General features: G+C 44.4%; 1 protein-coding gene across 1 annotated transcript; it reads left to right on the forward strand.

Moving 5' to 3' along the window:
• The first annotated feature begins 87,729 nt into the window (after positions 1 to 87,729).
• On the forward strand, positions 87,730 to 224,527 carry LOC147669093 (perforin-1-like). The gene is made up of 3 exons (XM_086948233.1): positions 87,730 to 87,751; positions 167,603 to 168,159; positions 222,411 to 224,527. Exons 2-3 carry the CDS (start codon positions 167,612 to 167,614, stop codon positions 223,495 to 223,497), a joined length of 1,635 nt encoding a protein of 544 aa, XP_086804359.1. The 5' UTR covers positions 87,730 to 87,751; positions 167,603 to 167,611; the 3' UTR covers positions 223,498 to 224,527.
• Positions 224,528 to 288,358: the final 63,831 nt, after the last annotated feature.

Below are 288,358 nucleotides of genomic sequence, written 5' to 3' on the forward strand. Positions count from 1 at the left end.
GCAATCTGAGCACATGCCATAATAAAATGTACCTGAGTAATCGAGTCCAATTCTCTCTCTGCGAGCAACAATGCAATAGCATCTAATGTCTCATCTTGGGGTATTGAAGTGTAGAGTGATTCTGGTAATCAAAAAGAAGAATGGACACTTGTTACCACTTTAACCATTGGTTAAAATTGGACACTCTCATAAACGCGGTGTTACTCGTGCGGTGTATGTTTTTCTTCCGCCCCTCACACGCGTTATGGCATTTATCATCGAGTGTGCCAATAACGTGCTGTATGCCAAGCCTCAACCCGAGGCAACCTCTGGCGTTAGTGGCAGTGTCCAGAGATAAGGGAAGGTAGGGCACCCAAAAAAAGGGAGGTTAAGAAGCTAATACTGCACCGGTGAAAGTTCTATTAAAAAGGGGGGGTGAAGTATTGCTAATAAAATAAATTGCGGTATAATAGGAGATCGGGTTAATGGATCTCTTTATACCTTTTTAATAGCGTCAACATGTTTCTGCTCCATATCGCCCAGCCGGGTCTACGGAGCATTCGTCAGGACAGGTACACAATACAAACAACAATTAAATGAAAAATACTAGCACCATTTGTGTAGTAGCGATATATGTCGAATTCTCGTCTTTTCAGGAATTTGTCTGAAAAAAGAAATAATTCTGCATTTAGGAATTTAGTCTTATGGGTGCAACTCTAGCATACAAGGAATCTCTCACCATTTTGTGGAGAATAGCTTTAATTAAGTGAAAGCCAAATTTATAAAGAGGAAGGAAGGAAGAACTGGTATAGTTCTATGAGGCAAAACGTGGTACTTATGGCTTCTGGAGGAGGATTTTTAGTTAAATGCTGCAAGCAGCCTCGCATGTATGAAAAGGACTGACAAGGTGGTTAGCTCAGTGTGGGGTTTAAGGCTATGTCGGTCAACACATGCAGGGCAGAAGGATTTAGTGCAGCGTTCAGTTTTAAAACGGAAGATGTGAGTCTTACAAAGCGAGGTGTGCACATGTTTGAAAACGCGGTAATCTTACCTAATGTATTTTCTGAGAGAAGCTTCAGTCAGGTGGCAACGGGACTCTCTGGTCCCAGACTGAAACGGAAAGATAGAGGGGGCCTTCAGGTAGAGTTCTTACCTCTTAATCATTAAGTGTTTGCCTGGAAGCGGCCGCCATTCTTACCAGCGTGTGGGAAGTTCCCGGCGCTTGTGCTGTCTCTGCCCCCGGATACTAGATGCCGGTTTCCTGTTGCAATTGTAGGTTGGGGCTGTAATAGAGCTAGAAGAAAAACTCTAACTCTGTTAATGCTATCGGCAGGTTCACATTAGAAAACCCCCGTCGGGTATTGGAACTACAAATCATTGTGGTTGAAAATCATATTCGTAAATATACGAAAATGCTGCAAGATATAATGATATTATTAACTGTTAATGATTTTCTGCCAAAAATTAGGAAAATAGAAAAATAGGGCTTATCTATTTTGTGGGGAGAGGTTATTACAGCAACACCAATTGGTGCATTATCAGGCACAGGTATTCTGAATTTTACGAGAACTGGCACCAGGGAATATTATCATTGAGCCCAAATAGATGGGTTTTCAATCGGTCTACCCATCGTTGCTCTTTCTCGAATAAAATTCGTGTGGCATTCCACGGTCTGTCTGTTAGCTTTTCAAGGACTGTCCATCTCATTTCTTCACAATCATGATTTTGGTCAACGAAGTGGGAACAAAGTTTCGTGTTGTTCTTTTTTAATCGACTTTGTTCCCACTTCGTTGACCAAAATCATGATTGTGAAGAAATGAGATGGACAGTCCTTGAAAAGCTAACAGACAGACCGTGGAATGCCACACGAATTTTATTCGAGAAAGAGCAACGATGGGTAGACCGATTGAAAACCCATCTATTTGGGCTCAATGATAATATTCCCTGGTGCCAGTTCTCGTAAAATTCAGAATACCTGTGCCTGATAATGCACCAATTGGTGTTGCTGTAATAACCTCTCCCCACAAAATAGATAAGCCCTATTTTTCTATTTTCCTAATTTTTGGCAGAAAATCATTAACAGTTAATAATATCATTATATCTTGCAGCATTTTCGTATATTTACGAATATGATTTTCAACCACAATGATTTGTAGTTCCAATACCCGACGGGGGTTTTCTAATGTGAACCTGCCGATAGCATTAACAGAGTTAGAGTTTTTCTTCTAGCTCTATTACAGCCCCAACCTACAATTGCAACAGGAAACCGGCATCTAGTATCCGGGGGCAGAGACAGCACAAGCGCCGGGAACTTCCCACACGCTGGTAAGAATGGCGGCCGCTTCCAGGCAAACACTTAATGATTAAGAGGTAAGAACTCTACCTGAAGGCCCCCTCTATCTTTCCGTTTCAGTCTGGGACCAGAGAGTCCCGTTGCCACCTGACTGAAGCTTCTCTCAGAAAATACATTAGGTAAGATTACCGCGTTTTCAAACATGTGCACACCTCGCTTTGTAAGACTCACATCTTCCGTTTTAAAACTGAACGCTGCACTAAATCCTTCTGCCCTGCATGTGTTGACCGACATAGCCTTAAACCCCACACTGAGCTAACCACCTTGTCAGTCCTTTTCATACATGCGAGGCTGCTTGCAGCATTTAACTAAAAATCCTCCTCCAGAAGCCATAAGTACCACGTTTTGCCTCATAGAACTATACCAGTTCTTCCTTCCTTCCTCTTTATAAATTTGGCTTTCACTTAATTAAAGCTATTCTCCACAAAATGGTGAGAGATTCCTTGTATGCTAGAGTTGCACCCATAAGACTAAATTCCTAAATGCAGAATTATTTCTTTTTTCAGACAAATTCCTGAAAAGACGAGAATTCGACATATATCGCTACTACACAAATGGTGCTAGTATTTTTCATTTAATTGTTGTTTGTATTGTGTACCTGTCCTGACGAATGCTCCGTAGACCCGGCTGGGCGATATGGAGCAGAAACATGTTGACGCTATTAAAAAGGTATAAAGAGATCCATTAACCCGATCTCCTATTATACCGCAATTTATTTTATTAGCAATACTTCACCCCCCCTTTTTAATAAAACTTTCACCGGTGCAGTATTAGCTTCTTAACCTCCCTTTTTTTGGGTGCCCTACCTTCCCTTATCTCTGGACACTGCCACTAACGCCAGAGGTTGCCTCGGGTTGAGGCTTGGCATACAGCACGTTATTGGCACACTCGATGATAAATGCCATAACGCGTGTGAGGGGCGGAAGAAAAACATACACCGCACGAGTAACACCGCGTTTATGAGAGTGTCCAATTTTAACCAATGGTTAAAGTGGTAACAAGTGTCCATTCTTCTTTTTGATTACCAAATAACTGTTACCGGGGTGATGAATGGACCGTCGACCCTACTCCCCAATTTTTGATTAATTGCCCGTGTAGAGTGATTCTACATCAAAATATACCAGTACATCTGTTTCTTTATTAAAGTCTGCCTCAGGTAGTAATTTCAACACATCTTTTGTGTCCTGCAAAAAGGTTGGCATGTCCTTGACCATGGGCCTTAAAAAATAATCTACGAAAGTAGAGAGAGGTTCCAATAGGGGTCTGGATGTTATAATGAACGTCAGGTCTTATTGCCAACACAAGGGCTGCTGGGCTATATAAATATACAGGAAACAGTCCACGATGCTTCTCTTGATGTAGAGCCTTTAATTAATATATAGACTCCGTTTTTTAAATATATCGCTTGCCACAGTACAGGATTTGTCGATATATAGTGCTTCCGTATACTGTAATCTAGCATTAGACTACAATTCCCATGAACCCCACGACGCGTTCTGTAATACGTCGTATGCCCTGGTGCAGTGACGTGAATGTGCTGTACACCATGCGATTTGCTCTTCATAAAAGATGGTGGCGCTCGCCGGCCGGTACCTCCCCAGACGGCTTGGATGACAGTCTGAGGTACCGACAGGAAGGTAACCGCAACAATTTGTAGTTAGTTGTGTTGGCGCATGCTGTGATTAATACACTTTTTTGGTCTTGTCGAAATTCAACATGCCCACGTTTCGTTAGAGGCACGTATATGTTTCCTTGAATGGCAGCGTCCCCCCCTTGGGTCTTGCAGGGGCGTGTAACTCTGCTTCTCCCAGTGTTAATTATCAACACAAAATCTGGCTTCAAAGTAGTTTTTACGACATTTGATTGTGTTGTAACGCATGCGATGTAAAAGAAACGCGTGGTAAAACCCGCATTGTAATGGCTGTTCCCCGCGTGTCCTGTTTATTACCGTCATAGTGTTGTTCCAGTCTCCACCTAGAATTGTTAGGCCATCTGGTAATTCCCCCCATAAGCGGGTTATCCTTTCAGCAAAGGTGGCGCCTAACGGCGGGGGGCACAAACGCTGGATTTATACATTGTCCAAACAGTGTCCCTGAGAGCAAGACATAACGTTCACTGGGGTCTAGCCAGTGCTTTGTGAGTACAAATGGGATGCAGCGGTGTATGAGAATGGCAGCCCCCAGGACACCCTAGTGAACTCTGCATGGTATACGGTATGATATCCGAATCTAGTGAGACAGGTGGTCTTAGTACCCAGCAGGTGTGTCTCTTGCAGAAAGAGAATGTCGGTCCCTAGCATTAGGCCTGGCTAAGAATGGTGCCCTGCTTCACTTTATTTTATTTTTTTATATCTCTTTTTATTAACAGTTCGACACACGCTTATCAAGCAATTACAAGCAAGTTACCACCTTTGAGACAATTACATCTTATAGTTATCAAATAACATTACAGACATTATTCCGAGCAGATCAAGGGGATCCAGTCTCCTCCGCTTCATATGGACTGCTAGGCGGGTGACAAATGTCTCCTCTATAACGGTTCAAGGCCCCCCACACCTTTGTCCACTTCCCGGGGCATCCTCGAGCTATGAAGACTGATTTCTCCCTAAACATGCACCAGTCCGGATCCTCCTGCCACTTGCTCACCTGGTGTGGTTGGACAGCCCCCACCTCTGCGCAATGTTGCGCTTCGCTATCATATACGACAGTGTGGCCCATGGTGTACTGTAGGTGTTTAGGTCCGTAGGCTTCCAGACATTTAAGATACATCTTTGAGCCTCTGGCTGCAGATCCACCCTCAACACTAATCGCAGTGTGTGGTGTATGTCCCTCCAATACTGTTGTATCCACTGACAGTGCCATAATATGTGAATGAATATTCCCAGTTCCCCACATCCTCTGCTACACTCCTCACTTTCGGCCCTTCCCATTCGGACCAAGCCAGGGCCTGTTACATAAATCCTGTGCAGTATTTTGAGCTGTACTAATCTCAGCCTGGCTTGGATCGCCACTACACGTGGGGATCACGCCAGTCCTCATCGTCCAGTTCCAGACAGTCCCTGGTCTATTGCCCCCTGAGGGCCTGAAGCGGGTCTTCCGTGTTGTTTATCAACTTCCTATAAATTAGGGATATAGTCTTTTCTGGGAGAAGCCCGTCTAGCACTCTGTCTTCTAGGGGAGAAGCCTCCGGGAGTACCACGCGACTGGGGACATTGGTGAGTAAGGCATATCGGATCTGTAGATAACGGAAATGCTCAGCATCCACTAGTTATACTGATCTTTAAGCACCGCAAATGATTGTATCGTTCCACTTCCCCGGGTGTCTTTAATATGGGTAATCCCTATGAGGTCCTACTTATCGAAGCCCTTAGATTTCCAGAGGTTGCCCAATTTCTCTGAGCTACACAGTGGTGAGGCTATTGTGAGTTTACCCTCCCATTTGAGGTGTTGGGTGACTTAGTGCCAAACATGGATGGAATGAGCAGTAGGACGCATCAGAGGGTAACGACGGGGCTTAGCGTACAGCGCTCTAGTGTGGTCCCCCCAGGAAGGTGCCATCTGTCCATTGCTTATCCGGGGTCACTTGGATGACCGTATATCCCCCGATTAATAGCCGCCAATTGAGGCGCCCAGTAGTACTTTTTTTAATCTGGCAGACTAATACCTCCATTGTACCAGTTAAGGGTCAATTTGGAGAACACTATGCGAAGTCTCCCTTCCCAAAGTAACTGTGTCTGGAGGCCCTCTATTTCCTTAAAATAGGCCACGGGACCGGATCCATCGTATTTTGGAGTGCGTATAGAAAATGCGGCAGGGCCATCATTTTAAAAAGGGCCACCCTGCCCAGCATGGAGAGCAGAAGAGCCCTCCAGTGCGCGACGTTGTTCTTAAGTTTCTGCATGGGTGAATCCAGGTTCCGAGCATATCGGAGCCTCGGGTCCAGTGTAACAAAAATCTCGAGAATCCGGAACCCATCCGATACTGGAAATATCATTATGTGTTTAGAGTCATATGGAGTTTGTCTTTTTGGGTCCTGGGAAATTGCAAAATAGAATCTCTGTCTGCATAGTTTAGAAATGTTGTGATCACAGGCCTGTTTTTTTTTCCAGGGGGTTGTTTCTTTGTTAACGCATGGTGTGCCCGTTCCACTACGAAGCAGGTAGACAATTTGTCAGGTGGCAGAAGGTCAGTTAGCCATTTTAAGGCTGTAAGGAAACTGGTTATGAATGTGCCCTCACACCCGATGATGCGCAAAATGTTTGCGTTGTGCGAATCCTTCCCCAACTTCAACCCGGGAAGCCCAGGTCCTGTGTTTTCACTTTCTTTTGTAGGGTGGTTACGGTATCTTCAACTGTGGACACACGCGTCACCGCCTCGATGATGCGGTCCACCGCCTCTATAAGGTCCTGGTGGAGGAAAGACACCTCTGATCCCCCACACCAATTTTTGCATCCAGCAGTTTCCTTGCCTCGTTGATGGCTGCCAGCAGTGTTGAATTATCTGGCATTGCGCTGCTCGCTGCACCCCCTGTGGCACCGCCAGGCGCATAGGCAACTGGTCCAAGGTACTCTGTTTGGGACCGGCTGCGCCTGGCTTGTCCTTGCCCATGGCGGCAGGCGATCAGGTGCCTGGATAGGGGTCCCAGATCGCATAGCAGGATGGGGGGAATGTGTCCCTTGTCCTCGTCTCACAGCCTCAAACCGCCGGCTAGCCGCTGCATCACTGGAGGGCACAGAAAACGATTTTTGTCGACCGCAAGCTGCACCAAGCCTGGCTCGGCTGCTTCCGCAGCCCTTGAGCGCCAGCCAAGTTGGCCCAACTAAATAGACCAGACTCGCCGGACCACTGATCCACCACATGACCCCAAATTGCCATAGTATTTCACCACCACTACTCAGCAGGCACTATTGCTCAACCCTGGTCATAGTCGCTGGGCAGCCAGGTCACCAGCACCAGTTGAATCCTGAGGGCTCTGGGGAGGATTCCTGGAGATAAGTCAGCGGCTCCTCTGGGCCGCAGCATGTCTGGTACCAGCTCCTCTGCCCCATCTGGGGATGCAGGTAGGCTTATATACAATAACTTGATTTCCTGGGTGTGCACCGGGAATCTGAAACCTGTAGTGTTATCGATTCTCGGAATTAGCTTTCCAGCAGTACCCTCCTGCGATGTCAGGAGATTAAATAAGGATGTATTAATCTTTGGGTTTGTGTTAGTCTTCATGTCATTTTTTTATTTTTTTTAAAATAGAATAGCATTCTTAGTAATAGTTTGTGTCCATGAAGAGATTGCATTGTATTTGTGCTTATTGTTTTTGAAAGCCAAGAAACATTTTTTTTTTTTGCTTCTTTAATTGCAGTGTGTCATACACTGGAATTGGTAGATAAGTTTCACATTTTTAAATTGCGTTTTTTTTGCAATTGTCATGTTGTGGACTTTATGACATTTTATGGTGTATTGTATTGTGAGAACCATACTTTAGTAGATTGTTTTATTTGTTTTAGTGTATGTGTTGTTTGTAAAATGTTTCACCTAAATCTTACTTGTGCAAGTCTTTCACGTTTTTGATTTCGTTTGCTGGTTTTCACTTTTGCAGTTTTTCTTTGATATCCGTAAAGATCATGACTTGAGGAACATTGCACTTGCATGATGACTGCTGGGCCAGAATTTAATTTAGATTACGATGATGATTCTGCTTCAAGCACAAATATGAAGTAGCTAGTGTGACAGAATTAAATACTTTATATGTTAAGTAGGACGTAGAAACTCCAAGGCAAAGTGACATCCAGATTTAGTGTGTACCACACCATTATCCACATGTATCAGTAATTAACGTTTTTTTGGTTTGATCAGCTAGAATGTATTGTGGTGATGCAGAATTTTTCTACCAAGTCATATTCTGGTCCGGGGAACACTGCGTTTAAAAAAAGGGAAACTGCGGTCGAGGTCCCCGTGACAAACAAAGTGGAGGGGGATGTACGACTTTACCTCCCCAAGCCTCATCGAAGCCCTGGGGCTCCATCCCCCGGGGAGGGGGTGTGTAGTCCCCCTCCCTAACCAAACAATGAGCCCAGGGGACCATAGTCCCCAGGGCCAGCATTTAAGTAAATGGGAGGAGGGGCGCGCTACCCTTTTCCTCTAGCCTAAAAGGCCTCGGGCGTATATCATCGGGGGCTAGGTCAAACACTGTGCCTCTAGGCCCATAGGAATGAATGGGAAGGCATTCCTTTAAGGAATGTGTAGGAATCGCAAATATTTTAGCAAAATGTACATGCATAAGTGTTAGAAATGGAGTTACCAATTCTTCAGGGGGTAGCATGGAGCAGAGCGGGCAGGCCAAACTTCAGAGGAAATGTGTAAAGCGTCCACGCAGTACTCACAGACGACACACCAGGCACACCACAAAAGAGACACAACACCGCTTCTGGTTGGAAAAAGAATAAGTGTTGTATTATCTCCAACCTGCAGGTAAAACACAACAATAGCAGTAATCACAAGGGGCATCAACTGGCGCCAGAGCAATGAATGCAAAGGGGATTATTTACAAGGAAAAATGGGAGAAATAAGAACAAGCATTTACAATGCAATGGTTTCGCCTTTGGAAAAGTTAGAGTTATTGGCATTGTAAATGACAAAATTTGTATTTATGTGTTGGTTTTGAAAACAGATAAATAAATGGCATTGTCATTTACATTGCCATTAGCTTAATCTCTGCAGTCACTCTGCACTCTCTAGCACTCCCTAGCACTCCCTACTCACTCTGCACTCTCTAGCACTCCCTAGAACTCCCTACTCACTCTGCACTCTCTAGCACTCCCTACTCACTCTGCACTCTCTAGCACTCCCTAGAACTCCCTACTCACTCTGCACTCTCTAGCACTCCCTATGCACTCTGCACTCCCCATGCACTCTCCACTCTGCACTCTACTCTCTGTCGTCAGCATGGCGTCGCCGCAATTTGCAAACACGCCCCTCAAGCATGCGTTCAAAATACTTCTGGTGTAAACAATCACCCGCTCACTGGTAAACTCGCTCACGAAATGTGAATTATTTAGCACCGAGCAAAGGCCGCAACTCTAAGAAGTTAGCAGCTCTCCCAGAAAACAAAGGTCTGCTATTATGAAGGGGGAAGAGTGTGCGTCAGAAGGCTGCCGGAGACAGGACCACAGGGTCCCCAGACCGACAGGGGTGCGCCCTCTCTCTGCCTGAGCCCGCGGAGACTCAAGTGTAAATTAAAAACAGCCGTCGCACTATCAAGAAAAGTAAAAATGTTCATGGGTGGCAAAAAGTAATGGGTAGCATAATAACCAGGACATTTGCCCTTTATTTCTATTCTGCCAAACCCCTCTCACAGTGCTACCTCCTCCTCCTACTGGCGGCAGTGGAGTTGTCCCCGCCCATTGTTTCTGTTCCCGTGAGTGCATTCTCCAGGGCTCCCGTGACTGACATAGGGGAACTAGGTATGAAGCATCCACTCAGTACACAGGGCAGGCTGCATCTGAAGCGGATGATTAAAGTCCATGAAAAAAAGATGTAAGTAAATGAGGAAGTGAATTTACACAGGGCACCAGTGCACTGCACACGAACGGTTGATGTACTCACCTCATTTTGAAGCTCTATCAATTCACTTTGCGGTCTGTGGTTACGGTTCAAAATAATGCACAAACAGGATGTCAGGGAAGCCCTTTGTCTGATGATCCTCTACGAACGGCGGTCTCGGAGCAGGGATAGTCACAGCTGGGCAGAGCAGAATTCAACCAGTAACTTGTGAGTCTTACTCAGCCCCCAGCTTAGCCTGCAACGTTCAGTATAATAATTGGAAATGTACTTCCTAGTACTTCACTTCACACACTCTCTCTCTGCAGGTACAAGTCTTATTGGACAGATCCGAGCCCGTATCTTCTCCACTGTTTAAGGACTCCCGCTCGTCAAAGAAACGGGGGGTGTTCTTTTGTTGAATGAGTTTAGTGCTGCATCGCATTACCATGGTCTCACGGCGCTACTGGGATTAGGCCCCATCACGCCCTGGTTTCGAGGATTCCGTCACAGGCCTGGCCTTGGCCTCCCTCGTGGGCGTGTCCCGTTTGCACCGCCCGTCCTTGGCCGCTTGTTGGACACTGTTGTTGTGCACATGCTAAGAGAATGATGTGAGTGCTCCACTTCACCCACCGTAAAGCTCCCAGTCATGCTGTGCAGAAAAGTGAAATATGTAAGCGTGACGCGGCGTTGCACAAGAGCATCCCAGACTCTTCTTTGTGAATCCTGTGCACATACATAAAATGTGCATTCGGGGAGAGGGGCAGCTGCCCTGAGAATTTGTGATACATATTCCCTTTGTGGGGCGGGCTCGTGGTGTTTTCATGCAGTTGCTCTGCATGTCTCTGTCCTACATACACCAACGCACACGTCTCTACAGACACCACTGCAGCCCATCTCGGGTCATCACTGATGACAGGGCAGGGCGGCGCTCCCAGATCTGTCCAAAAGAAGACGCAATGAACGCTGCAAAGAAACTGCTCGATATTTTCAGCTCAACACCCAAAGTCCGCCTTCTCATCTGTGACCACAGCAAACCTTTGAACGCTAGTCAGCTGCGGTGGGGCAGCGAGCTGAGCTGCCCAAGAGCACTGCCGAGTCGTCTCTGGCGTTAGAAGCCGTGACCGCGGCACGTCTTTGTGGGGATTCAGAAACTGTAGACAGAAAGTGACAGGAGGCCACAGCACTGCCTAGTTTTGATTATAGATGCTCTCCCACAGCACAGTGAGGCGGAGACCCACAGCAGTACCCACCGCTGGCTGCAGCAGCTCTCCCGCTTACCCCACAGCACTGCCCACCGCTGGCTGCTGCATCTCTATTGCGCACCCACTGCCCACCGCTGGCTGCAGCAGCTCTCCCGTAGGTCCTACAGCACTGCCCACCGCTGGAGGCAGCAACTCTCCCGTTGGTCCCACAGCACTGCCCACCGCTGGAGGCAGCAGCTCTCCCATGCACCCACAGCACTGCCCCCTGTTGGCTGCAGCAGCTCTCCCGCTTACCCCACAACACTGCCCACCGCTGGCTGCTGCATCTCTATTGCGCACCCACCGCTGGCTACAGCAGCTCTCCCGTGGGTCCTACAGCACTGCCCACCGCTGAAGGCACCAGCTCTCCCGTGGGTCCCACAGCACGGCCCACCGCTGGAGGCAGCAGCTCTCCCATGTACCCACAGCACTGCCCACCGCTGGAGGCAGCAGCTCTCCCGCTTACCCCACAGCACTGCCCACTGCTGGCTGCTGTATCTCTATTGCGCACCCACTGCCCACCGCTGCCTGCAGCAGCTCTCCTGTGGGTCCCACAGCACTGCCCCCCGCTGGAGGCAGCAGCTCTCCCATGTACCCACAGCACTGCCCACCGCTGGCTGCAGCAGCTCTCCCGTGGGTCCCACAGCACTGCCCCCCCGCTGGAGGCAGCAGCTCTCCCATGTACCCACAGCACTGCCCACCGCTGGCTGCAGCAGCTCTCCCATGGGTCCTACAGCACTGCCCCCGCTGGAGGCAGCAGCTCTCCAATGTACCCACAGCACTGCCCCCCGCTGGAGGCAGCAGCTCTCCCATGTACCCACAGCACTGCCCACCGCTGGAGGCAGCAGCTCTCCCGTGGGTCCCACAGCACGGCCCACCGCTGGAGGCAGCAGCTCTCCCATGTACCCACAGCACTGCCCACCGCTGGAGGCAGCAGCTCTCCCGCTTACCCCACAGCACTGCCCACCGCTGGCTGCTGTATCTCTATTGCGCACCCACTGCCCACCACTGGCTGCAGCAGCTCTCCCGTGGGTCCCACAGCACTGCCCCCCCGCTGGAGGCAGCAGCTCTCCCATGTACCCACAGCACTGCCCACCGCTGGCTGCAGCAGCTCTCCCGTGGGTCCCACAGCACGGCCCACCGCTGGAGGCAGCAGCTCTCCCATGTAGCCACAGCACTGCCCACCGCTGGCTGCAGCAGCTCTCCCGTGGGACCTACAGCACTGCCCCCCGCTGGAGGCAGCAGCTCTCCCATGTACCCACAGCACTGCCCCCCGCTGGAGGAAGCAGCTCTCCCATGTACCCACAGCACTGCCCACCGCTGGCTGCAGCAGCTCTCCCGTGGGTCCTACAGCACTGCCCCCCCGCTGGAGGCAGCAGCTCTCCCGTGGGTCCCACAGCACTGCCCCCCGCTGGCTGCTACAGCTCTCCCGCTCACCCCCAGCACTGCCCACCGTTGGCTGCTGCAACTTTCTTGCGCACCCACCGCTGGCTGCAGCAGCTCTCTCACAGCTGCAGGCACACTGACTAAGGCACCCACAGCACTGCCCGGCGCTGACGGCAGCAGCTGTAGCACAGCTCCAGGGCATAATGAGCAGGAGAGCCTTTGGAGCAGCCGTATCGCGTTCCCAAACCAGATGCTGAACTATCCCCAAGCCCTCCACCGAACTGACCCGTCCCCAGCCCCTCCACTGTTACACGTCATCTTTAAGGTTTGGAGTGTGACGATGAGGTGATTCTGCTGTGAAGCCAAACAACCTCAGGACGATCACACTTTGGAGACAGTGGGTCAGAACGAAGGGAAACACCTCAACTCTCATTTGAAATGCAACGAAAGGAGAACTTTCAAAGAACACAGAGTACACGCACACAGAAGTCGATATAAAGTCTATGATTGGGGTGCATTTCTAAAAGATGGGTACTCGATAGATAGCGCCTGCCCATTTAGAGCACTAGTATGGTCTGATGCCAGCCCAGTGCACCCCAGCTAGACCCAAGACCAACCATCTGGGCAGGCGGCTCAGTGCGGTGGGTGAATCCGTGGCTTGTTAATGAGGAGAATAGAACAAAAAAACAGGAGCAAAGTACAGGATGAGAACGCTGACGGATGAAAAAGAGATTCCCTCTTCCCAAACGTTCTCTTCCCGGCCGGGACCGGGCTTAAGTTATTCTCGGTGCGGTATAACTCGCCAGGGTACGCATGCCAGCTCGTATTAACATATAGGTGCCTTACCTGTCTCTGGCGCGCTCCTCACACTGCCTCGCGGCGCTGGCTGGTCCCGGGACTGGCTTCTGAGACCGGCAGGTACTTAATATATAGACATTAGTCAGAAAGCACCGACTTCATGACTCAGTGGTTCTCCACAAAAGCCCTTTCAGAGCGGCTCCTTCACAATAAGAGTCCCTCCTCCTCTCGGAGCTCCTCGGCCAGCCGGGATCACAGCGCAGATGGCGCGAAACTGAAGTTAAACTCCGAGCATCCCACCCTCATCCCTTCATAACATTACTGCTGTGATGATGCGTCGTGTGATGCCAGCCACTGCCCCCAGCTACCCTCCGGCTCGTCTACTGGACTGGTGTCCAGAGGCACCGAGTGTTCCCCGCCTGACCCCGCGGGTGCGTCACCGCTCAACTCTACACACTTACTTTACATTCTCCTCTCGGGTTGTTTCTCTTTCAGGATGGACAGGAATCCCCGCGTCAGCCGGACTATCCAGGCTCAGAATGTAAGCATTTCTGGCCCAGCAGGAGCCGGCGTGCCGTGCCCGAGCAGGAGGGCTGCTGTTTCCGTCGCCCGCCTGCCCAACGTGCACTTGGAAAATGTCCATGCCCAATGGAAGGGGAGCAGTTGTATATTACAGGTTATAACTCTAGCCAGCCGGGCACGAGGCCAGGCGGGAGAGGACACGGACGGCGGGAGGGAGGCGGGAAACGTGCACATGACAGCAGGGAGGGGGGACGGCGGGAGGAGGGACACGGAGGAAAGTGAAACTACAAGACAACAAGCACCTACGAGGACACGGGGGCGGGAGAGGACACGGACGGCAGGAGGGAGGCGGGAAACGTGCACAGGACAGCGAGGAGGGGGGAGGGGGGACAGCGGGAGGAGGGACACGGAGGAAGGCAAGACAGCAGCAAGCACGGCCCGGCCGGACCAGATTCGGGGGCGTTCCCGGCTTTTGGCTGACGTAGCATGACGTAGCCAAAAGCCAAAAATTCTCGGGAACGCCCCCGAATCTGGTCCGGCCATGACGGACGCCTCTCTGTTCCAATGGCTAGCCTCCATTTATGGAGCTAGCCAATGAAACAGAGGGGCGTATTCAAGGCACCCATACTGGAAACTACAGATTTCTCTGGGGGCGGAGCTAAAAGCTCCGTTCCCCAGTCGAAACCTAAAAAGGGTTAAGGAAGTCCATTAGTGTCCAGCTGAAATAAGAATGTTATCATTGGCATTAAACCTCAGCAGAATACGTGAGGGAAAGAAATACTAGGCATGACACCCAAGGTCAACATTGCGGGACAAACTCAGGCATTCATCCTTGGCATCACCTAGAAGTAAGCTGTAGGCGTAAACTAAAGCATTTGACATAAAATACCCATTAGGTATGAAGGCATCTCTGGGGCAAGTAAGTACACCATCAAATCAACCTTAGGTGCAAAACCTTAACTTCAGGCCTATACTTAACATCAGGCAGGAATCCACAAGCACCTCCTGCAAGAAAATGGAATAACAATTTTAATATCAGGCCTGGCCCTTAACATCAGGCTCCAACACCTAGAAAGAACACAGAAGCCTAACTTTGGCATTCACAGGGGGACTCAACCTGAGCACCTGGGGCATATATCTCCCTACACATTAGGCATACACAGGTAACAGAAAACCACTAGGTCTCAGAACATTATGCAGGACCTTAGCGGGGGAAACATTAGGCATCAACGACAGTTCGCACTTCAGGCTGCTGCCCAGTCCAGGGTATGACTACCACCTATGCAGGCATAAACTCTATGGGCCCGGCCGTTGCAGGTGCCCACTGCCAGATGGGGCACCTAGAAAGTTAGTCTAGTCCTTGGGGGCAGGCACCGACCACATGCCCCGACACGCCCCCCATCTCCCACACAGATGAGCCCCCCCTCACCAGGCTTTTGGCATTGTCTGTACGCTTCTGCTCCTCGCTCCGGGCTTCCTGGGCAGTAGGGTGGGAGGCAGGCACCGACAATGTGCCTCAAGGCCTCACCAGACAGACGCAGACACTGCTCCCGGAGCGGAGGTGGGGTAGGCTCTTGCCCTATTTACAAGGCTGAGAGGCGGCAGGATCTGGCACGGTAGCGCTTAGGAACACAAAAGCAGCCTCTTCCAGCTGCGCAGCGCTAGCCACCACACAGCGTTTCTCCTCAGCCCAGCTCCTCATACAACGCTTCTAGATCACAGCGCTTAGCAGGCGGCACTTATCCAGGGCCAGGCAGCCCTTCCAACAGTCCAGTGCTTGGTTGAAGCGGCGCTTTGCAGGCACACACAGCAGGCAGTACAGTTCAGGCACTTTAAGACCACCCAGGGCTTCTGCAGCACAGCGTTTCCACTATTTTAGTGCTTTGGCACGCAGCGCCTCCTCCAGGCCCAGCACGTCCAGGAGCACAGCCAAAGGGGGGCGGACAGTCCCAGCAACAGGCCCAGGGTAACACTCCTCACCTCCTGGGTGGCGGATCCAAGATGCTCCTTCCCTTTTGGGCGCTTCTTTGCGCAGCGCTTGCGTAGCACAGGGTCCGGGCAGCTCCAGGGACCTGGGGGGGACCCTCCTTCCACAGAACCCGGGTGACAGAGCAGTAGGCACTACTGGGCCAGGTCAGCAGGTAGTGGGGGCATCATCAAAGCAGGGTGGTAGGCTTTCACCATCCCCACTGCAGCGTGGCCCTCCTCCCACACGGCAGCCTGAACTCCTGAAGTGGGGCTTCACAAGCCCTGGGGACAGTAGGGGGGTCCTAGATGGGTGCAGGGCCCAGCACACAGGCCCAAGTGGCAGTATCCCCTTGCAGCAGGTCCCCTCACATTCCTGTCCCAGCTCTGTCTCTGCACATCACATCTCTACTGCTCTCCCTATACCAGAAAGGCTGGAAGCTTCTAGAAGGTACCTCCAAATGCTGGGATTGCTGGGTACCAAACTACTAGACCGCTAACCCACCTCAGACAGGTGAACTAGTTCTAACTGGTTCAGGGGGAGGAGTAGAGCACCCTGGGTGCCAGGCTTTCCCTCCAAATGTGGGGGTGGCTGGGTACCTAACAACTAGACTGCTAACCTCCTGCAGTCAGGTGGCACAACGCATAGCCTTGGCAGCCATTTTAAATGCAAAACACAAATGCAGCATTTCACCAGGGTACATGTTTACAATGGGGGAAAATAAATGTACACACCATTGCATTGCATTTAACATTAACATGGCATCTCATACCTCACATGCCCTATACAGTAACCTTTACCATGGGGGAGACATCCTACATTAGGGGGGCGGACAGCGAAATTTTTTGGGAAAAGGAGCCAAGTCCAACAATAAGGAATCACTCTTCCTTAGCTTAATGCATGTGGCCCTATATTCTCTCTCAAGACATCTGGGACTAATCCTCCAAGGGCACTCTACGGGCCTCGGAAGTGTGCCTTTCTGCAATGATTAGCTGTAAGCTCAGCCTTTGTTTGCACGCAGCCTCTCCACACGGCTGCTGTTCCTAACACACTGCATCCAGGCAGATTTAAAGCAAAAGGGCCCCATCTGCAAGAAAGGCATGGGACATGGGTGCGTCAGAGGAAAATCTAGTGATCATGTAAATTGCCCTAATGGCCTTGGGTGAATTTTGCGCTATATAAAACTGCAAAAATAGAACTTTTTTAGAATTGTAATCTGAGATCTATTATACATAATATTTTCTGCAGAATGTGCATTATTAACCCATAAAACTTTGTTACTGCTATTAGAAACTAAGGGGTATATTCACAAGGAGCTATCACTGAATTAACGGCACAATATTGCAGCCAAAGTCTTGATAAAATTACCCCACCATTCACAAGCTGGTGCTAACAGCCCACAGCACCAGTTTTCCCATGATAGCAGCCGCAAAAAAACATCGCCACAGAGGAGCTCCGCAACTATCGCTAATGAGATGCAGAGTAGGCGTTCCCATGGCAAAACCCACGACAACACCACACCTCAACATTCACAACGACCACACAAAACCTGCAATAAGGTGCGTTAGCAGCAGGAAATTAACACCTGCTCTAACCTGGTGTAAAGTCGGACGGCAGCCTGCACCACAAAAGGGAGCCCAGCCCAGGGCGTCATCAGAAGGGCAACAGATATCATGGAGCAACACATCATGCTGCCCGGACACCCAAGAGGGCCACAACACCTACCTGGCACATCCCCCCCAGACCACCACAGAAGCAGCGCAGATAAAGACAGTGGCCCCCCAGGAAACACACCTGCCTCACAGGCCAAACATCTGACAATATCACTGTCCACCACAGGCTGAAAGGGACAACCATCCTACGCATCCTGGCCATCATCGCCCAACAGGCCAACGGCATCAACACAGCGGCCAACCAACATCCCACTCCACACCAAGCTGCTGGCTGTGCTGCACCTGTTGGCCCCTGGCACACCCCAACCAACACCCGCCAGAGTCGGGGGAGTCTCACAGCCAGCCACCATCACCATCTGGACATCACCATCACCCTGGCACCCCAGGACCCATACGTCCAACACAATGCGCAGGAACCGCTGGAGACCAAGCAAGGACCATACACCATAGCCGGATACATGCATGTGTTGAGGCCAATCCAATGCACACATGTCCCACCTGTGCCCCCTGGTGACACTGTACACAATCAGCACAACAAGAAGCACACAACACACATCAATGTGCAGGCAACATCAGAACACCGTGGGACCTTCACCAATGTTGTCTCCAAATACACAGCCAGTTTGCATGATCCCTTCACCCTCCGAAAGTCCATCAGCAACCAGTCTTCCAAGGATGGCACCAAGGGAAATGCACAGCCCCTTGGCAAGTCCCTAATTAACACGCCACTCACCTTAACTCCACAACCATGTAATCCACAACTCTGGCAATGCTCACGTCACAAATTCACAAGCAACATGCACAACAACATGCCCGCCAACCAGACTTACGATGGTAACCTGGGCAAGCCGTGAACATAACAAATCAACGGCATGGCACCTCAGCCACACAATAGAGGAATGTGGGGAGAGGTGGCAACCAGGCATATATGAAGGATGCAGTAGAACCATGATTGGGAAAGTACACAATGCCAAGAGTGGTAGCGAAGTGCTGGACAGACCGCAGTATGCAGAACACACCCATATTGACGGCGACGTACACCTCTGGTGTATGGAGTGTAGGGGACAGTGGACGCAACCATGTCATCCCAGGAAGTGGGGGTCCTCACGGAAATGTTGCCTGTTACGACCCCCCATAAGCGTGAGCAGAGTGGGATGGCCCGGCGTATGGAAGGCCATCTTAGGAGTGTGAAAAGATAGCATGTAGCCCTGGGTGTGGTCCTCTTCCGGAAAGCCCAACATCTCTGCCAGGGCAGCACCTCCCACCCCGCCACGAAGCCGATGCCATATTTGTTAGTGGAGTATCCTATTCGCTTGCCATACCCCAGCCCGCTGGACCACAAAACTGTGAGATCCGACCCTACGCAGCCAGGCCACACTGCTCAGCATCCAACACCGGCATGTGTCCAGGAGGGCCCACCACCTGCCTGTGTAATCTCCAGGCCAGAGGCCCACAAACTGGCCTGCCTTTCAGACAACTGCTGTCCCCCCGATGCAGGCCCACATTACTCCTTCCTCGTTGACATATTCTACCGGCGTTCTCTGCGGCCCAGTGGGTCCCATATGTAAAACCCCAAATCCGAACCAGTGGCCACAGCACCAGATCCCCCGATCAGTGAGGCATAGTTCCATATGGGCATCTTGCGACACGTGGTTTCACTAACCCTGTCCATTGCCAGCCAGCAACACGTGCTGCCACAAACCCTGTCCAACCCCAGCTGGCGACACGTGGATGAGGGACCAGAACTACCTTGCAGACCAGTAAGTCTCACATCCAGCCCTTAGTCGCGATTCACAAACGGCAGAGTCCACACCAGTGGTCACACGCAGAGGAGAAAGAGGAAGGACGAAACCGTGTCACAGTCACAGAGGTGACCGAACACATGGTGCCACTGAACCTGAACTATGCCGGCGACATTCGGTGAATGGCCCATGCTGACCAGTGCCTCTGCCCTACACTGCTCTCGGCCTAGGCTACGCTCAAGTAGGTCACAGATTTGGAACTGAACATCGAGTATGCAAAGGTAGATTACATATAATTGCACGCAATGAGAGGCATAAGAGGATGATGCCTTGCATCTTGGTGGAGAGAAAAGGATCATCATTACAGAGGTGTTCGTACACTACCCACAACTGCCCTGGTGTCACCAGCGCTGTGCATCATGAGCCAATGACACTGCAGTCCAGTAGGTCACAGTGTCATGATTTTGAAATGGCGGAGTTCATATCAGTGTACCGGTATCATCGCACACTGCATCCCCACTCAGCCCCGGTGCCACTAAGTCTGTCCCCCGACATTCATGGACACTCTCTGGTCGAACTTTGGTGGCATCTGAGTTTATGGACTAGAGGCAGTTTTCATCCTCATGTAGCTGATAACAAATTGGTGGTGACAATGAGACTGTCGCATTAAACTCCTCCATTTGCTGCTTCCAGATGAATTCAAAACTTTCACCGTCTTGTCTTGGAGGACACCTTCCACTGTCACCGAAACCCTCTGCAATATACACCTCAGACATTGATGGTGACCCACTCAGGTCGCATGGCCCATCTGACTGCACAGCAAGTCACCGTCCCGTGGCTGGGTGTCTGTGCAGGCCGCAGTGCATCCGGGGCCCCTAACTCTGTGCTGGTCCGGGCTGGGACCCTCTCTCCAGAGACATTGGCTGGCCCCTGAAGCGTAGACCTTGGGGTCACCAATGCCATTACTCTGTGGACTTGTGCTGTACAAAGCCTACGGGCCCAAATGCGTCCCACCAGGACTCATACACCAAAGCGAGTCCAGACTGGCCTGGACAATGCATCACTGCAGGAGGCACACCCCACCACCGCTTGGACCATCTCCAAACGCCATCTGCCAGAGTTGAAACGGTGGTCCTGACAGACACAATGAGTTGTTCAGGCCTGTCCTGGATGCCATCATCGGCCTGATACCCTGCTCAGCACTCCAGGTGCCAGTGACTCAGTGCACTTCAGGCCATTGTCCATTGCTGATTCGTGCTGTGGAGCGGTGGTGCAGGTATGTCACCTCAAACAGTGTGGGGGCACTGAGACATTAGTGGGGAAGATGATGCAGGTCTAACACACCCCACTGCATCTGCATCAGGAATATATCAAAGGGACACAATCCGAGACTTTTTCTTGACATGAGCGCGCTCATCTCTAGTGTCCAAACCCCAGTGCACTGAACTCACAGATACTTCTGTTTGAATGTTGGCTGTTCTCTGGACTTTCTCACTCCATGTTGCTCAGCAGCTGACTCGGTATTGCATGTGTTTTCCGATTCCATTGCACTGGTGTCCAATGTCCAATGGGTTGTCAGTACCAGACATTCCGTGCGGAATGGCTTACACTCACCACACACACATCCAGCACAGGTGTCAATGTACATGTGGCCCTGCCAATAAAGGGGACGGGCGCATGCGCCCGTAGCCAGGTCAACATGATATCTGCGTATGTCCCTGTGGGTTTGTAGTATGCATGTGGGCCCTGGGCACTACGACATTACATTGTGCTGTGTACATCGGATGCAGACATGTCACCACAGGCAGCAGGTTGGAGCTTGGACATTTAGCTTTATCATCACCCACTTAATTCGTAAGGGAAGTGGCCAAGGCCGACGTACGCACAGCCAACATGCGTGTGTGACTGCTATTTGAGCGCCCCTGGGCGTGGTTCTGTGCTGTGAATGTGCAGCTGCATGTGTCTCTATGGCAGTGTGGGTCTCCTTAGTGGGATGTGGGTGGGCCCTGAAGGGTGATAGACCCCTACATATGTGTCCTGGTCCGCATTCCATGGGTTCGGTCCCCACCCACACCTGTTGGGCCTCCTCCTTTCGGCATGCTGACACATGACATTGGGGTGCCATGTGTAGGTGGGTGAAGTGTCATGAGCCAGCTATGCTAGCGGGTGCTTCCTGCTGTGTGGTCTGTAGCAGGCTCGGTGTCCCCCCCCCCCTGAGTAGCTTGGCTAGCCGGTGCCTGGTGGGGGTTGTGTGAGATATACATGGGCTGTTGTATGGCATCAGTGTCAACGGTGTGGTGGTCCTCTCCGGCATCACTGATGTCTTGTGTTCTGTGCTCTGCTGAAGGTGTTGTGTGCCCCTCTGCGATGTGAAGGGGAGGTGCGTGTTTACTGTGTGTTGACATATATGTTGGTGCATTGTGCTTGTTTGCATGCAGACTGTATGGCAATGTACATTGTGACTGTTTGGGGGTGCTGGATTCTTCTGCGGGACAGTGTACATTTGGACTACATGACGGATGTGAGGTCGTACACGTACATTTCCATTTCACTGTTTCCGGCTCTGTCAGATGTAGTGGGCATGTTTCTGTGCATGTATGGAGCCAGTTGTGTCCTCTGTTCTGCAGTGTCAGCTACGCACATTGTTCCACGTTGTTGTCAATGTGGGTGTGCTGTTCATGCTATGTGTGTGTGCTGCAGTGTGCCAAGGGGATCTGGGACATGATCCTGGGTGTTTGTGGTTGTGCAGTGTGCTACGACTCATTGTGCATGTATGCCATTTGCCCATCTCTCCCATCCCCCCAGTCCATGTTTGTTGCACTCCCTGTTAATGTTGTGTCAGGTCCTCTTGAGCTGTGTCCGTACTTCCTACTCCTTGCACTGTCTCCACACTAATGACTGTGACCTGGGTTTCCTCCGGTGGCGCTGAACTGCCACCTCCTGTCGCCATTGCTGCATTCCTGTTGGCAGCGGGTTTGGGAATGATTTAGAGAGTCATGTCATGCCAGCGCCTATTGGCCTCCTTGATTGGCCTCCTCTGCACTCCGACTGCAATCCAGGTGGTCTGCTAGTGGGTCCATTGTTTGTAGTGTTCTGTCACCTCCGTGACGCTGGTCTTGTTTTCCTGTGGTCTGCACCCATTCTTTCTCTCCCTCTTCTCCTTGGCCTTCCCGACCCCGTTGTTTCTTGCTGGTAGTCTGTGGGGGTTGTGGGGTTCAAGTTGGCTTCTGCGCTGGGTCACAGTACATCCATGTTGCTACATGCTTTGGCTTGTTTCTGGTGTATTTTTTCGGTGGTTTTTATGGTGCATTGTCCCGCCAGAGGCGTGGGATTTGCAGGCCTGTGGCTGGTTTTCACTACTTTTTGTACCGCGTTTGGCCTCTTCGCATGATTTTTTGCATTTGTGTATCGCATTTTTGCAGCATGGCGTTCATTTTCACGCGGACATTTGTTGTGTTATCTGGTGTCTATCGCATGCTACCGCCGCGTTCTGAATTCCACGTTGACACAGGGTTATTTTCCAGTGATGGGCTGCGATCTTGAAAGTTGCGTTATGCTACTCTTGCTGTAGTTATCACACGTTCTTGTGAATATACCCATACGTTGTTTAGGTTACATGTGCACATGCCTGAGGAAAGAGCATTTATCCCCTGAGCTTTCTTGCTGAGACCTCCACCTCGGACACAGATCCATGCAGTTAGGATGTTGACCCTGGGATCTTTCTCACTAACACTGGATTCAGTGACCTACAAATAAAACACTTCTCTCCAGGATTACAAGTGTTGATTTGCAGATTACACAAAGATCTCTGCAGTAGGTTAATCAACCTACAGAGCGATTTCATCCATATAAGCCGGTTTATTTTCAGCGGTTTTCCTTCTCTTTCCGTTCTTTTCTATTTTCTATCCTATTTCTCTCTTTTGGAGCCTAGCACATTCATGCCAGCAGATTCTCCTTGTTTGCACTGCTATTGTTCTACCGATTTTCCTTCTCTTTTCATACTTTTAGTCTACTTTTCTGTTCTGTTCTGTTCTGTTACTGAAGTAAGGGTTTTTGTTACCCCCCCAGCCCCCACTGTGTTGATTAAGTAGTTTCCAGTTGTCGATATGTATGTGAAATAGCTATTCATGTGTATACTTGTACCGCCTCTTTTTGAGTCTTCATGCTTACTCAGCTATAAACTGGCCATAAAAGGCCCATGGTTTCTGTACTCCTTGAACTACCTCATACAGTGGCCTGAGGGTACTGTATTGACGTAGTCTCCCTCATGAGAGGTTAATACATTTATTCTCTTTAACTCGTTCGCTGCGGCGGCTACTCCGCCGCATCGCTAACAGGGCGGGGCGGCTGCGCGGCGGCTGCATGCTGGTGACAGAACCGCTCCGTCACCAGCCGCGGTTGGGCTGTGCTTGTGATGGAGCGGTTCCGTCATGGTCCGCCCCGCTCAATAGAACGCGCCGAGCAGGCGCGAAATCAGCGCCGTGCAGGTGCGGTGGCCGGGCCATGACGGAACCGCTCCGTCATCAGCACAGCCCAACCGCAGCTGATGACGGAGCGGTTCCGTCATCAGCATCGAACGGGTTAATATCACAGCTTCCGTGCCAATTTCTTCTTTGTTGGTTTAAGGACCACTGCATCAGTGAGCCCCTAACAAAGCTTTTTATTAAAAAAATTGGCGCCCGAGCAATGACTCATCAGAGACGCGGCCATCTGAGAGTGTGGTCGTGATGGAAGGCAGGAATCCACTGAGGAGGTACCTTGCATGAGGAGACCCTTTGTCTTTGCAGACCGAAGTGTTCTCCGGTTTTCCCGATCTGACCCTCAAGGTGATGGCCGGTCTCGACCGAGATTATCTTTGGCGTGAGTATTTCAAAACGACTGTTAGGTCACTCAGAACTTGGCAGTTGGATGCTGCAGACTTTTGTTTGGTAAGGTTTCGATGCGACACTCTTGTTTTAGAATAACTTGGCCAAGATTTTGGTTTGTTTGTTTGCTGCAGCAAATAAAGGCAGGTAATGAGGAGATTTTTCTCTATTTTTGGATAATTTTTGGGATAATTATGTTTTTTATTGTAATATTATATTGCATTGTAACATTTTTGGCATGCCTGCTCCTAGCACACTTCATAGAATGTGTTGCAATTTGGTGGTACCAATATGGATTTAGAAAGTACTCAGCTGACTCCCCTGGAGGGGATACCTAAATAGGTTTATGTACATTAAATATGGTATTTCTTCCATAATGTATAGTACACTGTGGAACAAATACACTAAAAAGGATCCTGATCGACACACTTAGTAAAATTCATAAATTATGATACGGAGCGCATATGAGTGTTCCGCCAGCTCCATTGGTAATTTGGTGTATTTTGGAAAAGGTCTAGGGCTAGAGCCTGTCTTTTGAACATGGCACAGTCTTTCAGCTGTCTACTTGTCTTTGTGTAGTCTCTGTACTATTTTTTTGAGAGTCATTTCGTTTGTAAATATGACTTGAAATTGGTATTTACAAACGGTTTGGTTTGAGTGCAGTCTGTGGGCTGTCTCTTGTTTTTGTCCAAAGTGTTGATTTGTGGGTTGATTGTTTTTTTCCAGTGTCTATGTGTTTTGTGGACTGATACCAGTGGTGATGCTTGTGAAGTACTTGTTTGAGTGAGTAGCAACTGTGTTTTTGGTGTAAGAATGGCTTGCCTTAACAAGCAGTGTTGTGCATTCTGAGTGTGTGGCCCCCTTCTTGAAAATGTCTGGACTAAGCTCAATTTGGTTTGTGGTCGTCATTGTGTTCTGTAGAAGTCATTGGAAGAATTACACTTTAAAATTCAAGGGATGAATTATATAACATATGCTAAGTAGCTGCACGCTTCCATTAAAAGTAAAGCAGTAACAAAATATAGAGGTGTGAATATTGCCATAATGGTAAAGAAACATTAGAATTAACACGCAATAGGGAAAAAAATAGGCCTCATAGAAAGAAAAAAAAAATGTGTGTGCTTTACACAACTCGGACTCAATACAAAATGTTACAGCATTATCCTAAGATACATTATATTAAATATTAAAAGGCATTCACATTAGCTGAGTAATTAGTTGCTGTTAAAATGAAAGCGCCTCTATTTCACATCGCAAAACGATAGACTGGCTTGGAATGCCTAGGTTTTAAATAGACTGAACTGTGCTCATTCCCGGCGCTACAAAAAGAGCTGTTCAAAGCTGTCTGTCCGAAAGAAGCCATCTGTCAGAACAGACGGAGTTAATCAATGGTTTACAAACTTTTTGAGGACGTTCAAATACAGCAAATGGTTTTTCTCCTGAAAAATCGTAGAAGTTGACACCTGCTGGATGTGAAACACAGCTGAGTAAATAACACATGGCCCCCAAGCTACACTCCAACTAGTTAAAATATTGGTGTTGCACCAAATTAAAAAGGTGAATATTAGTTTCTCTAGCAAAGACAATATTACTGAATATTAGGGACAATCCTAAAATTTGAGTCCTAGTACGGCCTACTGGCTGCTGTCTGAAATGCACTTACACGTTACGCAAAGAGTAGCTGTACAAACATGTAAATTACATTGCAAACCTTTATGCAATCTTTTATGCACAAGAATTCTGGGTGCACTATGGCATTTAGAAAACTGGAATTTTTAGCAAGTTCTTTAGGTGCTAGAACACACATTTCACAGGAATAAAAACAAAAATAAGACATCAAAAGTGCATCCTACCTTTAAAATTATCAGCACACAGGCATGGAACAGGACTGATTTTCAGCTGTGCTTCTCGAGAGTTACTTTGAATTATAAAGACTGCATGCAGTAACCTTGCTCAGACAGGAGGCAACAGGTTTAAGGGTCAGAAGCCATGTTTTGTATTTAGAACTGACCAGCACTACTGAATGTAAAATGTCCACGCACGGAGCCACTGTAACAGTGTGTGATTTCTACATTACACTATGAAAGCTTGTAATGTTGAAGAGTAGTTTAATAAACCGATTTCTTTGTAGTAATTACATTTCCTGATTCTGACATTGTAGGGTAAAACACTACAGTTAATGTAAATGTTGCTCTAATGATGTCTGAGGCTATAATGTGCCTAGGAAAATTAGGGTCAAATTAATTCTCAATTCATGTTAATAATATTTAGGCTATCACCATTAGTAATTTAACTACATTTAAGAAATGGAAGAATTTACTTAGTTGTTTCAATGAACTTATGGCCTTGATTAAGCCTTCCTGGAACAAGATTGGATACCACAGATCTGTTTTAGGTAACATTAGTTAAAGGAAATATTGCATATTCTGTTAAGTGCACATTGGGATATCACTGTTTCTTGAGAAATATTACAAGTGTAGGAGATATGCAGGTGGCCAATTGCCGAAAATAGCTCTTGCATGCAGACAGAAATACTGGGTTTCACTCAAAATGGTTGTGCTAGGGCCAGATCAAAAGGCTATGAAATAAAGTTTGCATTAATGTGCTATTATGTTACACAGCTCAATAAGCTAAATGAATTGGTAATTGGTTATTAATGTTTTCTAGTTAGCTCAACATGCTGGCTATTTACCTTCTACAAGTCTGTTTCTGCCCAGTTGCCAAAAAAGGGGATAAATATTGTCGACAGGAGGTCTCTCTCTCTTTTTCTCACTCTCTCTTGAGCCATTCTAAGCTGTCTAGGAGTCGCTATGAGACAATTGGTTGGACTCACTTTAGTCATTTATTACAAAAGATGCTGTGAATTTGTTCTTAAATAAATAGACAAAAGCACCTCACCAGTGCACGTCTAATTGGCTATTCAGTAATACTGTTTCAAAATTGTTAAGACTAATAAAATGAACAAATAAATACACCATGTTACTGCCCATCCTGTCTGATGAAATTATGAAAGGATGAGTAGTCTAGATTGATGTTCCCTTATTTTACCTTTAAGGGGAACTATATGTGGGTAGTTTTTGTTCTAAAATTCTCAGGTGATAACACCATTATTGTTTATGTTATTCTCATGCTATATACAGTTTTGCAAGGGCATTACTAGTCTCTTATTAGTTAGTCTGTGTAATTGAGCTGACAGCCCTTATTAGAGCAGATGAATAGGGGTGTTTTTTCTCTAAAAAAGATGTTACACAGTCCAGATCATGAAAAGTTAAATGCACAGAGGTTCACAATGTTAGGAAAGACGTCCGTGTGATCCTCAGTAAACATTTTGAAGGAAAATATTGCTTTATAGGAGTTTGTTTGCCACAACAGGTTTTGCTGGAGAAATTCACGTACCCACTATGTTGAGGTTATTTATGTAATAAGGATCCCTGTTAAATTAGCATTTTTTAGATTTTCCCACCACACATATAACACGAGAGCATGGTCTTAAGCATCAAATGTACGTGTTTTTACGTAAGAAAAATAATTTTAGTTGTGTCTGCAGTCCTGTACACGTAGTGGGAGTTTCATAAGTAGACTTCCTTGGCTGCCTGGGATTGGGAGAAACAAATCAAATTGTGTAACGTTTTACTCTTGTCAGTTCACCATAAGTTCCTTTTATACGCCTTAATAGGTCCAGGGTGTTTTTTTTACTCTCAGATAGATAAAGTGGTTCTTGGGTGCCTTGCTAATATATGGGGCCCCCCAAGACTAAAATAGTTTTCTGAAATAGAGTATCCTCACTGTTGAAAGATTATTTGTATGCCCCTTGTGTAAAGATCTTTTGTTCTGACCACCAATAGATATCTGCTGCCCTACAACCATTGCCAGAGGGGCCCGAACATCAGATCCAGCCTGGGGAGTCAACACCAATCCAGCTTGGAGTCGAGGTAAAGGGAACAAGCATAGGCGTTGTTGGCACCTAAGACCGCGGCGAAGGTAGAAGACCGGAAGCACTGGGCCCATTAAAACAACGTGAACTGTGTACCCCTGCCACTGTCTTGGAAGAAAGACGGGGGTCACAAATCAGGATGGAGAATTCTTTGCATGGATCCAGTTTTTGATGCCCAGCTGAGAGAGTCACAGACCAACAAGGACGGCAAGAAGGCTTTTGCTTGAGGTGACCCCCTTTTAAACAAGGGTTGCTTCAGATACTAAAGCATCAGGCCTCTGAGTCCTGGTCTCAAAGTGAATGCAAGTCTGCACCTCTGTTTGTTGTTCAAGATGTGCCTGGGCACACTGGGTACAATCATTCGCCCCGACAAAAGAGCAGTGCACCAGCAGAGCTACACAGGAGTTAGGGAAGGACTTGAGTTCATGGTGCAGGTGATGTGCCGTTGGTTACTGTTAGGTTAAAGTGAAGAATATTGGTGCACTGCCTGAGACACTGGACAGGATTGTGGTTTTCTTCTTCAAACTGGGCCGTTATTGTTTTCCTGAGTTGCAACTTGTGCAGCTCCACCGTGGGAGAAAACAATAAGAGCCTGCCTGTGAGGTTCAGATGGACACAGGGAGAAGACACCCCTCTGGCTGGTTGTACAGCGGCTTCTATTCTTCCAGTACTTTTTAGCAATGTACCCCTTTGGGCATCCTATTTTTAAGGAGAAGCTGCCCTTTGCGGCTCCTCGTCCTAATTCCCATGGCCCCGTTTGGTCCTCCTTGTCCCCCAACACAAAGATAACATTGTTTTTGTGACAATATATGTAGTTGCCTTAATCTTGGATTTGGAATATTATTGCTTCTGCAAGAAAAATATTTTGTGCACACTATGATAAATACTACTCAGCTCTCCTCCTGAACATTTCACTGGTACCCAAGCCCTCATACAGAAGAACACCGGAAGGCCTATCAATAAAATGTTTTTATTTAGACATAGCATCAGGGATATGCTGTTGGCTATTTCCAAACTGAATAAAATAGCCACTGAAATCCAGTAGAACTCAGGGATGTGGACTTGGACTGGCTTATTTCAAACACGGTTTTCGGTTTGGGGCTGAAAGCTATTATCAGCCCTATATATAATTGTTACAATCCTTTTTTCCTGCTGCCTTTGTAATTAATGTGACCCAATGCTCTGTTCCCCATGTATTTCTACTTGTATCTCACCAGTTAAACGAAATGTTCAAAATGTAAATGGCCACCTAGCAATGGATCAGGATATTAATGGATTTATGAGGATAGATGTGCAGGATAACTTCCATGCTTCTATTAATTCATAGCGGATGTTTTCAGCTAATGCTAAAACGGCCATCTGTGGAAATCGCAGAAATTACTGTTAGCATAAGCTGAAGCCATTTTGTTTGTGGCAGCCATTTTAGTTAGAATAGGAGGGTTGTAGGAGCACTCCGAATTTATCTGAGTTTTTCTGTTTTTTACACTGGTGCTGCGATTGTTAAGGGTTGTCAGTCCTGGTTCTGAAAGTTCGTTATGGTGGTGTTGAGTTACCACCCAATCGCGCACTGTTCACGTGGCGCTATGGCGCTTTATCAAATCTTATTAAATCAAACTGTGTTTTAAACCACTCTTGTGTTGTGTTCCACACATTTATTTTTTCTCTAACTCGTATTGTTTTTCATATGAATCGTAGTTACATTTTTTTAAAACATACACAATACTATTTCATTACTGACATGTATTCACAGGACTTATACATTCCATGTTCATCAGTATATACTCGGCACATGTAATATAATACATTTAATCAACATTTTACAAATGAGCCCAATGCATTTCGGCACTCGTGTGTGCCTTCATCAGGGGCAGTATCTATAAAAGAAAATTGAAAAAACATGGTGTAAGTGTCAATTTGTGGCGGGGGGTTCTGTAAATCTGTAACCGTGATGTTTGCGTACCTGGTCCTTGTGGTAATGTATGACCTTAGTCCTGTCCCTCAGTATGGCCCTTGTATCTGTGTTGAAAACATAAGTACAAGCCACTATATGATGATTCCATATACACTTGTGTGAGAACTATCAACTTGCCTTAGGTTGTCCTACATACCTTTAAAGACGATATCTCAAGTGTCTGAAAAAATAATGGGCAACAAGGTCTTCAGTATTTATATCTGTTTAGTTAGACCATCTTACTACGTGATTAGTTTTCCACATACCTGATTCCAATGTGCCTCAGGGTTCTGAAATATACGAATCATTTCTATGTTTTAGTTTCAAATGACGGTAAAAACATTTCTGAAAGAACCGGCTTGCGGTAGCTTGCCGTGTTTACCTGTTCTTTGTTCTTTGTTGTCCCGATCTATAAAAACCGAAATGTGACAGCATAAGCACCCTCGTCGGTTATTCCCAAGTCTGTTACTTAGTTTTGATATAAATGTTCCTGTCATACCTGTGGTTAACGTAGCTTCTGCTCTGAACGATTCCCGCACTCCGCACTAGCGTCTATGAACTCCGGTTCCTGTTTATCTACTGATTCCGTTTAGCTCCGCGTCAGTTTCGCGGAGTTCACATTAGACGACGGACTGTTCGCCCGTGTGTCTGGGACAGTTAAAATTTGTGGGGGCCATCTTTGAAAGGGTTTTCGAGTCCGTGGGTGGATCGAATTCCTAATAACTATATTTAGATGAGCGATAAACTCCTATTTCATTCGTTAGGCTAATGGGTACTCTCATTATTATGATAGTATCATAGTTGTATGGTTATCCTACCATATTTAGCCCGTGTGTTAAACCGAACTGCTGTTACGGAATTTATTAGGTTAAAATATATAGTAACTCTTTTAAGTGATACTGTGACTTATTTAGGTAATACTGTGACTGTTGTCCACTAGCTCATAATATATGTGCTTTAAACCTCTAGGGGCTGTTTGTAACTCTAGTGTATTCTCGCTTATAGGACATATTGATTGTGTTGAATTGGTTCATCATTTGGAATCTGTAGTGGGACTTGGTGTGTGAATCAATATACATCAGGTTATACAGTACATAAGAACATCATGCTAACCTTACATCTGGTTACTTATGAAGTTCTCTGCAGTGATATCACAGGTTTCGTTTAACAGTTACATTTCCCTGATCACAAAACATAATTGTTCTTTATGAATATGTGAGCTTCACTGGTGTATTATGATAAAGTGTCTCTCTATTGGTTATTCTGTTGCGATTATGCCTACAGAAAACACGCTAAATCGTACTTGTCATTGAGACCAATTGGTATCATGGTGTTTAGATATCTTATCCAAAAGAGTTCACGTTGTAATAATTTCTGATGGTTGTTCACGCCTTGTTTCAATGGTACTTGTTCTAAGATTTGAAATCTTAATTGGGATATGCTGTGCTTCTCTGAAATCCAATGTTGTACCAATGGCGAAGTCAAGGTGTTATTACGGATTCGGCTTTTATGTTCCGTTATTCGCACTTTTATTTTTCTCTCAGTCTTACCTATGTACATCCTTCCACATGGGCACTTGATTCCGTAAACCACGTTTTGCGTGTTGCAATCACTTGTATGTCTCAAACGTATCTGTTTACCTGTTGTTGGGTGAACACATGTGTCTCCTATTATTGCATTGTTGCAATTAATGCAGTTATGACATCGAATTGTTCCTCTGTGGGTGAAGGTTTCCTCAGATTGATGTTTAAGTTTCAATTTCTCCTTTAAATTCATTCCTCGAGTGTATGCATGCAGTGGCAATTCCTTGAACAATCCTTTGAAATCCGGTTCCAAGCATAGTAACTCCCATCTTTTGTTGATAATGTTTTTAATTTTGTGTGATTGGGTAGTGTATTTTGTTACAAATACCATCCTGTCCTGTTGTTTTCTTGGTCGTGGTTGTAACAGTGTCATTCTGTCCATTGTGGATACTTGTGCTATCTGCTCTTGTAGTATGTCTTTTGGATATCCTCTTTCCTCATATATCTGAACTTGTCTTTGCAGAGTATTCTCATATGTCTGCATGTTTGAACATATTCGCTTGATGCGGATAAATTGGGATAGTGGTACATTTTTGATCAAGCTCCTCGGGTGGAAGCTCGTGTAATTGAGGGCTCTATTTCGATCCGTGGGTTTTGTGTACAATTCAGTGTTGAATCCATTGTCCCTTTTGGTGATTCTGACGTCAAGAAAATCTATTGTTTCATTGCTTATTTTGTGAGTGAATTGTATTCTGGTCTCCACCTGGTTAAGCGTTCTTATTACTTGTTCTAGTTTTGCCTGTGTGTCGTCCCAAATTGGAAAAATGTCGTCTATGAAACGACAATAGAACTTTACATGTGACCATTCACTCCAACTCATCATGGTTTGTGACTCAAATTGAGCCATGAAGGTGTTAGCGTATGCTGGGGCCCCAGCAAAGCCCATGGATGTTCCAGTCAATTGGGCAAAAAATGTATCTTTCCAAACAAAGTGACTATTGTGAAGGCAAAATTTCACTAATTGCATCAATAGCATCTTTTTGTCGGTCGATATGTCATCCAGTTTTAACAATGCCCACTCAACTGCTTCAAGTCCTGCTGCATGTGGTATTGATGTGTAGAGTGCGACCACATCTATTGTGCAGAGTATCCAATGTTCTTGGTAACCTTCCTCAATCCAAGCTAATTTGTTCAAGAAGTCTGTTGTATCTCTGATATATGAGCCCCATTGTTGAACAAATTTTTGTAAATGGTGATCAATGTATTGGCCATTGGGATCGAATATAGATCCGCATCCTGACACTATTGGTCTGAACGGTGGGTTAGTCGGGTGTTTGTGAATCTTTGGGATCATATATATCCGTGGTCTTCTCGGGTTATTAGTTGTTAGAAACGCTACTGTGTCTTCCTCCAATATTTCATTAGTTCTGGCTGTTTGCAATATGCCTTGTAGCATCCTTTGGAGAGCTGGTGTTGGATCTGCAGTCAACTGTAGGTATGTGTCTTGGTCTAAGACATGTTCATTAACTTTGTGTTCATAATACTGGGTGTCCATTAATACTAATGCACCCCCCTTGTCAGCAGGTTGTATGGTTAATTTTGCGCCGTTAGCCAAGTTGTTGATGATATGTTGTTCTTCTTTTGTCAAGTTATTATGTCTTCTCCTCTTGTAGTCCAATGTCTTTAAATCATTTTTCACCATGATTTCGAAGGTGTCAAGCATTTTGTGCGAAATTGGTGCTTGAAATGTGCTTTTCGGCTTGAATTGTTTACCTGTGTGTTCCTTCCGGACATCACTTGATTCTACTATATTCCCAAAATAATGTTTTAGTTTCAGTGATCTCATGAACCTAAAAAAAGCCCCTTCTGTTTCCAATTCATTCGCTGGAGTGGTAGGCACAAATGTTAGACCTTTATTTAGTGTTGTTATTTGTTGTTTAGACAACGTTGTGGATGAAATGTTTATTATTAGACTACTGTCCGTCCACTTCGTAGAGCTTTGCCTGCCACTTCCTCTCTTTGTTTTGCGCTTGTTGTTAATAATGTGGTTTGCATCGTAGGCGGTTGACCTTGATCCTGGTCCTGTGACAAAAAAGCTGTTTGTCTGCTTGTTGTGGCATGTTGGCTACTTTCAGTTGGTAATATGACTCCTTCTTGTGTCGCTCGGACTGGTCCTCTTTGTATAGACGTCTCTTTGTCAGTAACCAGACTTTCTTCACAGGAATGTTGGGCCGGTGATGTTCTTTTTGTAGGTACAAACTTACGGCAGGCATAGATGTCAGCCCATGTATAAACCTCATTCAGTTTATAGTCTATGGTGTCGCGTTTGTACTTGCGTAGCTTCCCCTCTTGTAGTTCCTTTTCGTATGAGTCTAATTTAAGATTGATACCCTCAAGACTTATTTTCCATGTGTCTGCCTCCATTCTGTTTTCTAATTCTGATTTTAAGGTGTATATTTCATCTTCCAATTCCCGTATGGTTTTGGCCAGTTCTTCTATGATGAGTAGTATTAAGTCCAGTGAACATTTATTTAGGATACTGTACCACTTATCCATGAACTTCGTATTGAGGTTGAATCTAAACAACATGGGTTTTATTGACAGTCGTAATCCCCTGGGTAGGCGTTTTGCTTTATGATATTGGATGAGGGTTGATGCGTGCATCCTCTGGTTTACTTGTCTACGTGTGATGTATTCCAGTTGTTTAAGTTGTTGGCTGATGGACCCCCCGTGAGCATCCATGTTTCTAGCTTCCTTTATGAGCGTGTAAATTTGATCTGCTTCATCATTCGTATATGCCAATGTGTTGGCCCTATTGTCCGTGATTGCTGTGATATTTTCAAATTGCATTTTTATTCCTTGGGTGCCTCCTTACTGTGACTGTATTGTAAAGAATAGGAGGGTTGTAGGAGCACTCCGAATTTATCTGAGTTTTTCTGTTTTTTACACTGGTGCTGCGATTGTTAAGGGTTGTCAGTCCTGGTTCTGAAAGTTCGTTATGGTGGTGTTGAGTTACCACCCAATCGCGCACTGTTCACGTGGCGCTATGGCGCTTTATCAAATCTTATTAAATCAAACTGTGTTTTAAACCACTCTTGTGTTGTGTTCCACACATTTATTTTTTCTCTAACTCGTATTGTTTTTCATATGAATCGTAGTTACATTTTTTTAAAACATACACAATACTATTTCATTACTGACATGTATTCACAGGACTTATACATTCCATGTTTATCAGTATATACTCGGCACATGTAATATAATACATTTAATCAACATTTTACGAATGAGCCCAATGCATTTCGGCACTCGTGTGTGCCTTCATCAGGGGCAGTATCTATAAAAGAAAATTGAAAAAACATGGTGTAAGTGTCAATTTGTGGTGGGGGGTTCTGTAAATCTGTAACCGTGATGTTTGCGTACCTGGTCCTTGTGGTAATGTATGACCTTAGTCCTGTCCCTCAGTATGGCCCTTGTATCTGTGTTGAAAACATAAGTACAAGCCACTATATGATGATTCCATATACACTTGTGTGAGAACTATCAACTTGCCTTAGGTTGTCCTACGTACCTTTAAAGACGATATCTCAAGTGTCTGAAAAAATAATGGGCAACAAGGTCTTCAGTATTTATATCTGTTTAGTTAGACCATCTTACTACGTGATTAGTTTTCCACATACCTGATTCAAATGTGCCTCAGGGTTCTGAAATATACGAATCATTTCTATGTTTTAGTTTCAAATGACGGTAAAAACATTTCTGAAAGAACCGGCTTGCGGTAGCTTGCCGTGTTTACCTGTTCTTTGTTCTTTGTTGTCCCGATCTATAAAAACCGAAATGTGACAGCATAAGCACCCTCGTCGGTTATTCCCAAGTCTGTTACTTAGTTTTGATATAAATGTTCCTGTCATACCTGTGGTTAACGTAGCTTCTGCTCTGAACGATTCCCGCACTCCGCACTAGCGTCTATGAACTCCGGTTCCTGTTTATCTACTGATTCCGTTTAGCTCCGCGTCAGTTTCGCGGAGTTCACATTAGACGACGGACTGTTCGCCCGTGTGTCTGGTATAGTTAAAATTTGTGGGGGCCATCTTTGAAAGGGTTTTTTAGTCCGTGGGTGGATCGAATTCCTAATAACTATATTTAGATGAGCGATAAACTCCTATTTCATTCGTTAGGCTAATGGGTACTCTCATTATTATGATAGTATCATAGTTGTATGGTTATCCTACCATATTTAGCCCGTGTGTTAAACCGAACTGCTGTTACGGAATTTATTAGGTTAAAATATATAGTAACTCTTTTAAGTGATACTGTGACTTATTTAGGTAATACTGTGACTGTTGTCCACTAGCTCATAATATATGTGCTTTAAACCTCTAGGGGCTGTTTGTAACTCTAGTGTATTCTCGCTTATAGGACATATTGATTGTGTTGAATTGGTTCATCATTTGGAATCTGTAGTGGGACTTGGTGTGTGAATCAATATACATCAGGTTATACAGTACATAAGAACATCATGCTAACCTTACATCTGGTTACTTATGAAGTTCTCTGCAGTGATATCACAGGTTTCGTTTAACAGTTACATTTCCCTGATCACAAAACATAATTGTTCTTTATGAATATGTGAGCTTCACTGGTGTATTATGATAAAGTGTCTCTCTATTGGTTATTCTGTTGCGATTATGCCTACAGAAAACACGCTAAATCGTACTTGTCATTGAGACCAATTGGTATCATGGTGTTTAGATATCTTATCCAAAAGAGTTCACGTTGTAATAATTTCTGATGGTTGTTCACGCCTTGTTTCAATGGTACTTGTTCTAAGATTTGAAATCTTAATTGGGATATGCTGTGCTTCTCTGAAATCCAATGTTGTACCAATGGCGAAGTCAAGGTGTTATTACGGATTCGGCTTTTATGTTCCGTTATTCGCACTTTTATTTTTCTCTCAGTCTTACCTATGTACATCCTTCCACATGGGCACTTGATTCCGTAAACCACGTTTTGCGTGTTGCAATCACTTGTATGTCTCAAACGTATCTGTTTACCTGTTGTTGGGTGAACACATGTGTCTCCTATTATTGCATTGTTGTAATTAATGCAGTTATGACATCGAATTGTTCCTCTGTGGGTGAAGGTTTCCTCAGATTGATGTTTAAGTTTCAATTTCTCCTTTAAATTCATTCCTCGAGTGTATGCATGCAGTGGCAATTCCTTGAACAATCCTTTGAAATCCGGTTCCAAGGATAGTAACTCCCATCTTTTGTTGATAATGTTTTTAATTTTGTGTGATTGGGTAGTGTATTTTGTTACAAATACCATCCTGTCCTGTTGTTTTCTTGGTCGTGGTTGTAACAGTGTCATTCTGTCCATTGTGGATACTTTTGCTATCTGCTCTTGTAGTATGTCTTTTGGATATCCTCTTTCCTCATATCTCTGAACTTGTCTTTGCAGAGTATTCTCATATGTCTGCATGTTTGAACATATTCGCTTGATGCGGATAAATTGGGATAGTGGTAAATTTTTGATCAAGCTCCTCGGGTGGAAGCTCGTGTAATTGAGGGCACTATTTCGATCCGTGGGTTTTGTGTACAATTCAGTGTTGAATCCATTGTCCCTTTTGGTGATTCTGACGTCAAGAAAATCTATTGTTTCATTGCTTATTTTGTGAGTGAATTGTATTCTGGTCTCCACCTGGTTAAGCGTTCTTATTACTTGTTCTAGTTTTGCCTGTGTGTCGTCCCAAATTAGAAAAATGTCGTCTATGAAACGACAATAGAACTTTACATGTGACCATTCACTCCAACTCATCATGGTTTGTGACTCAAATTGAGCCATGAAGGTGTTAGCGTATGCTGGGGCCCCAGCAAAGCCCATGGATGTTCCAGTCAATTGGGCAAAAAATGTATCTTTCCAAACAAAGTGACTATTGTGAAGGCAAAATTTCACTAATTGCATCAATAGCATCTTTTTGTCGGTATTGATGTGTAGAGTGCGACCACATCTATTGTGCACAGTATCCAATGTTCTTGGTAACCTTCCTCAATCCAAGCTAATTTGTTCAAGAAGTCTGTTGTATCTCTGATATATGAGCCCCATTGTTGAACAAATTTTTGTAAATGGTGATCAATGTATTGGCCAATGGGATCGAATATAGATCCGCATCCTGACACTATTGGTCTGAACGGTGGGTTAGTCGGGTGTTTGTGAATCTTTGGGATCATATATATCCGTGGTCTTCTCGGGTTATTAGTTGTTAGAAACGCTACTGTGTCTTCCTCCAATATTTCATTAGTTCTGGCTGTTTGCAATATGCCTTGTAGCATCCTTTGGAGAGCTGGTGTTGGATCTGCAGTCAACTGTAGGTATGTGTCTTGGTCTAAGACATGTTCATTAACTTTGTGTTCATAATACTGGGTGTCCATTAATACTAATGCACCCCCCTTGTCAGCAGGTTGTATGGTTAATTTTGCGTCGTTAGCCAAGTTGTTGATGATATGTTGTTCTTCTTTTGTCAAGTTATTATGTCTTCTCCTCTTGTAGTCCAATGTCTTTAAATCATTTTTCACCATGATTTCGAAGGTGTCAAGCATTTTGTGCGAAATTGGTGCTTGAAATGTGCTTTTCGGCTTGAATTGTTTACCTGTGTGTTCCATCCGGACATCACTTGATTCTACTATATTCCCAAAATAATGTTTTAGTTTCAGTGATCTCATGAACCTAAAAAAAGCCCCTTCTGTTTCCAATTCATTCGCTGGAGTGGTAGGCACAAATGTTAGACCTTTATTTAGTGTTGTTATTTGTTGTTTAGACAACGTTTTGGATGAAATGTTTATTATTAGACTACTGTCCGTCCACTTCGTAGAGCTTTGCCTGCCACTTCCTCTCCTTGTTTTGCGCTTGTTGTTAATAATGTGGTTTGCATCGTAGGCGGTTGACCTTGATCCTGGTCCTGTGACAAAAAAGCTGTTTGTCTGCTTGTTGTGGCATGTTGGCTACTTTCAGTTGGTAATATGACTCCTTCTTGTGTCGCTCGGACTGGTCCTCTTTGTATAGACGTCTCTTTGTCAGTAACCAGACTTTCTTCAGAGGAATGTTGGGCCGGTGATGTTCTTTTTGTAGGTACAAACTTACGGCGGGCATAGATGTCAGCCCATGTATAAACCTCATTCAGTTTATAGTCTATGGTGTCGCGTTTGTACTTGCGTAGCTTCCCCTCTTGTAGTTCCTTTTCGTATGAGTCTAATTTAAGATTGATACCCTCAAGACTTATTTTCCATGTGTCCGCCTCCATTCTGTTTTCTAATTCTGATTTTAAGGTGTATATTTCATCTTCCAATTCCCGTATGGTTTTGGCCAGTTCTTCTATGATGAGTAGTATTAAGTCCAGTGAACATTTATTTAGGATACTGTACCACTTATCCATGAACTTCGTATTGAGGTTGAATCTAAACAACATGGGTTTTATTGACAGTCGTAATCCCCTGGGTATGCGTTTTGCTTTATGAGATTGGATGAGGGTTGATGCGTGCATCCTCTGGTTTACTTGCCATTTTAGTTAGCCATGTGCTCGCAATGTGCTTCTCCTTCTTCACTGGTGCATGCCCTTGTATTCTGCTTGAGTCATCAGTTACAGTTAACTCCTTCAGCAAAGAGCCAGAGCAATGTATGATCAGAAAGGCCAGTAGCTGCTAGAATGCACAAGTTACAGACATAACTGTCAGGCTATTCCAACTGATGTAAGGGTCTTTGTCACTCCTTCCACTTTGCTGACTAAGTATTTTCCAGTTGTCTATATATGTGAAATAGCTATTCATGTGTATACGTGTACCGCCTCTTTTTGAGTTTTCATGCTTACTCAGCTATAAACTGGCCATAAAAGGCCCATGGTTTCTGTACTCCTTGAACTACCTCATACAGTGGTCGGAGGGTACCATATTGACATAGTCTCCCTCATGAGAGGTTAATACATTTATTCTCTTTAATATTACAGCTTCCCTGCCAATTTCTTCTAAGTTGGTTTAAGGACCGGTGGATCAGTGAGCCCCTAAAAAGGCTTTTTATTCCACACCCTTTATCCAGTATTTTCTATCTACCATCTTTGCTTAACCATTTTGTTTTTGATTTCCTATCATGTTGTCTAGCTCTTCTCCGTCATTTCTGAATTTATAGCTCATTTCATCGTTGTTTAACAATTTCGCTTGTTGTTTTCTCGTTCAGCTTTTCTCTACATTTCTGTCCACTTTTTCTTGCTAGTTTTGTGTCGAGCTGTTTTTTAAATCGCTTTACCTAGACATTACTGTGTATTATTCTCATGTTTCTGTTTTAATTCTTTCATGTCTCTGCATCTTGGGCTCTGTTATCATAGGACATATGTAAGAAAGTGGCTCTGTATATACTGCACCAAAAGTAAGATACAGTGTGCCCAGAGTCGACAGTCCCCAGAGGTTTGGTAGTGGTTAAAGTTAGATATAACCTTACTCTCTAAAGTGGAAGCTTGGTTGAGCAGTAAGACAGTATCAGAGGACAGTGTAAAACATTTGTTGTAGACACTCAGTTAGCAAATGGTCTCACACACTCAAGAACTAAACTCTAGGCCAATTGTTTTGTATATAAAAAGAAATTGTTGTTTTATTTTAGAACCACAAGTAGGTATACAAATACTTTCTCAGAATGAGATGTTCCAATTGAATACTTTCAATGAGCAATAGACTTTTAAATGCAATAGATATAGTTGTTGCAATATGCAACATAAACTTAACACAATAATAACATTGAGCTCAATGGGAATTTTAAGTAAAAGGCAATATCAAATATTGTGCGTGGCTTTTTCTTACTCAGGGCTGGAACCTATAGCCCTGGTGCATCTCATGTAAACAGTTGAAAGAAATCATTTTTGTTACACAGGCAATTTTTAAGAAATATTTGTATGTTTCAAAAATCTACACTTACAAGCATTTCTGGCAAAAATCAGCCAATGTTATTCTATGGAAGAAAATCAGGCTATCGGAAAATCACAGATGTAATTACATTGTAAGGTCATAGCTGGGCATGAAGATCCAGCACTGGGATCTCTCCTGGTAACAGGTGAGTAATTTTGTTTTCGTTGATCAGATGATTTGTAGTGAATATTTCAAAGTTTCAAAACTCAGCACAGAAGAATTTCCAAGTGAAAACCAGCCAATGTTACCCTATACAGAAAATGCAAGTTATCTGTTTTCGTGTAAGTACTCGACTGGCTGAGTTATGGTTCTGGGGTAAGACTCAGGGGTCTCTCAGGGTCAGGTTGGTACAGTTGTTACAGCCTTAGCGGCACAGGGGCTGCCGGGTGCAGAGTGAGTAGGCCCAATGTTAGCCTATGTCGGGTAGGGGGCCTTTGGTTGGTGGCTGCCAGCAGGTAGACCATGCAGCTGTGGGAGCTGAGGTCCTGGTCACTTACACAAGGCAAGTGGGATAGTAGAATAGAACAGATGCTGCACTTCCAGTGGCACTCGGGCAGCTGGGTGCAGGGTGCTTTTGGGCCTTTGGGCGCCCAATGTATTTCAATCGGAAAGCTGCAAGTCGAACAAAGGCTGCAAGCTCGGGGATGGAGATTCTTCAGGTGCGATCACCACTTCGAGAGGGAAGTTGGGAAGCTGCAGGTTAGGTAGCCACACAGGTGTTGGGCACAGGGGGCCGTGGGGCGCCGGGTGCAGGGATGTTTTCTGGTGTCGGGAAATCATACCCTCTGCTGGTCGCGGTTGGAGGGTTCCCTCGTTGTGAGGCTGCAGGCCTCATCAGGAGCATGGAGGAGGGTCCTTGGGTGCTGGATTTGTGGTCAAAGTCACCAGGGGGACATCCTAGTGGGCTTTGTTCACTCAGGCACAGGCCGGGCTCGGCGGGTGCAGAGTGTGCTGGATTCGCGGTTCCAGCCTGGCACCAAGGGGTGGTTGACCTTTGAGCAGAACCACTGCTCGTGGGAGTCCCAGTCTTTGGATGAGCAAGGCAGTCAGGTCCTCTGGCGTTTTTGGGGTGCTGACCACAGGAGATGCTGGGATTTAGCAGGAGCAGGTTCGAGGGTCGACAAGCCTGTAGGGGTCCGGCCAAGTCAGTTGGTGTTGTCCTCTTGTTAGCAGATGCACGGCAGGTCTTCTTTCTTCTTGTTCTTCTTGATAGTTTCGGAATCAGGATCTGAGGAAGGAAGGTTCAGGCTGCCCCTAAATACTAAATTTAGCGGTGTTACAGGTAGGGGAAGGTCAGGGACCAATGGGTCTTTTCCCTGGGGTGAGTACACCCCATATCCTGCCACTCTCCAGTGGGAGTGGGGCAGGAGCCTGTCTCTGATTGGGTAGGGCTCCTCATCCTCAAGATGGTGAGAGCCCATAGTTGTGCTTCACCTTGCCTCCCCCACCTGAGGGGTGGGGTTGCCAGAGGCTGGCACATCCCCTTTCCTCACTTAGGTTTTCCCGCCTCTCTTGCCGCCAGAGTGGGGATCAGAACCAGTGGGGGCCAGTTGCTGAGTGCAGCAAGTGGCTTGGAGAAGCTCACAAAGGTGTCATGCCTTTGAAGCTCCCCCTGCCCATCCTGGGGGCGGGGGCCTAGCACCTTGCCCCAGGATGTGCATTGTTGCAGGCCCGCAAGAGCGGATGGCTCTCTACCCAGGGGTCCAGCAACATGTCTGCTGGGTGGCAGCCTAGACAGCCTCTCAGTCAGGACACTGGTTGTGTGTTAATTTCAGGGGGCAACTCTAAGTTGCCCTCTGTCGTGCATTTTACATTAAATCCCACACTGGCAGCAGTGTGGATTTAATGTTCTGAAAAGTTTCATACCAAACTTCTCAGTCTTCAGTGTAGCCATCATGGTGCTGTGGAGTTCGTGATGACGACCTCCCAGCACCATATACTCTTAATGGCAGCACTGCACTTACAGAGCCCAGGAATGGACCTGGGTATTGTAGGGGTACAGTGTTTATACTCTTGTACCCACACCACTGGCATAGGGCACCCAGCTAGAGGGGTGACTGAGGTATGCCAGGGCAGTGTGTTGTGGGCATGGTACACGGGGATGTGTGCCATGTTGACTCTTTGTATTGTTCTGCACCAGGACACTTGCAAAGACAGTGTGTCTGTGTCAGGGTACAGGGCCTCTAAGGGTGGCACAATAAGGGCTGTAGCCCTTAGGGGCCTTCTCTGGTCATAGTGCCCTGGGTACCTAGGGTACCATTTACCAGGGGCTGACATGTGGCCAGAGATGCCAATTGGGTTTAGGTTTCAATATTTTTTTAGGGAAGGAACACAGGTCTTGGGTACCTGATTGGCAGGAGCCCAGGGCACACTCAGTCAAAGTACATCTGCAATTCAGCAAAAAGTGGGGGATATACCATGCAAGAAAGATGGCACTGATGGAGCGAGATTTAAACTCGCAAAGTTAAACTTCCATAACATGATAATAGTACTAATAGCATGGGTTGATTAACTAATCAACTTAGTTTTAAAGCTGCACACACTACACGTGGGATTAATATGCTTTTATGTTGCACTTGCAAGTACGTGGAAAATAATAAACTAACCCTGTCTTTTGTTTTGTCAGTATTAAATGCGGCTGTTTAATTAATGGCATGTGCTTTATTATTTATGTGCAAAGTGTCTTGTCGTGTTTTTTCTGTGGCAAAGGCTCGTGGTGTTTCCTGATGGCTTCAAAGAAGAAGGTTTTTATATTGCTGCTTTTTGTGCTTCAGCTAGTTAACATAATTACCTGGTTAATATTTAGAAGAGGGGTGGGTAACAGAATGGGTCTCAATTCTCTAATTAATTAATGTCTTGTGTTTGTTTAAATACTAGTTCCCTGAGAGGCCTTTTGGGCCTTCGCAAAAGATGACGTTTTTGAAACCTGTCCAGAGAGGAGCCTTGCACGCATGAAAAAGTGAAAAGTTTTACCACATTGTAAGAAATAACTATGAAATGAAGTCGTCCATATTGAGCTCATGGTGTTCTAGTCAAGGACAGGAAACGGCAGGATTGCCAATGTGAGGAAGCCATAAGGCTGTTACTCGGATGAACATTTATATTGCAACATTCCCAAAGAAGTTAAGTTTCATGAACAATAGGGCTAAAGAAGAGCCCGTTCCTGCTTCGAAAGCAATGATTACATGAATGGTCCGACATTTGTCAGCCAGTGGGAACGCAGTTATCAACGAAAAGTGACATTTTTTCTTAGTAGATTAGTTAGTTAGAAAGGTATAAAATCTGACCCTTCTGGCAGGAGGACTGCATTTGCACGTAAGGACAGGTGACTTATTGATTATTTTCTTTAGGTGAAGTGAGTTAGTTAGGGAAATGGAACTTAGGCAATGGAAACTTTATTTGCTTTAATTCATGCTGAATTATGTACTCTTTAAAATGTCAGACTAATGTGCCTTCCTTGAATAATGCTTTGATATTTCTAATAAAATAATGATTTCTGAATAAAGATTGCTCTATCCTTGAATATAATAAAGTTAATAAAAATTAGATTTTTGAAAATGACAAGCTGGTCTTGTTTATTCATGGTCTAGTTATCATTATTAGATCCATTCGCCTTAGTGACTTAATTAAATGACGTCGGAATAAAAATCATGGTGATATTTAATAATCTTTAGATGTATATATCTTTGTAAATAGTTTATGATTAGTGTGTTTAATTAGGTCACATGATTCAGTCGCTCTAAATTGTCTCTTCAGTTTACGGGCCTTAGTAGAGATTCATAATTAATGGTGAGTATTGTGAAGATGACCAGTGATATTGAGACAGTTTTTCATTAGGGGCGCTGGATCAATAACTTGGTAGCAGAGTTACAGTTACTATGGTAACGAACATGCTACATGGTAGATACATAGGATACATGTCTAAAACATGTTAAGTTTTGTTCACTTGTTACATGTAGTCGAAAGGTTTTTTCCAGTAGTGTGAAAATTCCTGGTTTGCCGGCAAAGAGTTAAGTGTGACAAGTAAGGTTACACTGTGCATTTGTTCTGTTTCAAAAGTGGTATTGTTACATATATCACAAGTGTTGTGGAAGTACAGCACAAGTCTAGGGATCTTAGGCATGATAGGTTGAATGTATAGTGAGGATTATCTATGAAATTCTAGCTTTCGAGTATAGGGACAAATGTCCTGCTTTAAAACTCACAGCGAAAAGAGTAGTAGAATTTATCTAAGCTCGAGTGAAGGGTAAGGTAGCGTTGTCTATTCTTATTGACAAGTGAGGATTATTCTTGGAGGGTTAAAGTCCTACCAAAAATTTCACGTATGAATTGTTAGGGATTCTTTCCGTTTGATCGCGTGTGCAAGAAGGGTAGAACAAGGCTACTTGTTACTATCAATGAATTTGAATATTCTGTGAAAATAGCGTTGTCTATTTCATGCAAAAGGATACTTGTTTGTTTGAAAAGCTATCTCTTTATTTTAGTGAAACAGGCAAATGGTTTGTTTTATGTGAAGTTACTAACTGTATTTCATTGAAAGATTTGTAAAAAATATGGCGCTGTGAAAATATTTTGTGAAGGAGGGGTCAGTTCAAGGAGTGGAACGGAGACAGTGAAGCTGCAGCAGCAGCATACGTCACAGGGTTCGCGCTGTGATTGGCTAGCACACGTCACAGTATTCGCGCACCGATTGGCTCATGTGACTAGGTAGGCTCGTACCTGATTGGCTCATTCTGAAATTCAGTAATTACATTGGTCGAACAGAGTAGTGACGTGGATTAACCTGATTGGCTTGTTGGTGAGTTTAGCGCACGGATTGGCTGAAATAGGGGAACAACAAGAAAATATTTACTATCTTCTTGAATTAAGGTGATTTATTTAAAATAAGTTATTATTATTATGTGTATGATGAAAAGAAGCCTACATGGTTTCAGAAATTTAAAAATATTTTTAAAAGTGACAAGAAAAGTGAAACGCGAGGTGGAAAATTACTTCATAGGTATAAAACACCTGCAGCTTATATGGAAGGTGAATTTGGTTATCATACTTGTCTTTGGATAGAAAATTGGATGGAATACACTAAAGATGATTGTGTTTTGGCATGGCCGGAAGATGGGTCATTTAATATAAAAGTAATGAAAAACTTGAGAGAAAAAATGATGTTACTCGTACCAAAACCTAGACCTACACAATTGAGGCCTTAGCTGAATGGGAAGATGAAATGTTTGAGGTAGGACAAGAAAACAGATGTGTAACAAGAGGCACTAGAATGAATATTAATCGAGAAACTCATGAAGATAGAATGCGTCATTGAAGAAAAGCAGATATGTGTAATGGTTTGTACCCAGCAAGATTTAGTGAGGAAACAAGTCAAAAGAATGCTGCTAAGAAAAATAATATTGCTGAAGATAGTTAAGCAGAAGATCCAGTTTTAGAAGAGATTTATATCACAAAAAAAAAAACACCCACCGCCCTATCAACCAGTTTGTTCATGGTCTACCCCAAAAATTCCTCAGGGAACTTCTCCAAGTGCTCCTCCTCCTGGAGAAATTGACGATGAGTCCCCATATAGAGTAAATCCGAATAATGTAAAATTTTCTGAAAGAATAGGAACAAGAACTAATTCTAGTACATCTGGAGAAAGTAGAAATTATGCTGAAACTCCAGTTCAGGGAACTGAAATCCCAAGAGAGATTAAAAAAACAGGAAGACTAGAGGATATTCAAGATATTTCAGAATACCTCCGATCTAAAGAAGAGTTAATACAACCGTTAACTAAAGGCATGGAAGCAGTAACGGTACCAGTTACTATTGGACCTGTTGTTCCAGTTTTTGATCAAAAAGAAATTAGACATTCAGGTATAACCGTCCCTTTAAACGCAGAAATTCTGAAAGTAGCTGAAACATTTTATTCAGATTTATCAGAAATTAATTGAGAGAAAAGAATGCCAGATTTAACTTTTAATCAAAATTTTCAAATGATCAAACCCCATCTGTTGCAGGTTCTGATTCTGGATCACCAGAAAAGAGTATAAGTAAAATAGATTCATCTCGAACCCCACAGCCACCAGAATTTAAATTACTTGATGTTGCAAAACTGAAAGCAGATTTAGAGGAATTAATTATTGGCACAATTGGACCTGACAGTTAAAAATTATATCAGGATGATGAATTGTTATTCATTTGCAAAAGCATACAATGGAAAACGAAAAACAAATACGATCTTTTAGAAGAAATGGCTGCTGAATTAGAAGTAGATCTAAGTAGACAGAAAAATTTGCAGAAACATTACAGGGTGGATTTCTCTGAAATAGATATTGAGAACATGAATACCGCTGGAAGGATAACTCATGTAAAAGAATTAATAGTGTTTCTAAAAAGACTAGGTGAATTAAGCAAATGGAGAGTGAAATGGACAAAGAAAAGAGAGAAAGATTAAAGAGAAAGAGGGGAAGTCGCAAATGAGTTTCCCATGAGAGAAATAGCTGGTGGAGGGTATGTTCATGTTCCATGGACAAGGCAGGATATTTTGCTGTTTACAAATGATTTTCCTAGATTGAGAGAAAAACCTGTGGAATGGTATCGACAGGTAGAGAGATTTGTTAAGGTCTCAAAAGGTCTATGGATTGATCTTGATGGGTTCTTTGACATTTTCGTGCATTCAGATCTTTGGACAGAATGTAAAATTTCTATAGATTGGCCTAAAGAAGAACCTGCTCGAGATAAAGTAACAGGTGCACCTTCACCTGATGTTACAATCCTGTATGATAAAGTGATTGTGTTGTTGAAAAACAAGATTCCCCCAAAAGAAGTAGATTGGGTTAAAATTGACAGAACAAATCAGGAGCCAAAAGCATAAGTACATTCCTTCTATGAAAGAATACTGCTGGTATTTAAACAATACAGTGGTTATGAGAAGCTGAGTGAAAAAGATATGAGTCATTTTATATACAGATTTGTATATGGCCTGAAACCTGAAATTGGAGAAATGATCAGATCAGGAATAGTTGGTTGGCAATCACTTTCAGTTGATGACATTCTGAGAAAAGCAAAATACTGCAGTGATGAGATAGATGCTAAGCAGAAAAAGCTGAAGGAAAAAGCAATGTGGGCACAGGTGAAAGTGGCTGAACAACAAATACCAACTTTTGAAAATAAAAATGTTAATCAGAATCAAGGGAAATTTAAAGGTAATTTTAACAAACCAAAGTGAACAGGTAATATTGAGGAACTTAAGCAGAAACTCCCATGTTTTAATTGCGGCGAAATTAGACACTGGAAGCGTGAGTGTAAAAATCCGCCCAGAAATTTCAAAAATACATCATTAAATCCACAGATGCACAATGAAATAAATCAGCAGCAACAGCTACAGCGACAGTTAAATGAAATAAATCAGCAGCAACAGCTACAGCGACAGTTAGAGAATCAGCAGAGTCAGATTCCACAACCGCCTCTCCCAAATTGTGTTAATACTCAGAGATACAATTCTGAAACAGGATTCTGCGGAGGTGAACAGGTAAACAGATCACCAAGAGTGAAGGTGTCGAATGTTTCCCAACAATATTGGTTGAAAGAAAATGATGGGAATGAGTCTGATGATTACTTATGACGGTGCCTGAGAGAGGAGGAAGAGTGTGTGCTTGGAGCCACTCTTGAGGTAGATCAGTCCGGTCCATTTGTTAATGGTAAAGTGAATGATGTAGAAATCACTTGTGGACACTGGTGCTACCCATTCTACTGTTAGATCAGTGGAAATAGAAAACCTGCCTCTCTCTGGTGACACTATCCAAGTAGTTGGTGTAGCTAATCAACAGATTAAAACAGATTTAACAGAACCAATTAAAGTTGAAATTGGAAAGTTTAAAGATAAACACAGATTTGTAGTTTGTGACAGCAGTTCTGTAAACTTGTTAGGGAGGGAAATCCTTTGTAAGATGCATTGCAAAATATATTGCTCACCTGATGGCATTGAGCTTCAAACTCCGGAAGAGGAGGATGGCCTTTATAAATTAACAATGTTAATGGTTGAAGCAGAAGAAAGTACATTATTTCCTGCTTTTGATAAAAAAGATTTACCTGAAGAATTAAAATAAACAGTCAACCCTAAAATTTGGGATTTATCTGGAGACGAAATGGGTTTGATGTAACATGTAGACCCAGTACAAATTACAGTAAAACAAGGAGCAGATTATCCAAACATTCCTCAGTATAAAATGAAGGCAGAGACAATTGAGGGTGTCATACCAGTAATTGAAAAATTTATAAAGCAAGGTGTTTTGAAAGAAATTGAGAGCAGTCCATGTAATTCACCGATTATGGGAATCAAAAAGCCAAACGGAACTTACAGAATAGTTCAGGACCTGAGAAAAGTTAATCAAATAGTTTTTCCATGTTGCCCGGTTGTACCACACCCAGCGGTAATTCTTTAGCAGATTCCGCATGATGCAGAATGGTATACAGTTATAGATCTCTGTAATGCATTCTTTACTGTTCCATTGCATCCAGAGAGCCAACAAATGTTTGCGTTCAGATTCCAGGAGCGTATATTAGCATGGTGTCGTATCCCTCAAGGGTATACAGAGAGTCCATCAATTTTTAATCAGTTGTTAAAGAAATCCCTGGAAAATGTAGATTTGCCTGGTAAATCGACATTACTGCAATACATTGATGACCTCCTTGTTGCTGCAAAAACACGAGACAATTGTGTGACAGATACCATTACTCTTTTGAATCATTTTGCAGATGAGGGACATAAAGTGTCACCTGCAAAATTACAGTTTTGTAAACAGGAAGTAAAATATCTTGGTCACAGGATTGCAAAAGGAATCGAGCAAGTAACGATTGAAAGAATAAAAATGATTCAAGCAATGCAACCTCCAAAAACACAGAGACAAGTCAAAATGTTTCTAGGAATGGTAGGTTATTGTCGTCAATGGATTAGTGGTTTTTCGGTAATTGCGAAGCCATTACAGAGACTGACAAAAGCAGACATAAAAGACCCGATTACCTTAACAGAAACAGAGTTAGAGGCTTTTGAGCTTTTAAAAAGAAGTTTGTGTGAAGCTCCAGCATTGGGAATGCCGGACTATGAAAAGGAATTTGAGCTGTATTGCAGTGAAAGGGAAGGTTGTGCATTATCAGTTTTGATTCAGAGGCATGGAAAAATGAGAAAGCCAATTGCTTACTTCTCAGCAGTTCTTGACCCTGTTGCAAAAGCATTGCCAGGTTGCTTAAAAGCAGTGGCTGCAACCAGTGTGAGTCTGGAGCAAAGTGAAGAATAATAATGGGGTTTCCTGTAAAAGTGTATGTTCCCCATTCAGTTGAAATTCTTCTTACCAGAAGCAAAACTCAACATTTGACGAGCAACAGATTGACTAAATATGAAAAAATTATTCTGGGATCAGATAATGTGTCAATCGCAAGATGTGTGAATTTCAATCCTTCCACATTGTTGCCTGACGGTACTGTGTCAGAAATCAGAAATAAGAATGATGTCGATCATGAGTGTCTGGATGTTTTAGAATACTGCACCAAACCTAGACAGGACATAAAAGACATTCCTTTGCCTGAGTCTGATTTTGTTTACTTTGTTGATGGCTCATGCTTGAGGACAGAGCAGGGTGTTCTGAGTGCAGCATATTCTGTCTGTACAGTTACAGATGTGGTGGAAGCCTCTTGTCTTAAAGGAATTTGATCAGCTCAAATAGCGGAATTGATTGCTTTAATTCATACATGTGAAAAAGCAACCGGATTGAAAATTACCATAGTGACTGATAGTCAGTATGGGTATGGCATAGTCCATGACTATGGCCAGCTCTGGTCTCAAAGGGGTTATTTTACCTCTGCAGGAACACCGATCAGGAATGCAAAATTGATCAAAAGACTAATGGATGGCATTCAGCTGCCAGAGAAAATTGCTGTAGTAAAATGTTCAGCGCACCAAAAAGGTAACGATTATATGACCAAGGGTAATGCATACGCAGACGAAATTTAGATTTTTCACAGCCTGCTGGGCAGAAAATCTGGATTTTATTAAGGACACGGAGGCTAATATTATGCAAATCTCCTTTATTACCACAGCTCAGTAGCAACAATTGAAGAATATAGAACTTCAATGAACATTCTGAGTAAGAATAAAGTCTCTTAGAAACCATCTCTCAGCCTTCTTTGTTCAAGAACTGCGAAGAAAGATCAACATGAGATAAACTTGAGGATCCAAAACTTGAAGATCCAAAACTCCATAGATAAAATCCAGGATCAGGTTATTCTGAAAGAAAAAAGGTACACATCGTAATTTCATACAAATGGGAGGGTATGAAGAAAGAAGTGGGATAATATTAGCCTCCGTGTCCTTAATAAAATCCAGATTTTCTGCCCAGCAGGCTGTGAAAAATCTAAATTTTATGGCACGACACGGAGGCCATATTATGCAAGTTTAAAGTGCATTAAGAACATTATCAATCACATTAGATATTGGTTTGAAATAACATGCTCTAAACATAGTATCATTAGACCAATCTGCAGCCCTAAGGATGTCTTGTAATCCTCCTCCTAAACAGAAGGCTTTAGAGGCTGAAGCGCCTCTTAAAGAATGAGCACCAAAAACAGAAATATCAACACCACTTTCATGCATGACATTCTTAACCCACCTGGCTAAAGTAGGGGAAGAGACTCCTTTATGAGGAGATCTATAAGAAATTATTAGTTGTGATTCATTCATTCTAAGATATTTAGTTCTTTTTTCATATTCCTTTAAACATTTAACCACACAAAGTCTATCATTTTCAGGGAAAAAGGGATAGAAAATTGAAGAGGATAAGGTCTTCGTTCTTTTCTTAAGGAAGAAACAAACTCCTTCGGGTTGAAAGGCCCTACTAGAAATGTCTAAAGCCTTAACGTCAGAAGTTCTACGAAAAGACACCAGACACAATGAAACAGTAATTTTAAAAGAGATGCGTTTGAGCGATAAAAAAGAGTTATCTCCCCATGACGCTAAAGTCCTAAGAACAAGAGTGACGTCCCACAGGGTGGTATATTTAGGGCCAGGAGGGTTTAAAACCCTCATGCTTCTCATTATCTTTTTAGTAAGAAGATTTTGTCCAACTGATGTTTCGTTAATTAAAGAATGACCGGCTGAAATTGCGGATCTATAAACGTTAACAGTTCTGTAAGAAAGACCTGAAGTAAAAAGATCCGAAAGGTAGTTGATAACATTGACTAGATCAGTTGAAGCGGGATCGTAACGTCGTTGAAGGCACCAGCGAACCCATTTGTTCCATGCCAGTCTATAAGCTTTCCTTGTTCCGGGTGCCCAAGACTCTGAAATGAGTCTGAAAGCATTTGACGAAAGTCCAGGGACATTCCACTGTCTCCTGAAATCTTCCATGCCGTCAGAATTAGAAGGCCCTGCTCTATCAGGGGATGTGTATGACCTTCTGGATCTAGAAGGATTTCCGTGAAGGAAAGAATTAAGATTGGGAAATCTATGCTCATTTCCAGGATGATGGGAAACCATAGAAATATATTGCTGAGGAACCCTGGGGAAAAAGATTCGACTATTGCGCCTTTTTTTTAGGAGTTCTTGGACTTCCTGAGAGACTAACATTTTGTCTTTGCCCGAGAATGTTATTTCTCTTGGGGCTTTTCTCTGAAAAGGAGTAGCTATAAAATCTATTTTGTAGCCCTTTACTGTATTGAGTACCCACGGGTCTTTTGTCACCAATTTCCAGTTTCCAGCAAATTGGAGTAGTCTCCCTCCCACCTTTGGAGGGGTATCTGAAGGGTCTGGTAAGGTTCTTACCTGTGGAAAAGGAGCGTTGTCTCCTCTCGCCTCTGAAGTTTCTTCCACGGGGTCTTTGTCTTAGGGGATAAAATTGTCCAAAGTTGTTGGAGTTGTTAAAGTTGAATCTGCCACCACCACGAGACATGAAGGGTCTTGAGTTTGAGTTTCCTCGGCCGGGAAAACGACCCCGCATTCTCCCGGCCCGAGTAAGAACACGATCTTGGAATACTCTCTTTATATCTTTTTGAGATTTTTGAATGGAGTTAAAGGCTCCTGCGTATCTAGCCATATCTTTGATGAATTCCTCCCCAAAGAGGAAACCTTGGGTAGTTTGACCGCCATCGTTCTTAGCTAGTTCGATTAATTTAGGGTCGATTTTGAAGAGGACTCCCTTTTTTCTCTCGATAGATAAGGCGGTATTGGCATTTCCAATTAAACATATAGCCCTTTGGACCCATTCCCTCAGTTCCTTAGGGTCGACCTGTCGGTCCTCGAGATAAGCTGTTTCTGCCATCTCAAAATTTTTTGTTATAGGACCAATAGAATCTAGTAGGCGATCCTGGCAAGATCTAAGGCCCTTATCTAGTCCTTTTCTAGGGTCTCGAGAGGTTTTAGAGATAAAAGCCACCACTTTGGGGTCAAGTTCGGGGGTTGTGGTTATTTTATTAGGTAGGGAGGGTCTAGGGCATTCAGATCGAAGTCTTGCCCTGACTTCTTGTGGAATCTCCCTCCGAAGCCAGAAAGTTAAGTAATCAGCGACGTGTTGGGAGGGGGTCCACTCGGGGGACAAAGGGTGTTTAATTAGGAGTGGGTCGAACATAGGGTCTCCAAAGGGGTCTAGTAGGGCTATGTTTTTCTCTGGGACCTTAGGTGTCCCTTCTGAGCTCCCTGTTCCTCTTTTTTGGTATTCATCTTCATCGGTGTCGAATTCGGATGAATAGGACAGGTCTATTTCAGGTTCTGAGATATCCTCGATATCCATATTAGTAGGGGGCTCTGGGCCTTCATTTTGCCCATATGGGGTGCCCGAGGCACCATTCTTGTCACCACCCCGAGGGCGTGAAGGGGCGGAGGTTGCTTTATGTTTCTTTGGATCTTTGTGATCTATACCTCCTAATGCCCTTTTTTTGGGAGCCTTACCTTTTGCTCCGGATTGAGTACCACTGGTAGATGGGAGGGGGGAATGTAAGGCCTCAAGCCTTTTATTAATGTTATCGTCAATTGAGTCAAGGACCTTTTCAAAGGCCTTGTTGACCAGTTTTTCTAAGTGACCCTCGATATTAGGGATGGGTTCTGACATGTTTACCCGAGGTAGGTAATAGTAAAATTGGGAGTTTAAATATCAGGCAGATCGGTAATCGGATTAGTAGCAGGCAGATCGATAAAAGGGTCTCTTTGAGTAAAAACGCTGTTGATTCTTTGAAAGGCACGTTATGTGGGGAGATAAACTGTCATTCGATTGACATAGAAAGTTATCCAACGTTTTAAAATGGTTCTGTAATATTAAAGACTAGGGATTGCCCAAAGTCTTAAAATGGCCGAGGCAGATTGCGAGCGGAGAGGTGCCGAAGCGGAGAGGTGTCTCCCCAAAGGGGAGTTGGGGGAATTACGGAGGTGAGCTCGTCTAACTCCGAATTATGTGTGGCGAGCAGCGCGCGCGTATGTTTAAACGACAACAGGGGTTGAAAAGCAGCAGTAGAGGATGAAACCGGTCCGAAATAGAACCGGAGGGGGGCATAGTGCAGGGTGAAGAGAAAAAGAGATTACCAAGGGAGGTAAAGCGTAGTAGGCATATATATACACATAAATTGAACGTTATATCAAAAGAAACATAAGCTTAAGTATATAAGAATTAGTAAAACATGCAGTAAAGCTTATAGGGGGACATCCCCAATATAATAGTACCCTTATAAGGTAAATATATAATGAAAGGTATTAAGTAATTCTGAGGATAAGGAAGAGCTACTTATCTTTCTGAGCAGCAGCAACAAAGAAGGCTGAGAGATGGTTTCTAAGAGACTTTATTCTTACTCAGAATGTTCATTGAAGTTCTTTATTCGTCAATTGTTGCTACTGAGCTGTGGTAATAAAGGAGATTTGCATAATATGGCCTCCGTGTCGTGCCATAAAATTGCGAAGTTCTGTGCGAAAAATAATATGTCCATTAATGTGGAGAAAAATGATGAACATGCTTTGAACTCACTTATGCTAATATCTGTAGTTGATACATGGCAAGGAGTAAAGGATTTACAAGACGAGGCAGACGATGAGGAAAAAGACACATGGTTAAAAGCAGGTTGCAGACAGCGAGAGGAAGATGGCATTTGGGTTTACAAAGATGACAGACCAGTAATGCCAAACTGCATGATTGTATCATGGTCCAGGACATTTAGGCAGAGACTCAATGATTAGGCTGTTTAGGCAGACATGGTTTAATCCAAAATTCAGAATTATTGCAGAATCTTTTTGCCAGAGGTGTTTGATCTGCCAACAGATCAATCAAAACAGGAAGACCGTTGTAAGCTTGGGAACCATAGGACGGGAGGGTGGTCCTTTCACCAGGTTGCAAATGGATTTCATTGGTATGCCTCCACACAATAGACTAAGATATGTCCTTGTGATTATCTGTCTGTTTTCAAGATGGGTGGAAGCATTTCCGACTCGCCATAATGATTCAGTTACTGTGGCAAAATTGCTTTTGAGGGAGATCATACCTAGGTATGGATTTCCAGTGACGGTCGAGACAGATCGCGGCACACATTTTGAAAACAGATTGTTGCAGATGATTTGTGAAGCACTTGGTATAAAACAAAAGTTGCACTGTGCTTACAGACCAGAAGTGTCAGGTGTTGTTGAGCAAGTCAATGGTACAATCAAGAATAGGCTTGCTAAAATGTGTTTGGCTACAGGAATGAAGTGGACTGATGCACTTCTACTTGTCTTAATGTCTCTGAGAAGTACCCCAGATAGAAAAACTGGTTTAAACCCTTATGAAATATTGATGGGCAGAGTAATGAGACAAACATTTATTCCAGTAGGTAAAGTGCTTAGCATTAATGACAGTGCAATTATGGATTACTGTAAAAACCTCTCTGACGTAGTGACTTCTGTGTTTCATCATGTAGGAACTGAAGCACTTACAAGAGAAAAGGAACAGGCTCATGATCTTTTGCCAGGAGACTGGGTGAGGGCAAAGGTTCTTCTGAGGAGAAATTGTCTAATACTCAGGTGGCAGAAAGCAAGACAGGTAATTCTTGTCACAACAAATGCAGTAAAGTGTAAAGGTCTGAAAAGGTGGATCCATGCAAGTGTAAATGTATGTATGTATGTATGTATAGGCATTTATATAGCGCACTACTTACCCGTAGGGTCCCAAGGCGCTTCGACCACTGCGAAACCCTTCCTGGCTTCCCTGAGAGATGGTCCCTTAATGGGTATCTCCAGGGTGAGACCAGGCATCCCCGGCGGTCTGGTGGGGCCGTTAGTGAAGATGAGGCAAGCTAATGCCCAGAGTTGCCGAGTGTGATCGCTGATCAGAGTGGGCACCGAGGCGAGAGAATTATCTAGTCCGCTGACCCTGGTCCAGAAACCTGCCGCGCCGGGAATCGAACCCTGGTCCCGGGCCGTCCTCTGCTCTCGGGTCTGCCGCCTCTAACCAGTGAGTCACACCATTCGAGTGCCACCACCTGAGAATCCTGACAAAGAAAGTGACACAACAACTGATTCAGAATCTGAAGAAGATTCTGAAAGAAATCCAGATCCTGAAGCTCGACAAGAAAGTCGACATCTGGAAGATTCAAATGCGAATGAGGCATTGAATGGAAGTGATCTAGAAATTGTAGTGGTAGATTCTGACAAAGAAGAAGATCTACTAGAAAAAGAAGCAGAAAAAGAATCTGAAGTGAATCAAGATCAGGAGAGTATTGAAAAGCAGATTGAAAGCTCTGGAAGAAGGGACGAAAATTCTGAAACTGGTGGTTTGGAAGTAATTCAAGAAGAAGAAGAAGACAAATTACCAAGTACCAGCTATAAGGATGATGTTCCTAACAGAGTGAAGCTGCCGAGTAAAGAAGTACCTAGATCTAGAATTCAGATCTCTGACAGTGAAACTGATGAAAGTGACGAAGAATCACAAATAAAAGAATTCAGAAAAAGAGCGTGAAAAGCTGAATGCAATCAATGTGAGCCTAAGAGGAAACTCTTTAGAAAAGGAGATAATTGGCCAAATGAGGGTGAAGGCCTGAAATTCAAATTTGTGAATAAATCAAAAGGACAGGTTGACGAAATTTCGAGTCAGAAAAGTGATTCAGGAAAGAAAAGTCAAGCAGGAAAGAAAATACAAGTGATTAGCAGTAGGGCAAAAAGAGTGTTGAAACCTAATCAGAAGTACAAGTCCCCTGAATGGACCTATATCATAATCCCACCAGTGGTGGAGATTAGCAGTAGTAGCCAAGAAGAAGTAGATGACACAAGTGACAAAGATTTACATTGTTTTCTTATTAGTTTAGGCTGTTAAGTGACATAAGGTCGAAGAAAATGTGTTAGGTGACACAAGGTTGAAGAAATTGTGTTAGATGGTAAAACACGTTGTTGTAAGACGAAAGGTCTAAGAAAAGCTGTTAGTGGATTCTAAAAAAAAAAAAGAAGAAAATAGGGGGCTATATTGATTTTTAAATTTTAAATTTTTGTTTTTGTTTTTTCTGAAATGCTCCTGTCTCAAGTAAAAGATGCCTAGGCCTAATAATAATTCAAGATGTTCTATTCTAAGGAGATGTTGTAAAATGTCTTCAATTTGTGTGATTCTAATAATTTTGGTTTGTTTAATTTTAGCTGTCATTTTCCAATTTGGGATTGACAAAGAAATGTACAAAATTAACATGACTAGCAAAGTTGAATCTAAACAAGTTATTCATGATGTAGTGGGTAAGACTAATAGAGTCATTGAGCACAAACCAGAGATCCACCAAGATAGATCTGTTGGTGATTTTTCTAGTAATACCTTTTCTAGGCTTTTAACAGAGTATGTTAAGGTGATGAATGTTAAGGATTGTTACATCTGTTTAAAACTTCCTGCTTCTGTTTCAGAAGGGGTCACTTATAATATGCTGCCCCTCACTTATGGTGTTACTTGTAGTGTAATAGCTAGTTTGTTTTATAAGACTGGTCGACTGGAGTATTATTACTCAGACTATGACGACATTTTTACAAATTTAAAAATTGATAATAGCTTGAATAAACTAAAACATGCTAAGCAGATGAGGGAATTTTTCATAGTGACTAATGAACTGACATATGAATACGCATTTAGAAACAATTAAACATGTAAATTGAGAGCAGAGGAGAAGTCTCTCTTGAATATGGTTGAAGAGAGAAGAGCGATTTACAAAAGGAATGAAATGCTGAAACAAACTAAGTCTAAGTTTTGGCAGAGTGAGGATGAAAAGCTGAATGGCAGAAATGAAGATGTGGCTATACATATAGATAACCCTGTTAGTGGAAAATTGTGCATAAGGAGAGACAACACTCAGTTTGCAATTATCCTTGGAGGGTGGGGATTTAAAGGTGGGAAGGATCCAATTTTTCCTGGAATTTATTTTGTTTGTGGGAATAAAGTTTACTTCAGTCTTCCTGACCACTGGTACGGGACGTCTTATATTGGTTTAGTTTTTCCAAAGATTTTTCATATAGACAGAAATTCAGAAGGCTCATTTGAGATTGGCAAACACCTGGATAGATACAAGAGGGAATGTTTTACAGAAATTTTGGGAGATATATTTGGTGCAATCATACCTATGGTGGGAATAACCCTGAATGCAAATAACATTTGAAAAGTGTCTACATTTGTGGACAGACTATCAACAGATACTGCAAGTGGTTTCCAGTTAGTTGATACTGAAATTATTGCCATGTGCTCAATGGTTATGCAAAACCGTCTTGCCCATGACATTCTTCTTGCAAAAGAGGGAGGAGTTTGTGGGATTTTGCATGTTCAGCATTGCTGCACATATATCCCAGATAAGAGTCAAAACATAGAGATGATGATTAGAAATATTACAGAATTACACTCAGAAATAGAACCCCAAGAAGAAGATGACTTTTCAGAACGTTTGAGTAAAAGATTTGCAGCAATCAGAAACTGGTTTCATGAGATTGGTAGCTCAATCATTGGCAAAATACTTTATCCTGTGATAGTTATAGTTGTAGTGACACTTTTACTAAAAAGTAGTTGCATGATACATAAAGGAAGGAAATATGTGAAGGAAAAGAGGAGAATTTATACGCTCAGAGAAGAGCAAGAGAAAGAGATAGAACTGGAAGAAATGCTTAGAGCACAATATGAGAGTTTCAGACAGACTGCTGAATCAAAGGTTTAGAAATACTAACACAGTGATGTTCAAAGCATGGTTGATATAGATACAATTTTCATTACAATTTTGGGTGTGGTTTGGTGATTGAAAAATTACCAGATGAGGGAGTTGATGGAGCGAGATTTAAACTCGCAAAGTTAAACTTCCATAACATGATAATAGTACTAATGGCATGGGTTGATTAACTAATCGACTTAGTTTTAAAGCTGCACACACTACACGTGGGATTAATATGCTTTTATGTTGCAGTTGCAAGTATGTGGAAAATAATAAACTAACCCTGTCTTTTGTTTTGTCAGTATTAAATGCGGCTGTTTAATTAATGGCATGTGCTTTATTATTTATGTGCAAAGTGTCTTGCCGTGTTTTTTCTGTGGCAAAGGCTTGTGGTGTTTCCTGATGGCTTCAAAGAAGAAGGTTTTTATATTGCTGATTTTTGTGCTTCAGCTAGTTAACATAAATAACCTGGTTAATATTTAGAAGAGGGGTAGGTAACAGAATGGGTCTCAATTCTCTAATTAATTACTGTCTTGTGTTTGTTTAAATACTAGTTCCCTGAGAGGCCTTTGGGCCTTCGCAAAAGATGGCGTTTTTGAAACCTGTCCAGAGAGGAGCCTTGCACGCATGAAAAAGTGGAAAGTTTTACCACATTGTAAGAAATAACTATGAAATGAAGTCGAGCTCATGGTGTTCTAGTCAAGGACAGGAAACGGCAGGATTGCCAATGTGAGGAAGAAAAAAGGCTGTTACTCGGATGAACATTGATATTGCAACATTCCCGGGGAAGTTAAGTTTTATGAACAATAGGGCTAAAGAAGAGCCCGTTCCTGCTTCAAAAGCAATGATGACATGAATGGTCTGACATTTGTCAGCCAATGGGAACGCAGTTGTCAACGAAAAGTGCATTTTTTCTTAGTAGATTAGTTAGTTAGAAAAGTATAAAATCTGACCCTTCTGGCAGGAGGGGGCTCTTGCTTCCCGATTCCAGAGTGACGTGCTGTTGGACTGCATTTGCACGTAAGGACAGGTGACTTATTGATTATTTTCTTTAGGTGAAGTGAGTTAGTTAGGGAAATGGAACTTAGGCAATGGAAACTTTATTTGCTTTAATTCATGCTGAATGATTTACTCTTTAAAATGTCAGACTAATGTGCCTTCCTTGAATAATGCTTTCATATTGCTAATAACATATTGATTTCTGAATAAAGATTGCTCTATCCTTGAATATAATAAAGTTAATAAAAATTAGATTTTTTAAAATGACAAGCTGGTCTTGTTTATTCATGGTCTAGTTATCATTATTAGATCCATTCGCCTTAGTGACTTAATTAAATGACGTCGGAATAAAAATCATGGTGATATTTAATAATCTTTAGATGTATATATTTTTGTAAATAGTTTATGATTAGTGTGTTTAATTAGGTCACATGATTCAGCCGCTCTAAATTGTCTCTTTAGTTTATGGGCCTTAGTAGTGATTCATGATTAATGGTGAGTATTGTGAAGATGACCGGTGATATTGAGACAGTTTTTCATTAAGGGCGCATAATCAGCACTTTCTCACAACATATTTTGCTGCTCTTCTCTTTCCGATTTGACTACCAGGTGCACTAGTGCCAGTCAAATGAAAAATACATTTCCTCTTAAGAAGGGTTATCCTTTGCATACTGTGCTCACACTTGTAGCATTCATTAAAAAACATGATTTTGCTTTTCATCCTTGCCTTTTTTTTTATACATACAATAAGTCTTAAATAAATTTGAAGGGCATTTGCAAGTTAACCGGACCACTGTTGCCAAGGAAAAGGTCTCATTAACCAATAATTTCTTTATACTTAGAAAATGACACACTCTTCTACACCTTTAGAAAAGAAACCTGTTTTATTCTCAAATCAGTGGAGAGGCTGCTGCTGCCTCCTCCTCTGCTAAGACCGACCAAGTCAGTTGGCATCCTTCACCCAACCCTTCTATTGTCTGTTGAGATTCCTCCAATGGCTGTGTTAATGCTGCTTAGGACCTCACCTCTCCCTTAACTCTTTCATTTTGTAGTGATTCAGAGGGGCAACAGTTACACATCAGATTTTCCCATGCTTCACTCGAGGCGGCACCACTGTAGGTGTAAGTAGATGTGTGAACGATGGCTGTAGCTAGGACACCACTCAGTGGTTAAATCACATCCTGTTTTCATATAAATAATTGTGGTTGCATGTAGGCTCCTTACCCGTATATATGTGTCAGAAACACATCCTCAAGTGCAGGACACCCACTTTTTTTTACCAGCATTTCCAACACCTAGGTATTGATGTCTCAGTGGGTGCAGCAGTGCCAGCGGGCTTCAGTGCCTGCACTTGACTCCTGTGGATCCTTTGATGCGGGCACACAATATGTTGCTTAAGGACCTCCATGACTGCCTAGATGGAGGATCATGGGAAGGAGTGTGAATTGTAAGTTCTCCTCTATTGTGTGGTGGTAGGGTTGTGGTAAGACGTCATCAACCATGTCATCAAGAGACATCTATGTTTAAACAGGGTAATGTCAGATAGATTAGTGTGTTCAGGTGCGTGGACTTGTGCACCGTGGTATGTCTCTGCATGCACGTAACATAGCAGCCAGCAAGATGCAGCCTGTATCTCTTTGTATTTGCATGACCTTACAAGTGGCATTCTGGGGCTAGCATCATGCCATGATCCAGACAACTGTTGTGTGTAGGCAGTGGAGAGTAGGGAGGAAGTACGTATCTAACGAATGTTGAGGCTCGTGTATGGCATTGTATTTGTGGTTTTAAAGGGAGGGTTCTTTGGTTGCTATTGGTGTGTCTGGCACTATGGAATGTTTGTCTCGGATGAGGGAAAGAGACAGAGTGTGCCACTTGGGGTATGAGTGCCTTTGGCACGCCACATTCTCTCACCAAAATCAAAGATCTTCACTTAGTGTGATTCCAGTGGTTACAGCGGTATTCATTTATTATTAACATAGAGTATTTATTTAGTATGCATGAAGACTATGTAGTATGCCCACAAGCCAAAATATGCAAATGAGGGAATACTAGTTCTACTCAACTACCCTTCAAATACATGATGAACACTTCAATTGATTGCTAAAAGAAGACCAGTAGTATTCTAGAAGAATAGTATTTGAAGCTTAGTAGTATTCTGTTAGGGTTTATTTGAAGCTCTTGTGCTAGTCTCATTGATTGTGACCACTGTTTGAAGACGAGTGGTATTCTTTGTGAGCAATATCTGAATACTAATGGCAATGATTGTGAAGGAGGGTGGGAGGGTTAGCGTGGGGGTCGCTTGGCGGGTTCACGGGGGGGGTTCTGGCAGGGAGTTTGCGCTGGGCGGTTTGCGCCGGGGTTTTTTGCATGGGGGTGGTTTGTGATGGGGGTTTGCGTGGAGCGGGGGTTCGTAGGGGGTTTTTTCTTGGGGGGTTCGCGCAGGGGGTTGGTTCGCAGGAGGGGATTGCACGAGGTTTGCACAGGGGTTTGCACGGGGGAGTTTGCACATGAGGGGGGTTTGCACGTGAGAGTGGTTCGCATGGGGGGTCACGTGGGGGGGTCGTGTGAGGGGGTTTCACGCCAGGGGCTTGCACAGGAGGGTTTGCGTTGGGGGGTTCGCGCCGGGGGGTTCACACGGGGGAGTTTGCACAGGGGTGTTCGCACGGGGTTTCAATCAAATCAAAATAAAATCCAGTAAACATCATGTCATAACCAAATCAATTCTTTTTAGAGGTGTTCAGCATTACAGAGTTTTCCTCTGAAATATTGTTTTTCAAAATTTCCCAAACTTCGTGCACTTCACAAAAGTTCAGAAGATTTCAAAGATCGGGAGTGACTTTATAGATTTACATTGGCATGAGTGCTCCACATGAAATGTGTTAAATTTGGGCTTTTAATGTTGGACAACAGTGGCAAAAATTACGCTGGAAAAAATAAAATACCAATACACAAAAAATGTATTGTGTTGAACTTCCCATTTGAGAAGGAAGGCTCCCCTTGGGAGATTAGAAACCTTGGTTCTTTTAAGCAACAACCGTGATCTCTTAGGAAAACCCACTCTTGTGGCTAATGATCAATATACGTAGAAACTTGAAATACATTGGAGAATGTCTGTTTTGGTAGATTTGTTTTTCTCAGTTATGTATTTCACTTTTTTGCCCCAGGCTTCCTATTCCGCAATGCTTAATTTGTACTGGTGGTGGGCACTGGCACATTTTCCATCATTAGCCTTTCCTTCAGTGCAAATGAGAGAAAAGCAGAAGAAGAAGGAAAGACAGGAACGATAAGAAAGATACAAAACCAGTGACAAAGAGTAAGTTGCAATGTAAAAGAACCTGCCAAAAGTGGGATTTAGAGGCAGGAGGTGTAGGATATTGGGAGGAAAAGCTTGGGGGTGAAAACAGTACTAAAAAGCCTTAGTTTTTGGCATTTGACAGAGAAATTTTGGGTCCTTGCATTTATTATTTTGTATTCCTACAAATGAAGCACGATCATTATGTGTCAAATAAGAACCATTAATCGTGTAATTACCAAGCAGTATACACAGCTTGACTGAGGAAGATTGTTCTCCGATGACCACACCACCAACCACCCTTCTCCACACCACATGCACACACTCTGCTCATGGATGTGGGCCTGTGGGCAGTTGGGGAGTTTATTTATTTATTTATTTATTTATAAGTTTTGTATAGCGCTAGCTTGACCCGAGGGTATCAGCGCGCTTCACAGCAAGTACAATTATGCGCCTTACCGGCGGAGGCAGAATCCACAGCGTATAAACGTAAGAGCATTATATACAAAATTACCATACAGTTCTTGTGGTCAAACGGGAGTACAGAGTAATTCAGTTGCTGATAGCGAGAGGGGTGTCTATACAGTAGGACGAGGTGTGGTGGGAGATCCCGGCGGTTGTAGTTCTGAGACAACTGTTTTTTTACCACATTGCGGTTGTGGTGCAGTGTCGAACTCTTTCCAGAGTATCTTGTGTTCTTCTTGTTAAGTTCAAGAGCGCTCTAGGAAGAGGGCTTTGAGTAGGGTCTTGAATTTCAGGGAAGAGGTGCTTGTTCTAATGTGGGGGGGATGGAGTTCCAGATCTTGGGTGCATTTTCCGCAAAGGATTTAGTTGTGGTTTTGTGTTTCCGAGCTTTCAATGGAATGAGAAGGAGCTTGTTGGAGCTTCTGAGATTCTTGGACTGGCCGGCCCTTTTGAGTTTGGCAGCCAGGTATTCTGGTTTGCCTGTGTGAAGGGCTTTGTGCGTAAGGCATGCTGTTCGGAAGCTGGCTCATTGTTCAATTGGGAGCCATTTCAGCTCCTTGAGTGCGGGAGAAATGTGATCGAATTTCTTGGTTCCTGTGACCATTCTTGCTGCAGCATTGAGGGTGGTTTTCAGGGGGCCTAGGTGAGATTCAGCTGTCTCAGTCAGGGCTGCGATTCCATAGTCAATTCTGGAGAGCACCAGTGCCTGGGTGGCCTGTTGAAGGTCTTTCGGGGGAAGGAAGGGTTTTATTTTGTATAAAAGTTTCAGATTAAGAAATGCGCTTTAGGCAGATCTAGAGATGTGTTTTTTCATGTCTAGTTTGGGGTCTAGGGTAATACCTAGAGATTTCACCTAATCCGTTGGCGTGAGGGTGCCATTGAGGCCGTCGACAGCTTTAAGCCATTCTTCGATTTGGGGGTTTTCGTCTTTGTTGGAGATGAGTAGAATTTCAGTTTTATCTTGATTAAGTATAAGGTTGTTCAATGAGAGCCATTGTTGGACCTCTTTGAGGTGCCAGTTTGATTAGCACTGCCCTGGCAGGGGTTTATTCACCTTTCATACCTCATGCTGAGAAACCGTGGTTCCAGAACGAAGGCCTGTTGTGGGAGGCGGCGCGGCTGTGCATGATGGCTTCGAGCACCAGAGAACCCCTTTCGGCTACAAGTGATGCAACCCAAAGGGGTTTCAGCGCACAGTCTCTTGCAGGAGTAAACATTCGTTTTTCAACAGAATGGAAATTGAAATAGAGGAGAATCCGAATCTACATATATGTTTTCACCTTAAGCATGTAAGCCCAACCCACCCCTCTTTATTTTTGGCCGTACCACTTATCAGCTCCCTCAACTAATTTGGAAGATGAGTGAAAAAATACTACCTCAGGCCTAAAATTTTTCAACACAGATGTGTGGTAAATGGGATTGTGGGTTTTTATTAGATTTAAAGTTGTCTGAGCCTTCCTAATAAAATCACAACTCGCCTTCATTTGGCTAAATTACAAATTATCCTAAAGGGAAATCCTGTAGATGCTAGGAACTCGGGGCTCAGCGAGACCCCTACTGTGACTCTATTTTGAGCCCATCCCCTCCTAAAAGCAGCCCCCTGCGCCCCTTCTCTTCCAGCCCGACCCTCTTTGTGTCTCTGCCAGGCAGGTGTCAGAGCCCTGAATGCGGGGGGAGGTCCCGCTGACGATACCACAGACACAGACCAATTCTCAGAGCCCAACAAGGCCGCCAAATAAGTCAACAAAAATCCCAAAGATCAAAAAAGGAAAGTGTCATTTGTCATTTACTTCGGGCCTACGAGGGAGTATATTAACATTGCTAAACTCACCAGCTTAGCTCCCGATGGTGAAGCAGGTGCAGTGACACCGGGGCCTAGAAACCTAAGGGGCCACCGAACCCTGATTATTGCTGTTGTTTGTTATGCAAACAGCAGCCAGGGCCCTGTTTCCTTCCTTGCATTAGGGCCTAGGGCCCACTGGATGGCCTACTGCTCCCCTCCTGTCCTTCTTTCCTGCCTGTGTTACTTTGGCTGTCAGTCCTCCTCTCACCCCTCCCTTTCCGCACCCCTCTCGTACATGTCTTCACACTATACCTTGCATCATCAGCCTCAAATCTAGCCTCGCCCTCCCCTCAGCATGCGCGGTCATCGTTCATATCCGCTCACTTCTATTCAATTCCTAACACTTTTGGCTGTGAATAGGGAAAAATCTGTTCCTTCTGAACTTCCATTGTTTCTCTCCCGCCCGCCTTCCTTTCCCTAGTTATGGGCACAAGAAAAAAATAGATTCTTGTGATTACATTTTTTGTTCCTCTGATGTGTGCTCTCCATACAGCCATGAAACAGTGATGAAATGTGGAGCGAACGCAGATAAATGGCCTCTATCAATGCGATAAAGCTGTGCCCCTCACCCCACCCCCAGTAGGATAACGAGACCCGCAGAATTTTATGCTGCCATTGTGGTGCGCCGGCACCCTCATGTGAAATGCGCTGTTTCACATTAAATTAAGGTAAATAAAGAATAAACCGTGGCATGAGCAAAATGATGTGTACTCGGGATAAGCATGGAATAAGGGTCTTGTCTCTATCACTCACTTACGCGCAATGCTGTTGGCTCTACACATGTGGAGTGCAAGGGACTAAAACCCAGTAGGCTCGAAATACTCGTAGGGGGTGGCGGCTTCCAGGGGAATTTAAAATTAAAAGAAAACTTACCTGACCAGTGACCGGGTCTGCGCCGCCTCTGCTCCTGGGCCGGGGTTCCACATTGGCTCTCTTAATTTGAATTGAAAAGACTGCGCAGGCGCAGAAGGAAACTTTGCAGCCTAAGTCGGACAAAATGGAGCCCAAAAAGAGCCCAACTCAACTCTGCTCAACAGAACAAGCCCAACGTGCATCAACAGAAGACCAAAAGAAAAAAGACGAAAGCCTGAAAGAACTGGAGTACCACATAATGATGAAAATAGGGTACAAAAGTGAATGAGCACATCGAGGAGAAACATTTATTATCCGTTGTAAAGCAAACAGCTTTATATGTAGTTCAATTAATAATGTTTTGCAGCATGAAAATAAAAATATAAATGTAAACTATTTAAATTAAATTGTCTGAAAAACGCAGAAACAACTTTTAAAGTTCAAACCATTTGCAGTATAATGTCAAAGGGTGACTATAAGTTTCACAATTTAGTTTGCATTTTTTTAGCTCCTAATTAAAATTGAAGTGCATTTTGGGGGTTGTAGTTCTAATTCACTTAACCAATTATTAAGCTAGCACAGTCTTATCTATATCACTGTCAAAGCTGGCAAGGCTTTAGATTGCTATGTGTGTCATTTTCATAATTTTAGTGTATTATGAGTGACATTCAACGATTATGAGTGACAATTTCACACGAGCAAAATCAAGCAATGAAGAAAAGGGAAACATAAATTTCACAAACTACCCCTATTTGTGCAACGAGAAACTCTAAGAAGACCTTAAAACTGCTGAAAAGTACCAGAAATAGAAGGGCGGTCACGTCGCAGAAGGGCTTCATAGTGATAATATTGAAGAAAAAGAGCTTGTGAGGAAGTTTACCACAGCTGCATAAGCCCAACTGCTGCACACTGACACTGCAGGTATGGCCTTGCAGCTGAGCAGTAACTCTCACACTACAGCTCTTGGCCCCTCTCAGGCCAGCTGGGCTCTATGAGGTTCTTTCAGGGCAGGTGGTGCCATGACAGGCAGCCTCTTTGCTGTGTTGTCTCTCTCCCAACTCAGGTTAGGGATGCAGTCACAGCCCGCCTCTTCTCCAGGGAGGGACAAACGACGTGGCTGGAGGGCTTCACTGGTAAGGGTGAAATTCAAATCCCTCCGCCCCTGCCTGTCAATTAAGTCCAGATGGGCTGAAGGGGGCAGGTGCAGGTAGGGAAAGCATCCTGCGCCGAGCCAGCGCCACCAGCACAAATTTGCAGTACAGACCAGCGTAAGTATTGTGCACGGCGGGTCTATGGGCAGGCGACAAGGGGAAATGCAAAGTAATGGTTTTGTAGAATACATTGCCACCACCTATAGTGAAAAGTGATGATAACCTGGCAAAACCCTCTCTGCATGACGATTCCACAGACCCACTATCATGAGGATGAGGCAGTCTTTAATCATCAATCAGCACTCCCTAAGGTAATGGCCCAGATTGGAAACGTGGCTAAACTGAATTTTGTGCATACTGCAGTCTGGCTGCTGCGGATCGCTGAAGTGTAACTTTTACTCTAAGGGGCTGAATTAAATTTGGAAGCCTATGAGAAGATTAATACAGTGACACTTACTTTGTGTTAGCTAGCGCTTTGACGGTACGGGAGAGGACAGCTGCGATGACTCCCACTGGCACTGTCCCTCCCAGTCTGGGGCAGGCAGCGCTGCGGTCCAGGAAACTGACCACCTCATACAGCATTGCTCTTCATCACAGCTGCACTGGTACAGTGCAGGACGACCAGGCTGCTGAATGCCGCACCACCACTCTCCTGCGGCCGCTTCAGTCCAGATCAGTGTGCAGCATGATTGTGCCTAAGTGCATGGGCATGCTGCAGCGGGCGGTTACCCTCTCAAACTGCACAGCCAAAGAATTTAAACTGGGTCGTTGTAATGGCTGGATTTTCCGCTTAGATGAGATCAGCCCCCAGGGGCCCCTATGACCCAGCCAAAACGTACTCACCTTCCCTCCTTAGAACGTATTCACAATGGATAGATCTACAGATATATATATATACAGGTCGCACCTAAGGATGGGGAATGACAATACACATGTATAGATTTTCTACAATATCTTATTCACATCAGTTGGTCTCGCGGCCACCCCGACCCAGACCGGTCTACCCTAGGGCAGATATGACACACAATCCGGTGCGTCTACACATGGGCCTGCAGAACCCAATGCTCCCTTTTCCAAACGGTTCGCAATCCGGCAAACCTACACGCTAGTCTCCCCCTAGCGCTCTCACTTATTCAAGCCACAATCTTGTGGGTATCTACGCTGGCCTCCCACCCAACGCTCTCACTAACGCCGCATATCAACGACGACCACATTCCTATGAACAGTCATCAGGATAATGTCTCAGTTACCTACTCGGGATAAAACTATAATAATGACTTTGGATATGGTTCCCAAATTATATAATGTACCTCCTATTCTTGGCATCAAAGGTCCACTCACTCCCTCTTTGTTCGATCACCATTTACCTGATCGGGATTTCACATCCGTTCACATAAACAATTCTCAACTAGAAGTTGCATTTACTGAGATTAAACAGGAACACGAGGCACACGATAATTCTATAAGAATTAGGATATTTATTAACAATAGACACGAATCACATTACTATGCAACATAATTTCTGCAAAGAAAAGGTAAAGATTAGAGTGCACGCTCTATGGGAAAAGGACGGAGGTCACCTGGTTAATATGAAGTCTGGACTCGGCAGTCATCTAGGTTCCCTTCTCGTCTCTGTGTCCTGGCTCGCCTTGCAGTCACACCCCAGCCGTCACAAGTACACGTCTGCACCGCTAGGCTCAACCTCGTCTGCTTCCCTCCAGGGCACCGGAACCTTGCTGGTTATTAGCTACCGTCTCTCTCTCTCTCTGTATCAGTGCGCTCCGCGCTAGTTCTCCTTCAGTCTTTCTCAGAGAGTTTCGGTCTTAAATCTTCCTCGGACGTCAAAGATGGCGACTGTCCGCCATGAGATAATTAATGGCAGAGATGCTAACGGCTAGATGCCGCCTACGGACTAACTGACAAACTGACTAACACCTTCGCTAATATCAAAGCCCGTTCCTTCATGGAAATCTACGGCCAGTAACCTGCCGCCCACCAAATTCTTGTACCTCCCGTACCAAGGACACGTTCCCAGCCGGTCGGCCTGAAGTTGTGTCTTCGGAGTGGAGAAAAATACATTCCTTCGATAAGGGCCAGCCTGAGCCGGTTCTCTCCAAGCGAACAACAGCTTAAAACTAAACATTACACTTCACCTAGAAAGCCTTCTCGAGCTACCAGTCAGAAAGCAAAATGGAGTCTGTCTCGTTTAAGGCCTACGGGGCCCACAATATGTGTAACTCCATGGAAAATATCCTAGCATGTTAGCAAATGGGCAAATCATGACTAATACTTATATATCTATCCCCTAACTTAAATTCATAAGCCCTACATTAAGGAAAGTGACACGAAAATGCCCTAATATATGTAAAACAGGGGCCCTGTCTATAGTCCTAATCCCTATGCTATGGGGGTGATAGGCTGGAGTCACTCTCCATCATTCTCCCTCTCAAAAGAGCCAGAAAAGGGCAGCCATTACATTACACCCCTTGACTCCAGTCTATTAACCACAAACTAAATGGAACTAACATCAGTGGAAGAATAATAGGAAACAAAATTAACTGATCTATGTCTCTTACCAAATCTAAAAAATTGGAGCAGGGAAGGGATGCACTGAATAAAGCAGCAAATAGCTATCAAGACACAAATAGCAACAATAACTCCCCCTAAAATCTGTCGTAAGGAATGTAAGTCAGGCAGCCAATTAAAGAGCCAGTCAAAGAAACCCTGATCTATGTGTTGTCTAATTTCTGCAGTCAAGTCGTGTAGTTTGTCAATATGGGATTGGATGGATTTAGAATGGTCAGACAAATTAAAACAGCATAGACCTTCAAAATCAGAACATTCGTGTCCATGTTTTAACAAAAGATAGTCAATAGCAGCTCTATTCTGTAAAATAGCTCTACGTTCACCTTGGGCATCTAATAAAAGATCAGACAATACAGTAGATGTCTGATTGATGGACTTAACCATCCAACAGGCCATTTTGCCGATTGTTTTGGCATTATAAACGGCCAATGCAGGCACTCCAATAATAGAAAAAGCTAAACCAAGGTATTCAGATTTAGAATAGAGGTGAACAGAGGAATCGCAATCTTCATGCAATGACATTGAATCACGTACAATACGGGAATGTAAAGTAGGATGTGAGGAAAACATTAATAGGCTCAATCTAGTGATGGCACATGGGCCACCAGAAATATTCGCAGGAATATAGGGCCAAGATGAATTCCCGCAGGAGAACAGCCATCCAGCTGGCAATAACATGGAACGATAATGACTAGGGGCAACTAATAAACGTTTACATGTCATGTTATTCTTCACAGAAAGACATGAAGTCGGAAGTCTCTTTAAACACAGCAATCGTTGATGAGCTGAAAAAGAAGTAGCAGCCTGTATCTTCAATTTTAAGCATTCGGTAATAGCCTTAGGGTCGCATGTCATTATAAAACATAGGTCTCCAGGGGTAATATTAAAAGTAGTAATTCGGGAATGAATAGGGATATCGAGGTCTGGAAGAGTAGTACATGAGGGACAAAATTCATGGGCCGCAAAGTCGCCCAGAATAACATTTGGTCGGGCATTCGAAATATTAAAAATATGTCGCAAAGTCTCGGTAGATGCAGGGACAGCAACCAAACAGGTCGCTAAAATGTCAGTGACAGATTTCATTGGGGTAAGACAGAAATGCGGAGAGTTCGTCACCCGCTTTGCGAGTGTAATCCAGAAGTTGGACGATGCAGCCCACGCAGGCCGCGGGGCTCGGATTATCCCATCAACCGGCGTCGGTGGATCCTCTCCTCTCCCGGCGTAGCAGGCCAAAAGGAGTCCAGCGCCGACACATCCTGCAGCAGCAGTCCAGAGAATGATCTGAAAGAATACAAACACAGGCCTTAATCATTCTCGTAAGTAACATTTATCAGCTGGGACAGCTTCCCAGCCATCTTTCCCTGGCTTCATCACCAAAACGGTGTTGTCATGACCGGTCGCAATAATATCAGCCTGTTCAGGAGGATTTTTAGGCGATTGCACCCATATCTTAGCTCCAGGAAGATCAGATGATCCGAAGCCTTTTTGTCCTCGCACAGTTAGCAACGTTGGGGCAGAGCCTTTTTTGATCTCACCACTGAAGACAGGCATAATCAGTAACTGAGCAACACGGTCAGACTTTTTAATGAACAAATCAGTCTCACTGCTATTAAGCAGGAGAACCTTAATCTCTCCCTGATAGTCACTGTCAATTACTCCTCCGAGCACTTGTACACCTTTCAGGGCCAGGCCAGATCTAGGGGCAATTAATCCAAAACTACCGGCAGGTATACAGACACCAATGCCAGTTTCAACAATGATTCGATCTTTTCCTGGAAATTTTGCATCATTTAAAGCATGCAGGTCGAGGCCTGCGGAACCTGGGGTCGCTCTACATGGAGCCAAAGCACCGGGGGTAATTTCCCAATACATGACAGTGTTCGATAAAGAATTAGGTTTCACATCAACATTTGGAGGAAACAAACGCATTAAAGGAGATTCAGCATGTAACAAAGGGCGATTATTCAAAATCAATAAAGCTTGAAACAGGACATCCCTCCACTGGCTGTAACGGTCATCAGTCAATTTGCGCAACTGTTCTTTCAACAAACCATTCATTCTCTCAATCAGTCCTGAAGCTTGTGGATAATATGGAATGTGAAACACCCAATCAATATTATTTTCCGCACAGAATTCCTGCACCAATCTTCCACGAAAGTGGGATGCGTTATCTGATTGAATTTGGAATGGGACACCATAATACAAAATAAGTAGCTCCAGGGTTTTAATGGTATTCACTTGGGTAGCGTTCTTGCAAGGGAAAGCGACCAAAAGGCCACTATAAGTGTCAACAATTGTACAGATATATTGACCATTTCTGCTCATAGGGAGCGGACCAATATAGTCAATCTGCCAAATTTGAGCGGGCAATTTACCTCGATGCAAGTGGCCTCGAACAATTTGAGGCACCTCCTTTTTCCTAGAATGCTGACAAATGGGACAATGTAAAATGACATCTTTTATTAAAGAAAAAGGAATATGAATTCCTCTATCGGCAGCCCACCTGCTAGTGGCTTTCTCTCCAAAATGTCCTGCTTTCTGATGGGCCCACTTCGCCAATCCCGCCAAATCAGAATCCTGCATGTCCACCACTGCCTCAGCAATTTTAGATTTTTCATCTGCAATGTTATGGAAAAATTTGTCAAGGGAGTCAATTGGAGTGTGAGCATCCACGTGAAAGATTGTTACAGTACTCTGCGGGAGCAACTCCCAAATTTCTTGCCACAATTCCTTTCCCCACAATTCTTTTGAATGCAATTCCCAATTATGAGAATGCCATGTTGGTAACCATACCGCCAGTCCATTCGCAGTGGACCAGGAATCAGTGAAAATATGACATGTGCCAGGTAGTTCCTGTTTCAAAACTTGGTAAACTGCATAGAGTTCAGCATATTGACTACTCTTACCATCTCCAGTTGTACTCAACAATTTCTGCGTGATCGGGTTAAACGAAACAGCTTTCCAATGTCTTTTGTCACCAATGAACTTCGCTGAACCATCCGTAAACCACACATATTTTCTATCCTCCACGGACAGATCATCAAATGATTTACCCCACTTAACGGGAGACTCTTGCACCACGGGAACCGAACACTCACTTTCAGTCTCATTTGAGGGCGCCTGCGCCACTCGCTCATGTAAAACCGCCACACCTTTCGGACCCACACGTGCCCTGTCCTGAATGTACCATTTCCATTTAATCACACTAGCCTCCTGAGCATGTCCAATTCTATGGGACTTCGGTGAACTCAAAACCCACTGCATAATGGGAATTTCGGGCCTCAAAATCACAGCATGGCCTAAGGTCAGTTGCTCGGTATCCACCAGAGCCCAATAACAAGCAAGTAACTGTTTTTCAAAGGGTGAGTAACGCTCACCAGCCTCGGGTAACTTTTTGGTCCAAAAACCTAATGGCACTTTTTGTCTGCCCTGCTTTTGCCACAGGCTCCAATTGGCATACAGGCCTTCCACGGACACAATCAAATCCACATCACCTTCACTCACGGGCCACAAATCCAAGGCATACTGAATAGCTTCTTTAGCCAAATTAAAAGCAGTCTGTTGAGGCTCACCCCATTCAAATGCATTCTTTATACGAGTGACTCGATACAGTAGAGCCAAAATCTGACTCAAATGGGGAATATGCTGACGCCAAAATCCAAACAAACCAATGAAGCATTGAGCCTCTTTCCTGTTTCTGGGAACTGCAAAATCAAGTATTTTTCGCTTTACCTGTGGGATCACCTCTCTGTGACCTTCATGCCAATTAATACCTAAAAATTTTACATTCTGGGATGGAGTTTGTAATTTGTCAGGATTAATTTCCCAGCCTTTCGCTCGCAAACAGTCAATGATCTGATCCAAATAGGACTGTACCTGGTCTTGCGTTTCACCTTGAATCAAAATGTCGTCAATATAATGACAGACCTGAACTCGTGGATTCGTGGGCACTTCAGACAAATGCTCTGCCACCAGCCGGTGACAGATCGTAGGACTGTGTACATAGCCTTGAGGAAGACTCCGGAACGTCATTTGACGTCCATTCCATGTAAAACTGAATTGTTCCTGACATTCGGGGGCAATCGGGATTGAAAAGAAGGCATTAGCAATGTCAATAGAAGCATACCATGTACCTGGATGCTTTTGAATTCTCTGAATTAGCGTGACAATGTCAGGCACTGCAACAGTCAATTTAGGTGTGTTTTTATTCAATTCTCGATAATCAACAGTCATGCGCCAAGAATTGTCACTTTTGCGCACGGGCCAAACGGGATTATTCCAAGCAGATGTGACCGGAGTTATGACTCCCGCGTCAACCAAATCCTGAATTGTAGCAGTAATCTCTTCATGACCACCTGGGATACGATATTGCTTTTGAGAAATCACTTTCGTGGCCAAAGGGATTTTAATAGGTGGCATTCGTAAGCGGCCAACCCGTACGGGTCTGGTCGAAATGTACTGTCTAGTTCCAAATTGATAACAACCATCATCCAAATGCAAAGTCATTCCTTTCAAAATGTCAATACCAATTATGAATTCCAAAAGTGGTACAACCAACACAGAGTATTCTCTACGAGGAATCCTACCAATTTTAATTTCGAGTGCAGTTTGAACTGCGGGTGTCTCTTTACCACCCAAACCAGTAATCGTAAAAGACTGTCCATGAACATTTTTCGACTTACCATGAATTAAAGTGGCCTCCGCCCCAGTATCAACTAATGCTCGGGCCCTTTGGATATTACGATGTTTCCCAAAAATCTCAATATCTACATAGGGTCTGTTATCTCTGTGAGTCCACTTGTGTACCGGAGCTTGACCTATTTCCTAGTCATTTTTCCTGCGTTCCGTCAACCAAGACAAATCAGGGTAAAGGCTCTCAGTTTTCTTTGGTATCAAAATATCTTGTTCATATCCGTCTCCAGTACGAAACGGATTAGTGTCATGTTCAAAAAGTTGTGAATGACGGTCAGAAAGTCTGTTACGATCCTCTCTCTTTTTCATGTCAGGGGAATAACTCCTTTCATCTTTTCGTCTGTTGGAAACACGATCATCTCTTCCCCTCTCACGGTCATCCTCTCTCCCCCTCCCGTCATTACGATGAGGGGATCCATCACGTTCATAACGCCGATCATCACGGCGATCAGAATTCACACGTCGCCTCTCATCACCACTGTCATCCGAACCACGGTCATACTCATTCTTTCGCACACGGCGGGCACCCTCCTTTCGATCCAAACCACGCTTACAAAACATGTCCCATAAGCGATTATTAGGCTCACCGTCAATGTCTTCCCTTTTGACACCATCAGCAATGAGAGCAAGAAACATGTCACGTCTAGAGAACTTATAGTCCCCACCAGTACGACCCTCAGGTCGAGATTGTCTTTCAGGTTTAAACCATTCACCCAGCTCACCAAGCTGACGAACAGACTCAAGCACAGCAGACAAAGGATTGCCAGTTTGGTTAATCAATAATGTCATCATGACCTGCTTGTAAGCAACAGGAGAAGAACGGATAATGCGATTGCGCACAGAAGATGTTAAAAGACCATCCAATAACCTATCAGCAGTACTAAGAAAGATAGCCGTTTTCATGACTTCCTCCTTTAAACGTTGCGACGCATCGCGCAAAGTGTACCACGGTTTCTCATCAGTGGGCCAATCAGATTCAGTTGGATATTTATGATTACAGCCATCAGACGCAAGCTGGAGCAAAGTAATTTGACCAGCACCATTATAGTTTCGAAAGTGATCCTGGATCGTAGAATCAGAACTTAAAGAGCAAAATCGTAAGCAATCAACAGCATCGAGCATAATACCGGCAGCGCCAAGTTCATAAAGACGCACCATCCAGGTAAGCAAGGCCTCACCAGGCCGTTGTCGAAATCGTTGCAAAATGTAACTAACCTCCTGCTGAGTAAAATCTTCAATACAATCTAGAGCTATACCAGCCGGGTTACCAGGGGCTTGTTGTAATTTACGTCGAAAAACGGGGTGCGCAGAAACTTCAGGAAGAGCTTCTGAGGAAGCCCGCATCTTAGATTTAGTAGCACAATCAGGGCAAGCTACGTCATCCGAACGGGAAGAACGAGCACGGTCGTTGTCAAGACCTATATCAGTACATGAAGCAGATTTACAATCACGTCCGGAGCGAGAAGACTCGCGCTTGTCACCCTCCTCTGCCGAGGAGTCAGAAGTATGAGAATCCCAGATATTACCGTCCCACTCATCGGGGTTCCAATCCATTCCAGCTTTCGCTACAACCATACGCACTTTGCGTGATGATACACGACCACGACGATGTTTATACTTATATCGTGCAATACGGACCGCAGCTCTTTCGGCAATGGTCTCATATGTTTCAAGTTTGTCGGCAAGCAATTTATTTTGACAACGCAACAGAGTATGTGCATTTTGCAACTCAACACACTGTCCTTCCATATCTTTAAACTGCTTTTGTAGCTGAACAAACCTCTCATGCAATATTCTGTATGCATTAAGAACAATCCAACCTCTGCGTCCTAAAATAGGAAGCTCATCATCCTTCACTACTGGCGCTTTCTGCAAGCACGATACCACATCGGCAGGCTCTGCCTGCTCCAAGCATGAAGACCAATTTTCACTCAAACCAGTAGAATCAGCCCACTCACGGGCCAAAGCCTCGTAAGGGGTACATTCCCAGCCGGGAATCTGAATCGGTAATTTGAAAACCGACGATGATTTTTTCGCAAACATATTAGCACAAAAAAAAAAATTATATACACAACTATAAACAAAATTTAATACGTATAAGCCGAGCGCAAACCAACAAGATAAAATCAACACAATGCACACAGGCTTCGTAAACAGTTCGTGACGCCAGATGTAATGGCTGGATTTTCCGCTTAGATGAGATCAGCCCCCAGGGGCCCCTATGACCCAGCCAAAACGTACTCACCTTCCCTCCTTAGAACGTATTCACAATGGATAGATCTACAGATATATATATATACAGGTCGCACCTAAGGATGGGGAATGACAATACACATGTATAGATTTTCTACAATATCTTATTCACATCAGTTGGTCTCGCGGCCACCCCGACCCAGACCGGTCTACCCTAGGGCAGATATGACACACAATCCGGTGCGTCTACACATGGGCCTGCAGAACCCAATGCTCCCTTTTCCAAACGGTTCGCAATCCGGCAAACCTACACGCTAGTCTCCCCCCTAGCGCTCTCACTTATTCAAGCCACAATCTTGTGGGTATCTACGCTGGTCTCCCACCCAACGCTCTCACTAACGCCGCATATCAACGACGACCACATTCCTATGAACAGTCATCAGGATAATGTCTCAGTTACCTACTCGGGATAAAACTATAATAATGACTTTGGATACGGTTCCCAAATTATATAATGTACCTCCTATTCTTGGCATCAAAGGTCCACTCACTCCCTCTTTGTTCGATCACCATTTACCTGATCGGGATTTCACATCCGTTCACATAAACAATTCTCAACTAGAAGTTGCATTTACCGAGATTGAACAGGAACACGAGGCACACGATAATTCTATAAGAATTAGGATATTTATTAACAATAGACACGAATCACATTACTATGCAACATAATTTCTGCAAAGAAAAGGTAAAGATTAGAGTGCACGCTCTATGGGAAAAGGACGGAGGTCACCTGGTTAATATGAAGTCTGGACTCGGCAGTCATCTAGGTTCCCTTCTCGTCTCTGTGTCCTGGCTCGCCTTGCAGTCACACCCCAGCCGTCACAAGTACACGTCTGCACCGCTAGGCTCAACCTCGTCTGCTTCCCTCCAGGGCACCGGAACCTTGCTGGTTATTAGCTACCGTCTCTCTCTCTCTCTGTATCAGTGCGCTCCGCGCTAGTTCTCCTTCAGTCTTTCTCAGAGAGTTTCGGTCTTAAATCTTTCTCGGACTTCAAAGATGGCGACTGTCCGCCATGAGATAATTAATGGCAGAGATGCTAACGGCTAGATGCCGCCTACGGACTAACTGACAAACTGACTAACACCTTCGCTAATATCAAAGCCCGTTCCTTCATGGAAATCTACGGCCAGTAACCTGCCGCCCACCAAATTCTTGTACCTCCCCGTACCAAGGACACGTTCCCAGCCGGCCGGCCTGAAGTTGTGTCTTCGGAGTGGAGAAAAATACATTCCTTCGATAAGGGCCAGCCTGAGCCGGTTCTCTCCAAGCGAACAACAGCTTAAAACTAAACATTACACTTCACCTAGAAAGCCTTCTCGAGCTACCAGTCAGAAAGCAAAATGGAGTCTGTCTCGTTTAAGGCCTACGGGGCCCACAATATGTGTAACTCCATGGAAAATATCCTAGCATGTTAGCACATGGGCAAATCATGACTAATACTTATATATCTATCCCCTAACTTAAATTCATAAGCCCTACATTAAGGAAAGTGACACGAAAATGCCCTAATATATGTAAGACAGGGGCCCTGTCTATAGTCCTAATCCCTATGCTATGGGGGTGATAGGCTGGAGTCACTCTCCATCATTCTCCCTCTCAAAAGAGCCAGAAAAGGGCAGCCATTACAGTCGTCTTGCACCACGGGTGGCCAGTCCTGCCTACTGTCAACTAGGAAAGTAAAATCCACACTGAAGACTCATGCGGTGATGTCATTACTGAAATTTAAATTGCTGTGGCATTGGGTGAAAAATTGTAGCCACTGCTGCAAGCCAAGAGCTGAGCCAGCCCCCAATCCTGCCTCAAGCGGCGTGCGGAGTGCATTCTGTCAGCTAAAGCTTTGCCTACTGTTGGAAGTGCAACATAGCAGCAGCATTCAGGCCGGCAGCTGAGGTGCTATAAATGTTTGACAATGCATTTCAGTGCGGAGATGCGTAGCACCACACTGAAATGTGTTAGTCTAACACCTAATGCGTGGTACTTGGCAGTACTGCACTGTACCTAACTACACATCCCAATACTGAGTTTAAGCCACTGCTGATTTTTTGGCAAGTGTTCTGCGCTCAGTGGTGCCTATGTGTCTGATATGAGCGCACTGTAATTTTTCCCAGTTAGCTTCAATATATTTAACTACTACTGAACCAAGATGGAGCTATCTGTCAGTGGTTCATGCCCTGTTTTAGCATGCCACAATCACTTTGCCACCATTGTGTTTCTGCCGTCTGCTCGCGTATTTTGCTGTTTTTCCTCGTTTTGCCCGTAATTTGTGCTTGTCTGTTTCTGCCGTCTGCTCGCGTATTTTGCTGTTTTTATTTGTTTTGCCCTAAATTTGTGCTTGTCTGTTTCTGCCGTCTGCTCGCGTATTTTGCCGTTTTTATTTGTTTTGCCCTAAATTTGTGCCTGTTAATTTCTTTGTATCCCCTGTGCCGTGTCCAGTTTCCTTCCTGATTGGCCGCCTACCTCGCCGCCCTCCGCTCTCGCTTCCCGCCACCGACATTGGCCCCGCCCCTTTTTCTCTTCTGTTCCCTCCCCGCTCCCGCCTCCCAGCTGCTCCGCCCACCCGCGCACTTGGCCTTAAATGGCGACCGTGCAGCGCAGGTGAGTGTGACCCACTTGTGGGACACCCCCGCGCCGCACGGCCACCAGCTGCTGCGTGTGTTCCCCTCTGCCTGCCTTCTGCCTCGCCGCCGGCCTCGCTGACGCCGTGGTCGCTCCCCTCTGGTTTCCCAGTTGTTTTGCCCTAAATTTGTGCTTGTCTGTTTCTGCCGTCTGCTCGCGTATTTTGCTGTTTTTCCTTGTTTTGCCCTAAATTTGTGCTTGTCTGTTTCTGCCGTCTGCTCGCGTATTTTGCTGTTTTTCCTCGTTTTGCCCGTAATTTGTGCTTGTCTGTTTCTGCCGTCTGCTCGCGTATTTTGCTGTTTTTATTTGTTTTGCCCTAAATTTGTGCTTGTCTGTTTCTGCCGTCTGCTCGCGTATTTTGCCGTTTTTATTTGTTTTGCCCTAAATTTGTGCCTGTTAATTTCTTTGTATCCCCTGTGCCGTGTCCAGTTTCCTTCCTGATTGGCCGCCTACCTCGCCGCCCTCCGCTCTCGCTTCCCGCCACCGACATTGGCCCCGCCCCTTTTTCTCTTCTGTTCCCTCCCCGCTCCCGCCTCCCAGCTGCTCCGCCCACCCGCGCACTTCGCCTTAAATGGCGACCGTGCGGACGCGCAGCGGTCACGCGCAGCGGGCGCGCCGATTGTGCGCCGAAGGCGCGCCAAAGGTAAGCCCGTCTACGCCCGTCCGCGACCGGATCGCGACCAGCGCCAGGACCCCTGGCCCACGAAGACCCCGACCGACCCGCCTGACGTACTCCGCCGCCACCCTCACCGCTCTCAACACCGGCCGACTCCCAGAATGCCATCAAGCCTCTCCACGACGTACCCACGGACCCTTCAGCTGCCACGCCTGCAAGTTCACCTGCATCCGGACCTGCCTCGCACCAGCACCCACCAAGCCGAACACCAGCAGTACCCACCTCAAGTGCATCCTGCTCAACACCCGCTCCATCCACAGACATGCCATCGAACTCTGGAACCTCCTCGACACCACAGCTCCAGACGTTGCCTTCCTCACGGAGACCTGGATGAACGCCTCTTCAGCTCCCGACATCGCCATCGCCATCCCAGAGGGCTACAAGATCGTCCGGAGGGACCGAAACGCCAACCAGATGGGAGGAGGCATCGCCATCATCCACAGGAGCACCATCCGTCTCACGACCAGCACCGACAACTCCCTGACCACCGCCGAACACCTGCATTTCCAGATCCACACCAACCCGAACACCACCCTCAGAGGCACCCTGATCTACCGACCCCCTGGACCACGCACACAATTCAGCGAGGACATCGCCGACTTCGTCAGCCCACATGCCCTCCCCTCCGCTGACTACATCCTCCTGGGAGACCTCAACTTCCATCTGGAGAACAACAACGACCGCAACACCAGCACCCTGCTCGACAACCTCACCAACCTGGGACTCAAGCAACTGGTGTCCACCCCCACCCACCTCGCCGGACACACACTCGACGCTGTCTTCTCATCCAGCAAGGACATCAACTTCAGCCACACCACAGAGCTTCAATGGACGGACCACAGCTGCGTCCACTTCACCTTCAAGAAAACAACGACCCACCACCACCAGCAACAGACCGCCCGCAGAAGCTGGAACAAGATCACAGCAGACCAGCTCGCCACCTCCCTGAGCCAGCACCCTCCTGCCAGCTCAGCGAACCCCAGCCAGGCCGCCGACAACCTCACGAAGTGGATCAGCAACTGCGCGGACGAACTCGCCCCACTGAGGACCCCGCCCAGCAGACCCGGCAGCAAGAAAGCCCCATGGTTCACCGACGAACTCAAGAGCTCCAAGAAGAACTGCCGAGCCCTCGAGAAAGTCTGGAGAAGGGAACCGACACCGGACAACAGGACCTCCTTCAAACTTGCCACCCGGAAACACCACCAGCTGATCCGCGCCGCCAAGAAAACAGCATTCAAGGACCGGTTGGACAACAACGCACACAACTGCAAGGAACTCTTCAACATCGTCAAAGAGCTTTCCAACCCCAGCGCAGGAAACAACGACATCACCCCATCGCAAGACCTCTGCAACTCCCTGGCTTCATACTTCCACAACAAGATCGCGGACATACACAACAGCTTCAACAACCAACCAACGCACACCATGACCGAACAACCACCCCCCACCACCACCCTCCACGCCTGGACCCCGATCAGCACCGAAGACACCATCCGCACGATGAACTCCATCCACTCCGGATCACCGACCGACCCCTGCCCTCACCACGTCTTCAACAAAGCCGACGCTGTCATCGCACCCCACCTGCGAGACATCATCAACACATCCCTCGACACCACCATCTTCCCCGAGAGCTGGAAACACGCCGAACTCAGCGCCCTACTCAAGAAACCAACAGCGGACCCCACCGACCTCAAGAATTACCGCCCCATCTCGCTCCTCCCGTTTCCAGCCAAAGTCATCGAGAAGACCGTCAACAAGCAGATGGCCGCTTTCCTCGAGACTAACGGATCCCTCGACCCCTCACAGTCCGGCTTCCGAGCCAACCACAGCACCGAGACCGCCCTCATCGCCGCCACCGACGACATCCGAGCCCTGATGGACAATGGAGAAACAGCGGCCCTCATCCTCCTAGACCTCTCCGCGGCATTCGACACGGTCTGCCACCGCACCCTAGTACGGCGCCTCAGCAACGTCGGAATCCAGGACAAGGCGCTGGAGTGGATCACCTCCTTCCTCGACGGGAGAACACAGAGAGTCCGCCTACCACCGTACAAGTCAGAGGCCACCGAAGTCATCTGCGGCGTCCCCCAAGGATCATCTCTGAGCCCCACCCTCTTCAACGTCTACATGAGCCCCCTCGCGGCCATCGTACGCAAACACAACCTCAGCATAATCTCCTACGCCGACGACACCCAGCTGATCCTCTCCCTGACCAACGACCCCGCCGCCGCCAGAGCCAACCTGCACGAAGGGATGAAAGAGGTAGCCGAGTGGATGACGACCAGCCGCCTGAAACTGAACTCGGACAAGACGGAGGTCCTCATCCTGGGCTCCTCTCCCTCCGCCTGGGACGACTCCTGGTGGCCTCCCGCCCTGGGCACCGCACCCAAACCGACAGACCATGCACGCAACCTGGGCTTCATCCTGGACTCCTCCCTCTCCATGACCAGGCAAGTCAACAACGTCTCCTCGGCATGCTTCAACATCCTACGCATGCTACGGAAGATCTTCTGGTGGATCCCCACCGAGACCAGGAAGACCGTCACCCAGGCCCTCGTCACCAGCCGACTGGACTACGGCAACGCCCTCTACGCCGGGACCACTGCCAAGCTCCAGAAGAGACTCCAGCGGATCCAGAACGCCTCAGCCAGACTCATCCTCGACATCCCACGAACCAGCCACATCTCCGGACATCTGCGAGACCTTCACTGGCTCCCCGTCAACAAAAGAATCACCTTCCGCCTCCTCACCCACGCACACAAAGCCCTACACGACCAAGGCCCGAGCTACCTCAACAGCCGAGTCAACTTCTACGCTCCCAAACGCCACCTCCGATCAGCCAACCACGCCCTCGCCGCCGTCCCCCGCATCCGAAGAGCGACTACAGGAGGAAGGTCCTTCTCCCACCTGGCCGCCAAGACCTGGAACTCCCTCCCGACCGACCTGCGCCTGACCCAAGACCACCTCTCCTTCAGGAAGAAGCTGAAGACCTGGCTGTTCGAGCAGTAGCGGCTCCCCCCCCCCCAGCGCCTTGAGACCCCACGGGTATGTAGCGCGCTTTATAAGTGTCACTGATTGATTGATTTCTCCCCCGTTTAGCTGTATTAATGTACTAGTCCTTTCCCTTATCATGTTGTTTTTCCTTATAAACCATGTTTGTCACCTGCTGTGCACAAAAGGATGACCAGCCAAAAATGTTCGAATGAACTAAGCTAAAATATAAACCCTGTGAGCACTGTACAACGGTTATAAGAAGCTTAGAGCACCCAGACTAATAGGCCAACTGTACTGTTTGGATAGTCTACCTATAGTGCAACTAAACACACACACTGTACATATTACACCTTTCAGATCATGTACTTAATGCATAGAGATACACAGAAATACAGGAAATATTGTTTGGGTTACTATTCTTAATGCCTACATAAATACATTATGCATACATAAATACATTATACACACATACCTAATCTATATATAAATGAATACAAATCATTTGAATATCATCAGAAACAATACTATTGTATTGATGCTAGTGAAGTCATCAGATACTCATTTTCAAATCATCCTCAAGTCATCAGAAATAGCCATACCTTGTGAAGTAATCAGATACTTTCAAATCTTCCTTGAGTCATCAGGAATATTCACATCTTGTGAAGTCATCAGATGCTAATTTTCAAGTCATCCTCCAATCATCATCTCCCAAGTTTCTAAACAATGCTGTTGACTTCAAGAGGTTGATGATGTCTGATGACATGAACATTACTGCTACAGTAGTTCGATGGTCATTCAATGATTCTAGGATGGCTTCTAAAGTAATCATGTATGACGTGGGAAATAAAACAATCAATGCGCCGCTCTAATTTCCTGCCTCTCCCTCCTTTCCAGCACCCCCCAAAAAGAAAAACAGAACTGAATGGAAGAATGCTTTCTCCGTCCCTTCTCTAGTGAGCAGGGCACCGGATCCACAACCTGCTCGGCACAACAGCCCTTGATTTCGGTCACACTGGCACTGTGCTTCCACTTCCTCTCCGATACAATGCAAGTAGATAAAAGAAACAGAAAAGGGACTGCACCAGGTGCACAGTACAAGAATTAACTTGGCGGCCATCAAACATTTGCAAAAACAACCTGTCCCCAACTTATACTTACAACCTCTCTGCAGATGTGAACACCATCTTTAGAAGCCTTTATTTTTTTTGTTTGAGCCAACTATTGTAGAAGCAGATGAGACACAGAACGCATTTTAATTTGTGTTGTAAGTAAAACATTTAAGTGGAGTTTTATATAGCGCAAACTTGGAAGAAAGACATCAGAGCGCGCTTTATGTGAGAACAAGATATTTTTACACTTGAGAGCCAGATGATGCAAATTTTTTTGGGGGGGAGCAGGAAGGGTAGGTGAACTAATCAGGGGTTGTTTGAACAGAGTTTGGGATTCGAAACACAAAGTTGTTTCAACACTTCACTTATTCTTTTACTATAACTGTCACAATATTATTGTGGAAATGTGTATTCCTTTTCTATAACAGCCACATATATTAGGGTTTTTTAAAGAGTACCTAAAATGATTAGAGGAAAAAAAACACAAACAGTTTGTAAACTTTATTACTAGTTAGATGGTACATCTTTTTCAGAATAGCACTACATTTTAGGCTGTGATAATTTAAATTGATCCTAATATTAATGAAAATATATACACACACATGAATGTTTGTTTTTTAGTATTGTGATAGACCTAGCCATACCATTAACTTAGCCATACCATTGAGTTAAGCTTTCAAAGTTTGGACAAAAATGCTTTGCACATACTTCTTTTTAATATGTTAGAAGTAAGCACATAATAGCTCATATTCATACAAATCTTTCATACAAAATCATTCAGTTCAGCGACACTTGAATAGAAGAATGTGATCAGTAGTCTGGTAATATTCATTACAGTCCTGTAGCATTCATATTCACTGATTTTTCTGCATTGTAAATGAAGACTATTTGATTAGCAAATAAGTATTTAAGAAGTATGTTAGTGTTCAAGAAGTATAACTCACATTCCAGTAGTCTTCATACACTAGCCTTCCCAAAAAGAACACTATTGAATACTACCCCAGTAGTATATTAAATAAGGCATAATAATAGTATAATAAATAAGGCCATCTAAACTTCAGCATGCAGTTTGAATGGAATGTTAATAGTAGTCTAGGTAAAGTCCAGTAGTATTCAAACTGTTTGTATTCACTAAATGTTCTGCCTTGTAAATGAAGACCATGCAATTACAAATAAGTATTTTCTTAGTATTCTGTTAGTGTTCAAGAAGTACCACTCACATATCAGTAGTCTTCATGCACTAGCCTTCCCAAAAACAACACTATTGAATACTAAAATTGGCATAAAATAGTCTTCGAATGCTATAAAAAAACAGGTTAACCACTGAATGCAGTTAACCATGAAATGTAGTATACAACTTCGGTAGCCTTGCCAGAAGTGTTTATAACATGTTGAGCATGTCTCCAGGAAATCTCGGGCACAACATCTGACTGCACTCAACAATTACTTCACAGAAGCCATGGCCTCGTGCATCATCTTTTTGATGTTTGAAGTGTTGTTTTATCAAGTATAGAATGCACTTGATGAGATGTTTTTTCAGGTGATACCTCTGGATTCATCTACGATCAATGAAAGCCTGTGGATTTTTTTGGGCTGTCTGGATCTTTTTCTTCTGTGTGTGTCCCCTTTGTCTGGCTTGGATGACGAGGACATGAGCCAGTTGAGCTTCCCCTTCCATCCAGTGCGGCTCCTTTTGCAAGAAGTCATTATTTACATGACATGATTTTTTGCTATTGATATTACTATAAACCCTGGGGAGTGTGTGCAGCAGAGTCTTTGTAAATGGGTTACAGGAAGCTGCTGTGCAGATTTAGCAGGCAGGGAGGTTGCTTCTTCTGGTGTGATACTGATGTTGCTCGTGTTTTGATTCTGGAGCATGAGGTGTGACCTGTTGGCCATGATGTTTTTCCTATTTTGCTGATGTCACCCATGGTTTATACATTCAACATTTTTATTTGAATCATCTATGTTCTTTGTTGCATTAGATGTCAATTCCAGACAGGATGTTTGCTTCCAGGTGACTGGAGCAATAAAATGCTTTGGACATAATTCATAGTTTGCCAATATTTAAGTGACTGATTAGGGCTCGAGTATTTGTGCCTGTGGGTGCAATGTTCCTTTTGTCTGTTTTTGGCTACAGTAACTGTGTTGTATTAACTTCACTTTGCCGTTCTTACTGATTGTCAGTTACTGCATAAGCAATCCCTCCTTTAGAGTTTACTTGATCTAAAATCCTCCAAAACACTGCGATCGTGTTAATCTCATTTTTGCCGTAAATTACAACTTGCTATTTTTAGACCCTTTTTCCTGATTTCGGGCTTGATATAGATGAGCTCTAGAATTAGGCTCATTTTCATGTTCTGCCAGTTGGAGAACCAACAAGTAGGAGTATAGAAAATGGTGAATATTCCACCGGTGGGAGCCTCTCTGCTCCCCCCAGTCTGAGAGGCAACTCTGCCAGAAATGGTGGCAGATCCACTGCCCGATTCAAAATGGCTGATTTGCCTAGTACTAGCACCACTGTGAAGGACAGGCACTGAAAGCTAGCAGTTTTTCACAATAAGTTATGTACGGTGCTTTGGACATGCTTACAGCCCCCCCCCTTACAGCCCCCTCCCCCCACACCCCCAGCATGCTCATGAGACTAAACATGTGGATACTGACCATGTATCTTCCCTTTGGGGGGTACAGTTCGCAGTCCTGGCAGAGATCTCTAAAACTGCTGATTTTCTTCTGCCGTGGATAAGAAGGTAAGTCTGCTGCAACAGCAGATTACAATCACACAGCCAAACTCTAAATCAGGCTCCACCATGACATTCCTCAATCTAAACAAATACATTGATGGGAGTTGTAGACCACTGGGCCCATCCAATCTTCCTATCTCACTACCCACTTTTGACATATAGGCCCAGATTATGACTGCCTTCATCATTTTGGCGTGGTGGCTAACAGGAGTGACAGTGCCGATCGGAATTAGGAGGGCCATGAAAAACCTCAGGCCTTGCATTAGTCACCCACAGACTTCAGCAAATGAAATATGACTCAGTCTTCTTGTGAAATTCTAAGTATTTAATAAGGAATAACAAGAACAATTGAGGTTCCCTCATTTTTCTTTATTTCAAAGAGACTCCGAGGGTCCCACCCTTAACTCTGTCCACCAAAATAACCGGAACAGGAGTAATATGCACTACCCCGGGTTACTCAGAAAGAAAAGAAAGAGACCATCAGGTGGAAAATTCTCTAAATTCTGCTGTTGTTTTTTTCAGTGTTGTTGTTTCTCAACTTCTGTGTTGCACTTGTATGAATTTCCAATCAAAGGAGTGCAGTGCGAAGAGTATCAAAATGAGGATTACAATATAAGGCTTTAGTAGACTGATCTGTTACTTGAACCTTTAGGTTGAACACATTCTTGCTGGTTGGTTCCGGGAGCAAGTGTGGTAAGAACGGGAAGATATGGATCTTGGACCTTGAAAAGTTGCCACAAGTTATTGATCTGAAGGCTCAGAGTTTCCCTCTACGTCTTTGGACTACAGAAGATTGCATTAATCATTAAAAGGATTTATTTATCTGGAAGCTGTGGTTTTTTGATAAGGAAGGTATAAAGGTGGTGGTCTGTCACCTCGCTTTCAGAGCACCCAGCCAAGATCAGTTCTGAGGTAAGTGTGGTGTGTCGTTGATTGTTGATCATGTACAGCCAGTATGGTGATGGACTTCTAAAGAACAGATTTCTGTTTTCATAGGAGACGATCAATGGTGCCCATGAAACATGAAAGAGATGAGTAGCCTGTAACAGGGAGAGTAAAGGAAGCAATGAAAAGGAAGAATAAGAAAGGAAGAGAAAAATAGCCAGCAGAAAAAGAGAGCAATAGAGAGAGGTACAGGGGGAAATAGAATTGGATGAAGAGAGAGACAGGTCAGAGAACAGCTGAGGGCAGTAAAAGATAACACAGAAAAAGGAGGCTTGGGTGAGAAATGTTCCTGGACCTTAAAGCTACTGTTGTGGCTGTGAAGTTGTAGGCTTCCCTTTGAGAAAGCCAACGAGAAAAGGTTAGTGCAGGAGCATGACAGAAAGAGGCACTTCTACTTGGGCCACCAGACTTCATAGCAAAAGACAGAAACGCCTCAATTAGAGGCCTATTTTGGGAATTTGTCTTAAAGGTTGGTAGGGCGAATGAAGTCAGTTTCTTGTCAGTAATGCCCAACATGTGACTGTCTCTACCTCCACCTTCGTGTGTGCGTGCATATGTGTGTTCATGTCTGTGGGAGTGGCACGTTTGGTGGCATAGAGACCCCTGTCTTGTTCACATGGATTACAATTCACAACACTGAAGAAAACGTCCTGTCCTATTCAGTTGTATGACTGAAGGTGTGGGTGGTTGGCTGTCATTTTGCTCTATTGAATCTGGAGGCCTTGGGTTGGAGGCTGTGAAGCCCTTTGTTGTGGCGGGTTGGCTGGTTGTCAGTCTGGGCCTTTTGGGGAAACTATATCATAATCTTGGTGATATGAGTAGTAGAAGTGTGTGTATGTGTTATTCTCAGTCGATGAAGCTGTCTGTGGCACAGTACTACAGTTAACGTCAGGTGCATATGCGTGAAGGTGGTCTGTGCACCACACCTCTCTTTGACTGTGTCCATGGATGCTAGCTGCAGTGAGTTCTTCCCAGGAAGTGGCCCACTGCTTAATTTGTAAAGAGATGATTGTAGAGAACCAAGGCTTTTCTCGCGAGCCTTCAACTGCTGGGGCTGCTGATTGCCAAGGCTGCTAGTGCTAATTCCATGTCATGTCTCTTACTACCACCACTCTCCACTTCCTGTCTCTTTATCTCACTTGTGCTGTTATTTTATAATGATTTCTGCTTTCTCTTTTTGTCTCTGTTTCCTATATTTCTCTTCCTCTTTTTTGTTACTCTTTTGCCTATCTTACTCTTAATCTGAGCCAACGTTTGATGATGAAAAATAGCAGTGACAGCTCCTCCGCTAAGGCAGAGGAGTGTTGCCCCACAAGAAAAAATAAAATTATAATAATGCCAGGTTATTATAATTTTATTTTTCCTTAGCGGATCTGCAAGTGCGGGTTGGGGCAGCATTACCCTAAGAGCAGGGGAGGAGTGGTAGGCACTCCTCAACTGCACGTAACTGCTTGACCGGCTGTCTCGGGCTGGGCAAACTCTCTTGGGAACTGTGCATGTTCTTCACCAGGCTACGATGCACATCCTGGTGAGGAACATTCCCAGACCCTCAGTCCAAATCTGAGGGCCGATCCACAGCGTTCAGACCAAACACAACGCTGCTATCAGCAGCGTTGTGATTAGCTAGAAGACTCTGGAAGCGTGGGTGCTCTCAGCACCGCCCGCCGCAATGCCAAGAAGGCATGTTGTGCACTTCCATGCACAACGTGGCAGGCACCCTGCGGTGCCTGCCACGTTGTGCACGGAACTGCAGGGGGGTACCATAGGTACCACCCATATGCACCCCCCACCCCTGAATCCCTGAGGGCCTGCCACGGGCCCCCAGTTGTGTGAACCACCTGTCGTTCAGACATGCTAATATAGATGGCGGTGTCTCCCAGACACCGCCACCATGTTAGCAGCTTTTCCGCCCGGTCGGCTCTTCGACCAGGCGGAAAACCGACGGACAGTCTTTCCGTCCGCAGGGGTCCACCCCGCCATGGTAATGTGGCGGGGGAATTTGAGAGGAGGGGTGGTTTATTGGTGGGCAGATCGCCACCGCCATACGGGTGGTGGCGATCCACCCACCGACCTAATGACCCCTTAAGTGTCAGCCTTGGTTCCCAGAATGTCATAGAACTATTGATTAGTTCTGGACTTAGACTGTGAATGTTGCCAATGACCAAGTACAAGTCATAGTTGATGAATGGTGAAGAGATTCCAATGAAATTCACGGCACTATTTTACATACAGGATCTGTATAACATCATGATGTGCAACAGGAGTTTGTGCCCACTTTTTGCACACTGGGGGGCATATTTATGAGAAAATGTTGGATCGCGGAGCTGTGCCGAATTTGGGAAAGCCACTCTCAGGGATGCGCCATATTCACAAGAATACTGCGCACCCCTGTGCTTTCCCTAGTGTTGGCGCTAAATTTAGCTGCCTTGCATCTGCATTGCAGGGAATGATTATGTGCAGGAAGGTAAAAATCATTAATGGTGATTTGTTACTTCTAAGTGAGCTGCCAAATGCAGCACATATAGAAGTAGAGAATTGCCATTATTTAATGATTGTTTATGTGCAGGAGAGGACACCTTCCTGCACAAATAGAATCAATAATGGCATTTTGCTTTTTCTACGTGTGCTGCAGAATTCTAACACCTGCTCTTGCATGGAGTTAATTTTTGGTGGTGCCTCACATTTATAATCTCCTTGTAAATCTGGGGCAGCTTCGAAATGCAGTAGGTGTTGCAGAGGAAAGTCTACAGCAATACGCGTTGCACTCCCCTTTCACACTAAGTGATACGTGTAAAGGGGTCTTATTTACAAGGCGGTGTTTAGCCACAAAAAATCGCTTAACACCGCTATGTAAATATGGAGAAGGGCATATCGCCATCCGAACGTTGCTAAAAGTGATGTTCTGGTGGCAATGTCCCCTTGTAAATATGCCACCTGGTCTCTAAGATATCAGAGAAAGAGCCACAGACAGTTGTGCGCCCCATCTGTAACAGGGCTTTCCTCATTTGCACTGAGATGTGGCCTCATGCAAATGAAGAAATGCCTTTGCACTCACACTGCATTACAGATGCAGGCACAGGGCAAATAAGGCACAGGGGCAAACAACTGATTGTGCACCCCTTCACATGTGGGGCACACAATTATTACACCACATGTGAAGCAGTGGACAAACAGTGGACCCCACAGGTGCACTTCAGAGGTGCACAGGTATCCCAGTAACAATCTGGACATTCCTCTACAGGCAGGGGCAGTCACTCATTACACCCGGCTAAAGAGGCATTCCTGCTGCTGTTTAACAATAAGGTCATGTTCTGATTCCAGTGAAAGAAGGAGCTACAGTTTTAAACTACAGTTACGTCCATCACTAATGTGTTCGGCCAATCACAGGTACGACGTGTCAGAGTTTGCACCTGCCTGGGGACCGCTAATTATTTTCTGTAAAAAATAACTGCCCCAACCATTGCCAAGTTTCCTGATCTGTGGCACAAACTGGGACACTGGGTCAGATATGTAAAATGGCAACAGGTGAACCAAACAAAAATGTTTGGGAACTCTGAGGGGGACACCCAAGCGTAGAAGCCGGGAGGGTGATGACCATGGGGCAGATTCAGTAGGGACAGTGTGAATAGAAATCTAAAGTTATCCATAGTTGTAGGGGAGATGGCAGAGAAGTCCTTTCATGTGCAAATTGCAAACATAAAAAGGCTAATGGTCAAACATCTAAGCTTATTTTGAACACAAGGGCTTGCTAACAAACGGAATTGCCCAGCACAAAGTGAGCTCATAAAGGCTGAGGCCCTATGATAAGAACTCCTTGCGGTTCCATCCCTTCTGTGATGTCTGCAGCAGATGCAAAGTGCCAGAGAAGGAATGATCATCTGTGCTGGTGCCCTGGCTTTGGAGGAAATCCATGAGTTGCATTTTTATGCTCTATAAGAATGGATATGTATGAACGAAAAAGGAACAGGGAAACTGATGCCAGTAGTTCTTATCCACTTTCAACTGTGCAGTAAAGAAGATCCAGAGTTCATGTTATCAGTCTACCATTAGGCAGGGGTAACCAGACCCCACCATAGGCACTGGATGTATGGAAGTCCAGGCTATACAATGCTGAATAACAAAAAACAATGTGTTTATAATAGAGGCGGCCCATCAAACCATGCCCTATCAGTCATGGAGGAGGCAAGGGAGATTAACATTCTGCCCACTGCCCTCCCACTGAAGGTTCAGGAAGGAGAAGTGTAGATGTGTAGCAGAGCATTGCACAGGCACACACTGGTCATCCAAGGTTGGGTGGGCAACTTCACAATCACATGCTTCCTATGTGAATGGGAAGCAGTCTTGAGGGCAGACAGAGACAGACAATGCCAAAGCTGCAAGACTGTAGAGACTCACCATCTAACTAGTTGTTTGACCTTGACTAGTTGTTCCTGGGGGGTCAGTCTCTGAAGTTTCCTTTGGAGGCTGTGAGAAATTTGTTTGTTGGCTGATGAAGGTGTGAGCCTTTCTAAGAAAAAAAATCTCAATCCCAGTGAATGTGAAGCACTAAAGTCACTAAGTTAACAGGTGCTCAACCCTCTGGTAGATTGCCTCTAAGGTAAACATGACTGCTTCTAAGCCAATGTGTAAAGTATTTATGCAGCACAAAAAAAACAATACTGTGAAAATACAACACAAGAAAAACACCTCACCAATTTAGAAATATAGTGTACATTTTAATAAATTATTTGACACCAAAACGGATTAGTAGAACTGGAGATATGCAATTTTAAATGTTTATTTAAAAATAGTGCTCAAAAGCACAAAGCACTAACTGTGGTTATCTGGTTGCACTGGGCCGGGACAAAGTCATAAGTTCATGCCGACTGCAATGGAGTGTGTCCAGATACATGTGTAGGTTAGACCCGTTGAGAATTGCCTCTTCCGTCCTTGATATGGGGCATTTTGCAATGCAGTGGAGGTTCCTAGGTGTGAGGCACAGTCCTGCATCAGATAGCGTTGATCTGCATGGGTTCTGATGGGAAGATGAGAGAGCTATGAGGCAAGCTCCGCATCAAGTTGTGACATGCTACATCGGTTCCGATGAGGAGATGCGAGGTAGCAATGCGAGGTCCGGTGTTGGCTTGCGTTGTGTTGTGTCGGTTCTGATGGGGACGACAGGTGGGTTGAAAGAGCACCTCTAGTCCCACTTTCAAGCATCCAGGACTGGAAAGGCACCATATGCGGAGTCAGGACTCACAGTAGGCAGAATCCAGGTGCAATTTTCAAGATTGCTTGAATCGTTTCTGTCCCTTGGGCTCTGATCAGGAAGCCAGCCAACTTGCCTATGGAGTCACTCTAATGGCCAGGTTTCAAGGTGCAGGTCTGGTCCTTCTTACTCAGGCAGTAGGGCAGCAAAGCCACAGGGCAGCAGAGGACTCCTTCTTGCAGCAGAGCAGCAAAGCAGCAGAACATGTATTAAAGAGAGTTTTAAGCTTGGCAAATGGGTTATTCATTTGCTAAGTCAAATTGGCAAATTAAAACTGCAGACAGGCTGCAATGGCAGGCCTGAGACATGTTTTACTGGGTTCTTAAGTGGATGGCACAATATGTGTTGCAGGTCCCCTAGTAGCATTTTATTTACAGGGCCTGGGTATATAGCATGTCACTTTACTAGGGACGTATGTGTATTTAAATATGCTAAGCAGGTGTAAGCCAATTTTACCATGTTTAGGGAGTGAGCACATGCACTTTAGCACTGGTTAGCCATGGTAACAGCATGCACAGAGTCCTACAGCCAACAAAAACAATTTCAGCAGAAAAATATGAGGGTTGAAGACAAAGAATTTGAGGGTACCCCCACCGAGATGGCCAAGCCGACCAAAACCTTCCTCCAGCCAAAAGCAAGGGGATACTAGTCAGTAGACATGGTCAATGGTCCTATACTGCAGAGGCCCTTGCAAGTTGCATGTCCCTCTAAATTCAGTTGGATACTGCTGTGTACACTCTCCTGAGCCACTGAGATGATCCATGAGGAACCCTTCTCCTCAACTGTGGACCCCATACATGAAGCACCTAACCTTAACTTGCTCACAAATTCATCCCAGTAGGCAGACATGCCACCATGGCCAGCAAAGTTATCTGGTCCTTTCCATCCCTTCACGCCCTTATCAAGACAGAGATGGCCCTCCTGCCAACACCCTCTATTGTGATGCTGTTGGAGGAATGCAGAAAGACCAACTGCCCACTACACCTAGTCATATGACCAAGGAGCAAGCAGCAGGTACCAAATGGTTAGGAAAAGTAAATGCCAAGTTTCTGAAACTTGTAAAACTGTTTTAACTACAATGCATCCTGCCCTATGAGCAGTTTTGGGCCTACCTTAGGGGTGACATATATGTAATAAAAAGGAAGATTTAAGATTTTCAAAGGGTTACTTTGCCAAGTCAAAGTAGCAGAATAACACTGCAGTCATGCTACAATTGCAAGCGTGAAACATGTTTTACTACTTAAGTAGATGACACAATAAGAACTGCAGACCCACTAGTAGTATTACATTACATGCCCTGGGTATGTGGTTTACCACTTTACTGGGGTCTTAAAAGTAAATCAGATGTAAGCCAATGTTACCATGTTTTTGGGGAGGGTGCAAAAGAACAATAGCATGGGTTAACAAAGGTAAACTGCATAGAGTCCTATGGCCAACAAAAATGAATTTAGCAAAACAATAGGAGGGGTGAAGGCAAAAGGTTTTGGGGATGGCCCTCCAAAGAGGGCCACGTCCAACAGAGACCATACCAATTTCCACAAATCTATTCCAGTAGTCTCAACTTCAAGACATATGACTATGAATGGCCTGTTTGGATATAACAAAATATGAAAACCAAGTACATAATTACCCAAAAATTACAAATGTGACCTTTCAGTTTGCAGGCACGTAGAACATCTTCTAGATCTCCCAACAAACATCAAGAGAAAAGGGAGGTTCAAGTGCCTTCAAAAACTTCTTACAGCAAAATCTACCCAAACATCCAGTGACAACTGCCAAAAATGCTGTGTGTTTTTTCCAGTTTGGGTATTGAATTGAACTTCTTCCAGCACTAAGTGGTAGAAGCATAAGCAAACATGGCTGTCTTCACCCTAAGACAAATTGACACTGTTGTGCCAGACCTGACTGCCATGTCCTGTGACAATCTAGATTTCCATTGAGTGGTTGACCGACAATCGCACTCTTCCCAGATTTTGGCTGTATGGCAACCTAAAACAGTCTGAGAAATGCTAAAGCTTTGTGATACTTGAGAGCATCTCCCTGTAGGAAATCTTTTTACTTCATGAATGAATAGATTCCTCTCGCTACAATCTTCTAAGTCTAGACATTTTTAAGGGAAGTAAATCAACCTGCCGACGTTTTACATAATTTTGGTATTTCTGTTGTGCTTATTTTTAACTCTTCAGCCCTTTATAAAGAATTAGAATTACCATGAAAAGGACATTGACCGGTGTGTGATTAACTGTGCCATACTTTACTCCAATGCATAATCCTAACCAACTCCAAGTGTTGGCATTGAATGCTACTCTTCAACAACAATTGGCAAGCCACTTGCAAGCTAAGGACGCTTTGTGAGTGCTTGATAAAACAATTGCAAGAAAGAGTATCTCTATCTGAGGTCCAAGGGACACCACGAAAAACTACAACCCATGACCTGGAAAAAATGATTGAGATTGCAAACACAGAGATAACACAACTCAATGCAATATCTATATTGATAAGATTTACTGATTCCTGCAACACTTAAGAACTCCATGATCTCTTTTGGAACGGAAGATAAGGTGTTGCGATAAACATATGTTAGGTGGTAATGAAAATTGTCTGGTGCACCTCAATCACAGAATCCACCTGCAAACTTCTTCTCTCATATTGTACAGTGGAGGAAATTCTTGTGGTAGAGTCTAGACTCGAATTATGCACATATTCCGCAAACCAGGGAATTCTTTTCTTTCCTCAGTTTGTTTACTCCAATGCAAATCACTCACTATTCTATGTCTGTCGATACCTCAATCCGGGGTCGGCTGGCCAAGTGAGAAGTTGCACTTGTTCACCCTAGATCTGCCTACAGCCGAAAGATTGGAGGGCTTTATTTAGATTTCGGCTGACAGGGTACACAAATGTTGTTGCATCATAGGCCGGAGTCTGGTGAATCTCCATGATTCCAAATGTGGAGCACCCGATAGCTCTGCCAATGGAACCCTTTAACTGAAGGTCCGACTGACATTGGGTTTTTGGACAAAGTTCCTCAGACCATACCTCCAATTTAGGGCAGGTGTCGGGATGTACTATTTTCCCGTTTGGAAGTGCCATGGAAATCGTGGTGGTCCCGAAAAGGAAAGGAGAAACATGACTCTCCTTCGCTGGAAGAAAACTCCCTTAATGTCAGGGCCATATTCTTTTGTTTTTCACAACAAACTCCCACATTAAACATTGCAACCGCTCAGCAAACTTTCAGTGCCTTCAACAGAAAGTTGCACGCAGCTCAATTTCTAAAGTCAAAGAGACCTCGACCTGTCTTATGGAGATCCCTAAATATAGAAGTTGGTCTTCCGTAAGGGCAGCACAATTAACTCCTCTGCTACCCTATGAGCAGTTTAGGGCCTACCTTAGGGGTGCCATATATGTATTAAAAAGGAAGTTTCCAGCTTGGCAAAGGGCTACTTTGCCAAGTCAAAGTAGCAGAATAAAACTGCAGTCATGCTGCAATTGCAAGCCTGAAGCATGTTTTACTACTTAAGTAGATGACACAAAAAGGACTGCAGACCCACTAGTAGTATTACATTTACATGCCCTGGGTAAGTGTTTTACCACTTTACAGGGGACTTATAAGTAAATCAGCTGTAAGCCAATGTTACCATGTTTTAGAGAGGGAGCAAAAGCACAATAGCACGGGTTAACAGAGGTAAACTGCACAGATTCCTATGGCCAACAAAAATGAATTTAGCAAACAAATAGGAGGGGTGAAGGCAAAAGGTTTGGGGGTGGCCCTCCAGAGAGGGCCACGTCCAACAGATACCATACCAATTTCCACAAATCTTTTCCAGTAGTCTCAACTACAAGACATATGGCTATGAATGGCCTGTTTGGATATAACGAAATATGAAAACCAACTACATAATTACCTAAAAATTACAAATGTGACCTTTCAGTTTGAAGGCACAAGAGCATCTTCTAGATCTCCCAACAAACATCAAGAGAAAAGGGAGGTTCAAGTGCCTTCAAAAACTTCTTACAGCACAATCTACCCAAACATCCAGTGAACACTGCCACAAATGATGTGTGTTTTTTCCAGTTTGGGTATCGAATTGAACTTCTTCCCAGCACTCAGTGGCAGAAGCATGAGCAAACATGGCTGTCTTCACCCTAAGACAAACTGACACTGTTGTGCCATACCTGACTGCCATGTCCTGTGACAATCTAGATTTCTATTGAGTGGTTGACGGACAATCACACTCTTCCCAGATTTTGGCAGTATGGCAACATAAAACAATCTGAGAAATGCTAAAGCTCTTTGATACTTGAGAGCATCTCCCTGTAGGAAATCTTTTTACTTCATGAATGAATAGATTCCTCTCACTACAATCTTCTAAGTCTAGAAATTTTTGAGGACAGTAAATCAACCCACCGACGTTATACATATTTTTGGTATTTCTGTGGTGTTTATTTTTAACTCTTCAGCCCTTTATAAAGAGTTAGAATTACCATGAAATGGACATTGACCGGTGTGTGATTAACTGGGCCATACTTTACTCGAATGCATAATCGTAACCAACTCCAAGAGTTGGCATTGAATGCTACTCTTCAACTACAATTGGCAAGCCACTTGCAAGCCACGGACGCTTTGTGAGTGCTTGATAAAACAATTGCAAGAAAGAGTATCTCTATCTGAGGTCCAAGGGACACCACGAAAAACTGCAACCCATGACATGGAAAAAATGATTGAGATTGCAAACACAGGGATAACACAACTCAATGCAATATCTATATTGATAAAATTTACAGCTTACTGCAACACTTAAGAACTCCATGATCTCCTTTGGAACGGAAGATAAGGGGTTGCGATAAACATATGTTAGGTGGTAATGAAAATAGTCTGATGCACCTCAATCGCAGAATCCACCTGCCGAACTTCTCTCATATTGTACAGTGGAGGAAATTCTGGTGGTAGAGTCTAGACTCGAATTATGCACATATTCCGCAAACCAGGGATTTCTTTTCTTTCCTCAGTTTGTTTACTCCAATGCAAATCACTCACTATTCTCTGTCTGTAGATACCTCAATCCGGGGTCGGCTGGCCAAGTGAGAAGTTGAACTTGTTCCCCTAAATCTGCCTACAGCCGAAAGATTGGAGGGCTTTATTTAGATTTTGGCTGACAGGGTACACAAATGTTGTTGCATCATGGGCCAGAGTCAGGTGAATCTCCATGATTCCAAATGTGGAGCACCTGATAGCTCTGCCAATTGAACCCTTTAACTGAAGGCCCGACTGACATTGGGTTGGTGGGCAAAGTACCTCAGACCATACCTCCAATTTAGGGCAGGTATTCAGATGTACTATTTTCTAGTTTGGAAGTGCCATGGAAATCCTGGTGGTCCCGAAAAGGAAAGGAGAAACATGACTCTCCTACGCTGGAAGAAAACTCCCTTAATGTCAGGGCCATATTCTTTTGTTTTTCACAACAAACTCCCACATTAAACATTGCAACCGCTCAGTAAACTTTCAGTGCCTTCAACAGAAAGTTGCACGCAGCACAATTTCTAAAGTCAAAGAGATCTCGACCTGTTTTATGGAGATCTCTAAATATGGAAATCGATCTTCCGTAAGGGCAGCACAATTAACTCCTCTGCTGCCCTGGCAGACTAACGGACTGGCCAAACTGTAAATAAGACCTAAATAGGAATTTACCAACATGAGGTTCTAAGACTCAAGTACACAGCAACATCTGCCAAAAATAACAAGCATTGGTAAATGCATTAGGTTTGGCCTATGTGATTAATAATAAGCTGTTTTTTTTATAAACTTTATTTTAAAGAGTTTGTGCTGTTGAACATACAATAGCAATATACCAGATTCAATCGACTCAGTATATCATTAACATATCATTCGGATACAACGTACAAAGGCATGATACATGAAACATCGAGGCAATGGAGCAGGGGCAAGTCCATCCACTCAGCAAAGTTGACATGATAGTCCATCATGTGAGGGGACATTGCAGTTTTCTAGAGTAATTGCTACCAAAGGAGCATCACCCAGTGGAGCGATACTTCACACAGCAACATGCAATTGTATCACTCTTAATAGCAGTACACAATTATGAGGCAGTACAAAAAGGATAACTATCAATCCCACCATTTTACAGTTCATCTGGAACACCATTACTAGTATAAACATGGATCACAGCATAGGAATTACACAATCAGGTCCCCCGTACCAGGATCCCCACTCTCTGCATTCTCCCCAGAACCTCCCCCCTCACCTCCCATCAAGTACGTCTGCAGTGGTCCCCACACATCCTTCGGCCTAGAGGACATCGGCAACAGTTCCGCATATATAGAAGATTGCTCCTGACAATATACATGATCATGCATCCATTCTTTGAATTTCGGGGCTCTCCCCCGCCCCCATCTACAAGCAATTCTACGCTTTGCCAACAGAAGAGCAATATCGAAAAACTTTTTTATCTGTTTAGGAATATGCATTGTATATCCCAACAACATCACCAAGGGATCCATATCAAAAGTAATACCCACCATGTGTTCAAGTGCCCCATGAACCTGCGACCAATACTCAGTTATAGCTGGACATTCCCACGCCAGATGTAGGAATCCCGCCCCAGGTCTCTGACATCTCATACACATGTCATTGTCGGATAAGTGAAAGTGATACTTCTTGGCAGGAGTGTAATATATACGTTGAAAAAATTTATAGTGGATGACCTTAAATCTGCAGCTAGCAGATATACTTTCTGTGATATTACAGCAATAACTCCACTGCTCGTCTAATATTTCCTGCCCCAAGTCTTCCGACCAGTGAGTATGAGCGGAGCCAGCAATACCTGTCCTACCTGCCCTTATCGTTCTGTACAATTTCGACACTATGTGCTTCCTGTCAGGTGAGCTAAGGATAAGGTGCAATGGGGTAAATGTCTCCGGCTCCGAAGGGAACTCTGGGAGTAACAGCCGCATTCCCTTTCGAAGACGGATATATAAAAACATCTGCAATGGCGTGGGATGAACTCCCTGGAATTAATGCTCTCTTGTCCGAAACTGTCCGCCAGATAACAGGTCATCCCACATGGTAACCCGCAGCCATTTGCACATGGCCCGAAACCCTGCTTCGTGCAATATGACCATGTTCGGGTGATAAGGGAGTTGCAGGCAAGGCGAAAACAATAACTGTACTCCCATGATGCGCGCTATACGCCTCCATGCATCTATCGTACACGTGACCGTTGTAAGAGGAGTCTCCACGGCGCTAAGTGGACCATGTATGATGGCACTAAGTTCTGCGACAGCCAGCTGAGGCATGAACAGCGTAGGTGTCATCCAGTGATATGCGTGGTGAGCTTGCGCGCTCAGATAATAAATCTCGAAGTCTGGGACATCGAATCCTCCTTTATCATATGGTTGTGTGACAATCGCCCATCTGAGACGAGGCTGCCTACCACCCCACACCAGCCGCAGCAATTCAGCCTGTAGCGTCTTAAAGAAATAAGCACCACAGTAATATGGGACATTGAGGAAAATATATAAAAATTGGGGAAGCACAACCATTTTCACAAGGGATGCTCTACCTGCCAGCGAAAGAGGCAGTGAATTCCATCGAGTAACTTTAGCCTCCAATTTGGTTATCGCTGTGCCATTATTCAGTCTGAGCGTCTCCTCACGATCTCTGGAGACCTGTATCCCCAAGTATCTAAGGTCACTATCACACCATTGCAAAGGAAATCTAGGGGGAATTTAGTCATGGCAGGCATAAGGGGGAAGAACTGTGATTTTCCCCAATTTATGTTAACCCCTGAAAGTCGACCAAAAATTAAGAACTCTCTCAGGAGAGGGTTTAGATTGCGGTCCCTCACATAGAGTGTGATGTCATCAGCATAAAGCGACACCAGCAGCTGTCGCTGATTGCACTGGACTGCCTTATCATTATGGATTTGCCGCAGCCTGGCCGCTAATGGCTCAATCGCTATTGCAAAAAGCAATGGTGAGAGTAGGCAGCCCTGGCGAGTGCCCCTGGTAAGCTCCACAGCCGAAGACATATGACCATTGATCACTATTCTGGCTGTCGGTTTATAATACAGCAATTTAAGCCATTCCACAAAAATGGACGGGAATCTCAGTGTCTGCAGCACTTTAAACAAGTAGCTCCACTCCACAGAATCGAATGCTTTTGAGGCATACAAGAAAACTGCTGCAACCGGAAAGTCAGGAGCTACCGTCTGTATCAGTGAGAATAGAGTGCGTAAGTTATGTGTCGTGGCTCGCCCTGGGACAAATCCTAATTGAACGGGGAGAACGATCTTATCGATTAGTAATGATAACCGGGTAGCCAAAACTTTAGCTAGAATTTTGGTGTCGCAGTTGATGAGAGAAAGAGGTCTACAGGAGTCTGTCGTCTTGGGAGGTTTATCAGGTTTCAGTAGTGAGGTGATGACCACTTCTCTCATCGAGGAAGGCAAGATCCCCGCCTCCATCGATTCTTCAAATATTTTGCGCAGCACCAGTGCCATAATATCCACGTAGCATTTGTAGAATTTAGCTGGTATGCCATCCAGTCCAGACGCTTTACCGTTTTGTAAGGACATTATTGCATCCCGTATCTCATCAGTCTCTAAAGGAGCGCCTAAAAACTGCCTATGAACATCACTCAGCCAACAGAGTGCCACATCCCCCAGGAAGTCCTCCAAGTCTACTTCACCAGCCCTTTGTGTAGTGTACAGAGCCTCATAGTGCACCTTAAAAGTATCCAGTATGCCCTCTGTATCGTGTCGTAGACTGCCCTCTTGTGTTTCTGTCTCCAGAACAGAATTATTGAATCTGGGACACCTAGTGACCTCTGTCAAGGCCCTCCCCGGGCGCTTTCCTTCTCCATATCTTCGTGCCACCCAATGCCGTCCTCTAAAATTTGCTTCCCTGGTGGCTTCCTCCTCGTATGCAGACAACACATCCCTAAATTCATCTTGTAGTGTCCCCTCCTCCCCCTTCACCATACAATCCTCAATATCCTTCAAATCGCACTCCAGATTACTCAATGTACTGCGGATGTCCCGCAGGACTCCAAAACTCTGGAGATACAGTAGCCCAGTATAGTGACTTTAAAGGCCTCCCATATAATTTCAATGCTCTTCACAGAGTCCTTATTCCTTGCAAAAAAATCCTTAATCTCTTCCCCCAATTCTGTTTGGAACACTAAATACAACAATGCCTTAGGCTGTAGCCTCCACGCGGGCCTCGGTCTCTCAAGTCCAGGTAAATTAAGTGTGATCAACATTGGACAATGGTCAGAATACGTGCGCTGTAGGTGTACAGCACGCTCCAGGCCCACGACCAATCCCCGAGACAGTAAGCAATAATCCAACCTCGCCCAAGATCCAGTGTGTGACGTGAAGTGCGTTCCCTCTCTCACATGTGGGTGTAATCGCCTCCAATCATCTATCAAGTCTTCCTCCGTCATTAAGTCGACCAGCAGCTCTCAGGATATATTATGGTATTGTGCAGTACCCTCCATCTCTACCCTCCCTCCGTCCCCGCTCCCCAACAACATCACCACTGTCACCCAGGTGATATAATCCAGCATAGGGGAATACCCGTTGGGGGACACCTCTAGTCAGCTACACAGCGACTCCCCCCCCACACGCCCCACAACCGATACGACCTCTGGGCTCTGTCTGGGGAGGGGAAGTGGGGCCTGGAATACATTACCACCGGAACAACCGTTAGTGTCTTTTGGTGTCTCACCAATCAAGTGTCCTCAGTTCCATCACTGCACAATAAAATCGATGCAATCAGCACTGAAGATCAGGGCCTTTTCTGCGGGACCTACACCTCATAATTCCTCATCAGCCTCCTGTGCGTTGGCTTGTTGTGCAGTCCCCCGCCCCCCACTCCTCAATGTGCTTGCTTCACTGTTCGGAGGAAATCCTCCGCTTGCTGTGGATTTGTAAAGAAACGCTGCTTTCCCTGGTGCGTTACCCGAAGTTTTGCGGGATACAACAATGCATAGTCAATCTGTGTCGCACGGCGCTTCTTCTTCACATCAAGAAACTTGCCTCTCTCCTCCTGCACCATTGGAGTGACGTCCGAATAAATCGAAAAGGAAAGTCCGTCATACATCAAGTTCTGCTTGGTTCTTGCTGCGCGCAGAGCCACATCTCGGTCACGCTAATTTAACAATCGCGCAATAATGGGCCTTGGCGGATTCCCGGGCGCCGGCCTTGGGCCAAGAGACCTGTGGGCCCACTCCACAATAAACTGCGGGGAGAAGGCTTCAGATCCAATGGCGGTCAAGAGTAGTTTATCCACATATTCCTCCATCTGCCCAGTGTTTGTGGACTCCGGTACACTAGTCACGCAAATATTATTACGCCTACTACAGGCTTCCAAGTCCTCATTCTTTGCTGCAATTACCCGTAGAAGCTTGTCATACTCGCTAACTGCACAGTGTGACTAGCAGTGGTATCATCATTTTCCGATATGCTCCTCTCAGTCTCTTTAATACGTTCTTCATGCAGGTCCATTTTGTGCGCTATTGCGTCCATTCTGGACGACATCTGATCCACTCTGTCCACCACTATAGCGAACCCTTGCCTCATCTCCTGCAATATCTGTTGCATATCCATTTCTTTAGAGGCCGCGCCATCCCCCGCCATATCCGGCTTACTCGATTCACAGTCCTCCGTGATAGGCCTGTTCACTTTTTTCACTGCGTCAAAATTGAGTTTTGGTTGTCGGGTGTCCGGTTTTGCCATGACGACACCAATACAGGGCTCCTGGAATCCACCACTGCCCCACGTCGCAGGCCTTCCATTGCGGTCCCAGAATCTTCCCACCTCACCGCACTACTCTGGTACCACCAGCACAGCCAGCTCTTAAGTGCCCTTCGTGCACCCGGCACTCGATTCTGAGCTCACCTCTCTACCGTATTCTGTCAAGTGTCTGTACGTATGTATTTGCCCAAAATTAGCAGGGTCTCCCCCATGTGCCCCAGTTCGGACAGCAAGTCCCGAATCACTAAGCAGTCAAGACCCTAATAGAGCCTCTCGCTCTTCGCAGCTTCTGTAATGGCCCTCACTCTTCAGCCTACCAGATCTTAGCGCACTCATCCACCGCTGCACTCCTTTTAGTAAATCCGTGCTCAGCGAGAAATCCCGCACAAGGTATATGCCAATTTACGTTGCGCTGCTAATGTCATCATTCACCAGGCCTCATCAATTCCAGCCTGCCCTGCAGCAGTTGTTCGTCCCGGTGCCTCAGCAGGGTGCGTGGCGCCACTTATGTCAGCCCCAGCGCACTATCGGGGGTGTATCGGCCGCTCCTCGCGCTCATACAGCGCTGCAGTATTCCACCTGCTATACCACCAAGCAGGCTGCTCCAGGCATTGCTCACCGTTCGGTCCGGCCGCTCAGACCCCCTGGCAGTTTCGACCCTCCGTTTCGCCGTCCTCCGCCGATGCAAAGCTCAACCGAACTGTGTCGGCCACAACATCATTCACGCCACCTCTCAGCGCCCCGCACCTCGCCCTCAAGGTGGTGCCGGCCGCCGCTAATCCCACGTCCGTCACCAGCAACCGCGGCCTAGGCAACTTGTGGCAAGCCGCGGTCTTTCCCAAGTCCAGTTTCCGCACTCGCTACACCTCTCGGTTCCAGCAGCGAAATCGGGCAGCTCTTCCTCGCACCAGCTCTCAGGCACGCAGTGTCAGATCACCTCAAGAATTACACCGAGGTGGGAGCTCAGGTCAGTCTGCGCTTTGGTTCTCTCTCATCCGAATTACGAACCGGTTATTTAGGATAAATGAAGGATTTTCCTTCCAGGCAGCAGGAGCCTCACCCATTCTGCTTGTGCGCCCTCTAGCGCCCCCTAATAAGCTGTGTTTTGTTGTAAGTTGTAGCTTACTGAGTAGTTGTATAATATAAGTAACAGAAAGTCTATTAAAGTGTTATGACTTGTTTATGTACAAAAGGGCAATATATTGTGTTGCTACTAGTGGAATAGTAAGAGTAAGTAATAGCTAAAGTTTGAAAAATTAAATGAAAGAGAGAAAAAATAGAATTAATGGAGGTAATAACAATATTTTGTGTTTAGAGGAGTTCTGACAACGTTTGGGCTCGGTGCCACTGCACCTGCTGCACCATTCAAATTATGCCACTAGTGCCTGCAAGATAACTGCAATTGAGTCTGCCGGTTTAGTAGTACAATGTAGAAATAATCTGGGTTTAGTGGGGTCCCTAGAGCTTTTGGTCCCAGTGCCACTGCATCTGCTGCACCATTCAAATCATGCCTCTTTTAACTGCAAGGTAACCGCAATTGTGACTATAGCAAATATAGCAATATTACGTGTTTAGAGGAATTCTTACACATTTTGGGCACGGTTCTACTGCACCTGATGCACCATTTAAATCATGCCCCTGTTGTCTGCAAGGTAACTACACTTGTGGCTGCCTGTTTAGTAGTGAAATATTGCGTAGCTCTTACAAGTTAATTTTATTTTTATGTGCAATGTTTATTAACATTTAGAATTTGAACATAAGGACCAAATAGATTAAGTTGAAAACATCAATCCGATAATACCTACAAAGTGCAAAGAAAGGTACTGAGGCATGAATACGGAATGCCGCAAGCATTCTAAGGCTAAAGCATCTGCTTTACACAACTAAGTAATGAAAAGTAGGCATTCCGGCATATTATTAGATGAGGTCCTCATTTTCCGTGGGAAAAGTTGTTATCTTGACAGTGAATGTGGCTTAACCAGTAAATGTGTGCAGCCAGAGGAAGTTAACAAAAAAAAAGTTCCACTCAAAATCGAATGGACACAGTTATTCGGTGCAGGAACTATTAAGAGCCCCCTTTTAAGATATATTAAATGCAAGAGATTTCACAAGCACAGTTAAGCGCTGTGCAGGGAAAACCTAAAAAGCCACTGCTGCACAACACTGTAGTAATACAACAAAACCCATTCAGTGAAAACATCACCCTACTAGAAAGCAGAACTGAAACACCTTTGAACTATGCTGTAAACTTGAAAGAACTAAAAGGACAATGCCACCTTTGCAAAATAAGCAGGCCGAAAATAAACGTACTGATAGGAATTGTTGTAATCGGGGGAAAAAGATTATTTAGTCATGAAACAACAAAGGCAACCGTTTGCTAAGAGTGCCTCATAAAACTATCATTCACCCAGAACAGCAAACCATAAACATTGTTACATCTGAAGCAGAAATAATAAACAACCACAAATGCACAGCAGGAAACCCCAATGCAGAAACACTGACAAACTCAATAAATGCAACAAATATGGAACAGTACCGGCCAAGCAGAAAATGCTGTTGCGGCTCAGCAGTTTTAACCTTTAAAGCCTGCGAATGTGTGCAGCTGTAAGGTCTGTGCTAAATTTGGTGGCAGTAGTTGGAGGCTGTGGGCGGAGCCATTTATTTTATGGGGGCCAAACTTTGACCCACGTATGAGAGAAAAAGGCAGTAAAGGGAGATAGAAGGAGGGTGAGAACTATAAGAACAAGCATTTGCGATGCAATAGGTCTCGCATTTGCGAGAGTTTAAGCTTTTAGCATTGTAAATGACAATGCCTTTTATTTATGTTTTAAAAACCAAAACATAAATAAAAGGCATTGTCATTTATAATGCCATTAGCTCAAACTTGCATAGATGCAAGACCTATCACATTGCAAATGATTGGGTTTTTTTCACCACGATTCTGCAGGGCGCTCTGCAGGACTATACAGCGTGGTTAGTATGCAGGGCTATGCAGGTTATGCATTGCAGCTATGCAGGGATATGCAGTGCAGCCATGAACTGCATTCACAGACTGATCCTCGGGGGTGGCATTAGGACCGGAGCGCTAAGCACAGCCAGGGGTCATGAACAGCTGGTGTGGCCCATGTGATTGTGTTTATATACATCGCAAAGATGCTTTTGTTCCCCTAGCTTGCATACATTTTTAATTTCATATTGTAGATTTTCTTGTCCGTTAAAAAGCATAAATGCGCATGGTTTTTAGGACTTTAGTTTCATGATTGTCACACTCCCGTCTCACTTTTTTTATGGTGAGTCAATCAATAAATTTATAAAGCCACGAGGGTCTCGGGGCGCTGGTGACAGTGTATGAATGCATCGCTGTGCAGTGAAAGCATCCCCTGGCATCATGCCCTGGGTAAGGAGTGCACTGCATTCCCACCAGTACACACGTACAAGCACTACTACCTAACGTGGGGGCAGCAAGCACGAGCCACAGGATGTAATGGCCGCGGGTGTTGTTGCACAAGCCTGGAAGCAAAAATGTCTGGGTAGGCCCCACCAAATACAATCCCTGTCTCTTACCTGCTGGTTGCATGCACTCTAGTGCAGCTGATAGGAACCCGAGAGATATGCCTAACTGAGCTCTGCAAATACAGAATGGGTTTATGAATGGGTTATACCCAAAGCGCTAAGGCACCACACCAGTAGTCAGTGTGCACCAGTAGTCAGTGTGCGCTATGCAAGAACCCTTTCATGGATATTTTAACAGTTTGATAAACTCTCCGTTTTATAAAGCACCACAGATCAGGGTCGCAAAACACAAGTGAATATCTGGACATTTGAAAATGGAAGACACGTGTCATGTCTCATATGGATGACACATAAAGCGTTATAGACAGCCAGCTCGTGACAGGTTTATCTCCAGGACAGAGCATTTGGCGGGATGACACGTGGCCATTAGCTACAAAGAAACAACCCCCACGTATTGAAGCCGAAGGCTGCAGCCCCAGTCCCCGTGGAGAGATTCACCACATATAATAACAGAGGGAGGAGGTGAGAGATTTCACAGGTGGGCTTGTGATAAGACAAAAACTCGTTAGACAAACGATGCGCCCGTTTACCCGCCCCCACCCCGGCTGCCCATCTGCGGGACAAAAGAGGGTGTTTGCCCAGAGCCAGGGCTGTTCACACCTCTGAACAGGGCTACTGGGAGGCCCCATTCATTCATGGGCCTCTCCCTGCAGGGAGGCCAGATGCAGGATCCAGACATCTGTGGGCATGGGTGGGGACAGAGTTCAGGTAACATGCCAGCCACTCCAGGCTGGCCAGGATGTTGGCCAGACGGTATTAGTTACTGAAATAAATGAATCATAGACTTTTACTGGAAACTTACATTTCACTTAAAAAAAAAAGTAAATATAGTCTTGTGAAGAGTGTAGGGGTGGGTATTTGTTGAATGGCGATAACATAAATGTACATGTGGGGTTTTTATATGATATTTAATACGCCCCTCCTTGTCAGAGTGTTATTATCTGTCTGGATTTGTTTAAGTTATATATGAAACATAGTGTCCCAACTGGTATAGTTCGAAGAAAATTAGTAAGGATATGAATACAACATTATCCAGAGAGAAACAAGGAGACTCTATTTGATTGTAGCATGTAAACAATTTAGTTAAGGGAAAAAACAATTAGCAGTTGTTGCAGCACTGCGATATACAAATAAATACAGCAATTGAAAACAACCCAAATTGTACTTGGTGCTCAAGTGTGTGAGTGGAAAACACAGAAGCGACGCAGGTGACAATATGATCAGCGTGGACGGCGCATAGTGACTAGTGCATAGATATATATAGTGAGTAAAAACAATGTGGTTCCAGGTAGATTTGAAAATCCGTTTTTGAACTGATTTCTTATGCGTGAACCACTTTGTATGGGGCGCCTATGATCGTGCTGAATAGTCGACGGCGTTTCAATCCACATTAATCAGGTTCATCATCAGGACTGGGTAGGGTCGAACGCAGGGCTGTACAAGAGGCAAGAAAATGACTAACAAGGGCTAAGGAAATCGGGGCAGACCGGGCCATGGTAAGTAAAGGGTCCCAGGGGGCCGCAAGAGGGGCACTCTAAAAACAAACACTTGTAAGAGGCACGTGAAGGTGGAGCAAGGTGGAATAACTGCCATGGGTATTATGCTTTAGGGCATGCAGGAAGCCTATAAGTAGTAAGGGAATGATACCTTTCATCACCATTCATTTTTTGACAGGTGGGAACGCCCCGCGGAAGTGACGTAGGAGCCGGATATCCCGCCCCGGATGTCCCTCCCCCGGATATCCCTCCCCCGGAAGCCCCTGGCAGGAAGTCTGGGGCCACAAGGCCCTGGCCGGAAGGCCCCGGACGGATTTCCGGGGGGTGGAAGGCCAGGGCCGGAAGTCCAGGGCCTGAGGACGCCCCCCCAGAGGGACCGTGGTGAAAGCGGGGGCAGGTGTAGGCAGTGAGTGCCCTTCACACGTGAATTAATGGCTGTGTGTAAGGGCTGTAGTAGAGGGCTGATGTGAGGTGGCTAGGGTTAGCGCCAAGGCCGCCAGTAGGGCCTACAGGGGTGTTTAGGGCTGTGGGGTGGCTGAGCAGAGACTTACCTGTGTGCGCCGTGTTTGTTGGGGCAGCAGGGACATGCCTGGGCAAGCATGGACATGTCTGGGCATGTCCACTGGCTAGTAGAGGCTGCAGGCGGATGTTGCTTGAGCGGCGTTGTGGTCCATCTGTGGAATGGGAGCCCTAGAGTGTTGCAGGGTGTTTTTGGGGTAACAGGCCAGCCCCCAGGAGGCGTGCCTGTGGCCTTTGGAGTTGCTGAGTGGTGGTCTGAGGCGTGGTGGCGTGCCATAGGCATCAGGGGACCGGAAAGCCCTGGGTCCTAAAAGAGGAGGGGAGGTAGCCCACTGGATTGCGAGGGTGGTAATTTTGCCGCCTAATTTTAAAAAGTCTCTGGTCGAAAATTGACAGCATTTATGAAAATAAAAACAAATGTTATGCATTTGTGATTTCTTTTACATATATGGTAATGTATTTGGGGTGATATACAGGGTCAGTTTGTAAAGCAGCAGCAGGGGATTGACAACATGTCCAGGCAGTGTTCTGTAACATGCAGTCCTGTGTAACATAATGCACAGCCAAAAGTTGAAATGCACAATGTGAGTGACAATTACTAAAAGAAAATAATAAAAGAAACGTTTTTAAAATCACTGATGTAGAATGATACATGTATGAAAAGGCAAAATAAAATACATAGGGATGACATTTTTGTGAATTGTGTTTTATTTCTAAGGGTGTGTAATGTGTTGGAGTTTTATTAATATGGGTCAGTATGTAAGGGCTGGCTGGGGGCTGATTTGGGGTGATAAACATGGTCAGCTTGTAAAGCAGCAGCAGGGGCTTGACAACATGTCCAGGCAGTGTTCTGTAACACGCAGTCCTGTGTAACATAATGCACAGCCAAAAGTTGAAATGCACAATGTGTGTGACAATTACTAAAAGAAAATAATAAAAGAAACGTTTTTAAAATCACTGATGTAGAATGATACATGTATGAAAAGGCAAAATAAAATACATAGGGATGACATTTTTGTGAATTGTTTTTTCTTTCTAAGGGTGAGTAATGTGTCGGAGTTTATTAATATGGGTCAGTATGTAAGGGATGGCTGGGGGCTGTGAAACAGGGTAATGCCTGTTTCTTTTAACAGTGTAATGTGCGGTCACAAACCTAGACTGTCAGGTCCCTGGTGCAACATAATGCACAGCCTATTTGAAGGGCTCTGAAACACAGGACACCAATGACTAAAAATAAAACTAAAATCTTGTGTTATGCAACGGAGGCCTTGCTCTACCTATGAGTGTGTGTGTGGCAGGCCTGATAAATATGGTACTCTTGTACAACAGGCACATTCTTCAACAATATGGCTAGGTATATTTTTTATAACAGTAACACAGCCTGAGCCCCAAACCTGAAAGGCGGCAAAACGTCCTGGATATTCAACATGATGGAAAATGTAAGTTTTTTTTTTTCGCGCTTAAAGACACGAAGAGACTTCTGCGTTGGGCGGCAGCTGGCATGGCCTGATAAGCACAGCTCGACAGTGAATGTGTGGCGCGAAATATACACATGGGCCTCATAGAAGACCGGCTAGTGAAAGCATGACATTTTAAAAACGCTTACTATTACATTTGAGTGGGTGTAGAGAAAAATTGAAGGGTAATACGTAAACTATCTCTCACCAGTTTTTAGACACTTAGAGGGACCGTACATACCACACCACTCTCAACACACACACAATACCACACCATGCCACACTTTCTCTGACTTTGGCACACCATATCAATACGTCTCACCTTAAAGGTCTGTGTACCACATCACCAAATGCCACATAACACCATACCTCACCGTACCACACTAAATTGCCATGTAATTACTATACAATTCAATGTAGTACAATAGCCAAGAACACACTTGACTCCCCACACCGCCCTAGACCACCCACTGCAACACCACATCAGTCTAAACCATACCTACCTGCTTCTTTACATAAGTTACATCAAGACACAAGTCTGACACAGAAAAGGAGGGTGTTCAACATCTAGTATAAACCATCTATCTATTATGGCAAAACTCTTCCTGTCACTTTGCCGCCCCTCACAGCACCCTTGTTGACTTCATAACTCCACACAGGACCATACAGTCTATGGTGTACAACACAACACACCATACTGTACCACAACAGCCCTCCCTGTTCACCATACCACATATGCCACATAGCAACACTAAATCTAACACCACACTAATGCACACCACACCAATCTACACCACACCAAAACGCAACATCCTACACATTGCACCACCAGATACAAGTATAGTTATACCAAATGACAACATCCCACACTTTATACTAAGCCACATCACATGCTATCATATTGCACCACACCCATCCATCAACCCTTCTCACAGTTCCCTATGCTTCCACATCAGACTACAACACACCATGCAGTATACATGCCATTCAATACCACAACTATCCATATAAGAGCAATTACATTGCTCAGCACAGCAGAACTATACAACAACAAAGTTCAGTTAGTACATATCCCCACACCGCACCACCTAACACACCAAAATACCACACAAGACAATCTCATATTGCACCACTACACTTGAGTCTACCTCACTACAGCCCATTATATCATGTACCAACATATTCCATCATGTCACATCATCAATTTTCAACACCACCTCTATCAGTACCACACCACTCTCAACACACACACTACCACACTATGCCACCCTTTCTCAGACTTTGGCACACCATATCATTAAGTCTCACCTTACAGGTCTGTGTACCACATCACCAAATGCCACATAACACCGTACCTCACCTTACCACACCAAATTGCCATGTAATTACTATACAATTCAGTGTAGTACAATAGCCAAGAACACACTTGACTCCCCACACCGCCCTATACCACCCACTGCAACACCACATCAGTCTAAACCATACCTACCTGCTTCTTTACATAAGTTACATCAAGACACAAGGCTGACACAGAAAATGAGGGTGTTGAACATCTAGTATAAACCATCTATCTATTATGGCAAAACTCTTCCTGTCACTTTGCCGCCCCTCACAGCACCCTTGCTGTCTTCATACCTCCACACAGGCCCATACATTCTATGGTGTACAACACACCCTACTGTACCACAACACACCTCCTTGTTCACCATACCCCATATGTCACATAGCACCACAAAATCTAACACCACACTAATGTACACCACGCCAATCTACACCACACCAAATCGCAACATCCTACACATTGCACCACCGGATACAAGTATACTTATACCAGATTATAACATCCCACACTTTATACCAAGCCATATCACATGCTATCATATTGTACCCCACGCACCCATCAACCCCTCCCTTAGTTCCCTATGGTTCCACCAAAGACTACATCACACCATGCAGTATACATGCCATTCAATACCACAACTATCCATATATAGGAGCAATTACACGCAACATCACAGCACAGCAGGACTATACAACAACAAAGTTCACTTAGTACATATCACCACACCGTACCACCAAACACACCAACATACCACACAAGACAATCTCATATTGCACCACTCCACTTGAGTCTACCTCACTACAGCCCATTATATCATGTACCAACATATTCCATCATGTCACATCATCAATTTTCAACACCGCCTCTCTCAGTACCACACCACTGTCAACACACACACACAATACCACACCATGCCACACTTTCTCTGACTTTGGCACACCATATCAATACGTCTCACCTTAAAAGGCTGTGTACCACATCACCAAATGCCACATAACACCATACCTCACCGTACCACACTAAATTGCCATGTAATTACTATACAATTCAATGTAGTACAATAGCCAAGAACACACATGACTCCCCACACCGCCCTATACCACCTACTGCAACACCACATCATTCTAAACCATACCTACCTCCTTCTTTACATAAGTTACATCAAGACACAAGTCTGACACAGAAAAGGGGGGTGTTCAACATCTAGTATAAACCATCTATCTATTATGGCAAAACTTTTCCTGTCACTTTGCCGCCCCTCACAGCACCCTTGTTGGCTTCATAACTCCACACAGGACCATACAGGCTATGGTGTACAACACAACACACCCTACTTTACCACAACACCCCTCCCTGTTCACCATACCACATATGCCACATAGCAACACTAAATCTAACACCACACTAATGCGCACCACACCAATCTACACCACACCAAAACGCAACATCCTACACATTGCACCACCAGATACAAGTATAGTTATACCAAATTACAACATCCCACACTTTATACTAAGCCGCATCACATGCTATCATATTGCACCACACCCATCCATCAACCCCTCCCATAGTTCCCTATGGTTCCACATCAGACTACACCACACCATGCAGTAAACGTGCCCTTCAATACCACAACTATCCATATAAGAGCAATTACATTACACATCAAAACACAGCAGAACCATACATAAACAAAGTTCACTTAGTACATATCACCACACCGCACCAGCGAACACACCAACATACCAAACAAGACAATCTCATATTGCACCACTCCACTTCAGTCTACCTCACTACAGCTCATACACCAACATATGCCATCATGTCACATCATCAATTTTCAAGACCACATCTCTCAGTACCATACCACTCTCAACACACACACTACCACACAATACCACACTTTCTCAGACTTTGGCACGCCATATCATTACCTATCACCTTAAAGGTATGTGTACCACATCCCCAAATGCCACATAACACCATATCTCACCTTACCACACTAAATTGCAATCTATTACTATACAACTCATTGCCGTACAATAGCCAAGACCGCACATGACTCCCCATCCCCCCCCCCATATCACTCACTGCAATACCACATCAGTCTAATCAGTCTAAACCATGCCAACCTGCTTCTTTACACAAGTTACAGCAAGACACAAGTCTTACACAGAAAATTAGGGTGTTCAACATCGAGTATAAACCATCTATCTATTATGGCAAACCTCTTCCAGAAAAACATCACACTGCTGGCCAAACATAGCTGTAGTAGAATATAAAAATATAATGCAAGCCACAAAGCCCTCACCCAGAGGCATCTGCTTGTTTACATCCATAAATGGACAAACAATAAACTCGAGGCGCAGGGATAGAGACACACCACCACAGTGCAAATTGAGCAAAACCACCACAAACACACTGACAACAAATCAGGAATACACAAGTCTGATTTCCCCAATAAATGAACCTTCTGTTGGAGAGCAAACTACCATAAAAATTAAGGGTATTAACAGACCATGTAAATAGTGTAGGGTGGCTAAATAAAAATACCTACCATAACATAACAAAGAGTTCTTTCCTATTTGCACAGTTGCTACTAACACAGTATCATGTTTACTTACCCCTTTCTGGACATCCAAGTCCATTTTCTTCTTTGGCTCAATACACCACAGAAAGTCCTATTTTGATACAGTAAGTATGTATATTTTAAAGGTCGTTATGGTGATGGAGGGATGTCTATCTTGGTCTGAGACACTTTTAATTGCATCAGGAGTTGGAGAACAAAAATCTTCTGTCATCTAGAATATGAAAGGTTTAGACTCGGCCGCAGAAGTGCTCTATGGCATGAACTGCTTCCGAGGGAGCTTGAAAGGGGTCATCTGGTGAACAATGTCACATGAGCTCTGAAAAGCCATCAGTGATGCTAGAACACATTTCTGATTCAGGATGCTGGGCCAGGGGCTACAGCAAGCTAAAACTGTAGGTGTTCTAAGAGCATCATGCTGCTACTAAACATACAAGTGTATCAAATGAGCATGACAAAAAGTTTTAAGTGGGGAGCTGAAGGGATGGAAGTGGGTGAATGATAGTCAGACATTTTTTAGTGAAAATGTGGTTCAGTTTGCATTATGGTGCGATATTATGAATCATGTGAATACATTGTGTCATTTTATTTTACAATAAAAAAAATTAAAGAAATGAGTTACTTAGAAGAGACCATTAATAAATCAGAGAGGTTTTAGCCATGCATGCACACAAGGGTAAAATAATTTGTGGATTGGTTGTTTTCGCGCCCTACTTTAACACATGTATGTCTCCACATTTCCCAATTAAAAGACGCAAATGATTCTTGTCTGCTATGTTGGCAAACTTTAAAAAGGAACTATTGGTTACATTAGTGCCTTTCATGTGCCTCATTCTTGTAATCTGATATCTCCCACTCACAAGAGTGGCATGCCTTTGTTCTCTGGGCTCTCCTTAATTTCTGTTGATCTTTCACTGCTTTTGAGCACACAGCGCAAATTGAAAATTTCACAGATTGAAAGGCTTCACTGTTTTCCATCACCTTTCTTAACTCCTTCCAGGTCTGGGGGTGCTGTACCACCTGCTGCACCCCTAGTTCCAACACCCGGGGCGCCAGTTGGTTGTAATTGTGAGTGACATAGGGGTGGACAAAAAGGAGTTTGTGTTTTCTATCTACACTGGATGGCACCTTTGGGAATGTACAACACAAGGAGTATACTCTGTGTATGGGGAGTATGGATCTGTCCTCCTGCCTCAGCACATGTACTTCAAGGCACTTTTATTTAGGAATAGCTTCCACAGATTGACAGGTTCATGTATGTTTTAGCTCTAGCACAAAGAAGCAGAAGAATCAGTGCTTAACTTGAGCCGGTGTTTTCCAGTGCTCAGCTGGCACTTAATCATCAACACCAGTGCTTTTCATTAGCACCGGTTAAGGACACGTTCATTTATGCATAGGGAGATTAAGTGATTTGTCCGGAATCACAGGATGTTAAGCCGATGCCGTGGCTCAAAACTGGTTCCCCTGCACCAATGTCAGCAACTCTGGCCATTATGCCACACCCTCTCCCCACTTTCGTGGTTGGTAGTTGGCTCTGTTTTAGGCGGTGCTAGCAGGAGAAATGGTCTGGTGGAAGCTGCCTCCTGACAAGAGCCCCAGCACTTATTTTTTTTACAAATTAGCCACTGCAATGAATGGTCTACAGAGGACAATTTTTGCAACTGAGATCAAGAGAGCAAAACCTGTGTATCCATAAGCCATGGAATCAAAGCAGTAAAACTACAATAAAATAGTGTTGTCAATACAGCAGTCGACTGAACAGAAGACAATCACGAGTAGGCTATCAGCGGTGCCAAATAAGGGGATACAATGGCAGTGTGCTAAGGAATGTAACGCCACGTCTGTAATTGCTAAATGCACTGGTGTTGTCTGAGCCCTCTGATGTGCACTTTGTATCCTGGCTGCTCTAAATACAAATGTACTAGACTAACAGCATCATGGCACACTCACCCTGAAAACATCAATAGTCTTCTCAAATGAATGCTAACATGCATAGAATGTTGATAGGAAGTATTGTCATTTTCCCAATAACATTACTGTACCGCCCCTAAACAGTATGAGACTGAGAATTGCCAGCACTACAAGTACTGGAATGCTATCTGTGTTAAGTAAAGATCTTGTATCAGTATGCTGAGGATTGTGCTCCCAGAAGGTGCAGCAGGGGAAGGCAAGCATTCAATAAAATGTAGTATCTGGGGTACAACAAGTGTGCAGAGCAGCAGTAGCCAGTGCACCTACCACAACTGGCCCCTTGTAATACAGCAGACGCCGGAGACCACCAACACTTAAGGTATGTGTATAAAAGGCATTGTTTTATTTTGTAATTTTTACCCTCTTAAAGCTGTTAGGTCTCTATGACATAGTACTACAATATTACCTATATGCAGGCTTATTTTACAGTTATTCCTTGTATAAAGTGTTTAACAAATACCAGAACTGTCTTATAGAATAAAAACAAAATCCATAGCTACTTACATTATGTATAGAGTGTTTCATCAGCATGGCTGTTTCCCCTCTGCACCATGTTAACTCTGTAGTCTTCTGCCAAAGCCCGTTTACCCGCAAAGATACAATTAGGTGCTCCAATAAATTTCAGAGTGCAAGTGTAGTTACATCCCTATTTCATTTTTTTCTCTGCGCACTCCCAAGGTGTAAAAAGCGCTCCTTAAAAATGTCATACTTTCACCGACCTCTCCCTGTCTAAGAACATCATGACTGTGCATATTACTAGACCCTCTACGCCACTTTTTGCAAGACTCTCATGCTTATCAGTCCCTGACAGCTGACTCCTATGTAGAAGCCTCTTCGTGTCTTAGCAGTCTTTTAGGTGGTTTGAAATTTGGCGCTGAAAATGTTACATCAGCAAACTTACGTTTTAGTTTTGCCGCTCTTATGAAACTCTTGTTCGTCCCGCTCTTTCTGTGATGCAACGGCATTTTTTTTTTATACCCTGTTACAACTCCATGTCTGGTTTGCCACCTTTTGTGGAATTTGCGCCATCCAGCCCTTTCTGGGCTGTAGCAGCCTATTTTACCGTTACAAAAATATGTTTGTCCATGTTACTGAACCCTTCTGCACCCCAGACTATGCTTTATGTGTGAGTGAGGGGCCAAGGCTGATAAACATGGCAGTCTTGTAAAGCACGCAGAAGGGTTCAGTAACATGGACAGACATATTTTTGTAACGGTTAAATAGGCTGCTACAGCCCAGAAAGGGCTGGATGGCGCAAATTCCACAAAAGGTGGCAAACCAGACATGGAGTTGTAACAGGGTATAAAAAAAAATGCTGTTGCATCACAGAAAGAGCGGGACGAACAAGAGTTTCATAAGAGCGGCAAAACTAAAATGTAAGTTTGCTGATGTAACATTTTCAGCGCCAAATTTCAAACCACCTAAAAGACTGCTAAGACACAAAGAGGCTTCTACATAGGAGTCAGCTGCCAGGGTCTGATAAGCATGAGAGTCTTGCAAAAAGTGGCGTAGAGGGTCTAGTAATATGCACAGTCATGATGTTCTTAGACAGGGAGAGGTCGGTGAAAGTATGACATTTTTAAGGAGCGCTTTTTACACCTTGGGAGTGCGCAGAGAAAAAAATGAAATAGGGATGTAACTACACTTGCACTCTGAAATTTATTGGAGCACCTAATTGTATCTTTGCGGGTAAACGGGCTTTGGCAGAAGACTACAGAGTTAACATGGTGCAGAGGGGAAACAGCCATGCTGATGAAACACTCTATACATAATGTAAGTAGCTATGGATTTTGTTTTTATTCTATAAGACAGTTCTGGTATTTGTTAAACACTTTATACAAGGAATAACTGTAAAATAAGCCTGCATATAGGTAATATTGTAGTACTATGTCATAGAGACCTAACAGCTTTAAGAGGGTAAAAATTACAAAATAAAACAATGCCTTTTATACACATACCTTAAGTGTTGGTGGTCTCCGGCGTCTGCTGTATTACAAGGGGCCAGTTGTGGTAGGTGCACTGGCTACTGCTGCTCTGCACACTTGTTGTACCCCAGATACTACATTTTATTGAATGCTTGCCTTCCCCTGCTGCACCTTCTGGGAGCACAATCCTCAGCATACTGATACAAGATCTTTACTTAACACAGATAGCATTCCAGTACTTGTAGTGCTGGCAATTCTCAGTCTCATACTGTTTAGGGGCGGTACAGTAATGTTATTGGGAAAATGACAATACTTCCTATCAACATTCTATTCATGTTAGCATTCATTTGAGAAGACTATTGATGTTTTCAGGGTGAGTGTGCCATGATGCTGTTAGTCTAGTACATTTGTATTTAGAGCAGCCAGGATACAAAGTGCACATCAGAGGGCTCAGACAACACCAGTGCATTTAGCAATTACAGACGTGGCGTTACATTCCTTAGCACACTGCCATTGTATCCCCTTATTTGGCACCGCTGATAGCCTACTCGTGATTGTCTTCTGTTCAGTCGACTGCTGTATTGACAACACTATTTTATTGTAGTTTTACTGCTTTGATTCCATGGCTTATGGATACACAGGTTTTGCTCTCTTGATCTCAGTTGCAAAAATTGTCCTCTGTAGACCATTCATTGCAGTGGCTAATTTGTAAAAAAAATAAGTGCTGGGGCTCTTGTCAGGAGGCAGCTTCCACCAGACCATTTCTCCTGCTAGCACCGCCTAAAACAGAGCCAACTACCAACCACGAAAGTGGGGAGAGGGTGTGGCATAATGGCCAGAGTTGCTGACATTGGTGCAGGGGAACCAGTTTTGAGCCACGGCATCGGCTTAACATCCTGTGATTCCGGACAAATCACTTAATCTCCCTATGCATAAATGAACGTGTCCTTAACCGGTGCTAATGAAAAGCACTGGTGTTGATGATTAAGTGCCAGCTGAGCACTGGAAAACACCGGCTCAAGTTAAGCACTGATTCTTCTGCTTCTTTGTGCTAGAGCTAAAACATACATGAACCTGTCAATCTGTGGAAGCTATTCCTAAATAAAAGTGCCTTGAAGTACATGTGCTGAGGCAGGAGGACAGATCCATACTCCCCATACACAGAGTATACTCCTTGTGTTGTACATTCCCAAAGGTGCCATCCAGTGTAGATAGAAAACACAAACTCCTTTTTGTCCACCCCTATGTCACTCACAATTACAACCAACTGGCGCCCCGGGTGTTGGAACTAGGGGTGCAGCAGGTGGTACAGCACCCCCAGACCTGGAAGGAGTTAAGAAAGGTGATGGAAAACAGTGAAGCCTTTCAATCTGTGAAATTTTCAATTTGCGCTGTGTGCTCAAAAGCAGTGAAAGATCAACAGAAATTAAGGAGAGCCCAGAGAACAAAGGCATGCCACTCTTGTGAGTGGGAGATATCAGATTACAAGAATGAGGCACATGAAAGGCACTAATGTAACCAATAGTTCCTTTTTAAAGTTTGCCAACATAGCAGACAAGAATCATTTGCGTCTTTTAATTGGGAAATGTGGAGACATACATGTGTTAAAGTAGGGCGCGAAAACAACCAATCCACAAATTATTTTACCCTTGTGTGCATGCATGGCTAAAACCTCTCTGATTTATTAATGGTCTCTTCTAAGTAACTCATTTCTTTAATTTTTTTTATTGTAAAATAAAATGACACAATGTATTCACATGATTCATAATATCGCACCATAATGCAAACTGAACCACATTTTCACTAAAAAATGTCTGACTATCATTCACCCACTTCCATCCCTTCAGCTCCCCACTTAAAACTTTTTGTCATGCTCATTTGATACACTTGTATGTTTAGTAGCAGCATGATGCTCTTAGAACACCTACAGTTTTAGCTTGCTGTAGCCCCTGGCCCAGCATCCTGAATCAGAAATGTGTTCTAGCATCACTGATGGCTTTTCAGAGCTCATGTGACATTGTTCACCAGATGACCCCTTTCAAGCTCCCTCGGAAGCAGTTCATGCCATAGAGCACTTCTGCGGCCGAGTCTAAACCTTTCATATTCTAGATGACAGAAGATTTTTGTTCTCCAACTCCTGATGCAATTAAAAGTGTCTCAGACCAAGATAGACATCCCTCCATCACCATAACGACCTTTAAAATATACATACTTACTGTGTCAAAATAGGACTTTCTGTGGTGTATTGAGCCAAAGAAGAAAATGGACTTGGATGTCCAGAAAGGGGTAAGTAAACATGATACTGTGTTAGTAGCAACTGTGCAAATAGGAAAGAACTCTTTGTTATGTTATGGTAGGTATTTTTATTTAGCCACCCTACACTATTTACATGGTCTGTTAATACCCTTAATTTTTATGGTAGTTTGCTCTCCAACAGAAGGTTCATTTATTGGGGAAATCAGACTTGTGTATTCCTGATTTGTTGTCAGTGTGTTTGTGGTGGTTTTGCTCAATTTGCACTGTGGTGGTGTGTCTCTATCCCTGCGCCTCGAGTTTATTGTTTGTCCATTTATGGATGTAAACAAGCAGATGCCTCTGGGTGAGGGCTTTGTGGCTTGCATTATATTTTTATATTCTACTACAGCTATGTTTGGCCAGCAGTGTGATGTTTTTCTGGAAGAGGTTTGCCATAATAGATAGATGGTTTATACTAGATGTTGAACACCCTAATTTTCTGTGTAAGACTTGTGTCTTGCTGTAACTTGTGTAAAGAAGCAGGTTGGCATGGTTTAGACTGATTAGACTGATGTGGTATTGCAGTGAGTGATATGGGGGGGGGGGGATGGGGAGTCATGTGCGGTCTTGGCTATTGTACGGCAATGAGTTGTATAGTAATAGATTGCAATTTAGTGTGGTAAGGTGAGATATGGTGTTATGTGGCATTTGGGGATGTGGTACACATACCTTTAAGGTGATAGGTAATGATATGGCGTGCCAAAGTCTGAGAAAGTGTGGTATTGTGTGGTAGTGTGTGTGTTGAGAGTGGTATGGTACTGAGAGATGTGGTCTTGAAAATTGATGATGTGACATGATGGCATATGTTGGTGTATGAGCTGTAGTGAGGTAGACTGAAGTGGAGTGGTGCAATATGAGATTGTCTTGTTTGGTATGTTGGTGTGTTCGCTGGTGCGGTGTGGTGATATGTACTAAGTGAACTTTGTTTATGTATGGTTCTGCTGTGTTTTGATGTGTAATGTAATTGCTCTTATATGGATAGTTGTGGTATTGAAGGGCACGTTTACTGCATGGTGTGGTGTAGTCTGATGTGGAACCATAGGGAACTATGGGAGGGGTTGATGGATGGGTGTGGTGCAATATGATAGCATGTGATGTGGCTTAGTATGAAGTGTGGAATGTTGTCATTTGATATAACTATACTTGTATCTGGTGGTGCAATGTGTAGGATGTTGCGTTTTGGTGTGGTGTAGATTGGTGTGGTGTGCATTAGTGTGGTGTTAGATTTAGTGTTGCTATGTGGCATATGTGGTATGGTGAACAGGGAGGTGTGTTGTGGTACAGTAGGGTGTGTTGTGTTGTACACCATAGACTGTATGGTCCTGTGTGGAGTTATGAAGTCAACAAGGGTGCTGTGAGGGGCGGCAAAGTGACAGAAAGAGTTTTGCCATAATAGATAGATGGTTTATACTAGATGTTGAACACCCTCCTTTTCTGTGTCAGACTTGTGTCTTGATGTAACTTATGTAAAGAAGCAGGTCGGTATGGTTTAGAATGATGTGGTGTTGCAGTGGGTGGTATAGGTCGGTGTGGGGAGTCAAGTGTGTTCTTGGCTATTGTACTACATTGAATTGTATAGTAATTACATGGCAATTTAGTGTGGTACGGTGAGGTATGGTGTTATGTGGCATTTGGTGATGTGGTACACAGCCTTTTAAGGTGAGACGTATTGATATGGTGTGCCAAAGTCTGAGAAAGGGTGGCATGGTGTGGTATTGTGTGTGTGTGTTGACAGTGGTGTGGTACTGAGAGAGGCGGTGTTGAAAATTGATGATGTGACATGATGGAATATGTTGGTACATGATATAATGGGCTGTAGTGAGGTAGACTCAAGTGGAGTGGTGCAATATGAGATTGTCTTGTGTGGTATGTTGGTGTGTTTGGTGGTACGGTGTGGTGACATGTACTAAGTGAACTTTGTTGTTGTATAGTCCTGCTGTGCTGTGATGTTGCGTGTAATTGCTCCTATATATGGATAGTTGTGGTATTGAATGGCATGTATACTGCATGGTGTGATGTAGTCTTTGGTGGAAGCATAGGGAACTGTGAGAAGGGTTGATGGATGGGTGTGGTACAATATGATAGCATGTGATATGGCTTGGTATAAAGTGTGGGATGTTATAATCTGGTATAAGTATACTTGTATCCGGTGGTGCAATGTGTAGGATGTTGCGATTTGGTGTGGTGTAGATTGGCGTGGTGTACATTAGTGTGGTGTTAGATTTTGTGGTGCTATGTGACATATGGGGTATGGTGAACAAGGAGGTGTGTTGTGGTACAGTAGGGTGTGTTGTACACCATAGAATGTATGGGCCTGTGTGGAGGTATGAAGACAGCAAGGGTGCTGTGAGGGGCGGCAAAGTGACAGGAAGAGTTTTGCCATAATAGATAGATGGTTTATACTAGATGTTCAACACCCTCATTTTCTGTGTCAGCCTTGTGTCTTGATGTAACTTATGTAAAGAAGCAGGTAGGTATGGTTTAGACTGATGTGGTGTTGCAGTGGGTGGTATAGGGCGGTGTGGGGAGTCAAGTGTGTTCTTGGCTATTGTACTACACTGAATTGTATAGTAATTACATGGCAATTTGGTGTGGTAAGGTGAGGTATGGTGTTATGTGGCATTTGGTGATGTGGTACACAGACCTGTAAGGTGAGACTTAATGATATGGTGTGCCAAAGTCTGAGAAAGGGTGGCATAGTGTGGTAGTGTGTGTGTTGAGAGTGGTGTGGTACTGATAGAGGTGGTGTTGAAAATTGATGATGTGACATGATGGAATATGTTGGTACATGATATAATGGGCTGTAGTGAGGTAGACTCAAGTGTAGTGGTGCAATATGAGATTGTCTTGTGTGGTATTTTGGTGTGTTAGGTGGTGCGGTGTGGTGATATGTACTAACTGAACTTTGTTGTTGTATAGTTCTGCTGTGCTGAGCAATGTAATTGCTCTTATATGGATAGTTGTGGTATTGAATGGCATGTATACTGCATGGTGTGTTGTAGTCTGATGTGGAAGCATAGGGAACTGTGAGAAGGGTTGATGGATGGGTGTGGTGCAATATGATAGCATGTGATGTGGCTTAGTATAAAGTGTGGGATGTTGTCATTTGGTATAACTATACTTGTATCTGGTGGTGCAATGTGTAGGATGTTGCGTTTTGGTGTGGTGTAGATTGGTGTGGTGTGCATTAGTGTGGTGTTAGATTTAGTGTTGCTATGTGGCATATGTGGTATGGTGAACAGGGAGGGCTGTTGTGGTACAGTATGGTGTGTTGTGTTGTACACCATAGACTGTATGGTCCTGTGTGGAGTTATGAAGTCAACAAGGGTGCTGTGAGGGGCGGCAAAGTGACAGGAAGAGTTTTGCCATAATAGATAGATGGTTTATACTAGATGTTGAACACCCTCCTTTTCTGTGTCAGACTTGTGTCTTGATGTAACTTATGTAAAGAAGCAGGTAGGTATGGTTTAGACTGATGTGGTGTTGCAGTGGGTGGTCTAGGGCGGTGTGGGGAGTCAAGTGTGTTCTTGGCTATTGTACTACATTGAATTGTATAGTAATTACATGGCAATTTAGTGTGGTATGGTGAGGTATGGTGTTATGTGGCATTTGGTGATGTGGTACACAGACCTTTAAGGTGAGACGTATTGATATGGTGTGCCAAAGTCAGAGAAAGTGTGGCATGGTGTGGTATTGTGTGTGTGTTGAGAGTGGTGTGGTATGTACAGTCCCTCTAAGTGTCTAAAAACTGGTGAGAGATAGTTTACGTATTACCCTTCAATTTTTCTCTACACCCACTCAAATGTAATAGTAAGCGTTTTTAAAATGTCATGCTTTCACTAGCCGGTCTTCTATGAGGCCCATGTGTATATTTCGCGCCACACATTCACTGTCGAGCTGTGCTTATCAGGCCATGCCAGCTGCCGCCCAACGCAGAAGTCTCTTCGTGTCTTTAAGCGCGAAAAAAAAACTTACATTTTCCATCATGTTGAATATCCAGGACGTTTTGCCGCCTTTCAGGTTTGGGGCTCAGGCTGTGTTACTGTTATAAAAAATATACCTAGCCATATTGTTGAAGAATGTGCCTGTTGTACAAGAATACCATATTTATCAGGCCTGCCACACACACACTCATAGGTAGAGCAAGGCCTCCGTTGCATAACACAAGATTTTAGTTTTATTTTTAGTCATTGGTGTCCTGTGTTTCAGAGCCCTTCAAATAGGCTGTGCATTATGTTGCACCAGGGACCTGACAGTCTAGGTTTGTGACCGCACATTACACTGTTAAAAGAAACAGGCATTACCCTGTTTCACAGCCCCCAGCCATCCCTTACATACTGACCCATATTAATAAACTCCGACACATTACTCACCCTTAGAAAGAAAAAACTATTCACAAAAATGTCATCCCTATGTATTTTATTTTGCCTTTTCATACATGTATCATTCTACATCAGTGATTTTAAAAACGTTTCTTTTATTATTTTCTTTTAGTAATTGTCACTCACATTGTGCATTTCAACTTTTGGCTGTGCATTATGTTACACAGGACTGCATGTTACAGAACACTGCCTGGACATGTTGTCAATCCCCTGCTGCTGCTTTACAAACTGACCCTGTATATCACCCCAAATACATTACCATATATGTAAAAGAAATCACAAATGCATAACATTTGTTTTTATTTTCATAAATGCTGTCAATTTTCGACCAGAGACTTTTTAAAATTAGGCGGCAAAATTACCACCCTCGCAATCCAGTGGGCTACCTCCCCTCCTCTTTTAGGACCCAGGGCTTTCCGGTCCCCTGATGCCTATGGCACGCCACCACGCCTCAGACCACCACTCAGCAACTCCAAAGGCCACAGGCACGCCTCCTGGGGGCTGGCCTGTTACCCCAAAAACACCCTGCAACACTCTAGGGCTCCCATTCCACAGATGGACCACAACGCCGCTCAAGCAACATCCGCCTGCAGCCTCTACTAGCCAGTGGACATGCCCAGACATGTCCATGCTTGCCCAGGCATGTCCCTGCTGCCCCAACAAACACGGCGCACACAGGTAAGTCTCTGCTCAGCCACCCCACAGCCCTAAACACCCCTGTAGGCCCTACTGGCGGCCTTGGCGCTAACCCTAGCCACCTCACATCAGCCCTCTACTACAGCCCTTACACACAGCCATTAATTCACGTGTGAAGGGCACTCACTGCCTACACCTGCCCCCCCTTTCACCACGGTCCCTCTGGGGGGGCGTCCTCAGGCCCTGGACTTCCGGCCCTGGCCTTCCACCCCCCGGAAATCCGGCCGGGGCCTTCCGGCCAGGGCCTTGCGGCCCCAGACTTCCTGCCAGGGGCTTCCGGGGGAGGGATATCCGGGGGAGGGACATCCGGGGCGGGATATCCGGCTCCTACGTCACTTCCGCGGGGCGTTCCCACCTGTCAAAAAATGAATGGTGATGAAAGGTATCATTCCCTTACTACTCCTATATAGTCAGTGGCCAAGAGGCAGGGTCGAGCTGGCGCCAGGCAGGAGGTCCGGGAGGAGGACCGGGAGTAAGGAACAGTAGGGGAGAAACTACCTGGTTCATGTGAGGCAGACGATGCAACCTGGGTCCGGATCGTCAGGGTAATTCAAACAGGTGGTCAGCAATGATCTGGGGATGAAAAGTGAGGCATGAGTAGGGGAAGCGGTGGCGCTAAACATCCAGAGGGGTGTGTAGGGGCACTCACCGTCAGCAGTGTATGAATCAAAATCGGTATAAAGGAGAAATCCAACCGATCGGCTTGGTGGGTCATCTGTAGGAAAAGAAAGCGAGGGGGGGGGTTAAGAGGAGTTCTAGGGGCGGCAGGGGAAAGATGGCAGTACTAAGTTGAGAGAAAACTCAAAACTTACAGAGGGCTGGAGAAATCAGAGCGCCTCGTGTTTGGCCCGGCAGGGCAACTGACAATAGCCGATCCAGATGTGATCAGCGGTTCGGGAGAGTGAATCTAAGAAGAGAAGAGGGGGGGCAAGGTTAGTGTGGTGTCGACCGCTGCAAGACAACGGCTGGTCAAAGGTGATGCGCTTGAGTCAGAGAGGACGAAGGGAGGAAGAACATACCTCTGTGTGCTTGGAGCCGTGTGAGGCTCGCGCTGGTCTGGCGTTGCTAGGGAACCGAGTGCGGAAGGCAGAAGCCTAATGGGTATTGGACGGGGGAGGGGACTGAGTGACGTCACTCCTCGTAAAGATGGGGGTCCATCCGCGATAGGGTGGCATGGATATGGGGGTGGAGACGCAAAACCCAATGCGAGGCTGGGCTGTAAGCTAAAACAGACGGGCTGAAAACGCGTCATGGTATGACAGGGAAGAAGGAATTTAAATCAATTAAGTCAGTGATTTATGTCTGCTAAAACAATGCAGATAATTACATATGCATCGTGGGTGCCGGAAGAGACACTTGTTGCATGCAGGACATCATGTGGCAGTAACACATAAGTGCAGGACAATTAAGGACAATTCCAATTAAATCACAATACACGTGCATGATTGAGAAGCAAGGTGAATGGGCATAAGAAACAGTTGAAGGGCAACCGGACCCGTACACAATGTTAAATAACGGGACAGCTTTACAGAGTGAGACATGCAATTTCTCCTTTAAGAGGCATTTAAAGACATAGGCACAGGATGAGCCAGTGTGGGTGGAAGCAAAGTTATACATATAGAAAAGGGACAGACATGAGAGGTGTGGATTCAAATGGCAATGGTGCTGTTCCACTCATCAATAGTGCTGAGTCCATTGTTAACGGAATCGCAAAATGTCATCCATTTACCCTCACTTCTGTTCAAGAGGGATCTGATGTCTCCACCTCTCTTGGGTAGTGTCATCTGCTCAATCACCTGCCAATTAATGTCTGTGTCTTTGTGGTTTTTCTCCAAGTAGTGTGATATCAAGGGAGCCGTTGTGACTTTGCAATTGATCCGGCTTTTATGCTGGATAATCCTGTTCTTGATGGTCTGGGTGGTCTGGCCGATATAGAGTAATTCACAAGGGCATTCAATGGGGTAAATCACATTATTGGATCTGCAGTTAGTGTAGTTTTTCAGGGTGTGAGTTCTGTCTTTGTACTTGAAGACTTTGGTGTTATTGGTAAGATCACAAACCGAACAGTTCTGGCATTTGAAATGCCCCACTACTGGCGGGAGACCCCATGCGACAGTAATGGTGTGACAGTCCGTTGTCTTTTCAGGCCTAGTAATTGCATGCACCAAATGAAATGCTAGATTATCCCCACGTTGGTAGGAAAAAAGGGGTTCCTCTTTGAAAGGTTCAAAAGGGCGTTGAATGGACCAATGTTTCCTAATGATTTTCGCCACTTTGTTACAGCTGGGGCTGAATCTGGACACAAACGCAATTCTTCCTATGGATTTTTTAGCTTGAGTGGTGAGCAGATGTTCCCTGTGGCAGTCCCACGCTCGTTTTCGGGCTCTAGATATGAGCCTTTTGCAGAAAGTTTTTTAGCTAGGATTTCTGCTTCACGGAAGTAGTCCTTGCGCCACTTGCAATTTCTTCTAGTTCGAAGAAATTGGCCAAATGGCAGGCCATCCCTAAGTCCTCGTGGGTGGTAGCTGGTATATTGGAGTAGTGTGTTTCTTTCCGTCGGTTTCGGGAAGAGGCAAGTACCCAATTTGCCTTCCACGGCGTGTATAGTCACATCTAAGAAGGGCAAATCATTGCTTCTACAGTCACATGTAAAACTTAGATGTTCCTGAGAGTGGTTGAGCAATGTCTATAAAGGCGATGAGAGCCTCTTTGGTTCCATTCCAAAGCAGCAGGATGTTGTCTATATACCGACGCCACAAATTGATGTTGTTGGAGAAAGGATTGCTCGTGTGCAGGATCAGTGTTTTTTCCATATGGTGTACATAAAGAATAGCAAAATTTGGGGCAAAGTAAGCGCCCATGGAGACTCTTTTAATCTGTAAATAAAAAGTGTCCCTGTAAAGAAAGTAATTGTTCTGTAGTGCAATGCGTAGAAGACCCATAATGAAGTTGGTGGGTATCCTGGTGGGCATGGGTCTGCTCTGAAGGAAGGGATTCGATCACCTGTAATCCTTCAAAATGAGGAATGTTCGTGTACAGGGATTCGATGTCTAGTCCTGCCATGAGATAAGTCTCCATATCGTAGGGTTTGTCTTCAATGGTATTGATTACATCTGTGGTGTCCCTGATGAAAGAATCGGTAGTGGGAATGAACTCTTTAAGAATGGCATTGATGTACTTGCCAATAGGTTCCAAAATCGATCCACAACCAGACACGTTTGGACGTCCGGGCGGATTGATGTTGTCCTTGTGGATTTTTGGAAGGATGTAGAGGATCGGTGTGCGAGGGTGAGGGTTGTTGAGGAAGAGAAATTCCTTGTGTGATATGATTTCCCTGGATTTAGTCTGTTCTGTCACAATTAAGATTTTTTGTCTGATGTCTTGAAGTGGGTCTTTGTTAAGGGGGCGGTAGTGGTCGGCGTTGTTAAGTTGGTGTTTGATTTCAAGGTCGTATTTATCTGCTTGCATCACGACAATGCCGCCACCCTTGTCCGCGGGTTTGATGATGATGTCTGTGTTATTCTTGAGGGTCAGCAGTGCCTGTTTCTCCAAGAGGGAGATATTGTAGGGAATGAATTGGGGTTGGGATTGTAGTTCGGCAATGTCCCGAAGTACCAATCGCTCAAAGGCCAGAATCTCTGGTGGCATAGTGGAGGAAAGCGGGTTAAAGGTGGAGGCCGGATGGAAACATTGGGTAACTGGTTCGTTGGGTTCGGCTTCATTTATAAAGAATTGTCTCAAATGTATTCTGCGGAAGAACCTCAGTAAACTGGACTGTAATTCCAGATAATTGGTCCGTTCAGTTGAAACGAAGCTGAGGCCTCGAGAGAGGATACGTGTTTCATCGTTAGTGAGGACTTGATCCGATAAGTTGAAGATGGGTATGGTATCTTCGTTGGAAGTAGTAGACATGGCGTTGGTCGGAGATATGGACCCAACCTCTAACGTTATCACTGTTGAGGGCCCCACTTGTAGAAGCGGTTGCGTGTCTGTCTCTCTCCTGCCAGTTGGGGTTGATATTGGCGGACTCTGGGCGGGCGTGCTGATGGTTGGCCGCGTCCGTGGCCCCGTCCTAAAAAACATTGGGGGAGTAGGGGTGGTGGTCTGTTGGTCAATCTTGTGGAACTGGATCCTTCTCCGGGGTCTGAATCTTCAACAGAGGTATTAGACGAATCTGAGAATGTAATCCGTTGATTGTTTCTGAATCTACCCCAATTTTTGGATCTTGGTGGAATGTATGGGTTATTGTAAAACTCCTCGTTGAGATATGGGTAGGTTTGTTCCACTTTGTAGAATTTGATATCCTTTTGTATTTTGGTAGCTTTTTTGTTAAGTTCAAGGGTGCTGAAGGTGGAAATGGTGACATCAACTTTTTCTAGAAGACTTTTTGCATCAGGTATGGTAGAGTCAGCCTAGATAAGTTGCTCGAGTTCTTCAATTTCTTTAAGTTCCTGTCGTCTGTGTTCAATGGCTGTGTCAAAGCCCAACACCATCCAGTGGCGAGAGCAGGTGGTGGCAAGGTGACTGAAGCTGGTGCGAAATTTCGGATCCTGGATAAAGATGGCAGGGGTGTTACGGATTTGAAGGCCAGCAGGAATTAAGCCAGATCGAAGGTAGTCTGTTAACATACGAGCGTGTAGGTTGGTGCGGATTTGTTTCTTCTTAAGTTTCTCTAGTTTTTCAAGAAGTACACTGGTACACTGGAATTGTTAGGAGTGGTAGCTTTGGCAGTGGAGATGGATGGTCCGGAAAGGAGAGATGGACCACCCATAAGGTTTTGAATGTATTCCTCTGAGTAAGATTGAGACTGCTTAGACATTCTGAGTGAAAATAGATTATCAGACAGAGCACAGGATCACACAGTTGATCCGAAAGTAGAGTCCAAGAGGACTAACTCTCTCAGCTATGCAGCTGCTCACAATCTTGTATTACAAAACAGGAGTAGGAACCCGTCAACCGTGTTGGGATTGGGGTAGAGAATTACATATGAAACATAGTGTCCCAACTTTTATAATTCAAATACAATTAGTAAGGATATGAATACAACATTAACCAGAGAGAAACAAGGAGACTCTATTTGATTGTAGCATGTGCTCATGGCATCATTTATATCCTTACTAATTGTCTTCGAATTATACCAGTTGGGACACTATGTTTCATATATAATTCTATACTCCAATCCCAACACGGTTGACGGGTTCCTACTCATGGATTTGTTTAAGGTCCGTCTCCAACTAGAGGCCCCCTGGCTGGACCTGTGTGCGTCCTAGGCAGATTCTCTGCTTCTTCAGTTTTGCGCAATATCCGTGTGCCCATTGCCATGAGGGGTATGCCCTTTCCTTCAGGTGCGTGTCAAGCAAAACAAGCATTTGCAATGCAATAGGTCTTCAATTTATGCGAGACCTATTGCATTGCAAATGGTTGGTAACTTGTCATCACAGACAACTGGAGGGCGGGGGTGGTTGAAGGCACCGACATCGGGAGGGAGGAATGGTGGGGGAGAAGGCGTGGACAACAGGAGGACGGGCGGGGGAGAAGGAGCGGACATCAGGAGGGAGGTATGGCACGGACAACGGGGAGGGGGGAGGAGAGGAGAAAGCTTGAACAAATCTGCATTAAGCAAAGGAATTAGTACATGCCCGAGTAACAACCAAGTAAAGGGGCCAGTAGCCATGGGAGGATACAAATGACGACATGGCTGTTAAAGGAGGGACTAACAAGCCTCATAATGAATCAGAAGCAAGCATTTACAAAAGAGAAACACAAAAGCCAATGAAAAATAAGGGTGGGGAGTTGGCGAAGCTTCTCTCCATACTCAACTACCCCAGCTCTTCGCAGAGCAGCGTTCAACCTAAAAAATCAGGGACAACGGGAGAAAGCAGGCATAAAAACAAACTTCAACTAAAGAAAGGGTTGGTGGAAGAAAGAGGCATGAGGTGCAATGCAGACCAGACAGCCTTGACATTATTGATTAGTTCCTTCTATATTTCTGTTGTGTGTGTCACAGGTTGAATGGATAGGGTGCACATGTTTTAAACACATGTGAACATCAGTGCAGACATACCAGTAAGACTGATATTAATTCAGTTTCAGATCCTTGATCCCTTATTCGGCCATGTCACTGACAGCGCACAGGCATACTCATCCATGTTCTAAGTGTATTTAGGGATAGTGATGTGAATTTTCAATATTGTTAAAAAAACATCAGCTTACTAATATTACTCTAAATAATCTCACTGACACCTTCCCATTTCTCAAATGTGAGGTCCTGTTTTAAGCTAAAGGAAAAGTTTTTTAGGAATGTTGCATGAAAATGGTATTTCTATCAATCTATTTAAGAATTATTCAAGGTCTTTAGGGTAAGACTCTGCAGAACAGAGCTCGCTCTATCAGGAGGCCCCCTGCCAGGCTGGAGCCCTAGGCCAGAGGCCACTTTGCCCATGCCTTAAAACGTCTGTGCTTATTTTGTAGACAATTCCCACTTTCCCAGTTAGGATGACCATTATTGCTTAAGTCTTTAGGACACCTAGTATCCAGGCCTGAGCTTTCATTTAACAATTACTGGTTATCAGATGTTCTCGCTTTCCTTTTATAATGGAAAGAACTAAAAACTACAACTACCAGAATGCTTTAGTTTTCTTAAAAAAAAACGAGTATTAGGTGCAGTACAATATGTGCCCCAAACTTTGATGCTTTTCAGCAAATTAATTCCATTCGTCAGGAGGATTCCTCCCATTCCTAACAAGCAAACCCAAACAATTGCTTTAAATCGTTTTTACATCCATCAACTTAAATATCTTTAACAATCATCTACATTAATTCCTTATCAACTGTCCTAAAATAGCAAATGGCAAACGTACCATGCTACATATATCATGTAGTAAGGTTGCAGTCGTGCTGCTGTTATTAGTGAACCACACAGTGACCTGAAATCAAGATATCGTGAAAACATATACAAATGTTTAAAAAAAATATGAAAAACATAAAAATAAAATAAAGGAAGGCTCATTACAGCACCTTACTCAAAAATACCACTATTCCTATTCAGAACACTAGAACAGGCTCCCCTGGGCATGGCTGTAGTAGGACGCAGCCATTTTGGTCACATGAGGACAGCTCCTGGCCTAGCTATGAGCACTGTGAACAAGAAATATGGTGCAAGGCCTGGCCTGCCAGTGGCCCTGCACCCAGAGCTAGCTTCACACTCCAAAGCTGTGGCAGTGGGCGGGGGTGCATGGGAGCAGAAATAGGTTTAGTCCCAGGCTAAGGTCCTGAGCTTTGTAAAGGCCCCCATGCAACCAGGGTATCATGGGTCCTAATTCATGCACTGGAATAGGGTCAGCCCTTCTAAGTATCCCACTTCGCTGAATAGACTAAGCATTTCAGCACCGTTCCCTGCATCATACCGAGGACCAATGATGGCCACTCAATTCAGCAGATTCATGAGTTTCTCTGTGAAATTACCAAAAAGTGTTAGAGAGGCAGAGAGAGTCACAGAGACGGGGGGGGGGGAGAGATTGTTAGAGAATGGGTGAGGGTGGGCTGTGTGAACATGGGCACACATGTGGGTTGGTGGGTATGTGCGCATGCATATGTGTGTGTATGTGTATGCACATGTGAGTGCCAGGCTGATGCTGCAGGTGCTTGCCCAGCTGGGACAGTTGCCCATGAAACTGTGCTAAGTACTTATCTGTTGCCAGTAGCATATGTCTCATGAGGACATGATGAAGTGAGAATATATATATATATATATATCTATATATATATATATTCACTGAAAAAACCATAGGTTTCACACCAGTTATAGTTAGGAATTAGCATTTAAAAAACCTATTAAATTCACTGACAAAACCAGTTATAGTTAGCTGGAAATTTTACTGACATAAAACCATTGAAATTCCCACGTTATAGTTAGTTGGACTCACTATAACTTGCGCGCCTGCAATGCACTGCTGATGACGTCACATATTACATCACTCATGACATGGTCAGTGACATCACTCATGACATCACTGATGACACCATCCTTGTGACAGAGTGACAGACCTAATTTCAGTGTAATGTAACGCTTGAAACAAATATTCAAAAATAGAAACAAACATTTTCAAAAAAATGGAGATACCCAAACCAGTAACAACAACCAATTCAGTAATTCCACCATCTATATACTCATCCACTCATTCACCAACAGTTCTATATAGTCACTCATATATATACTCACTCATCATATGTAGTGATACACCTATACATCCTGTTACACATCAGCAGTCATCCAAAAGTTACTCACACACATACTCACACATGCACATAAACTATTGAACATCCATTTATTTGCATATACATTTATACACACACTACCACCTTACTTCTAAGGAAACTTACACATACTTACTCTCTTAAACAATCACTTATAGAAACACATACTTATTTAAACAGGAACTCCTACAATCTCTCACTATATATACTATACTCACTTATATACATCAATACTCACATATACTAGATTAAAACATATGTCGTTAGTAATGAAGACACTAGTGAGACAGTCATTCACTCACTAACACACACATATACACACTCGTCCACCCATACAGTCCTGCACATATGCTGTCTTCAAAACACATACAAACAGTGAGTCAGTCACCAACCCCTGCAGCCACTTATACACAAAGAGAAACACTGATACAAACATTTAAATATTTAAACAATACTCGCTAATATATGTATTCACTAAGATACACTTAATAAGCCAGTTAACCAACCAATTTTTTTTAAAAAAAACATCCATTTACACACTTATTTAAACATTTATTCTTCCATCGACCTTTACAAATACATATATAAAACAAATTTATTTTTCAGAAAGACACACATTCACTGGATGGTGTCATCAGTGATGTCATGAGTGATGTCACTGACCATGTCATGAGTGATGTAATATGTGACGTCATCAGCAGTGCATTGCAGGCGCGCAAGTTATAGTGAGTCCAACTAACTATAACGTGGGAATTTCAATGGTTTTATGTCAGTAAAATTTCCAGCTAACTATAACTGGTTTTGTCAGTGAATTTAATAGGTTTTTTAAATGCTAATTCCTAACTATAACTGGTGTGAAACCTATGGTTTTTTCAGTGAATTTCAAAGGTTTTTTAAATGCTAATTCCTAACTATAACTGGTGTGAAACCTTTGGTTTTTTCAGTGAATTTCAAAGGTTTTTTTAATGCTAATTCCTAACTATATAAGACCTGAAAGCCCACCAGGAATCTCCAGTATGCGCCAGGGGACTGCATTGCAGAGAGGTGTAATGAAGCCACAACCCTTTTTACACCTCTCTGCAACGCAGCCCCCGTGCATGTTTGTAGAGGGGGGACTAATTCCCCTTGCATACTGGGGGTCCCTGGATCATATCTGCCCAAACACCGATATTCCGAACGATTGTAAATGACTTTTCTTGAGAAACATTTGGATTTGGATTATCATGTCCTATACTTTGGAATTTTTGAAAGACTGACTTTGAGGATGCTATAAATTACTCAAGTCTGCCCGAATTGTGTGGGTAAAATTGATACCTAGTCACTTTTAATAAGAATATACTTATGTCTCGTCTAACATTTGGAAGAAATATCTAGTTATATGACAACGGGATACCGACATAACTTGAAGGAAATAAGAACGCCCTGAAGAAGTTCTGTTGTACAGAACGAAACGTTTCGGCTGGCTGTGGTACATAAACTTAAGGAAAATAAAAGCATTTGAATATACACCAAGATTCAGCGCTTCAATAAGTACTCTAAGTGATATGATTTGATTGGACTCATTGTGAAAGTGGTGCTGTGCCAAACTTTGGAATATTCTCCACTACTCTCTACTACTTACTCTCTCCTACTCTCTACTACTCACTCTCTACTGCTCTCTACTACTCACTCTACTACTTACTCTCTACTACTCTCTACTACTCACTCTCTACTACTCTCTACTACTCACTCTACTATTCACTCTACTACTCTCTACTACTCACTCTGCTACTCTCTCTACTGCTCTCTACTACTCTCTACTACTCACTCTCTACTCTCTATTACTCACTCTCTACTCTCTACCTCTCTACCTCTCTCTTCTTCTCTCTCTACTAATCTCTACCTCTCTACCGCTACCTCTCTACCTCTCTACCTCTACACCTCTACCTCTCTACCTCTCTCTACACGCACACATATAGACATATATGCATATATATATGTGCATATGCATTTATATATATGTATGTGTATGTATAAAAAAAACAACTAAACATTTTTTTTTCTAAACAGCTACTTTTAAAACTGTCATTCTTTTTTCCCATGGTACGCTCCCCGGTACGCGCACCCGTGCGCGTACCGGGCGCTCCCCCCGCGAAAATCAAAAAAAAAAAAAATTTTTTTTTTTGCCTTGCGGGGCCCTTTTATGGCCCCCACATCAAACCTAGGGGGTCAGGGGGGGTCTACTCTGCCCCCTTATGTTCATTTCCCTCTTTGTTTTGGCCACCTCTTGTGTCTCGATTTTACCGAGACACAAGATGGCGGCCGCTCCGGACTGTTTAGAATGTTTACAGACACCCGAGAGCCAATCAGCTTTCCTCGCGCAAGTCGCGTGGCGCGCACGGTACGCGCACCCGTGCGCGTACCGGTGCGCTGCTATAGATATATATATTTTTTTGAACCTTAATTACTCAAAATCCACTGGAGCACATATCTTGAGACATAGCAAAGAGGCACATCGGGCCACCAGTCCCTACAATTTTGCCAAGTTTGGTGGAAATCCATTCAGCCGTTCGGGCTAAAAGTGAAATCGACCGCCCTATGGAAATTAACATGGGGAAAACGCGTTTTGGGACCCCCCTTTTATCTCGGCCCCCGCTTGACGAATCCCCCCCAAACTTTCAGGGAAGGACCGGACCGCCATGAGACCATTTTCCTGAAAATTTCAGGCAGATTCGTCAACCGGCGCCAAAGTTATTCAAAATAGAATGTTGAGATTTAACATTGAAAATTATCCTAACTATAACTACCTACTGGCGACCGCCAGTAGGTAATATATATATATCTATATATATATATATATATATATATATATATATATATATGTATATATATATATATATATATATATATATATATAGCAACAACTTCCTTCGTGAACTTCTTTGAACAAAGAACGAAAGAACCGAGCCCAAACTCCGTTTTGCGTGTGAAAAGGGTTTATTTAATCGTAAATCGGCAATCCTGCCCGACGCGTTTCGGAGCCCAGCTCCTTGGTCACGGGTCATTATTTTCTTGTTTCAATAAAGTATATATAAAAAAAACATAAGTGTGGACATCACAAAGAATCAACATTAACATAGGACTACTGCACCACATCAATAGGTAAGGGAACATGGGCGCCATTTTGTAGTTTTTCATTCATCATGCAAAAGCAATGTTTGTTCCTTTCTCCTATTCGATTATACATAATTGCAACTCATTATTTGAATTTAATTCAGGTAAATAATGTGACAAATGTAAAAATTATACTATTTACATCTGAGATTAAGTTTTTAAGGAAAATTACAATCTTTTCCAATTAATCAACTGATGGTCCAGTGTATTTGCACTTTATATTTATCAATTCTGCCCCAGTGGGGCACATTATATATATATATATATATATATATATATATATATATATATATATATATATATATATATATATATATATATATATATATATATATATATATATATATACATATATATATATATATATATATATATATATATATATATATATATATATATATATATATTTCGTTGAGTCCGATGCAACGCAGCAAAGCGCAGCCACGCCACACAGCCAATTCGGAAAGATTGAGTAAAGCCACAGACTCCGTGCTCTTGTTGTTAGTGCATTTATTTGTGGAGAATAAACAGCCCACCAGTCGCCATGACGCGTTTCGCCTCAGCCGAGGCTTGATCACATGTCATGAGAAGGAGGAAGGAGGTAATTTAAATAGCACAATTGGTCACATGACCGATAGTATATCCTGTTGTTCGTTAAAGGGGTATACATCAAAAAGTAATGCCGGGCGCAGTGCCCTAATTGATATATATATATATATATATATATATATATATATATATATATATATATATTTTTTTTTTTAGCAAAACTGTCTCCATGAAGGAACACGCCGCACACTGCTCCGTTTATCAAGTATTTTGGTTTATTTTCTGTGGGTTTCCCACCACCTACGCGTTTCGGACATAAATCTGTCCCTGGTCACGGTACAAACATTAGTCCTTCATTACTTTCTAGGATTTATACCTGTGGTCACCACTTGGCAATTAGGGTGCATTGTGGGCCCAGTAGTTCTGAGGAATAAAGTGACTCCAAACTGTGCGCTGCACCATGCCGGTTCCAAACATTTCAACGACATGATTTGTTACTCGCTTCTAGATGAATATGGTGTTTGCCAATGCGTGCACATTGGTCCAGTGGACATTATAAATGTGGTGCAAATAACTCACATTGTTGGCGCATTTATGTACAACCAATTGAACAAATATAGGACTGAGTGTCCAAAGCAAAGTGTCATGGCTAAGTGCCTGCGAGTTACATCATGTCGGTTCCTGCTTGGATCAACAGCATTCACAGAGCACAGAAATTTAAAATATACATTATACTTATCAAATGTCACAAACATTAAATTCATGTGGTTCATTCATCATTGTGTCAAACAATTAACTGCTGATGTCTGTTTTCATGCTCAACAGTAAACAAGGATTCTGGAATTTGCATTGTTATTCTAGTTCTGGAATTATAAGTGTACATAAAGTTCCTCATCAGCGTTAAGGCCCCAAGGGTTCCTGGTTTTGAATCTTATTATCAATTTAGATTCCAACCTCCTCAAAGCAATAATTCGACCACCCCCTCTTTCATTTTCACCAATTACTGCTATTCCTGAATACTTCATGTCCTTCCAAGTTTTTCCGGATGTGAGTTCAGATGTTTGGCTGTTGCATAGGTTGGATCATTGTTCTGAATTGCCCTTGTATGTTCAAGGATTCGTTTCTTGAGTGGACAGATTGTTGAGCCGATGTACTTTTTCCTGCAGAAGCACTGTATTTGATATACAACAAATTGTGACTCACACGTTATTTTGTCTTTGATAACAAATGTTCTTCCCCTGGGATCAGTTATTGATTTTAGATTTTTCCCAATCTTACATGCTTTGCACGTCATGCACTTGCTGAATCCCAGTTGTCCTTTTTCCGCCAGTTTTTACTTTTTGTTCTAGTGAAGTGGCTGTTTACCAGTGTGTCGCGGATTGATGGAGCTTTGCGATATGTTACCAGAGGTCTGTCGCCAATTAAACTGCCTATTTCACTGTCCTTTTTGAGAACATTCCAGTATTTGGACAGGATTTGGCGGATTTTGTAGCTTTCCTTGGAGTATGTTATTATTAATCTTGGTTGTTCTTCCTCCATGCTGTTTGTATTCAATTTTGGTCTGGTTATCAATGTTTCCTCTCTTGTTTTGGCTCTCGCTTTTTGTTCTCCCTTCATTATGTCAGCATGTTTGTATCCACGTTTGGAGAAGCGATCTTTGGTCTCTTTGAATTTGTTCTCCATCTCACTTTCATCAGAACAATTCCTTTTTATTCTTAAAAATTCCCCGTACGGGATGCTTTTCTTGAGGGAGATAGGATGAAAACTAGTTCCATGCAATACGCTGTTCGTTGACGTTGCTTTTCTATATACAGTTGTTTCAAGCTTGTTGTTCTTTACATACACTTTAGTGTCCAGAAAATCTATTTCTTCCTTTTGAATGTTTGACGTGAATTGTAATCCTACTGAGTTGTCATTGAGGATTACAATGTATTCTCGCAGTTTCTTTTTTGAACCTTTCCAAAGGAGGAACAAGTCATCTATAAACCTGAGCCATATAACCACATCCGTGGTGTATGGTTCGTTTTCTTCTCTCCAAGCTATGTTTTTCTCCCACCACCCCATGGTGAGATTCGCATAGCTTGGAGAGAATGAAACACCCATGGCACATCCGCAAGTTTGCCTGAAATTTTTTTTATCAAAAGTGAAAACTTTATTATCTAAGCAAAAAGTCATCATATCAATTACCATGTTGGTATGTCGTAGTTCTGATATGGGTCTTTGGTTCAAGAAGTATTTGGTTGCAGTCAGCCCCACGTCCCGCTGGATTGATGTGTATAGCGAAACCACATCTATGGTCGCTAGCCAGTACTCTGGTTGCCATTGAACTCCCATTATGATTCTGAGGAAGTCCCCAGTGTCCTTGATATAGGAGCTGAGTGTGGGAACGATTGGGGCTAGAAAGAAGTCGACATAGGAAGATAGGTTCTCACACAATGAGCCGCAGCTAGATATTATTGGGCGGGCTGGTGGTTTCACAAGAGTCTTATGAATCTTTGGAAGAAAGTATATTGTTGGCATTATTGGGTGAGTGGTTGTCAAGAATCTCTTTTCTTCCAAGCTTAGCAGGCCATTTTCTTGCCAAATTTCTATGCATTTGTGTAATTTGATCATCATACTGGTTGTTGGATTGTTTTTTAGCACTTCATAGTTGGTTACATTGTTGAGTTGGCGGTATGCTTCTTCCAAGTAGTCTTCTTTGTTTTGAATTACAATATTCCCCCCCTTGTCCGCAGGTTTTATTTCTATAGCGGCGTTGGATTGTAGATTTTTTAGGGCTGCACGTTCTTCTATTGATACGTTTTCATTTTTGTTGTTGATGGTGTTGTTCATTGTTTCTAATTCTGCTACCACCAAATCATGAAAGACATCTATGCGGTTGCCTGGATGTAAAACAGGGCAGAATCTAGATTTACTTCTTAAAGTTGTCTTCGGACGTACTCCTACTTCATGACCCATTTGGGAGAGTGTTTGAGTGTTTGTTAGTACAGTATGGTCAATTTGATGCGACAGTTCGTAAGCCGTTTGTAGGCTGTTGGCATCCGCTACTGTGAAAATTTCTGATCCATTGTTTATGACTGGCTGAATCACTGTGTTTGATTGTTCAGCACGTTTGTTTTTGGAAAAGAATTTCTTCAATTTCAATTTTCGCACATACTTGTACACGTCGATCCTGGTTTCCACTTGGTCCTGATGTTTGTCAGGACAGAATGAAAGGCCCTTGTTCAATAGCGTCTCCTCTGATTTGGTCAAAGTATAGTTTGAAAGGTTGATTATCAAATTAGGGTCTATTTTGAAGATTTCCTTTACTTTCTTACTGTCCTGTTGCGGAGTGGATATCTTTGATTTTTTTCCTCTCCGGGTTTTCCTCCTTGGATTGGATTTGCCATTTGTCCCCTTCCACCTCCTCTCATTGGTGCATTTCCGCGTCCCCTTCCCCTTTGCTTTGGGGTTAGTTGATCTCTGTGGAGCATCTCTAGCTCCTCTGCGAAAGTGAGTCTTTTTGGCGGCACTCTGTTTGATTCCCCCTCGCTTGCTTCAGATTCAGTCTCACTGACCGTGGTGTCATATTGTACATTCCCTGGTCCAGATTTTGATTGTTTCAGTGCATCGAAGCGTTTAGCGAATGTGAATATAGTGCCATTAGCAAAGTCAGCCTGATCACGTTTGAATTTGCGTTGTTTTCGCTCCTGGATCTCGTTGTCATGTCTGTCCAGGTTTTTATCCATGATTTTTCGTAGGTTGGTCATCGTTTCCTCATCTTCTCCTTGTGCCTGTATTTGATCCTCTAACTCTTTTATTTTGATGTGTAGATTGTCCACATCTATTTTGGCATGTTTGAGTATTATCAGGATCATTTTGCGCGAGCAATCCATGTTGTTTAAACCCCACTCCTCTAACCTTTCTCGGCTGGTGTCTGGATGGTTGGGTAGAGTGAATATACGTAATCCTCTCGGAACTAGACCCAATTCTGTGTATTTATCCAGTGTCAGGATTTCCCAGCTCTTTGATATTTCCTTCCTCTGCAATTTCTCTAGTTGCTGGAATAGTTGTTTTGTGGTCGGTTTAGCATTGGTGCCAGTTGCATTTTTACTGGTTGATGGATTGGGCACAGTTGCATTTGTGGAGAAAATGTTCTCTGCTTTTTCTCTTCGTTTGACTGTTCTCTGCTCCATTTGCAAGGCTAGGTGTTCTTTCGGGATTATGTAGTTATTTTTCAATTTAATTTGTGACGTTTGCTATGTTTACGTGACAAATGTCTGTTCTGGGGGGAATTCCTGCTAGATTTGTGCTTAGCGGAACACAGCTGTTCCTTTCCCTCTTCAGAAAATGTACTTGAACGGAGTATGTGATTTACAGTTTCCGACCTGGAAACCGGCACAAAGAAACGCTTTCAAAGTTCCAAGACGTTCAATAATGCTCACACGCTGCAGCTTTTAAACACGCACAAGCATTCCGTGCAGGGTTTACACTTACCCGGGAGTCTCCCGTCGCTGGCGGTGCCCTCCGACACGTAAACATAGCAAACGTCACAAATTAAATTGAAAAATAACTACATAATCCCGAAAGAACACCTAGCCTTGCAAATGGAGCAGAGAACAGTCAAACGAAGAGAAAAAGCAGAGAACATTTTCTCCACAAATGCAACTGTGCCCAATCCATCAACCAGTAAAAATGCAACTGGCACCAATGCTAAACCGACCACAAAACAACTATTCCAGCAACTAGAGAAATTGCAGAGGAAGGAAATATCAAAGAGCTGGGAAATCGTGACACTGGATAAATACACAGAATTGGGTCTAGTTCCGAGAGGATTACGTATATTCACTCTACCAAACCATCCAGACACCAGCCGAGAAATGTTAGAGGAGTGGGGTTTAAACAACATGGATTGCTCGCGCAAAATGATCCTGATAATACTCAAACATGCCAAAATAGATGTGGACAATCTACACATCAAAATAAAAGAGTTAGAGGATCAAATACAGGCACAAGGAGAAGATGAGGAAACGATGACCAACCTACGAAAAATCATGGATAAAAACCTGGACAGACATGACAACGAGATCCAGGAGCGAAAACAACGCAAATTCAAACGTGATCAGGCTGACATTGCTAATGGCACTATATTCACATTCGCTAAACGCTTCGATGCACTGAAACAATCAAAATCTGGACCAGGGAATGTACAATATGACACCACGGTCAGTGAGACTGAATCTGAAGCAAGCGAGGGGGAATCAAACAGAGTGCCGCCAAAAAGACTCACTTTCGCAGAGGAGCTAGAGATGCTCCACAGAGATCAACTAACCCCAAAGCAAAGGGGAAGGGGACGCGGAAATGCACCAATGAGAGGAGGTGGAAGGGGACAAATGGCAAATCCAATCCAAGGAGGAAAACCCGGAGAGGAAAAAAATCAAAGATATCCACTCCGCAACAGGACAGTAAGAAAGTAAAGGAAATCTTCAAAATAGACCCTAATTTGATAATCAACCTTTCAAACTATACTTTGACCAAATCAGAGGAGACGCTATTGAACAAGGGCCTTTCATTCTGTCCTGACAAACATCAGGACCAAGTGGAAACCAGGATCGACGTGTACAAGTATGTGCGAAAATTGAAATTGAAGAAATTCTTTTCCAAAAACAAACGTGCTGAACAATCAAACACAGTGATTCAGCCAGTCATAAACAATGGATCAGAAAATTTCACAGTAGCGGATGCCAACAGCCTACAAACGGCTTACGAACTGTCGCATCAAATTGACCATACTGTACTAACAAACACTCAAACACTCTCCCAAATGGGTCATGAAGTAGGAGTACGTCCGAAGACAACTTTAAGAAGTAAATCTAGATTCTGCCCTGTTTTACATCCAGGCAACCGCATAGATGTCTTTCATGATTTGGTGGTAGCAGAATTAGAAACAATGAACAACACCATCAACAACAAAAATGAAAACGTATCAATAGAAGAACGTGCAGCCCTAAAAAATCTACAATCCAACGCCGCTATAGAAATAAAACCTGCGGACAAGGGGGGGAATATTGCAATTCATAACAAAGAAGACTACTTGGAAGAAGCATACCGCCAACTCAACAATGTAACCAACTATGAAGTGCTAAAAAACAATCCAACAACCAGTATGATGATCAAATTACACAAATGCATAGAAATTTGGCAAGAAAATGGCCTGCTAAGCTTGGAAGAAAAGAGATTCTTGACAACCACTCACCCAATAATGCCAACAATATACTTTCTTCCAAAGATTCATAAGACTCTTGTGAAACCACCAGCCCGCCCAATAATATCTAGCTGCGGCTCATTGTGTGAGAACCTATCTTCCTATGTCGACTTCCTTCGAGCCCCAATCGTTCCCACACTCAGCTCCTATATCAAGGACACTGGGGACTTCCTCAGAATCATAATGGGAGTTCAATGGCAACCAGAGTACTGGCTAGCGACCATAGATGTGGTTTCGCTATACACATCAATCCAGCGGGACGTGGGGCTGACTGCAACCAAATACTTCTTGAACCAAAGACCCATATCAGAACTACGACATACCAACATGGTAATTGATATGATGACTTTTTGCTTAGATAATAACGTTTTCACTTTTGATAAAAAAAATTTCAGGCAAACTTGCGGATGTGCCATGGGTGTTTCATTCTCTCCAAGCTATGCGAATCTCACCATGGGGTGGTGGGAGAAAAACATAGCTTGGAGAGAAGAAAACGAACCATACACCACGGATGTGGTTATATGGCTCAGGTTTATAGATGACTTGTTCCTCCTTTGGAAAGGTTCAAAAAAGAAACTGCGAGAATACATTGTAATCCTCAATGACAACTCAGTAGGATTACAATTCACGTCAAACATTCAAAAGGAAGAAATAGATTTTCTGGACACTAAAGTGTATGTAAAGAACAACAAGCTTGAAACAACTGTATATAGAAAAGCAACGTCAACGAACAGCGTATTGCATGGAACTAGTTTTCATCCTATCTCCCTCAAGAAAAGCATCCCGTACGGGGAATTTTTAAGAATGAAAAGGAATTGTTCTGATGAAAGTGAGATGGAGAACAAATTCAAAGAGACCAAAGATCGCTTCTCCAAACGTGGATACAAACATGCTGACATAATGAAGGGAGAACAAAAAGCGAGAGCCAAAACAAGAGAGGAAACATTGATAACCAGACCAAAATTGAATACAAACAGCATGGAGGAAGAACAACCAAGATTAATAATAACATACTCCAAGGAAAGCTACAAAATCTGCCAAATCCTGTCCAAATACTGGAATGTTCTCAAAAAGGACAGTGAAATAGGCAGTTTAATTGGCGACAGACCTCTGGTAACATATCGCAAAGCTCCATCAATCCGCGACACACTGGTAAACAGCCACTTCACAAGAACAAAAAGTAAAAACTGGCTGGAAAAAGGACAACTGGGATTCAGCAAGTGCATGACGTGCAAAGCATGTAAGATTGGGAAAAATCTAAAATCAATAACTGATCCCAGGGGAAGAACATTTGTTATCAAAGACAAAATAACGTGTGAGTCACAATTTGTTGTATATCAAATACAGTGCTTCTGCGGGAAAAAGTACATCGGCTCAACAATCTGTCCACTCAAGAAACGAATCCTTGAACATACAACGGCAATTCAAAACAATGATCCAACCTATGCAACAGCCAAACATCTGAACTCACATCCTGGAAAAACTTGGAAGGACATGAAGTATTCAGGAATAGCAGTAATTGGTGAAAATGAAAGAGGGGGTGATCGAAATATTGCTTTGAGGAGGTTGGAATCTAAATTGATAATAAGATTCAAAACCAGGAACCCTTGGGGCCTTAACGCCGATGAGGAACTTTATGTACACTTATAATTCCAGAACTAGAATAACAATGCAAATTCCAGAATCCTTGTTTACTGTTGAGCATGAAAACAGACATCAGCAGTTAATTGTTTGACACAATGATGAATGAACCACATGAATTTAATGTTTGTGACATTTGATAAGTATAATGTATATTTTAAATTTCTGTGCTCTGTGAATGCTGTTGATCCAAGCAGGAACCGACATGATGTAACTCGCAGGCACTTAGCCCTTGACACTTTGCTTTGGACACTCAGTCCTATATTTGTTCAATTGGTTGTACATAAATGCGCCAACAATGTGAGTTATTTGCACCACATTTATAATGTCCACTGGACCAATGTGCGCGCATTGGCAAACACCATATTCATCTAGAAGCGAGTAACAAATCATGTTGTTGAAATGTTTGGAACCGGCATGGTGCAGCGCACAGTTTGGAGTCACTTTATTCCTCAGAACTACTGGGCCCACAATGCACCCTAATTGCCAAGTGGTGACCACAGGTATAAATCCTAGAAAGTAATGAAGGACTAATGTTTGTACCGTGACCAGGGACAGATTTATGTCCGAAACGCGTAGGTGGTGGGAAACCCCCAGAAAATAAACCAAAATACTTGATAAACGGAGCAGTGTGCGGCGTGTTTCTTCATGGAGACAGTTTTGCTGAAAAAAGTATCTTGCAAGGGTGTCCCGAACCTTGCTGCCGGCACCAGCTTTGAAGTGCTCCTCTCATCTTGGGACATTTGCTTTTGAATATATATATATACATATATATATATATATATATATATATATATATATATATATATATATATATATATATATATATATATATATATATATATATATATATATATATATATATATATATATATCCAAAAAACAAGTTGCCCTGCTGTGAGAACTCGCCATACAGCGGGACATAAATTCATGACTCCATGCCTTCTTCGTCCAAAGTTCTTTATTAAAACATATCCTTACGCGTTTCAAGGCCTCCTGGCCTCTTCATCAGAGGATTTAAGTGCAGAAAACAGTGAATGTTTCTACGGTACTTTAACCGCATGCGCCGAATGTCTCACAGGTGTGTAACTTATCTGGCATGCTGGTACCTGTAGTTTGATCTCCTGATAATCACCATAGTATTACCCCAGTGGGCCCCGTTTTTCTGACACCACTTCACTTCACAGTCAATTATTAAAACCCCCGTGGGCCTCCGGGCTGAGAAAGCAGGCAATTTGCATACCAATCTCGCTGTGCCTTCAGCAAAGTGAAAAGACATCTTCCTACGTTGCTGGCCCCGTTAAAGCTTTCACAGTGGCAAGTTCTCTGCGGCCAGGCTGCCACATTTCAAATCCAAAAAACAAGTTGCCCTGCTGTGAGAACTCGCCATTCAGCGGGACATAAATTCATGACTCCATGCCTTCTTCATCCAAAGTTTTTTATTAAAACATATCCTTACGTGTTTCAAGGCCTCCTAGCCTCTTCATCAGAGGATTTAAGTGCAGAAAACAGTGAATGTTTCTACGGTACTTTAACCGCATGCACCGAATGTCTCACAGGTGTGTAACTTATCTGGCATGCTGGTATCTGTAGTTTGGTCTTCTGATAATCACCATAGTATTACCCCAGTGGGCTCCGTTTTTCTGACACCACTTCACAGTCAATTATTAAAACCCCAGTGGGCCTCCGGGCTGAGAAAGCAGGCAATTTGCATACCAATCTCGCTGTGCCTTCAGCATAGTGAAAAGACATCTTCCTACGTTGCTGGCCCCGTGAAAGCTTTCACAGTGGCAAGTTCTCTGCGGCCATGCTGCCGCATTTCAAATCCAAAAAACAAGTTGCCCTGCTGTGAGAACTCGCCATTCAGCGGGACATAAATTCATGACTCCATGCCTTCTTCGTCCAAAGTTCTTTATTAAAACATATCCTTACGTGTTTCAAGGCCTCCTGGCCTCTTCATCAGAGGATTTAAGTGCAGAAAACAGTGAATGTTTCTACGGTACTTTGTTGTTATGTTATGTTAAAAAAATTTGGTACCGCGCACATACACCAATTGGTTTCTTGGCGCTCAAAGACCAGTGGATAAGGACACAAGGGGGTGGGTGCAGCTAGCCATGGGCAAGGCGGAACAGATGTGTTTTCAGGGATTTGCGAAAGGAAGAATAATCAGAGCTAAGCCGGATGGAGAGAGGGAGGGAATTCCAAGTGGACGGGGCAAGAAAGGAGAAACAGGCACCACCGTGCTTCTTACGTTTAAACCTAGGAGTGATCAAAAGATTGTAAGCAGAGGATCTGAGGTGTCGAGAAGGATCATAGGGGTGCAGACAGAGGGAAATGAAGACAGGAGCAGAGGCAAAAAGAGATTTGAAAATAGTGCATCCCAGTTTAAAGATGCAGCGTTGCGCAACAGGGAGCCAGTGTAGGGTTTTTAGCAACGGGGTGACATGTTGGTGTCTGGGCTGCTGAAAAATTAATCTGGCTGCCTGGTTTTGCACCAGTTGGAGGCGTTGGAGATGGTATGCCGGGATCCCCACGTATAGACAGTTGGCATAGTCTAAACGTGAGGTGACCAGGGCCATGATAACAAGGGTGAGAGCCTCTGGTGATAGGAACCTTCGGATCTTCCCGATTCTGCGGAGATGGTAAAAGCAGGCCGAGGTAACAGCATTGATGTGCGGCCGCATCGAAAGGTCGCTAGAGATGGTAACACCAAGGCTCTTCACAGAGTTAACTGGGCAGGGAGGGGGACCAAGGGCAAGGGGCCAGAAATTGGAAGTCCAAGGATGTGGGGGCCCGCCAATCAGGACCAACTCTGTCTTGCTCGGATTGAGCTTCAGCTGGCTGAAGTTCATCCACTCATAGATGGTAAGCATTGTGGTTTGGAAATTAGAGCAGGAAAGAGGAGAGGGGTCGATAGGAAAGATAAGTTGCAGATCATCTGCATAGTTAAAAGTGGTAACAGAAGAATGACGAAGAGAGACAAGGAGGGGCTGCATATAGAGATTAAACAAGAGAGGGGACAAGGCAGAACCCTGGGGAACACCACAGGAAAGTGAAGTACGAGGAGCAGAGAAGGAAGACAGATGTACCGATTGGGAGCGTAGTTGGAGAAAGGATACAATCCAAGACAGGGTCAGGCCAGAGATGCCAGCATTTCTGACACGGTCGACCAAGATGTCATGGTCGACCGTGTCAAAAGCGGCCGAGAGATCAAGTAACACTAGGGCCTGGGCCATGTTCTTGTCAGCCCCCTGTCTCAGCGTGTCCATAACCACCACCACCACTGCCTCCGTAGAATGGAACGGTCTAAAACCTGCCTGTTGGTCATCAAGGAAATGAGTTTCCTCGATGAAAGTACTCAGGCATCGGGTGACGTAGGTTTCCAAGACCTTCCCCAAATAAGGGAGGAGGGAAATAGGTCGGTAGTTGCCCAGGACCGCAGGGTCAGAACCGGGTTTTTTAAAAATAGGTACCACCACAGCGCTTTTAAAAGCGGAGGGGACAGAGCCTGTGGAGAGTGAGCGATTTAGAAGGTCAAAGGGAGGGCCGGGACAGGCCATAAAGGCATCTCTTAGGATTTGAGGAGGGCAGCAATCATTAGGGGAACCGGAGCCAACAGCCTGGAGTAGTGAACGAAAAGTATCCAGGGAGATAGGGGGGAATTCATGCAGGGAGTGAGGATTCAGAGAAGGGAGGGCGCTGGCCTGAGACATGGTAGTAGGGGGGATATTGTTTTTGATCATGGAGATTTTATCAGAAAAAAAAGCATTAAGGGAGTCTCACAGAGCTTGCGAGGGTTGAGGCTGAGGTGTAACACGGTCAGGTAGGGAGAGTTCAGCTACAATAGAGAAAATTTCTTTTGTTCTGGATGCAGAATTGATAACTTTCTGAGAATAGTGAGAAGATTTGGCCAAAATAATAGACTTTTTATAGGATTTTAGTAAATCAATATAAATAGATTTTAATGGAGGATCATAGTTACGCCTCCAGCGGCGCTCAGCCTGTCTAAGAAGGAGTTTGTCAGCCTTCAGTTGATCGGTAAACCAGCGCTGAGCGTCGTGAGGACGTTTAGATTTAATAATTTTAACGGGAGCGACCACATCACTGGCTAGAGACAGCCATTGGTCCAAGGTGGCTGCTTGAGAGTTCAAGTCAGGGAGGTCAAGAGGGAGTGTGGAAGTAAGGGTCGAATGAAAAAGGGAAATATCGGCATGCTTCCAATTGCGTGCCGAAAAGTTGGAGGCTAGTGTGGGGCGGGTAGGAACTAATAGTTTTAGGGAGAAAGAAATAAAAAAGTGATCGGACCAGGTGCAGGGGTAGACCTCAGGAGAAGAGATATCCAAATTGGTGGTCCAAACCTGGTCCAAGGTATGGCCCTTGTTGTGGGTAGCAACAGAGATATGTTGAGAAAAATTTAAGCCAAGTAGCAGATCGGTAAATTCAAGTGAAAGAGAGGATTCAAGGGGGTCTAGTGGCCAATAATTGAAATCGCCAATGATCAAGACCCTGGCAGAGTTGATGGTGAGCTGCGAGATTAGATCGCTGAACAAGGATGGGAAGGAGGGCATATTGACAGGGGGACGATACACTAAAACACAGATAAAAGAGTGTGTGGGAGAAGTGAATTTCAACGTAAGAATGTCAGAATTTAATATGGGGGTAGTTGTTAAGGTAGTGAATTATAGATTAGAGCGGATGATGGCGGCAACTCCACCGCCAGGTCTACCAGATGTCCTATTAGAATGAAGAATATAGTAGCCCGAGGGTATGGCGGCCAAGATGTCAGGGTAGGAGCCAGCATGGAGCCAAGTTTCAACGAGGAGCAAGATGTCAATATTGCCAACGTCCAAGAGTTGGAATACATCAAGGTGATGTTTCGGGAGGGAGCGGGTATTGAGATACACTAGAGAGATAGGATGACTACCAGGGTAGCTGGGCTTGATATATCACAACAAGGAAGGGGATTGAGGCTTTAAATGCCGCACCACAAGTCAGGTTCCCAACAGTAACTCAAAGCAAGGGTGCGAATGGTCTGGGATACAACCCCCTAGAACCCAATTTAGAACAAATAAATTTGTTCCATATATCTATTTTCACAAGTTGACCTCACACACCAAAATAGCTATTTTTTATCTGCGAGTGTTTCAACTAATAAAGAGAACAAAACGAAGAAAAATTGACTTGTACCAATTCCTTGGGAGAACAGTTTTGACTTTACCTTAGTCATAAAATGAATGTCGATTGAATACTAACATTGTGTTTGCTATACAGCCTTTTTGGTGTGCGAGGTCAACTTGTGAAAATAGCTGGGCTTGATAGATATAGGGGCGGCAGAGTTGAAAGGAAGGGTGGCAAGGGAAGGAACCTGGGGGATAGTGGGAGGGGAGGAGGAAAAAATGCCATATTTCTGAGTGATAGCAATTATGTGAGGAGCAAGGGGAACGCAGGGAAGAAAGGAGCGTAGTTCTTGTGAGGAGTAGGTGATGAAACGGGCAGCATGCATGGCCCCGGGCCTCGGTCGGCCGCGGACGGGCGCAGACGGGCTTGACTTGTGCGCGACTTCGGCGCGAAGTCGGCGCTCCCGCTGCGCTCGCATGCGCTCGCACTTTAACCGCATGCACCGAATGTCTCACAGGTGTGTAACTTATCTGGCATGCTGGTACCTGTAGTTTGGTCTTCTGATAATCACCATAGTATTACCCCAGTGGGCTCCGTTTTTCTGACACCACTTCACAGTCAATTATTAAAACCCCAGTGGGCCTCCGGGCTGAGAAAGCAGGCAATTTGCATACCAATCTCGCTGTGCCTTCAGCCACGCCCCCGCACAGGGGTGAGCGTTGCATTGAAAACACAGCGAGATCACATGCTTTCACTTAGTGCCATTGAAGAAGGGATATGGTGATCCCGAAACGCGTTTGGCCACGGACATTCACAGAGGCTGCAACCAGGTTTTATGTTACGAGCAAGCTGCCAACAATAAACCTCGTGTTTTCCAAAAGAGGTTTCCATGTGGTCCACTTCACTGTTGGGAATCTGGAAATGTGTTGATGTTAGCGGCCGTCCCGGTCGCGAAGAGGACCCCCCGCATTCACAGGCGGACCTGCAGCTCCACTCGGGGCTTTGCACATGGAGGGAAGCTGGGTGTGCGACATCCCAGTAAGCGCCCACGCAAACACAGTTTGCAACTACAAAGCTGCGTGCCAGAGGAGCTGGTGGCACCCTCAACCCACTGGGGCATCATTGTGTTTACTGGCTGCCAACAATAAACCTTGTGTTTTCCAAAAGAGGCTTCCATGTGGTCCACTTCACTGTTGGGAATCTGGAAATGTGTTGATATATATATATATATATTTTTTTTGTCCTCATATATAACATAGGCGGGAGGTGTAGTATGGAAACGACCTGAGAATGCAGAATACACTCTCTGGGTTCAACCTCCTTTATCTAGCCTTTTTCAAAAAATTGTTAGAGGTATGTTGCGGAAGCTACCGCTATACTGCTCTACTGATGATGTATGTTTTTGATCCTTCGAATATCATAGTTAAAATGTACCCCCTTCCCTTCAAATGGCCTTTAACCTGTCCCCACTGTGAGTACCTTCAACCAGGGGGTGAGAGGAGGGGTTCCCATATTTTCTTTCTCTTTGCGGAACCAATTACACAGTCCAGCCTGCCGATATGTGTAGCAGAGTCCATCCAGTCCAGGCAAGAAGGTGATATATTGAAACCAATGTTATATATATTTCTCTTTTGTTATGATTATCAAGATGAAAAGCACATGGGTTTGTATCTTCTCCATTTTTTGAGCACACCCTTTGCCTGCGAAAAATCCCCCCCAAAAAATCAAAGGAAGGCTTTCCTTTACATCTCTCCCCAGGATGATGTGGGAAAAATTAGGTGAGGTGCCAACTCTAATTGTACTCACAGTCTGCAAATGGTCACCTTACAGTAAGCTGGGCTGGACTCCTCAGAGCATCCTCCTGGTACTGATTGGGTAACCAACTTGGATTACCCCCATGTAGAGCGCAGCCCTCATGGATTGCCAACCTACCCACCACAGTAAAGGTAGTGAGGCCACTAGAGTTAAGCGCATATTGCACCGCCTGCATTACAGAGGGTGCCTACCACCCATTAACTATGGAACACAACCATATCGCCCCTTCTCCATCCACACACAGAAGGAGAAAACAGATGCCTAAGCCAGGCCCTGGCAGCAGGCCATGGGACTGGCAGGCACAGTAGATACTTTGCACTCGATGTGAGCAGCTCCATATGGTGATCCACGGTCATGACGCGGCGCTGCACAGCAGTCTGTCACAATGCTACGAGGCTGCTCGGCCAGGTCCATGTTGAGAGCCCAACCCCAGGCACACCTGTGTTTAGTGAGAAACAGCAATTGTGCCAAGATCCTGGCTGGTACACTACCAGGCTCTCCTTCTTATTGATGCCCATAAGGACAGCACATATCAGGAGTTTAGGCTTTTGCTGCAAAAACCTGCCCCAAAATTGGAGGCAGTTGGTTCAGATCTTGGCACAGATTACTCTACAGATCAACTGTCTTGGGTCAACAAAATTATCTCGATTGGCAATTGTTTGCCATGTAATTCCCAATAGCAGCATACGATGGATAGCTGTGTGTTGCACATTTAACCTCTAATAGCAAAGGGCACCACTGGAGATGTAGCTTCTTTCACTTTATACAAGGCCCCTCCTGCCCATAGGCATTTGCACTTGGGATCATGAGGATCTTTGATACCCCTGGGCCTCATCACTGCTGCACCTACTGCTTTCCTTGTTATTAGAGTGGGAAACAGCCAGATTCTTCTTCTGGCGGCTGTTTTTGAGCCGGAACCAGGTTCGGGTTTGGCCCCAGCAAATCATCCCAGTGCAGAGTGCCTGCATCAGGACACATGCTGCAGCGCCAGAATATGTTAAGCGGGTGAGCCAGACTCACACATTATAGGGTGGGTAGACTTGTTATCCTCTATACCTTGCCAATTAGCTTCATATTGCTCACCTTACAAACTATCAGCAATTCCTTCTGTTTCAGCTGCGCCTGCGCTGGGTGTATCCGCACAACTCGCCTTATCTGGCAGACAAGCTTACCCTCTCTGGTGGTTCTCAGCACAGAAAGAACTTGATTCACCTGCTATAGGGTGACCAAACATCCTGGTTATTCCCGGACGGTCCCGGTTTTTGGAACAGTGGCTCTGTGTCCCGACACTCTGCGGCAAATTAAAGGAATGTCCTGGTTTTTGCCTAGTGCCCGCGGTGAACAGATAAATGTTGAGGTTTTTAACCCCTTTGCCGCGGGGGTTATTCCCCCGCTGTGCTGGGGGAGAGGGGGCGCGCACAGCGCCCACATGCTCACGACAAGCTCAGCTCGTCATGAGCTACGGCGCTCCGGTGCTCATGGCGAGCTGAGCTCGTCACTGGTGCATTGGCTCCCGTGGAATGCTCAGCACAGCGGGGGAATTCCCCCCGCACCTGACCGTTCCACGGCAGCACCGGAGCGCCGTGGCTCATGACAAGCTCAGTTCGTTATGAGCACCGAAGGTTTAAATAGTGTCTTGCTCGGTGCGCCTGCTTTACTTCTCACAGGTGTTGAGACAGGTTTCTACTGGGCTCTCCATTTTTGCCCTCACGAAGAAAAAAAACAGCTAACTGCTGCAGCAGTACCACCCTTCACTGCTTTTAAAGAGACCTGATATAGTTCGTTCACAGTCTGTCTCTTCATTCCAGAACTGACGGATTTCCAATGTGATGTACAGCAAAGCCAAAGTTGTTGCCTATTTCTCTTATGCAGCTAACAACCATTAACAAAGCCAATTGTCCAGGCTTGTTCTAGGTGTGATATTACTCGTTATATTATTTATCTGGATACAATGACAGAAGCAGCACATTTTTCGGGCAGGACGCTATAGTAAGTTTAGATTTTTGTTAGCTTATGTGTTTTAAACCATATCCTTAAATACATCGGCCACAGCCCTGTTTTTTCATATCACTTAAAGCCATGGGTACTTCTGTCAGTCCTACTTCTATGTCTATGACACATGTCCCAATTTTTTGTTTTGAGAATCTGGTCACCCTAACCTGCAGCCAGGATTGAAAACTGAGAAGTGCAAAAAAAACAAAAAAACAAGCATCAGGCCTTTCCCATTTATGCATCCAGGATCTTTTAAAAAAAAATATATATTTTTATTAGCAGCACGAACATTGGCACAAAGTATATCAGAAGAAAAAACTGTTTAAACAGATAGATAAAGAACAGAAGACAATGAAAAGAAAACATACCATAATCATATTTTACATTTAAAATTTAGACAATACAAACAAAACTAAAAAATAAAAGTAAAAAAATATTTTAATTTTAATTTTTTCTTTTCCTTTTCCTTCCTTTCCCTTTCCTCTTTCCTTTTCCTTTCCCTCCTTCTTCCTTTTTTCAGATAAAGTTACCCCAGATTCTGTCAAATTTAAGTAACGACCTAGTACCTCTAAGTCGAGCCAAGGCTGCCTCCATGCCTCCAAGCCCCAAATTTCATTAACCAGGGACCACCATTCCATAATATGCGGTGGTTGTGGAGAGATCCAAGCACGAGCGATAGTTAGTTTGGCACAAAAAAATAAAATAGTAATTAACGGCTGCTGGGGAAGGGTAACCTCATGTATATCTCGGAGTACGGATAAAGCCGAAAGATGCGGGTGCCTAACTAGTTTCAATTTAAAAACTTTATCCAGGGCCAACCAGAACTTCGTTAACGACGGACAAGAAAATAGCATCTGTTCTATACTAGCACCTACGAAATGACATTTGGGACACTTGGTACAATCACTATATGAAGCATTTACGGACCATTTAAGAATTACTTCGGGGGTAAAGTATAACATACAATAGGTTTTGAACTGTTGTAGTCTTAAGCTCGATGAATGGACCAGATTATTGATGTTTGACAGTGAGTGGGCAATCTGGTCCGAGCTAATCATCTGTTTCAGCTTAGAGCTCCATTTCTCAGCTAGTTTAGAACAATCTGTTTTCCTATAGGATATCAGGCAACTATATCCTATACTGATTAGTGATTTTGTCTTAGACGAGTAAAGACTTTCCCAAATATCAGAATCTGAGATATAAAAAAATTTCATCCTATGGACCAAAAAAGCATGAATTTGAATATACTTAAACCTTATTTCCTCGGTCAAATTAAACAAAATTTTATGTGCGTCAAAGTCGAAAAGGCCATTGGGACCATAAAGGTCCCCCAGTGTAGAAATTCCACACGCCGACCGTCTATTTACCCATCCGTCATTAAAATTCCCAGGCAAGCCCGAATTTCCCCACAGCCGTAGTTTAGAATGAAAAAAAGAAGTTTTACAAAAAAATAAAATATTAAACCAAAATTTGGCTGTATCACTGGCGGTCTTAAATATGACCCTCTTATGGTAATTTGGATCATTCAGTCTTAGCAAAAACAATCTCGCATCTGATTTCAGCCTAATAGTATGAAAAAAAAGTTGCGAGACGGCCAATAAAAGTGGCCCAAAAATATAATTTAAAATCTGGAAAATTGAGTCCTCCCGTCGCTAAAGATCCTTTAAGTGCTGACAATGATCTTCGAACTTTTTTCTATCCCCAAATAAAGCAACAAAAAATTCCATCCAGTTTTAAAAAAAAAGAATTATTAAGCGCCAATGATATAGATCGAAATAAATAAAGGAATTTCAGGAGAATTGTAATTTTTATCAAGTTGATTCTGATAATAATGTTTAAAGGGAGTTTATGTCATTTTTTCAGAAGCAGTGCGGTTGTTTTAAGTAACACATCGTAATTTAGAGGAATTATATCTTTAATTTTAGATGACATTTTAACCCCTAAATAATTAGCAACCCTACATATTCCACAAACGGGTACTGAGGGAGTATAATTAACAACTATTTGAGTTTTATTCGCGTTTAATTTATAGCCTGATACGGCGCCAAATCTTGTCGCCTCAACCATTATATCCTCTAAAGCCTCGGAGACATTGGTAGAATATATCGCAATATCATCCGCATATGCGGTTATTTTTAAGCAGTGTATCCCCAAGCAAAAAGGTACTATTCTGAGCTGAGCCTGAAGAGCAGAAAGAAATGGCTTCATTGAGAGGGCAAACAACAGGGGCGACAGCGGGCACCCTTGCCGAGTGCCGCGGGAAATAGGAAAAGGAGATGAAGTCAGACCGGCATAACTAATACTCGCTGTAGGTCTATCGTATAGTGCCCTTATCCAGCTTAAAATTTGACCCCTAAAACCTATGAAAGACATCACTGACTTGAGATAATCCCAACCCACATGGTCGAAAGCTTTCTCGGCATCTCGTAGGATCGTACCCAGTGGGGTGGAATCCGTCTCTGCCATGTCAAAAACCGTAATAGCTGTGTTAATATGGGTCGTTGTATCCCTACCCAATACACATCCGTGTTGTTGCATGTTTACAATTTTTGGAATAAGGGGAGACAGACGGTTTGCTAACATTTTAGCGAAAACCTTGGCATCGGTATTGATCAGAGAAATGGGTCTGTAAGACCCACACTCGTCTGCCGGTTTGCCTTTCTTAAAAAAAATGATCATTTTTGCTACGTTCCAAGAATTTGGGGCCTTCCCAGTTTCCCCTATAGATTGAATTACCATATAGAAGAGTGGAATAATTTCCTCCATACAAATTTTGTAGAGTTCAGCCGGGATGGTATCCTCTCCTGCCGCTTTTCCCGCTGGTAGTGAAAGGATTGCTTGCTTAATCTCAAATAAAGTGATCTCCTCTGATAAATGCTCTAGCCCAGGCAAATTATGTTTTCCCTTAATGTTGCTCTCCAAATAAGCTAAAATGTCAGATGCGCAAGGATGGGTTTTCAGTGTATATAAGCCAGTATCTGTGCGGGTTGATTGTAAATAACATTATTAGTGCCCTTAATACTTTTGATCAGAGTCTGTGCTCTATCATCCGCCACTTTATAGGCCAATATTTTACCGATTTTATCCCCCGCCTCATAATGGGAGATTTTAGCTTTGTGTAGTTTAGCACTGCTCTTTTCGATAAAAATTGTCCTTGAATTAGACTTGAGGGATCCAAGTTTTAGCCCCCTGTTCTACCGCACTTGAGGAGCCGACTCGTAAAGCCTCAGCTAGTGATACCTTTAGAGCCAAGATATAAGAAATCAGTTTTTTATTACTGCTTCGACGTTCCATGTTCTGTTTGAAAACGTATTGTTGGGTAAGCCCCCTAATGCTGGCCTTGCAAGTGTCCCATACAGTTAGGCACGATGCCGAATATAAGGTAATTTTAATAAATTCACAAATATGTAATTTAAGCTGAGAAATATACTCTGCATCGGAAAGTAAGTAACGAGGAAAGGAGAACATTCTTGTAGCCGCTTGAGCTTGAGCTAGTGGGTTGTTAAATACCAATAAGATAGGATTGTGATCAGAGGATACCCAGGGGCATATTTCCATGGAGCCAGTTTGTATTATTTTATCGGTTGCCCAAGCCATGTCAATGCGAGAGCAAGATTTGTGGGGCGCATAGTAAAAAGTATAATCCGGTATATTAGGGTGGAGGGAGCGCCATATGTCTTTTATGTTATGTATCCGACTGATTTCTAGGATGGCAGCACAAACATTACGCATGCGCTGGAAGGCACCCTGTCTAGTGGTGTCCCGTTGATAGTCCATGATACAGTTAAAATCCTCCATCATAATAAGTTCCCCTTCCCACCCCAACAGCGCCACATTCAACTGATCAAAAACAAAGTCTTCATCTGTATTGGATCCATAAATCCCACAAAGAACATATTTACAGTTGCCTATAAGTATTTGCGCAATCACCCACCGTCCAATTTTATCTGATGCAGTTTTAATCGTTTCTATTTTACAGCGTTATTCTTTCAAAATAGCAACTCCTCTGAGTGAGACCTGCTGTGAAGAACAAATTATGACCTCATAACCCAACTGGTTGAGTAACTTCTTATCCCTAAAGGCAATGTGTGTCTCGGAAAGAAAAATTAACTGTGGCTCATAAAGTCTAAGTTCTTCCGAGACAAGTCTCCTTTTGTTCCTGCTATTGAGGCCTGAAACGTTCCAGGCTAAACATTTTAGTTTATACATTTCAAAACATGATTTATTTCCATTCTGCCATTCTGCTCAATACCAATCTGCTCAATACCGGTCAAATAGAACAATTTACCATGTCGTGCTGAATTTTTTAACAGTTCCCCCCCACCTACAACAACCCACCCTCTGAAAACCTGGGCCCGCCCCCCCACCCCACCCTCCCTCACCCCAGAACCAGAGGGAGACCCCTCAATGACCGCTGCCGCTGGAGTGGCAGCACGAGAGGAGCAACCCGAGGGCTACCAAACCAACCCCATCTGTGTAAAAAAAAAAAAGAAAAAAGAAAAAACCGAAAGAGAATAACAAAATATTCGAAGCAGCTGGAAATAGGGAGAGACCCCATATACAGCCAGACCACATTTATTAAAGAGGATTCTTCATTAGAGTCCCTTCCCGCCTTTAACTGAGTTTAGACAGCACACTCTCAGCTTCCTTCTCATCAGTGAAGAAATAAATGTGGCCCCCCTTGATAACTTTAAGACGGGCAGGTTCCCGCAAAAACACTTGCCCCCCAACAGCTTTAAAAGGATCGATTAATTTCCTTAGCCTCCACCTTCTATCCATGGTTGTCTTACTCAAATCAGATCGTACAAATATAGACATGTTCTCAAATACTATAGGAGAGTTAGAGCGTGCCTTTACAGATTTGGCCTGCCTTAAAAGGAAGTTGCCAAAGTAGATAATAAAAGGCCTGGGAAATTTACTCTCCCTATGCTTCTGAAAAGGAGGAAGAAGGTGAGCTCTTTGAACCTGAGAGTCCCAATCCCAACAGCTAGATCTGGGAAAATCTTGTGTAACAAGTTTACCAGATAGGCCCCAGCATCTGACCCCTCGGCACCCTCAGGGATGCCAAATATCCTAAGATTTAATCGCCTGTGGTGATTCTCTAGGTCCTCCACTTTCAGCTCTAAAGCTGTAATCTGAGCGTCATGATAGTTCCGAGCAGTCTCCGCGCGGACCGAACCTTCTTCAATATTAGCGACTCTTTGTAGGAGCTCCTCAACCTCTTGGGAAATCCCACCCAAATTAGAGGACATCTCCAATATAGAATTCTGCAATTTGGTGTTGTCTTCCCGAAGTTGCAAGAAATGTTCCTGTGCCTCCGCCTGATGGTTTGTAAAGGTTTGCAATATGACGTCAAAAGGAGAAGTTAAAGCTTCTCGTTCCCCCGCAGTGCCCAACACGGAGATATGAACCTACCCCGTAGAGTCGCTAGTCACCAGTTGTGGTAATCCAGATACATGACAGTGAGAGTCGAAGAAGAAAAAGAGGCTACTGTAAGTTCTACTGGTGGACTAGGGGAGTCGAGGTAAGGCCAGCGGGTGGAAGTGTAAGTTGGGGCCCCGCGTCTGATGTAGGAATAGAACAGTCTTTCGTAGGCCCGGTAACTTGTGGGCTTGTGCCTGACAATCTCAATGTCATGTTTTTAACCAGCCCTTTGGCCTGAATCGACTTCCTGAAACGGGCTTTTGGCTGGGGGGAGAAATATTTTAGCACCTGGAGCAGTATTGATCAGTGGAAGGTTTTCACTAGAAGCTTTTCTCCCTCTCTTACTTTTGGCCTTCAGTTTTAATTTAGCTTTACCCCTTCGGCTAGCCAGAAACTTGGTGTTGGCCGTAGCTGAGGTTATGTCAGAGGCATGACCGGCAGACTCCTCTTCTTCATCAACCTCGTCGACCTCTTCATATTCTTCATTAGAGCCGTTACAGCCGTCACCTTGTAATTCCTTGACACCAGGGGGGAAAGAAGCATTTAAGACTTCACCAGGCGGGGCATTTAAACATAGCAGTTTGGAAGACCCTGCCTCTTCAGGTGTCAGCCCGCTATTAACACTGTTAGTACCCCCCACATTCGCAGGCTTGGACACCAAGCCAGTATCGCAACCTCCAAGAGTGGTATCACAATTCCTCTCCGACTCAGACTCAGTTAGTTCTATTTGGTCTATTTCGTCTATTGTTGATGCAATGTTGTCATCATTTGAAGTAAAAATAATTTTGTTTCCTTCAAGATCAGTATCTTGCAACTTTGTCGGGTGTCCAACTGTCCCCCAACCAGCTTTCTTATTTACATCATTACAACCATTAAGCTGAGCATTAGTAAGTGTCTTTGGCAGAATAGACCTATTTTCCTCGGGTAAAGTTAATGTCGGGGGCGCAGTACCTGTTTGTTTGGTCCGGAGACTGCCACGGATGATTTCGATGAGACCCCTAAAGGAGCAGTACCTGAATCTCCTCCAACAGAAACCGAAGAAGCCGATGAAGCAGATGAGGTCGATAATGCCGGTAATGTCAAAGAAGCAGCCGCGGCGGGCGTAACTGGTGCATGCATAGTCGGAGAAGCCGTTGTCGCATTTGTCGCTACAGTTTTAGTAGCGCGAGTAGCCCTGGGTACGTTTTTTGGAGCCATTGTCTCTGGTTCTAACCTCGCGCCACCTGGAGATACAGTCAGGGTCCAAATTGGCTGTCCACGCCACAGACCCGACCAGTCTTGCGCCGATCAACGGACCAGTCGCGGGATTGTTTGCCGCACCAGCTGCAAGGAACGCCGGACCAACCACAGCCACAGCATCCGGTCTCACTATCCCGCGGTCAAACAGGTTGCGATCAGACAGATTGCCAAAAGCGGGACGGCAAAGTCGCCAGATCGTCAGGCTCCCCCTGCCGTAGCCGTAGCCGGTGAGTGTTGATGGTTAGCCAATTACACTGTATTTTTTTTCGGTAGTCGGTCGGGTCTCTGGGGCAAGCTCAGTGATGTGTCCGAATCATCCCCTGATGTCTTCCTCGTTAATCCCCTTGGTTTTGTTCACATGGGGTGGAGAGGTAGGAGCCTCAAAGGATTGCTTCTCTCTACGGCGCCCTCACTCCGCCATCTTGGTCGACCTGCACCCAGGATCCTGAACAACATCTGCATGTGCATCGGTACCCCTGAGCACAGCTCCACTTTGGAAAGAGTTAAAACCTAATTTCTTTAAAGAACGCTACTTCACAATGCATTAACTGCTCACACCCCAGCTACCGCTCCTATCACTTGGCTTTATGCTGGTCTTTGACCCTCTTCAGCACTCTGCTTCCTTTTAGTTAGGTTTGCGCTATGGGAATACCACAAACACACATGCATTCAGTTGTCAAACAAACCCCCTGCCACGCACACATTGTCTCCAGCCCTACCACGCTATAAGAGCTAAGAGACAATCAGTGTGCCACTTTGCACCATGACAAGAGATAAAATGTAAGATTTTATTTCATTTGCTACCTCTGTCTCAATATTAAATACATAGAGCTGTACGTATTCTACGAATAAGCTGAGTATGAACGTGATTACAGGAATCATAAACTTTTAAATAGCTCACAATGAAAATGGAATTTTGCGGCACCTAATGGTAAGCTTTAATAGTACGAGTTTGTTAATCTATTGTACTTTGTTACCTAGACTATAACGCAGTATATCAATTATCTTTCAAAGCAATTTAATCATGGTTCAAGCCTGTGACCAGAGATTACATACCCTTCTCCAGCAAGTGTTTTAACAAACCAGACTATATTTTTTCTACTATGCCGTGACACTTGCTGGATACACATACAACTCTACCGCATGCGTTTGTAACCAACAAAATAAGCAAGAACAGCTTAAGCAAATTTTTTTCGCCAGTGAAATTTATTTGGGGTCAGAATTTGTGAAAATAATAGGGTTTAATTGACTCTGTTGCAGCTCATGAAACCGCCCTTAGTAATCCTGGCCCCCGGTTACTCCACCCCTAGGAACTCCACCCGTCTTCTGCTCTCTCGCTGTTCCAATTTGTAAGTTCCTGAAGATCAGTGATCACTTCTCACCACAATCATTTGGTACCTTCAGCAATGGGACAAGTATTGCTGGAAAGCTGAGGTATTCTTGTTTCCAACTGCAACTCTCTCGTGGTAGTTTCCCTTGAGAACAGATCACTTCTGTACCTGAATTGTACCTGCATGAAAAGGCAGAAATGTTTCGGACACTAAACTTTCTTCCATGTTCATGCAGAGTGTCCGATGAATAGACTGTTTACACACTTAGCGCGCTCTGTACAACCCCTGAGAGATGGGGAAGCAGCTCTAGACCAAACTGGCATGCTCTCATAGGGATAGATCAATGGCTTGTTAATTGCAGCTAGGTAATGCAACCTCCTGAATTTTATCATTGAATTTAATAATGTAAACATGCATATATGGTTCTTTTGATGCACATGTATTCTCGAAGTAATCTCAGTTCATTTTAGCAAAAATATGTGAAGATGCAAATGTATCAATGCATACAAACAAGACTTGCTATTTTTTTTCCAAAAAGGAGTTCTTTAAAAAAAATGTATGTAGGGTCATTAGGCTCCTGCTAGTATGTACAAACTTGTTATCCCTTTTGTCTCCCCGTCCTTCCAGGTCCATTTTCTTGGTGCTATGATGGCAGGTTCACTATCACGGCCTCAGATGGCCGCCATCTTGCTTCCCATCTCAGAACCTTACGCTAAAAGTGGAGTTCTTGAGATAATCAGTAAAAGTAGCCACTCACATTTATTTATTAATAACACCAGAGAAGGAATCTTTTATTGTTTCACTCTTTTCATATAGTGGATTGGCCTTGTGGGGGTGTTGAGGGGTTTCGGCATGGTGTGGGCTTTGAAAGCCTGTTTAGAAAAATCCCAAAGACCTACAATTAAAACTACTTACATGAACACTCCTTTGATATACTGAGTGCATAAAGTGATAATCGATACACATTGTGTACACACACCATATATGTGCAATCAGGTATTTCACTTGAACCTACATGAGGTAACCAACTAAGCAAGTGTAACTTGGATGTCTGAAATGACATCATGGTTCAAAGCCACAATGCACTTATAAATAGTCAATTGCAGTGGCCAGCTCAGAGGGCAGGTTAAGGGAAAGAGAAAGAGAACCTTGTCTATGTAGGTGAAGAGGGCATAACATAAATGGTATGCATGAGTGAGACAGTGGCAGGTGCCTCAGGCGCTGCAGGCTGCATGGTGTTATTTCCCAGTTTAAGAAAGGATCATTTATCCTTCTTTCTACTCGAAACCTCATGTTGTAAAGAAATAGAGCAGTCTCACCCACCAAGATGCAGAAATTACAAATTATAGATTGAAGGAAGCTGCATAGAAAGAAGAGCTGAAGCTGCATTTCAGTGCATTGTGCTGAAATGGGAGCCAATCTTCATCAACATCATCAGTGCCACTTTGAGTTACCCGTACCTGCCCCCCCCTCCACCGGCAGCTTTTGGGGTTCACCGCTGTCTCCCCTGGGTCAGCTTTAAGTAACTGAGTAAGTTAGGAGTACTGGTGGGCAGTGGGAGCTTGTGCTCTCTCTCTGAGTATCTGAGGTGCACGGTTGAGGAGCTCCGAAGGCCAGAGGTGCAGGAAAGGGTCACTGACAGAATATCAATGGTAAAAATATCGTGAAAAAAATATAGATAGTAAACATATTGACTCCCTATACTTAAGCAGGTAAGTACTAAAATATTGAATCCAAAATATCAAAGTTAAAAATATAGATGTAAAAAATATAAATAAAATACAATAACATATAATAAATATATAAAATAATTATACTGTCTTTAACAAAATTAATTACATTTAATATACATCTTAAGTAAATATTAAGATTAAACTTAGTTAAAAAATATAAACAATCAAACAATAATTTATGCATATTTGTATATTTACTTCGAAATCATTTATTAACTATTATCTTTATTTAATTTTTTTACTTTTGTTATATAAAGATAATATGTATACATAAATCAATAATTTAAAATTAAAAAACATTCTGTAATTAATTAAAAACTTAAACTATTGAAACAAAATTAAAATATACATTTCACAATACAATAAATACAACAGTAGGGAAAATGTTGGATAGCAAAATGATTAAATTTAATATTCCAACTGCAATGAGTGCAACAGTAGGGAAAGTGCTGGATAGCGGAGGGGTAAAAATTACTATTCCCACTCCAAAGAGTGCAACAGTAGGGAAAGTGTTGGATAGAGGGGTAAAATTTACTATTCCCACTCAAGTGAGTGCAACAGTAGGGAAAGTGCTGGATAGCAGAAGGGTAAAAATGACCATTCCCACTCCAGTGAGTGCAACAGTAGGGAAAGTATTGGAAAGCGGAGGGGTAAAATGTACTATTCCCACTCCAATGAGTGCAATAGTAGGGACAACTTTGGATAGCGGAGGGATAAAAATGACTATTCCCACTCCAGTGAGGACTCAAGTTATAGTTAATTAAGATAGCTCGAACTATAACTGCTGAATTTCAATGGTTTTGTATGAGTGAAATCTGAGACAAACTAGAACTTCTCTGTCATCTTAGTTTTTTTAAGTGAATTTCTAAGGTTTTTTTTTAAAACAATTCCTAACTATAACATCCCTGTAACCTTTATTTTATTAGTAAATTTCTATGGTTATTAAATGCTATTAGCTAACTATAATTTTCCTGAACGTGGGTGTGTGAGTGGTTGTGTGGGTATATAAGTGGGTATGTGAGTATGTGGTGGGTATGTGAGTACATTTGTGGGTATGTGAGTGCATGCGTGGGTCTGTGAGTGGGCGTGGGAGTGGCTGTGTAGGTGTGTGAGTAGGTGTATCAGTGGTGTTATGGGTGTGTGAGTGGTTGTATGGGTGTGTGAGTGGCTGTCTAAGTGGTTGTGTGAGTGGGTGTGTGAAAGTTGTTTGTGTGTGTGAGTGGTTTTGAGGGTCTGTGAGTAGGCGTGTGAGTTGCTTAATGGGTGTGTGAGTGGTTGTGTTGGTGTATAAGTGTGTGTGTGAAAGCTGTGTGGGTCTGTGAGTTGGTGTGTGGGTTGGTGGTTTTTAGGGTCAGAAGGTGGGTGGGTGAGTTGCTGTGTGGATGCATGAGTGGCTGTATGTGTGTGTAAGTGAATGTGTGAAAGCTATGTGAGTCATTTTTAGGGTCTGTGAGTGGGTGTGTGAGTGGCTACATGGGTGAGTGGGTGCATGGGTGTGTACATGTGTATGTGCATGTCTGAGTAGGTGTTTGAGTGGCTGTGTGAGACTGTGAGTGGCTGTGTGAGTGGTTCTGTGGTTATGTGAGTGGCTGTATGGGTGTGTGAGTGGGTGTGTGGATGGGTGGGTAAGTGGGTATGTGAATGAGTATGTGAGTAGGTATATGGATCTGTGAGTAAGAGTTTTTTAAAAATTGGGGTCTGGACTAAGAACACAAACATTAAACATTCTTAACTTAGATATAACCTTAAATTTATAACTCAAGCACCATCTTTCATTCCTCATCCACATAGACGTTTTCACCTGGACCTTATGAATACTATGATTGATATGGAAGACCTTCCTGAATTCTGAGGAACTCGATAAGAGACTGTGCTTTATCCAGGTAGTTGGCAGAAAGAGTACGAGAGTATAATTTGTCCATGTACTTGGCTTTGTGTCACTGTAATAATGGTGTATTCCATTGGAGAGTAGTGGGACTGATTTCCGAGAATAGGAGACTGTGCTTTATAATGTACTTGACACTGGGTCACCACAAGGGATATTCTATTGGGGAGTACTGTCACTGATGTCTAAGAAAAATAGACTGTGCTTTACCACAAATGTGGTCCTGTATCACTGTAATGGCATATTTCATTGGCAAGTAGTGGCCTTGATTTCCAATTTTAGATTGCCCTTTGCCCATGTACTTAGCCCTTTGTAAATGCAATGTGTTATTCCATTGGAAAGCAGTGGCACTGATTCCTGAGACACACTTTCTAGACATAAGGAGGCAAAGACCTCACATGTGATACTCAGATCTCATGGAGTTGAGCCTTTCTTGAACACCAAAATGATCCCTGAGATAACAGAAATCTGATAAATCCTCTTTTAGACAACAGAGCTACACTTCATCTGGAACATAACACATACACTGGAGTAAGCAGCAAGCGGAAGAGTTATTTTGTGAGTATGTGGGTCTTAAGGCTCAGATCTCAGACAGCGGGACTGTCAGCCATTTTACATAGATCTCATTGGTTTAGGTAGCAGAGCTAGCTGTCCTTCAAGTGACATGCAGGATGCATGGATCTCACAGGCTCGGGCCTTAAAACTATGTTGCAGGTGAAAACAGATTGGACAGATTCAGGCGTCAGAATATAGAGCTATCTCTCGGATTACACAATTTTACAGATATGCACATATGAATAATTTATTAGCTCCTACATATCTTACAGAATTAGGCTTTAGGGAGCAATACTATGTCTTGAGTGATGCAGATCATATAGACCCATTCATTGGAAAGCTGAATCATCCCTCAGGTTACACAGATCTTTCGTGCTCAGTGCTCAATCATCCGATCACCCCCTGTGCACATATGTAAATCAATTGTATTACAGAGAGTAAGATTATCCCTTAGTTACAAAGGAGCTGGCTGTACCTGTGCCTTACAAACAAAACCTTTCCCTCACCTCCACAGGTCTGTGTTTCATGCAGTTTTGATGGGAGATCTAGCCTGTGGGTTCTTTTGAAACTGATGATTCACTAAATATGCACTTCTCACTGTCTCTGTTTTTATATTACAGGTGGAAGCCATGATGTTTTTCAGAGGGATCTTCCTTCCCTGGGCTTGCATCCTCATTCCTGTTCTTCTCGTCCCACCGGTCCATGCTCAGTGCACCTCAGGCACCGCAGCACAGTGCAGTGCGGCAAAGTTCATTCCGGGCCACAATTTGGGCGGAGAAGGCTTTGATATCATAACGTTGCAGAGGAAAGGTGCCTATGTCATCGATATGGAGAGTTACCTGACAAAAAATGAAACTTGCACCCTCTGCGAGAACTCACAACTCGCAAACCAACTGCAGAAGGTGCCACTGAATGTCCAGGACTGGCGCGTGGACATCAGGTGCTCCCGCTCAGTCACCAGTACAGTCCATGAGTCCAGCCTATCATTTGCCAACTCCACCAGCCGCAAAATTGAGAATGACTGGCGCATCGGACTGGACGTCATGCCCGTACCAGGAGTTTCTGTTGGTTTGGTGACAGCAGGGTCTCACTCAAAGCTTTCAGAGTTTGCAATGCAACGTGGCGAAAAAGACAAGTACAGTTACTCCACCCAAGAAACGTCTTGCAATGTGTACAGGTGAATTTCTGATGAAGAACCATGATTTTCAACCAAACTTGCAGCCAGACATAGTGCTGAGTGAGAGTTAAACTATTTGTTACATTTCGTGGGGCTTATTTATAAGTTGCTAGTGTCACCAGTACATCATTTTCCCCATTTTAAGAGTGACACACCAATGGCGCAAGGGGCTTGTAAATAAGACCTGTGTATCTTCAAGGGCCATGTGTGGGTTGGAAATTCCCCCTGCTCCCTACTAAGGGCATTGCCAAATTGTAGTGCCTTCGGGGACTCTGAGCTTTGTGTGGTGTTGTGTGTTGTTTTAATCCGATAAATAATTGTTTTATTGATGGATGCTACAAAGTTAGTACAAACTAAATAATTATTACACATAGATATACATCAAGACCAATACAAAGGTGAGGTCAAAAGCAGTAGATTTTTTGAAACACTGATTGCTCTGTCACCCCACCTTAATTTTGTGCTGTGATGAATACACAACACTGTTACAGTGAAAAATGCCCATTCAGTAGGATTCACAAAATCTAGCCTCATTTGAATTAACGGGCCAAAGTTCCATTTTGCGAATTCTATTGAATGTGCGTGAATGCAGGGATTGGGGCTGGTTTCAGAAAAAAAGAAAAGGCATGCCCTGCGGAAACAATGGAGGTAGCATGTAGTGACTAATCTTTGGGACCTATTTACAAGATAATGATGCAGCCCCTCACTGCAAGCCGTCTTGCTTTGCCGAGTTTCGTCTCTAGGAAAGTGCAAGGATGCGTCTTATTTACAACAATGAAATGCAACCCTGTGCTTTCCTCTGTGCTGGTGCACAATACGCTGCCTAGTGCCAATGCAGGCACCCTTGCACCATGATGCAAAGGAGACTGCATTGCAGGGAAGATTGTTTTTGTGCAGGAATGGACACCTTCTGGCACAAAAACAATTATTGATGCTGTTTTTCTCCTTCTATGTGTGCTGCAGAATGCAGCGCATATAGAAAGAGGAAAAATTATTGGTTTGTGACTAAAAACTGTAGAAGCAAATCACTGGTACAATGAAATGTGATTCAGTGGGATACAGGATACACCTCTTCCATATCCCTTCCACCTTCCGAGTGATAATGAATCACAACGTGTACTTAGTGAGCCTGATACATCTTTAACTTTTAGTATGAAAAGGCTGTTTTAACCACTCAGGTGCACATCACAACCATAAAAACCTGGACACATAGCCTTACAAGTAGCTGAGAGATTCACTTTACAATAAAATAACCTGTAACCTTCCCCCTGCCCTCCACTAACAGACTATTGAAGTGCTCTTCCCCAGCACTGACAGAAAATAACTGTATTCAACTACCAAATGTCAAAAACCTTCCAGTTCCTGGCTGCTTAAACATCAACTGTCAGGCTCCTCCTTCTTCTCCCCCTCAATATTTTTGGTAACCCCCCTAAATCAATGAACGTCTTTCTTGTTGTCAAACATCCTGTCAAATTGACATTCAGAAAAACATTTTATGAGGTGTTTTCAGCTAATGCTCATACTAAAGCTTACAACATCTTTCCATCTTTACTTACACCCACCACTTTCCCCATCGCTTCTCCCATCTGCAATAAATACAATTCTATACCCATTGTGGATAAATGGACACCAGCATACCTGAAAAATTCATGCTCCTTGTATCTCAATGCTGGACTTGCAACCCTGCCTATCCCCTCATTCCTGCAAAACATCTTAATTTCTCTGTTAACCTTCTTTCTAGCTTTATCTATAGCTGTAGACTTTACTGTTTCCCTACGTTTTCATCGTTGTATCAACTCAGTCCATAGTATGAAGGTGACTGCCCATTGCCACTTAACCTCAGTCAAATTTCCCTTCATTGCCTCAATCAAAACTAGGCCTTACAATTTCACCAGGTAGGTTTTGTCTAAGTGTACAACTAGTACATCCAGCCTGCCTTCTCTCCCCAATATCCTAATTAAGGTGGGAAGCAAGTTCATCCATTTCATGCCCCCTTCCCGCTCTACCTTACACTTATTATCCTATCTTCGAAGCCCAACTGCTTCCCATGTCTCCTCATTGCTACCTTTTTCTCGGCCTAGCTGATGAAGGAGTGCCTGCAAATCCATATTATCAGCACACCCTAGTGCTGCCAGGGACTGAACTTAAAACAATTAAAAACTGTTTTATTCTTCCATTCAGCGATCCCCTACCCCTTCCCGCATGTATTGCCTGCAACAGTCAGACGACCACCTGCCAAGCTCTTAATGCTGTCCCATGACCACGCTTCCCTGCCTCAGTTGTCACCCTTTTTCTGAACAAGTGCATACCATATTTCTCTTCTAACATATCCAACTCTGTTAATGTTCTCAGTACTGTCAGCCCTTGAAAACGTGTCACCCTCGACCTGTCTTGGTATCTGAATACCTCCCCACTATGCCCTTTAGCCTCCCCCAACATGTGCTTCCTTCAATACACTGGACACAACTGGGAAACTGAGTAAGCCTGCAGTTAAACCGATATTCTCTGTGCTCTCTGATCTGTCTTTGATTTTCACAACAGTATCAATACTCCTTCAGACATACACTCAATGTCCTCAGATCTGGCTACTCTCTCTTTCTCAACAACTCAGAAACCTTAAAAGCCCTAATGAACATACAAAACATAACAGCTGAAAAAAAAACCTTTTGCCATCCCTTCTGCATACCTTTGGCAGTGTAGCCATTAACCTACAAATCATTGTCTAATTCAAAGTTCTCCACGCTCTGCCCCCATTTCTCAACTCCCAACTCCACAGTGGCGGCTGGTGAAGTTTGAGAGTGGTGGGGCTGGGGTTGCGAAGGTATGAGTTAACATAACATTAGGGTAGCACAGGATTTTTTTGCGAGGTCGGTCGCGATTTCCTGCGCAAATCTTGTTTTAAAACTTAAATAATTTATTTTCAAGAACAATTCTTTTAAATAAAAAGCAAAACACCATAGATGTTTTTAACTTCAATGGTTCCCCGTTTAATGGAAGTCCTTATTTTGGCATATTTTTGTATTGCAGCAATATTCAAATTCAAAATTAACTTTATTCGGATTTCAATATGAAAACCACAAAAGTACAAATTTATACTGTAAAAAACACTGATAAAAATAGATACATTTAAAAGGTACATGATATGAATTAAAAATTTGTTCACTGTATTCTGTGCAATGCATTTACTAGAGGCCGTATTTAGATGGGTTCACGGAGTGCTCATAAGTTCATACGGTGTTTAAGGCACACTCTAAGATAATGCGCCACGGATCTTGAGACTAGTAGATTGTCCAAGTGCTGCAGTGCCAGAAATGCTGGGCGACATCTTCTGATCTTCATTACTTTTAGGATTGGTAGAATCCATCTCTTCCGGAAAGGTGTGTAGAAGGTACAGAAGAAGAGGACATGGATTGTGGACTGTGGAGAGGTGGAGTCACAGGGGCATGGTGTTATAGTATATGTCCAGTTGTTTTGGGTGGGAAATGAAACCATGATGTGGAAAAGATTGAACCTGAAACGGGTTAACAGTAGCTTTTCAAAATGTGTCAGGTCTTCCTGTAGATATGGTTGTATGGATGGAACAGATTGTATCATGAGGCTATGTTGAACCGCTGGTTTACCTATTTCTGACATCAGTCTTAGTTGGTTTAAGTGGGACAGACATATCTTTTTTAGTTCCTTTTTTGCTATGTCTGTGACTGACTGTGGGTCATTGAAAAACCTCGATAGGCCAATATCCGTGAGGAAGGTTTTTACATAATGAAGCCACCTGATCTTTTCCATGTGTTCTAAGTTCATGCAGTCCTCAATGATTGCTCTTGTGAGTGTACATTCTTCCGTTGCCCATATCCTTCGCCATAGCATTATGGGTTGGATCTTGATCAGGTCTGAGATATATTCTAGTCCAAGTTCTAAATGGCATCCAAGGGTGGTCGTGCTCTTAGGGACTGCTAGTAAGAATTTGAGGAAGGTGTTTTCAACCTTTTGGATTTGTTCAGCGTTTGCCGTTCCCCAAACTCCTGCTCCAAAGATAGCCGTGGTGATGCATTTTGCGTTATATATCTTTAACATCTCCGCCAGGGGTTTTTTCCCTAGACGGAGAGAAAAGGCTTTTAGAGCGCCGACTGTTCGTATGAGCGATAGCTTGCGGGAGTTAATTGCATCTTTCCATTTGAACTCCTCGTCGATGGTGATTCCGAGATATGGGTAGGTTTTTGTTGTTTCGAGTGGTGTGTTATCTACTAAAATTGTTTTCATCCTTTTCCCTTTACTGCCGACATGCATCACGAAAGTTTTCTTTATATTTACTTTCAGATTGAGGTTGGTCATGAAGGTACAGTAGTTATTTACGGCTTTTTGCAACTGTATTGGAGTTCGGGCAAGGATCACCGCATCGTCGGCGTATAGCAATGCTGGAATTGGTCGCCGTCCTGCTGTTGGAAAATCTTTTGTGCCCTGCAGCATTGCTGCCTCTAGACCATTGGTATACAGCGTAAATAAGAAAGGGGCCAGTACACACCCCTGCCTGACCCCCTTCCGTATTGGGAAGCTGTCTGTGAGTTGTCCTTCCAGCCCGTATCTTACCTTGCCTGTGGCGTCAGAGTATAACTCACGTCAAAAATATATAATTGGGGGGTCAATCCCCATGTCCTGCATTATTAGCCATAGTTTTGTGTGTACCACACAGTCAAACGCTGCCGTAAGGTCAACGTAGACTAGGTGGAGACTGGTTTTTTTGACACTTGTGTACTTTGCGGCCAGTAGGGTTAAGTTCAGAACTTGGTCCACGGTGCTCAGGCCGGCCCTGAACCCGTACTGAAGATCTGAGAGGGCCCCGTGTTCCTGAGACCATTCCTGTAGACGATTGAGGAGAATCCTTCCTGCCATCTTACCCACAGAATCCAGAAGTGAGATGGGTCGGTAGCAGGACGGACTGTCTCTATTACCTTTCTTGAAGATGGGAATTAGGATTGATGTTGACCAAGATTTAGGGAGGGTGCTTTCTTTAGCTGCGTTCAGTACTTTTGTTAAGAGTGGGGACCAAAGATCAGGAAGAGATTTATAGAGGTCCATTGGAACGGAGTCTGGGCCTGGCGCTTTACCATTTTTTGCCGAGTTAATGGCTTTTTGTGTCTCGTTGATGGTAAAGTGTATATCTAATGGGTACTTCACCGGTGAGAGCGCTGGTCCAGTGGGTAGAATTTCAGTTCTTGCCTCTCCAAAGACTTCTGAAAAGTACACCACCCAGTCTTTCGCGTTAATTGCTACGTCTAAGGATGGACCCTCCTTATTCCCTACTAGGAAGGGAGTCTTGACTGTTCTCCAGAATGCTATGTTGTCTTTTTGCAAGCTACTATTTAAAAGCTGAATCCAGAGATTGTGTTGAATCTCTTTTTTTCGTTCTTTGAGTGCTTGCGCGTATCTTTTCCGTAGTTTGGCTATCTCTTCCCTGTTTCGTTCTTTCTTTGCTAAGGCTTTTTTTAGGGTAGAGTAGGCTTTTGTGCACTTGGTGTTAAACCATCCTTTTCTTTGTGTGTTGTTTTGTTTTCTAGGCTTGGTTAATTCATTTCCTATGGTTTTCACTATTCTGTCATAGTCATTCAGGATTTCGTCTGCGCCTGCTAAAGGATTTAAACAGTTTTCGATGTATGGCCTGCATTTATCCACTATTCTTTTGATGATAAGTTCCTGGTCTAGGGTGCCCCATTTTAAGGTAAAGCCATTTAACCTGTTTAACGTGAGATTGTCTTGTAATAATAGAGTATGGTTGTCCTTTACTCGATTCTTGTGGCGATCAGGTTCGAGGTATGTTAATTTGAGGGGATAGTGGTCACTAAGTACGTTGTTAACCACTTCAAACTGCTTTATAGAGTCTGCGTTGATGGTAGAAACCAGGATGTAGTCAATTAATGTTTGCGCCCCTCTTCCATGAAAGGTTGGCTTGAATGGGGTTGTTGGTGACATTATCATATTTGCGAACCCTAGGTCTAACTCGAAGATAGTGGCTTGTGTATTGTTTCCTTCTTCCGTGTGTTCCAAGTGGGTTAAGGGATTATCATGCTCGTCGATGATCCCACAGGTAGGTGCATTATTTTGGCTGCAGATGTGTAAGTTAAAGTCTCCTCCCCAGATTATTGTGTGTGTAGTTTTTGCAAATTTGGTTTTTTGCATATTTATTTTTTCAGTTATTTCACTTAGTGTTTTGGATAGGTCTTCTGAGCTCATATTGTTGTAGAAATTTACTATTGTATAAGAAATATTGATGGTAACTTTGATATTGATTATTTGATAGTTCTGATGAAGAGCTACAGGTGTTATATCTTGACAGGGCCAAAGATTCGAGATGTATGTTATTAGGCCTCCTTTGCTTCTCCCTGATTGCGATTTGGTAGCTTTTGAGAAAAATGTTCTGTAACCCTCTAGATGGACTGGATCAGTCAGCCATGTCTCCTGTAGACATATTAAATCTTGTGTGTGCACCAGTTCCAAGAAGGCTTTTTCTTGGTGCTTTGTTGCAAGACCCGCCACATTCCAGAACAATAGGTTCCGCTCAACTTTGTCTGTCGTATGATTGTTAAGGGGGACGAATTTTTCTTGTGTACTTGAGTTTGGATAATCAATTATTTGATTTGTTTTGAACAGACGTTTATTTAAAGGTGATGATGACAGTTTCTGCACAACCGGGACCAAATTACCATGTTGTCGTGTGGTTTCGGTCTGACAGGCTCCGTTTGATTTTCCCTGTTTTGGTGTATCGTCATTTATTCTTAGCTTTGTTACAGACTGAGTTTTTCGTATGATATTTATTTTGGAAGCAGTAGGTGGCAGGAGTGGAGGCGTGATGGTTTTATGCGGGAGATTTGAGAAATGGGGCTGAGATGGTGGTCAGTCTACCATATCTAGACAACTGAAATGGTTAAATGTCGGAATTCCCGACCATGGTTCGTTATACATTTGTTGATGTGGTCTTCTACCGGAATTCCAGTCACCTCGGTCGCTGGGTTCGTATCCCCAGTCGTTCTGCGGATGGAACCTCTGGCTATATCCTTGTCCCCTATTTCCCTGATGCCAATTTCTTGGTCCTTGCTCGGGTTGGCTCCAGGACCAATTTGATGGCCAGGTGGGGTCCTCGGAGCGATGGGATTGTCGGGGGTAGAAAAAGGATAGACGTTTGACACTTATTCCTTCGTTGTATTCTGGAGTATCCCAAGAGCAAGTGTAATCGACTGCCCGTGGATTTTCAAAATTTACGATTATGCAGTTTCCTGGGATTGTTTTAGGCTGGTGGCCAATCCACGAGACTCTTCTTACCGTGGTTATTCTGGAAATGTTATTAGGGTGGTTGGGCCTGTTGGTATTTAACCAATAACGTACTTTATTTAGTAGGGACCATGTAGGTTCGTCTGAGTCTTTGCCTAATTCGGGGACGCCCGTTAGAATGGCTACGAACGGAGTTGCTTCAGGGGGGAGATTTACTACCTTTCTCCATCTCTTGTTAGGTTGTCCTGTTTTGGTATTGTGGGTCTGTGTTTGTTCGAGTCTTGAAGGAGTCTCAGTTGGTGGTTTAGAAGTTTTATTTGTCTGTGCGGCGATTGCTGAGTTGGAATCTGTATTTGGTTGGTTTGAGTACCTGAGTTGAGTATTGGTTTATTTTGATCGGACTTTGTTTTTACGGTGTTAATTTGATTGGTAGATTTGTTTTCTGGTTCTGTAACTGTTTTCGTTATAGTTTTAGTGGTGGTAGTATGGACTGGTTTATTGACTGTTTGTTTTGGTGGGTTGGTTACATTTCTTTTTCCTGGGTCAATGGCAGCGCCTAGAGGAACAGGAAGATCATTTTTCTTTGGGATGGTGGTTGTTTTTGCAGAGGCTATTAATATGGCCACTTGTTTTTCTATTATCTCAAGGCTTTTTTGTAAAGGTTGTAGTTGGTGTCTTATTATTTCTGCGATTTTGTTTAACAGTGATATATCTACTTTAGAATGATTTGTGCCTTTTTCTGCTCGGGCAAGTGGTTTGCCCTGACGAATCTTATTGGAACTGGATCTATTTGCATGATCTTCGACTATGAGGACATCGGATATGATATTCTTAGAGGAATCTGTGATGACGATGTTCTCCTGAATTTGTTGACTAGCAGTATCTGGATTAGTGACACTTATGTGAGCTGGGCTGTTAGATCGTAATTGTAAGGGGTTTTGTTTTGGAATTGCTCCTTCTCTTACGCCTCTTAGTTCTTGTTGCGTTGGATCATTGATTGTTGGTTGGAGGCTTGCGAAGATATCAGGGGTCAGTTCAAGATCCTGTGAGGATTGCGAGTTTGACAGTTGTGACAATTGTGTGGTTACCGATAAGTCAACAGTGTTAGGTAAGGCATGTATTTCAACATTTGTATCTATAGTAGATTTATTTAGGGGTATCACTTTTGGTGTTTGAGCCTGTGCCAAGGTGCCCATTGATGAGCGCCGTGCTTGGTCTAGCTCATATGATACTCGACGATCAAGCAACATAACTGTTTGGTCTATGGTTTCGTTTACTTTGTGTAGGAATTGTTCAATTGGACCGACAGTAGTTGTTACGTTTTTTTTCATAGTTTTGCTTCTGGAGCCTCTCGTGGTCATTGTATGTTTATTGAGCAGGTATGGAGCAGAGGTAATGACCCTGGTTGAATTTGGTTCAAAAAGGAGGAGTGCTTATACTTTTTATTGGGGAGCCTGTCCTCAGTGATTTACCTTTCCTTAGTTGTTAGGGGGGTGCGCCCGGCCCGGTCTCCTCCGGTCTGTGACGGGCTTGGACGGGCCCACCCTTGGCCCAGGCTTCGCCCAGCGTCCCGCTCGCGTCCCGCGAGGGGGGCGATGACGCCCTTTATGCGCCTCCTAGCGCGTCGTCAAGGGGGTGTGGCTGGAGACCTCGAGGGCTGCCGGGAGTTGTAGGCAGCCCCTCGCCTCGCTCCACTCGGCGGCCCCGCTGTCAGTTGGCAGAAAACAGCAGGACGGCGGTAGAGAGGCGGTGGGGGGTCTCGACAGCGCGGGAGTCTGTGACGGTGGCAGAGCCTTCCTCGCTCGCTCTGCAGGATACAGGTCAGGCCGGTAATGCAGCTGGGCTGCTTAGTTGTGAAACAGCGTGTGTCAATTTCCCTGTGGCAAAGACGCCCTTTATGCGCCTCCTAGCGCGTCGTCAAGGGGGTGTGGCTGGAGACCTCGAGGGCTGCCGGGAGTTGTAGGCAGCCCCTCGCCTCGCTCCACTCGGCGGCCCCGCTGTCAGTTGGCAGAAAACAGCAGGACGGCGGTAGAGAGGCGGTGGGGGGTCTCGACAGCGCGGGAGTCTTTGACGGTGGTAGAGCCTTCCTCGCTCGCTCTGCAGGATACAGGTCAGGCCGGTAATGCAGCTGGGCTGCTTAGTTGTGAAACAGCGTGTGTCAATTTCCCTGTGGCAAAGACGCCCTTTATGCGCCTCCTAGCGCGTCGTCAAGGGGGTGTGGCTGGAGACCTCGAGGGCTGCCGGGAGTTGTAGGCAGCCCCTCGCCTCGCTCCACTCGGCGGCCCCGCTGTCAGTTGGCAGAAAACAGCAGGACGGCGGTAGAGAGGCGGTGGGGGGTCTCGACAGCGCGGGAGTCTGTGACGGTGGCAGAGCCTTCCTCGCTCGCTCTGCAGGATACAGGTCAGGCCGGTAATGCAGCTGGGCTGCTTAGTTGTGAAACAGCGTGTGTCCCGTATTGCAGCAATATATAAAGGAAATTAGCAACGAATTGAGCACAACAATGTTGTGATGAGCAGAAGCAGAAAAAGTTCAGTTGAAATGAAATTCTTTTAAGAGACAATTTTCAATTAGGTGGCTGTTCAAACAGCCAGGCACCAGCATCCTGCTGACTAGTCATTGAAAGTGCAAAAAAAAACAATCATGCATGCTCTGCACTTCAGGCGGCATAGGTAAAAACTTCAACAGAGATAGGCAAATGATTGATACTATTAATCAAAGGTACTTTGTGATGAAAACAAATGCAACGTTATTTGCTCCTAAAAGAGAAGAGAACTCTACAAAGCTTACTCATTCAGTGTTTTGTTGAGTTCAGATCTAGTTGTATGACTCCCCAAATCAGTTGTGAAGGAATATCTGGATGTGGTAAAAATGAACAGTAAATGCGTTTTAATGTCAGTTCTGACATTCTAGCTCTGTATTTTTTTTGCAGCTTTTTATAAAGGCCAAACTCCCCCAAAGATACTGGTGCACTTTATATGAGCACCAGTTGCATGAGACAAGGACATATTCATGTTCTATAAGGACAGGGACAGTATTTACTCAGAACCACAGGATGTTGAGCTGACACCAGGACTCGAACCTAGCTCACCACTGAAAAATCGGCCGCTCTGACATTCACATCATCTACCATAAAAAAATATGCCAGTCATAACATGTCACAAGCACACCTCACGGGATCATTTTGTTTACAAGCTAGGACCGCCATATACTTGAAATAGCACCCCATATTAAACTCTAAAGAATTATAAATACGTTCCTACCTGTATTTACAAATTACATTTATAAAATAAAAATTCCTCCCTCCTGATCCTAACAATAAACCTTAAGAAAGTTAGAAAACGATGTGTCCATTCCAGCATGCAAAAAACAATTCATTTATACCTTTTTTTGGGATTATAATACAGCAGTGATGATTGATAAAATTGCTTACTTTACTTTCTTCAAAAAGGTCGGGTCCGAGCAAGTCACTTTCTCATTTCCTCAGCAGCAAAGTTTTTCTTTTTCATGCCGGTCTGAAACATTGTCAGGACTGGCTCGGGTGACTCGTTAATTGAAGCACGGCAAGTTCTTTCACTGCACTGGACATCTGCAGTGTCTAAAATTCACGAGTCTGCATGTGGTGGAAAAGGCGTCCAAAAATGTCTGCAGCGCGGGAAGCAGACAACTCGAGTCTGCGAAGTGTGTATTCAAAATTAATGAAGACACACTGCGCAGACTCGATTACTTGGCTTCCCGGCTGCCTGTAGCCTTAACTCCACCCTTTCCTAGTACAACACAGGGTGGGTGCCACCCCACCTTGTGACGTGCTGGGAAAGGGTGTGGTGACCATGCTCTCACCTCCCTGAGTGACGGAAAGCCCCAGAGATACAGGGCTTCAGTTAAAGACGCCCGGGGCTGATTTCATTCCCAGGAGATCAGGGGGAGGAGACTGGTCGACAAGGCTTTGTATTTGCCGAGCTGATGACCTCACAGGCCTCAGGGCTGTGAGAGCTTCAGCCCGGCAAATGCTCTACACTTTCGGCAAGCCTAGGGGGCAGCATTTAAGGAATGCTTGCTTCCGTCACGGATGGAAGCAAGCACAGTGACTGACACGGCGTCGGTGCATCAGAGAAAGCACAAAATGTGTGCTCATTTTATTAAAAAAAAAAACATTTGTGTGCCAACAAATTGCTTTTAGTTTTATTTACTCTGACTCTGTCCTTGGCAATGAAAGTAAGGGGGGCGGAGCCCCGACGCCCAACAGCAGAAACCGCACTGCAACTCCATCATTCCAGTATCCTAGACAACAATGCGCCCACCAGTAGCACGAATCCCAACAGCAACACACCGAAAAATGCAGCACTGGCCAACCTATACTCTATCATTATGTGAGTCAAACCTTTCTCAATCATTGACATAATGAACTTTGCCACATTCGCTGTTCTCTTTTGCCTGTCCAGCCAAGCATCACCTCTTCTCTGTGCCCCTGATTGCAAAAACTCCTTAGAAGACTGCGCATAGGCTTTCCTGGTAGACCCAGCAAAAACCACAACACCAGTTCCAATATCCTCAGTCACCTATTAGCCAGAGACTCTGCAGCATCTGTGTCATCTCCTTGTCTGCTCCACAGGGAAGCCTACGGAATCTCCTCCACTGTGAATGAGACAAAGTATCCTCAATCTCATTGTCAATTCCTGGGATGTGCCTCGATCAATAGATAATAAAATATTTCGATCACCCCTGCACAAACACATGCAGCAACTGTAAGACTGTCAATGCCCTGTGCCGATTGTCTGTTTATTGCTTTGACCACTGACGTACTCTTGACATTAAAAAGCACTTTTTAGTTTGCAAAGCTGCCACCCCAGAAAGCCAACGCTGTCACTAACAGAAAGACCTCAAAAAATGCAATGCTTCCACTGCCCTTTTCCATGCTTCCTGCCACTGTTTGGCGCCCCACCACTCCTGCTATAAAAGTCAAAATTCTGCTCCTATGACTGTATCCGAAAAAATGTATATGTTCTACTCTGTTTCATTGCGCATCCCTTGCAGTACTATCCCGTTAAATTTTTTTTGAACGCGCTCCACCTCCTCAAATGTACCCTGACGCCTGCTGAAAGATACACCTTGTAATGAGGAAGGGAAAACCCGGATTGCGCCCGCCCCAAGGACCTGCAAATAGGTCTACCTGCGCTCTCTGCTCTGCATACAGTGTTCAAATATCTTAGCACAACCTTCACTTCCAATACCATACCTTCATTTTAGTTAATGTGTTGGTCAAGATCACCAGCATCACCTTCTTTTTATCCTCCAGAAACCTCTACTCCTTTCTCACTGAATCAATCTAATTCCCCAAGAATTATATTAATGTGGTCGGTGCCACCATCTTCTCCTCCACCAAAGGCACTTATCCGCCATTAGCTCTTTAAAACAACCAGCATCCGCTAGCAGTCTACTGAGCCCCCTACTCCCACAAAAAAGAAAATGTCAAGATGGTGTGTCACTGCTGTCCTGCCTGTTGTCCATGGAAATATCACTGCAAGAAAGACCTACATTCTTTAAATAATGCATAAGAAACAGAGGAGCCCATTGGCAATGCTTTATTCACATACCACTGGCCCTCATACAGCATCACCAACAGGTCAAACTCATCAAGGTGCATCTGTAACAGCTCTTCGCAATGCCCATCCCGATCCTTACTACCTTGATCAACTCAATTGTCTCATCCACCAAAGAATAATATTTCATCTTAATTCATTGTTTGAAAATGAAGCCATAAACAGAGCAGCCTTCTGGCCAAGATAAGTATTGTATTAATCTAGATTAGCCCACTTCTTTCTTGTATACAACACCAATTGGCAAAAAAATCAAATTGTTAATAGGACAATCATTGAAAGGAACCACCATCCTCTATTAACCTATCTATTTTCAGAATTTTTCTTTAACTAACCCCAGTTACACCTCTTCAGATTTTAAGTTCTCTGTCCACCTCCTAATCCATGGACCTGTATAGCACCATCTAAAGCCCTTGTCTAAACTCTCTTGCAATATTTCCATGTCTGCCTTGTTTCCATACTGCTGCAAGCGGAACTTCATCTTGTCCTCTTTAACTTGCATATTGGCTCCTTCCCAGATGTCTGTGAATAAACCTTTAATCCCATGGGGCACTCCTCTCCTTATGACTAGCATCCAACCTGAAAGCCTACACTGAGGACCCTTCTCCTTCCTCCTCACTGCTTCTCTCCATCTGCGTTGTTAAGAGGGTCGGAGCTTTTCCCCTTGGGGCTCCAGCTGACAAGGAACGGAATCTGACTTCCTTTTCTTTCTTGCTGGTGACCCACCCCATGAACTGCCACTACTCTCCTCTATGTCACACGTACAACTGTTGAAGATGTTCCTTGCCTAGTACCCCTCATGCGGTACAAAAGGGGGTGGTGATGGACGGAGCATCTGAACCAATCAAACACTCACACCCAGTCAACAGATCATCTACCCCCTTTTGTACTGCTTTGTTCGCCATAAGTTGGCAGGGTATGCTCAGACGTGAGTCCCTTGCTCACTTTGCCACTGGATTCAAGCAAGCCTGGCTGAAGACGGCTGAAATGCCAGAAATCGGTCCTAGGAAGCTTTATTCCGGTCCAGAGAAGGCATGGCTTGGCAGTTCGGGCTGGACTGTTCCCATGAGGCACAGGATCAGACTGATTTGCATATGGCCGTGTCTGAACTGGGGTGGCAGAGTGGGCTAAAGAACGGTGATGAATTAAACCCAGATCTGTTGACTGGGTGTGAGTGTTTGATTGGTTCAGATGCTCCGTCCATCACCACCCCCTTTTGTACCGCTTTGTTCGCCATAAGTTGGGAGGGTATATTCAGACGTGAGTCCCTTGCTCACTTTGCCACTGACTGGATTCAAGCAAGCTTGGCTGAAGACGGCTGAAATGCCAGAAACCGGTCCTAGGAAGCTTGTTTCTAGTCCAGGGAAGGCATGGCTTGGCAGTTCGGGCTGGACTGTTCCATGAGCCACAAAGTCAGACTAATTTGCATATGGCCGTGTCTGAACTGGGATGGCAGAGTGGGCTAAAGAACAGTGATGGATTAAACCCAGATCTGTTGTCTGGGTGTGAGTTTTTGATTGGTTCAGATGCTCCGTCCATCACCACCCCCTTTTGTACCGCTTTGTTCGCCATAAGTTGGCAGGGTATGCTCAGACGTGAGTCCCTTGCTCACTTTGCCACTGGATTCAAGCAAGCCTGGCTGAAGACGACTGAAATGCCAGAAACCGGTCCTAGGAAGCTTGTTTCCGGTCCAGGGAAGGCATGGCTTGGCAGTTCGGGCTGGACTGTTCCCATGAGGGACAGGGTCAGACTGATTTGCATATGGCCATGTCTGAACTGGGGTTGCACAGTGGGCTAAAGAACGGTGATGGATTAAACCCAGATCTGTTGACTGGGTTTGAGTTTTTGATTGGTTCAGATGCTCCGTCCATCACCACCCCCTTTTGTACCGCTTTGTTCGCCATAAGTTGGCAGGGTATGGTCAGAAGTGAGTCCCTTGCTCACTTTGCCACTGGATTCAAGAAAGCCTGGCTGAAGACGGCTGAAATGCCAGAAGCCGGTCCTAGGAAGCTTGTTTCCGGTCCCGGGAAGGCATGGCTTGGCAGTTCGGGCTGGACTGTTCCCATGAGGCACAGGGTCAGACTGATTTGCATATGGCCGTGTCTGAACTGGGGTGGCAGAGTGGGCTAAAGAACGGTGATGGATTAAACCCAGATCTGTTGACTGGGTGTGAGTGTTTGATTGGTTCAGATGCTCTGTCCATCACCGCCCCCTTTTGTACCGCTTTGTTCGCCATAAGTTGGCAGGGTATGCTCAGACGTGAGTCCCTTGCTCACTTTGCCACTGGATTCAAGCAAGCCTGGCTGAAGACGGCTGAAATGCCAGAAACCGGTCCTAGGAAGCTTGTTTCCGGTCCAGGGAAGGCATGGCTTGGCAGTTCGGGCTGGACTGTTTCCATGAGGCACAGGGTCAGTCTGATTTGCATATGGCCATGTCTGAACTGGGGTGGCAGAGTGAGCCAAAGAACGGTGATGGATTAAACCCAGATCTGTTGACTGGGTGTAAGTGTTTGATTGGTTTAGATGCTCCGTCCATCACCACCCCCTTTTGTACCGCGTAGTACCCCTCATGGGCTGTAGACTCCACTTTCGGTTTCAAGCCACCCCTCTGCTGCCTCTCACAAACATTTTGGCGTCTGTCCCACTCTCTCCCTTGGGGCCGTGATATGTCCAACTTTAAGTGATTTTACATCCAACCACAATTCACTGTTTCTGTTGTGTTTTATATAATGTGGAGAAACGAATCAATTTTACTTTTTACAATGTAAACTTAAATTAGAATCTTGAGGAGTATGTTTTCATATTTCAGAACAACCAGCAGTTAATTTTTTTCTGCATGTCAATTATTTAACGGTGAGAACAACATTTAAAGTTGTCATTCATTAATTATTATCTTTGTATTGTTTTTATAAAACCATATGAATAAAATCAATACACATCCAATCAATGAAACACATTTTTAAAAGCATAAAATACTAATTAAATGGCAAGGATTTCCTGATATTAAAAGCTCTCTCAAGGAAACTAGCAATTGATTTGGTGTAAAATTCCTATCCTTTAAGACAGGTAATATATAACATTTGTAAAGATGCTCAAAAAACTACAAAACATCATAGAATGCAAGGTTTACTGTACAGAAATCAAACCACAAAAACAAGTGGATAAATTCATCGTTCATCCCTCACCCTTTAGCGGAATATAACAAAAAATGCACAATATTCAAATTAAAACACAATAATAAAAATCTTTACCTTTTATTTGCATAGAAGTAACATAAGGTTCATTCGAGGGGACTGTTTTGAACGCCTCAGCCACAAAAATGTAATCTTCTGGCTCTGTGATCACAGCATTTTACAGCAAGACATTACATATTTCATGGCACACACACAAAAAAAGAAAAAAACAGGACTATCCTGACATATTTAAAATAAAAACACAAATGAGGATTTGAAATTCCGTATTACCTCATCAGCACACTTCTCAGTATGAAAGTAACAAAGAACAAAGCAATTAGAGAAGGCATAATAGTACCTTAGAGTTTGGTGGATGGGATACTGCCTCGAAATGTCACAGATATCCTCTCTGGCCTATTACAAGTGCCATTTGCTGCAATAGACTTTTAATACAACAGATGTAATATCCACTACAACCTGACAACCAAACTCTAAATAACGCCCTAAGTCACTTTGCCAGAAGCCACTAACAACTATAGGGAAGAAATAGCAAGTCTGACCATCTTTGAGAAGTTGCTTGCAGTTTATGCCTTGCCTCTCCCAGTAGGCCTTGGCAATCCTGAGCTGTTTACCCCTGTCATGTCCCCTTGGAAGTGATTCTCCTGCTCACTCCCCTCCCTGTCAGTTTATAGTTCTGCCCCATGGCATTTTGCTCCCTATGTCACTTGTTATTCCTACCCTGCACTCCTTCTCTGCCACTTTCCAGTAATACCGTGTATGTGCTGTTTCTGTTAATCTGCTGTTCCCTATTGTATTGTATTGCAGCATTTATATAGCGCTTATTACCCCTATGTGGGATGCTGAAGCATATACCCACTTGGATAGCAAGCTACACTTTGTAGGGTGTATGTATGGGTGAGTGTTTTCATGTCATGAGTGATGACCACTGGGGTGCAGTTATCTGTTATGGGACACAACACCTGACCTTGTGATGATTGAGCGTATGTGAGAAACAGACATGCAAAATATATTGATAATAGGGGCTAACCAGCTTAACTATGGAGGCAGCGTGGTGCTGTGTACTGCACCCTAGAAAGGAGGGTAATCAGAAAAGACCCAGTAATCCATACAATAAGCACCAGGAAGAGATGCTGTCAAATGGGTAAAGGAATACCAAAAGAGCACGAATGGGAAATGATGATACAAGCAGAAACCATGCATCATTTAATTTTGTTGATTTATTTATTTATTTTAAACGTAGAAAAATGGTTTACTATTGAAAAAAAACACTCAATGAAGGGGAAATGATGTGGACGAGCAATCATGGCTGGCAAATCTGAGCAGAAACTATATAAACTTTAAATATCTCGGCACCCACCCACTCTTGCTATGCTGAAGGAAGTTAAAATATTGAGCAGGGGTTGAAGCGCCAAGCATCTCTTAGGCTCCTGAAAGTGGATGAGCCTCAGTGGAGTGAACCATAGTTAGGTCGTAGCTCAGACCCTAGCTAGGTGGGCACCCAGCACAAGTGAGGGTGAGAGACGAAGCGTGTGATAGGTTGCTGCCCTGACGTTGCAAAGCAAATTGGCTTCCCTCAAGTTACCATGAAGTACATGCCCAATACATACCTTGGATCCCAGAAACCCTTGTTCTTTCTACTTTACATAATGAGGCATCCCCTTGAGCTTCTAGATTTTCCTCCCAGAACTGCCACTTCCATTTTTAAAGAGGAACAACATTTCAGGGTAAAAAAACGAGAGTTGATGATGAGTGAACACTTAACCTACTTCGATTATCTGGATGGAACAGCAGCATGGCACCAATTTAGGTGTTTTCAGTTTCTTCAAAATTGGTCGGGCTCTTCTCTGACCTGTGAGTCCGGGAAAAAACACATTTTATATATGCCTCCACAAGTTAGGTTCCATTTTGAGCTACTTTGTCTGGTCCATTCCCATACACCACCTCCTCATTACCACCCACCTATTAAGTCTGCTCTCCCTTCTAGCCAAAGGTCTTTGAACTAAAATAACAGTAGTCAATATGTGTTAATTCCTGTTCTGGACCATTCACAATTCAACTCCTGTGAGTGCCAGCTAGAACCAGCAGAGTTTGTTGATTCAAATATTTACAACAAGGGGTGGTGAGGGACAGAGTCTCTGAATTAAGCAGAAAGCTCTCACCCAGTCAAGAGATCAGGGCTAGATCCAACACCGTTTTTTAGCTCACTGCACCATCCCAGTTTCAGAACCTGGCTGTATGCAAATTAGTCTGTTCCTGTCCCAGTGCATGATGGGACCAGGGCAAACCAAACTACAAAAGCCAATTCTTACACTGGGAAGGAAACAAGCTCCCGGGGACCGGTTTCTGGCATTACAGCCGTCTTCGGCCCGGTTTGCTTGAATCCTGATGGTGCAATGAGCAAGGGTCTCACATCTGAGAATACCCTTCCACACTTAGGGTGGACAAAAATATTTATTTGCATATAGCCAGGTTCTGTGCTGGGATGGGGCAGTGAGATAAATAACGGTGATGGATCAAGCCCTGATCTTTGGACTGGGTAAGAGTGGTCTGTTTAACTCGGACACTCTGTTCATCACCACCCCCTTTTTGTAAATCGTTTTTGGCCACTATAGGTGTGGCAGGGTATACTCAGACATGAGTCCCTTTCTCACTGCTCCATCAGGACTCAAGCAAGCCGGGCCGAAGAAGGCTGAAATGCCAGAAACCGGTCCCCGGTAGCTTGTCTCCTTTCTGGTGAAGAATTGGCTTGGTGGTTTAGTCTGCCCTGTTCCCATGATGCACTGGGCCAGGGACAGACTGATTTGCATATAGCCAGGTTCTGAGCTGGGATGGGGCAGTGAGATAAATAACGGTGATGGATCAAGCCCTGATCTTTGGACTGGGTAAGAGTGGTCTGTTTAACTCGGACACTCTGTTCATCACCACCCCCTTTTTGTAAATCGTTTTTGGCCACTATAGGTGTGGCAGGGTATACTCAGACATGAGTCCCTTTCTCACTGCTCCATCAGGACTCAAGCAAGCCGGGCCGAAGAAGGCTGAAATGCCAGAAACCGGTCCCCGGTAGCTTGTCTCCTTTCTGGTGAAGAATTGGCTTGGTAGTTTAGTCTGCCCTGTTCCCATGATGCACTGGGCCAGGGACAGACTGATTTGCATATAGCCAGGTTCTGAGTTGGGATGGGGCAGTGAGATAAATAACGGTGATGGATCAAGCCCTGATCTTTGGACTGGGTAAGAGTGGTCTGTTTAACTCGGACACTCTGTTCATCACCACCCCCTTTTTGTAAATCGTTTTTGGCCACTATAGGTGTGGCAGGGTATACTCAGACATGAGTCCCTTTCTCACTGCTCCATCAGGACTCAAGCAAGCCGGGCCGAAGAAGGCTGAAATGCCAGAAACCGGTCCCCGGTAGCTTGTCTCCTTTCTGGTGAAGAATTGGCTTGGTAGTTTAGTCTGCCCTGTTCCCATGATGCACTGGGCCAGGGACAGACTGATTTGCATATAGCCAGGTTCTGAGCTGGGATGGGGCAGTGAGATAAATAACGGTGATGGATCAAGCCCTGATCTTTGGACTGGGTAAGAGTGGTCTGTTTAACTCGGACACTCTGTTCATCACCACCACCTTTTTGTAAATCGTTTTTGGCCACTATAGGTGTGGCAGGGTATACTCAGACATGAGTCCCTTTCTCACTGCTCCATCAGGACTCAAGCAAGCCGGGCCGAAGAAGGCTGAAATGCCAGAAACCGGTCCCCGGTAGCTTGTCTCCTTTCTGGTGAAGAATTGGCTTGGTAGTTTAGTCTGCCCTGTTCCCATGATGCACTGGGCCAGGGACAGACTGATTTGCATATAGCCAGGTTCTGAGCTGGGATGGGGCAGTGAGATAAATAACGGTGATGGATCAAGCCCTGATCTTTGGACTGGGTAAGAGTGGTCTGTTTAACTCGGACACTCTGTTCATCACCTCCCCCTTTTTGTAAATCGTTTTTGGCCACTATAGGTGTGGCAGGGTATACTCAGACATGAGTCCCTTTCTCACTGCTCCATCAGGACTCAAGCAAGCCGGGCCGAAGAAGGCTGAAATGCCAGAAACCGGTCCCCGGTAGCTTGTCTCCTTTCTGGTGAAGAATTGGCTTGGTAGTTTAGTCTGCCCTGTTCCCATGATGCACTGGGCCAGGGACAGACTGATTTGCATATAGCCAGGTTCTGAGCTGGGATGGGGCAGTGAGATAAATAACGGTGATGGATCAAGCCCTGATCTTTGGACTGGGTAAGAGTGGTCTGTTTAACTCGGACACTCTGTTCATCACCACCCCCTTTTTGTAAATCGTTTTTGGCCACTATAGGTGTGGCAGGGTATACTCAGACATGAGTCCCTTTCTCACTGCTCCATCAGGACTCAAGCAAGCCGGGCCGAAGAAGGCTGAAATGCCAGAAACCGGTCCCCGGTAGCTTGTCTCCTTTCTGGTGAAGAATTGGCTTGGTAGTTTAGTCTGCCCTGTTCCCATGATGCACTGGGCCAGGGACAGACTGATTTGCATATAGCCAGGTTCTGAGCTGGGATGGGGCAGTGAGATAAATAACGGTGATGGATCAAGCCCTGATCTTTGGACTGGGTAAGAGTGGTCTGTTTAACTCGGACACTCTGTTCATCACCACCCCCTTTTTGTAAATCGTTTTTGGCCACTATAGGTGTGGCAGGGTATACTCAGACATGAGTCCCTTTCTCACTGCTCCATCAGGACTCAAGCAAGCCGGGCCGAAGAAGGCTGAAATGCCAGAAACCGGTCCCCGGTAGCTTGTCTCCTTTCTGGTGAAGAATTGGCTTCGTAGTTTAGTCTGCCCTGTTCCCATGATGCACTGGGCCAGGGACAGACTGATTTGCATATAGCCAGGTTCTGAGCTGGGATGGGGCAGTGAGATAAATAACGGTGATGGATCAAGCCCTGATCTTTGGACTGGGTAAGAGTGGTCTGTTTAACTCAGACACTCTGTTCATCACCACCCCCTTTTTGTAAATCGTTTTTGGCCACTATAGGTGTGGCAGGGTATACTCAGACATGAGTCCCTTTCTTACTGCTCCATCAGGACTCAAGTAAGCCGGGCCGAAGAAGGCTGAAATGCCAGAAACCGGTCCCCGGTAGCTTGTCTCCTTTCTGGTGACGAATTGGCTTGGTAGTTTAGTCTGCCCTGTTCCCATGATGCACTGGGCCAGGGACAGACTGATTTGCATATAGCCAGGTTCTGAGCTGGGATGGGGCAGTGAGATAAATAACGGTGATGGATCAAGCCCTGATCTTTGGACTGGGTAAGAGTGGTCTGTTTAACTCGGACACTCTGTTCATCACCACCCCCTTTTTGTAAATCGTTTTTGGCCACTATAGGTGTGGCAGGGTATACTCAGACATGAGTCCCTTTCTCACTGCTCCATCAGGACTCAAGCAAGCCGGGCCGAAGAAGGCTGAAATGCCAGAAACCGGTCCCCGGTAGCTTGTCTCCTTTCTGGTGAAGAATTGGCTTGGTAGTTTAGTCTGCCCTGTTCCCATGATGCACTGGGCCAGGGACAGACTGATTTGCATATAGCCAGGTTCTGAGCTGGGATGGGGCAGTGAGATAAATAACGGTGATGGATCAAGCCCTGATCTTTGGACTTGGTAAGAGTGGTCTGTTTAACTCGGACACTCTGTTCATCACCACCCCCTTTTTGTAAATCGTTTTTGGCCACTATAGGTGTGGTAGGGTATACTCAGACATGAGTCCCTTTCTCACTGCTCCATCAGGACTCAAGCAAGCCGGGCCGAAGAAGGCTGAAATGCCAGAAACCGGTCCCCGGTAGCTTGTCTCCTTTCTGGTGAAGAATTGGCTTGGTAGTTTAGTCTGCCCTGTTCCCATGATGCACTGGGCCAGGGACAGACTGATTTGCATATAGCCAGGTTCTGAGCTGGGATGGGGCAGTGAGATAAATAACGGTGATGGATCAAGCCCTGATCTTTGGACTGGGTAAGAGTGGTCTGTTTAACTCGGACACTCTGTTCATCACCACCCCCTTTTTGTAAATCGTTTTTGGCCACTATAGGTGTGGCAGGGTATACTCAGACATGAGTCCCTTTCTCACTGCTCCATCAGGACTCAAGCAAGCCGGGCCGAAGAAGGCTGAAATGCCAGAAACCGGTCCCCGGTAGCTTGTCTCCTTTCTGGTGAAGAATTGGCTTGGTAGTTTAGTCTGCCCTGTTCCCATGATGCACTGGGCCAGGGACAGACTGATTTGCATATAGCCAGGTTCTGAGCTGGGATGGGGCAGTGAGATAAATAACGGTGATGGATCAAGCCCTGATCTTTGGACTGGGTAAGAGTGGTCTGTTTAACTCGGACACTCTGTTCATCACCACCCCCTTTTTGTAAATCGTTTTTGGCCACTATAGGTGTGGCAGGGTATACTCAGACATGAGTCCCTTTCTCACTGCTCCATCAGGACTCAAGCAAGCCGGGCCGAAGAAGGCTGAAATGCCAGAAACCGGTCCCCGGTAGCTTGTCTCCTTTCTGGTGAAGAATTGGCTTGGTAGTTTAGTCTGCCCTGTTCCCATGATGCACTGGGCCAGGGACAGACTGATTTGCATATAGCCAGGTTCTGAGCTGGGATGGGGCAGTGAGATAAATAACGGTGATGGATCAAGCCCTGATCTTTGGACTGGGTAAGAGTGGTCTGTTTAACTCGGACACTCTGTTCATCACCACCCCCTTTTTGTAAATCGTTTTTGGCCACTATAGGTGTGGCAGGGTATACTCAGACATGAGTCCCTTTCTCACTGCTCCATCAGGACTCAAGCAAGCCGGGCCGAAGAAGGCTGAAATGCCAGAAACCGGTCCCCGGTAGCTTGTCTCCTTTCTGGTGAAGAATTGGCTTGGTAGTTTAGTCTGCCCTGTTCCCATGATGCACTGGGCCAGGGACAGACTGATTTGCATATAGCCAGGTTCTGAGCTGGGATGGGGCAGTGAGATAAATAACGGTGATGGATCAAGCCCTGATCTTTGGACTGGGTAAGAGTGGTCTGTTTAACTCGGACACTCTGTTCATCACCACCCCCTTTTTGTAAATCGTTTTTGGCCACTATAGGTGTGGCAGGGTATACTCAGACATGAGTCCCTTTCTCACTGCTCCATCAGGACTCAAGCAAGCCGGGCCGAAGAAGGCTGAAATGCCAGAAACCGGTCCCCGGTAGCTTGTCTCCTTTCTGGTGAAGAATTGGCTTGGTAGTTCAGTCTGCCCTGTTCCCATGATGCACTGGGCCAGGGACAGACTGATTTGCATATAGCCAGGTTCTGAGCTGGGATGGGGCAGTGAGATAAATAACGGTGATGGATCAAGCCCTGATCTTTGGACTGGGTAAGAGTGGTCTGTTTAACTCGGACACTCTGTTCATCACCACCCCCTTTTTGTAAATCGTTTTTGGCCACTATAGGTGTGGCAGGGTATACTCAGACATGAGTCCCTTTCTCACTGCTCCATCAGGACTCAAGCAAGCCGGGCCGAAGAAGGCTGAAATGCCAGAAACCGGTCCCCGGTAGCTTGTCTCCTTTCTGGTGAAGAATTGGCTTGGTAGTTTAGTCTGCCCTGTTCCCATGATGCACTGGGCCAGGGACAGACTGATTTGCATATAGCCAGGTTCTGAGCTGGGATGGGGCAGTGAGATAAATAACGGTGATGGATCAAGCCCTGATCTTTGGACTGGGTAAGAGTGGTCTGTTTAACTCGGACACTCTGTTCATCACCACCCCTTTTTGTAAATCGTTTTTGGCCACTATAGGTGTGGCAGGGTATACTCAGACATGAGTCCCTTTCTCACTGCTCCATCAGGACTCAAGCAAGCCGGGCCGAAGAAGGCTGAAATGCCAGAAACCGGTCCCCGGTAGCTTGTCTCCTTTCTGGTGAAGAATTGGCTTGGTAGTTTAGTCTGCCCTGTTCCCATGATGCACTGGGCCAGGGACAGACTGATTTGCATATAGCCAGGTTCTGAGCTGGGATGGGGCAGTGAGATAAATAACGGTGATGGATCAAGCCCTGATCTTTGGACTGGGTAAGAGTGGTCTGTTTAACTCGGACACTCTGTTCATCACCACCCCCTTTTTGTAAATCGTTTTTGGCCACTATAGGTGTGGCAGGGTATACTCAGACATGAGTCCCTTTCTCACTGCTCCATCAGGACTCAAGCAAGCCGGGCCGAAGAAGGCTGAAATGCCAGAAACCGGTCCCCGGTAGCTTGTCTCCTTTCTGGTGAAGAATTGGCTTGGTAGTTTAGTCTGCCCTGTTCCCATGATGCACTGGGCCAGGGACAGACTGATTTGCATATAGCCAGGTTCTGAGCTGGGATGGGGCAGTGAGATAAATAACGGTGATGGATCAAGCCCTGATCTTTGGACTTGGTAAGAGTGGTCTGTTTAACTCGGACACTCTGTTCATCACCACCCCCTTTTTGTAAATCGTTTTTGGCCACTATAGGTGTGGCAGGGTATACTCAGACATGAGTCCCTTTCTCACTGCTCCATCAGGACTCAAGCAAGCCGGGCCGAAGAAGGCTGAAATGCCAGAAACCAGTCCCCGGTAGCTTGTCTCCTTTCTGGTGAAGAATTGGCTTGGTAGTTTAGTCTGCCCTGTTCCCATGATGCACTGGGCCAGGGACAGACTGATTTGCATATAGCCAGGTTCTGAGCTGGGATGGGGCAGTGAGATAAATAACGGTGATGGATCAAGCCCTGATCTTTGGACTGGGTAAGAGTGGTCTGTTTAACTCGGACACTCTGTTCATCACCACCCCCTTTTTGTAAATCGTTTTTGGCCACTATAGGTGTGGCAGGGTATACTCAGACATGAGTCCCTTTCTCACTGCTCCATCAGGACTCAAGCAAGCCGGGCCGAAGAAGGCTGAAATGCCAGAAACCGGTCCCCGGTAGCTTGTCTCCTTTCTGGTGAAGAATTGGCTTGGTAGTTCAGTCTGCCCTGTTCCCATGATGCACTGGGCCAGGGACAGACTGATTTGCATATAGCCAGGTTCTGAGCTGGGATGGGGCAGTGAGATAAATAACGGTGATGGATCAAGCCCTGATCTTTGGACTGGGTAAGAGTGGTCTGTTTAACTCGGACACTCTGTTCATCACCACCCCCTTTTTGTAAATCGTTTTTGGCCACTATAGGTGTGGCAGGGTATACTCAGACATGAGTCCCTTTCTCACTGCTCCATCAGGACTCAAGCAAGCCGGGCCGAAGAAGGCTGAAATGCCAGAAACCGGTCCCCGGTAGCTTGTCTCCTTTCTGGTGAAGAATTGGCTTGGTAGTTTAGTCTGCCCTGTTCCCATGATGCACTGGGCCAGGGACAGACTGATTTGCATATAGCCAGGTTCTGAGCTGGGATGGGGCAGTGAGATAAATAACGGTGATGGATCAAGCCCTGATCTTTGGACTGGGTAAGAGTGGTCTGTTTAACTCGGACACTCTGTTCATCACCACCCCTTTTTGTAAATCGTTTTTGGCCACTATAGGTGTGGCAGGGTATACTCAGACATGAGTCCCTTTCTCACTGCTCCATCAGGACTCAAGCAAGCCGGGCCGAAGAAGGCTGAAATGCCAGAAACCGGTCCCCGGTAGCTTGTCTCCTTTCTGGTGAAGAATTGGCTTGGTAGTTTAGTCTGCCCTGTTCCCATGATGCACTGGGCCAGGGACAGACTGATTTGCATATAGCCAGGTTCTGAGCTGGGATGGGGCAGTGAGATAAATAACGGTGATGGATCAAGCCCTGATCTTTGGACTGGGTAAGAGTGGTCTGTTTAACTCGGACACTCTGTTCATCACCACCCCCTTTTTGTAAATCGTTTTTGGCCACTATAGGTGTGGCAGGGTATACTCAGACATGAGTCCCTTTCTCACTGCTCCATCAGGACTCAAGCAAGCCGGGCCGAAGAAGGCTGAAATGCCAGAAACCGGTCCCCGGTAGCTTGTCTCCTTTCTGGTGAAGAATTGGCTTGGTAGTTTAGTCTGCCCTGTTCCCATGATGCACTGGGCCAGGGACAGACTGATTTGCATATAGCCAGGTTCTGAGCTGGGATGGGGCAGTGAGATAAATAACGGTGATGGATCAAGCCCTGATCTTTGGACTGGGTAAGAGTGGTCTGTTTAACTCGGACACTCTGTTCATCACCACCCCCTTTTTGTAAATCGTTTTTGGCCACTATAGGTGTGGCAGGGTATACTCAGACATGAGTCCCTTTCTCACTGCTCCATCAGGACTCAAGCAAGCCGGGCCAAAGAAGGCTGAAATGCCAGAAACCGGTCCCCGGTAGCTTGTCTCCTTTCTGGTGAAGAATTGGCTTGGTAGTTTAGTCTGCCCTGTTCCCATGATGCACTGGGCCAGGGACAGACTGATTTGCATATAGTGAGGTTCTGAGCTGGGATGGGGCAGTGAGATAAATAACGGTGATGGATCAAGCCCTGATCTTTGGACTGGGTAAGAGTGGTCTGTTTAACTCGGACACTCTGTTCATCACCACCCCCTTTTTGTAAATCGTTTTTGGCCACTATAGGTGTGGCAGGGTATACTCAGACATGAGTCCCTTTCTCACTGCTCCATCAGGACTCAAGCAAGCCGGGCCGAAGAAGGCTTAAATGCCAGAAACCGGTCCCCGGTAGCTTGTCTCCTTTCTGGTGAAGAATTGGCTTGGTAGTTTAGTCTGCCCTGTTCCCATGATGCACTGGGCCAGGGACAGACTGATTTGCATATAGCCAGGTTCTGAGCTGGGATGGGGCAGTGAGATAAATAACGGTGATGGATCAAGCCCTGATCTTTGGACTGGGTAAGAGTGGTCTGTTTAACTCGGACACTCTGTTCATCACCACCCCCTTTTTGTAAATCGTTTTTGGCCACTATAGGTGTGGCAGGGTATACTCAGACATGAGTCCCTTTCTCACTGCTCCATCAGGACTCAAGCAAGCCGGGCCGAAGAAGGCTTAAATGCCAGAAACCGGTCCCCGGTAGCTTGTCTCCTTTCTGGTGAAGAATTGGCTTGGTAGTTTAGTCTGCCCTGTTCCCATGATGCACTGGGCCAGGGACAGACTGATTTGCATATAGCCAGGTTCTGAGCTGGGATGGGGCAGTGAGATAAATAACGGTGATGGATCAAGCCCTGATCTTTGGACTGGGTAAGAGTGGTCTGTTTAACTCGGACACTCTGTTCATCACCACCCCCTTTTTGTAAATCGTTTTTGGCCACTATAGGTGTGGCAGGGTATACTCAGACATGAGTCCCTTTCTCACTGCTCCATCAGGACTCAAGCAAGCCGGGCCGAAGAAGGCTGAAATGCCAGAAACCGGTCCCCGGTAGCTTGTCTCCTTTCTGGTGAAGAATTGGCTTGGTAGTTCAGTCTGCCCTGTTCCCATGATGCACTGGGCCAGGGACAGACTGATTTGCATATAGCCAGGTTCTGAGCTGGGATGGGGCAGTGAGATAAATAACGGTGATGGATCAAGCCCTGATCTTTGGACTGGGTAAGAGTGGTCTGTTTAACTCGGACACTCTGTTCATCACCACCCCCTTTTTGTAAATCGTTTTTGGCCACTATAGGTGTGGCAGGGTATACTCAGACATGAGTCCCTTTCTCACTGCTCCATCAGGACTCAAGCAAGCCGGGCCGAAGAAGGCTTAAATGCCAGAAACCGGTCCCCGGTAGCTTGTCTCCTTTCTGGTGAAGAATTGGCTTGGTAGTTTAGTCTGCCCTGTTCCCATGATGCACTGGGCCAGGGACAGACTGATTTGCATATAGCCAGGTTCTGAGCTGGGATGGGGCAGTGAGATAAATAACGGTGATGGATCAAGCCCTGATCTTTGGACTGGGTAAGAGTGGTCTGTTTAACTCGGACACTCTGTTCATCACCACCCCCTTTTTGTAAATCGTTTTTGGCCACTATAGGTGTGGCAGGGTATACTCAGACATGAGTCCCTTTCTCACTGCTCCATCAGGACTCAAGCAAGCCGGGCCGAAGAAGGCTGAAATGCCAGAAACCGGTCCCCGGTAGCTTGTCTCCTTTCTGGTGAAGAATTGGCTTGGTAGTTTAGTCTGCCCTGTTCCCATGATGCACTGGGCCAGGGACAGACTGATTTGCATATAGCCAGGTTCTGAGCTGGGATGGGGCAGTGAGATAAATAACGGTGATGGATCAAGCCCTGATCTTTGGACTTGGTAAGAGTGGTCTGTTTAACTCGGACACTCTGTTCATCACCACCCCCTTTTTGTAAATCGTTTTTGGCCACTATAGGTGTGGCAGGGTATACTCAGACATGAGTCCCTTTCTCACTGCTCCATCAGGACTCAAGCAAGCCGGGCCGAAGAAGGCTGAAATGCCAGAAACCGGTCCCCGGTAGCTTGTCTCCTTTCTGGTGAAGAATTGGCTTGGTAGTTTAGTCTGCCCTGTTCCCATGATGCACTGGGCCAGGGACAGACTGATTTGCATATAGCCAGGTTCTGAGCTGGGATGGGGCAGTGAGATAAATAACGGTGATGGATCAAGCCCTGATCTTTGGACTGGGTAAGAGTGGTCTGTTTAACTCGGACACTCTGTTCATCACCACCCCCTTTTTGTAAATCGTTTTTGGCCACTATAGGTGTGGCAGGGTATACTCAGACATGAGTCCCTTTCTCACTGCTCCATCAGGACTCAAGCAAGCCGGGCCGAAGAAGGCTGAAATGCCAGAAACCGGTCCCCGGTAGCTTGTCTCCTTTCTGGTGAAGAATTGGCTTGGTAGTTCAGTCTGCCCTGTTCCCATGATGCACTGGGCCAGGGACAGACTGATTTGCATATAGCCAGGTTCTGAGCTGGGATGGGGCAGTGAGATAAATAACGGTGATGGATCAAGCCCTGATCTTTGGACTGGGTAAGAGTGGTCTGTTTAACTCGGACACTCTGTTCATCACCACCCCCTTTTTGTAAATCGTTTTTGGCCACTATAGGTGTGGCAGGGTATACTCAGACATGAGTCCCTTTCTCACTGCTCCATCAGGACTCAAGCAAGCCGGGCCGAAGAAGGCTGAAATGCCAGAAACCGGTCCCCGGTAGCTTGTCTCCTTTCTGGTGAAGAATTGGCTTGGTAGTTTAGTCTGCCCTGTTCCCATGATGCACTGGGCCAGGGACAGACTGATTTGCATATAGCCAGGTTCTGAGCTGGGATGGGGCAGTGAGATAAATAACGGTGATGGATCAAGCCCTGATCTTTGGACTGGGTAAGAGTGGTCTGTTTAACTCGGACACTCTGTTCATCACCACCCCTTTTTGTAAATCGTTTTTGGCCACTATAGGTGTGGCAGGGTATACTCAGACATGAGTCCCTTTCTCACTGCTCCATCAGGACTCAAGCAAGCCGGGCCGAAGAAGGCTGAAATGCCAGAAACCGGTCCCCGGTAGCTTGTCTCCTTTCTGGTGAAGAATTGGCTTGGTAGTTTAGTCTGCCCTGTTCCCATGATGCACTGGGCCAGGGACAGACTGATTTGCATATAGCCAGGTTCTGAGCTGGGATGGGGCAGTGAGATAAATAACGGTGATGGATCAAGCCCTGATCTTTGGACTGGGTAAGAGTGGTCTGTTTAACTCGGACACTCTGTTCATCACCACCCCCTTTTTGTAAATCGTTTTTGGCCACTATAGGTGTGGCAGGGTATACTCAGACATGAGTCCCTTTCTCACTGCTCCATCAGGACTCAAGCAAGCCGGGCCGAAGAAGGCTGAAATGCCAGAAACCGGTCCCCGGTAGCTTGTCTCCTTTCTGGTGAAGAATTGGCTTGGTAGTTTAGTCTGCCCTGTTCCCATGATGCACTGGGCCAGGGACAGACTGATTTGCATATAGCCAGGTTCTGAGCTGGGATGGGGCAGTGAGATAAATAACGGTGATGGATCAAGCCCTGATCTTTGGACTGGGTAAGAGTGGTCTGTTTAACTCGGACACTCTGTTCATCACCACCCCCTTTTTGTAAATCGTTTTTGGCCACTATAGGTGTGGCAGGGTATACTCAGACATGAGTCCCTTTCTCACTGCTCCATCAGGACTCAAGCAAGCCGGGCCGAAGAAGGCTGAAATGCCAGAAACCGGTCCCCGGTAGCTTGTCTCCTTTCTGGTGAAGAATTGGCTTGGTAGTTTAGTCTGCCCTGTTCCCATGATGCACTGGGCCAGGGACAGACTGATTTGCATATAGCCAGGTTCTGAGCTGGGATGGGGCAGTGAGATAAATAACGGTGATGGATCAAGCCCTGATCTTTGGACTGGGTAAGAGTGGTCTGTTTAACTCGGACACTCTGTTCATCACCACCCCTTTTTGTAAATCGTTTTTGGCCACTATAGGTGTGGCAGGGTATACTCAGACATGAGTCCCTTTCTCACTGCTCCATCAGGACTCAAGCAAGCCGGGCCGAAGAAGGCTGAAATGCCAGAAACCGGTCCCCGGTAGCTTGTCTCCTTTCTGGTGAAGAATTGGCTTGGTAGTTTAGTCTGCCCTGTTCCCATGATGCACTGGGCCAGGGACAGACTGATTTGCATATAGCCAGGTTCTGAGCTGGGATGGGGCAGTGAGATAAATAACGGTGATGGATCAAGCCCTGATCTTTGGACTGGGTAAGAGTGGTCTGTTTAACTCGGACACTCTGTTCATCACCACCCCCTTTTTGTAAATCGTTTTTGGCCACTATAGGTGTGGCAGGGTATACTCAGACATGAGTCCCTTTCTCACTGCTCCATCAGGACTCAAGCAAGCCGGGCCGAAGAAGGCTGAAATGCCAGAAACCGGTCCCCGGTAGCTTGTCTCCTTTCTGGTGAAGAATTGGCTTGGTAGTTTAGTCTGCCCTGTTCCCATGATGCACTGGGCCAGGGACAGACTGATTTGCATATAGCCAGGTTCTGAGCTGGGATGGGGCAGTGAGATAAATAACGGTGATGGATCAAGCCCTGATCTTTGGACTGGGTAAGAGTGGTCTGTTTAACTCGGACACTCTGTTCATCACCACCCCCTTTTTGTAAATCGTTTTTGGCCACTATAGGTGTGGCAGGGTATACTCAGACATGAGTCCCTTTCTCACTGCTCCATCAGGACTCAAGCAAGCCGGGCCGAAGAAGGCTGAAATGCCAGAAACCGGTCCCCGGTAGCTTGTCTCCTTTCTGGTGAAGAATTGGCTTGGTAGTTTAGTCTGCCCTGTTCCCATGATGCACTGGGCCAGGGACAGACTGATTTGCATATAGCCAGGTTCTGAGCTGGGATGGGGCAGTGAGATAAATAACGGTGATGGATCAAGCCCTGATCTTTGGACTGGGTAAGAGTGGTCTGTTTAACTCGGACACTCTGTTCATCACCACCCCCTTTTTGTAAATCGTTTTTGGCCACTATAGGTGTGGCAGGGTATACTCAGACATGAGTCCCTTTCTCACTGCTCCATCAGGACTCAAGCAAGCCGGGCCGAAGAAGGCTTAAATGCCAGAAACCGGTCCCCGGTAGCTTGTCTCCTTTCTGGTGAAGAATTGGCTTGGTAGTTTAGTCTGCCCTGTTCCCATGATGCACTGGGCCAGGGACAGACTGATTTGCATATAGCCAGGTTCTGAGCTGGGATGGGGCAGTGAGATAAATAACGGTGATGGATCAAGCCCTGATCTTTGGACTGGGTAAGAGTGGTCTGTTTAACTCGGACACTCTGTTCATCACCACCCCCTTTTTGTAAATCGTTTTTGGCCACTATAGGTGTGGCAGGGTATACTCAGACATGAGTCCCTTTCTCACTGCTCCATCAGGACTCAAGCAAGCCGGGCCGAAGAAGGCTGAAATGCCAGAAACCGGTCCCCGGTAGCTTGTCTCCTTTCTGGTGAAGAATTGGCTTGGTAGTTTAGTCTGCCCTGTTCCCATGATGCACTGGGCCAGGGACAGACTGATTTGCATATAGCCAGGTTCTGAGCTGGGATGGGGCAGTGAGATAAATAACGGTGATGGATCAAGCCCTGATCTTTGGACTGGGTAAGAGTGGTCTGTTTAACTCGGACACTCTGTTCATCACCACCCCCTTTTTGTAAATCGTTTTTGGCCACTATAGGTGTGGCAGGGTATACTCAGACATGAGTCCCTTTCTCACTGCTCCATCAGGACTCAAGCAAGCCGGGCCGAAGAAGGCTGAAATGCCAGAAACCGGTCCCCGGTAGCTTGTCTCCTTTCTGGTGAAGAATTGGCTTGGTAGTTTAGTCTGCCCTGTTCCCATGATGCACTGGGCCAGGGACAGACTGATTTGCATATAGCCAGGTTCTGAGCTGGGATGGGGCAGTGAGATAAATAACGGTGATGGATCAAGCCCTGATCTTTGGACTGGGTAAGAGTGGTCTGTTTAACTCGGACACTCTGTTCATCACCACCCCCTTTTTGTAAATCGTTTTTGGCCACTATAGGTGTGGCAGGGTATACTCAGACATGAGTCCCTTTCTCACTGCTCCATCAGGACTCAAGCAAGCCGGGCCGAAGAAGGCTGAAATGCCAGAAACCGGTCCCCGGTAGCTTGTCTCCTTTCTGGTGAAGAATTGGCTTGGTAGTTTAGTCTGCCCTGTTCCCATGATGCACTGGGCCAGGGACAGACTGATTTGCATATAGCCAGGTTCTGAGCTGGGATGGGGCAGTGAGATAAATAACGGTGATGGATCAAGCCCTGATCTTTGGACTGGGTAAGAGTGGTCTGTTTAACTCGGACACTCTGTTCATCACCACCCCCTTTTTGTAAATCGTTTTTGGCCACTATAGGTGTGGCAGGGTATACTCAGACATGAGTCCCTTTCTCACTGCTCCATCAGGACTCAAGCAAGCCGGGCCGAAGAAGGCTTAAATGCCAGAAACCGGTCCCCGGTAGCTTGTCTCCTTTCTGGTGAAGAATTGGCTTGGTAGTTTAGTCTGCCCTGTTCCCATGATGCACTGGGCCAGGGACAGACTGATTTGCATATAGCCAGGTTCTGAGCTGGGATGGGGCAGTGAGATAAATAACGGTGATGGATCAAGCCCTGATCTTTGGACTGGGTAAGAGTGGTCTGTTTAACTCGGACACTCTGTTCATCACCACCCCCTTTTTGTAAATCGTTTTTGGCCACTATAGGTGTGGCAGGGTATACTCAGACATGAGTCCCTTTCTCACTGCTCCATCAGGACTCAAGCAAGCCGGGCCGAAGAAGGCTGAAATGCCAGAAACCGGTCCCCGGTAGCTTGTCTCCTTTCTGGTGAAGAATTGGCTTGGTAGTTTAGTCTGCCCTGTTCCCATGATGCACTGGGCCAGGGACAGACTGATTTGCATATAGCCAGGTTCTGAGCTGGGATGGGGCAGTGAGATAAATAACGGTGATGGATCAAGCCCTGATCTTTGGACTGGGTAAGAGTGGTCTGTTTAACTCGGACACTCTGTTCATCACCACCCCCTTTTTGTAAATCGTTTTTGGCCACTATAGGTGTGGCAGGGTATACTCAGACATGAGTCCCTTTCTCACTGCTCCATCAGGACTCAAGCAAGCCGGGCCGAAGAAGGCTGAAATGCCAGAAACCGGTCCCCGGTAGCTTGTCTCCTTTCTGGTGAAGAATTGGCTTGGTAGTTTAGTCTGCCCTGTTCCCATGATGCACTGGGCCAGGGACAGACTGATTTGCATATAGCCAGGTTCTGAGCTGGGATGGGGCAGTGAGATAAATAACGGTGATGGATCAAGCCCTGATCTTTGGACTGGGTAAGAGTGGTCTGTTTAACTCGGACACTCTGTTCATCACAAATCGAGTTTGTTGATTCAGTCTACATGATACTGCAACCTCAGTCTGTCCTGGAAAAGCAGAGCCTTTGCCTGCCTTGTTCATTGAAGAACTTTGGGTTTGGCCATCTCATGATCCCACCCACAATGACCCTTAGCTCTTCTTACCTTTCTTCTCTCAGCATACATTGCCCCTGTTGTGGGCAACTTTAAGCTCCAGAGGAAAACCACATTCAAGTTCAACCAGGTTCACCTCGCCTTTCATGTCAGTCATGGGCAGAAAAATGAGTAATGGTTTTGATCCCCTCAAATGTCAGCTGGGAGCACCTTAGTGTGTATATCCCAATGCCAGAAATGTACATTGGCAGTGACAGCACAGTCTCTGCAGGTGTAACTACAGTACTCTCCCCGATTTTAAATGGAGCATGAAAACCACAAGCTTGTCAGTGCAAAAACACTAGCAATTCATGAGACTGGCCTTGCTCTATCACCACATTGCCCAATAAATGTATGAATTAACTGATGAGCAGAGACATACTTGACGCCATATTTAGTGTGCCACACCAGTGTTGATTAAACGTTCTGCACACCTCTCAGGCTGCAAAAGATTTTACTTTCTTAAACATGAAAAAACACATAACAGTATGACAGGTTTGGTCATAGACTCTGCATGACCATACCTAAATTTACAATCTGCTCACATAATTTCATGAGATAATAAATAACTGTGTTGCCTATAAATTCGGTTCCTCCATTCAAACAACACTAATTCTCAGTTTGGGCAAACAGCAACTTTTGTGACTGTTAAGCGAATACTATGACCTTTCTAACGTGAACACCATCTATTTTCTTGTGAGCATCCATCTATGGCAATAATATTTTCTATGTCCTTAGGACTTAAGTGAAACTTAAATGTGGCCAAAATAAAACACATTATTGGGTGTCAGCCCTTTCTTTGAGGAACCACACTGCTCTAAATAATGAAGGGTACTAAACACATTCCTAATCCTCAGCAAACATCTCATGTGCTCCAGCCATTCTTCTGACTGCGTCACTTCCTTTCGCTCTGTCTCTCTCAGTCCTACCCTCAAATTTTCTTTAAAGTCAGGGCCACTGAAATGTGGACACCTGATGGCTCACAGGCACTATTTACCACAGGGTCTAACTCTCAACCTATACTTTGCTACTCATGTAGAGTATTAGCTCCTTAACACGTCCATAGTCGTCAGGAGCCTTGGAGATCTTTCAGGATAAGCTTGAGAACTAGAGGTGGGCTAAACAAGAAATAAATGCAAAGATGGGGGTCACTGTTCCTAGAGAGGAAGGAAAGAAGGAATATCTTAGAGTTGGGCAGGCTGTGAGGGACAGTCAAAGAGACTGTTTCATTTTGCCCTCTCACATCCCAAAGGATGTCATACTTCATCTTAGGGCAGTTGCTCTTCGTCGGTCCGGCACTGCAATGCCATACGGGCCCCCCGAAGGGTCACTTTAGCAGAGATCTTTTGTTTTTTGCTGTTTGATGAGTACAAGGGATGTCTTGGTGGAGTGGGGTGAAGTGTTGGTGGGGAGTGAGCTAAACTGATTAGGGATATCACTTAAACCTTTAATATATGCATTCCCATGTCAGGTTAAAAAACCTTATAGGTTAGTGATACTTGAGGGGTTATAATGTGCACTAGTAGTCTGGTATTGTTACCCTTGTTAGGGTCAAACTTTGGTCAACATGTTTTGGCGCTTCTTCTGGACCTTAAATATGGGTACGTTTCCTACCCCACTCTTGTGTCAAAAAGTAGTACCCTTATTGTTGTATCTACTTTTCTTGTTGTTGCATATCCAACCTAAATTGAGGTGCAACCCCTGGCACTGACTTTGCGACCCCTGGCCTCAGCGGTGGCAAAATCAGTCCCAGAAACTCAGGTGTAACTCACTCTTATTGGTGTCAGTTGAGTGTGTGTATGTTTAAGCATGTGTGTGTGAGGTAAAGTGAGAGTCAGTGATAGGTAGTGATAGATGTGCGAGTGTCAGTAACTGAGTATGAGTGAGTCAGATTGAGCCTGATTGAGAATAAGAGCACCTCAATGTGTGTGAGTGAGGATGAATGAGTGTGAGTATGAGAATCCCTGTGAGTGAGAATAATTAAGAGTGACAGTAAGTGAGTGAGAAAAGAGTTAAAATAAGAGAATTGCGAGTGTGGGTGCCAAAGTATGATTGTGTCAGAATAAGAGGTAATTTGATTGAGCAGGAGTATGTCCAAGTCACTTTGAGTGATAAGTGTTAGTGAGTGAGAATTATGGATTGAGAGTAAGAGTGAATTACAGTGATTGAGCGAGTGTACGTTAGTGAAAATGCAAAGGTGAGAGTGAGTGAGAAAGAGCGCTGAGTTAGTGAATGTAAATGTACGTAAATGGGAATACAAGCAGTAAATACTATGCTTGTGACTCCGCCACTTGCACTGGCATAGTGGAAACAATTCCACTCTAATGGAGGCACTGATGACAAGATACTGGTGCTGGCAATCCTTAACAATCCTTAACATGACATGCACTTGTGACAAAAAGCTGGCAGTTTGGAGATTATTCTTGGCCTAATGGTTAATCACTGGTACTGACAACTAGAGGTAATAATAATAATAATCTTTATTTAGCATATAAAAAATGACCATAAAAGAAACAACTTAAAATATATATACATCAAGCATAAACAGTTTGTGTAAGAACAGCTACAGGTCCATTAAAACATCACAACGTTTATAATATGTTGTGGTCCCCCTTGGTCTCTTAAATTCATAATACAGCCAACAAACTTTCCTGCAGGTTAAAACGTGTAAAATCAATAAAATCCTCAATTAATACTTTTATAGCACCCTCACTCAGTGCAAAATTAGAAAAGAATCTTGTGGCTTTCAAGTAGCCTTTGTAGTTCTTAACTTTAAAGCAGATCTTAAAAAATTAGAAACACAGAAAAGTGTAAAAACATCTGATGACAGTTGTAAAAACAGTAAGACAACACAAGCCTGTTTAAACCTAAGCTTTTTTAAAAGCCCCTTACGGAACCCTCTTCTCTGATATGAGTAGTGCGGACAGAGGAGGACAAAGTGTAAGGTGTCCTGTGGAGAACTATTGTCGCTGCCACAGGGTCCTCTATGTTCTGTGTGTACCGTAAAGCCAGAGGGTACATCCAATCTATACTACTATTATAAAGAGAGGACTGTGTCCTTTGAGCCAGGTAAACTCGAAAAGTACACCACCAATCACAAAACCCAATACAGCGTTGGAAAGGGGAGGTCCAGGAGAAGGACAAAGGCTATATAAATGGACATCATGTACACTAAAAAGGGGGGGGGCGCCATCAGTGGTAAAGTAGTCCCTTCTGGACGTTAGGTGTGGGCTTTAACATTCCGAGAGGCAAGTTGTGGGTGTTACATGTGGGCGTTAACATTGTAGTTCACGGTGCAAATCCAAACAGTGAGGAGATGTGGCCGTGAGATGTGGGCGTTAGATGTGGGCGTTAACATTCAGAGAGGCAAGTTGTGGGCGTTAGATGTGCGTGGAGAACATTGAGATGCGAGGAGATGTCACGGTGCAAAACCAAAACACACCATTCGCGCTCACAGTGCAGAGGATTTCAACCATTCGTGCTCACAATGCAGAGTATTTCAAACGCTCAATAATCACAGTGCAGCATATTGCAAACGCGAAATATTCACTCACACACACTTCGGGGAGGCAGATTCATTGACCTGGGCGTTACCGTTGTACGCTGACATCAGGGACGGGGCACGGCTTGCATTCACAGCCGACCAATCACGCCACATAACTCGCATAACACATGCAAGCCTTGCGAGGAATATTTTATAAACGATTTCACCATTGGTCACCCTCATGTTTGTCACAGGGGGATGACCTCAAGCAAAAGAGGTGCGGCTTACACTGCGTTTCATGGCTTAGGTGAGTAAGCGTTCTGCCGTTCTGAAGCTGCAATATTTATCGCACGGAGATATCATACATTAAAAAAAACAGGCTTTCACATGGCCCTTAAGGGAGTCAGCGTTCACCGCAGTACTTGCGTTCTAAACCTAAGAACAAAGCTACGGATTCACTCGCCGCTATCTGTGTTACCACGGTAACACTCCCACTTATTGCGGTGCTAAGGAGAAAACTTGACTTCAGGGCTTAAACAAATATTTCACTCGCCAACATCACCAAGTGCTACATAAAATATCGTCTTGGCAGAAGCAACAACATTCTCAAGGGGGGCAAGGACAAACAAGGAAACACGAGTAACATTAACTAGAGGGACCTTTCGCCAACAAGATTACACAGTTTACAGTTCGAACCCAGACAACGTTGGGACGGGCTGCTAGTAGATGATAAAATAAGTTCAGCCTAAAATGTGTGATTAAAAAAAAATCTGTCTTGTGCACTAATTATGAGAAATTAATATGGTTCCATGCCCTGCCTTGACTTATCTAAAATTTGTTCTCTGACCATGGGTTTTTTAACTTCCCTTTCCTTGCGTTCTGCACTAACATGTATAAAAAACAGATCTTTGATGAGCGTTTTTTCCTTATCAAAATTGGTACACAACTCTGCACGTCCTAATGTGGAGACACCTTTACATATTTTAACCACAGGATTTGTAGCGCATGATCAAGGGAGAGACTGTCCTGTATAACCAACATATTAAAGCCTGCCTCGTCATTGGACCAGATCTTCCCCCAACAAAATAGGGGTTTTACAGCCACCATATCAGAGATGTACTTGGACCCCAATTCCTCATGAGCAATGGGCACAGGGGTGCGATGAGGGACTTTCAGCAAGCGCCTGAAATATGTATTCTCTTCAATTTGTAATTTGCTAGCCACCTTTAATCCTCAAACCTCACTACCGTATAAAACTTTGGAGCTGCAAAAGGAGTTATTTAACTTTAAAGTCGTCCCAGGTAACCATTGGCCTAATCTATGAGAAAAATGTGCGATTGCTCCTGCGGACCTTAATAAACCAAGGCACTTCTCCTCCAATAAATATATAAAACTCAATTTTTAATCGAATAAAATACCCAGGTATGAGAAGGCCAGTACATTCCCTAAGGTGTGTGTGCCTATTGTGTAATAGTGAGGCTTCCTGCACTTCTTCCCTATTTCCATTATATATGATTTAGTTAGATTAGGGGAAAAAAACATCTTATTCGTAAAAGTCACGAAACCAACTAATAAACACTGTGAGCCCTTTGGAGTACGTGCGCGGAGAACCGCGTCGTCCGCATAAAGCAGAACAAGGACCGATCTTGTACCTATCCTTAGGGTATCTGCTTGTAAGGCGGTCAGAGCAGAGTCAAGACCAATAATATACTATGTAAACAAGAATGGCGCTAAAATACCACCCTTTCTGACCCCGCTAGAGCAATTAAAATGATCTGTGATTTTCCCCTCCTGTGTGTATCTAACTACTGCAGTGGTGTTCGAGTGTAGGACCATTAGGGTGTTAGTTATTGCCAGGTCCAAAGTGAGCTCTCCCATGAGTCTTCAGAGTTTACAATGGTTCACTCGGTCCGAAGCCACAGTGAGGTCAATAAAGCTAAGTACAATGTCCCTGATTTGGCTGTTGTGTATTTAGCAGTGATAAGATAGGGGTTGAGACATTGATCTGCAGTGGATTTACCAGGTTATAACCCGTATTGGACGTCCGTTATAATGTGGTTGGCCTCTGCCAATTTTGACAACCTGTTTAATACCACCCCCCACAGAACCTTCACTGTCACATCGATGAGAGATATGGGGCGATAGCAATGTGGGCTGTCCCTATCTCCTTTCTTAAAAATCGGAACAATGGTGGCAGTGGACCATTATGCTGGCATTACTGAAACTACTGCCGCATTTAAAACTCTTTCTAAAAGAGACACCCAGACCTCTATGTTACATCGGAAGAAGTCTGGCTGGATCCCATCCGGTCCCAGTGCTTTGGTCCGTGAGAGAACTTCAGAGAGAAGGTAATGGGGTCAACTCTCTGCTCAGGATTTGGTGCCTGAGGTTGCTCTGCTCATTGGGGGTGATTATACAACCCTCAAAGTGGGCCTGCCATTGCTCAGGTAAAATGTTGTGGCTTAGCCCTGGGTTATTCGACTCTATAAAACATGGGTTGTTAATGACCCTCCAGAAGCGGGTAGAGTCCTTTAACTCAGATGCCTCTGTTAACTCCTCCCGGGCTTTCTGTTGTAGTTGGCACTTCAGTCCCTTGATGGCTTGCTTATAAATTTTACGGCAGGCAGCCACCCAACCCCTGTCTCTTGGAGACTGTTTGATTGTAAATTTTAAATCTCTAAGAACCCGAGAGCATTGCCCGTCACCATTTTGGGATGACCGTACTAGGGGAGTAAGCCGGCGGTTTAAGTAAACCATGCACTAGTTGTGCTATGTCGGTAAAGACTTGAACTTATGGGTCCAGACATTTCAGAATCAACTGCTTGCCTGTTTAAAAAGTGAAATATTGTAAGCAACAGTGGATATCGTACCCCCAATTACTCTGTGAGGGTCTGGGTGATATAAGGGGCAACAAGTCGCATGATCACGGGATTATGGTCACTAGATATGCGATAATTCATATTAAAAAATGATATAAACCTTCTCAGTGTATGAGACACAATAATAAAATCGATAATTGATGAGCAGCCTCTACTTTTTTAAGTCGCAGGCACAGCGGTGTCAGGATTGGAGGCAATCAAATCCAGCGTGTGTAATAACCCATAGGTGTTTAGGAGGCCACTCAAATCCCGCCCTTCCTGAATGGGTTTTTATGTGTGGTCCCCCTCTTAGTGTGCAGGACGACCAGTCCTGATGGGTCACCATCAGATTAGGACACAGGTGACAGTTAAAATATCTAACTAAAATCAATTGAAACTGTGATAGAACCTTCATCATGTGTTTGCTCTAGTCGTCTGCATAATTCATCAAGTCTAGGCGGTCCTTGGGAGTGTGATTTAGAGTTCTAAAAATTTATTAAAACTACCCTTTAAATGTTACTTGAGAATGTAAGTCTTTGAGCGACCTCCGAGCCCCATGACAGGGTCTTCCACCTACCATGAATTCTAAGGTCTATAAATATGACTAGGCCAACCCCCTTGCTCTACCTGAGCTTGACCTTAATGCTGGACGGAAGAAAGTTTTAAAAGTTATTGTCTGGCTCCCACATTTCCTGAAGGCATATTATATGATAAGCTCTGATGTAATGGAGCCACTGCTCGTCCACAAACTTGCTAGATAAGCTCTCTACATTCCACCAACTATTTTTAGATCGCCCACAATACGCTCCTCCTGGGAACAGGAGGATGGGGCGATAATAGGGGCGATAGTAGCCCCCTCTATGCTCTCTAGTCCCACCTGACTATAATTCCTACACTTGTGGGGGGTTTGTGTTGTTATCCCCGAATTGGTCACCTCCATCACACACAATATGCCAGGGGATTCAGGCCGGATGTCAGTAGCTCTACTCGTACCCTCCCCCTATTGTTGTCAGTTTATATCATTCAGGACCTTCAACGGTGCAAATGCATTTCTTAAAGCCAGGATAGAACCCTCATCTGGCACTGCACCGTTGGGATGATTTTAGACTTGATAGTGGCCTCTAAAAAAAAACAGCGGTAATGGTTTAATCCCTGAGTCTACTGAAATGATGGCAAGGGGGGAATAGGATCTTGTGTACCAACTCACGGTACCTAAGCGTGACAATCACACTGTCTCCTAAAAATGCTTTCTCTGCCCTACCAATTCATGCTGCCCTTCTGACCATCAGATCGTGGCTATACTCGGCAATAATAAACCCAGCATGTTTACATGGCCAGTGGATCACTTTATTGATCAGATGGGTTGTGGACTCATCCTTTGCACTGTTAAGTCCTGAAACACCTGCCAGGACAACTGTATAGGGACAGCTTGCTGGTGGGAAGTCTATGACTGGTAAGTCTTGGGTGTTAGGGGCAGGTAAGGTAACACTCCTAAATGACTGCTGTTGCAGTTGCTAGTCCCCTTGTTGACCCCTATGAGTCGGCTCACTGATATGAGAAGCCAGAGGCTCAGGCAACATTGACCCCAGATTCATGACCTGTGTCACAGACCTTGTTACACCCGGAATAACTTGAGGGGAACTGCGTCTCAATGTGCATCTCTACAGGAGGAATTACAGGGGGGGTTACTTGTGGGTCCTCCTTAGTATTGGGAGCTGCGCTCTGCATAGACTGGCTGAAGGGAGACAATGTATTATCATTTTTATTGAGCGTTGCCCTTGTTTCCACCAGCAATTTTGGGAATTTATTTAAAAGTAATGCAAAAGGCCAGTCACTGTTTCAACAATTTTTTGTTTCAGGGGCACCCACAGGTATTCAAAGTCCTTTGCTGCCTTGATGTTTAAGCCTACGGTGCCTTACCCTTTCTTTGTATTGAATTATTTTCTTGGTTACTTTCCGTTGTTTCGTCTGAGCTGGTGGGCCACTTAGATCCATACCATGGGTGTTTGTCAGCATGGCCCTATTATGTATAGTCTGACCAACATTGGTGTTAATTAGGCTAGTGCCAGGGTTGGAGCCTCCTATGTCATCGGCTACCTCATCTTGACCTTGTTCCAGGACACCCGCTGCCGATTTTTCACCCACCTGGGGAAAACACTCCTCCAGGAGCGACGCGGCAGCCCCAGCCTTATCTAGAGAGAGAACCCTCTCTGCTCTATCTCTTTGGTTATTGCCCCTACTGCTTTTACCAAAAAAGAGTCAATGGTTTCCTTGCTTAAGTCCTGTGGGGAACACGTGGGGCCACTTCCCCATTGGCGTATTTAAACAATCAACCTAATAGACCCACCTCCCTAATACAAGGCAAAAGTGCTTAGGGGAGCTCCAGGGGAGGGGTAGCGAGGGATAACGTACTCAATTCAATTCAATTTCAAGCTTTATTCGACTATTAAAAACAATCACAAAAGCGTACAATAAAACACAATACAAACATTATAATAAAACAATAGCTCAGAAATGAAAAATTTCGGAAGATTTAAAACACCAGACTTTTCCTGTGAGAAATGGCTTTGAGTAAAAAAGTAGCAGTAAAAAAACAGGTGTCTGCAGAGTCAAGTGCAAATAATAATTCCATGGCTTGGGTAATAGTATACACTGATAATCTTAAATACATAGGTCTGAGATAGAGACGGCGAAGATGCATATAGAGTGGACAAATAAGCATGAAGTGCCGAGTACTTTGCCTAGTCTGACCATCACAAGGACAGGGGGAATGGCTAGGAAGTTTCATCTCAGGGAAGGCAACTAAATTATGTACTATACCAAGTCTGAGTCGTGTCAGAACAAACTGATAGGACTGCTTGGTTATGAATTTTAAGTACATAGGCATGCCCTTTCCTTCAGGTTTAGTGGTATGATACAATACATAGGTAGACATGGTAGTACACTTTACCCTACGCATATCAGACTTAGTTTGGATGAAAACATCTTTGAGTTCCTTTTTCGATACAGTGACGGCACAATAGGGATCCTTAATGATGTCAAAATTAAATACCTTGCCATAAGTAGAAGAGACATAGCTTAGCCAGGGAATCTTAAGGACTTTGTCCAACTTCAAACAATCGGTGATAATCTTCCTAGAAAAAGTAGTCTCTTCTTTAGCCCATATTGACCTCCATACCATGAGGGGTCTTAATCCCATAAGATCAGTCAGATAATTTAAACAGACTTCGCTATGGCACAGTACAGTAGGTGCCGAGGGAGGTAGGCAAAGCAATCTTCTAAGGAACCCATTCTCGGTATTTTGCAGTGTCCTATGCTGACTATAGCCCCAAATACCAGAGCCGTACAGAGCAATAGACGCACATCTATGCCTGTAAATGTCTACCATATCAGGTATACGACGGCTTCCTAGCTTTGCCGCGAATCGAAAAATACGAGCTTTTGGCCATTCTACCATTAACATTTGAGATCTCCTGGGACCATGTCCCCTTGTTGTTAAAGGTAACACCGAGGTAGCAGAACCTATCCACTACCTCAATATTATGATTGTTAAAATGGAACGGCATAACAGACTTCATCCGTTTACCACAGGCCATAATAAAGGTCTTGGTGTTATTTATTTTCAATTTCCTCGCATTAATAAAATCATAAAAAGTGTTCATAAGTTTCTGTAGCCCATTTGGAGTACGCGAGAGAAGCACCGTATCGTCGGCATAAAGCAGAACTGGTACGGGAAGTCCACCGACTTGAGGGGAATCAGCCTGGACCTTTTTGAGTTCAGATTCAATGGAATTGATAAAGAGGGAAAATAGCAGGGGGGCCAGTACACAGCCCTGTCTTATGCCTGACTTAACCCTGATTTTCTCAGTACATTCACCCGAAGGACCAAAACGTATCTGGCCGTCAGCTTATTATAGAGATGAGCCAGAAAGTGAATGATTGCCGGGGGGGCGCCCATGGCCAGTAAAGTGCACCACAAGAGTTCATGGTCCACAAGGTCAAAGGCGCTCGAGAGATCGGCAAAACAGAGAAATAGGGACCCTTGTTTTGCTCTCGTATATTTCCCTATAAGGAGGTCAAGGTTAAGGCACTGCTCCGTAGTCCCTAAGCCTTTGCGAAAACCAAATTGGGATTCAGCCATGATATTATTTTCTTCAACACACTCCTCAAGCCTTATAAGGAGAACCCTACTCATAATCTTCAGGGAGGAATCAAGAAGGGAGATAGGGCGATAGTTCTTTGCCCCGCCTCTATCTCCCTTCTTGTAAATAGGTAGAATTAGGGATTCACTCCAAGTAGGAGGGGTGTTCTCCAGGACTGATGCATTAAACACCTGGGTCAGGAGTGGGCACCAAAGACTGGGGTTAGATTTGTACAGATCTACCGGTACCCCATCGGGTCCCGGTGCCTTTCCACCTTTGCTCTGGCTTAGGGAGATAACCACCTCTGATAGGGTAATATCCAAAGGTATCCTAGTGTCAGACATCGGGATAGTAGGACCGTCAGAGTCTCCCCCGGGTGGGTTAAAAATACCAGAAAAATGGGAGACCCAATTGGCTTCGCTAACCTGCGCTGACAGTTTGGGAAACTCTTCATTGGCAAGGAAAGGGCTGTTAACCGTGGACCAAAACAGCCTACTGTCCCGTAGTACCGATGCTTGGTTCAGGGCATCCCAGGCAAGTTCCCTGAGTTCCTGCTTTCTACGTACAAGATTACTTTTATAGGTAAGCCTAAGCAATTTGACGGCCTCCCTATCTCTCGGGAGTTTTGTTAAGGCCAACTTGAGTTCCCGCAGGGATTGAGTACATAGGCTATCAAACCAGCCCACGTTTTGGTTCCTAATTCGGGCTTTAGTAATGATAAGGCACCTTTTTACAGCATCACCGAGTGCCACGAAATTAGTTATAATGCACCCGTTAGGGGCCTCGGGATTAAGGCAACTATAAATTTCAGCGAACCCCTCTTTAATAATTCTAGCTTGCAATTTTTCGGAGTTATCCAGATTCCACTTTATACGGAAACCATTCTGTCTACATGGGGTAACATCTTCTAATACCAAATAATCATTCTTAGCACTAGGCCCCCATGCAGAAATAAGCATGGTGATTGCTTGGTGATCACTACCTCCAAGGTCAGTAACGACGGGAACCGTACAATGAGGAGTAAAATGCGTAGAAACCAGTAAGTGATCAATGGCAGAAGACGAGCTGGGTCCTACAAAAGTTGGAACAGGCTTACCATCCGCATCTAGGGCCGGGGAGTGGATCATAAGATCCAGGTTCAGCACGAGGGAATTAAAGGAGTCACCATGGGGAGTATGTACAAAATGTGCTCTGTTTTCCCCGTTGTCTCCATCAAATCCACAAATTCTAGTAAAGGAATATGGGCAAGTACGGAGGTTAAAATCCCCACCCCAAATGATGTCAATTGGTTTACTGACTTCGTTTCGTAAGTTCCTCAAAATAGGACCCAGCTCCTCTGCCACCGAGGTATCTGAGGCATTAAACAGATTGTTATAGTGGTTGACCACCACTAAAACATGGCCCTTAGGATGTTCTAGTATTAAAATTTGGGAGTGGTGTCCCACAGGGAGGTAGGAAATCAAACATAGTGGAAGTTTGACTGATGTAAAAATCACTAACCCCCCTTTAGCCCTACCCATACCTGTCCCTATTGCCTGGTTGTTATAAGACACAAACCCATCGAGTTCAATATCATCAGTTGCCCAGGCCTCTTGTAAGCATAAAATATCAAAGTCCGAGAGGATCTCATTCCACCCCAGAGAGGCCGATTGCCTGCTCCACCCTGCAACATTCCAGGTAACAAACTTCAGCCCAGGGGAACAAGTGGGGGGTTGAATAGGCACTGGTACCGTGGTAATTAAAGCATTATTGACAGGTAGAGGGTCCAATAATACTGGATAAGCCACGGGGATTATCGGGGCAGTTTGGGACATTGCAAGATCTTGAATAGAAATAGGGCTACTGTCGGGCATTACCGTAGGCTCTTTATCAGAAGAAATAGTGGGGTCTACAGCAGTGGGCAGTCAATCAACACCATTAAGGCCACTCAGACAATTAAAACCATTATAATTATGAAAGGGTGTCAGAGGTGGTTGAAAAACAGGTTGGGCTGGATACCCACAAAATCTACCCCTCCGATCAAACCTTGTCCATTTGTCCTGAGCTTGATCACGATGCATTTGTACAGGGGGGAAGAAAAAAGATACAGGCAGGGTCCGGAGGGTGGATTCAGATGATCTATTCGACCCCGAGCAGTTGTAATGAACAGTCCTTGGGTCTCTAAAGCTCACCAAAATACAGTCCCCTACTATTGACTTCCTAGTCTTACCCAGCCAGGGTACCCTCCTTACCATCACAATTTCATTATTAAAATATGCAGGAAGAGGTCTATTCCAGTTCAACCATTTAATTACTTGATTTTTTAGTGAGAAAAAATTCTCACCTTCCCCCATCTCCAGGGGAGGAACCCCGGCCATAACTACCATAAGATCGTTAGCTTCGGGGGGGAGGTCGGGTCTCCGAACTCTAGGGGCAGGTTTCTCTGGTAAAGGGGGTGGAATACCGTCACCATTTACAGCCCCATTGGGATTTATAACAGGGGGAGTAATACCTGCTGGTAGTAGTGGGGGAATGATAGTTTTACTATGGCATGGAGGAACTGGTTTGGCCATGAGGGGTTGCAAAATAGGGGTGGCAGAGGTCACCACAGTTGGTCCTGAAATAGCTGGAGGAGGTTGTGAGGTGGGGGGTAGGGTGGGAGGGGACATAGTCTCAGGGGGTCTTCCAAGGGTATTGACCTGCGAATTCAAAATACTTAATGTAGCCTCAAGAATAGTTAGTCTGATCTCCACTCTCTTAATACTCTCGCTGATAGGCTGCAGCAGAGATCTGAGTAAGAATTCTAGGTTCCCCTGGGGGACAACTGGGGGCAATAAAGTAGGCAGGCTATTACAATACGCTCCTCCTGGGAACAGGAGGATGGGGCGATAATAGGGGCAATAGTAGCCCCCTCTATGCTCTCTAGTCCCGCCTGACTATAATTCCTACACTTGTGGGGGGTTTGTGTTGTTATCCCCGAATTGGTCACCTCCATCACACACAATATGCCAGGGGATTCAGGCCGGATGTCAGTAGCTCTACTCGTACCCTCCCCCTATTGTTGTCAGTTTATATCATTCAGGACCTTCAACGGTGCAAATGCATTTCTTAAAGCCAGGATAGAACCCTCATCTGGCACTGCACCGTTGGGATGATTTTAGACTTGATAGTGGCCTCTAAAAAAACCAGCGGTAATGGTTTAATCCCTGAGTCTACTGAAATGATGGCAAGGGGGGGAATAGGATCTTGTGTACCAACTCACGGTACCTAAGCGTGACAATCACACTGTCTCCTAAAAATGCTTTCTCTGCCCTACCAATTCATGCTGCCCTTCTGACCATCAGATCGTGGCTATACTCGGCAATAATAAACCCAGCATGTTTACATGGCCAGTGGGTCACTTTATTGATCAGATGGGTTGTGGACTCATCCTTTGCACTGTTAAGTCCTGAAACACCTGCCAGGACAACTGTATAGGGACAGCTTGCTGGTGGGAAGTCTATGACTGGTAAGTCTTGGGTTTTAGGGGCAGATAAGGTAACACTCCTAAATGACTGCTGTTGCAGTTGCTAGTCCCCTTGTTGACCCCTATGAGTCGGCTCACTGATATGAGAAGCCAGAGGCTCAGGCAACATTGACCCCAGATTCATGACCTGTGTCACAGACCTTGTTACACCCGGAATAACTTGAGGGGAACTGCGTCTCAATGTGCATCTCTACAGGAGGAATTACAGGGGGGGTTACTTGTGGGTCCTCCTTAGTATTGGGAGCTGCGCTCTGCATAGACTGGCTGAAGGGAGACAATGTATTATCATTTTTATCGAGCGTTGCCCTTGTTTCCACCAGCAATTTTGGGAATTTATTTAAAAGTAATGCAAAAGGCCAGTCACTGTTTCAACAATTTTTTGTTTCAGGGGCCCCCACAGGTTTTCAAAGTCCTTTGCTGCCTTGATGTTTAAGCCTACGGTGCCTTACCCTTTCTTTGTATTGAATTATTTTCTTGGTTACTTTCCGTTGTTTCGTCTGAGCTGGTGGGCCACTTAGATCCATACCATGAGTGTTTGTCAGCATGGCCCTATTATGTATAGTCTGACCAACATTGGTGTTAATTAGGCTAGTGCCAGGGTTGGAGCCTCCTATGTCATCGGCTACCTCATCTTGACCTTGTTCCAGGACACCCGCTGCCGATTTTTCACCCACCTGGGGAAAACACTCCTCCAGGAGCGACGCGGCAGCCCCAGCCTTATCTAGAGAGAGAACCCTCTCTGCTCTATCTCTTTGGTTATTGCCCCTACTGCTTTTACCAAAAAAGAGTCAATGGTTTCCTTGCTTAAGTCCTGTGGGGAACACGTGGGGCCACTTCCCCATGGCGTATTTAAACAATCAACCTAATAGACCCACCTCCCTAATACAAGGCAAAAGTGCTTAGGGGAGCTCCAGGGGAGGGGTAGCGAGGGATAACGTACTCACACAAGCTGCTTCATATCCTCAAGAAACTTTATTCGGCTTTAAGTATAAAACCATAAAAGTCAAACAGCCTACAAGGTACCATTATACGAGTTACAAAATCCCAGATGGACTAAAATCTGAATAATCAAGGCACAAGATAAAATACATGATTTGCAATACAAATATTAGTTGCGGCTTTTCCTAAGTCTCTTGGCATCCCATAAAAACTAAGAGTGTGCAAAACAGTATCACTAGAAATAAGTTGTAAAAAGATAAAAGTGGTCTCCCCTCCTAAAACCTAAATTTTTAAAAATGGGGATAATAAATAACTTTCAGGGTACAACATAAAAAGTGAAAAACATTAAAAAGTGCATCATGTCCGGAGGAGACTCTCCGTCGCAGCCACAGGGCATAAGGCACTGGTCTCTATGGGAACCTTGAGGGTGTGCCAATAAATAGTGAAAGAGGTCGAGCCGGAACTTCGTCAATAGAAACCGGTTGGAGGGGCTTTTGAGCCCTAAAAGGTAAGACTCAGTGGTAGGCTCAGTTTTCACTATGACATATTTTCGCTGACTCGGTTTACACAGCTCTTTATCCTCTCTATCACAATGACAATTTCTTAAAAAAACCCTTCTTGACCCAAACGAGGTCTCTTTAACAAATGCCCTCTGGGTTCGTATACAGATTTACTCTTCCTAGCCTGGCGAGGCCAACTCTTATGTACTGGATCCAGTGGATATGCAAGGCATAATCAAGTGTGAGACAATCCCGTATGATGTCTTTACTAAGTGTATTCTCCTGCTTTGACCAAATTTTGAGCCACAAGGACAAAGGGCGGGAAGCTAGATCATCAGCAAGGATAGACATCCCCAATTTCTCGTGAACAACATAAAATGGAGTATATTGCGGAACTGAGCGGACTACTATGCAGAAATGAGTTCTCGGTGCTCTGCACAGCCCCAAGTTCAATATGACCCCATATCTCACTCCCATACCTAACCTCAGAGATACATTTTACTTGGTACATTTTCAGGAGGGGTCCTATTAGCTCCCCTCCCACTCTGCTGGCAAAGTTACAAACGGCTGCAGAAGCTTTCACTAGGCACCCTTTCTTGCGGTCAATCAAGGTGGCACCAGCTCAGGTAGTCATCAAATACCACTCCCAGGTAGGAGAAGACATTGTTTTTAGGTATTGGCGAACATCCTAATTTAAAAATGGGCTGGTCTGCCTTTGCCTTACCAGGGTCCACTTGCATGATGTATGACTTAGAATGATTCACTGATAAGTCCAGCTCCTCCATAAAAGAGGCAAAAGAGTTGAGAAGAAGGTGTAAGCCCCTTGCAGTCCTCACCAGGAGGACTTCGTCGTCCGCATATAAGTGGACCGGCAGACTGGACTTACCTACCTGAGGAGTGTCTGTTTTAGTGTCTAAAAGATCCTTCTCCAAAGAATTAATATATAAGTTGAAAATGAAGGGTGTAAGGATACACCCTTGTCTCCCCCCCTCTTTCTGTTGAGTTGGTGGGACATTTTCAAGTACTTTGAAAAACATACTACTGCCCTAGAGTCTCGATGAAGATCCCTAAAAAACCAAATGATGTTATTATCAATGCTGACGGAGGCCCTCAGCGACCATAACTTGGACCTGTTCACACAGTCGAAGGCTGAGGACAGGTCCATGAAGGCTAGGTATATAGGGCAGGCAGGAACCACCGTATTCTTGCTCAAGACAAGATACAAATTAAGGCACTGCTCTACATTGGAACGACCGGGGCAAAACCCATATTGAATCTCAGAAAAGAAATTATTTTCATCCGCCCAAGATACCAATCTATCAAGAATCATGTGGCCCACCACCTTCACCACGGAATCCAGGAGGGAGATGGGCCTATAACATGAGGTGCTGTCCCAGTCGCCCTTTTTAAATATCGGGACTATGGTCGATAAAGCCCAGAAATCGGGGCGGCCAGCAAGGACCGAGGCATTAATAACAGTAGTAAGGATGGGCGCCCAGCTGTCTATATGGGCGATACAGAGATCTGGTGGAATCCCATCTGACCCCGGGGCTTTTCTCTTTCTCAGGCCTAGTATGCCCGCTCTAACCTCTAGTTCGGAGAAGACGAGATGCGCCTTACCTTCCACCCTATTCTGCCTCTTGATAGGCGTGGTGTCTCGCTAAAAGATACCCTCGAAATGATGAACCCAATCTTCCTCCGTGATGTGAGCATCCAATAGGTGAACACTCTCTTCTGAGAGAAATGGGCTGTTAATGATAGCCCAAAACTTAGAGCTGTTTTGCAATGTGCTTGCCTCCACTAGGTCCGACCAGGCCTTGTCCTTCAAGGTGGACTTACGGGTTGCTAACGCAGCCTTATATGCTCTATGAAGACCTTTAACCGCCACCATGTTACGGGGCTTATCGCTCAGAGCCTGTCTCAACTTACTAGAAGCCTGGGAAGATGCAGAATCAAACCATCTTGCGATTGCAGTCTCCCTGCCCCCATCCGGGGCACGCAGTAGCCTCTGGATGACAGTGGACATAGTGCTGCAAGCACCCAAGATGTCCGGGGCCCCGGCCTCGCCATCAAGATAAATGGCAAACTCCCTACAACACTGATTTATGACGGACTTGTGAAATGCCTCTGGTGCTATACACCCCCATTTTAAATTCCTCCCTGCCTCGGCCACTTTGAGAGGGGCTCCTCCTCCGCCCCCCCCTAGGAACGGCCATGTACTCGGGTCCAGCCTGTAGTAATGCAAATAGGATTGTGGTCACTGAATTCACTTGTCTGAATTAAAAAATCTGTGACTAAAGAAAAGAAGGGGGTAGATAAAAAAGTAAAACCTATAAAAGTCTCACACCCTCTACCAATAAAAGTGAGGGCAATGTCAGTTTTCCCAGTATTCATGACTGATTTTAAGTCAAATTCAAGCAGAAAAGAGTTAAGCTCGCTACCCTGAGGGGTATGCTCCATATGCAGGCCCAATTGTCGTGCACAACCCATGGCTTCCACTCCTCCTTTTCTGATATCCCCACACATGTGGATATTAAAGTCCCCTGTTAAGAAGATATGATGACACTTCTGAACATTCAGGATACAACCCCGTAATACTAACCCCAGCTGCGTTATGTTACCCTCACCCTCGAATATTGATCCAGCATTGTAAAAAATCTACCAAGAGGAGTCCACTCTTGCCACTAGACAGCAACATCACTTGTACATTGGGCGAGGCATAAAGTACAGATACTGCAATATCAAGGACCGCTAACAAAACAAATGTAATAATCCCCCCCTTTTCTCTCCCTGACAAGCTGGTTCAATCGTCACTGTCCTGCAGTCGGCAGTCCCCAGCCCCAACCGCTACCTTGTCCTTCTGGCACCTAGCTGCAGATCAACAAAATCACACCGCTCCAGCCGTGGTGGCGTAGAAGACGTTACTGACCCACCAATGTGGGACCTAGAGGGTGGGGCTGGCTGGCCTCAGTTGGCCGTGGACAGGCGCAGACGGGCCCACCCATGGCCTGGGCTTTGCCCGGACATGGCCAGGGCACGCCCGCACACAGCCAGTGCTGCGGTAGACCCGGTGGGCTGACATTGCGGCGGTGCTTGGACCACGATGACAGGTTGGGAATGGAGTCCTGCTCCTCTCCTTCCCCATGTCCCTGGCACGGTTGCAACTAGAGGTAATTTGCACTGCAGGCAGTTCTTGGGATAATGCTAAAATTATGATACTGGAATACTAGAGGGAATTATTTACACATAGGGCACTGGTGGAAAACTGCTGGCACTGGCACATGTGAGTAAATTCTTAGCAATCGCTCCCATGGCATAATACTGCCACTTCCATACTGTAGGTAATTATTGTCATGAGGAAGGCCAACAATGCCATATTAGATGGGTGCAAACATGATAATTTGTTGGCCTGATTCACTGAGGTAATTTTTGACATAAGGTACTCAGGCATTGAAGGGATCTAATCCCTTGCAGAAAAATACTCAAGGCAGGAGAGACACCCTGTACAGGGAGAAACAGCCTGGAGAAGATGACTGGTACCCTCGACTGGCAGAGGGGGAGAGACCTCACACAAACCCACCTGTTGCCTGCTGTGGAGAGTACCACCTCTACTTGTGAACTATCCACAGTAGGCATGGGGACGCAGGGATGAGGAGGCCACACAGGAAGCACTCAGGATGCCAGACAGGGTACACCAGGGGCAGCCTTAGGCATGTGCAAGCTGAGCACCTGCACAGGGCCGCCAAACCCCAGGGGCCGCCACGCCAATATATATCCTTAATATAATAATCCTCTGAGGATGGATACATATTTGTGTGGCGGCCCCTGGCAGGGATTTGGCGGCCTCAGGCTCTGTTCCACTTCCAAACACCCTGACCCCCCCCCCCTCTTCACTGGCCTCCGCGCCTGCGTTCCTGATTGGCTTCTTTTTTGCCCTACCCACTGCTGCCCACGTCGTGCATCACAATACCCTCCTCCTCCCAAATTTTATTGTTCTGAGATGAATTCGGAAGGGTAGGAGCAGCCGCAGGTACTGGTCATCTAACGCCTTTTCTGGATGTTTTATTAAAACACCTTCCCTGCCCCCCCCCCCCGGACCCCCTCTTCCGGGGCCCCCTACCTACGCTCCCTGCCCAGGGCCGCCATGAGCCTAGAGCCGCCCCTGGGAACACAGAGCCTACAGATCCACACATAGGCTTGAGTCCCATGGAAATCATTGATGGACGGTAAAACCAACATTTTGACATTCTTTTTGGCCTAAGAGGGCACCCACGACAAAATGTTATCCTTGGCACAATGGAACATATGGGGGCCTCCATACCACATTTTGAAAAAAATGGGACCAACTTCTGGGGATTGTGAGGTTTTCTTGGCTTGAAACACTATAAAAAGGATTGAATATTGAAGGAGTGTCCTTTCAGAACCTATGGCATTTTAACAATTTTTTGTGGAAATTGTGCTTTAAAAGGCAGTATTCAATCCCATTTTGTTTTTTAATATTTACCCCTTAAACCCTCCTAAAAGAGGCCGGTCTCATTTGCTTCATTCACTTTCTGCAGTTCAGGTCAAGTATTACCCCACATAGCTTTCAAAAGCATGTCTCCAGCTTGATGTATATTGTATCTAGAATAGACATATGTCCCTGGTATGTTGTTTTACTAATCATGCAGTTGTAATGGAACTTCATTGAAGTGATGGCACTGTGATTTCATCAGGGTTAAGGTCATATGATATGACCTCCTGAGAAAATTCCAGGTTAAAGAGCATGTTTTGTCACAAGTTATCTCTGTTCTGCATGCTGTTGCAAAGTGTTAGATAATGTCAGTATTCTTCTTTTCTTTTACAGATATCGAGTGCACGATTTTCCAAAGCTATCGCGAACATTCTCTGATCAACTGAAACTGCTCCCGAAAGTCTACAACTCCACGACCCACAGTCAATTCCGAAACCTTATTGACATCTATGGCACCCATTACATCAAGCAAGTGCGGCTAGGGGGGAGTGTCAGTGAGGTCACAGCCCTGAGAACCTGTGAGGTGACCCTGGATGAACTCAGCACTGAGGAGGTGAAGAACTGCCTGGAGGTGGAGGCCTCACTGTCAATCAAGGGCGTATCAGTTGAGTCCGCAAACAAAAAATGCAAGAATTTGCGAGAACAGAAGCTGCTCAATCAGATGTTCTCTGAAAAATACATGGACAGGAGATCTGACATTGTTGGAGGAAGTTTGGATGCACATATAGATCTCTTGTTCCCCAGAGACAACCAGGTCAGCCTATATGAGGACTGGATATTGTCCCTCAAGGGAACCCCAGATGTCACAACTTACTCCTTAGCAGCACTCCATGAACTAGTCCCCTACGGGGACTCCAGGAAGCAACTTCTGAAGAAGGCCATCACCAACTACATTATTGAGAAGTCTCTCACGAAAACCTGCCCTGCCTGCCCCAGCGGGGCCTCCCCTGATCCACAGGTGAAATGCAACTGTGTCTGCCCATCCAGCAGCCTCCTTTCCACTGGCTGCTGCGCCAAGGGCAGGGGTCTGGCAACCATGACCGTGGGGGTGGTAGGAGCCAATGGTCTAAAAGGGGATGCTGCAGGGAACCCACCCGATCCATATGTGAAGGTCTCCTATGATGGAAAATGGTATCGCACAAACTGGGTGAAAGATAACGCAAACCCTCGCTGGAACGCAGTCTTCTCGATGGGGACAGTAACACTTTCTCCAAGCAAGCAGCTTGTACTTGAAGCCTGGGATAAGGATGTCACCTACGATGACCACTTGGGAAGCTGTCGGGTGGCGGCTGATGCTGCCCCCGGTGAGCGGTCAGTGACATGTAATTTAAAGAATGGGAATTTTCAGTTCACATATAGGATCGAGTGTAAATCGCACCTCACTGGGTCTTATTGCACCGACTACCAACCTTCTGTGTGAGGAGATTCTTGGGGCACTATTAAAAATCAGTCCTCTTTTCAATGAATGTAACCTGTAATGTAACCTTTAAGTAATAAAAACATTCCCTCCTACAAGACATAAAACCCGTTTTTACCTTTTGTCATGATCTTTACAAGGGACCTTCAAGCAGAGAGATGAATAGCAGTATCAGATGCATGGGACATGCTGAAAATCCTACTTTTGGAGACTGCGCCATTTATCATTAGCTGGAGAAAACTGACAACTGTAAAGTGCAGGGATAAAAGAAGAGGAAGGGGTTTATGCTATTTCCCCATTGAATAATTCACTGCATTGACTTTCTTTCAAGGAAATTGTGGAATGCGTATTTCATACTCCTAAAAATCGGCATTACCAAGGAAATCATTAGGCGTGTGTAACTAATTCCTGGACTACTAAAGCAAATTCTCAACTAAATGAGATAGTTATATCACAGGGATGTGTGAAGTATTTTAATTTTAAAGACCAACAAGAGCCCAAAAACTCGAAACTGTTCAAAATTTTGTGAAGGCTCTGAAGAGTAAGATCTCTCACAAGACCAATCATTACATTAATCAGAGACCATCGGAATTCCTGATAAATTTATGGAAGTCAGCTTTAGAGGGCTCTACTTCAATAGAATTTTTTCAAAAGACTATGGAGCCAGACAGAACTGAAGCAAAGAAGGACAATTCTAAGTAGAGTCTTAAGCTAGGAGAAAAAAACTCCATAATGCCACCCCCCCCATCAGAAATGGAGCCACTCAATGATGGGATTTATGGCAGCAGGCACAGCAAGGGAGAGAGAGAGAGATACAGACACAGAGACAGAGACAGACAGAGAGAGAGATAAATAAGGAAGAACTTGTGTGAGCATCATTGTCAGGGCTGCTTTAGTTCCGGCTTTGGCTCTATTCTTGATTCTGTTCTTCGGTGCTACCTAGAGAACTCTTAAATTGGGCCCCGAGTGCAGAATACTCGAACTCCTGCCGTAAATAAGATATTCTCCATTTAGTAATACATTAAAGCCTGCTAATTCTAAAAGTAGAGTATTTTTTTCTTTTGCAAGGCAGTAGATTCTCCAGAGTGAACTTTTGGGCAGGCTTTTCACCATTAGCGCGTCACATTTTAAGGCCCAGCCCCATACCTTTTCAAGCCCTGCGAATTTCGAAATTTTCAGATCCCAGTTTCTGAAATCAGTGCATCTGGTCAATCCTGCCGATTAAACAGAGGGAGCAAGTACACTGCATGTGCACAGCAGTGTGTTCCAGCTGTGAGCATGGAGTCAGTCTCGGACCAGGTGGATTGAGGCTCTGGCTGTGGACAGGGGTAACAACCACAACCAGTTTCCAGATTTACACATTCTACCCTGACCAATGGAGGCCCATTCATTACTATCTCATTTCATTACTTACTTACGAGACAGATAACCCTAATAACTTAGCTGGGAAGACTTTTTTTTGCTATTTATTCTTTAATTACCAGTCTGTTTTCCTTTTCTATTACTAAAACAACAATCGCCCCACATCCCAATCGTTCCACAGTTGGACAACACCTGACAGAATCAAGCAAGAACCTTTATTCAGGGACCCAGGGAGTATACTCAGAGGGGAAACAAGACAGGGATGAGGAGAACTATCTTTCAGAGTAATGAAGATTTCCTATAAGCAGGGCCCCTGGAATTGTATGTGGCAGAAGAGGGCCACGTTATACCGCAGGGTTGAGAAAGAAAAGGCATATTATGTGGTGAAATATTACTTCATTATTTCATCATTTTTAAACTTGGTAACACTTTCTGTGCACTGGCTGCATGACATCAGTGCCATGTAACACTCAAATATATCAATAAGCTACAGAAAGAGACCATTCCAGCTTTAAAAAGGGTCCTTCCATTGCGCGGCAACATGTGTTGTTGCATATTTAGTACATTTTGAACCGTTTGAGCTAGAAACCAAATTATTTTTTCATTTAAATCTGGGGATTATGTGACAGATGATGGGTTATGTGGCAAAATCCGCAAATCTCACATTAAGCGAAAATCTTAGCGGCCGCACAATCACATAATTCCAGTGACCCTGCCTTTAAGTAATCAAAACATTCCTTAATCACAGTTCCCACTTGCAAGTCAGTCTCTAACCTTACTTATAAGAGCTTTGTTGGTGCTCACGACTGTTGAAATTGAGTACCACTCCTCTGGCAATGCTGTCAAATACCATGCCACACTAAGCAGAGATAAAACAACCCTTTTGTTAGTTCATTCTCGAAAGTACTATTCTGGGGCTTGGTTCATGCTATACCCTTTACTCTGGCCACCTTTCAATCATGCCTTAAAAGTACTGGTTTCCTGGTATTTTTTTTACACAACTGTAGTTCCTAATTTCCCCCACAGCTCTCATTTTATTTGAAAGAGATGAGAGGCCAACGTTTATGCTAAACTGAATGCTTCGAACGGTGGAAAAAATTGTAATTAAAAATACTACCCCTTTCAGACACATTAAGCAAACCACTATGGAAAAAGAAATTGCTATTTCTGCTAGTTTTCCGACAGAGCTTGTTTATACTAGACTACTGGCAGAAATTAACTAAAATAAGGGTTGTTTCATCTCTGTATAGGCTTGCATGGCATTTTAAAAGCAGCGCCAGTGGAAAGGTATTCAATTCCACCAGTCATGTGTGCCACTGCCAACAAAGCTGAGTTCAAGTCACGTATCTTATGGTCATTATCTCAACGTTTAGGAGCAGCAGGTTCGGATTGGGTGTCGTCTCGATTTCGGCAGCACGTGCAAGGAACAAGTTATCATAGATCATTAAATCTATCCCTGACCACAGAAAAACTATAAAAACCCTTCAGATTCTCTGACGTAGCTATGTTCCCAGAATTATCTCAGCTGATTAGTAGCACCTTGAAACCGCAAAGAGAGATTTGGAATGCTTTACAAAGCAAACGATAACATACCATCTCTGTTTGCAGTAAGTGAGTCAAGTATCTGCCTTAGATATGCCCCATATGGTTCATTTGTGTCAATATATGTCAACAAATCAATAAAAAAAATCTTTATAGAACGAACTGCATTGGTGTGGATTTTTTTCACATCAAGCACAAGGAAGGTTAGCTAGGTAATGTTTTTTGAGAGGTGCGTGGGTTTGCAAGGTGTGAACTTGTCTGATGACACATTATTTTACTGTGAGAGCCGTCATAGAGATGATTTGCTTTTTTTTTTACTTTATTTTTTTATTTTCTGTACAATTAAAAAAACAATACTGACAGATGGGAAAATAAGCCATCAATGCAAAGTATCCGATCAATCTTAGGCATGAAGGTACAACAATGGTCAATGAATCGCAGAAGGTTGCTCAAGGAGAAACGAATATACACATCAACAGTGACAATCCAATAAGTACATGGCTGACCCTTCTAGAAACCTAGTCTCAGACAGAAGGTGGGGAAGTGTTTCTAAGAGCCAGAACCAGACCTCGCATGAGACAGCATGAGGGCTCTCTCCTCTACATCAAGATCCAGCTTATAATTGTTGAACCATGGGGACCAAATTTCCGAAATTTATGTGGGCAGCCCCTCGCCTTTAAAAACCACTTTCTCCACAGCCATGTATAGATCCATATTGGATTTCCACTCCGTGACTGTAGGAAGGCGTTGTGCACCCCAGTACTTGGCTATGTCCCCTTTAGCCACCAGAGATGATTTGCGTTTATATAACAATGTACCAAGGGCCAGATTCACAAACTGTATTTTGTGGTACATAAAGTAGTAATACTCATGTACTATAAAATGCAATTCATAAACCAACGATCTCACCTCTCCAAACTTATCTGTACAAAGATCTCTGCCACGATAGGGTAGATGTACGCGTTAATAGGTATACAAATTAGTAGTACTTGTGGAAGTGCGGGGAATGAGATTTTGATATCAATTTATGATTATGATCAATTTAATAAATTATCTCATTCATCTGTTTTGGACCGCTAGTATCTGTCATTGAGGAAAAGACAACCCCCGCATAGGTTAGACAAACCCCATTAACTGACGCCACTCCGAAGAACCACTTACAACTGATAAAGTTTAAAAGTTTTATATGAAGTTAATTTGAATGCAATACAATCCTTACAAAATAAATCTCAAAGTATACAAAATACAAAATCAGTTTCTAGATCCGCAATTAAAGCTTCAGTGTGAAGTGGTTCCTTCTGCGTCATCTGCAGTAAGATAAAAATAATCAAGTTAAAACTGTCCCTACTCTATGCTTTGTGACATCCCTACTTCGCAAGTCTCTTCCCTAAAAAGGTGTCAGCAGTTTGACTTCCAAAGAAGTTCAAACTCTCTTAGCCTCTAAAGGAATTCTTAAATTTCAGAAGCAGTACCCTCTCTGCCTACCCATCCGCTCTCTAAGGGTCCTCGGCCTACTGCTCCCTTGCGCTCTGATCTCTCAGCGCATCTGCTCAAGGCATCTACCCTTGCCTTCGCTCCCGCCTTAGCCTAATGCTAATTTCTCTGCTCTCCTCCCCGGGGTGCTGTCCCTAAAATACACAATCACAGTGTGGGTGAAACGCCCCTTGACGCCCACCACGGACTTTCCCCGATGATGTCAACTTCTTGCTTCTTCCATTGGTCCACTCCTTGCGTCGTTCGTTAAGTTGACCCTTCTCCTTAGATGTCATCTTCATCATCCCGCTGGCGACTTTTACTGACTCTTTTAGATCAAATGTCATATGAACTTAGACAAGACTTTAACTTATAACTGCAATTCTTTAACCTTCTAGGTCCTGTGAATGGTCTTGTCAAAACATAGTTCACATTCAAAGTGTCTCTCCTCACGTACGAGCAATAAGCTCCGTCCGGCATTGTCACCTTAAATCTAACAAGTGCTAGACTTCTTGGCTCTCACGTCCACATCAAGCTATTTACGACTTTTACAAGCCCACTAAATTACATACATTTGACTATGCTCCTGCGAACTCTTGGTCAGTCAGGTTATAATCACAAATGACCTAAACTCTTCTAGCATTCCTCCAAAACCCTCTACACAGTATAACCTTTGGCATACATTTGTATATTCGTACTTTAGCAAAGTCTTGGTTATACTTGAATACATTTTACATAGAATATAACTGCGTAGAGTATAACTTTTCTTCTCATTAGTTACATCGTTATATGTGTTCTCTGCACATTTCTCCACGTTACATTTTCACGCCGTTTCTCCATTTCAAGTTACACACGTACGTAAAGTCTATTGTGCACGTTCTACATTTCGTAAGCATTTCTACACATTTCTATATTTACCCATTATGTATACGGGCCTTCTAAATCTAATGCATGTTTAACGTGTAAATACATTTACATTTCCTATACCATGTTATCACTTTAGTTGACTTTATGCTATAGTCGTCAACTTCACATTACGATATGCGTTTCACTCCCACGTTTATAACATATACGTCTAAATATGGCTACTATATATTTTATATTCAAATTGCGCTCTCTCAGTTCCCCCCTTTGATGACTTTTAGGAGTCATCACTAAAAGCAATTTGAATACGTCCCTTTATACAGAACTAGTTACATCATTTCCTCTTTTTATCGATTCGAGTGCTCTCAGACTTTTATACTGTTGATCTTGTAACACAGCTAGTCTCCTTTCTTGATCTCTCATCGATCTTTGTAACTGGTTCGACCTATACCATTTATACAATTTTACTAATCCTAATAACGTAATTATGCAAATTAATACTATTAATACAGGCTTCAAGATATACCAAACTATACTTTTGCCAAGATTAGCAAACCAACTTCCAACCTTTCCCACTCCATTTCCTACTTTTTCCCAAACATTTATCTTTGACAAATCTTCGATTTCTTGATGAATCTGTGTAATATTCCGTATGACTTTCTCAAGTGGTTTTGAATTATCAGGAATATAAGTACAACATTCCTGAACCTTCAAAGCTTTACAAACTCCGCCTTCTTTTGCTAGTATTACATCTAGAGCAAGTCTGTTCTGAAGAACCATTGCTCTGATCGACTGCATCTCACCTTCTACTAGCATTAATGACCTTGCAGTACTGGCAGACAATCTATCTACGACTGTCGCTAACCTTCTAATCTTAACATCGTTGAGGATCAAGCCTAACAATGGAAACATCGCTCCAAATACATCTCCTACTACCTCTGCATCTCCTACTTCCCTTTTCGTTCTCGTCGAAGCCTTTCCTTCTATGATCGCTAAATCCTTTGCATGATATATTTTGGGGAAGACAATTGCCAAGTAACACGAACCATACCAATTGTCTGGTAGTTTTACATAGGCATTTCTCCCACATACAAAATACACATTCGGAATAGCTTGCATCCCTTTCATAAAATCTTTCGTGTAGTACTCCAGTTTAAAAGAGTGCTCGCAATTTACTTCACCTACAAATTCACTCTCATAATATGTCTTGCTTCGAGCTAAACATAACTTTCCTTTCTGCGTTCTATCCAATGCTATTGGACCATTGCTACCTTTCTTTTTATGTGCCTTCTCTTCTTCTGTCCAATCTGTTTTCCATTGTCCTGACATCTTTAGAATCTTCTGCCTTCTGTATCGGTCATCTACTTGTCCAATAAACCTTTTCTCTACCTCTGACACTCTGCAAGTCAGATTATTCCTACGTGCATATGATGTATCTAATGTATCCCAAGGAAGAAAGAATTTAGCCAGTCTATCCTCCTTTTTGTAATAGTCCCACTTATTCATTTGCTTATAATTCGGAACTTCAGGCAGTACCGAATCATAATTTGAAAAGTAGTACTCAAATCCTTCTCTACCATAAAATATACTAAGCAGTAAACTACATGTTATCCCATAAGTCAATGGGAGATGGTGATATCTAATGCCTTCGTCTACAGAAGCCGGCAATTGCATACAAACGTAGCAATCCTTGGCCTCCATGGCATCGATATATTCGTATAACAGTTTAGCATAAGCGTTTGACCTAAAATTTCCCTGTGACTCGTCTACGTGCAATCTACGAGCTTCATCTGCAAGTAACGCCTTTTCACGTATAACATTGCTCTCTTCGTTCTTTCCCACAAGAGCAGGTTTCAAAGTCGTTACAGTTTTTACATTTGCTATTTCTTTATCATTCTCATGTCCTATCATGTAAGATATTGTTACTACTGTAATTATGAGAAATATCACTATGGCTATAAGTGTACCTACTATGCATCTAGCTTTTCTGTTTGGGTTGCCGTTCTCCATGTTATCAAACAGCGTACCTCGTTCTCTAGCGAAAGTTCATTTCCAGTCTTTGGTTGTTTCTTTGCTTTCTCAGTTTTTAAAGTGCTTTTTGTCAACAAAGTCTCTCTTTCACAAAAATGTCATTTCTCTTTTTAGCAGCAGACAACCCTAGCCCTTCTCCGTCCTCTAAATGTAATCCCTAATTTTATTCTTCTTTCCACTCGGCGCTAGGTTATCTTCTTCTTTACAACTTATATACAAAGTCTTTAAGTATCAACAATTATTCTCGTACCTGCAGCTCTTGCAACAAGTTCCAACAACTCGAAACGAATGACTTTATCTTCTTCCTCTGATATCTGATGACCAAATGTTGGAAATTGTAATCTGTTCAACACTAAATCTGTAATCCGACTCAAGTATGGGGGTATGGGAAGTGTGAAAGTCAGTAACCCCTCAGTCTCGAGTCCAGGCGTCAACATCCATATCTCCACTGCCACAAATGGATCGAGATCGATTACTTTCACACTCTTCACTCTCCCAGATTTCTGTCCCCAAGACATCTGCTAGATAAGTCCACTCTGGGGTGGCGTACCTTCTGCAGGGCACACGTACCCTTCTCGATCTTCGTGGACTCTCAGTTCCTGAGTCTGTCGTTTCTTCCTCCTGATCCGATTCTTCAGCGATCGGGACAAGTGTTCTTTCTTTCTTTTCTTCCGAACTTGGCCTTTTCCTTCTCTCCGGCCAACTGGCTTCGTCACTCCTTGTCTTTCCGCTCCTTGTTCCAGGACCTGTCTCTTGGTCACTCTCAGTCTGCTCGATATCTGTGTCGGACTCCCAATTACTTTCTTCTCCTGAGGCGACTTCGGTCCCACTAGTGTCCTGACCTTCGTCGTCCTGTTCCAACACAGTTTCAGTTTCTTCGATCACCTCCACAGCTTGGCTTTCCCCCTCTATGGCTTCTCCGCTTCCCGTCGGATTTTCATCCGAGAGAGGAGCTGTTTCTTCTGGAGGTGTTGGCACTCTTCGGGTGTGTGAGGCATGTATCCAGTTTGGCAGACCTCCACACTTCACCACAGTGTTCGTTACAAGTATGACTTGAAACGGTCCTCGCCAACGCACGTCTAAGCAGTTCTTCCTGACATGCTTCTTCACCAGGACCCAGTCTCCTGGACTCAGGTCATGGCACAAGTCTTGTGCTGATGGAACCTCTGCAGCCTGGACCTGGAGGGACACAGAATTAACGGCATCAGATAGTCCCTTGCAGTAGTCCAAGATCAAATCGTCTGTGATGTTCACTAGCGCTGCAGTCGGAACCGATGGCAATCTCATAGCTCTCCCCATTAGCACTTCGTGTGGAGAGAGGCCTGTTCTTCTGTCAGGCGTGCTACGTATGCTCATAAGAACCACTGGAAGTGCGTCTGGCCAACTCAGGGATGTTGATGAACAAACTTTAGCCAGTCTGGACTTGATTGTACTGTTAATTTGTTCTACAATCCCTGAAGCTTCTGGTCGATAGCTGCAGTGTAACTTCTGATCAATATTCAAAGCTGAACATAGCATCTTCACCACTTCGCTATTAAAATGAGTTCCTCTGTCCGATTCCAAAGAGGATGGCACCCCAAACCTCGGTATCAACTCTCTAAGCAATAATTTTGCTACAGTAAGCGTATCGCACCTACGTGTAGGGTAAGCCTCAACCCATCTAGAAAATATGCAGACAATCACTAAAACGTATCTAAGTCTGTTGCATGGAGGCATTTCTATAAAATCAAGCTGCATCCTATTGAAAGGCCCCCCAGACCTTCCAATGTGACTCAATGTAACTGGTGTTCTCTTTCCCACGTTTAGTTGCTGACAGATCGCACATCGCTGACACACTGCTTCTGCCGCTACTCTAAACTTAGGATTAAACCATGTTTGTCTGAATACTCTCACCATAGCATCTCTCCCTATGTGTGCTGATCCATGCAATTTCCTTGCCATTGGACTAACAAGTTCATTTGGTAAAACTGCCCTTCCGTCGGCAGAAACCCAAAAATTCATCTCGCTTTTTACACAACCTGCTGTTTCCCAGCTCCTTTTCTCATCATCTAGTGCATTTTCCTGTACGGCTCTTAATTCATCCCATGTATCTACAGTATCTAGTAACATTGTCAATTCAGTTCTTTCCTGGACTCCCCCCACTTTTACATCAGTGTGAGAATATCCCTGCTCTGCGCAGTAACGTGCTACCTCATCCGCGTAGCGGTTTCCTTGTGATACAAAATCAAGGTTCTTTGTATGCGCAACACATTTGACCACGGCTATGGCCATAGGTTTTTGCAAAGCCTCTAACAGAAGTCTCACGAATTCTCCATTCCTAATGGGAGAACCCGAGGAGGTCATGTAACCTCTTTGAGACCATAACTGCCCGTAATCGTGAACTACCCCGAAACCATACTGGCTATCGGTGTATATGGTGACTCGAAGTTTGTCGCCTGCTAAGCAAGCACGAGTCAAAGCAACAATTTCAGCTACCTGTGCGGAGTGTACTCCTTCCAGGCAAGCGGCTTCTATGACTCTGGTAATCGTGCATACTGCATAAGCTGCTCTCAGCTGACCGACATCGTTTCTTACGCATGAACCATCAACGAAGAAAATTTCGTCTGGGTCTGTCAATGGCTCATCTACGATATCAGGTCTCGGTTTGGTACATAGTTCAGTCACATCGAGGCAGTCATGATCTGTACAATTTTCATCATCCACTTCATTCGGAAGTGGCATCAAGGTTGCAGGATTCAAGACAGAGCATCTTTTTAGGGTCACATTCTCGGCAGCCAGTATGACTTGCTTGTAGCGTGTGAGCCTGCTATTCGTCAGATGCTGAGTCTTCGTCCTGGTCATTAACAATTCCACAGAATGCGGCACATACACCACTAACTGGTGTCCCATGACCACGCTTTCAGATCTTTCAATACTGACACCCGTTGCAGCTACGGATTTGAGACATCCGGGCAACGCTGCGGCTACTGGATCTAATGTAGCCGAAAAATACGCCACTGGCCTGCGCGCATCTCCGTGGATCTGAGCTAAAACCGCTAAAGTGCATCCCTCTCTCTCGCAGCAGTAAAGCAAAAAAGGTTTAGTGTAATCTGGCATTCCCAAAGCGGGGGCGCGACATAAGTCCTCCCTCAGCTGCAAAAATGCCATCAAACAATCTTTGTCCCATGGTACCGGATCACTCACTCCTTTGTGCGTCAGTTGTAATAACGGTTTGGCCTTCAGTGAAAAGTTTGCTATCCACTGTCGACAATAACCGACCATGCCTAGAAACATCCTGACTTCTCTTTGTGTTGTAGGCGCGTTCATTTTCATAATCGCCTCTATTCTGTCTGGAGACACCTTTCGCTTTCCCTTTTCAATCCTATGGCCCAAGTATTGCACTTCAGTCTTACAATATTGCAATTTACTTGGAGACACCTTGTGTCCGTTCTCGGCCAAGTGATTTAACAAGGTTATGGTGTCTTCTCTGCAAGCTTCCTCAGTTTCTGACGCAACCAGGAGGTCGTCTATGTACTGGACCAGAACTGAATTCTTGGGCAGTACTAGACTTTCAAGATTTTTCTTCAATAGCTGGTTAAAAATCGATGGGCTTTCTGTATACCCCTGAGGGATACGACACCATGTTAGAACGCGATCTTCCAGCTTAAAAGCGAAAAGATACTGGCTCTCTTCATCTAAAGGTATCGAAAAGAAAGCCTGACACAAATCTATCACGGTAAACCATTCAGCTTGGAACGGTATCTGAAATAATATCACGGATGGATTCGGTACCACTGGACAACATGAGACAACAATATTATTGATCTTTCGAAGATCCTGCACTATTCTGTATTTTCCACTAGGCTTCTGCAAACCCATAATCGGGGAGTTACATGGACTGCCCACGATCTCCTTCAGTATTCCTTGTTTGATCATGGATTCGATCACAGGCTTTATTCCTGCAATCGTCTCTGGCGTTAGCTTATACTGGGGTGTTCTTGGATACTCAGCGTGGGGTCTTACCAAGATCTTTACCGGTTCTACTCCCTTGATCAATCCTATTTCTTCTCCAGTAAAATCCCATACCTCAGCTGAGACTTTCTCCCTCAAGTCCTGTGGAAGGTCCTCCACTGTTAAGGTAGGATATAGTTCCACACACTCTTGTGAGTTTACGACTTTAAAATCAGCATCCTCGTCATTGGTCTGCACTTCTACTCCTTCTGGTGTGCAATGTATCGTGCAATTCAGTTTACACAGCAAATCTCTCCCTAGTAAGCACACAGGACTAGAATCGCAGATCACAAACTGATGTTCGTCACTGTAATTCCCTATCCTTACTGACACTGGTTCGGTCAGGGGATTCGTCATCCTTTTGTTCGCGACTCCTACCACCTGAACCATTTCTCCTGATATTGGCAGACCTGGGACTACCGCGGATCTCAACGTGGATCGAGTGGCCCCCGTATCCACCAAAAAGGTTGTAGGACATCCCGCTACTTCAGCCTCTACGTATGGTCCTCTCTGATCTACTTCCAAGGCGGCTCCTAGAGTACAATCTTCCTCCCTATTCGCCCGCTGCCCTGTAAGTGGATCAACGTAGTAGCATTCCTCTCCTCCTACAAACAATGGCATCTGTCTGTAGGTTTTCCCTCCGTTTGAGATGCGAGGTGGTTGAGGAAATGGGGCTCGAGGAGTCTGAGTCCCCCCTTTGACAAATTTGCCCTTCGGGACTGTGGCTCCCTTAACCACGTTGTTCTGAACCTCTTCCTCCTCCTGTTCTAATTCCCCTGTCTCAACGTTGTAAGGACACTCGCGTCGCCAGTGTCCCACCTCGTTACACTGATGGCATCTTGTTGTCTTTTTCAGTGTCGCGATATCCATTCTCGGTCTCGGTCTTTCTTCCTCATCTCTGCTCTGATTATTCTGTTTCTTCGCCTGCGTTCCTGTTCCCTGTTGCCGCTGTTTATCCTTTCCAGCAGCTTGCATTTGCACTAGCATTAACTTTTCTTTGAGCTTCTTTGCCTTAGAGTCTATCTCGTCACTACAGTACCTTGCATACCTCAGAATTTCATCTAAAGGTTTGTTCTGCCAACAGATCAGATGCTGTTGAATCATGAGGCATATTTCTGGTCTCAATCCGAGAACAAACTTCGACACAAACTGTCCAATGTCCTTAGGATCCATTACATCTAACCCGCTGTACTGCTTGAATGCTTTCAGTAATCTCTCATAGAACTCATGAACCGTCTCTTTCGGCTCCTGAGTAGTTCGATCTATCTTAACCCAGTCTATGTCTTGCACCGGCACCTTCTCTTTTAGCCATGTTATTACTCTCTCGTATTTTTCCATGACTCTGACTGATGGACCATTCGTCCGAGTGTCTCTCGGTGGCTCACAATTAGGCCATTCAACACTAAGCTTGCACGCCGTCCACAAATCTCCGGGTACTACGATATCGAACAGTGTGTTCAAATCGATCCACAGTACCTTCGAGATCTTCACGAATCTTTCTACCTGTTTGTACCACTCGACGGGATTATCTCTAAGCTTTGGGAAGGAATTGGTAAATGCCGCCAAATCCCCCCTACTCCAGGGCACATGAACGTAGCTTCCATTCGCGATTTCTCGCAAAGGGAAGGCTTCCATTCGCATCAAGTCTGCGTCCTGGGACTTCCCAAGCACACTCCGTCTAACAGAGCCCTTCTTGGACCATCTTTCCTCCCATCTATCCAGATCTTTCCATATTCTGATACTTACGATCAATTCCCTTATGTGTACCTTCAGCGCGATCGTTCTACGCTCATCCAGATCCCGATCTGTGCAAGTCAGCCTATGGTTACTCTGTAAAGCCTTAGTTCGCGACAGGTCTACCATGTACCTGTTTGCCAAATTAGATAGGTTCTCATGAGCTGACCTCGCTCTTCGGGTAATATCCTTGGATAAGAACAATATTTCATCTGGTGTATACAAGTCTAATCTCTCTAGTGCCACTGTGCCATCAATTATTTCATCCAAGTCTGACTTCAAACTCATTACGTCAAGCCGTTTTGCCTTTATTTCAGCTTTCAGCATTTCAGTCCTGTGTTGTTCTCTCATATCCCTCTCACCTCCACTATGCGCCCTACGCCTGAGCACAGGTGAGTTATGAGGAGTCTTGCTTCCATTTCTCTGTTCCCACCTCTCTAGATCCCAAGCCTTTCCATCTTCACGTGGGGTATGGTGGAATAATGCTCCGTCCCCCAACCCTACATTCCGTCTTTTCGGCTCGGTTTCTCCAGATATGAGATAGGATCCACCGTTCTGTTCTAACCCACTGTAACTCGCTTGTTGTCTGGTGTCGCTTAATAAACGATAAGGTCCTTCACGGCCCTCCATGTTCCCGTGATCTCTTTCGTGATCACCGGATGAATGGCGAGACGTTTCGCGACTCCCTATGTTCTCATGACTCCGTCCACTATCGCCGGATGCATGTCGAGACGCTTCGCGACTCTCCATGTTTCCGTGATTCCAGTGTCTCACATCCTCACCTGGGGCATGGTGTGTGCACCTAAAGGTATTCCGGTACTCCTGTGTCCTACGTTCCCCTTCACTGAAGGTGACGCGAGGCACTTCGCCACACCCTGCACTCCTGTCATCGCACATTTGTCTATTGCCGCTAACAGTAGGACAAGTATCTCTTCTGCTTTCTTGACTTCCTCTCTCCCACTCGGGGCTGCTTTCGCCAGCTCCACAATGAGAGAGAATCCTGTTATCCTCTTCTCTCCACTCAGGTCCCGTTTCTAAGCTCCTACTCCGAGCCTCTTCGACAGTTTCCCATTCTCTCAAATACTCCCTTAATTCCTTAAAGGACTTCGGTTTAGGACCCCTCAAATCCATTGGCCCTCTTTGATCTCTCTGTTCTATCCTGAGACCCGTTGCAGAATCTAATGGGGTACTCCGACTCATCGGTGCTAGTATTTGCCTTTGGGGATTCATTGTGGCATTCCTATTCTCCACTTCTGCTCTTTCACTGTCCCATCGTGCCTGTTCCTCCTGCTGGACCCCTTCTGGGTTGTAGATTGACACAATAGGGCCTATGGTAACAGGAACTTGTAAAGCGTCTGGCATTTGGTACGACCTTGCGCATTGCGTCTCTGGAACCTTCTGGACCACAAATCTTCCCACTACTCTCTGTTCAGAACTAGTTTGGGGTATTTCCTCAGTCTTGTTAGCGTCCCACTCCGTTACTGGGATCGATTTATATTCCCCCCACCTAGCTCCGTCCGCTTGCGGTAATATGGGACTCGCAAGTTCACCGCTGTATGGAGGTGGTTTATCTGTTAATAGCCTCTCTATCAGATCCTCCTCCGACTCGCTTTCCTCATCTTCCTGTTCTATAGGTTTCCTTTCTCCCGTAACTTCCAACATCGGGTACAGTTTATCTGCTTCTATCTTCTGCACCCTCCATTTCTTAGCTTCATCGTCCCATTTAGCATCCTGCACTGCCTTTACCGATCTTTTCACTCTTTCTTGGCGCCTTTTTACGCTCTTTTCGTGTGCGGTTCTAAACCACACACCAAGTGCTTCAAATTGTGTTGGCCTCGGTAGAGGTCTTGTTGAAAGCATTGTCGCTTTCAGCTGGTTCAACACGTCTAGTTTAAACGTTCCGAATCTCGGAAACGCCAGTTCCTTATGCCCTTCAGTTAGCCTGTGCCACTCGGAAATCCACAGTATCGAATGTAAGCCTACATTGACTGCCATATGATAAGCTGGCGTGCCTTCTGGTGGAGCTTCTTCTCCTGCATATAAATTTCTCCTTTTTCTCCTAAAGATTTTTCCTAAACCCTTGAAACACTTCATTTTCGATAACGTACGATGTTCCTTACTAATTCTCTTCCTTATTTACGTCTTGATGACAACCACCAATCCCTGTGCGACTCTCGCTAATCAGCCTATCCCAGCGTGGTTCTACACCAACCAACCAATCTCAGCGCGGCTCTACGCTGACGTCACTTGTCTCTTCTTCAGCAGCTTCCCTCGTTTCTCAACTCGTCTCACGATCTTACATGCGTTTTCATTCATACACTGAAAAATGACTACTTCCGTCCAAGCGATCACTTTTCTCTGACTGTACGGCCACAGTCTAACTGTAATTGTCACCTCAACTGACGACGTCTTCCCTCTTACGATCCGATGATCGCCTCAACTGATAGGTTACTTACACACAGTAAACGTACGACCAGCGTCCGTTACTCATACACTCACTCATACGCTCCCCCTATCATCGGTCTGTCGGGAAATCAATGGTACCTCATGACCCCCTTTCAATGGTAGACAAATTACTCTGGGTGTTCGATACACCCGAACCACTTAAGCCCTCTGGACATAAGATTTCATCCGGTTGCCGCGCTCACAACCTTCCCTCAATCACACTACAGGCATTCAACTCCGCTTGACATTATAACACAGGAACAACATAAAACACCGCAATCTTACAACGCATGACCCTTATACTCACTCTCGACCGACTCTGCTGCTTTTCTCTCGACGCACCGTCAGCACCGTCTTCGGCTGCGATTCTTCTTCTGGTCGACGATGACTAGGGACCTTGGGGTAAACTAACCTGGCCTAGGTCGTCTTCCTCAAGAAGATAACCATCATACTCTGCTACCAACTGCGGGGAATGAGATTTTGATATCAATTTATGATTATGATCAATTTAATAAATTATCTCATTCATCTGTTTTGGACCGCTAGTATCTGTCATTGAGGAAAAGACAACCCCCGCATAGGTTAGACAAACCCCATTAACTGACGCCACTCCGAAGAACCACTTACAACTGATAAAGTTTAAAAGTTTTATATGAAGTTAATTTGAATGCAATACAATCCTTACAAAATAAATCTCAAAGTATACAAAATACAAAATCAGTTTCTAGATCCGCAATTAAAGCTTCAGTGTGAAGTGGTTCCTTCTGCGTCATCTGCAGTAAGATAAAAATAATCAAGTTAAAACTGTCCCTACTCTATGCTTTGTGACATCCCTACTTCGCAAGTCTCTTCCCTAAAAAGGTGTCAGCAGTTTGACTTCCAAAGAAGTTCAAACTCTCTTAGCCTCTAAAGGAATTCTTAAATTTCAGAAGCAGTACCCTCTCTGCCTACCCATCCGCTCTCTAAGGGTCCTCGGCCTACTGCTCCCTTGCGCTCTGATCTCTCAGCGCATCTGCTCAAGGCATCTACCCTTGCCTTCGCTCCCGCCTTAGCCTAATGCTAATTTCTCTGCTCTCCTCCCCGGGGTGCTGTCCCTAAAATACACAATCACAGTGTGGGTGAAACGCCCCTTGACGCCCACCACGGACTTTCCCCGATGATGTCAACTTCTTGCTTCTTCCATTGGTCCACTCCTTGCGTCGTTCGTTAAGTTGACCCTTCTCCTTAGATGTCATCTTCATCATCCCGCTGGCGACTTTTACTGACTCTTTTAGATCAAATGTCATATGAACTTAGACAAGACTTTAACTTATAACTGCAATTCTTTAACCTTCTAGGTCCTGTGAATGGTCTTGTCAAAACATAGTTCACATTCAAAGTGTCTCTCCTCACGTACGAGCAATAAGCTCCGTCCGGCATTGTCACCTTAAATCTAACAAGTGCTAGACTTCTTGGCTCTCACGTCCACATCAAGCTATTTACGACTTTTACAAGCCCACTAAATTACATACATTTGACTATGCTCCTGCGAACTCTTGGTCAGTCAGGTTATAATCACAAATGACCTAAACTCTTCTAGCATTCCTCCAAAACCCTCTACACAGTATAACCTTTGGCATACATTTGTATATTCGTACTTTAGCAAAGTCTTGGTTATACTTGAATACATTTTACATAGAATATAACTGCGTAGAGTATAACTTTTCTTCTCATTAGTTACATCGTTATATGTGTTCTCTGCACATTTCTCCACGTTACATTTTCACGCCGTTTCTCCATTTCAAGTTACACACGTACGTAAAGTCTATTGTGCACGTTCTACATTTCGTAAGCATTTCTACACATTTCTATATTTACCCATTATGTATACGGGCCTTCTAAATCTAATGCATGTTTAACGTGTAAATACATTTACATTTCCTATACCATGTTATCACTTTAGTTGACTTTATGCTATAGTCGTCAACTTCACATTACGATATGCGTTTCACTCCCACGTTTATAACATATACGTCTAAATATGGCTACTATATATTTTATATTCAAATTGCGCTCTCTCAGAAGTGACCAGGGATAGTACTGCTCTGAAGAGATATAACGATAGTGAAACACGTGTCAGTGATTGTTTTTATTAATTCCATGTAGGCTTGCATGGTGTTTTACAAATTCAAAGCTATAATACTGTACCTGGAGTGGTAAAAGGCTTTTGTGATTTTACAGCTAGGCATGGATGGCATTGTGCTAATTCTATGCTTAAAGACTTTGCTGTAGAACTGGAAAAATACTTTGTCCCTTTCTATCTTGGTGTGGATGGCACTGTGCTAATCCTATACTTAGGAACTTTGCTAGTAAAGCAGGCATTTGAGGTGAGCAAATTCAAAGTGTTGCTGGTGTTGTAAGGTGCTCTATACAGGAGTTGCGCTTCACTTAAATTTAGGAACTATCCAGAGTTCTCTGTTTCATTTTTGCATAATATATGCAGCACTCTAAGCCTGAAAGGGTTTGTGTATGTATATGTATATATATATTTAGTTATATATAGTTATAGTTAGGACCTATTTTCCATAGGAAATCCGCAACATTCTATTTGGAATAACTTTGGCGCCAGTTGACGATCCTTCGCGAAATTTTAAAACTGGTGGGGGGCTCCGGTCTGCTCCTATCCTGAAAGTCTCAGGGTGATTTGTCAAGCGGGGGCAGAGAAAAAAGGGGGTCCCAAAACATGTTTTCATCATGCAATTTCCCATAGGACTTTAGCCGCAGCTACAGCCCGAACTGCTGAACGGATTTACACCAAATTTGGCAAAGAGGTAGTCCTTGGTTCAGACTTGTACCTTTTGCTTAAATGGTGTAAATCCGTTCAGTAGTTCCTGAGAAAATGACAGTTAAAAGCATACATATATCTATGGCCGTGGAGGATCCGCGCACCCTAAGAGCACTCTGCCGTGCACAAGCTGTATTCTAATTGACTGTCAACACTCAAAATCAGGAAGTGTTCGCAGCCATCTTGTGCCTTGGGAGAACCAAGGCACATGAAACCTAATAAAAAAAGGCAAAAAACATGAAAAGGGGACAGGTTAACCTGCTCTCTCTTCCAAATAGCAATGCAAATTAATTTTCCACATGGGGAGCAGCATGTTAGCTGCTCCCCATGTGGAAAAGCAATGGTGGCTCCTGCAAGACGCGGGAAGCTGGCTGGGACCGGGGGGGATTGGGACCCCCCCCACGGTCCCCAATGGAGTGGGCCAGCCCCAGGGGAAGAGGTGGGGTCCCCGGGGCTATTAGTGGCCTGGGAGGGGGGCCACGCGCCCCTCTCCCAAAAATGAAAAACATTAATGAATTAAAAAAAGGCCGGTCCAGGTAATGGGGTCCCCAGGGCCATAAATGACCTAAGGAGGGGGGAAAGGCAGCCCCCTCCTATATGGAAAATAAAAAATTAATTAGGGGGCAGGCCCTGGGAAATGGGGTCCCCAGGTCCCAAAAAATTGAAAAAGAATGGTGTTATAGTTAGCTGGACATTTCCCTCGTACAAAACCATTGAAATTCCTCAGTTACTGATGACATCATCCACGTGGCAATCTGATACACCTCATCATACACAAGTATAACCTTTCAACACTCATTATAAAATATGGAGTACCCTATTTGAAACCATTGACACACCAATACACGTTTCTAAAAACTTGCTCAGTGAATCCTACATCTACACACACATCTAAACACTTACCTATAGATTCACTCATACATTCTAACAAAGATCAATAGAACACTATTAAATATACTTATACACCTACATCGACATTACACACCAGCACACATCCTATTCACCTATGCAGTCATCCTACTCACTTATGCAAACAACTGATCATACTTACATTTACTAAGCTTCACACTTATACTAACACCACTATATTTATTCATATAGATAGTAACTCATACTTAGTGTGTTATAAAATCACTATTACAAGTATACAGTTTTTGATAGAATCACTCATACAATCACTGAGTCTTAAGTATACTTATTTATAAACAACAACTGTCACATACACTGCCTTTTATATTTCTACTTTGTTGGACATGTATCATTGAGAAATATATTTACTCATCACCACACCCATAAAGAGAATCACTCACCCAAACAAGTGTTTCCACGTGCAGTCTTAACCTCATATACCTACTAAATCACACACCTCCCACCCAACCACACATACATTCACTATCCCATACAGATACTCACTTAACTAATTAATAGTAATATAGACTTTCACATAGCTAGTAACCAACTTATGTAGTAGTTTAGACAACAATCAATCAATCAATCAATCAAAGCATTTGTATAGTGCGCTACTCACCCGGAGGGTCTCAAGGCGCTTGGGGGAGGGGGGTCCGCTACTGCTCGAACAGCCAGGTCTTGAGTTGCTTCCTGAAGGCGAGGTGGTCTTGGGTCAGGCGGAGGTGGATGGGGAGGGAGTTCCATGTCTTGGCTGCCAGGTAGGAGAAGGATCTTCCTCCGGTGGTGGCTCTGCGGATGCGTGGAACAGCGGCGAGGGCGAGGCTGGTCGATCGAAGCTGGCGGGTGGGAGAGTAGAAGGTCAGGCGGTCGTTGAGGTATCTTGGGCCTTGGTTGTGGAGAGCTTTGTGTGTGTGGGTGAGGAGCCGGAACGTGATTCTCTTGCTGATGGGGAGCCAGTGCAGATTTCTCAGGTGTGCAGAGATGTGGCTGTGTCAGGGAATGTCCAGGATGAGGCGTGCTGAGGCGTTCTGCATGGGCTGGAGTCTTTTCTGGAGTGTTGCTGTGGTTCCGGCGTAGAGGGAGTTGCCGTAGTCTAGTCGGCTGGTGACGAGGGCCTGGGTGACCGTCTTCCTGGTTTCGGTGGGGATGTGGATCCCCACCGAAACATGGAAGACGGTTACGAAGCATGCGCAGGATGTTGAAGCATGCTGAGGGGACGGCGTTGACTTGTCTGGTCATGGAGAGGGAGGAGTCCAGGATGAAGCCCAGGTTGCGTGCGTGGTCTGTTGCTTTGGGTGCGCTGCCCAGGGCAGGGGGCCACCAGGAGTCGTCCCAGGCGGAGGGTGAGGATCCCAGGATGAGGACTTCTGTCTTATCTGAGTTCAGTTTCAGGCGGCTGTTCATCATCCACTCGGCTACGTCTTTCATCCCTTCGTGTAGGTTGGTTCTGGCGTTGGCGGGGTCTTTGGTGAGGGAGAGGATCAGCTGGGTGTCGTCGGCATAGGAGATGATGTAGAGATTGTGTTGGCGTGCGATGGCTGCAAGGGGGCTCATGTAGATGTTGAACAGTGTGGGGCTGAGTGATGATCCTTGTGGTACGCCGCAGATGACTTCCGTGGCCTCTGATCTGAACGGGGGGGAAGCGGACTCTCTGTGTTCTTCCGGCGAGGAAGGAGATGATCCAGTCCAGTGCCTTCTCCTGGATTCCGATGTTGTTGAGGCGCTGCACTAGGGTGCGGTGGCAGACCGTGTCAAACGCCGCGGAGAGGTCCAGGAGGATCAGGGCCGCTATTTCCCCGTTGTCGAGCAGGGTTCGGATGCTGTCGATAGCTGCGATGAGGGCGGTCTCCGTGCTGTGGTTGGCCCGGAAGCCGGACTGCGAGGGGTCGAGGGAACCATTCATTTCGAGGAAGGTGGCCAGCTGTTTGTTGACGGTCTTCTCGATGACTTTGGCAGGAAAAGGAAGAAGCGAGATGGGGCGGTAGTTTTTGAGGTCGGTGGGGTCTGCTGATGGTTTCTTCAGTAGGGCGCCGAGTTTGGCGTGTTTCCAGCTCTCTGGGAAGGTGGCGGTGTCGAAGGAGGCGTCGATGATGTCCTGTAGATGGGGTGCGATGACGGAGTCGGCCTTGTTGAAGACGTGGTGAGGGCAGGGGTCTGTTGGAGATCCGGAGTGGATGGAGTTCATCGTGCGGATGGTGTCTCCGGTGTTCGGTGTCCAGGCGCGGAGGGTGGGGATGGGGGGCGTTGGTACGGTCGTAGGGTGCGTCGGCTGTGTGCTGAAACTGTTGTGTATGTCTGCGATCTTGCTGTGGAAGAATGAGGCGAGCGAGTTGCAGAGGTCTTGCGAGGGAGGTAGTTGTTTCCGGCGCTAGGGTTCGAGAGCTCTTTGACGATGTTGAAGAGTTCCTTGCTGTTGTGGGCGTTGTTGTCCAGTCATTCCTTGAATGCGGTTTTCTTGGTGGCGTGGATCAGTTGGTGATGTTTTCGAGTGGCGAGCTTGAGGGTGGTCATGTTGTCTGTAGTTGGATCTCTGTGCCAGGCTTTCTCGAGGGCCCGGCAGTTCTTCTTGGAGCACTTGAGTTCGTCGGAGAACCAGGATGCTTTCTTAGTCTTTCTTGCTGTCCAGCAGGGTGGCGGTGTTGCGGTCGTTGTTGTTCTCCAGGTGGAAGTTGAGGTCCCTGAGGAGGATGTAGTCAGCGGAGGGGAGGGCGTGCGGGCTGATGAAGTCGGTGATGTTTTCGCTGAATTGTGTTCGTGGTCCCGGGGGTCTGTAGATGAGGGTGCCTCTGAGGGTGGTCTTGGGGTCGGTGTGCATCTGGAAGTGTAGGTGTTCGGCAGCTGTGAGGGTGTCGTCCGAGTTGGTTGTGATGCGGATGTTGTTCTAGTGGACGATAGCGATGCCTCCTCCAGTCTGGTTGACGCGGTGCCTCCAGGTGATCTTGTATCCGTCCGGGATGGCGATGACGATGTCGGGTGCTGAGGAGGCATTCATCCAGGTTTCCGTGAGGAAGGCGACGTCTGGGGATGTGGTGTCGAGCAGCTTCCAGAGTTCCACGGCGTGTCTGTGGACGGAGCGAGTGTTGAGCAGGATGCACTTGAGGTGGTTGCTGCGGGTGTTCGTCTTGGCGGGTGCGGTGCAGGTCCGGATGCAGGAGAACTTGCAGGATTGGCAGGTGAAGGGTCCGTGGGTGCGTCTTGGGGTGGCTCGGTAGCAGCCGGGGCTTCGGCCGGTGTTGAGTGCGTTGAGGGAGGTGGTGTTGTAGGTCCGGCGGGTGGGATGGCATCTACGGGGGCCAGGGGTTCTGGCACTGGGCGTGGTCCAGGCGTGGGCGGGCGCAGACGGGCTTGCCTTTGGCGCACCTTCGGCGCACAATCGGCGCTCCCGCTGCACGCGTCCGCTGCACGTTCGCTGGGCGGCCTCCATATGAGGGGCTGAGGGAGGGAGGAGCAGCTGGGAGGCAAGAGCGGGGAGCGAATGGGTACGGCGGGGGTGGGGCCGCAGAGAGCAGCGGCGGGAAGCAAGGGCGAAGCGGGAAGCGGGGGGCACAGAGGAAAAGGGGGAGCGAGGGGGCAACAATCACAGGGTCACCAGGGTAACAGAAGGCAAAGGGACACAATGGGAACCAGACAGAGGGTACAGACGGCGAAGGGGAGAGCAGGCACAGATGTACACAAGGCAAATGAGGGGAAAAAACAACAGAAAACGGCACAAGTTACAATAATGGATACAGAAGGCAAATGCAGGGAAATAGACAATAAGGCAGAACGGCACAAGTTACCAGGAGGAGCAGTCGTGGTTAGAGCGAGTAGCGGACAGAGCGTCTCAACAGCGCAACAGCGCACAGCACGGGGAGGACCGCGTGGTGGCTAGGGGGGCGACCTACCTGCAGGCAGATACAGTGAAACAGATATTCACACAGTTTAATCACTATCCCATATATTTAGTGAGACACTTTAAATAAGTCACTTAGACAGTCAATCACTGTGCTACTAAATGCTCCATCCAGACACTTATACATCCACTGATTCTTCAATGCAGATTGCTATATATATAGTACATATTTAAATATCAAACCAAACCACATTCACTGGATGATGTCATCAGTGATATCATTTGAGATGTCATCAGTGATGTCATCAGTGATGTCACTGACCATGTCATGAAGGATGTAATATGTGACATTGTCAGCAGTGGATTGCGGGCACACGAGTTATAGTTAGTACAACTAACTATAACGGAGGAAATTCAATGGTTTTGTACAAGTGAGATGTCCAGCTAACTATAACACCCTTAAAACCTATGGTTTTTTCAGTGAATTTCAAAGGTTTTTTAAATGATAATTCCTAATTACAACAGGCCTCAAACCTATGGTTTTTTTCAGTGACTATATATACACACACACACACACACATACACACACATCTCTCGCTTTCTATCTATATATATATATTCACTGAAAAAACCATAGGTTTCACACATGTTATAGTTAGCTGGACATTTCACTCATACAAAACCATTGAAATTCCACCGGTATAGTTAGTTCAGCTAACTATAACTCACGCGCCCGCAATGCACTGCTGATGACATCACATATTACATCACTCATGACATGGTCAGTGACATCACTCATGACATCACTGATGACATAGTAAAAACACACAAATGATGCTAAGGGTCTACATAAAGTTTGAGATATCTATACACTCCCAGGTAATGTATGGAGAGCTAATCAGTGTGTTCAGAGAAACATAGATAAAGAAGAAGAAAGAATACCCATCAGCCCACCTATTGGCGGAATCTCGTCATCTGGGTTTTCTGTAAGAACTGGTATCTACTAGATCCTTCACTGAATATTATTGTGAGGAGTACTAGTATGAGATCCACCAGTGAGAGAAAGCCAACAAGATCAAATGGTGGTGCTGGTGGAAAAAAGGAAAAGTTGCAGTGCACAGAGAATTGTGAGAAATTCAAAATCAAAAAATATGAGATTAGAATTGCCTGTTATGACGCCAAAGATAAGACTTTATTAGGAGGATCATCATAACGGCAAGGTTGAAAGCAGAGTGATGATAGTATGTCAGCAAATACTACTATCAGTAGATGGAACTTATATGGTCGACATGTTTCAGCCTAACAAGGCTTTCTTCAGAACCTGTGACTATTACACTACTGCAACAGTGAAAAATAATATGAGTGAACCATGTAAAGAAACACCTACCATTAGTAGAGTACTATATGGTAGTCTAAGATCATGGTTAAAGGAGTTCTCTCCTGAAACACAGAAAACAGACATCCACAAACAGATATCATTTATAAGATTAACGATATACAATTATACATGTAGAGGAGTATCAACATATATGTATTCAATGTTTATTTTGCAATTTGTTGAAAAAACTCACCCACAAAGTTGTGTGGAAACAGCCTCACCTCGCCTGGCACTCACTCAGGTTTTAGAGGCCCCGCTCTAGAAAGATAGGGAAGGGGAAGAAAACAGACAATTTTGCGGATGTCATACTTCCCTCACTTCTTGATAAATACTCTGATGTAAGGTGAACATAAAAGGAGGAAGACTCCAGCAAGCCTTGGTAATTCAATGATCTAAAAGACCCTGAGGTTGTTCTTTAAACCATATGACTAGATCGATTAATTTAAGAAAAGGTTTTTAAGAAAACCCGGAGCAACACAGTGCTCCCGTGATTAGCAGTGTATCTGAAGTAAAGATGGTAAGATATGAGGACACATCGCTCACAACCCAGGAAAACAACAGCTGTTAAGCCAGAAACCGTTCAGTATGACTCCGAAAAATTGGGTTTCTTAACGAAAAATGCATCGTTCCAACGCTGGGCCACCAACCTGTCCGTCGTTGCCTCTGGCTACTGACTGAGCCGAGCGGAAGGTAATGGACAAGGTGACCCGGATGACTATAAACGATACATGCGGACCAGAGAGGAGACTGTGAACAAGCTCCTCCTCTGTCCGCTGATTGGTTGTTTTAGAAAGGCCGGAAAATGGAAGACATCTAGTCTTCGAGCTCTACGAACTAGCATGAATGTTTCTCAGGCTCTGCTAGCCGATTGGCTGTCTCCTATATGCTGACTTGACTAAGCCTGCCTATACGGAGCAGCACGGACCAGAAAGGGAGCCAGAGAAAACGCTGTGTGAAGCGGCGTAAGCGTATCCTCGTGTGTTCGTCTGCTGATTGGCTGTATTATACAAACAGACTGCGGAGAGCCCCACTCGGACTGGCCCCATAGAAACGGCAACAAGGAACGGAAACTCTTATCGCATATCGAGTGCTCAATGTTGATGTGGGAGTTACGTGCTGGGAGGAAACCAAACACAAAAATATTTTTGGAATGAACCATACAAATGATAGGCTAGAACTCAAGACCAATCAGCATTTGTCAAAGCGAATATTGTCAGTATATCAAACCAATGTAACATCGGAAGAAAGGGCATGCATACCACAGGGCGTAGGATTGCTTATTCGCGACACCATGCAATCGATCAGTCTACTGTATGACTAGACCCCCGATACGCTGGAAATAAAGGGCCGACATTTAGACCCGGGCAAGAGACCCATGTACTAGCTTGGTAGATATTCGTAACCTAGGCACAAGCTTGGTAGATACTCGTAACTTAGTCACAATAAGTTGTCGAAAGTGCAACATAAGTCATAAGGTTGGTTTGACTTGTAACTGAATTACAGGGCATAAGTTACAGACCCATGTAATGGGATTCTACATAGTCTCCATCAACTGGTATGTACACACTATCGTATATACACACCAAAACAGAAAATAGAAAATAGGAGTCCAAACATAGAGGCTTCATTCTGGATATCAGAAAAATGTGGAATCTGTTAGATCTGAATCCATGGTATTTCGTCGTTTAACCCTGTTGCATCACATTTCAATTTGAAAATCCATTTCTGTTCTTTAATAAACAAGTATCGAGATATGTCGCTGACATGTTGGGGAATGAAAGGTTGTTCGAGGACTAACCATTTCATGTCTTCAGCAGTATGTCGCATTGTTAAGAAATGATTGGTCATTCGTGTGGCCTGTTTGTTTCGCCTGATAGTACTTTTGTGCTCTTGTATTCTGAGCTTCACTTTTCTTGACGTCATGCCAACATAGCGGAGGGCACACGGGCATGTTATTAAGTAAATCACCCTCTCGCTGTTACAGTTGGTATGTCGTTTGAGAACCCAAGGACGTGTTGTGCCAATATCAACTGTAAGAGTTTTTTCAGTCTGTGGGCACACCGAACAGGTGCCACAAGGGTAGTGACCCTGAACAGGCAGAAGGTTCCACAGAGTAGTGTTGGATTCTTGTGGAACTGACCGGGGTCTGGTATGAACTAAGTCATCTCGCAGATTGGAACTTCTCTTGAAAGAAAAGAGCGGAGGCAGTATTTTCACGCCAGCAGTGTTAAGAATGCGACAGTTCTTTCGAATTATTTTCTGCACTTGTGTGGAAGCTGTACAAAAGGTGGTGACAAACGTTAGCTTCTCCAGGGAAGGTTTAACAACCGGTGGAGCTAACAAGGCATCTTAATGGTTGTTGGCGGCCCTTTTGCGTGCTCTTTTGACCAAGGCGTTGGGATATAGCCGTTTTTTTAGCTTGGTGGATAGGTCTCTAGAATGAATATCAAAATCAATTTTTTCGGAACAATTTCTACGGACCCTTAAAAATTGTCTGAACTGCAAATTTTCCCTTAGGGAGCGAGGATGGTAGCTATCAAATCGGAGCAAGGAATTCCTGGACATAGGCTTCCGTTACAGTTTACTCGCTAGATGGCCATCTTTGGGAATAATGAGGGGATCTAAGAAAGGAAGTTCTGTCTCACTGTGTTCCACCGTAAATCTGAGAAATCGGTTCTGGGTATTCAACCAATTTTGAAAAGCAAGTATGGAAGCAGTGTCCCCACGCCACACAACTAGAACGTCGTCAATGTATCTCTTCCACAACACCATTTGATGGAAATATGGGTTGTTGTGGTCGAGTACATATTGTGCCTCAAAAAGATGGACGCATAAATTTGCCAAACTCGGGGCAAAAATGCTCCCCATTGAAGTACCCAATATCTGGAGATATAGAGAGTCTTCAAATTGAAAGAATTTTTCTGTCATACCTAACCTAGCCAACTCCATGATAAAATGTATAGGTGTTATGCTGTCATGGGCTTGTGCTTCGAGTAGACCTCTGACCGCTTGCAGTGTTTCCTCCTGCGCGATACATGTGAATAGTGATTCAACATCGAAACTGACAAGGATGTCAGTCCCGATGTTGAAAAAGCTGTGGTCCACGAGATTAGTTCTTTGGATCTGTCCAAAAATGACACCTTCCAGAATCTGTCTAGGGCAGAAAGATTGGCGAGGTTAGCTATGACAGAAAATTTCATACTGCTGAAGACATGAAATGGTTAGTCCTCGAACAACCTTTCATTCCCCAACATGTCAGCGACATATCTCGATACTTGTTTATTAAAGAACAGAAATGGATTTTCATATTGAAATGTGATACAACAGGGTTAAACGACGAAATACCATGGATTCAGATCTAACAGATTCCACATTTTTCTGATATCCAGAATGAAACCTCTATGTTTGGACTCCTATTTTCTATTTTCTGTTTTGGTGTGTATATACGATAGTGTGTACATACCAGTTGATGGAGACTATGTAGAATCCCATTACATGGGTCTGTAACTTATGCCCTGTAATTTAGTTACAAGTCAAACCAACCTTATGACTTATGTTGCACTTTCGACAACTTATTGTGACTAAGTTACGAGTATCTACCAAGCTTGTGCCTAGGTTACGAATATCTACCAAGCAAGTACATGGGTTTCTTGCCCGGGTCTTTCTAAATGTCGGCCCTTTATTTCCAGCGTATCGTGGGTCTAGTCGTACAGTAGACTGATCGGTTGCATGGTGTCGCGAATAAGCAATCCCTACGCCCTGTGGTATGCATGCCCTTTCTTCCGATGTTACATTGGTTTGATATACTAACAATATTCGCTTTGACAAATGCTGATTGGTCTAGAGTTCTAGCCGATCATTTGTATTGTTCTTTCCAAAAATATTTTTGTGTTTGGTTTCCTCCCAGCATGTAACTCCCACGATCAACATTGAGCACTCGATATGCGATAAGAGTTTCCGTTCCTTGTTGCCGTTTCTATGGGGCCAGTCCGAGTGGGGCTCTCCGCAGTCTGTTTGTATAATACAGCCAATCAGCAGACGAACGCACGAGGATACGCTTACGCCGCTTCACACAGCGTTTTCTCTGGCTCCCTTTCTGGTCCGCGCTGCTCCGTATAGGCAGGCTTAGTCAAGTCCGCATATAGGAGACAGCCAATCGGCTAGCAGAGCCTGAGAAACATTCATGCTAGTTCGTAGAGCTCGAAGACTAGATGTCCTCCGTTTTACGGCCTTTCTAAAACAACCAATCAGTGGACAGAGGAGGAGCTTGTTTACAGTCTCCTCTCTGGTCCGCATGTATCGTTTATAGTCATCCGGGCCACCTTGTCCATTACCTTCCCCTCGGCTCAGTCAGTAGACAGAGGCAACGACGGACAGGTTGGTGGCCCGGCGATGGAACAATGCATTTTTCGTTAAGAAACCCCCTTTTTCAGGGTCATACTGAACAGTTTCTGGCTTAACAGCTGTTGTTTTCCTGGGTTGTGAGGGATGTGTCCTCATATCTTACCATCTTTACTTCAGATACACTGCTAATCACGGGAGCACTGTGTTGCTCCGGGTTTTCTTAAAAACCTTTTCTTAAATTAATCGATCTAGTCATTTGGTTTAAAGAACAACCTCAGGGTCTTTTAGATCATTGAATTACCAAGACTTGCTGGAGTCTCCCTCCTTTTATGTTCACCTTACATCAGAGTATTTTTCAAAAAGTGAGGGAAGTATGACATACGCAAAATTGTCTGTTTTCTTCTCCTTCCCTATCTTTCTAGAGCAGGGCCTCTAAAACCTGAGCGAGTGCCAGGCAAGGTGAGGCTATTTCCACACAACTTTGTGGGTGAGATTTTTCAACAAATTGCAAAATAAACATTGAATACATATATGTTTATACTCCTCTACATGTATAATTGCATATCGTTATTCTTATAAATGATGATATCTGTTTGTGGATGTCTGTTTTCTGTGTTTCAGAAGAGAACTCCTTTAACCATGATCTTAGACTACCATATAGTACACTACTAATGGTAGGTCTTTCTTTACATGGTTCACTCATATTATTTTTTACTGTTGCAGTAGTGTAATAGTTACAGGTCCTGAAGAAAGCCTTGTTAGGCTGCAACATGTCGACCATATAAGTTCCATCTACTGATAGTAGTATTTGCTGACATACTATCATCACTCTGCTTTTAATCTTGCCGTTATGATGATCCTCCTAATAAAGTCTTATCATTGGCGTCATAATAGGCAATTTTAATCTCATATTTTTTGATTTTGAATTTCTCACAATTCTCTGTGCACTGCAACTTTTCCTTTTTTCCACCAGCACCACCATTTGATCTTGTTGGCTTTCTCTCACTGGTGGATCTCATACTAGTACTCCTCACAATACGATTCAGTGAAGGATCTAGTAGATACCAGTTCTTACAGAAAACCCAGATGATGAGATTCCGCCAATGGGTGGGCTGATGGGTATTCTTTCTTCTTCTTTATCTATGTTTCTCTGAACACACTGATTAGCTCTCCATACATTACCTGGGAGTGTATCGATATCTCAAGCTTTATTTAGACCCTTAGCATCCTTTGTGTTTTTACTAGTTAGATTGGGGGATAGGATGCAAGCAGGTCTCTAAACTTTTCCCCTCAGACCCTCCCTTCACGGTTAGTTCTTCTTATCACTGATGACATCTCAAATGACATCACTGATGACATCACTGATGACATCATCCAGTGAATGTGTGTCTTTCTGAAAAATAAATATTTTTATTATATATATATCTAAAGGTCAATGGAAGAATAAATGGGCAAATAACTGTCTAAATGGATGTTTTTTTGTAAAATTGATTGTATAACTCACTTATTAAGTGTAACTTACTGAATACATGTATTAGCGAGTAATGTTTAAATATGTAAATATCTGTATCAGTGTCTCACTTTGTGTATATGTGGCTGCATGGGTTGGTGAGTAGCTACATGAGTGTGTATATGGGTTATTGGTTGATTTTTTGAGTATCAGTATGAATGTGTATATGGTTTGGTGGGTGGTATTACTTAGCGTATAGATGCATGAATGAGCGACTCACTGTTTGTATGTGTTTTGAAGACAGCATGTGTACAGGACTGTATGGGTGGATGAGTGTGTGTATGGGTGTGTTAGTGAGTGAATGACTGTCTCAATAGTATCTTTATGAGTAACTACATATGTTTTAATCTAGTATATGTGAGTATTGATGTATATAACTGAATATATGTGTGAGATTGGAAGAGTTGCTGTATAAATAAGTATGTGTTTCTATAAGTGATTGTTTAAGAGAGTAAGTATGTGTACGTTTTTGTAAAAGTAAGTGCAGTGGTGTGTGTATAGCTGTATATGCAAATAAATTGATGTTTGATAGTTTATTTGCATGTGTGAGTATGTGTGTGAGTAACTCTATGGATGAGTGTCGGTGTGTAACAGGATGTATAGGTTTATAAGTACATATGATGAGTGAGTACATGTATGAGTGACTATATAGAACTGTTGGTGAATGAGTGGATGTGTATGTAGATGGTGGAATTACTGAATTGGTTGTTGTTACTGGTATTGGTATCTCCATTTATTTGGACATTTTTGAATGTGTGTATCAAAGGTTATATTACACTGAGAGGAGGTGTGCCACTCTTTTTAATTTTAATTTAAAAAACACTTATAAAGCACGCTTTTACCTAGCGGTTTCTTGGCGCTGAGGACTTTTAGACCCGGAAGGCAGCTGTGGGAGGACTAGGCTGGGAATGCTTGCAGAAAGAGATTGGTTTTTAAGGCCTTACGGAAATCAGGGTAAAGTGGGATGGATCGGACATTAAGGGGGAGGGAGTTCCAGAAAGTGGGGCTGAGGACCGCAAACTTCACCCCCCCATCCTCATCTTCCTGAAGCGAGGGACGGAAAGAAGGGACTGAGAGGAGGAGCGGAGCTCTCTGACTGGTGTATAGCTGGAGATTGCCGAACTTATGAAGGCTGGGGCAGTTCCAGCTCGGGCCTGGAACGCAGTACAGCCCAGTTTGAAAAGGGCCCACTCCCTAATGGGCAACCAATGCAAGTTCTTCAATACAGAGGTGGCATGATGGAATTTAGGGAGACCATAAATGAGACGTGCCGCTTGGTTCTGAACTAGCTGTAGGCGTTGGAGAGCATAAGCCGGAACGCCGTTGTACAGGATGTTACCGTAGTCCAGCCGTGATAAGACCATTGCCATCATGATGAGTTTAAGAGCGGGAAGAGAGAAGAATCTAGAAATTTTCCTGATAGTACGAAGAGTGAAGAAGCAGGAAGACACCACTATACTGATCTGAGAGTGCAAAGTAAGGTTTTGGTTTAATGTGATCCCAAGTGTTTTAACAGAATGAGAAGGTGAAGGGGGGGAACCAAGTGAGGGGGGCCAAAACATAGAAGTCCAGGGACTGGATGCACCACCAGTCAAAACCAGCTCATTTTTGTCTTGGTTGAGTTTGAGGTGGTTAAAATTCATCCAGTCCCTGATGAAAATCATGATTGATTGGAAATTAGAGATAGATTCAGGAGAGTGTGAGAGGTTGAAGATCAACTGGAGGTCGTCTGCATAATTGAAGACAGTGACCTCCAGTTGTTGTAGAGCAGAGATAAGGGGGAAAATATAAAGATTGAATAGAAGAGGAGAGAGGGAAGAACCTTGGCGGACACCACACTGTACCTTACGTGGGGGAGAGGAGAACCCTTCTAGATGGACGGCCTGAGTGCGGTCCCTCAGGAAGGAGGTGAGCCAATCCAGGGGAGGCCCCCTGATGCCCGCTGCCGTGACACGGGTGAGAAGGATGGAATGATCAATCGTGTCAAAGGCAGTGGACAAATCTAGGAGGACCAAAGCCTGAGGACGGCCCCCATCCATTGCCTCCCTGAGGCTGTCCAGGACCGAGACCATGACCTTCTCGGTAGAGTGGTGGGGCGAAATCCAGCCTGCCAGGAGGCCAGGTAGCCACTGTCCTCCACAAAGGAACTGAGGACAGAGGCGACGTGGCATTCCAGGATTTTTCCCAAGTAAGGGAGAAGGGAAATTGGACGATAGCTAGTCAGGGAAGCGGGGTCAGCACCGGGTTTTTTTAGAAGGGGAATGATAATGGCTGATTTGTGAAGCTTTGGGACTGTGCCAATCGTGAGTGAATCGTTCAGGAATGCCAAAGGCGGAGAAGGGCAAGCCCGGAAGATTTCTCTCAGGATGGATGCTGGGCAAACATCTGAAGGGGAGCCAGATTTGACTTTCACCGCTAGAGAAGATAACGTCTCTCTAGTCAGTTGAGGGATGTGGCCTAGATGAAACCTATTAGAAAGGGGTTCAGTGCCGGGGGGAGTGGGGGAGGTGGAGGTATGTTAGCCTTAATGCTTCGATCTTCTCCACAAAGTAGTTATTTAGGGAGTCACAGAGGGCTTGGGAAGGGGAAGGTTTTAGGGAGGTTCTGTCTGACAGGGCCAGCTCATGAACGGTGGAGAAAATTTCTTTAGACTGGTTTCCTGATGAAAGTATTTTGTCAGAGAAGTAATCAGTCTTGGCTGAGAGGATTGCCTTTTTATATGCGTTGAGCAGTGAGCTTTTAAAATTGGGCAGTAAGAGCGCCTCCATGCGCATTCAGCCTGGCGGGCAGCTAGCTTCTTTCCCTTAAGTTCATCGGTGAACCATTTGTTAACGTTATGGGCACGCTTCACAGCAACGCGTTTTAGGGGAGCTACCTGATTGCAGGACCTGGATAGCCAGTCATTGATGGTGGTGACCTGAGAAGATGGAGAGAGTTCCTCCAGGGCCGGGTAGGAATTTTGAAGAGTGAGGCAGAGGGCAGGAATATCGGCCTTGTTCCAGTTGCGGGCCCAGATGTTCCTGGGAAGGGCTGGGCGTTTGGGCCGATGGAGGTCTAAAGTGAACGAGATCAAAAAGTGGTCGGACCACAAACATGGTGTAATAGTAGGGGGGGAGACCGAAATATTCAATGACCAGATTTGATCTAGGACGTGACCCTTTGAATGAGTAGGAGCGGATACGTGGGAGATAAAATTTAGGCTAAGGAGGGAATCTGTGAAATGCCTAGATGCTGTGTCTTCCGCAGGATCAGAAGGCCAAAAGTTAAAGTCGCCAAGGACCAAAACAGAAGAGTTGTTGACTGTTAATGTGGCCAGTAGTTCCTCGAACTCCGTTAAAAAGTGGGGGTAGAGTTAGGGGGACGATAAACGAGGACGCAAGTGATGGGGGTTTGAAAAGAGGCTGATCGCATCACCAAGCACTCAGTTCCCTTAATAACCGGACAGGAGAGAATTTGGAAGTGGAAGTCCGACCGGACGATCAGCGCAACACCTCCACCTGCCCTACCTGGCGGTTGATCGGCCCTTAAGGCATAGTAAGTGGAGGGTAGTGATGCGAGGATGTTAGGAAGGGAATCAGGACAGAACCAGGTTTCAGTCAAAAATAACAGATCCGGTTTGTGGCAATCCAAAAAGTCAAAAAGTTCTAGTTGGTGTTTCACAGCTGATCTGGTGTTTAAAAGATAAGCCGAAACAGCGGCCACTGGACTTGAAGGCTGGCCAGGTTCTAATGAGAGGTGGGGCAAGGGTAAGGGGAGGGGACAGGTGGGAGCAGTGGGAGGAATGGACTGGGGACGAGCGATGCTGGGGTTGGAAATGGTGGACGCTGAGGCTGCACTGAGGGTACCATGGCTTTGGAAGGATGATGTCATCAGTGATGTCATCAGTGATGTCATTTGAGATGTCATGAGTGATGTCACTGACCATGTCATGAGTGATGTAATATGTGACGTTGTCAGCAATGCATTGCGGCCGCGCGAGTTATAGTTAGCTGAACTAACTATAACGGGGGAATTTCAATGGTTTTGTATGAGTGAAATGTCCAGCTAACTATAAAATGTGTGAAACCTATGGTTTTTTCAGTGAATTTCTAAGGTTTTTTAAATGCTAATTCCAAACTATAACGTGGATGAAACCTATGGTTTTTTCCGTGAATTTCAAAGGTTTTGTAAATGATAATTTTTACATGTATTAATTATTATATTTCTTTCTTTTTATACACATTTCTTACATTTTTATAATAATTATTTTCAGTTATTGTATTTTTTAAGTTACATTATATATTTTAGTGTAAAATAATAAAAAACAAAATTGTAAAATAATTTTTGTATTACTTGTAAGTTTTTTTCAATATGTTAAAATTAAATTCTATATATTTTCTTTTTTCATTTTTTTGGGGTAATCGTATGGTAAGTATACGATGAGCATTCCCTCCTTTGTACGGGCGCGTACCTGCGCATACGTTACGAATAAGTTTTGACGTCACGTGTCGCATCGGCGCTTCCGCGTGACATCACGTACGTTTGTACGGCGCCCGAACGCGTGCTGCGCAAAAGTTTCTAATTGTTTAAAAGATATATTTATGAATTTATTGTAAATATTAAGGTAAAGACATTATCTGTGATAATCATGAAAATAGTTTTTTTTATTTTTAATAAGCGTGTATTACTTTTAAAAGCAATTACGCAAATCGCGGCGGTACGTCGTATGTACTCGCATCGTAATCGTACCATTAGAGCACCGTAAGAGCACCGTACGCGTACGCAAAGCCATGTGACTTCAAAAAAAAGAGATTTGATTGGTTTATAATACTTCCTATTCTAACTGTTGAAAGACCCCACACATTTTAATCATTCTTCTCTGTTCTTCACTGAAGAAACATATTTTTGAGAAGGAGCTGTTTATTGTAAGATTGTTCATTATGGCTGCACAGCAACCTGAAGATTCTTCAGATTAAGAATTTCTGGTGGAGGATCCAGCCCCCAAGAAAAAGGAGGCATTCATCTGGAAATTGTTCTCTTTTCCAGAAGGAGAAAAAAAGTCACTGCTGCAAAAGTGACTTGTAAAATTTGTTCAACAGTGCTCTTCAGAGGAAATCCTGCTAAGCACTATTCATTTGGAACAGCGAGTATGGTGAGGCATGTAAAAAATATGCATCCTAACAACTATGCTCATGCTGCATGCAGCACATTACGAAAGGAGACTCCAACATCTCAAGCAAGTACATCATCTGCTGGAGAATCAAGTCTGCACCCATATATTCGCCCTGATTTTGCTGTCATTATTTTGTGTAAATTCTGCAAAGAAACTCTTTGTTATGGTGAGCAATCAATAGACTGAATTTGCAGACGGAAACAGAATCACCATTGCCCCCACCATTAATTTTTTTTTCTTCATTTGTTCCAGTTTTTGACTGTTTTGTCTCTCCAAACAGAATCACCATTGCCCCCACCATTAATTTTTTTTTCTTCATTTGTTCCAGTTTTTGACTGTTTTGTCTCTCCAAACAAAATGTTCTTTTCAGAACTACCTTCACTGGTCAAAAAAAGAGCTATATTTCTATGATAGTGTGTAAAACGTTGTCTAAATGAATGTGTAGTGCATAAATTAATGAATGAATACATTAGTAGTGTATGGTGAAAGTACAGAGCTATAAGGAAGTGCAACAGCATAAATCTATAAGATGTTGACTTATAGTATTCTGTAGTATTTCCGAAGCACTTGAATGTAACATATGTGCATAAATATGTTACAAGTCTATGCTTCCCTTTGCACTGCTGGAGAAACTGCCTGGGTGAATCTGTAAGTGATAGGGGCAGATTTACAACCTCCTTGTGTCTCTTTTACACTGCCATTGCATCACTTTTCTGACGCAGGGGTGGTGCAAAAGATGCGTCATGATGTGTGGTATTTACAATGTGACGCATCTGGGAGGTGCATCACATTGTAAATTCCTGTACCAGCAGGAGACATTCCTACACGGGGGGCGTTACGGTGCAGGAACATCTCCTAAAAGTGGCTGAGTGAAATCTAAAAGATTTCACTTTGTCACTTTTGAGCTCATACTGCGTCAAAACCTTGCACTTGCTTGAAGCATGTGTAAGGATTGACACAGCATTCTGAGTGTCATGTTTACGGCATCCGCGAATCACCACAAGTCGCGGCTGACACTTTGAGACCCGAAAACGGCAGCAGCGTCTCACCAGACTACAATTCCCGGCATGCACGGGAGCACGTTGCGTGTGTGACGGCGGTGTGACGGCGGTCACGCACGACACAGAAGTAAATAGCGGGCCGAGAGAAGCAGACCTCGCCGATTATTCGTTTGCGGAGGAGACACAGAGGGTCGGTAAGGAGCAGTGCTGGTAAGACTACTTCTCTACGCAATTTCAGGAAACCGACAAAGCCTCGCTCTGGATTGGGTACTTTTGTCACTATTGTTCGTGTTAGCCTCAGGGGGTAAGAGTACTAACGAACTTTAGGGCAGAATCCAGTTTACCTTCATTCTTGCTATCTCCCTGTTGGAGGAGACGTAGTATTTTTGTCTCATTGCAGGGAGTGACCTAAACCAAGGAGTTCGGAGTATCGAACTTTATGGTCTAGAAGTTAGGGCTCTGAGTACGTTTGCCTCATTTCTATTATATACTATTGCATGGATGTCTAAGAGGTATTAGACGTCCTGGGACCCTGGAACTTTACGATTCACTTGAACCGATTAACCTTTGGCTTCTGAAAGGAGTTCGAGAAGCCTTTACCTTGTTTTATGCCTTATTTCATCCCTGCACAGGAGAAAACGAGGTAGGGGATTCACGCCAGACGGAGTATTGAGCCTACAGGAAGGAACACATACAGTGTTTGGTATGGAATAAGAAATTGTGTGTATGTGAATACTGCCCGGCTAAAACTGGGAATGTGTGTGAATGTAAATTCCACCCGGCTACGACTGTGAAGGTTTAAACCATTAATTGTGTCTTCCTTAGCAGTTGGTATCGCCCGAGTCTCTTCTCCTAGATTACAGGTCCAACGTATTTTCCTTTACAGGTAGGGGTGATACTGTTCTGTAAATAAGAAGAAAGAAGGTGGTTGATGTGCATGTAAGAGGGAGTGGGGAGGACTCATTCTAACTGGCTGTCGTTCTCATTTCAGATCTCCCTCCCTGCAGTCCCCTTCCTTTCCCTCCCCTGCGGGACGGTCCTAGTCGCCTGTGTTTATACTTCAGGCTCTGGGAGAATCGTGTAGGTGAGGTTATAGGTCATTCAGCACAGCCCCGAAGAGCTTGAGAAGATGGAGCATGACACTGAGCATAGGGCCCCCAGAGCATTGCTGGAAATGTGTTGCACTTGTAACCCAACTCAAGCAATGCACCGCCTTCACGGCACAGATACATCACATATCTGTGCCGTTTTTGCCCCATAGTGCACCACATTGTAAATGCGGCGCACCCATGATGGTGGTATCCCTGGGGATGTGCCAGTTATTGTATATCTGCCCATTAGTGTTTTAATGTAGTGAATGGATTACTACACACTGATCAATGAGTCACTACAAAACTATAACAGGAGTGACAGAGTGTTTGGTGGAGGTGTAAGGATATAGACTGCAGAATTGAAGGTATAAAAGCTAAGTTTGTAGGTGCATAGAAGACTGCAAGCATAGTCTATAGGGGTTGGAAGCAGTCCATGGACTAAGGCCTACTTTGCTCCATGAGTACTTGGGTACTGACTGGATGTTTACAGTTCTGAAAGGAGAGTGCCTGACTAAATGTATAAGCCCTTCAGTTTTTGCACAGTGCATAAATAAGGACATTCTGCTAAATGGCTCAGTACAATACTGAATCAGCAATTACAGAGTGTTTGCTGGAAGTGTAAGGATACACATTGGGGAATTGAAGATATAAAAGACAGGTTTGCAGGTGCATGTAAGACGGCATGCATAGTCTGTAGTGGTTTGAAGCAGTCCATGCCCTAAGGCCTACTTTGCTTTATGAATACTTGGGTACTGACTGGATGATTACAATACTGGCTGATACAATACTACAATACTGAAAAGCAGTGGTAGAGTGTTTGGAGGGAGTGTAAGGATACAGACTCGATAATTAAAGGTTTAAAAGACAGGTTTTCACATGCATAAAAGACTACATGCATAGTCTATAGGGGTTTGAAGCAGTGCATGCCCTAAGGCCTACTGTGCTGCATGACTACTTAGGTACTGACTGAATGATTAAAATTAATTACCGATTTAATTTTATGTAATAATTAATTAATTAAAAATACAAAGACATATTAGTTATTAAAAATTAATTACCTATTCATAATTAATTAACAACTAATTAATTTTCAATAACAAAAACTAATTTTGAATACAAATTAATACCAATTAATAATTAATTAACAGTAAATTAATCATCAATACACAAAAAGTATTTTTAATATGCAATGAATTACAATTACATTACTTCCCACCCTATTCCCCTATAAACCCACAACCTGCTACAGAAAATAAATTAATAGCATTATCATAATTATCAAAGAATTAATGAATAAAAAACGAATTAACAATTAATGCAAATTAATTACCAATGAAAAATGTATTAACAATAAATAAAAAATCAATGCCAATAAATAATAAAAAAATATTTACTTAATTACAATTAAATTACTTCCCACCCTATTCCCCTATAAACCCACAACCCACTATGGAAAACAAATTAATAACATTAACATAATTATCAATTAATCAATTAATAAAAATTAATTACCAATTAATAAAAATGAATTACCAATGAAAAAAGTAATTAACAATACATTCAAAATACATACCAATAAATAAATACAAATATTTAATTAATTACAATGAAATTGCTTCCCACCCTATTCCCCTATAAACCCACAACCTGCTACAGAACTGAAAAGCAAAATTAAATTAAAAATAATTAATAATTGTTAAAAATGTATATTTAATTTAATATATTTAAATTACTTCTCACCCTATTCCCCTATAACCCACAACCCGCTACAGAATTAAATTACGCAAAATGAAATAACATAAAACTCATTACTTAAAAAAAATTAAACATACATTACAAAAATAATATAAAAGTTTCACACATATACTAACATACAAAACACTTTAAAAAAATCGATTTTTTATTTATTTTTGTAAAATACATGAGACAGTCGGGTTGAGTCACTATAGTGCAAAAACATTCATGGTGAATACATTCATATCAAACAGAAAATTACTGGCATAAAGTCAAAATAAGGTTAGTAATACTGTGACATCCATAATACCAGACAGAGAGACTAAATAAAACGGAATACAGGCAGTCATAAATCCTATCATACGTTGTGGAACATTAACAGTTAAACACTTGAATCATGAAAAGATCAAATATACCGTGCAGGGCAGGGGTTCATATTTCAGGCTCAAGATACTGTGAAACTGCACCCCATATCTGTTCACTGAGCTTCTTCTTTCGAGGACCTTTGAGAGCATACAAACTATACTCCATGTTATATACTGATAAAAACCGTGCCCTCCATACCTCGAAAGAAGGCGGCTCTTGTTGCAACCAAAATTAGGCTATACATAGTCTATAAACCGATCACTAAGAATATTAAATTAGCCTGTTGCATTGATATTCCTATCCCCGCCAGTCCCATTTCTACACCTAGGAGAATCTGTGTCACGGATAGCGGAATTGGATTGCCAATAATCTCTGATATACATTTTTCGATCTGTGTCAGTAGGCGCGCTAAAGCTGGGCACCCAAAAAAGATATGAACATCATCTGCCGATGAAGCTTGACAACGAAAGCATTTCCCAATCAGATCCCCTGGCCATTTTGTGACCTTGTCTGGTGTATAGTATAAGTTGAAGAGGGATTTAAAATGCTGCGCGGACAATTTTGCAGAGAGGAATAAATTTTTAGCCATCCCCAGGAAAGTTTCTATTTGTATATCCTGCCTACCCAATCTAATCCCCCATTTGACATTTTGTTGTTCGATATCATTAACCATAGTGCTTAACATATGTCCATATAACATACCTATCCTTGCACCTTTCATATTATCTTCAATTATGGGGTTTGACCGGAAGATGACTCCACTATCAACCAAATAATTCCTAATCTGCAAATTCTTAGCAAAATTCTCCCTAGGAAGTTGATACTGCTCCCGTAATTGTTCAAAAGATTTAAGACCAGCATTAAAATAGAGGTCTCCCACCACCTTTATTCCCTTCGACCTCCAACTATACACCACACGGTCCCACAAATTTACTGGCAGAAATATTGAGGATGCCAATGGTGTGTACCATGAAATTTTCTTGATGCCAAACATACCCCTTAATGTTCTCCAAACCTTATATGCAGCTTCCAAAGTCTTAAACCTCGTGGCCTTGTAATAGCTCCACTCTAGGTACAGAAACAGACAGTTTTTGGCTTTTACCCCCAATAACATCTGATATATGGATGGACATTCAGCAATATCCGTCGGGCCTGCCCCTGTTAATAAGATGTTCATACCTTGAATCATACAGGCATAATAATATAGTGAAAAGTCTTGCACTTCCCAACCTACTAAGTTTCTTGGTAATGTCATGTATCGTCCTGCACGTCTGGCCTTACACCCAGCCCACAAATAGCGCATGCAAATTGCTTGGAGCTGTGCCAGACTCGCCTTAAGAACTTCCAGAGGAACTCATCTGAAAAAATACAACATTTTCAGGAGTATCATCATTTTTAATAAACTGCATCGGCCTACCAGGGAGAGATGCAAACATTCCGCCCTATCTAACTGTTTCTTTACTCCTAACAGGAGAGAGTCCCAATTTGATTTGACCAGGGCAGTTGTAGAGGACCTAATCTTAATCCCCATATAAGTAACTTCTTGCCAAACCCTTGCATCAGAATACTTTGGTATATTGACGCATAGCAACTGTGTTTTAGCCATATTCAATTTGTACCCAGAAGCCACACCAAACTCTGAGGCTAGATGTTCAATCGTCTGCATCGCTATAGCTGGCTTCGGGGTAACGACGGCCACGTCGTCTGCGTAAGCGAGAACCTTAAACTGGTAGGTTTGTATAACCAATGGAGAGATCATGGTATTGGCTTCCAACATTCTTAAAAACGGTTCAATATATAATGAAAATAGAAGAGGCGAACAGGGGCAACCTTGCCTGGTGCCCCGCTCTATTCGAAATGCCACCGACTCGAGTCCCATGGTGCTAATCCGGGCTACTGGTTGGCTATATATTGTCCACAATGCTTTAATAAATTCAGGCCCAGAGCCCAGACACTTCATGACATCCCTTAGGAAGCACCATGAGACCCGGTCGAAAGCCTTCTCGGCATCTAATAGAATTAAACATAGTGTCTCCCTAGTTACATTAGCATAATCAAAAAACGTTATCACTCGGTTGTCATGGTTCGCCGTACCACGCTGTGGAATGAACCCATGTTGTATAGTAGAAACAAGTCCAGAGATAACGGAAGACAGCCTATTGGCCATGATCTTCGAATAAATCTTCCCATCCGCATTTAAAAGCGAAATGGGACGATAGGAGCCAGGTAAATTCGCTGGTTTATCTTTTTTATGGAAAACAACAAAGCATGCTTCATTCCAGGTTTTAGGGGGAGCACCTTTCTGAGCCATTCTCATTGTTGCTAACAAATCTATCTTTAAAACGGGGTAAAAGGTTTTATAAATTTCCAAAGGTAGCTTATCTGGGCCTGCTGCCTTGCCCCTTGCCAGCCCATTTACAGCTAATTCCAATTCCTCAAATGAAATAGGAGCTTCTAGCCCTTCAATCTCTTCTGCAGGAAGATCTAACGTAGAGTATTGGTTGATGAGAGAGGCCTAACTAACCTCATCATACTTGTCACTTTGATATAATGCCTCATAAAATTGACGAAACACCTCCAAAATACGACTTTCGTTTTCATCAGAATCCCCATTTGAGTCTAAAATTGTATCTATCCGTTGGGCAGCCTCCTTCAATCTTAATTTTTGGGCGAGACATCGGCCACATGCCTAACCATATTCGTAATGAATTTGTTGTTTAATGAAGAATTTTCTAGCAGTTTCCTGGGACCAGAGCAGATTTAGCATTGCTTTAAGCCGAGCCACCGCCGTGATCAGATCAGTTATATCAGTGCCAACCTGAATGCCATGCATAAGTACTTCCTCTGCCTTTATCAACTCCTGATATAACTCCTGGAATTTAACTGTCTGTTTTTTTTTATTATATAAACCAAAACTCAAAGCTTCCCCACGGAAGACAGCCTTAAAGCTGTCCCAGACACAACCCACACTACTACTCCCACGATTAATATCAAAAAAAGAAGTAATCCATTGTTTCATATGCTCAATAAATTGCTGCTCCTATAGTAATTTACGGTCAAAGAAAAATCCCCTTGGCCTTGTGACTGCTACTATGCCGGCTAAGAGATGACTACCGGCTCATGATCAGATGTAATTCTCGGGTAGACCTGTATCACAGTCTGATTTAACAATAGTTGAGGAGTAAAAAAATAATCCAACCGAACCAACTTCCTGTGCGGAAAAGAAAAGAAAGTATATCCTGGAGCCACCCCCCTTAAAAAAGCCCAAACATCCACCAACCCATGTGCGATCGTTAGTGCCTGCAATGCTTTAAAGACTCGCGGTTTCCTACCACTGTATCTCATCTGTTCATTACTTAGGATATTAGGTATTACATTTATATTAAAATCCCCGCACAGGATTAGTGGTGTAGGCCACAACAACAACTCCACATTTAAGAACTCGAGTGTGGAAGCTTCATCTAGGTTTGCCCCATAGACTACACAAATCGTAAATATTGTAGGACCCACAACGCATTCTGCAATTGCCCACCTACCTAGCCCATCAGTTAGAATTCTGCCCGTATTGCCTATGTGTTTTTTCCCAAGAATTGCTACTTCTCTAGCCGTACCGGAGTATTTAGTACAGGCTATTAAATTGAATCCCAGCTCTTCCAGCAAATGCCGCTTGGACCATTCTATATGGGTCACCTGAAGACACATTATATCACAATAGAGGGCTCGTAGCTCCTGTGCCACACGTCACCTTTTATCCACTGAATTCAGTCCCCTCACGTTCAATGAACCTATCCTAATGCTCCTGCCCGCCATTTAACTATCTCTGGATTCATTCCCCTCGTCCACAAGTTGCATGAAAGAAAAACACTGACTGCCCCAAAAAGACTCCTTTCCATCCTGTACTCATGCATTATTTTCTTTTTCACCCCCCCTCCCTCCGCCCTCCTCCCAACCCCCACCCCCACCCCTCTCCTTCAAACCCACACCACCCATTGTGAGGCTTAAGGACCATGTCCTCAGCGATGTTGAAGTGCTTTTTCCCGTGCCCCCATGTTTGATTCCCCTGCCCCCTCAGTCTCTCTCTCCCCTCGTAGTCCGCTTAACAGCCTGACTTCAGGCTTTCAAAAAAGTATTACAAATTCCACTCCCCTCTCTTCATCTCACTTCGATAACAAACAATAGTCCATAAACTCCATTGGACATAACTTCCATATATCCCCATAGCTCAGTGATCTACATTTACACATTTCAATGTATCTTGAAAGACCAGCATTCACCAGAATAAGCTGCAAAAGAAAAGGACCAAACTCAGAGAAAGAAGAAGTAGAAGGAGGATAAGCTATGGGAGAGGTGACCCCTATAGTCTAAAAACAAAATCACAAAACCAATTGCGCTTTCCACCCCGTGCTAAACCCAAATACATATAACATTAACAAACTCCTCATTTTAATCTAATGTCCTTAAGCTTTTCGGGCTCGGACTTCTCGGATTTTTTTTTTTTTGTTTAAATCTTTTTATTGAGTTTCTGAAAAAACAAACATAGGACAGAAGGACCATTCGACAGTACGGGCAAATGCCCCTAGAGTGGCATCCACCCCTCCCCTCCATAGGAGCGCATCTCACTGATGCTGCGTAGAATGTGTCCTTGTATGCTAGTGAGGGCCCTGAGGGGGTTGCAGAATTCCGAAGCGGTCCCATTAACAACCAGCAATCCCTAACCCTCCCTCTCCCCACTCCCGTCCCTCCCTCGTTCCCCTTCCCCGGTATGGTAAGTACACTGCTGCTGAATGTGTTAAGGCCTATAGAAAGTGTATAATTCAGGTGGGCGAACTGGGGTCCCCTCTGAAGTCCTCAGGCAGCCGGAGGACCCTGAGATATCTTGGGCATGTGATCTCGGTGAATTCCCCTGACAGGAGAGAGACCAGGGGCTGCCACGTGTCGAGGAATGTGTCACGGGTCTGGGTGAGGGAGGCTTGTATCTTTTCCATGCCCATGACATACCATAGTCGATGGAGCCAGCCCGTGAGAGTGGGTTTCCTAGAAGTGCCCCAGAGTGACAGAATATGTTGAGTGGCCGCTCCCATTGCCAGCCCCATCTGCCTCCCCCTAAGCAATTTAAGTGGGAATGTGATGGCTTTGGGGAGACCGAGAAGCGTGTATGCCGGAAATCGGGGGATCTCCGTTTCAAAATGTTCATCAAAAGTCTTCAGCACCTCCTCCCAGTACCCCTGGACCCCCGGGCATTCCCACAGGATATGAGTGAGTGTGCCTTGGTGGCCACAACCCCTCCAACACCCGGGGTCCCTACGTGGGTTGCTCTGATGCAGTCTTGATGGCGTAAGATGCCAGTAGTATGCTATTTTCACCGCCGCCTCTTTGCTGGCTACATTGCGGGCGGTGTGGTGGGCCCTGAAATATATGTCCTGCCATTCTTTGTCCGTGAAGGAGCGTCCCAATTCTCGTTCCCATCGGGTCTGACCCGCAGACCGTGTGGCAGGGGGGGGTGGGCTGAGCATCGTGTAGATATCTGAGATTGCGTGTTTGTCTGTTGTTTTCGTGTGTAACCATTTCTCGTAGTTTGTGAGGTGTCTGTTTACGTGGGGTAGCACTTCTTTCCCTATGAGCCAGTGTCTGATCTGAAAATATTGAAAACGGAGAATCTGTGGGAGTGTATAGTATTCCTGTAGGGTATGCATCTGCATGAAGCCTGCGGGGTTGAAAAGGTCACCAGCCGCCTTGCACTCTGACCACCGCCACTCCGGGAACGACCCAGGGATCATCCCCGGAGGGAAGGCCGGATTCTCAAACAGAGGCGACACCGGGGACGGAAACATGGTGAGGCCTCTTGAGGCTGCTACCTTGTCCCACACTCGCATCACCGTCCTCGTAATGGGCGATTTTTTAAGATATGAAGGCCTGTCCATGCGCTTCAGGAAAGGGACCTTCCACAATGACATCTGGGCCATAGCCCGGGCTTGAAATAGCCACCGTTTCTAGGATTTGGGTCTGTGCCATTCTAAAAGGTAACGAAGCAGAGTCCCGTGGAAGTAGCGAAGTAGGTCTGGAACCCCAAGGCCGCCCTCCGATGTAGCCCGCGTGTTCAGTCCCTGCGCAGTCTCGGGCGCTTGTTGGCCCATATAAATTGTGTAATGCTGTACTGTAATTGTTTGAGCATGCCTATGGGAGGGGTTATTGGGATGGTCTGGAACAAGCACAGGACCTTTGGTAAGAGAGTCATTTTTACCGCAGCCACTCGCCCCAACCACGAGAGTGGTTGCCGACGCTATCTCGCCAGGTCGCCTTGCAGGGCAGCCAGCAAGGTCGAATAGTTTTGTTCAACCGTTTGGGTCGTGCTCGGGGTTAAGGAGATGCCTAGGTAAGGCAACGACATCTGGATCCGAAGACCTCCGTACTGCCGCTGACCTCGCATTGCAGCTTTTGCATTCTGTCCCAGGGGCAGGATCAGTGACTTCTCAACATTCATCTTGAACCCCGATACTCTTCCGAAGTTCTCCATTTCCGATAGGAAGGCCGGTACCGACGTTGAGGGGTCCTCCAGAGCTGCCAGGACATCGTCCGCGTAGAGACTTATGGTCTGTGGTGCTCCGCCAAAGCGAACTCCTACAATGGATTGATTGTCGCGGACCCGCTGCGCCAATGGCTCGATGTACAAGGCAAATAGCAGAGGTGATAGAGGACACCCCTGTCTGGTGCCCCTCTGGATGTCTAATGGCCTGGAACGCACCCCGTTGATGCTGATTGTGGCTTGCGGAGCGGCGTAGCAGCTAGCGACCCACGTGCGAAACCGGTCCCCAATCCCAAAGCGCGCTAGGACAGCGTCCAGGTATCCCCAGTCCACCCTGTCAAACGCCTTCTCGGCATCCACTGGTAGGAGGACTGCGTCAGAGTCATTGTAGTGGGCTTTATCAATGACATGAAGCAGGCGCTTGGTGTTGTCTGCGCACTGTCTATTCGGTATAAATCCTGCCTGGTCTGGTTCAATGATACCCGGCAAACATGGGCCCAGTCGCGCCGCCAGCACTCCTGTAAATAGCTTCAGGTCGAGGTTAAGTAGTGAGATGGGCCTATAAGCTTTGCAGTGGGATGGGTCTTTGCCCGGCTTGGGGATGACCACAATGTTGGCCTCTAACATGTCTTGGGGGATGGAGCACCTGCCTTGGAAGGAGTTAAATAGCCTGGTCAATACCAGTGCTATTAGGGGGCAGAACGCCTTATAAAATCTCGCTGAGAAGCCATCTGGACCTGGGGCCTTCAGCGGCTTGAGGCGTGCGATCGCGGAGATGACCTCTTCGATTCTGATGGGCACGTCAAGGGAGTCCCTAGTGAGTTCGTCTAGGGATGTGATCGCTGTGTCATTGAGATAAGATTCAGCCGTGGTTCGTCCTGTGGGTGGTTCTGCCACGTACAAAGAGGCATAGAACTCTCGGAAAGCCTCCGCAATATGGTTGTCCTCCTGGGCGACATTTCCATTGTGGGTGTGAATGGAGGGGACCTTCGCACGCAGGGTCTTTGCCTTGAGGCAGCTCGCCAGCAAGCACCCGTTCTATCGCCACCTACATAGTAAGTGTGGCGCAGTCGTAGGGCTGCGTATTCCGCCCTGTCCAAGTCTAGGCTTGCGAGCTGAGCCCTAACTGCCTTGAGTTGGCGCCATATCCTGGGAGCTCCGGTTCGGCTGTGAGCTTGCTCCAGCTCGAGCACCTGTCTGGACAGGGATTGCCGTTTATCCCTCCTTTCCTTGGCTTCCGCCGCGGCTATAGCGATTAGTTCCCCCCTAACCACCGCTTTAAGCACCCCCCATACCGCCGTCAGGGGGACTTCATCTCCAGATATTCAGTGATGCGATCTTGGAGTCGTTGCGTTACTCCTTTATGTTGCAGGAGTGCATCATTAAGGCGCCATCTACCCTTCCGCTGCGTGACTCTAGGGACTCGTATGTGTGTCATGAGTGCATCGTGATCAGATAGTGCTGCTGGGATTACCTCCACATCATCTACCAGGGGGGTTATATCAGTATTACCGAAGAAGTGGTCAATTTGTGCGTAAGTGTGGTGTACGTGAGAGTAGAACGTGAATCCCGGGCTGGTAGGATGGTGTTTCCGCCACAGGTCCGTGAATCCCCTATCTGACAACCATTGGCCCCCCTCTATCGAGATCGCCCCAGCGAACCCCTGGCAATGGCCCGACCTGTCTGTGTTGGGGTTCATTACTAGGTTTGTGTCTCCGCCCACCAGCACCAGCTCGTATTAGGTTGTAGAGCGTCCGCCAGGCCCTCCTTAAGAAATGGTTCCTGTTTGGAGTTCGGGGCGTAAAGTGAGCCCACCACCATCTCTATCCCACCGATTCGAATGTGGTAGGCTAAGAATCTCCCCTTGATGTCAGCCACCGGGTCCCCAACCATCCCTTTAAAGTGGCGTGCTACCAATAGGGCCACCCCAGCTTTTTTCTCTGGAGTCGAGAAATAGCAAATGAGTCTCCTGGAGGAGGCACATTTCTGCACCAGTGTTTTCCAAGTAGGACAGGACACCCCTGCGCTTAACGGGGTTGTTAAGCCCCTTGGCATTCAATGTGAGAACCTTCAACTTAGAGGTCACCATATTCCAGACACGTGAGAACTGCTCAGTAGGCTAGAGGCCCGCCAGCCCTCCGGACCAGAACTGTCTGTGTCTATTGTACCACACCGGGAGGGTCCCCTCCCCCTAATCTAACCCCAGATCCAACAACCCCCCCCTCTCCCAAACTTTGTCCCCCTAGTGCAGTCAGAGGCTCCCCAACTCCCTCACCCATTCCGCCACCTCCCCAAACAGTCCCCTGTAACTTTTCCCACAGTCTCGGGCCTATCGGGACAGAGTCCAGGTCCGTAGAGTGTCATAGTAGGTGAGGACATGGCGGCGGCCTACTCTTCGGCCCCCCGACCCCATCCCCCCCATGAGGGAGGCTCTTGAAGGCAAACCCCTGTGTAGATGCACCTTACTGTTTAGCCGCTGTGTTGTCTGCTACCTCCTGCACAGCCGCCTCCCGTTCTTGGGCCGCCACCTGAGGGTCCGGTTTCTGGAAGGATTTGGGGGAGCGTCGTCTCCGCACGGTCTGCCAACCATCACCGTGACGGCGATCAGGCCCCTCCGCAGATCGGCGCTAGGAATTCCCACCCAAGTCCGTTTCCTCCGTTGGATCGATGTCCAGCACCACACACGTGTCTTGGAGGGATCTGAGCTGGTGAAGTGACCCCTTCCACTTGAAGATGAGGCAAAAGGGGTGGCCCCATGAGTAAGGCACCCCTTTGTCTCTCAAAAAGTCCGTGGCTACCTTGAAGGTCCGCCTTTTCTGCAGGGTGATGGCCGAGATGTCTTGGAAAAGGGCCACCTGGTCTCCCCGGAAGATGATCCAAGACGCCTTCGGGTATACGTTGCGCTCTATAAATGGCAATAAATAAATAAATGATCAGTTGTCACGCCCCGGCCTCTCGCAAGATGCGTTCTTTCAGAGGGAAGTCCGGTAGAAAGGCCAGTATATCCGGTGGGGGAGCCTGCGCCCGGCGCGCCGGGCCGACTCTGTGGGCGCGATCAATCCGGATTTCGAATTCGCTGGGTTCCCCTATGATCTCCCGGAATAGATCTTGTAGGTATGCGGTTGCGTGGGGGGCCCTCGGTGCTGTCCCCGCTTTTCTAGGCCGTAACGCCTCGATGACCACCAGCCCCAGCACGTGGTCCGCCAGCAGCACACCTCCACTGTCCCAGCTCAGGGCGCGGCGCGTGCTGGGGGTGGGTTCACTCTTCACCCCCTCGGTCACAGGGGCGATTCTTCTCTTCGCAGGTGCAGGGCCACAGCGGCTGGGTTCCCCTCAGCGTCCCAGCCGGACCCTGTCTCCCCAAGGCCTCCCCCGCCGCTGCAGCAGGTAGCGCGCCCACCCCCGAAGGTCCCCCCTCGTCCCCCTCGGCTAGGGCCCAAGTCTCAGGCGCTCGGTCACCAGCCCCACCACGGGCGCAGAAGCAGGGCCCTGTCGTGAACCTCCACCGGAGAGCCCCTGGCGCAGCTCCTTCCCTCCACAGGGGCCCATCTTGATTGGACTACGGTACAGTCCCCGGCCCTCAGGTGGCTGTCCGCCCCCTAGCTGGCTCGCCCTCTACTCATCGGCCAAGAGTCCCGGGGCAAGCGGGGGGCACGCACCTTTCCGTGGCCTCAAATGCGGTCCTGTTGCAATCCCACGGCGGCCCCAGCAGCACGGTCGGTCGGGCCACCGGCCGCCTCCGGCGCCCCCGGTCCTGTCGTCGCTGGCTCTCCTGTCCCTTCGAGCCTCAGCTCCTTTCAGTGCATCAGCCGCCAGGGGGCGTCCTTTCGTAGCTCCCCGGGAGCCTCGGTCTCCGCCGCTCAGGCCGTCACTCACTGGAGGCTCGGAGGCCTGGGCCCGAACACCACTCCTCGCGGACTAGGCCCGAAGCCGGAGGCTAGATTAGTGCGGTCGCCGCCGGGTGGCTGCAGGGTGTCGCAGCCGCCCGGTCGTTGCTCTGGTTGTCTCCCTTGGCAGATTGCAGCTCTCGGCTCCTGCCAGCGGGTCAGCACCCCCGCCGCGCCGGGCCCCGCGGCCGAAGAGCTCCTTTGGGCACCGCAGTTGCGTCGGCACCTTCGCGCCAACCAGCGGGGGGAAGGCCGAAGCCTTGTTTTCTCAGTTTTCGCCAACGGCGACTTCCCGTTCTGGCTGCTCAGGACGCCGGGGTCGGTGCTGCGTTTTAGGCGCCGTTTTGGTGGAGCGGGGAGGGTATTTGCCTGCTATAAAGGGATGAGAAGGGGTCTAGGGCCGAGGAGCCTCAGAAAGCACGTCCAGTCAGGCCGCCATCTTGGCCACGCCCCCCACTTCTCTGATTTTTATCCATTTCCTTTAGGTAATCCTGTGCAACCGTCCCGGATGTAAAATATCTGGTTTGGCCTCTGAACATAACCTTCAACTTGGATGGATTTAACAAGAAGATCTGGGCCCCTTTTGCTTGAAGAGGTGCAATTAGTTTCCGAAGTTGCCAGCGTTCGTGCACCGTTGCAGGGCAAAAATCCGGACATACGAAAAACTCACATCCCATGCCTTTCCGTTTTTTCTCGGGGCGCGCTAAATCATATAGCGCCTCTCGTAACAAGTAGTTATTCAGACAAATTAATATTGCCCTAGGATATGAGTTCTGGTCTTTCCCTCGCTGCCGATAATATAAAAAATTCGATATATTTTAATGCCTATATTATATACTTCGATATTTTAAAGTTCGATATTTTAAACTTCGATATTTTGACAATCGATATTACTTACCTTCAATTCGATATTTTTAACAACTATATTATGTCCATTTGATATTTTGTCCATTCTATATTTTTGATCCGATATTATGTCCATTCTATATTTTTACTTCTATATTATGTCTTGTTACCGTTTGAAGCAGTGCATGCCCTAAGGCCTATTTTACTGCATTATTTAATTATTTAATTACGCAAAAATTAAATAACATAAAACTCATTACTTAAAAAAATTAAACATACATTACAAAAATAATATACAATGTTCACACATATATACTAACATACAAAATCCTTAAAAAAATTTGATAATATTAAAAATTCGATATATTTTAATGCCTATAATATATACTTCGATATTTTAAAGTTCGATATTTTAAACTTCGATATTTTGACAATCGATATTACTTACCTTCAATTCGATATTTTTAACAACTATATTATGTCCATTCGATATTTTGTCCATTCTATATTTTTGATTAGATATTATGTCCATTCTATATTTTTACTTTGATATTATGTCTTGTTACCGTTTGAAGCAGTGCATGCCCTGAGGCCTACTTTACTGCATGACTACTTGGGTACTGGCTGAATGATTACAGTTCGGCAAGAACAGTGTCAAACTGAATGTATAACTGCTTCACTTTTAGCACAGTGTATAGATAAGCACATACTGCTATATGGCTCACTACAATACTAAAACAGCAGTGGCAGAGTGTTTGGAGGAATTGTAAGGATACAGACAGGGCAATTGAAGGTTTAAAAGACAAGTTTGCAGGTACATAGAAGAGTGCATGCATAGTCCATAGGGATTTGAAGCAGTCCATACCCTAAGGCCTACTTTGCTGCACACCTACTTGAGTACTGACTGAAAGATTACAGTTCTGCAAGGACAGTGTCGAGCTAAATGTATAACTGCTTCACTTTTAGCATAATGTATAGGTAAGCACATACTGCTATATGGCTCACTACAATACTAAAACAACAGTTGCAGAGTGTTTGAAGGAAGTGTAAGGATACAGACTGTGCAATTGAAGGTTTAAAAGACAAGTTTGCAGGTGCATTGAAGAGGGCATGTATAGTCCATAGGTATTTGAAGCATCCATGCCCTAAGGTCTACTTTGCTGCATGACTACGTGGGTACTGACTGAATGATTAGAGTTCTGCAAGGAGAGTATCTGGCTGAATGTATGACTGCTTCACTTTTAGCACAGTGTACAGATAAGCACTTTCTGCTGTATGGCTCACTAAAATACAGAAACAGCAGTGGCAGTGTGTTTGGAGGAAGTAAAAGTATACAGACTGGGCAATGTTCAGGTGCATAGAAGAGTACATGCATAGTGTATAGGGGTTTAAAGCAGTCCATACCCAGAGATCTACTTTGCATACTTTGAATCAATAGAATAATGTAAAGAATATATAAGTGAATCTATAAGTGCTTCCCTTTTAGTACAGTGAATGCTTTAGTACATAGTACTCAAACCATTATTATTATATAACGATAAATGTATTCTTCTAACATCTCATAATTTAACAGAGCTTCTAAAATAATTTCATCAGGTATTTCATTGACATCAATTTCCTGGTTATCAATTTCAGAAGTTATGTGTTCAAAAAACTTGATATCATGAAATGCTTCCACAAAATCAGCATCAAAGCTTTCGTCTTGGAAATCACAGCTGATATCTGCAGCACTAATTTCTTGTTCTTCACTCTCACTGCCTGTGAAAGGTACGTTTAGCTCTTCTATGAGACTGTTGCTAATTCCTAAACTGTCTTCGATATTGTTCTGTTGTTTTTCCATAATCAATTTCTTATGTTGTAGGTCCTTGTACAGAAACATAAACACTTCATTTTATCAGTTTTCCTAATACATAACATAAAACTAGCTTTATCAACAGTTTTTCCCTTAAAGAAATATTATACAAATACCATTCTCTACTACTTTATAAGGTGATATAAATATAAATATTTATATAAATATCCTGTTTTAAAATTTTCTTAAATGTTCAAACCAGTCACTCTTTATGAGTATAGGAAAAGACTCAGGCTGTTATAGTAAAATGCAGTACTAAAAAATGTAGAATATGTCTATTCATCTTAGCTGTTCCAAACTAGTAAATGTGTTTTAGTAAAATGCAAGGAATACTGTTGGTCGTCCAGAATAACACTGTGTATCTGTGTATATATCACACTAGTTTTTGAATACTTCATGTGTTTTTACACACATTAATTTTTAAAGACCTATCCAGTAGTCACCTTTTAACATAATAAGATTCCTTATATAAGTTGAAAATACTCACAGCAACAGGTATAGAACAACACTTCAACACAAAGTATTGTGTATAATGAGGACATATTTACATAGAGAAGAAAAACTACACACAGTAACTTATCCTGTCCTTCTAAACATAAAAGAATATTTGAAAACACTCTCTGTGACATATTTTATGAAAATAATTTGATCTCTTTGAATCCTAAAACTCTCTGGTCTATACTAGTCAAGCATGTCTTTCCATTCAATACCATAGTGGTACGTTGCAGAAGGCTGTTCTGAACCCATGTTTCATTTTAAAAATCTCTATAATAAAAGTCTCTGGCATTTTTTAAATATATGTTCAAAGATAGTAGGTCCTCAGGTACACTCAGTATGTATGTTAACTTTTTCAAATGTCTTTAAAAGATACAAAGCATCTTTGCACAGATATGTACTCCATCCATCTCTTGTTACTTCAGCTCTGTAGAAGTACATCCCATCAACCATTTTTAATAGTTACTTATACTTACCTTAAACATAATAAATAATAAAAAAGTATATATTATAAAATTAGAATCTGTGGAAGACAAAATAAAATACAGTTACAATATATATTTTACAACACAAAATAATTTGTAAAGCATGTCATTTGCCTTTTTTGCTATTCTCAGAATATATTGAATTTCACTAGAAACAGTGAGTTCAATAGTACTCCTCACATAACAGCGGGCAAAAAAAAAGACAATCAATAAGATTATCTTAAAAAAAACATTCAACATTCTCAATAACAATCTAAAAAATAGAAATAAAACATATGTTAATTGTTTTTTTCTAAGAGCAATTTCTTACATAAGTATGAGACATCTCAAACAATCTTAAAATAACAACACATTATCATTAATTTTCATACACTGCAAATAAAGTTACTTACAAATATATGCTGACAAAATATACAACAAATAGTAATCCTCAGCATCCGCCTCCCAGCCTTCTGATCAAAAAACCACTGACATCATTTGCGGTGTTACCCCAGGGCTCAGCCCTCAACCCAACGCTATTCAACATCTACATGGCCATTCTCACACAAGTGGCCTTCCATCACAACCTCAACATTATCTCCTAAGCCGACGACACCCAACTCATCTTCTCCCTCACCAAGGAGCCACATACCCCCAAAAGCTGTCACCAACTGCATAAGGATCAGCTCTCTAAACCTCAACTCAGACAAGACAGAAATACTCATTCTCTGACCCTCCCCTCAGCCTGAGATGACTCCTGGTGGCCGACTACACTGTGAACAGTACCAGCACCTACCGATCATGTACACAACCTAGGATTCATCCTCAACTCCTCCCTCTCCATGTGTAAGCAAGTCTACACCGTCTCCTCATACTGCTACAACACCCTACGCATGCTGCGCAACATTTACAAGTGGATCCTAACTGAAAGAAGAAGAACAATGACGCAGGCCCTCATCAGCACCAGACTACACTATCGCAATTATCCCGATTTTCAACAATTTGCTGTTGCAAACTTTCAAGAAAAAAAACAACATTAACAACTACATTAGCATAGCAGTTGATACCAGAACTATTTTCAAACTGATAACAAACAATCTCTTCAACAGTGTCCTTTTTCTTTTTGCTTGCAATCACATCTTCATCTTGTTTTTTTCTTTCTCTACAGCTTCACTACAGATATTCTCATATCTTATTTTTCTACCTACCACACGCTTTTCAAATACTGGATATTGACCTAAATTGGGTGAATATTCTCTTCTTAACCTATTATACTCTTTCACACAATTTGCATCTGCACTAATCTTTTTGTCATCAAAATCAATCAAGTACAATCCAAACAAAGCAACATATACCATACCCTCTTTAAACACAGTACTTCCAATATTCACTAAAGCACTATCTACACTTAAACCTTGTGATTTATGAATAGTCACCGTATATGCCAAAGAAACAGGAAACTGTTTTCTGCAAACATACAAATCTTTTACAAGCAAAAACCGAGCTGAACAACAACTACATTGTTGTACTTCTTCAATTTGATCAAATTTGATTTTCAAAAATTCAATACCATCTCTATTTACGTAATTAACAAAATCAACAACTTTACCTATAGCTCCATTTACTAAACCTTTTTCCACATTCAAATTACATCGTAAAATTACCCTACAATTTCCTCTTTAACCTTTCTGTCAAAATAATAGTGATTCCTTCATGCTCTATTTTATCAATAGCTTCCAATTTTAAAAGTTCTTAATTTTCCAACTTTAAAATCTCTTCATTGAAAATACAACATTCATGCAGTGTTGGCATTAAGCAGATTACAGATTTGTTTTCTGCTATTCTCATATATATTTTCTCAGGAACAATATTTTTATTTGGAAACAATTCTCTGTAACGCTTGTTTGCCATGTTCAGTCACTTTTCCAAATCTTATATCTTTAAGAATAGTTCCATAATCAGCATCATTTGCCTGTCGCATATTTGTAATAAGTTCCTTATACTCAAAATATGACCAAATGTTAACATTTACAATGCTCCCCAAAGACTTTCTGGTATCTTTATGCGTCAGTGTTTTAAACACTGGTTGTTTTTTACAGGAGTAAGTTGTAGTAGATCTCCAAAAACTATGACGTGTTTTCCTTCAAATAACATATCATACTCTGTTTTAAGAATTTGCTGCATTCTTAAATGCACAAAGGCAAGCATTAAGTTTGATACCATGCTTACCTCATCAATAATGAGAAGTTCCATTGTCTTCAAGACTCTTGAAACTTCACAACAAGCTTCTCCAGATAGCCTGTGGTATTCCAATTTGTTTTCATGCTCTACTGGTAACATTAATATACGATCTAAAGTAATTCCTTTAATATTGTGTGCTGCCAACCCAGTTGGAGCAGTGACAACACAAGACAAATGCGACTCAGTTGTTTTCTGTAGATAAGTTGTAATTACTTTAATTAAAAAACTTTTTCCTGTTCCAGCTTGTCCACTCACGTACATTTGGATAGGTTGAAATGATGAGCAACAGCACTCTTTCTTTTCATTATAAATTTGGGGTTGAGACAATAGCGTACGCCGACGACACACAATTGATTGTGTCGCTGACACAACCAGAAGACCAATGTGTGGCTAATTTCAAGAGCTGCATGCAGGAACTCGCCAAGTGGATGGCGGAAAACTGCCTCCGTCTTAACGGAAACAAGACGGAGGTACTGATCATAGGTAAATCCCCGACAGTGTGGACCTCAGCGTGGTGGCCGGGTGAGCTGGGTGAATTGCCCACTCCTAGTAATCTAGTGAAAAATCTAGGGGTCTGGTTGGACAAAAATTTAACCTTTGACCAACAGACCAAACTAGTGGCAGGCACCTGTTTTCACACACTTCAGGTCCTTAGGAAAACACTGGACCTTATGCCCACGCCGGTACGCCAGACCCTAGTCCATGCATTGATAACATCCAGGCTGGACTATGGAAATGTTCTGTATCTAGGAGCCAGCGAAAAATGCGTTTCTAGATTGCAACGCATACAAAACACGGCAGCCCGCTTGATTCTTCAACTACCTAGAAGGGCATCATCGCAAAAAGCCCTGAGGTCACTCCACTGGCTCCCTATTAGGGAACGGGTGAAGTTTAAAGCCCTCTGAATAGGACACAGGATCATTCAGGGGAAAGGCCCCAGGTACCTGAATAATTATTTAAAGCGGTACGAACCAACGCGCCAACCAAGATCCACAGGCGTAGGGCTGGTACAGGTCCCAAAGGTAAAAAGAGCTAGAATGGGGGGAAATCCTTCACAGTCTTGACTGCTGGGCTATGGAACAAGCTGCCAGAAAAGCTGCGCTTGGAAAAGGCGGAACTTACATTCCGCAAAGAATTGAAAACATGCCGATTTCCCCAATCTCCAGTTCAGTAAATAGGTCCTCCCTCCACAAGCAGCAATAGGCGCAATAGGAAACAACAGCAGCGAGTTAGCGCGGGGACACACCTACAGGTGTAACCAAGCGCTTTATAAAAATGTTATAATAATTTTATAATAATAATCCATGGTCAATCTGTTCTCTCACTTGGTCATATATTTGTTTCTGCTCAACATTTAGTTGTTCTTCCAAGTTTCCTAAGTTTGTTACATCTTCTTGAGCTTCATACATTGCTGTTTCCACCTCTTCCATAGCAGTTGGTGATTCATTTTGAACAATTGGTTCTCCTAGTGGATTCTGACTCAACAGAGCAGAAGTTTGACTATCTTGAGAACTGTCTCTAGCAATCTCAGCTGCAATTGTAGCTTCTTGCTCAATTTTGTCGTTCAACATTTTCACATAATTAGCAAAAACAGGACATTGTATAGTATCTTTACATGCGTTGAACGAATCTTCATAGCTCTCAAAATCTCCAAGTAATTCCAATTCTGAACGCCACGGCTTGAGGAGTTGCAAAAGAGCTAAATAGTAAAATTCCCTTTTGTCAGGAGTTTCGCAACTCAGTTTACAGTGATTAACCAAATGTCCTTTTCTTTATTTCACCAAACATCCTTCAAAACCAATTTCAGAATACATACCATTATTGACATTTTCTGTAATATTCCATTTAAAAATATAGTTTTGCAGCACTTCATAGAGACAAATGTTCTCAAGATAATGACTTCTATTTGGATAATATGTATCCAACATATTTGTTTTCAGAATATCTGTACTTTCTGGCTCTTTTTCAGCTAAATATTCAATTTCTTGTACAGATTTAAGTACTCGATTTCCTGTTGCAGCAAGACCTAGACTCACCCAAATGATTATTCTAGATTTGGAGTATAGACTTGCAGATGATAAGCGATCCGAGCATTCATATGCTCCAATTTCTCGATGAGATAACATCTTCAAACTGTAACTATATAATTTCTTACCTAGACTCTTCTCGTGGGAAATCTCTTCCCACATTTCCTTCAATTCCGTCTTTTCTGATTTGGTTATGTAGGATGTTACATATCGAGCAACAGAAATGGAATTGTCTGCAATGTATTGAATATCCGTGTTAGCATTCCACATGGACAGAATAACTGGGTTGTAGTCATTTATGTATTTTGACTCTTCATTTCTTCTTAATTTGTAGGTATTTTTTGGAGACTTTCTTGTGATAGTATGTTGCAAAGATGACATAAAACTGTTCACTCTTCCTTTTGATATTACAGGAAGTGGAAATCCAAAACGACATTTGGTGTAGAATTTGTCCTTTGATTTGTACTTTCGACAACATTATTTCCCACAACGATGGCTTTGGAATCGTAAGACTTGTTGTCTTAAGTCCTTTTCTTCTGTGCTTTTGGGTATAGCACATGTAGCATATTCTTCAATAAAAGACAACACAGTATCATCCGAATCTGTTCCAAATTTGGGAGCATCTTTGATCCATATTAGCATATGTATGTGAGGATCACCTCTTGCTTGATACTCCTTTCTCCAAAAGAAATACAGAACCTCTCCAAGAGGAGTATTTTTTTTATTGGTGATAAAAGACATCATAGCTTCAAATCTATGAATGAAATACCTGCATACATTAACTGGATCCAAAGAGCACAAAACTCCAAGTGTCTTGTATTCAATATTTACTATATTTGGATTTGCCTCACAAAGAAATTGAAGTAAATCATCCCAAGCATATTCAGCACAGCTTAGTGTAAGGAACCATGTAGGAGTTCCTAAGTTCCTTAGCATACATTTAAGTTCTCCATGACGACAGTACCAGTACTCATTAGTACCACGCTGACATGCCATGAGATTAATCAGCTGAGATTCCAAAACATTATCTTTCTGCTGTACTTTGTCCATAAATTCCTTTGCCGAAACATTTTGCAGATGTACCCCTGTTTTCAATATATGGCTGACTGCATAAGAAAGTCCAGACAAGTCACTCTCAAACAAAAGATAACACAAATACGGAATACATTGTCGAAATCTTGGATCTTCTGCATATAATCTTGATGTCCGGTATTCAGATGCAGGAATCTACACCGGTCGGTCATCATATCATCCTCCTTTTCCTGCTGGAAACAACTGAGGGAAACAACGAGCTTCCAAGCTTTCTTCCCATACACTAATGGGACTTACCTTTGCTTCTTTCATTTGAAATAACTCTATAGTATTCCCCATCACTTCTTTGGAATGAAGTGGATGAACACTGTAATGTTCGTAGATTTCTTCAGTTCTGTACACATCCACTTTTTCAATGTATCCACATGAGGAATCACTATCTTCTTCTACAGTTATTTCTTCTTCTCTCACATACACATTTTTATATTTTTGATTATTTTTTACCAGATACAGCGTTGCCTTTTTCACTTTCCTAACATCCACTAATTCTTGCCAGATTTTCTTACTCTTAGTAGGAACGCCATTAACAAGAATAACTAAAGGTTCATCTTCTACATTTTCTACACCAATTGTTTCAATATTTTTCTGTAAATCTAGAGGCAAATATACAACTCTTCCTCTTAATCCTCTCTGTAAATCGGAAGGAGGCAATTTCCATGTCTTAGGCTTCATACGAACAATAGCCTGAAATGGAGGCACACATTGAATAAGAATAGACTCATAGGTATTTAAATCCATCAGTTCAGAAGGAATATTTACCAATTCAAGATTATTATGCACAGCTCTAGCAGGCATTTTGTTCTCGTCTAATTTGTTATAACAATATTTCCAAATACGCTGATCAGAACCCAAATCAAAACAATTCTCTACCAACAAATAAGTTGCAAAATCCTTTCATTATTATTTTCCTTTTCACTTTTTAAATACAAATTAACAGTCCTGGTCTGATTTTTATAATGAGTTCATCGACAACAAATGCAAGAATAATTTGGCCTTTCACCTGAAATCAACCTAAACTTCATAATTTCTTGCTAAAATTTTCTGTACTACAATGTTGTACATTCTCTTCCACTTTTCCTTTATTAATGTATCAGTTTCTGCACTGTCTTCCTCAGGACCAAAGTAACTAACCTGAATTCCATCACAAACATTCATTACATCTGATACTGATCCACGCAAAAGAGCACTGTTCAACTTTTTTAACATTAGTGCTGGACTTTTTGCGCAATACAATGTTCTGATTAATTTCCTCATTTGAGTAATATGTACTGCTAACATCCTGAAATGGTGAAAAACACTTCAACATACTTTTTTAGAAAGACAAGCAAGAGAATGACCTTGCAAACCAGTATTTTCTCTCACTCTGCAAGGGTCTAGTCCTTGCAACAGCTTATTCTTTGGTTTAACACTTTTCTAAGTATACTATCAATCAATAGATTCCTGCCGTACACTACAAATATTACTGCAGTTCCAAGTGTGCACTGGAGCTTTAGGACGTCTCCCTAAAACTTCATCAGCTAACACCTCTTCTGCATTTCTAGGAACAATTTTCTCTTTCTCAAAAGGACAACCATTTCTACCCTCATAAGCATGACCACTAGTGTCAACTGCATGCAACAAATCATTACTCTGAAAATAACTCTCTTCATTAAAAAAAGGCTCAGAACTTGAACTATGTTTCCATTCACCCCCAAAAAATCTGAAAAATTACTTCTCTTAATTAATCCTCTCCACTTACTTTTGGCCTTCATTAAATGGATTGGCTTATCTAGTGATCGAATTCTACTGATCACTAAAACAAACAACTTGTTTTTCAATTCGAAAGCCTTCTCAACTGGATTTTCTATACTTTTCTTCTTTTTATAAAATGCTGTTTTTCTTTTACATTTCTTCATTTCTCTCATCAAATTCGACACAACTCTATTATAAAACATTCTTTTTCTAATTTCCTGAAATTGATTCTTCCTCCTTTTACTATACAGTCTTTGTTTACAAGATGATTTTCCATCGTTTTTCTCTTTTCTCTTGTTTTTCTTTTTAGTTGCAGAAACACTGTTTGTATTTTTGACATTGTCCACACTAGTCCTTCTGTTTGATAAGTTCTTAAAAAAAATCTTCGTTGTCTTATCAGGAGTTTTTTTCATTTTGTTCATACATTCTTGTTCAGCTACATTTTGGGGATGGCTTCTCTTTAAATAATAAGCTTTATTATGTTGTTTCCTCTTTTCACTATTTGAAGGCATGATGGATTTCTTTTAGTGTTGATAAATAGAATCTGTCATAAAAAAAAAATATATATATATATATAACATTATAAAAACAAATATATGAAATATACTATTCTATACTAAATAACTACAATGTAAAATAACTAAGTATATAAAACAACTGTGTAACTGATAACCGAAGTGATACATACTGCATACAACTTTCAAGAACTACATCTGAAAGAAGACTACCGTAATCAATTTATCAGTAGTTTAACTTTTAAGCAGTGAATGGATTAGTACATACTACTAAATACATCACTACAACAGTACAAGGGGAAAGAGAGGAAGGAGTATGAGGAGAGAGCTGGCAGTATGAGGAGATAACGGGGAATATGTGGAGAGAGGGGCAAGTATGAGAAGAGAGGAGGAGTATAGCAGGAGAAGGGGAAGTACAAGGAGGGAGGGAGGAGAATGTGGAGTGAGGGAGAGTATAAGGAGAGAAGGGGTGTATGAGGAGAGAGGGGATAGTATGAGGAGAGAGGAGGGAGTATGAGGAGAGAGGCAGGACTATGAGGAGATGGGGAGAGTATGAGGAGAGATGGGGGTATGAGGGGGAGATGAGGAGAGGGCGGAGTATAAGGAGAGAGGAACGTATGAGGAGAGAGGAAGGACTAAGATGAGAGAAGAAGGAGTATGAGGACAAGGGAGGAAAGGAGGAGAGACGGGGGAGTATGAGGAGAAGGAGAAATATGAGGAGAGGGTGGAGTATGAGGAGACAGGGGTATGAGGGGAGACGAGAGTATGAGGATAGTAAAGAGTATAAGAAGACAAGGGGGTTGGAGTATGAGGTGAGAAGGGAGAGAATAAGCAGTGAGAGGAGGAATGTGAGGAGAGAGAGGAAGTATAAGGAGAGAGGAGGGAGTATAAGAAGTGAGAAAGGGAGTGTGAGGCAAGAGGGGAGGAGTAAGAGGAGAAAGAGGAGGAGTATAAAGAGAGAGGGGGAAGTATGTGGAAAGAGGGGCAAGTGTAAGGAGAAAAGAGTAGTATAAAGAAAGACAGGTGTGTATAAAAAGAGAGGGGACAGTGTGACAAGACAGAGGGGAGAATGTGGAAAAAAGGGGATTACATGGAGAGAGGCGGTGTATGAGGACAGAGGGTGGAGTATGAGGAGAGAGGGAGGAGTATGAGCAGATAGGGGAGTATGAGGAGTGAAGGGGGTATTAGGAGACAGGGGAGAGTATGATGAGAGGAGGAAAGATAAGGAGAAGGGGGAGTATGAAAAGATGTAGAGTATGAGGGGAGAAGATGAGTATGAGGAGAGGGGAGAGTATAAGGAGAGAGGGAAAAGTATGAGGAGAGAGGTGGGAGTATAAGGAGACAAGGGAGAGTATGAGGGGAGGGACAGGGAGTGTGAGGAGAGAGGGGGAGTATAAGGAGAGAGGGGCGTGTATGAGGAGAGAGGGGAGAGTATAAGGAGAAAGGGTGGAAATTATGCAAAAAGGGGCGACTATAATTCCTAAATGTACACAGATGCACAGTCTGATTCGAGACCAAAAATATAAGACCATACATTTTACCAAAACACATTTAGTACACTAAAACAGTTAAGTGACTGCACTACTACATTTCAGTGGACAACCCTGACTCATTTTGCAAATACATATACAATTTAATGCATTATTTTTGCCAACATTACATCAGAGTAAGGAGGGACTTGTAAATCTGCCCCAGAGTGTATACGGCAGTGTATATATACTGACTGGGAAATTGTTAAGGGGGAGGTATAAGGAGAGAGGGAGGAGTAAGAGGAGAGGGAAGGGAGTATGAAGAGAAGGGGGAGTATGAGGAGAGAGGGGGGAATAAGGAGACAGGAGGAATATGAGCGGAGAGGACAGAATATGAAGAGTGAGGGGAAAAATGTAGAGAAAAGAGGAATATAAGGACGCAGGGGGTGTTTAAGGAGAGAGGGGTACTATAAGAAGACGATAAGAAGTTTGAGGAGAGGGGGAATATGAGGACAGGGGGGAATATAAGGAGAAGGGGAGTATGATGACAGAGGGAGGAGTAAGAGGAGAGAGGGAGGAGTATGAGGACAGGGGAGTATCAGCAGAAAGAGGCGAGAATGAAGAAAGAGGGGGAATATAAAGAGAGAGGGGTATGTATGAGGTGAGAGGGGAGAGTATGAGGAGAGAGGGGGAGAATGTGAAAAAAGGCAATATAATTTCTAAATGTACACAGACACACAGTCTAGTCTGATACTAGACAAAAAATATAACACCTTGCATTTTTCCAAATGGTTAAGTGACTGCACACATTCCATGTATATAACTACTACATTTCAGTGGACAACCCTGACTCATTTTGCAAATACATATGCAACTTGCTGCATTATTTTTGCCAACATTACATCAAAAAAGTGACACAATATAACAACAAAGAGACACAAGGGGCTTGTAAATCTGCCCCAAGTGTATGCAGCAGTGCATGTATAATAACTGGGGAATTGTTATGGGGATGTATGAGGAGAGAGAGAAGACTAAGAGGAGAGAGGGCGGAGTATGAGGACAGGGGGGAGTATGAAGACAGGGGTAGTATGAGGAGAGAGGTGAGAATGAGGAAAGAGCAGGAGAGAGGGGGAAGTATAAGAAGAGAGAGGGAGCGTATAAGGAAAAAGGGGGGAGTATGAGGAGAAAGAGAAGAGTATGAGGAGAGAAGGGGGAGCATGTGGAAAGAGGGGCGAGTATGACAAAAAAAGGGGAGTATAAGAAGTGTGTATGAAGAGAGAAGATGAAATATGAAGAGTGAGGGGGAAAATGTGGAGAAAAGAGGAATATAAGGAGACAATGGTTGTATAAGGAGAGAGGGGGTACTATAAGAAGACAGTAAGAAGTATGAGGAGAAAAGGGAATATGAGGGGGAATATGAGGAAAAGGGGTGTATGAGGAGAGAGGGAGGAGTAAGAGGAGAGAGGGGGGAGTATAAAAACAGGGAGGAGTATGAGGACAGGGAGGAGTATGACGACAGAAAGGTGAGAATGAGGAAAGAGGGGTAATATCAGTATAGAGGGGGAGTATACGAGAGAAAGGGAGAGGGGGAGTATGAGGAGATAGAGAGGAGTATGAGGAGAGAGGGGGGAACATGTAGAAAAGGGGGAATATGAAGAGAGGGTGGAGTATGAAGGGATGGGGAAGTATGAGTAGTGAGGGAGATAAGAGGAGAGAGGGATGACTAAGAGGAGAGACGAGGGAGAAAGTGGACAAAAGAGAAATATAAGAAGAGAGAGGGTGTATGAAGAGAGAAGGGAATATGAGGAGAAATGGAATATGAGGAGAGAGGGAAAAATAAGAGGAAAGAGGGGTAAATATGAGAAGAGGGGGAGTATGACGAGAGAGACGGGAATATCAGGTGACAGGAGGGAGTATAAGGAGAGAGAACACGGATATGAGGAGAGAAGGGGAGTATGAGTAGAGAGAGGAGGAGTATGAGGAGTATGAGGAGAGAGGGGGAAGTATGAAAAAGAAGGGAAATATGAGGAGTATAAGCAGAAAGGGGTATGCATGAGAAGAGAAGGGAGAGTATAAAAAGAGAAGGTGAGAATGTGCAGACAAAGGGAAGTATAAGAAAATAGGGGGTATATTAGAAGAG

Source organism: Lissotriton vulgaris, unplaced genomic scaffold (genome assembly GCF_964263255.1).
Source record: "Lissotriton vulgaris unplaced genomic scaffold, aLisVul1.2 SCAFFOLD_1100, whole genome shotgun sequence".
Classification (NCBI taxonomy): domain Eukaryota; kingdom Metazoa; phylum Chordata; class Amphibia; order Caudata; family Salamandridae; genus Lissotriton; species Lissotriton vulgaris.

Bases quoted from the DNA above. Each gene is read 5' to 3' on its own strand.
- LOC147669093 (XM_086948233.1), top strand. From the start codon at position 167,612: ATGATGTTTTTCAGAGGGATCTTCCTTCCCTGGGCTTGCATCCTCATT. The intron at 168,160-222,410 runs GTGAATTTCTGA...TTTCTTTTACAG, and splicing joins ACGTCTTGCAATGTGTACAG to ATATCGAGTGCACGATTTTC.